General features: G+C 46.3%; 13 protein-coding genes and 1 non-coding gene across 25 annotated transcripts; 9 read left to right on the top strand and 5 right to left on the bottom strand.

Annotated features, from left to right (window-relative positions):
- Positions 1-3,058: 3,058 nt before the first annotated feature.
- On the bottom strand, positions 3,059-234,070 carry LOC144483724 (uncharacterized). The gene is made up of 13 exons (XM_078202264.1): positions 233,678-234,070; positions 198,686-198,924; positions 189,201-189,206; positions 174,324-174,473; positions 164,365-164,382; positions 149,936-150,297; positions 136,023-136,391; positions 96,484-96,826; positions 71,740-72,268; positions 24,627-25,168; positions 18,071-18,769; positions 8,924-8,929; positions 3,059-3,992 (listed from the first exon to the last, which is right to left on the bottom strand). Exons 1-13 carry the CDS (start codon positions 234,068-234,070, stop codon positions 3,059-3,061), a joined length of 4,590 nt encoding a protein of 1,529 aa, XP_078058390.1.
- On the top strand, positions 9,709-10,879 carry LOC144483743 (uncharacterized). Its single transcript, XM_078202278.1, has one exon. It carries the CDS (start codon positions 9,709-9,711, stop codon positions 10,801-10,803), a length of 1,095 nt encoding a protein of 364 aa, XP_078058404.1. The 3' UTR covers positions 10,804-10,879.
- LOC144483768 (uncharacterized) lies at positions 38,211-44,278 on the top strand. 3 transcript variants are annotated; one of them, XM_078202316.1, is made up of 3 exons: positions 38,211-38,305; positions 39,949-41,076; positions 42,568-44,273. In XM_078202316.1, exons 2-3 carry the CDS (start codon positions 40,388-40,390, stop codon positions 42,575-42,577), a joined length of 699 nt encoding a protein of 232 aa, XP_078058442.1. In that variant the 5' UTR covers positions 38,211-38,305; positions 39,949-40,387; the 3' UTR covers positions 42,578-44,273. The 3 variants fall into 3 exon arrangements, 2 of the variants coding, with proteins under 2 accessions (XP_078058442.1, XP_078058443.1); XM_078202317.1 differs by having other exon boundaries at positions 38,214-38,305; positions 39,949-41,085; positions 42,568-44,278; XR_013496038.1 differs by lacking the exon at positions 38,211-38,305 and having other exon boundaries at positions 39,947-40,029; positions 42,568-42,680.
- LOC144483755 (uncharacterized) lies at positions 46,445-51,373 on the top strand. Of its 2 annotated transcripts, none has more exons than XM_078202298.1 (2): positions 46,445-46,554; positions 49,383-51,373. In XM_078202298.1, exon 2 carries the CDS (start codon positions 49,709-49,711, stop codon positions 50,633-50,635), a length of 927 nt encoding a protein of 308 aa, XP_078058424.1. In that variant the 5' UTR covers positions 46,445-46,554; positions 49,383-49,708; the 3' UTR covers positions 50,636-51,373. The 2 variants fall into 2 exon arrangements, with proteins under 2 accessions (XP_078058424.1, XP_078058425.1); XM_078202299.1 differs by lacking the exon at positions 46,445-46,554 and adding an exon at positions 48,027-48,179 and having other exon boundaries at positions 49,383-51,367.
- trnar-acg (transfer RNA arginine (anticodon ACG)) lies at positions 59,104-59,176 on the top strand. The gene has a single exon. It is a non-coding gene; the product is annotated as a tRNA-Arg (tRNA).
- LOC144483713 (uncharacterized) lies at positions 105,802-113,689 on the bottom strand. The gene is made up of 3 exons (XM_078202255.1): positions 112,222-113,689; positions 108,099-108,207; positions 105,802-107,382 (listed from the first exon to the last, which is right to left on the bottom strand). Exons 1-3 carry the CDS (start codon positions 113,571-113,573, stop codon positions 106,420-106,422), a joined length of 2,424 nt encoding a protein of 807 aa, XP_078058381.1. The 5' UTR covers positions 113,574-113,689; the 3' UTR covers positions 105,802-106,419.
- Positions 109,162-120,564, top strand: LOC144483749 (uncharacterized). Of its 7 annotated transcripts, XM_078202286.1 has the most exons (4): positions 109,169-109,282; positions 109,845-110,722; positions 114,127-114,380; positions 118,672-120,564. In XM_078202286.1, exon 4 carries the CDS (start codon positions 118,855-118,857, stop codon positions 120,058-120,060), a length of 1,206 nt encoding a protein of 401 aa, XP_078058412.1. In that variant the 5' UTR covers positions 109,169-109,282; positions 109,845-110,722; positions 114,127-114,380; positions 118,672-118,854; the 3' UTR covers positions 120,061-120,564. The 7 variants fall into 7 exon arrangements, with proteins under 7 accessions (XP_078058414.1, XP_078058417.1, XP_078058413.1 ...); XM_078202287.1 differs by lacking the exon at positions 114,127-114,380 and having other exon boundaries at positions 109,167-109,282; XM_078202290.1 differs by lacking the exon at positions 109,845-110,722 and having other exon boundaries at positions 109,180-109,282.
- On the top strand, positions 126,429-130,052 carry LOC144483767 (uncharacterized). 2 transcript variants are annotated; one of them, XM_078202313.1, is made up of 2 exons: positions 126,429-126,489; positions 127,570-130,052. In XM_078202313.1, the coding sequence occupies exon 2, from the start codon at positions 127,926-127,928 to the stop codon at positions 128,685-128,687; it is 762 nt and encodes a 253-aa protein (XP_078058439.1). In that variant the 5' UTR covers positions 126,429-126,489; positions 127,570-127,925; the 3' UTR covers positions 128,688-130,052. The 2 variants fall into 2 exon arrangements, with proteins under 2 accessions (XP_078058439.1, XP_078058441.1); XM_078202315.1 differs by lacking the exon at positions 126,429-126,489 and adding an exon at positions 126,505-126,563.
- On the top strand, positions 141,169-143,049 carry LOC144483763 (uncharacterized). The gene has a single exon (XM_078202308.1). It carries the CDS (start codon positions 141,602-141,604, stop codon positions 142,439-142,441), a length of 840 nt encoding a protein of 279 aa, XP_078058434.1. The 5' UTR covers positions 141,169-141,601; the 3' UTR covers positions 142,442-143,049.
- LOC144483750 (uncharacterized) lies at positions 160,645-162,839 on the bottom strand. The gene is made up of 2 exons (XM_078202294.1): positions 162,386-162,839; positions 160,645-162,220 (listed from the first exon to the last, which is right to left on the bottom strand). The coding sequence occupies exon 2, from the start codon at positions 161,860-161,862 to the stop codon at positions 160,714-160,716; it is 1,149 nt and encodes a 382-aa protein (XP_078058420.1). The 5' UTR covers positions 161,863-162,220; positions 162,386-162,839; the 3' UTR covers positions 160,645-160,713.
- LOC144483714 (uncharacterized) lies at positions 165,178-166,368 on the top strand. Its single transcript, XM_078202256.1, has one exon. The coding sequence runs from the start codon at positions 165,190-165,192 to the stop codon at positions 166,366-166,368; it is 1,179 nt and encodes a 392-aa protein (XP_078058382.1). The 5' UTR covers positions 165,178-165,189.
- LOC144483752 (uncharacterized) lies at positions 179,983-181,899 on the bottom strand. Its single transcript, XM_078202296.1, has one exon. The coding sequence runs from the start codon at positions 181,386-181,388 to the stop codon at positions 180,408-180,410; it is 981 nt and encodes a 326-aa protein (XP_078058422.1). The 5' UTR covers positions 181,389-181,899; the 3' UTR covers positions 179,983-180,407.
- Positions 182,594-191,874, top strand: LOC144483770 (uncharacterized). Of its 2 annotated transcripts, none has more exons than XM_078202319.1 (2): positions 182,594-183,480; positions 186,125-191,874. In XM_078202319.1, the coding sequence occupies exon 2, from the start codon at positions 186,476-186,478 to the stop codon at positions 187,148-187,150; it is 675 nt and encodes a 224-aa protein (XP_078058445.1). In that variant the 5' UTR covers positions 182,594-183,480; positions 186,125-186,475; the 3' UTR covers positions 187,151-191,874. The 2 variants fall into 2 exon arrangements, with proteins under 2 accessions (XP_078058445.1, XP_078058446.1); XM_078202320.1 differs by having other exon boundaries at positions 182,621-182,746.
- Positions 234,071-239,483: 5,413 nt separating the features above from the next.
- On the bottom strand, positions 239,484-241,177 carry LOC144483725 (uncharacterized). Its single transcript, XM_078202265.1, has 2 exons — positions 241,166-241,177; positions 239,484-240,497 (listed from the first exon to the last, which is right to left on the bottom strand). Exons 1-2 carry the CDS (start codon positions 241,175-241,177, stop codon positions 239,484-239,486), a joined length of 1,026 nt encoding a protein of 341 aa, XP_078058391.1.
- Positions 241,178-243,914: the final 2,737 nt, after the last annotated feature.

The raw sequence follows: 243,914 nt of genomic DNA on the forward strand, positions 1-243,914 counted from the left end.
CAGGTGAACCTCACTACCCAGACTGCCACCAGACTGAAACTATCAGCGGACACCATGGGTGGGACGGATTTGTTCCGGGAACAGCAGGAAACTAAGTGGTGGGAAATAATCAGGATGGGGATGGCCATTGGGACGGGGGGAAAGTTATTATGGCCACCATGAGGTCTATCATAGAAGGTCTATTAAATTGCCAGTTCTGGCAGTCCCTCACCATGCTCCAGCAGCACCCTGTTCAAAGAAGGGGGAAGCTTGAAGGTGAAATTTACAGCAGGATAGTTTTGGCTGTCTCCTGACATCTGGAAGACTGGCAGCCGAAGGACTCGGAGAGATATTCTCAACATTATATTGGTCTTTTTGGGTGGTCACCCAATGGCCAAAGGGGAGGTCTGAAAGGGTTAATAATCACACAAGTTTCAACATCACATAAGCGGCAATGGTACAAACCACAGATCTTTATTGAAGCAGAAAGTGACGTCACAGGTGGATAGGGTCGTAAAGAGTGCCTTTGGTACATTGGCCTTTATAAATCGAAGTATCGAGTATAAAGGTTGCAGTGTTATGGTAAGGTTATATAAGGCATTGGTGAGGCCGAGTTTGGAGTATTGTGTACAGTTTTGGTCACCTAGTTACAGGAAGGATGTAAATAAGATTGAAAGAGTGCAGAGAAGGTTCACAAGGATGTTGCCGGTACTTGAGAAGCTGAGTTACAGAGAAAGGTTGAATAGGTTGGGACTTTATTCCCTGGAGCGTAGAAGATTGAGGGGAGATTTGATAGAGGTGTATAAGATTTTGATGGGTATAGATAGAGTGAATGCGAGCAGGCTTTTTCCGCTGAGGCTAGGGGAGAAAAAAACCAGAGGGCATGGGTTAAGGGTGAAAGGAGAAAAGTTTAAAGGGAATATTAGGGGGGGCTTCTTCACGCAGAGAGTGGTGGGAGTGCGGAATGAGCTGCCGGATAAAGTGGTAAATGCGGGGTCACTTTTAACATTTAAGAAAAACTTGGACGGGTTCATGGATGAGAGGGGTGTGGAGGGATATGGTCCAAGTGCAGGTCAGTGGGACGAGGCATAAAATGGTTCGGCACAGACAAGAGGGGCCAAAAGGCCTGTTTCTGAGCTGTAATTTTCTATGGTTCTATGGTTCAGAACCCAGGTAAGCAGCAAGGCCTGGTTACAAGAGAGACAACCCCAGAGTATAGTTTGATCTAACAAAGCCTCTTAGCCTGAGAGAATTCATGAAATCAGACATCTGGAGATGAGAGAGATAATGGAAATGTGGAATTGAGGTTACAATCAGATCAATCATGAATGGTCGAGCAGGCTCGAGGGGCCGAGTGGCCTACTCCTGCTCCTAATTCATATGTGATCACCATCCTTTATAATAGATCGTAGCATTTTCCATCCTACTGACGTCAGGCTAATGGGTCTGTGGTTCCCCATTTTCTCTCTCCCTCCTTACAGTAAGAAGTCTCAGAACACCAGGTTAAAGTCTAAAAGGTTTATTTGGTTGTACGAGATTTCAGGACTCACCTGATGAAGGAGTAGCGCTCCGAAAGCTCGTGCTACCAAATAAACCTGTTGGACTTTAACATGATGTTCTGAGACTTCTTACTGTGCCCACTCCAGTCCAACGCCGGCATCTCCACATCATAGCTATCTCCCTCCTTAAATAGTGGGGTTATATTTACCAATCTGCAGCAACCATTCCAGAATCTATAGAATTTGGAAAGATGACCCCCAATGTATCCACTATCTCTACAGCCACCTCTTTCAACACTCTGGGATGTAGATCATCAACTTTTGGGGATTTATTCAATTTCAAACACCATTAATTTCTGCAGTACCACTCTCTCACGAATGCTAATCTCTTCCAGTTCCTCATGCTCACCACTCCCTTGGTTCTCTCGTGTTTTTGGGATGATTTCTGTATCTTCCTCCATGAAGACAGAGACACAGTGTTCAGTTTCTCTGCCATTTCCCCATTCCCCATTATAAACTCTCCTGTCTCCGCCTGGAATGGACCCACATTTATCTTTGTTAAGCTTTTCCCTTTCACACACCGTTAGGAGCATTTCCAGTTGGTTATGTCTTTCTCACCAGTTTGCTCTCATATTCTATTTTCTCTTTGTCAGTTTCATGGTTCTCCTTTGCTGAATTCTAAAAAAAGTTCCCAATCCTCAGGCTTACGACTATTTTGGCCACTTTATGAGTCTCTTCCTTTGATCTAATTGAATCTTTATCTTTTCTTGTTAGCCACGGTTGCTGTACTTTTCTGTTGGATTTTTGTTCAATGAAGGAATCTATGTTTGATGCCAATATGTAATAATTATTTATATTTGAGAGATTAACTGTCTACCATCACAGTGGCACAGTGATTAGCACTGCTGCCTCACAGCGCCAGGCACCCGGGTTCGATTCCCAGCTTGGGTCACTGTCTGTGCAGATTCTTAACATTCTTCCCGTGTCTGCATGGGTTTCCTCCGGGTGCTCCGGTTTCTTCCCATAGGACGTTCTGTTAGGTGCATTGGCCATGCTAAATTCTCCCTCAGTGTACCTGAACAGGTGCTGGAATGCGTTGACTCGGGGATTTTCACAGTAACTTCATTGCAGTGTGAATTTAAGCCTACTTGTGACACTAATAAATAAATACATTTTAATGTTATTTTCCAGCTGTCACAGCCAATGTACCCCTCCTGGTTTGATGGTTTTCTTCTGTGAGAAACACCCAGATGGATTAAACAAAAGAACCATGCAACCAGCACAGCCCATCTCCATGGCAATGTGGCATGTTTTGGGGGATTCCAAACAGAAATGGGAACTAAATATTTTCTAAGTTCTGAACATCCTGTCACTCTGTGATCCTTGTGAAAGTGGAAACCAGGTGTTCGCAACAAGGCTCAAAGAGAATCAGCCCACTGGAGGCAAAGTTGTGAGACCGGCCAGTCCAGCAGAAAAAAACCCTCCGACCCTCCCCATTGACCAACTGTGAGAATGAACAAAATGCAGCTCTAGATGTAACTCAGAGCATGAACAATAATAGCATAATCTAACCCCTGGAATCACTTGTGAATTTTTTGGTGCCTTCGCAGACGAGAGGCATCACTGAATCCCTTCCTACATTGAGAGCAAGTGAATGGCCTCTCCCCAGCATGAACTCGCTGGTGAGTCTGTAGGTTAGATGAATCACTGAATCCCTTCCCACACTGAGAGCAGATGAATGGCTTTTCCCCAGTGTGAACTCGCTGGTGTCTCAACAGGTTGCATGAAAGAGTGAATGCCTTCCCACACTCAGAGCAGGTGAATGGTCTCTCCCCAGTGTGAACTCGCTGGTGTCGCAACAGGGGGGTTAACAAAGTGAATCGCTTCCCGCACTCTGAGCAGGTGAAGGGCCTATCCCCAGTGTGAAACTGCTGGTGTCTCAACAGCTGGTGTGACAAAGTGAATCCCTTCCCACACTGAGAGCAGGTGAATGGTCTCTCCCCGGTGTGAACTCGCTGGTGTGTCTGCAGGGTGGATGAATCATTGAATCCTTTTCCACACTGAGAGCAGATGAATGGCCTCTCTCCAGTGTGAACTCGCCTGTGTCTCAACAAGTTGCACAAAAGAGTGAATCCCTTTCCACACTGCAAGCAGGTGAATGGCTTCTCCCCAGTGTGAACTCGCTGGTGTCTCTGCAGGGTGGATGAATCACTGAATCCCATCCCACACCAAGAGCAGGTGAATGGCCTCTCCCCAGTGTGAATTCGCTGGTGAGACTGCAAGTGGGCTAACTGAGTGAATCCCTTCCCACACTGAGAGCAGGTGAATGGTCTCTCCCCGGTGTGAACTCGCTGGTGTGTCTGAAGGTGGGATGACAGAGTGAATCCCTTCCCACACTGAGAACATACGAACTGTTTCTCCCCAGTGTGAACTCGCTGGTGTGTCTTTAAGGTAGATGAACGACCGAATCCCTTCCCACACACAGAGCAGGTGAATGGCCTCTCCCCAGTGTGGCTGCGCCGATGAGCTTCCAGGTCTGATGGGGATCTGTATCTCTTCCCACAATCCTCACATTTCCATGGTTTCTTCATGTCTTAGGTCTCCTTCTATCTCTCCAGGTCAGACAATCAGTTAATCACTTGTTCACAACCAAAACACATGTACAATCTCCCTGCTGTGAACAATGTGATGTTTTTTTCTGGCTGTGCAACTGATTCAACTTTTTTCTGCAGTCAGTTCACTGGAACATTCATTAGGGTGTGTGTGTGTGTGTCTCGGTGCTTTTCCAGTCATACTGATGTTTAAAGTCTTTTGAAGCTGACAGAACAGAGAAACATTTCTCCTTCTGGAATCTAAGCTGATGATATTCAAGTCCCAAGGAATCGAATAACTCTGTCAGATCTAAATGTGACGATTGAGATTTCTGTCCGAGATTCCTCCTCTTCTCATATCCTGTGCAAACAAGTTACAAAAGTCATCAGTGTCAGTACAGGATAGAAATTCAGAACAGACAATTCTAGTTTCTATGCAACATTCTTTCCTCTCTCATTCCTCAAAAGCTGTAAATCTCCATCCCACACACTCTCCCTCCATTCTCACTCTGCTGTGTCTAATATTCACCCTCCCAATTCTCCTGAAGGTGCTGATTGAGGCTGATTGACAGATCCATGCTCACTGCTTTCAGCCCTGGACACAGAGAGCTGAAAATCTCCACATAGGTTGACAGGCATATACCATGTCAGAATTCCTGCACTAAAAGTGTTATGTCCAGGACATTATCACTTGAGTGGGTAGGGCAAGGATTTGAGGAAGATTAGGCAGGGAGAGCATGATCTGGAACTTGTGCCTATGAGGATGGTGGAACAGCAGATGATCAATAATTCCAAAATGAAATTGGGTGGGCATTTGAAGGAAATAAAACTTGCAGGAAATGTTGATTTAGAGATTGAATGGGACTGATCGGATAGTTCGACAAGATGTGCAGGTTAGGTTGATTAGCTATGCTAAATTGCCACTTGGTGTCCCAGGATGTGTGGGTTGCGGGGGAGTTGTGGGGTAAATCCGTGGGGTAACAGGGATAAGGGCCTGGGAAGAATGCTCTGTTGGAGAGTCGGTGCAGACTTAAGAACATAAGAACATAAGAAATAGGAGCACGAGTAGGCCATCTGGCCCTTCGAGCCTGCCCCGCCATTCAACAAGATCATGGCTGATCTGAAGCGAATCAGTTCCACTTACCCGCCTGCTCCCCATATCCCCTAATTCCCTTATCGATCAGAAAACTATCTACCCGTGATTTAAACATATTCAACGAGGAAGCCTCCACCACTTCAATGGGCAGAGAATTCCAGAGATTCACTACCCTCTGAGAGAAGAAGTTCCCCCTCAACTCTGTTCTGAACCGGCCCCCCCCCCCTTATTTTGAGGCTGTGCCCTCTAGTTCTGGTTTCCCTTCTAAGTGGAAAGAATCTCTCCACCTCTACCCTATCCAGCCCCTTCATTATCTTATATATCTCTATAAGATCACCCCTCATCCTTCTAAACTCCAACAAGTACAGACCCAATCTGTTTAATCTCTCCTCATAAGCTACACCCCTCATCTCCGGTATCAACCTGGTGAACCTTCTCTGCACTCCCTCCAAGGCCAATATATCCTTTCGCAAATAAGGGGACCAAAACTGCACACAGTACTCCAGTTGCGGCCTCACCAGTGCCTTGTACAGTTGCAGCAAGACCTCCCTGCTTAAGTAAGTGGTACTGATCCACGTCCCTCCCTGAGAGGGGGGAGTTAATAGTGGGAAATGAGGATATGGCTGAGTCTTTAAATAAGTTTTTTGTGTCGGTCTTCACGGTGGAGGACACAAATAGTTTGCCAAATATTAACGATAGAGGGTTGGCAGCAGGAGAAATACTTAATACAATTAATGTTACCAGAGAGGCAGTGCTGGGTAGACTAATGGGACTGAAGGTGGACAAGTCCCCGGGTCCGGATGGAATGCATCCCAGGGTATTGAAAGAAATGTCAGAGGTAATAGTGGATGCGTTAGTGATTATTTATCAAAACTCGTTGCATTCTGGGGTAGTGCCGGTTGATTGGAAAACGGCTAATGTTACGCCGCTGTTTAAAAAAGGAAGGAGACAAAAGGCGGGTAACTATAGGCCGGTCAGCTTAACGTCTGTAGTAGGGAAAATGCTGGAATCCATTATTAAAGAGGAGATAGCAGGGCATCTGGATAGAAATGGTTCGATCAATCAGACGCAGCATGGATTCATGAGGGGAAAGTCATGCTTGACGAACATGTTGGATTTTTATGAAGATGTGACTAGGGCGGTTGATGGAGGAGAACCGGTGGATGCGGTGTTTTTGGATTTCCAAAAGGCGTTTGATAAGGTGCCCCATAAAAGGCTGCTGAAGAAGATTAGGGCACACGGAGTTGGGGGTAGTGTGTTAAAGTGGATTGGGGACTGGCTATCCGACAGGAAGCAAAGAGTCGGAATAAATGGGTGTTTTTCCGGTTGGAGGAAGGTACTAGTGGCGTGCCGCAGGGATCGGTACTCGGGCCGCAACTGTTTACCATTTATATAGATGATCTGGAGGAGGGGACGGAGTGTAGGGTAACGAAGTTTGCAGACGACACAAAGATAAGTGGAAAAGTGAATCGTGTGGAGGACGGAGAAGATCTGCAGAGAGATTTGGACAGGCTGAGTGAGTGGGCGAGGATATGGCAAATGGAGTATAACGTTGAGAAATGCGAGGTTATACACTTTGGAGGAAATAATAACAAATGGGATTACTATCTCAATGGAAACAAATTAAAACATGCTACCGTGCAAAGGGACCTGGGGGTCCTTGTGCATGAGACGCAAAAGCCCAGTCTGCAGGTACAACAGGTGATCAAGAAGGCAAATGGGATGTTGGCCTATATCGCGAGGGGGATAGAATATAAAAGCAGGGATGTCTTGATGCACCTGTACAGGGCATTGGTGAGGCCGCAGCTGGAATACTGTGTGCAGTATTGGTCCCCTTATATGAGGAAGGATATATTGGCATTGGAGGGAGTGCAGAGAAGGTTCACCAGGTTGATACCGGAGATGAGGGGTTTGGATTATGAGGAGAGGCTGAGGAGATTGGGTTTGTACTCGTTGGAGTTTAGAAGGATGAGGGGGGATCTTATGGAGACTTATAAGATAATGCGGGGGCTGGATAGGGTGGAGGCGGAGAGATTCTTTCCACTTAGTAAGGAAGTTAAAACTAGAGGACACAGCCTCAAAATAAAGGGGGGTCGGTTTAAGACAGAGTTGAGGAGGAACTTCTTCTCCCAGAGGGTGGTGAATCTCTGGAATTCTCTGCCCACTGAGGTGGTGGAGGCTACCTCGCTGAATATGTTTAAAGCGCGGATGGATGGATTCCTGATCGGTAAGGGTATTAAGGGTTATGGGGATCAGGCGGGTAAGTGGTACTGATCCACGTCAGATCAGCCATGATCTTATTGAATGGCGGGGCAGGCTCGAGGGGCTGGATGGCCTACTCCTGCTCCTATTTCTTATGTTCTTATATTCTATCCCCCTCGCGATAAAGGCCAACATTCCATTCGCCTTCTTGATCACCTGCTGCACCTGCAGACTGAGTTTTTGCGATTCGTGCACAAGGACCCCCAGGTCCCTCTGCACAGTCGCACGATGTAATTTTTCTCCATTTAAATAATATTCCAATTTACTATTATTTCTTCCAAAGTGGATAACCTCACATTTGCTGACGTTATATTCCATCTGCCAGATCCTCGCCCACTCGCTCAGCCGATCCAAATCTCTCTGCAGACTTTCTGCGTCCTCCACACAATTCGCTTTCCCACTCACCTTGGTGTCATCAGCAAACTTGAATACCCTACATTCAGTCCCCTCCTCCAGATCATCTATGTAAATGGTCAACAATTGAGGCCCCAGCACCGATCCCTGCGGCACGCCACTGGTCACCAACTGCCAACCAGAAAAGCACCCATTTATCCCAACTCTCTGCTCCCTGTTAGATAGCCAATCCCCAATCCACGGCAACACCTTACCCCTAACTCCGTGTACCCCAATCTTCTGCAGCAACCTTTTGTGAGGCACCTTATCGAACGCCTTCTGGAAATTGATCAAAGACTTGATGGAACAAAAGGCCTCCTTCTGCACTGGACTCGAGTTACCCAACAGACTCCTTCTGTGCTGCAATGACTTTATGACTGGAAATGTATAATATACCCACAGTAATATATTACACAACTAGAAATAATAAGAAATGGAAAGGGGACAAAAGGTGTTTTACTCACAGAGACAGGAGGAAGTTTGAGTCTGAAGCTCAATCTTCATTCACACAAAGCCGGCGCTCTGATTGGCTGGAGGACCAGAGTCCTTCCGGTCCTCCAAGTCTCCCCATTGGTCAAGACTTCAGCATGCAGTTCAGGGGGTGGGCTCTCCTTCGCACATGCGCAGCTTCCCTTCGTCCTTGGACATGCGCAGTCCCAGGCCGGGGGGAAGGGGGAGATCACCGAGCGGCTTCTCGCTCTCAGCCGGTTGCCTGGAAACCTTGGCTGGAGGAGGTGCCGGAGGAGGGGAACAATGGGTGGGGGCGGGGCTCCCGGGTCCGCGCGCCCGGGCCTGCGCACTGGAACCCGGAGACGTCACCGCGGAGCGCAGCGATTCCTATTGGCTGATTCAGGGAGCGCTCCGTTGTGACGTCACAACACGGAAGTGGTCCAATGAGCTTCACAGTGAAACTCCCTCCTCTGGGAGGAAATCAATGTTTCCCCCTTTCCATTTCTTTTCTCATTCTGGGGGAAATTGGGGACTCGCAGCAACTGAAGGGTAAGGTCTTGAATCCAGTCTGTTTATTTCAGCATTTTTAGTCTGGGAGCCTGCATGGAAATTTTCAGCTCTCTGTGTCCAGGACAGGATGTGGAGATGCCGGCGTTGGACTGGGGTGAACACAGTAAGAAGTCTCACAACACCAGGTTAAAGTCCAGCGGGTTTATTTGGTAGCACGAGCCACAAGCTTTCGGAGCGCTGCCCCTTCATCAGGTGAGTGTTCCAGTGCACTCAACTGATGAAGGGGCAGCGCTCTGGAAGCTTGTGGCTTGTGCTACCAAATAAACCTGTTGGACTTTAACCTGGTGTTGTGAGACTTATTACTGTCCAGGACAGGAAGCAGTGAGCATGGATCTGTCCATCAGTCTGAATCAGCACCTTCAGGAGAAATGGGAGGGTAAATATTAGATACAGCAGAGTGAGAATAAGGGCAGAATGAATGGGATGGAGATTCACAGCTTTTGAGGAATGAGAGAGGAAAGAATGTTCCATAGAAACTAGAATTGTCACTTCTGAATTTCTATCCTGTACTGACTGTGATGTTTTTACAAAAATGTTTCACAGGATATCAGAGAGAACTCTCGACTGTGTCACGTCTAGATCTGACAGAATCACTTGATTCCTTGGGACCTGAATATCGTCAGCCTTTGAAACTAAGGGGAGAAATATTTATCAGCTTCTGAAGATTTTGAACATCAGTGCGACTGGAAAAGCACTGACACACTGACCCCCAAGTGAGAGTGTTCCAGTGCACTGACTGGAAAGAGCTTTAACCAGTTACACAGCCTGAAAATACATTGCAGCATTCACAGTGAGGAGCGACTGTGTTGTGTGTTGAAAAGGCTTCAACTGGTTGTCTGACCTGCAGAGATTCAAGGAGACCCAAAAGATGGAAAAACCATGGAAATGTGGGGACTGTGGAAAGGGATGGAGGTCACCATCAGAGCTGGAAGCCCATCGGCGCAGCCACACGGGGGAGAGGCCGTTCACCTGCGTTCAGTGTGGGAAGGGATTTACTCAGTTATCGAACCTGCAGACCCACCAGCGAGTTCACACCAGGGAAAGACCATTCACCTGCTCTCAGTGTGGGAAGGGATTCACTCATTCATCCAGTCTGCAGAGGCACCAGCGAGTTCACACTGGGGAGAGACCATTCACCTGCTCTGTGTGTGGACAGAGATTCACTCAGTTATCCAGCCTGCAGACACACCAGCAAGTTCACACTGGGGAGAGACCGTTCACCTGCTCTGTGTGTGGAACAGGATTCAGTGATTCCAGCACTCTGCGGAGACACCAGCGAGTTCACACTGGGGAGAGACCGTTCACCTGCTCTGTGTGTGGAACAGGATTCAGTGATTGCAGCACTCTGCGGAGACACCAGCGAGTTCACACTGGGGAGAGGCCATTTACCTGCTCAGTATGTGGGAAGGGATTTCGTGTTTCATCTACTCTGCTGAAACACCAGCACATTCATACTGGGGAGAGGCCATTCACCTGCTCTCAGTGTGGCAAGGGATTTACTCAGTTATCCACCCTACAGACCCACCAGCGAGTTCACACCAGGGAGAGGCCATTCACCTGCTCTGTTTGTGGGAAGGGATTCAGTCAGTCATCCAACCTGCAGAGACACAACCAAGTTCACACTGGGGAGAAACCATTCATCTGCTTTCATTGTGGGAAAGGATTCACTCTGTCTTCGAACCTGCGGACACACCAGCGAGTTCACACTGGGGAAAGGCCGTTCACTTGCTCTGTGTGTGGGAAGGGATTCACTCAGTTATCCACCCTGCAGTCACACCAACGAGTTCACACTGGGGAGAGACCATTCACCTGCTCTGTATGTGAGAAGGGATTCACTCAGTTATCTGCCCTGCAGTCACACCAGCGAGTTCACACTGGGGAGAAACCATTCACCTGCTCTGAGTGTGGGAAGGGATTCAGTGTTTTATCCACCCTGCACAGACACCAGCAAGTTCACGAGTGATTCCAGGGGTTGGATTCTGCTGTTATTGTTTCTGCTCTCAATTATACCCAGGACTGCATTTTGTTCATTCTCACAGTTGGTCAATGGGGAGGGTCGGAGGGTTTCTTTCTGCTGGACTGGCCGGTCTCACAACTTTGCCTCCAGTGGGCTGATGCTCTTTGAGCCTTGTTGCGAATACCTGGTTTCAAATTTCACAAGGATCACAGAGTGACAGGTGATATGAAGTTAAGAGATATTTAGTCAGCATTTTTGTTTGAAACCTCCCAAATGTCCATCCAATTTCCTTTGTAATTGTTTATTGTCTCCACTTCCTCCACCCTCCTAAGCAGCGAGTTCCAGGTCATTACCATTCGCTGCATCAAAATATTCTTCCTCACGTCCCCCCCCTGCATCTCTGATCCAAAACCTTAAATCTGTGCCCCCTCATCCTTGTCCCATCAGCTAATGGGAACAGCTTTTCTTTGTCCACCTTATCTCAACCTGTCAGAATCTTGTCCACCTCTATCAAATCTCCCCTCAACCTCCTTTGCTCCAAGGGGAACAACCCCAACCTGACATCAACAATATAAGGAACAAACTAACAGAATATGTTAATACCTGAAATCAAATGGGAATGTTTAATTCCTGTTTTAAAGATATTGTGAATATATTGTCCTGGACAATAACGGAATTGGGATAACTCACCTTAGGTGTGTTGAATGGAATATATCGATCTGGTAACCACCTACATTCTAGTGAAAGTCTGGAATGTGTAGCTTGAAATCCCTCCCTAACAGCACTGTGGGTGTACCTACACCTCAGGCATTGCAGCAGTTCAGGAAGGCAGTGTTGGGGTTGACCACGGCCGAGGCAGCTACATACAGCCACATATTCTGTTATAATTGAAGGACTGCAGATTAAATGTGAGGCATTATGGGACTGGACTATCTTGACCACATTCCTGTGACTGCTCAGTTTCTGCAATCACGGACCATTAAAGCTGCTTAGCAGGGCCCCGACAGAGGACCTGGTGAGAATATTTACTCAGAATGAGTGAGAATTAAACTTATTCCAGGATTGGCTGGTGGTCAGCGGCTGAGATTCCTGAATCTGTAAAAAGGGGATCTGACCAATCATCAAACAGCAGTAGGTAGTTGGTTCAGAAGTTAAGAAGCGTTCTCAGGCATTGTATCAATTATTTTATCATAAATTTGTGAGGGACTTGTGACCTGATAGTCGGTGAAGTGACGATATACTCTAAGTAGCACTGGACTGAAAAGCGGATCTCTGAGAGTAGATTCTAATGGATCTAATCCTACCATTCGATGGAACAAAAAAAAGTTTGAGTTATCATGGAGGAGAATTAAGCATCTTGTATCTTATTTTAATTGAGGAGTTGTGAGCTTGGAGTGCTCTGTTGCTTTAAGAAGCTGCAGCTGCGAGAGAGAGAGAATGCTGAGGATTCATTGTTTGAAATTTACGAGCTGTGAGAATCTGTGTGTTTTGTTTGTTTTATGTGGATGTTTGTAGATGTGTTTTATCATTGTTTTGGGCTACATTTGTTAAGGTTTATCTTTCTGGGGATTTAATCTTATTTTGAGTCTTTAATTAAAGGTATTTCTGGAAGTTTAAAAACAGGAACACAAGAACGCTTTGGGAATTAATTTGGTCATTGTTGTTGTCAAGCACATGCTAAGATTTCTCTGCTTGTGTGTGGATGATATTTGTGGTTGAAAGCTTCAAGCTTTGAGGATTTCTGTCTGTGATTTAAATCAAACAAACTTTAAAAACGAAGTGTAATTAATAAAGATTTTTTTTCAAACTCTATGACCATGGAGCCATATTTAATGGCCAGAGACCTGATTCCAGGATATTTTACTAAACATGCAGGAATTTTAATCCGGATACAATTCACACATTTAAGAATGAGAGTTTTAATTTGTCATGCTTAGTTACAATTTGAGACATGTGAAATGACTCTGACCAATCCTGTACTGGATTGATCTTTGGTTAAACTTCCTGTCAGAGTTGAGAGGGTTGGCTTATGAGGAGAGACTGAGTGGACTGGGACGATACTCATTGGAATTCAGAAGAATGAGAGGAGCTCTTACAGAAACATATAAAATTATGAAATATAGTACATATAAAAGTATGGGAATAGATTGGAAGCAGGGAGGTTGTTTCCACTGGCAGGTGAAACTCGAACTAGGGAGCATCACCTCAAAATAAGGGGGAGCAGATTTAGGACTGAATTGAGGAGGAACTTCTTCATCCAAAGTCTGTTTATTTATTATTTATTAATCACAAATCAGGCTTACATTAACACTACAGTGAAGTTACTGTGAAATTCCCCGAGTTGCCACACTCCGGCGCCTTCTGTGACATTCCCTGCCAGTGCTTGTTGAATGATTTTAAGGCAAGGATAGATAAATTCTTCAACAGTAAAGGAATTAAGGGTTATGGTGAGCGGGCGGGTAAATGAAGCTGAGTCCACGAAATGATCAGCCATGATCTTATTGAATGGTGCAGCAGACTTGAGGGACCAGATGGCCTACTCCTGCTCCGAGTTCTTATGTAAGGTCAAAAGATTTATTCCTGACGCAATGAAAAGGGAAATTCTGGAATTGGATACTGAAGAAAAGAGTTTAAAAGGAGAGATTATCAAATAGAAATGTTTCCCAGACCGTGTGGTCATTAGATTAAAACAAAGGAAGAGTGCTGACGTCCATTCGAGAACTTTTAGTCCACCCCTTTTCAAACTAAGGGAGTCTATGTACAAAGAAAGCCCAAGCTCAGGTGGTCTGGAAAACATCATGATGGGGGCACCAATCTGTTCATGAGCTGATCACAAAGCCCCATAATGCCCAGATACTAATTTCATTGGACCGATATATAATGTATGTAATCTATCACCATTCTGATTGGATTGTGTCCAGCCGGGATGTGCTGAGTAACTGTATAAGAATTGATGATTTTCTTTGTTGGGTGGAGTTGCACATGGTCAGCCCCTGTGGCTTCTCCCCGCTGGCGTAACTCAATAAACTGTTTGTCAATAGAATCAGGCTTGAGTGTTGAATGATTCTTCTGAGTTCATTCCCCAAAACACACTGGGTACATTACCACTGGAGACCAGGTATCGCCAAAAACTTCAGACAATACAAAGACTCATGAAAGCCAGTGTCCCAGTTTAAAGACACATCTTTTATCAGACCAACAATCGAAGGGAGAAATTATTGGACAGTGAAATGCCTCTCTAGAAGAGAAGCATCCTTATCTCTCCAATAACTCTGACGTACAATGCTTCGGCTGGATCAATTATACATTCTTCATTAGAAATTCTCCTGCCTTTCATTAGGTGTGAACAAATCATTTTCTATACAAATAAATCCTTAATTACACGTCATATACTTTAGCCAATTGCATTTTATCCTCTGACACAATGGGATTTAATGGTCAGTAGAATCCAGACACTTCATCCCCCTATTGCTTAGCAACGCCAGACGCTTAGCTACAAAGGTCAAAGTTAATGTTCCCACCGGCTCTTACTCCGCCACTGGCCAAACCAGACAAATGCACGTTCTCATGTCTGAGAAGACACTGTCTTATCTGAACAGTGTGAATCAACCCTATTCTTGAAGCTGCCTTGAGAACCTTTCTGTTAGAAACTTCGCTGATCAAGGTTGTCACATTCTGTGGCTTCATTGTTCCGAAGAATGTAGCCTGTCTGTAAATATCCCTGTACCATCATGCCTTGCAGCAGCCTGCCTTTGGCTAAAGTTTACAATTGCTTTTAAAAATACAGCTAACATACATTTTAAAATCAGAAAATTCATGTTTAAATCAGAATTAATTGTTTAAATCTTTTACTACGTTCTTGTGTGTAGACTGTTCCCTTGTTCGCTTCTGTGTCTGATTTAGTCATTTAACTCAATGCTGGTGGTTCTGTTAGTGTCTGAGATGCCGAATGGTTTAAAATTTCTCGAATCTATTCGGAATTTTCTCCAACAGCTTGTCATTGTGGAGCTCGGAGTACAGCACTTGTTTCAGGAGTCTTGTCTGGGGCTTGTGTACAATGTGGCCCGCCCATCGTGGCTGGTTGAGTGTGACCAGTGCCTCGATACTGGGGATATTGGCCTGGGAGAGGACACTCACATTGATACGCCTATCCTGCCAGTAGATTTGCAGGATTTTGCGGAGGCAACATTGGTGACATCTCTCCAGAGATTTGAGGTGTGTTCTGTACATTGTCCATGTTTCTGATGGATACAGGAGGGCAGGGACCACGGCTGCTCTGCAAACCATGAGCTTGGTGCTGGATTTGAGGTCTCGGGCTTTGAACTCTGTTCCTCAGGCGTCCGAAGCCTGCACTGGCGCATTGGAGTCGATGCTGGATTTCATCGCCGATGCCTGCCGATGCCGACAGGATGCTCCCGAGGTGTGGGGCTCACCGTGGATCTTGATGGTCATGAGGGGAATTGTATTGGGCTGTGAGAGAACCTTTGTTTCCCGGATGTTTAGTCAGAGGCCCATTCTCTCATCTGCCTCAGTGAACATGTCGATGATAGTTTGTAGATCAGACAGACATTTTTTTCATTAATTTGTGGGACATGGTGTTGCTGGCTGGCCAACATTTATTGTAAGGAGTCTAACAACACCAGGTTAAAGTCCAACAGGTTTATTTGGTAGCAAACACCACTAGCTTTCAGAGTGCTGCTCCTTCGTCAGGTGAGTGGGAGACCTGCTCATACACAGCAAACAGGGCATATAAAGACACAAACTCAATTTACAGAATAATGATTGGAATGCGAGTCTTTACAGCTAATTAAGTCTTAAAGGTGCAGACAATGTGAGTGGAGGGATGAAGAGATGTGTGTTGTCTCCAGACAGGACAGCCAGTGAGACTTTGTAAGTCCAGGCAAGTTGTGGGAGTTACAGATAGTGTGACATGAACCCAAGATCCTGGTTGAGGCCGTCCTCATGTATGCGGAACCTGGCTATCAGTCTCTGCTCAGCGACTCTGCGCTGTCGTGAAGGCCGCCTTGGAGAACGCTTACCCAAATACCAGAGACCGAATGCCCGTGACCGCTGAAATGTTCCTCAACAGGAAGAGAACACTCTTGCCTGGTGATTGTCGAGCGGTGTTCATTCATCCGTTGTCATAGCGTCTGCATGATTTCCCCAATGTACCATGCCTCGGGACATCCTTTCCTGCAGCGTATCAGGTAGACAACGCTGGCCGAGTTGCAAGATTATGTACCGTGTACCTGGTGGATGGTGTTCTCACGTGAGATGATAGCATCCGTGTCGATGATCCGGCACATCTTGCAGAGGTTGCTGTGGCAGGGTTGTGTGGTGTCGTGGTCACAGTTCTCCTGAAGGCTGGGTAGTTTGCTGCGGACAATGGTCTGTTTGAGGTTGTGCGGTTGTTTGAAGGCAAGAAGTGGGGGTGTGGGGATGGCCTTGGTGAGATGTTCGTCTTCATCAATGACATGTTGAAGGCTCCAGAGGAGATGCCGTAGCTTCTCCACTCCGGGGAAGTATTGGACGACGAAGGGTACTCTGTCCACCATGTCCCGTGTTTGTCTTCTGAGGAGGTCGGTGCGGTTTTTCGCTGTGGTGTGTTCGGAACTGTCGATCGATGAGTCGAGCACCATATCCTGTTCTTATGAGGGCATCTTTCAGCGTCTGGAGGTGTCTGTTGCGATCCTCCTCATCCGAGCAGATCCTGTGTATTCGGAGGGCTTGTCCGTAGGGGATGGCTTCTTTAACGTGTTTAGGGTGGAAGCTGGAGAAGTGGAGCATCGTGAGGTTCCGCACATATGAAGACGGCCTCAACCGGGATCTTGGGTTCATGTCACACTATCTGTAACTCGCACAACTTGCCTCGACTTGCAAAGTCTCACTGGCTGTCCTGTCTGGAGACCATACACATCTCTTTAACCTGTGCTAATGCTCCCTCTACTCACATTGTTTGTACCTTTAAGACTTGATTAGCTGTAAAGACTTGCATTCCAACTATTATTTGGTAAATTGAGTTTGTGTCTTTATATGCCCTGTTTGCTGTGTATGAGCAGATCTCCCACTCACCTGACGAAGGAGCAGCTCTCCGAAAGCTAGTGGCGTTTGCTACCAAATAAACCTGTTGGACTTTAACCTGGTGTTGTTAGACTCCTGTGTTTATCCCAGTCCAACACCGGCATCTCCACATCATAACATTTATTGCCCATCCCTAGTTACCTGAGGGCAGTTGAGAGTTAACCATATTGCTGTGGCTCCTGGAGTTACATGTAGGCCAGACCAGGTTAGAACAATAGATTTCCTTCCCTAAAGGACATTAGTGAACCAGATGGGTTTTTCCGAAAATCGACAATGGTTTCATGGTCCTCAGTAGATTCTTAATTTTTTTTATTGAATTCAAATTCCACCATCTGACGTGGCGGGATTCAAACCCGGGGTCCCCAAAGTATCAGCTGAGTTTATGGCTTAATAGTCTAGTGATAATACCACTAGGCCAAAATTCCCCCCGCCCACCCACCCCCGGAGTCTGCATCCCGCAGCCCGATGACTGAGGCTGGGCTGGTCTTGGTTCTGGCCTGGAGGGGTCGGAGATTGAAAGTTTCCTACTGGTCCAGTCAGTTAGCTCGACTGCAGTGGGGAGCTTCATGGTGCTGGGGTGGAGTGTTGCTGCGGGGAAGGTGGGGATGAACGTTGGTGCGATGACGCAGCCCTGCTTGACCCCAGTTTGTACTCGTACCGATCGCCTCACCATAGGAAGGATGTGATTGCACTGGAGGGGGTGCAGAGGAGGTTCACCAGGATGTTGCCTGGGATGGAGTAACTTAGCTATAAGGAGAGACTCGATAGGCTTGGATTGTCTTTTTTAGAGCAGAGAAGGCTGAGGGGGGACATGATTGAGGTGTATAAGATTGTGAGGGGTATGGACAGGGTGGATAGGAAGCAGCTGTTCCCCTTAGTTGAAGGGTCAATAACGAGGGGGCATCATTTTAAGGTGAGGGGCAGGAGGTTTTGGGGGATTTGAAGAAAAATGTTTTCACCCAGAGGGTGGTGGGAGTCTGGAATTCACTGTCTGGGAGGGTAGTGGAGGCGGGAAACCTCACAACCTTTAAAAAGCACATGGATGAGCACTTGAATGTTTTGACAGTTCAAACGCCATCAGCCAAGTGCTGGAAAATGGATTAGTGTAAATTTACTATAGTTTTGTCAGTGCAGACTCGATGGGCTGAAAGGCCTCTTCTGTCCTGTATGACTCTATGACTTGTGAATTCGCTGGTGTTTCTGCAGTCGGAATGACTGAGTGAATCCCTTCCCACACACGGTGCAGGGGAATGGCCTCTCCCCAGTGTGAACTCGCTGGTGTGTCCGCAGGGCAGATGATGATCTGAATCTCTTTGTGCAGTGAGAGCAGCTGAAAGGTCTCTCCTCAGTGTGAATGCGCTGGTGGGACATCATTAGCTGAGAGCTTTTGAAATCCCTCCCACAGTCAGAGCATTTAAAGGGTCTCTCTTGGGTGTGAGTGACATTGTGCCTCAGCAAGTAGGGCAACTGACTGAAACCTTTCCCACACACAGAGCAAGTGAATGGCCTCTCCCCAGTGTGAACTAACTGGTGTCTCCGCAGGCCTGATGCCACACTGAATCCTTTCCCACACACAGAGCAAGTGAACGGCCTCTCCCCAGTGTGAACTCGCTGATGGCTCTGCAAATCAGTTAACTGAGTGAATCCCTTCCCACACACAGAACAGATGAAAGGTCTCTCCCCAGTGTGAAATTGATGGTGTCTCTGCAGACTGGATAACCGAGTGAATCCTTTCCCACACTCAGAGCAAGTAAATGGCCTCTCCCCAGTGTGAACTCGCTGGTGTCTCTGTAAATCAATTATCTGAGTGTATCCCTTCCCACACACAGAGCAGGTGAACGGCCTCTCCCCAGTGTGACTGCGCCGATGAATCTCCAGCTGAGATGGAAAACTGAATCCTTTTCCACATTCCCCACATTTCCACGGTTTCTCCATGGTGCGGGTGTCCTTGTGACTCTTCAGGTTAAGCAATCAGTTAAATCTCAAACAGAACAAGGGTACAGTCTCTCCCCGCTGTGAATGCTGCGATGTATTTTCAGGCTGTGTAACTGGTTAAAGTTCTTTCCACACTCAGTGCACTGGAACACTCTCACTCGGGTGTGTGTCTCGGTGCTTTTCCAGTCACACTGAAATTTAAAATCTCCTGAAGCAGACAGAACAGAGAAACATTTCCATTCTGGATTCAAACGTCGATAATATTCAGGTCCCGACGAATTGAGGACTCTGTCAGATATTGATGTGACGTTTGGTTTGAGATTTCTGTCTGTAAATCCTCACCTTCTAATATCCTGTAAAAGGAATTTACAAAAGTCATCAATGTCAGTACAAGATAGTTCAGAACAGACAGTTCAAGTTTCTATGGAACATTCTTTCCTCTCTCATTCCCCAAAAGCTGTGAATCTCCATTCCACACACTCTCTCTCCATTCTCACTCTGCTGTATCTAATATTCACCCTCCCAATTCTCCTGAAGGTGCTGATTGACAGATCCATGCTCACTGCTTCCTGTCCTGGATACAGAGAGCTGGAAATCTCCATGCAGCCGCCAGACAGATGTCTACAATACTGGATAAAAGTGTAATATACAGGACATTATTTGAATTGTGGTAGAGCAGGTATTTGAGGAAGATTTATACTTGGGTAGGGAGAGCACATGATCTGGAACTTGCTGCCCATAAGGATGGTGGAACAGAAGATGAATGGGAAAGACATCCCATGATATAGTGGGATCTGGAAAGCAGAATTTATTTCCCTTTCCAAAAGAGAAAATGCTGGAAAATCTCAGCAGGTCTGGCAGCATCTGTGAGGAGAGAAAAGAGCTGACGTTGAGGCCAGATGACCGTTTGTCAAAGCTATTTCCCTTTCTTTCCTTCTCTGCCACCGCTCTGCCTCGTCAATAAGACATTGGGACTCAGAGGGTTGATGCAGTTTGATGGACAAGTTGTCTCCATTCTGAGCAATGGGGAACAAGCTCCTCCCAGTCATTGACAATATTACCCCCTAAAACGATGGCGGCTGCGCATGCGCCTTGTTGCATATTGCCCCCAATAAAGATGGCGGCCATGAACACGGCCCGAACATGAGGAGCTGCGGTATCGCTCGGTGCAAACTGGGTCCGTGAAGCTCTTTACCGAGGTTCGTGGCTGACACAACCTGCTTACGCAGCGTTTCCGTCCACCCGCGAGATCCCTCGCCCCCTCCGTACCGTCAATCACCGCTAATCTATCTCCGAGCCGAAAAAACAGCCCGTCTCCGTCGCCATTACCCACAATGCGCATGCTCCAGTCAGAGCGGGCTCCGCCCCTCATTCACTGTGATTGGTTGGAGGTCCGAGCGGGAAAGGCTGGTCCTCCAGCCTCTTCTCTTCCCATTGGTCCGGGCTACCGTCAATCAGCCGGGCATTGTGACGGTGGCTTGCTGTTTGTCCAATAATAACAGTGACAGAGTCTCAGTGTAACAATGACACACACAGACTCCAATACAATCAGAGTGGGGATGGAGCACAGAGACAACACGGCAAAGCACTGACTTACTCTCAGTGTAACAATGACACACACAGGCTCCAATACAATCAGAGTGGGGATGGAGCACAGAGACAACACGGCAAAGCACTGACTTACTCTGAGTGTAACAATGACACACACAGGCTCCAATACAATCAGAGTGGGGATGGAGCACAGAGACAACACAGCAAAGCACTGACTTACTCTGAGTGTAACAATGACACACACAGACTCCAATACAATCAGAGTGGGGATGGAGCACAGAGACAACACAGCAAAGCACTGACTTACTCTGAGTGTAACAATGACACACACAGGCTCCAATACAATCAGAGTGGGGATGGAGCACAGAGACAACACAGCAAAGCACTGACTTACTCTGAGTGTAACAATGACACACACAGGCTCCAATACAATCAGAGTGGGGATGGAGCACAGGGACAACACAGCAAAGCACTGACTTACTCTGAGTGTAACAATGACACACACAGGCTCCAATACAATCAGAGTGGGGATGGAGCACAGAGACAACACAGCAAAGCACTGACTTACTCTGAGTGTAACAATGACACACACAGGCTCCAATACAATCAGAGTGGGGATGGAGCACAGAGACAACACAGCAAAGCACTGACTTACTCTGAGTGTAACAATGACACACACAGACTCCAATACAATCAGAGTGGGGATGGAGCACAGAGACAACACAGCAAAGCACTGACTTACTCTGAGTGTAACAATGACACACACAGGCTCCAATACAATCAGAGTGGGGATGGAGCACAGAGACAACACAGCAAAGCACTGACTTACTCTGAGTGTAACAATGACACACACAGGCTCCAATACAATCAGAGTGGGGATGGAGCACAGAGACAACACAGCAAAGCACTGACTTACTCTGAGTGTAACAATGACACACACAGACTCCAATACAATCAGAGTGGGGATGGAGCACAGAGACAACACAGCAAAGCACTGACTTACTCTGAGTGTAACAGTGACACACACAGGCTCCAATACAATCAGAGTGGGGATGGAGCACAGAGACAACACAGCAAAGCACTGACTTACTCTGAGTGTAACAATGACACACACAGGCTCCAATACAATCAGAGTGGGGATGGAGCACAGAGACAACACAGCAAAGCACTGACTTACTCTGAGTGTAACAATGACACACACAGGCTCCAATACAATCAGAGTGGGGATGGAGCACAGAGACAACACAGCAAAGCACTGACTTACTCTGAGTGTAACAATGACACACACAGGCTCCAATACAATCAGAGTGGGGATGGAGCACAGAGACAACACAGCAAAGCACTGACTTACTCTGAGTGTAACAATGACACACACAGGCTCCAATACAATCAGAGTGGGGATGGAGCACAGAGACAACACAGCAAAGCACTGACTTACTCTGAGTGTAACAATGACACACACAGGCTCCAATACAATCAGAGTGGGGATGGAGCACAGAGACAACACAGCAAAGCACTGACTTCAAAACAGAAAATGCTGCAAAACCTCAGCAAGTCTGACAGCAACTGTGGAGAGAGATTCCATGATGTGGAGATGCCGGTGTTCGACTGGGGTAAGCCCAGTAAGAGGTCTCACAACACCAGGTTAAAGTCCAACAGGTTTATTTGGTAGCACAAGCCACACAAGCTTTCGGAGCGCTGCCCCTTCGTCAGATGAGTGGGAGTTCTGTTCACAAACAGGGCATATAAAGACACAAACTCAATTTACAGAATAATGGTTGGAATGCAAGTCTTTACAGGTAATCAAGTCTTAATGGTACAGACAATGTAAGTGGAGGGAGCATTAAGCACAGGTTAAAGAGATGTGTATTGTCTCCAGCCAGGACAGTAAGGGAGATTTTGCAAGTCCAGGCAAGTTGTGGGGGTTACAGATAGTGTGACATGAACCCAAGATCCCAGTTGAGGCCGTCCTCATGTGTGCGGAACTTGGCTATCAGTCTCTGCTCAGCGACTCTGCGTTGTTGTGTCGTGAAGGCCGCCTTGGAGAATGCTTACCCGAAGATCAGAGGCCGAATGCCTGTTTTACACAGCACATGGTCATTCTGAATGGAGAATCTCTGAGTTGTACAATTCACCTCATTCAGGAGCCAGATTGTCTGCTCAGAAAGAGGAAGGTTTCTATGACACCAATGAAAAGCAACACACACTCACAGACACCCTCACACACAGAGTCTCACACCCTGCAAATTATCTCCTGTCACTTTTAGTCGTTTTGAAATAAATCCTGAATGAACTATAAAATCATTCATAAGTACTTGTTGGGATTCCCCTGAAAGACATCTATACTGTTCATTTCACTCCCTGTAGTTGTGATTTCCATATTCTCGCCACTCTTTGTGTAGAGAAATTTATCCTGGATTTCCGATTGGATTTCTTAGTGACTGTTTTATATTGATTGTCTCCAGTTTCCCAGTAACTTCACTGCAGTGTTAATCTAAGCCTACTTGTGATTAATAAATAAACTTTACTTTTTGCTCTTCCCCACAAGAGGAAACACTATTTCTGTATCGAAGCATTTTATAAATTTGAGGACCTCTGCTCAGGTTACCCCTCAGCCTTCATTTCTCAAGAAAGAAGAACTAGCCTGTCAATCCTTTCCTGATAAAAAAACACACATTTTGAAATTCATTTCTGGGATGTGGGCATTGCTGGCTTGGCCAGCATTTATGGCTAATCCCTGATTGCCCTTGAGAAGGTGGTGGTGAGCTACCTTCTACATTAAAATCTCATCATTAAAATCTTCTCTGCACCCTCTCCAGTGCCTGGATATTTTTTTAATAATACGGTGACCAGAATGATATGCAGTGGTCAGTAAGATTCTTGATCAGAGAGTCACAGATTTTCCAAAAGTGGTTTGAGTTTATCCATGGTTTTAAATTAGATTCTTAGGAAGCAACAATTTAAAAATGATGTATAATAAACAAGGGAAAAAAAACAAGACCCATGGCAGGTGAGTAACCGAGGCCCCAGCACTGATCCTGCGTTACCCAAATAGTCACTGCCTGCCAGTTGGAAAAAGACCCGTTTAATCCTACTCTTTGTTTCTTGTCTGCCAATCAGTTTTCTACCCATCTCAGTACAACAGCCCCAATCCCATGTGCTTTACTTTTTGTGAAGAAGTTGCCGAGTTGGCGGATGATGGGAATCGGGTTCACGTTATCTATCTCAGGGCATAATCATCAACAACTTGTGTTTACACAGAGTGTTGTGGGGCTGGAGGAGGTTACTGAGATACTGAGGAACTTTTTAAAATTCATTTTTACGGAATGTAGGCGTCACTTGCTGGGCCAGCATTTCTTTCCCATCCCTATCTGCCCTCCATTTCAGAGGGCATTTGAGAGTCAACCACATTGCTGGTCTGGAGTCACACGTAGGCCTGACCAGGTAAGGACGGCAGGTTTCCTTTTCTAAAGGACGTTACAGAACCAAATGGGTTTTTATGACAATTGATTAAAGGTTGAGGTTTGTCATTAGACTTTTAATCCAAGATTTTAATTGAATACAAATTTCACCATCGACTGTGGTGGGATTCGAACCTGGGTCCCCAGAGCCTTACCCTGAGCCCAGTGATAATTCCACTGTGCCACTGCCTCAACTATTCATCCAATTGTTATTGTTTATCTCAGGGCGCAGAAACAACAGAATCCAACTTTGCCGGTCACACATGAAGTCGTCTATGTTTCAGCAGGCTGTAATACTGATTAAATCCCTTCCCACACATGGAGCAGTTGAAAGGTTTTGCCCCAGTGTGAACTCGCTGGTGTCTCTGCAGACGGGATGGATCAGTGAATCCCTTCCCACACAGGGAGCAGGTGAATGGTTCTGTCGCAGTGTGAGCTCGCTGGTGTTTCAGCATATAGGATGAATCAGTGAATCCCTTCCCACACAGGGAGCAGGTGAATGGTTCTGTCGCAGTGTGAGCTCGCTGGTGTTTCAGCATATAGGATGAATCAGTGAATCCCTTCCCACACACAGAGCAGGTGAACGGCTTCTCCCCGGTGTGAATGCGTTGGTGTCTCAGCAGGCCAGACGACTGAGCGAATCCCTTTCCACACACAGAGCACAGGAACAGCCTCTCCCCGGTGTGAATGCGATTGTGTTTCAGCAGATCATCACTTCTTTTAAAGGTCTTATTGCATTCTGAGCATTGAAAAGGTCTCTGATCAGAGTGAATGTGTTGGTGTTGATTGCAGGAGGAAAACTGAGCAAATCTTTTGCCACAAATGGAGCAGGAGAACGGCTTCTCCCCTGTGTGAATGCGGCGGTGTCTCCGGAGGCTGGATGACTCCGTGAAAGCCTTCCCACACACGGAGCAGATGAATGCCCTCTCCCCGGTGTGAATAGGCCGGTGGCTTAGGAGATGCTGCAAACAAGTAAATGCTTTCCCACACACAGGGCAAACGTATGGCCTCTCCCCAGTGTGAGTGCCCTGGTGTCTCAGCAGACTAATCCTTCTTTTGAAGGTCTTCTCACATTTAAAGCATTTGAAATGTCTCTTCTGAAAATGAATCTGTTGGTGAACGGTGCAGTGGGAGGACTGAATGAATCTCTTCCCACACTGGGAGCAGCTGAATGGCCTGTCCTTGGTGTGAACTTGTTGGTGCTCAGTGAGATGCACTGAGTCGCTGAACGACTCCCCACAGTGGGAGCAGCTGAACGGTCTCTCGTGTGTGTGAAGGAGCTGGTGCTCTCCAAGGTGGGAGGACTGGCTGAACCTCTTCCCGCAGTGGGAGCAGCTGAACGGTCTCTCGTCAGTGTGAAGGAGCTGGTGTTGGGCCTGTCCCTCAGAGGTTTCAATGCTTTCCCCAGAGTCAGAGCTTTGAAGAGGCTTCTGAATAATATGATCGAGTTGGTGAGCCAGCAGGTTGGACGAACACATGAATTTCTTCCCACACACGGAGCAGGTGAATGAACTCTCACTATTGCGAGTTCGCTGTCGTGTCAGCATGTTTTCCGGCTGATCAATCCCTCCCCACAGGAGGAGCAAGGAAACAGATTCTCACCAGTTTCCAACTGAGATGGTCAATTAAATCCCTTCAGATGTACAAATCTTCAAATCCCAATGAATTGATTGACTCTGTCTGACGTGAGATTTGTTTGTCCAGACTGCAAATCCTCCTCTTCTATTTCCTGCAAAATAAGTTTACAAAGAATTACGTGGCTGGCACGGTGGCACAGTGGTTAGTCCTCCTGCCTCACAGCGCCAGGGACCTGGGTTCGATTCCGGCCTTGGTTACCTGTCTGTGTGGAGTTTACACAGTCAGGAGTCCAACAACACCAGGTTAACGTCCAACAGGTTTATTTGGTAGCAAACGCCACTAGCTTTCAGTCCAAAGGTTAGATGGATTGGCCATGCTAAATTATCCATTCTTACCCCAGGATGTGTAGGTTAGGGAGATTAGTGGGGTAAATAAGTTGGGTTATGTTGTTGGGGCCTTGGTGGGATGCTCTGTCGGAGAGTTGACTTGATGGGCCAAATAGCCTCCTTCCGAACTGTGGAATTCTATGAATATATCTATCCTGGACTGACAGTGATGACTTTTGTAAATTCCCTTTACAGGATAATGGAAAGGAGGATTTACAGCAAGAAAACACAAACCAAACATCACGTTGAGATCTGACAGTCACTCGGATCATTAGGAGCTGATTGTTATTGTCTTTGAACAGGGAAGGAGAATTGTTTGTTCTGTCTGTGACAATACACAAACAGGCCATTCGGTTTATCGAGTCTGTACTGGAGTTTATACTCCACATGAGTCTCCTCTCATTCTGATCACCACATCTCAGCTTTTCACTTGATTTTTCCAATCCCTTTTCGCTCATAGACTCATATATTTTCCTTTTGAAAGCATCTAAAGTATTTGTGTCAACCACTTCCAGTCGCAGTGAGTTCCAAATTCTAACAACTGTCTGAAGAAAGAAACATCTCCTATTTTCCTGTTTGATTTATTTGTTGTCTGTTCATGGTTCCCAGTAATGGAAAAACCAACAAGTGAAAACATTCCATTCACATCTCCCGACTTATCCCATTCAGAAAGCCCATATCAGAAGAGACAACATTTTCTCTTGGTTTGAGCTTGTTGTGTGTAAATCCTCCCTTTCTAACCCCCTGTAACAAAAAATATCCAAAATTCATCACGATAGAAAATCCAGGTACAAGTAATTCAGAAAGCTATTATTTGTTATGAGGGGAATGGAGTAAAAGCAGGGAAGTTATGTTTCAGTTGCACACAGTGAGTCTGTATCTGGAGCAATGTGTACATTATCGGTTTCCTTATTTAAGGAAAAATATAAATGCATTAGAAGTTCATAGAAGGTTTAGTCGACTAACACCTGGAATAGGTGGATAGTCTGATGAGGAGCAGTGAGACAGTCTCTGCTCGAGTTTAAAAGAGTAAGAGGCAACTTAATTTAAACCTTTCAGATCCTAAAAGGTCTTGGATGTGGAGAGGAGTCACACAGTCATCGAGGTTTATAGCACGGAAACAGGCCCTTCAGCCCAACTTGTCCATGCTGCCCCTTTTTTTAATCCCGAAGCTAGTCCCAATTGCCCGCATTTGGCCCATATCCCTCTATACCCATCATACCCGTGTAACTGTCTAAATGCTTTTTAAAAGACAAAATTGTACCCGCCTCTACTACTACCTCTGGCTGTTTGTTCAAGACACTCGCCACCCTCTGTATGAAAATATTGCCCCTCTGGGCACTTTGTATCTCTCCCCTCTCACCTGAAATCTATGCCCTCTAGTTTTAGACTCCCATACCTTTGGGAAAAGATATTGACTATCTAGCTGATCTACGTCCCTCATTATTTTATAGACCTCTATAAGATCACCCCTATGCCTCCTGCGCTCCAGAAAAAAAAGTCCCAGTCTATCCAGTCTCTCCTTATAACAATCAAATCCCAGTAGCATCCCAGTAAATCTTTTCTGCACTCTTTCTCGTTTAATAACATCCTTTCTATAATAGGGTGACCAGAATTGCACACAGTATTCCAAGTGTGGCCTTACCAATGTCTTGTACAACTTCAACAAGACGTCCCAACTCCTGTATTCAATGTTCTGCCGAATGCCTTCTTCGCCACTCTACCTATGAACCTGTACCCCTCGATCTCTTTGTTCTATAACTCTCCCCAATGCCCTACAATTAACTGAGTAAGTCCTGTCCTGGTTCGATCTACCAAAATGCATCACCTCGCATTTATCAAAATTAAACTCCATCTGCCATTCACCAGCCCACTGGCCCAATTGATCAAGATCCCGATGCAATCCTAGGTAACCTTCTTCACTGTCCACTATGCCACCAATCCTGGCGTCATCTGCAAACTTACTAACCATGCCTACTAAATTCTCATCCACATCATTAATATAAATGACAAATAACAGTGGACCCAACACCGATCCCTGAGGTACACTGCTGGTCACAGGCCACCAGTTTGAAAAACAACCATCTACAACCACCCTCTGTCTTCTGTCATCAAGCCAATTTTGTACCTAGTTGGCTACCTCATCCTGGATCCCGTGAGATTACCCTTATGCAACAACTTACCATTTGATACCTTGTCAAAGGCCTTGCTAAAGTCCATGTAAAGAACATCAACTGCACTGCCCTCATCTACCTTCTTGGTTACCCATTCAAAAAACTCAATCTCAATCAAATTTGTGAGACATGATTTTCCACTGCAAAGCCATGCTGACTGTTTCTAATCAGTCCTTGCCTCTCTGCATGCCTGTAGATCCTGTCTCTCAAAATACCTTCCAACAACTTGTTGGAACTGTTGTTTACTCTTATGGGAGAATCTTGGGGTCACTGTTTAAACAAGTGTTGCCATAGAGACAGAGATTAGATATTTTTCTCTCAGTGGGTCGTGAATCTTTGGATCTCCATTCCTCAAAAGTGGGAGTAGAGTAGATATATATCTCTTGGGGCCAAAGGGATATTATGGGGGGATGGGTGGGACAAGGGTATTGAATTTGAGGATCAACCATGACCATAATGAATGGCAGGGAATGTTGAAAGGGCTGAATGGTCTCCTTCCGCTTCTATTTTCTATGCAAACATGAGGAGCCTGGGGCTGAAGTGTAACCAAGTGTAAAGGCCATAAGACATAGGAGCAGAATTAGGCCACTCGGCCCATCGAGTCTGCTTCACCATTCAGTCATGGGCTGATATTTTTCTCATCCCCATTCTCCTCCCTTTTCCCCATAACCCCTGATCCACTTATTAATCAAGAACTTATCTATTGAGGTCACTCAATGACCTGGCCTCCATAGCCTTCCGCAGCAAAGAGTTCCACAGATTCACCACTCTCTGGTGGGCCAGTGGGCTGACGAATGGCAGATGGAGTTTAATTCAGACAAATGCGAGGTGATGCATTTTGGTAGATTGAACCAGGGCAGGACTTACTCAGTTAATGGCAGGGCGTTGGGGACAGTTACAGAACTAAGAGATCTAGGGGTACATGTTCATAGCTCCTTGAAAGTGGAGTCACAGGTGGACAGAGTGGTGAAGAAGGCATCTGGCATGCTTGGTTTCATCGGTCAGAACATTGAATACAGGAGTTGGGACGTCTTGTTGAAGTTGTAGAAGACATTGGTAAGGCCAGACTTAGAATACTGTGTGTAATTCTGGTCACCCTATTATACAAAGGATATTATTAAACTAGAAAGAGTGCAGAAAATATTTACTAGGATGCTACCGGGACTTGATGGATTGAGTTATAAGGAGAGGCTGAATAGACTGGGACTTTTTTCTCTGGAGCGTAGGAGGCTGAGGGCTGACCTTATAGAAGTCTATAAAATAATGAGGGGCATAGACAAGGTAGATCGTCAATATCTTTTCCCAAAGGTAGGGGAGTCTAAAACTAGAGGGCATAGGTTTAAGGTGAGAGGGGAGAGATACAAAAGTGACCAGAGGGGCAATATTTTCACACAGAAGGTGGTGAGCGTCTGGAACAAGCTGCCAGAGGTAGTAGTCGAGGTGAGTACAATTTTATCTTTTAAAAAGCATTTAGATAGTTACATGGGTATGATGGGAATAGAGGGATATGGGCCAAATGCAGGCAATTGGGATTAGCTTTAGGGGTTTTAAAGAAAAGGGCGGCATGGACAAGTTGGGCCGAAGGGCCTGTTTCCAAGCTGTAAACCTCTATGACTCTGGCTGAAGAAATTCTTCCTCATCTCTGTTTTAAAGGATCGTCCCTTTAGTCTGAGGTTGTGCCCTCTGGTTCTAGTTTTTCCTACGAGTGGAAACATCCTCTCCACGTCCACTCTGTCCAGGCCTCGCTGTACCCTATAAGTTTCAATAAGTTCCTCCTCAACCGTGGCATCCATTCCTGCAGCGTATCAGGTAGACAACGTTGGCCGAGTTGCAAGAGTAGGTACCGTGTACCAGGTAGATGGTGTTCTCACGTGAGATGATGGCATCCGTGTCGATGATCCGGCACGTCTTGCAGAGGTTGCTGTGGCAGGGCTGTGTGGTGTCGTGGTCACTGTTCTCCTGAAGGCTGGTTAGTTTGCTGCGGACAATGGTCTGTTTGAGGTTGTGCGGTTGTTTGAAGGCAAGAAGTGGGGGTGTGGGGATGGTCTTGGCGAGATGTTCGTCTTCATCAATGACATGTCATTGATCAGAACTGAATCCAGACAGAGGAGAGGGAGGGAGAAAACTGGGAATGGAGGAAAAGAATGTTGGAGATGGTGAGATGGGTTTGGATTTCAGCCCAGGGAGGAGGGAGTGTGTGTGGGACGGGGATTTACAGATTTGGGGGAACAAGCGGAAAAAATGTTCCAGAGAAACTAGAATTGTCTGTTCAGAATTTCTATCCTGGACTGACAGTAGTTTTGTTCTCTTCTTTTGCAGGATATTTGAAGGGGAAGATTTACAGACTGGAAACTCAAATCAAATTTCATACGAATATTTTACAATCATTCGATTTATCAGCACCTAAACTCAATTAGCCTTTGAATGTGGAAGGAAAAATGTTTGTTCTGCCTGTGGGAAAATATTTCAAACATCAGTGTGACTGGAGAAGCATCGAGACACATGCACACACTGGAGTGAGACTGTTCCAGTGAACTGACTGTGGAAAGAGCTTTACCCAGTTACGCAGCCTGAAAAACATCACACCATTCACTGTCGGGTGAAACCGTACACGTGTTCTGTGTGGACAAGGATTTAACAGATCATCCAACCTGGAGCGACACAAAGACACCAGCACCATGGAGAAACTGTGGAAAAGTTTGTAAAACCCCATCTCAGCTGGAAATTCATCGACGCTGTCACACTGGGGAGAGACCATTCATCTGCTGTATGTGTGGTAAAGGATTCGCTCAGTCATTTAGCCTGGTGTCACACCAGCGAGTTCACACTGAGGACAGACCTTTTAAATGCTCTGACTGTGGGAACAGTTTTAAGAGTTCTGAGGGTTTAATTCACCATCAACGGGTTCACACTGGCGAGAGACCATTCAATTGCTCTCAATGTGGGAAGAACTTCAGGCAAGTATCTCACCTCACTGAACACCTACGTGTTCACACTGGGGAGAAACCCTTCACCTGCTCCATGTGTGGGAAGGGATTCACTTGTGCTTCCCACCTCACTGAACACAAGCGTGTTCACACTGGGGAGAGACCATTCAGCTGCTCTCAGTGTGGGAAACATTTCAGGCAGTATTCCACCCTCACTGAACACAAGCGTGTTCACACTGGGGAGAGACCGTTTGTTTGCTCCTTTTGTGGGAAAGGATTTGTTAAATCATCCCATCTTCTTCGACACCAGCGCATCCACACTGGAGAGAGACCATTCACCTGCGCTGAGTGTGGGAAGAGATTCACTACAACATCTCACCTCAGTGAACACCAGAGTCTTCACACTGGGGAGAAACCTTTCACCTGCTCCCTATGTGGCAAGGGATTCACATGTTTATCCTACCTCAGAAGACACAAAATTGTTCACTCCGATGAGAGACCCTGTAAATGTTCTGACTGTGGGAAGAGGTTTAAAAGCAGAAATGAACTGATGAAACACCAGCCTCTTCACACAGGGGAGAGGCCGTTTGCTTGCTCTGTGTGTGGGAAGGGATTCACTCAGTCATCACAGCTCAGCAACCATCAGCTTGTTCATACTGATAAGAGACTGTTTCAATGCTCTGACTGTGGAAAGAGCTTTAAAAGTGCAGGGAATCTGCAGAGACACCAAACCACTCCCACTGAGAGAGGCTGTTCAGCTGCTCTTCATCTGGGAACTGATTCACTACTTCATCCCAAATCACTGAACACCTGCGGGTTCACACTGGTGGGAGGCCATTCATCTGATTTGTGTGTGGGAAGTGTCATCCAGCCTGCTAAAACACCAGTGCACTCCCACTGAGGGAGTATGTTCACCTGCTCCGTGTGAGACAAGGGATTCAATCAGTTCAGCAGCTTTATTTCACATCAACTTGTTCAGACCGAAAAATAAATGGTTTTGATGTTCTGATTGTGACGAGATTTAAAAGTGCAATGGATCTGCTGCAACACAAGCACAACACTGAGCAGAGGCTGTTTACCTGCTCCATGTGTGGGAAGGGATTCACTCAGTCATTGTATCTCAGTAAACATCAACTTGTTCACATTGAGAAGAGACTGTTTAAATGCTTGGACTGTGAGAAGAGGTTTAAAAGCTCCCTCCCTAACAGCACCGTGTACCTGCACCATAGGGACTGCAGTGATTGAAGAAGGCAGCTCACCACCACCTTCACAGAGTAATGAGGAAGGGGCAATAAATGCTGGCCTGAGCATTTGAAAAATGGAAAGAAGTCATCGGTGATTTTTCACTCAGTTATTAAGAAGCAACAGTTTAGATATGATACATAAAAGACATACAACCTGTAATAGGTAAGATCCCGGATGAAGGAAATACTGATCTCCGCTGATCGCTGGAGGTGATATTCTCCTCGGAATGGGAAGTGGACAGAGATGCCCACATCCTGTAAATTAATATGAAAAAAGTAATCTGCTGAGACACCAACCCACAGATACTGGAGAGGCCTTTCACCTGCAGTGTGCGAGAGAAGCAATTTATTCTCATTCACCCTGCAGACACACCAGTGAGATAATAAGTGATTCCAGGGGTTGGATTCTGCTTTAATCACATCCAGGACTCAACTGTGTTCATTCTGATATTTGGAGGTTTTTTTTCAGTTGACGTTAATAATCCCTGGAACTGGGCTGGAGTTTAATAATCTGTATATAATTAAATCAGCTTTGTGACAAACTCAGTGTTGGAGTCCTTGATTTCACTAAGAGGAGACTGATTGACGTCCTGTTACTGACTGTTCCATTGTTGGGTCTTTTCCCCTTAATGGAAGATTTATATTTATAATAGCACCTTTCACAACTTCAGGATGTCCCAAAGTGCTTTTACAGCCAATGAAGTTCTTTGAAGTGTAATCAATGCCTTAGTGTAGGAAATGCAGTCCCCAAATTGTGCACAGCAAGATCCCACACACAAATGTGATTGTGAGCAGAGAATCTGTTCAGTGATGATTGTTGAGGGATAAATATTAAGCAATAAACTTCTCCGCTCTTTGGAATAACATCCTGGGAAATTTTACACCCAACTAAGAGGGCAGATGGGGCCATGGTTGAAGGTCTCATCTGATTTTCAGGGATGGGTAATAGAATCCTTTACCACAGTCCTCATATTTCCACGATTTCTCCAATGTGGCTGTGTCAGTGGTTTTCCAGATGGGATGGATAATTGAATCCTTTACCAAAATCCTCACATTTCCATGGTGTCTTCATGCAGCCAGAGCTCTTGTGTCTCTCCAGGTTGGACAGTCAGCGCCGTTCACATACAGAATAGGTTTACTATCGAGTCCCCCGCTGTCAATGGAACAATGTTTTTTTTCAGGTTGTGAAACTAATCAAAACTCACTTCACTGCAACACCCAGGTGTGTATCTTGGTGCTTTTTCTAATCACACTGATGTTTGGAAGGTTTTTCCACAGATTGAATCTGGAAAATGAAGTTTTTCTCCATCCTAAGGCTGATGATATTCAGATCCTGATGAATAATATGAGGGTATCAGATCTTGATGTGATGTTTGATTTGAATTTCCTGTATGCAAATGTTCTTTTAATAAATTCCGTAAAAGGAATTTTAAAATGTAACCAGTGTCAGTCCAGCATTAAGATGCAGAACAGACAATTCTAGCTTCTCTGGAACATGTTTCTGTCTGTTGTTCCCCCAAATCTGTAAATACCCATCCCACACACACTCCCTCCTCCCTGGGCTGAAATTAAAATAAAGTGATGGATAATTATTTCTGTATGCTTTTAACAAATTTGGTATAGAATGATGTCCAAAGAGATGGATCAGCATAAGCTCATTTAATAATAGAGCTTGATGGCCGAATGGCCTACTCTGGCTCCTATTTCCCATGATCTTGTGTTCTCAAGTGTTATATATCAACTTATTAATTGTCACGAGTGTTGCCTGCATCTCCATTATTTTTTACCATTTACCTATGTGAACTGCTGGTGTGTATCAAATGGAATGTGTACTGTACTTTCATTGCACTATTGGAGTTTTACAATGTTTATGCCATTGTGGGATATCTTCTGAGAAAGGTGATGAATTGAAAGTAACAAGTACAAGGAAAGATTTACAACATACAAGCTGTCAACGGCAGGAACAAATCAATCCTTGCATTGTGTTGGCTGCTGGCTGCGGAATATAATTGGGACATACACACTGGGCAGTGCTGTACAGTGTAATAGGGGCACACATACTGGGCAGTGCTGTACAGTGTAATAGGGGCACACACACTGGGCAGTGCTGTACAGTGTAATAGGGGCACACACACTGGGCAGTGCTGTACAGTGTAATAGGGGCACACACACTGGGCAGTGCTGTACAGTGTAATAGGGGCACACACACTGGGCAGTGCTGTACAGTGTAATAGGGGCACACACACTGGGCAGTGCTGTACAGTGTAATAGGGGCACACATACTGGGCAGTGCTGTACAGTGTAATAGGGGCACACATACTGGGCAGTGCTGTACAGTGTAATAGGGGCACACATACTGGGCAGTGCTAAAGGGACTTTAACTTTGCAAATATTGACTGGAAAAGCTATAGTTCGAGTACTTTAGATGGGTCAGTTTTTGTCCAATGTGTGCAGGAGGGTTTCCTGACACAGTATGTGGATAGGCCAACAAGAGGCAAGGCCGCATTGGATTTGGTACTGGGTAATGAACCAGACCAGGTGTTAGATTTTGAGGTAGGGGAGCACTTTGGTGATAGTGACCACAATTTGGTTATGTTTACTTTAGAGATGGAAAGGAATAGGTATATACTGAAGGGCAAATATTATAGTTGGGGGAAAGGAAATTATGATGCGATTAGGTGAGATTTAGGATGCATAGGTTGGGGAAGGAAACTGCAGGGGATGGGCACAATTGAAATGTGGAGCTTGTTCAAGGAACAGCTACTGGGTTTCCCTGATAAGTATGTACCTGTCAGGCAGGGAGGAAGTGGTCGAGTGAGGGAACCGTGGTTTACTAAAGAAGTTGAATCTCTTGTGAAGAGGAAGAAGGAGACTTATATAAAGATGAGACGTGAAGGCTCAGTTAGGACGCTTGAGAGTTACAAGTTAGCCAGGAAGGACCTAAAGAGAGAGTTAAGAAAAGCCAGGAGGGAACATGAGAGGTCTTTGGCAGGTAGGATCAAGGAAAACCCTAAAGCTTTCTATAGGTATGTCAGGAATAAAAGAATGACTAGGGTAAGATTAGGGCCAGTCAAGGACGGTAGTGGGAAGTTGTGCGTGGAGCATGAAGAGATAGGAGAGGCGCTAAATGAATATTTTTCGTCAGTATTCACGCAGGAAAAAGACAATGTTGTCGAGGAGAATACTGAGATACAGGCTATTGGACTAGATGGGATTGAGGTTAATAAGGAGGAGGTGTTAGCAATTCTGGATAGTGTGAAAATAGATAAGTCCCCTGGGCCGGATGGGATTCATCCCAGGATTCTCTGGGAGGCTAGGGAGGAGATTGCAGAGCCTTTGCCTTTGACCTTTATGTCGTCATTGACTACAGGAATAGTGCCAGAAGACTGGAGGATAGCAAATGTTGTCCCCTTGTTCAAGAAGGGGAGTAGAGACAACCCTGGCAATTATAGACCAGTGAGCCTTACTTCTGTTGTGGGCGAAGTTTTGGAAAGGATTATAAGAGATAGGATTTATAATCATCTGGAATGGAATAATTTGATTAGGGATAGTCAACACGGTTTTATGAAGGGTAGGTCGTGCCTCACAAACCTTATTGAGTTTTTTGAGAAGGTGACCAAAGAGGTGGATGAGGGTAAAGCAGTTGATGTGTATATGGATTTCAGTAATGCGTTTGATAAGGTTCCCCACGGTAGGCTATTGCAGAAGATACGGAGGCATGAGATTGAGGGTGATTTAGCGGTTTGGATCAGGAATTGGCTAGCTGTAAGAAGGTAGAGGGTGGTGGTTGATGGGAAATGTTCATCCTGGAGTTCAGTTACTAGTGGTGTACCACAAGGATCTGTTTTGGGGCCACTGCTGTTTGTCATTTTTATAAATGACCTGGATGAGGGCGCAGAAGGATGGGTTAGTAAATTTGTGGATGACACTAAAGTTGGTGGAGCTGTGGAGTGCAGAAGGTTGTTGCAGGTTACAGAGGGACATAGATAAGCTGCTGAGCTGGGCTGAGAGGAGGCAAATGGAGTTCAATGCGGAAAAGTGTGAGGTGATTCGCTTTTGAAGGAGTAACAGGAATACAGAGTACTGGGCTAATGGTAAGATACTTGGTAGTGTGGATGAACAGAGAGATCTCGGTGTCCATGTGCATAGATCCCTGAAAGTTGGCACCCAGGTTGATAGGGTTGTTAAGAAGGCATACGGAGTGTTAGCTTTTATTGGTAGAGGGATTGAGTTTCGGAGCCAGGAGGTCATGTTGCAGCTGTACAAAACTCTGGTCCAGCCGCACTTGGAGTATTGCGTACAGTTCTGGTCACCGCATTATAGGAAGGATGTGGAAGCATTGGAAAGGGTGCAGAGGAGATTTACTAGGATGTTGCCTGGTATGGTGGGAAGGTCTTATGAGGAAAGGCTGAGGGACTTTAATGCGGAGAAGTGTGAGGTAATTCACTTTGGTAGGAATAACAGATGTGTTGAGTATAGGGCTAACGGGAGGACTTTGAATAGTGTGGAGGAGCAGAGGGATCTAGGTATATGTGTGCATAGATCCCTGAAAGTTGGGAATCAAGTAGATAAGGTTGTTAAGAAGGCATATGGTGTCTTGGCGTTTATTGGTAGGGGGATTGAATTTAGGAGTCGTAGCGTTATGTTGCAACTGTACACAACTCTGGTGCGGCCGCACTTGGAGTACTGTGTGCAGTTCTGGTCCCCACATTACAGGAAGGATGTGGAGGCTTTGGAGAGGGTGCAGAGGAGGTTTACCAGGATGTTGCCTGGTATGGAGGGGAGATCCTATGAGGAGAGGCTGAGGGATTTGGGATTGTTTTCGCTGGAAAGGCGGCGGCTAAGAGGGGATCTTATTGAAACATATAAGATGATTAGAGGTTTAGATAGGGTGGATAGTGATAGCCTTTTTCCTCTGATGGAGAAATCCAGCACGAGGGGGCATGGCTTTAAATTGAGGGGGGGTAGTTATAGAACCGATGTCAGGGGTAGGTTCTTTACCCAGAGGGTGGTGAGGGATTGGAATGCCCTGCCAGCATCAGTAGTAAATGCGCCTAGTTTGGGGGCGTTTAAGAGATCCGTAGATAGGTTCATGGACGAAAAGAAATTGGTTTAGGTTGGAGGGTCACAGTTTTTTTTTTTAACTGGTCGGTGCAACATCGTGGGCCGAAGGGCCTGTTCTGCGCTGTAATGTTCTATGTTCTATGTTCTATGTTCTATGTTCTACTTGAGGTTGTTTTCGTTAGAGAGAAGGTTAAGAGGTGACTTAATAGAGGCTTACAAGATGATCAGAGGGTTAGATAGGGTGGATAGTGAGAGACTTTTTCCTCAGATGGTGATAGCTAACACGAGGGGACATAGCTTTAAATTGAGTTTTGATAGATATAGGACAGATATCAGAGGTAGGTTCTTCACTCAGAGAGTAGTAAGGGCGTGGAATGCCCTGCCTGCAGCAGTAGTGGACTCGCCAACATTAAGGACATTTAAATGGTCATTGGATAAACATATGGATGATATTGGAATAGTGTAGGTTAGAGGGGCTTTAGATTGGTTTCACTGGTCGGCACAACATCGAGGGCTGAAGGGCCTGTACTGCGCTGTAATGTTCTATGTTCTATGTGCAGGTACGGTGGATTGGCCATGCTAAATTGCCCATTGGTGTTTGGAGAGGGGGGGGGAGGGGTGGTGGCTAGCAAGGTGAATGCATGGGGTTGTGGGGATGGGGCCTGGTGCAGACTTGATGGGCCAAATGGCCTCCTTCTGCACTGTCGGGATTTTACGATTCTCGTGGAACAGACCTTGTATCCAGAACTGACTGCGTGGAGATTTTCTTAGAGCAGCCAAACAAGAGGAAAGGTTTCCTGCTGCTGTGCTGAGAATCCAGATTGCACTAAACACGCCCACGCCCCCCGACATTGACCTCTCCTGGATACCTCACACTGCCTGGCGAGTGATTGACAGCAGCTTGGGGCCAATAGGGAGAGAGGGCGGGGTTGGAGGACCGATCGGGAGCGGCTGGTCCTCCAAGCAATCAGAGTGAATGAGGGGGCGGGGCTTGGCTGTGAGTGAAGCATGCGCAGTCCAGTTAATGGCGACGGAGACAAGATTTTTTTCTTTGGATCTGCCATCCGTAACGGAGAGAATGGCGAGACGAAGGGAACCACGGATCAGGTGAGTGACTGGATACGTTCCGTAAACACGTTACACAAACCGCAAATGCGGAAAAATATCCCACCGTTTCCCGTGAACCGTTGCCCCCTCCCTGCAGCAGGGGCCGCAGCTTTCTCACAGAGCTGGGTTCAGCGGCCGCTATCTTTATCCAGGCATTAGCAGCAGCGCGCATGCGCGGCCTCATCTTTGTTCGGGGCAGTAACAGCAGAATGTGTCCATCGCCGCCACCTTTGTTGGGGGCAACAATTTTGATTATCTCCAAGTGAGAATCTCCATCAACCTGCTTCACTCTGTCACTTCCAGTTTCTTACTGATGAGGCAGAACAATGATATATATCCAGGGCAGTCACCATTATTTGGATTTATATTGTGCATGAATAGAATTAAACTTTTAAAGACATTTCAGAGAAAGGTTATGAAATAACAATTGACATTGAGCCACATGACGAGATATTAGGTTTTAAGGAGAATTTTAACTGAGAAAAATAAGGTGGCGAATCAGAGAGGTTTAAGGAGGAAATTCCAGAGCTTCTGAAATAGGCAAAATCAGTAATGATGGAACGATTAAAATCAGGAATGCTCAAGTGGTCAAAATTAGATGAGTGCTGAGATCTCAGAGGGTGTGGGCCTGGAGGAGATTACAGAGATTGGGATGATTGCAACCATGGAGGAAAACAAGGATAAGACATTTACAATCTTGGTGCATCTTAAAATGAAGCATTGTATTTCAGTGAGCATTTGTTTGTAGATCAGCATTTGTCAATATATGTGCCATGGGTGGCACAGTGGTTCGCACTGCTGCCTCACAGCGTCAGGCACCTGGGTTCGATTCCCGGCTTGGGTCACTGTCTGCGTGGAGCTTGCATGTTCTCCCCGTGCCTGCGTGGGTTTCCTCCGAGTGCTCCGGTTTCCTCCCACAGTCTGAAAGACATGCTGGTTAGCTGCATTGATCCGAACAGGTGCCAGAGTGTGGCGACTAGGGGAATTTCACAGTAACTCCATTGTAGTGTTGATGAAAGCCTACTTGTGACGAATAAATAAACTTTAGCTTTAACTTTAGTATTTAAATGGGGGACATTTCTGCTTATCGAACCTAGGATTTCAGACAAGTTCGGATGCTATGTAGCTTGGAGGGGAACTTGCAGGTGATGGTGTCCACATACTCTTGCTGCCCTGGTCCATCCAGGTGGTGGAGGTTGAGGGATTAGGAGATTGTGGTTCAGTTCTAGGTCGAGAGAATGCCTCCCATTTGCCCCTGTCTCTTGCTACTTTCCCTCTGTTTTTCTCTCTGTCTCTCTTGTAACATAGATTTCTCTGGCCCAGGGTGCTACATCATTCAATATGATGATGACATGTGGTTGAAAGGCAGAGCAGCTTCGACAGGCTGAATGGCCTCCTCCTGCTCCTATTTCTTGTGTTCTTGCAGAGGTCAGAACCTTGTGTAGACTCAGACCAGAGGCAGGCTTTCTTCCCTGAAGGACATTAGTGACCATTTCACTTCTGACAAAGGATCAAACAGGTTTCATAGTCACTTTTTCCTTGTGCCAGCCCCATAAATGACCAGATTAATTCAGCTCAATTTCACAACCTGCCTTTTGTGAGTTCTTTCTCACCCCCTTTTTTCTGTTTAAAATCAATTTCAGATCATCTGAAGTGGAGGATTTCCAATCAGAAAACTCAAACCAAACATCCCATCAGGATCAGATGGAGTCACCCAATTTATTGTCAGCTGAATATTTGTGAATTTTGAACATGGAAGGAAAAAGCACCGTTCACAGTGGGGAGAAATGCTGGGAATGTGGGGAGGGATTCAGTTCCCCACCTGAACTGGAAACACATTGGCCCAGACACACCGGGGAGAGGTCATTCACTTGCTCCAAGTGTGGGAAGGGATTCTCTCGCTCATCCAGCCTGCTGCAACACCAGTGAGTTCACACTGGAGAGAGACCTTTCAATTGTTCCAACTGTGGGAAGGGATTCGCTCAGTCAGGCAACCTGCTGAGACACCAGCGAGTTCACACTGGGAAGAGACCATTCACTTGCTCAGAGTGTGGGAAAGGATTCGCTCGGTCCTCTGACTTGATGGTGCACCAGCGAGTTCACACTGACGAGAGACCATTTAAATGTCCAGACTGTGCGAAGTGCTATAAAAGTTCCCGGGACCTGATACTCCATCAACGTGCTCACAGTGACGAGAGGCCATTCAGATGCTCTCATTGTGGGACTGGGTTCAAACAATCATCTCAACTCACTGAGCACCAGTGTAGTCACACCGGGGAGAGGACATTCACCTGCTCTGTGTGTGGGAATGGGTTCAGTCGGTCATCTAACCTGCGGATACACCAGAGAATTCACACTGGGGAGAGACCTTTCACCTGTTCTGAGTGTGGGAAGGGATTCACTCAGTTATCCACTCTGCTGAATCACCAGAGTGTTCACAATGAGAAGAGACCATTTCAGACTGCAGGAAGTGCGACAAAAGTTCCCGGCAACTGCTCCACCATCAACGAGTTCACACTGAGGAGAGACCTTTTAAATGCCCAGACTTGTGAGAAGTGTTTTAAAAGTTCCAGGGAACTGATGCGCCATCGACGTGTCCACACCGACGAGAAACCATTCAGGTGCTCTCACTGTGACGCTGGGTTCAAGACATCATCTGATCTCACTGTACATCAGCGAGTTCACACTGGGGAGAAACCATTCACCTGCTCCCAGTGTGGGAAGGGATTCACTCAGTCATCCCCCCTGCTGACACACCAGCGAGTTCATAGGTAACTAAGGTGATTAGATTTTACTGTTAATAAGATCAGGACTGATCCATGTTCATTGGGGTCTGTTTCTGTTCATGTTGGTAAACTTCAAACCAAAAGAGAAAATGCTGGAAAATCTCAGCAGGTCTGGCAGCATCTTTAAAGAGAGAAAAGAGCTGACGTTTCAAGTCCAGATGACCCTTTGTCAAAGCTTAGTTGGTAAACTTCAACCCAGTTACATGGGCTAATACTCTGGATAAAAGTTAAATAAGTCAACATTGTGTTCGCACATTATGTTGAATCTTTTAACACCTCAAACATTAGTTAGTTCCTTCTGAAGGTCTCTTTCTCACCCATCTCCTCCATTCTCACCTCCAACAAGTGTGAGGAGTTCATGAAGCTTCTTTGTTACTAAGATTGAGATAATTCGATCAGCTGCCGCTGCTGTATCCCTCCCTTCCACTCGCCTACTGGGACAAAACATGTCTAAAGTTCCCTCTTGACCAAGCCCAGAACAGACATCTTTCTCCAGTTTCTCTCCTATCTCCCCTCGTGCCCGCTCCATGTTTATCTTGTCCATGAGACCCACCCCGTTCTCCATCGACCCTATTCTCACTAAATTGCTGATCATCCAACTTCCCCACATTTGGTGATATTGTTAATGGTTCTCTCTTTTCCCTGGTACTGTCCCCCTCACTTTTGAATCCTCTGAAATCACCCACCCTGAAAAAAACACTCAATCCCAGTCTTTGCCAACTATTGCCCCATCTCCAATCTCCCTTTCCTCTCCAAACCCCCTGAACTCGGTGAGCCCCAAGGATCTATCCTTGGCCCCTCCTATTTCTCATCCACATGCTGCCACTGAATGACATCATCCAAAAGCACCGTGTTAGTTTTCCCATCTACACTGACAACACCCAGCTCTACCCATCCCTCTCCATTCCTCCACTGTTACTAAATTATCAAACTGCTTATCCCACATTCAGTACTGGATGAACAGAAATTTCCTCCAATTAAAAATTGGGAAGACCAAAGTCATTGTCTTCAGTCACCGTTACAAATTCTGTTCCCTAACTGCCAAGTCCATCCCTCTCCCTGGGAGCTGTCTGAAGCTGAATCACACTCTTCACAATCTCCATGTCAGATTTGACCCCAAGATGAGTTTCTGACCACATATCCACACCATCACTAATACCAGATATTTCAATCCCCGTAACGTCACCTGACCCCACCCCACCCCACCCCAGCTCATCTGCTGTAGCTCCTTACCCAGCAGCCCAGTGTGGAGGCACTGCGCCAGTCCCATTGGCCTGAGCCAACTGAGCATGTGTGGTGCTGGCAGGTGATCTGCATATTTAAAGGGACACTGTCCCTCTATGCAGTTGTCATTTGAACAGGACAGAAGTATTGTGAGAGAGACTCATTTCAACAAAGAAGAGAGCTGGATTTAGGGGAATAAAAATGTAAAGTTATAAAACTGTCCACCCTGAATTTGTCCTTTTTTCTTTACAGTAATTACTGATATAAATGGTTAAATGGACAGGAAGCTCAGACTAGACATCACATCAATCTAACCGAGTCACTCGATTCAGGACTGAATATCATTGGCATCATGGAAGGGGAGAGCAGCAGTCACAGCGAAGACAAACTGTACACGTGTTCCACATGTGGATCTGGATTCAACCAATCGACTGTTATGGGAAGGCACAAGTGTAACCGAAACAGGGAGAGTCCGTGTGGACAATGTGGGAATACTGGGAATGGATTCCATTATCCCTCTGATCAGGAAACTAATCGATTTGGTCACACTGGGGAGAGTCCATGTGGGCAATGTGGGGATACCAGGAAGGGATTCTGTTATCCCTCTGATCAGGAAATTCATCAATGCAGTCACACTGGAATGAGTCCATTCACCTGCCCCCTGTGCGAAAAGGGATTCACTCGATTTTCAAACATGTTGCGACACCAGCAGGTTCACACCGGGGAGAAACCTTTCACCTGCATCCCACCTGCTGACACACCAGCGAGTTCACACCGGGGAGAGACCGTTGACCTGCTGTGTGTGTGAAAAGAGATTTACTGAGTCATCGGCCCTGCTGAGACACAAGCGAGTTCATACCGGGGAGAGACCATTCCCCTGCTGTGTGTGTGGGAAGGGATTTGCTGAATCATCAATCCTGCTGCGACACCAGCAAGTTCATACCGGGGAGAGGCCATTCACCTGCTCAGTGTGTGGGAAGGGATTCACTCAATCATCCAACCTTGTGAGACACCAGTGGGTTCACAAGCAACTGCACTGTTCTGATTCAGCAGTTATTACTGCTGTTAATCAGATTCGGGGGTGAACCTTGTTCATTATAAAACAGGGGAGTCTTGATGCTGTTGCTGATAACCACAGCAACTGGGCTGCAGTTGGAAGAATTTTCATTTATATAGTGCCTTTCACAACCTCAGGGTACCTCGATGCGCAGACAGAAATGTGATGCTGATCAGAGGTGATCTGTTTTTAGTGAGGTTGGATGAGAGCGAAATATATAATAAATTTATAATAGAATTTTACACTAAGTTTGAAAACAATGTTACTCAATCTGAAACAGGAGTCTTAAATCCTAACAGAAGTAACCGTGAAGTTATGAGGGGGCAACTGGATTGTGGTGTATTAGGAAAATACCGAAAAGCAGTGGATCTGTTGTCAACAAATGTATTCCCACAAACAAAGCTGATAAATGACTGAGTCAATCTCTTCCCACACACACAACCACCATCATCTAGAAGGACAAGGACAGCAGACACATGGGAACACCACCTGCTGGAAATTCCCCTCCGAGCCACACACCTTCCTAACTTGGAAATACATCACCGTTCCTTCATTGTCACTGGATCAAAATCCTGTAATTCCCTCCCTAACAGCACTATGGGTGTACCTACAACACATGGACTGAAGGAAGGCAGCTCACCACCACCTTCTCAGTAAATTTATGCAAAAGTCTGAAAACATGTACCAAACGACTCAAGAACAACTTCTTCCTTACTGTCATGTTTGAATGGTCCTATCATATATTAAGCTGATCTTTCTCTTCACCCTACCTGTACCTGCACCCTATCCTTTCCTTCTCCCCATGTACTCCATGAAAGGTATGCTTTGTCTGTATAGCGTGCAAGCAACAATACTTTTCAGTGGATCCCAATACATTTGACAATAAATCAAATCAAAATTTAATGCACATGTTGTGAAGTAGAAATCATGCAGGGCAATTGCAACACTTGTGAGGGACAGTGCAAGGCTCCCTCTACACTTTCCCATCAAACACTCCTGAGGTATGTACAACCCACCTAAGGTACAGAGGAAAGTTCTCTCTAAATCATCCTGTGAAAAACTCCCAGGGGAAGCACTGCCCAAGCTAGGTACAAAGGAAAACTCCCATTACATGCCACATCAAACAGTGCCAGAGAGGAGGAACACTTTGGATAAGAAAAACTCCATCTGCACTGCCCCACCAAACACTCCCAGCCCATAATGAGCTGGGTTCCAGGAGGTTAGTTACCAGGCGATTAAATTATGTCATAAAGCAACACCATTTAATCCAGCTGGTCCTCTCTTTGACCTTTTAAAAATGGAGAATTGGGACATCCTTTCCCCAAACAGCGCCAGAGAGTAGGCACAGTTTTCATAAACTCCCTCTACACCGCCCCATCAAACACTCCCAGCCCAGAATGAGCTGAGCTCAAGGAGGTTAGTTACCAGGCAATGAAATTATGTCTTTGGTGGAGGCAGGCACGCTGACATCGTTTAAGACTTACCTGGATTGTCACATGAGCAGCCTGGGAATGGAGGGATACAAACGATTGGTCTAAAGTCCAACAGGTTTATTTGGTAGCAAAAGACACTCGCTTTCGGAGCGCTGCTCCTTTGTCAGGTGAATGGGATTTCAGTTCACAAACAGGGCATATAAAGACAAACTCAATTTACAAAATAATGGTTGGAATGCGAGTCTTTATAGGTAATCCAGTCTTAAAGGTACAGACAATGTGAGTGGAGAGAGGGTTAAGCACAGGTTAAAGAGATGTGTATTGTCTTCAGCCAGGACAGTTAGTGAGATTTTGCAAGCCCAGGCAAGTCGTGGGGGTTACAGATGGTGTGACATGAACCCAAGATCCTGGTTGAGGCCGTCCTCATGTGTGCGGAACTTGGCCATCAGTCTCTGCATTCTCCAAGGCGGCCTTCACGACAACGCAGAGTCGCTGAGCAGAGACTGATAGCCAATTTCCGCGCACGAGGACGGCCTCAACCGGGATCTTGGGTTCATGTCACACTATCTGTAACCCCAACGACTTGCAAAATCTCACTAACTGTCCTGGCTGGAGACAATACACATCTCTTTAACCTGTGCTTAACCCTCTCTCCACTCACATTGTCTGTACCTTTAAGACTTGATTACCTGTAAAGACTCGCATTCTAACCATTATTTTGTAAATTGAGTTTGTATCTTTATATGCCCTGTTTGTGAACAGAACTCCCACTCACCTGAAGAAGGGGCTTGGGGCTCCGAAAGCTCGTGGCTTTTGCTATCAAATAAACCTGTTGGACTTTAACCTGGTGTTGTGACACTTCTTACTGTGTTTACCCCAATTCAACGCTGGCATCTCCACATTTTGGAAATATATCACCATTCCTTCACAGTCGCTGGGTCAAAATCCTGGAATTCCCTCCCTATCAGCAGGGTGGATGTACTTGCACAACATGGACTGCAGTGGGTTCAGGTCCCATACATCACAAAGGTAGACACTCCTGCGCCCCCTACAAACATGGCGATCCCTGCTGCACATTGCCCCTTACAAAGATGCCGGCCGCACATGCGCACTGATAGACATTGCCACCAACAGATTGGCGGCCGTCAGCCCAGCCCAACACGACAAGTTGCGCCTCCAATTTGGTACCAACAGGGTGCCCGGGAAGTTATTTTCCAGGGTTTGGATTTGAACAACATGTTTACGAAGGCTCTCCACCCACCCGCCACATTCATCGCTCTCTGCGCGCCGCTCTCTACCTTGAACTGATCTTGGATCCGAGTTAAAACCGTCCGTCCGCCGCCATTACCCGCACTGCGCATGCTTCAGACCCCTCCCCTATTCACTCTGGTTGGAGGACCAGCCGCTCCCGCTCGGTCCTCCAGCCCCGCCCCCTTTTCCTCTTGGCCCGGAACCGCCGTCAATCAGTCCCCGGGCATTGTGACGTTGGGCATGCGCAGTGCGGCTCATCCCCAGGGACAGGCGCTTGTTTGTCTGATCTTCAGGCGGGAAGGAGGCGGATAAGCGGAGGCAGCGTTAGGGGCAGTGGGTGGGAGGGGAGGCTCCACACACCCAGTGGAGGCTTCAACACCCCCAATAAGGAACTAGCGGCACCTCCTCAACACCCAACACAACGGCAGCTGCAGCGCTTCCTCCCGGGGCCAGGCCCCAGTGGACAAATGTGGCTTCAGGAAGGAAATGCAGCAATGGGTTTGATTTGATTTATTATTGTCACATGTATTGGGATACAGTGAAAAGTATTGTTTCTTGCGCGGTGTACAGACAAAGCATACTGTTCATAGAGTACATAGGGGAGTAGGAAAGGAGAGAGTGCAGAATGTAGTGTTACAGTTACAGAAAGGGTGAAGAGAAAGATCAGCTTAATATGAGGTAGGTCCATTCAAAAGGAGGAGGCTTTGGAGAGGGTACAGAAAGGATTTACCAGGATGTTGCCTGGTATGGAGGGCATTAGTTATGAGAAGAGGTTGGAGAAACTTGGTTTGTTCTCACTGGAACAACGGAGGTTGAGGGGTGAACTGATAGAATTCTACAAGATTATGAGGGGCATGGACAGAGTGGATAGTCAGAAGCTTTTTCCCAGGATGGAAGAGTCAATTACTAGGAGGCACAGGTTTAAGGTGTGAGGGGCGAGGTTTAATGGAGATGTTTGAAGCAAGTTTTTTACACATAGTCATAGAGGTTTACAGCATGGAAACAGGTCCTTTGGCCAACTTGTCCATGCCACCCTTTTTTAAAAAAACTTCTAAGCTAATCCCAATTGCCCGCATTTGGCCCATATCCCTCTATGCCCATTGTACCCATGTAACTATCTAAATGCTTTTTAAAAGACAAAATTGTACCCACCTCTACTCCTACGTCTGGCAGCTTGTTCCAGACACTCACCACCCTCTGTGTGAAAAAATTGCCCCTCTGGACACTTTTGTATCTCTCCCCTCTCACCTTAAACCTATCCCCTCTAGTTTTAGATTCCCCTACCTTTGGGAAAAGATATTGACCATCGAGCTGATCTGTGCCCCTCATTATTTTATAGACCTCTACAAGATCAACCCTCAGCCTCCGACGCTCCAGAGAAAAAAGTCCCAGTCTATCCAGTCTCTCCTTATAACTCAATCCATCAAGTCCTGGTTGCATCCTAGTAAATCTTTTCTGCACTCTTTCTAGTTTAATAATATCCTTTCTATAATAGGGTGACCAGAATTACACACAGTATTCCAAGTGTGGCCTTACCAATGTCTTGTCCCACTTCAACAAGACATTCCAACTCCTGTATTCAGTGTTCTGACCGATGAAACCAGGCATGCCGAATGCCTTCTTCACCATTCTGTCCACCTGTGACTCCATTTTCAAGGAGCTATGAACATGTACCCCAAGATCTCTTTGTTCTGTAACTCTCCCCAACGCCCTACCATTAACTGAGTAAGTCCTGCCCTGGATCAATCTACCAAAATGCATCACCTCGCATTTGTCTAAATTAAACTCCACCCGCAAGTGGTTCTGATGTTACAGAAAAATAACTTGGCAATAATAGTCAATTACAGCAAATCAGAAACCAGGAATGTTTCTAATCCTTCATTGACGGACATATTCGCCAATTAAATCCTAGCTTTTCACCCTTTCGCATTCGATGAAAAATTGACTCCTGCAAATCTTTTATTTGCATAGCATATCCCCATATCTCGCCTTTGGTATTTGTTATGGAGAAATCTGGCCTTGCTCACCCTCTGGTGAAGGCCGAAAAGCAGAATGTTCTGGGGCCTACGCAGGTGAAGATTAGCCTGTTCATGCTGAAATAGCAGACACTGACTCCTTTGAAGGTCTGCAAGCCGAAAAACATTTTCACTCGCTGTTAAAGAGAAGGCAGGAAACTTTAATCTGAGCATTTCCACATAGTAAGAAGTTTAACAACACCAGGTTAAAGTCCAACAGGTTTATTTGGTAGCAAAAGCCACACAAGCTTTCGAGGCTCTGAGCCCCTTCTTCAGGTGAGTGACCTGGTGTTGTTAAACTTCTTACTGTGTTTACCCCAGTCCAACACCGGCATCTCCACATCATTTCCACATAGTCAGCACTGCTTCGTGCATGTGTTAGAGTGGGCCAAGGCTGAGGTAGCTGTCCTATATATATTTATAGAGTGAGAATAGACTAACATTTCGAGTCTGGATGACCCTTTGTCAGAACTCTGATGAAGGGCCATCCAGACTTTAAATGTTGGCTCCATTCTCTCTCCACAGATGCTGTCAGACCTGCTGACATTTTCCAGCATTTTCTGTTTTTGTTTCAGATTCCAGCATCCGCAATATTTTGCTTTTATATGTATTTATATATCCAAATGTGCTATGTTAACAAAATGGACAGTTACTAACCGAAACATAAAGCATCATGTGATTTAGCTGACTTGACCATATTCCTATAGTAATTCAGTCATTAAAGACACAGTCATGGAGCATTAAACTTGCCGAGCAGGGCCCCTTGTATCAGCACACAGGCAGCTGCTTTGTGAGACTGCGAGCAGAACAGACAAGTCAGAGATAAGAGTGTCTTGAGAAGAGAGATTCATTGTGAAGGATCAGGGACAGTTGATAAGATGTAGGAATTCTATGATTCTAATGAACATTCTTTCCTCTCTCATTTCCCAAAAGCTGTAAATCTCCATCCCACACACTCTCCCTCCATTCTCACTCTGCTGTATCTAATATTCACCCTCCCAATTCTCCTGAAGGTGCTGATTGAGGCTGATTAACAGATCCATGCTCACTGCTTCCTGTCCTGGACACAGAAATCATAAGAAACAGGAGCTGCAGTTGGCCATTCAGCCCATCGAACTGCCTCAACCATTCATTGAGAATTGGCTGATCTACCACAGCATCATTTCCCACGCTATCCCCCAGATAGAGAGAGAATAGAGCCAATGTTTCGAGTCTGGAGAGAGGAAAGAATGTTCCATAGAAACTAGAATTGTGTGTTCTGAATTTCTATCCTGCACTGACACTGATGACCTCTGTAAACTTGTTTTACAGGATACTGAAAGAGGAATCACAGGCTGAAATCTCAAACGTTGTGTCTAGATCTGACAGAGTCATATTCCATGGGACCTGAATATCATCGGCCTTTGAATCGAGGAGAAATGGTTGTCCGGCCTGATGACTTGAAAAGATTTCAAACATCAGTGTGACTGGAAAAGTGCCAACACACTGCCAGACTGGAGTGAGTGTGTTCCAGTGCACTGAGCTTGAACCAGTTACACAGCCTGAATAAATATCACACCATTCACAGCGGGGGTGGGGGGACTGTTCTGTGTGTGGACGAGTCTTCAACTGAAGAGAGAGGCAAGGACACCTGCACCATGGAGAAACCATGGAAATGTGGGGACTGTGGGAAGAGATACAGATACCCATCTGATCTGGAAGCTCATCGGCGCAGCCACACTGGGGAGAGGCCATTTACTTGCTCTCACTGTGCGAAGGGATTCAGTCAGTTATCCAGCCTGCGGACACACCAGCGAGTTCACACTGGGGAGAGGCCATTCACCTGCTCTCAGTGTGAGAAGGGATTCACTGATTTATCCACCCTGCGGACACACCAGCGAGTTCACACTGGGGAGAGGCCGTTCACCTGCTCTCAGTGTGGGAAGGGGTTCAGTCGATTATCCAGCCTGCAGAGACACCAACGAGCTCACACTGGGGAGACACCATTCACCTGTTCTCAGTGTGGGAAGGAATTCACTCGGTCATCCAGCCTGCAGACACACCAGCGAGTTCACACTGGGGAGAGACCGTTCACCTGCTCTCAGTGTGGGGAGGGATTCACTCGGTCATCCAGCCTGCGGACACACCAGCGAGTTCACACTGGGGAGAGGCCATTCACCTGCTCTCAGTGTGAGAAGGGATTCACTGATTTATCCACCCTGCAGAGACACCAGCGAGTTCACACTGGGGAGAGACCGTTCACCTGCTCTCAGTGTGGGAAGGGATTCACTGATTTATCCACCCTGCGGAGACACCAACGAGTTCACACTGGGGAGTGGCCGTTCACCTGCTCTATGTGTGGGAAGGGGTTCAGTCAATTAGCTAAGCTGGAGACCCACCAGCGTGTTCACTCTGGGGAGAGACCATTCACCTGCTCTCAGTGTGAGAAGGGATTCACTAGTTTATTCACCCTGCGGAGTCACCAGCGAGTTCATACTGGGGAGAGGCCGTTCACCTGCTCTCAGTGTGGGAAGGGATTCAGAGTTTCATCCCAGCTGCTGAGACACCAACAAGTTCACAAGTGATTCCAGGGGTTGGATTCTGCTGTTATTGTTTCTGCTCTCAATTACAGGATTTCTGTAATTGATTTCTGTAATTTCTGTAATCTATTGTTTCTGCTCTCAATTACATCCAGGATTGCATTTTGTTCATTCTCACAGTTGGTCAATGGGGAGGGTCGGAGGGTTTCTTTCTGCTGGACTGGCCGGTCTCATGACTTTGCCTCCAGTGGGCTGATGCTCTTTGAGTCTTGTTGCAAATACCTGGTTTCAGATTTCACAAGGATCACAGAGTGACAGGGTGTTAGGAAGTTCAGAGATATTTCGTCAGCATTTCTGTTTGAAACCTTCCAATGCCCATCCAATTTCCTTTGTAATTGTTTATTGTCTCCACTTCCTCCACCCTCGTAGGCAGCGAGTACCAGGTCATTACCATTCGCTGCATCAAAATATTCTTCCTCACATCCCCCCTTCCTCTCTGACCCAAAACCATAAATCTGTGACCCCCTCATCCTTGTCCTGTCAGCTAATGGGAACAGCTTTTCTTTGTCCACCTTATCTAAACCTGTCAGAATCTTGTCCACCTCTATCAAATCTCCCCTCAACCTCCTTTGCTCCAAGGGGAACAACCCCAGCCTGACATTGACAATAAAGAACAAACTCACAGAATATGTTAATAGCTGAAATCAAATGGGAATGTTGAATTTCTGTTTTAAAGAAATCATGAATATATTGTCCTGTACAATAAAGGGATTTGAATAACTCAGCTTGGGTGCAGTTGAATGAAATGTATCAATCTGGTATCCACCCACAGTCCCGAGGAAGTGTGGAATGTGTAGCTGGAAATCCCTCCCTAACAGCACTGTGGGTGTACCTACACCTCAGGCATGATAGCAGTTCAGGAAGGCAGTGTTGGTGCTGATCGTGGGCGAGGCAGCGACAAACAGCCACATGTCCTGTTATAATTGTAAGTTTCAATCTGAAGCTCATTGGACAACTTCCGCATTGAGCAGGCCCGGGCGCCCGGACACGGGAGCCCCGCCCCCACCCTATATTCCCCCTCCCCCTGCACCTCTTCCAGCCACGGTTTCCAGGCAACCAGCTGGCGGTTCCGGCCAGAGCGAGAAGCCGCGCGGTGACTGCGCATGTCCAAGGGAGAGGGGAAGATGCGCGTGTTCGGGGGAACCAACTTTTTGACCTGCAGGCTGAGGTGTTGGCCAATGGAAAGTTGGAGGACCGGACGTTCACTGGTCCTCCAGCCAATCAGAGCGCCCCCATTGTCTGAATGCGGAAGTGGACAATGAGCTTGTTCAGCTGCTCATTCCTGCCCAGCAAAGCTGCTGCTCTCTCTCTGAATGTAGATTGAGCTTCAGACGGCCTGAGACGTGCCTCCTCTCGGACAACACCCAGTTTTGTTTCCGGGGTGAGGTGGATTCGTGTTCGCCCGTGTAGCGGAGGGCCCCGGGTCGGAACCGGGCGGAAACTTTGGGAGGGAGGTGAGCTGCTGCCTGTTGCCTGGCCTGCCTGTCGCCTGACCTGCCTGCCTGTCGCCTGGCCTGCCTGCCTGTTGCCTGGCCTGCCGCCTGGCCTGCCTGCCGCCTGGCCTGCTTACCTGCCTGCCTGCCTGCCGTCTGGCCTGCTTACCTGCCTGCCTGCCGTCTGGCCTGCTTACCTGCCTGCCTGCCGTCTGGCCTGCTTACCTGCCTGCCTGCCGTCTGACCTGCTTACCTGCCTGCCTGCCGTCTGGCCTGCTTACCTGCCTGCCGTCTGGCCTGCTTACCTACCTGCCGTCTGGACTGCCTGCCTGCCTGCCGTCTGGGCTGTCTGCCGTCTGGACTGCCTGCTTGCCTGCCATCCGGCCTCTGGGGGGTGCGCTCTCCCCGGGGGGGGGGGGGGGAGGAAGAGAGGACAGGGAGTGACTGGAGGAGAGGGGGGGGGCGAAGGCGTTTGGACTGTCTCTTTTCCATCTGCAGTGGGGGGGGTGAAGACCTTTCCTATTTCCCCTACCCACTACTGCTGCCCCCGGGACCGGCACCCCCTCCCCTTTTCCCTCCTGACTGGGGCACCGGCCTTGTGCCTCATCTCCCTCCTGCTCCTCCAACCTCCTCTCTCCCTCTCTCGCTCCGGGGAGAGAGCACCTACACCCTTCCCCGCCTACCCCACCCTGCCTTCCCCACCCTGCCTTATCTTCCCCATCCCACATACGCCCTGCCGTGCATCTGGGCAGTCTCGGGGTGGGTGTAGCACTTCCCCTGATACCATGGCGACATCACCAGCGTCGCCGGTGGCAGGGCCTTCTCGGCCCACCTATGCGGGCGTGGCGGCTGCCAGAGCCCCCGCCGCTCCCAAGGCCCTGCCGCCATTCTCTTTAATCACGCGGCAGCTCGGGGTGAAGTGCTACGCCCACCCCGACATGTCTATCGAGGCCTGCGTTAAGGCAATGGCTGGGGTTGTCGGCCCCTCAGCCATTGTCGCGGCCTCTAAGATGTACGGCCGGGCCGTATTCTTCCTGAAGGCCGAGCGGGCGGTTCGCCTCGCCCTGGAAAAGGGGCTCACGGTGGGCGGGACGTTCCTGGCGGTGGACCCATTGGAGGCCACCGCCCACAAGATAGTAATATCGAACGTCCCGCCCTTCCTACCAAGTGAGCTCCTCCTCCCCCACCTCCATCTACTGGGGGAGGTCAGGTCCGGGGTGCAGCCGATCCCGCTCGGCCTTCGGGACCCCTCCCTCCGCCACATATCCTCCTTCCGGCGCCAGGTTTTTGTCCGCCTGGCCCGGGAGGAGGAACTGGAAGGAGGGTTCAATGTCCCCCACGAGGGGACCACGTACCGGGTCTTTTGGTCCGCGGACGGTGTGCGGTGCCATGCCTGTAAGGAGGCGGGGCACGTGAGGAAAAACTGCCCCGTCTCCAAGGCCGCCGACCACCAACCCAAGGCGGCCGCAGCTGGCACCGCAGCCCCCTCTCCCCCCAAGCGAGTACCATCTGCCCCCCCGCGAGGGGAGGCCACGCCGGTAGCAGCTGCCACCTCAGCTGCCGGCGGGGGGGGAGCGGAGCCCCCGCGCGGCCAAAAGGCCCATAAGGGACCTACAAAAAAGAAGGGGGGTACCGGAACCCCGGCCCCCAGGGAAAACACCCCAACCACCCCGGCAGCCGGCTCGGGGACCGCCTCAGTCTCCACCTGCGCCCCCCCCCCACCACCACCACCACCACCACCACCACCACCACCATCTGCCGGGCCCGTGGGCTCTCCGGGGCCTAGTGCTGGGTCCGGCGCCCGGGATCATGGGCCCGAGCATGGGGGGGTAAGCGACCCCGAGCCGGCAAAACTGGCGACGCCGCCACCTCGGGGGGAAGTGACGGGAGAGCAGGGGGGGCGCGGCAAGGCGAAGAGGGGCGGAGGGCGAGGGGCCTCGCCTGCCCGAGGGCAGGTTAACAAAAAGAGGCGGGGCCCCTCGGGCACCGTAGAGTTCGAGGTCTGCGTGCCCCTCCCCCCTTGTGAGTCATCTCCTGCCGTGCCCCCACCTGTCTTTGTGCCTTGTCCCGCGAAAAAAGGGGGCAAGGCACCCTGCAAATCCAAGCATGTGTTGCCTCAGTCCCCCGGCGAGGAGTCTCCGGGGCCGGGTGGCAGCGGGGCCCCCACGGTTCCGTTCCACCCGGCCGGTTACAACCCGGAGTTCTTCTTCAGTCTGTCGGGGGACTGGGGCGACACTCCAATGTTCATGTCCTCGTGCGGCGGCGGCGAAGAGACGATCCACTCGTCCTCTCCGTCCCGACCTTGGACGCTGGACATCCCCAACCTCAGTCCGAAGGATACACCGGACCTGGGGGGTGTCCAAGCGTCTGGGGCGGGGGGTGCGGCTGGGCCGCCGTCGCACGGGGGCCCGCAATCCGGGAAAGGTGAGCCCGGGGGGAACCCCTCCTCCACCGATCCTGGGGGTGGGATCGGGGAGGGGCTAGGGCTAGTTGGTGGCTCCGTGCCGCCCGCCGTACGTCCTGCGGCGGGGGACTCGGAGTCGAGGGGCGACCGCCCTGAGGGGGTCAGCGGCTCGGTGGAGGGCACGGGGACACTTTCAGAGTCTGCCCAGAGCGAGGCGGGGGGCTCCCTCGTGCCCCCCACCGAGTCGTCCCTCATCCCCTCCAAGGACCTCAGGGTCTTTATCCGTAACCATTCCGGTCGCTCCGACATAATCCGGCTCGCCCTCGGCCACTGGCCGGACCTGGCGCAGCTCGTCCGGTCCGTGAAGGCATGCTCGCATGCCTCCGCGGGCCTGGAGAAAATAGAGCGGCGCTGGGTACTGCGGTTCCTCCACAGGCTCGAAAAGGTGGGGGGTGGACTGGTGAGAATTGCGCCAGCGCCCCCCCCACACACCTAGTTAAGTGGTGACGGTGGCACAAAGCTGCTGACATGAAGGTGACCATAGCCAGCCTCAACATCAACGGCAGCAGTGGGCCACACCGCAGGTTCCAGAACTTCTCGGTCCTCCGTGACGGGAAGTATGCGGTGTGTTTCCTGCAGGAAACCCACACCGTTCCGGGAGACGAAGCCCAATGGCTCCTGGAGTGGCGAGGGGGGGTCTACATGAGCCACCTCACGCTCGCTTCTTGCGGGGTGGCTATCTTGTTGGCCCCGCGTTATAAGCCGGAGATCTTGGGGGTCAAGGAGCCGGTGCCAGGCCGGTTGCTGCACTTGACGGTCCGTGAGGGGGGCGTGGTCATTCACTTGCTGAATGTCTACGCCCCGACCGCTGGACCGCAGCAAACGACTTTCTACGAGAAAGTGTCCGCTCACATCGACACCATCGCGGGGGGCGAATGCATTATCCTCGGGGGAGATTTCAACTGCATCCTCGAGGCACGGGACCGCACCGGCCCCTGGCTGCGCACTCCGGCGGTGGTGAAGTTGCGGGACCTGATCGGGTCCCACGACTTGGTGGACGTCTGGAGACATCTCCATCCTGGCTCCAGCGCCTTCACTTTCGTGAGGCCTGGAGTCGGAGCGTCCAGGCTCGACCGCCTTTACATTTTGAAGGCGCACGTGTCCGGCGTGTCCTCGGTCTCCATGCGGCCGGTGTCGAGCACGGACCACAGCCTGGTGTGGGCGGACTTTGCGCCGTCTCGCATCCGGCGGGGGTCCGCGTACTGGCACTTTAACAACACGCTGCTGGAGGACGAGCGCTTCCTGGACTCGTTCCGTCGATTCTGGGCCGGCTGGAGAAGGAAGCGGGGAGGCTTCCCCTCCTTGAGGCTCTGGTGGGATGTGGGCAAGACTCACGTCCGTACCTTCTGTCAGGGGTACGCGAGGGGGTCGACAAAGAGGCGGAAATCCAGGCTCGAGGAGTTGGAGAAGGAGGTGCTCGACCTGGAGGCACGTCTCAGTCGGCCTGACGCGGACCCGGCCCTGCGTTCGGAGTACAGGGAGAAGAAGGACGCGCTGCGAGACCTGCAGCTTGCCAGGTCTCGCGGCGCGTACGTGAGGTCGCGGCTCCAGTTCCAGGTGGACCTGGACCGCGGCTCCCCCTTCTTCTACTCGCTGGAAAGAGGGCGGGCTAACCGTCAGCAGCTCCTTACGCTGCTGGCCGACGACGGTTCCCCCGTCTCGGATCCGGAGGGCATCCGGGCCATTGCCCGGGAGTATTACACCTCGCTCTTCTCTCCGGATCCGTCCAGCGAGGATGCCCGCAGACTTCTGTGGGAGGACCTGCCGCAGGTCAGCCCGGAGGGCGTCGGCAGGCTCGAGGCCCCTACCACCATGGCCGAGCTGACCGGCGCCCTAAATGGCCTCAGCCGGGGCAAGGCCCCTGGGCTGGACGGGCTGACAGTAGAGTTCTTCAGGGCGTTCTGGGACGTCCTGGGGAGCGACTACGCGGGGGTCCTGGGGGAGAGCGTCGCTACCGGGGAGATGCCCCTTTCGTGGCGCAGGGCCGTCATTGCCCTGCTGCCCAAGAAGGGGGATCTCCACCTGCTCAAGAACTGGCGCCCGGTCTCCCTCCTCAGCACGGATTATAAAATCTTTGCCAGGGCTATGGCTTCACGCCTTGGATCCGTGCTGGACCACTTGATCCACCCTGACCAGTCCTACACGGTCCCGGGCCGTTGCATACATGACAATCTCCACCTGGTCCGGGACCTAATCCATCACACCCAGAGGGCTGGTCTGTCGGGCGCCTTCTTGTCATTAGATCAGGAGAAGGCGTTCGACAGGGTGGAGCACGAGTATTTACTCGGGACTCTGCGGGCATTCGGGTTCGGGACGCATTTTGTCGCCCGGATCCGATTACTGTACTCTGCCGCAGAGTGTCTGATTAAGGTTAACGGGTCCCTGACGGCGCCCCTTCGCTTCGGGAGAGGAGTACGGCAGGGCTGCCCCTTGTCCGGCCAACTGTATTCCGTATGCGTGGAGCCATTCCTGCGCCTCTTGCGGAGGAGGTTGTCAGGTTTGGTCCTGCGCGGACCGGACGTAGGGGTGGTCCTGTCAGCTTACGCCGACGACGTGCTCCTCATGTTCACGGACCCGGCTGACCTGCGGAGGATGCGAGAATGCCAGGCGGTGTACTCCGCCGCGTCCTCCGCCAGGATCAACTGGGCCAAGTGCTCCGGACTCCTTGTCGGTCCTTGGGAGACGGACCCCCTCCCGGAGGAGCTCAGGCCTTTCACCTGGAGCAGGACCAACCTCCTCTACTTGGGGGCCCATCTCTGCCCAGCCGAGGAATCCTGGCCGGCGAACTGGCGGGAGCTGGAGGCCAAAGTCTCCGCCCGCCTGGGTCGCTGGACAGGACTGCTCCGAGTGCTGTCCTACGGGGCGCGAGCTCGCGTCATAAACCAGCTGGTCGCCTCCATGCTGTGGTACCGGCTGGTCCCTTTGACCCCTCCCCCTGGCTTTGTCACCGATATCCAGAGAACCCTCGTGCGGTTCTTCTGGGGCAATCGACTGCACTGGGTCCCTGCTGCGGTCCTGTATCTCCCGCTTGAGGAGGGCGGACAAGGTCTGGTGTGTCTCCGCACTCAGATAGCGATCTTCCGCCTCCAGGCCCTGCAGAGGTACCTTTACGTTGAGCCCCCTCCACAGTGGTGTGCCATGGCGACGTATTTCTTCCGCCAGTGGCACGGCCTCAATTATGACGTGCAGCTCCTGCATATCGAACTGGGGCGTGCTTCGACCACCCTGCAGGAGTTGCCCGTCTTTTACCAGGACCTCCTCACTGTCTGGAACAAGGTCGCCTCGCGACGCAGCTCTCCCCCGTCAGGAGTAGCGGCTCTCGTGCGAGAGCCGCTGCTCAGGAATCCGCTCCTCCAGCCGTATAACTTCAGGTGGCTGGCGGAGAGGGGGGCTGTGGACGCTGGGGTGACCAGAATCGGGGACGTGCTCGATGGCGGAGGAGCGGGCTGGATGAGTCCCCGCGTGCTGGCTGAGCGCGCGGGGACGTCCGTCCGGCGCGCGGCCAAAGCCATCCTAGACCTTAGGACGGTCGTGCTCGGCCCCGAAACTGCACGCAAACTTGAGACGGCGCAGGCGTGCGGTGGGATCCCGCCCGAGCGTTCCCCTGTTCGGGCGGAATTCCGCATTGGCCCAAAGCCTCAGCCCCCTCCCCTGGGTGAGGTGCCCCACAGCCTGAGCCGCCTCGCGGAAATGCCCTCCGTGCCTCTTTCTACCGCGCGGAGGCGTTTCCTGTGCGGGCTGCTGCTGCACACCTTCCACTACCGCCTCCTCGCCTGTCGCCCGGATACACCTTGGCGGGCCTTGTTGCCGCCGGGCGGCGGAGGTCCCCGCTGGAGGTCCCTCTACGGAGGGATCTCCCCCAATTACGTCGGGGACCTGGGGTGGAGGGTGATGCATGCAGCAGTTCCGCACAACCGTAGGATTCACTGGTTCACGGGCTCCGAAGACTGCCCTTTCTGTGGCCTTGTGGAGTCCGTGGACCATGTCTATGTTGTGTGTCTTAGGCTGCACTCCCTTTATGTTTTCCTGAAGAACCTTTTATTGATGTTTTGTTTGCACTTCAGTCCCACGCTCCTGATCTACGGACACCCGGTGCGGAGAGGGGAGGGTCGGGATGGCGACCTCCTCGTGAACCTGCTCCTGGGCCTGGCGAAACGCGCCATTTACCGGTCCAGGCAGCGGGCGATCGAGGGGGCCGTCCATCCTGACTGTCTTCCCCTCTACCGCGGCTACGTTCGCGGCCAGGTGTCCCTGGAGAGGGAGCATGCGGTGTCCACGGGCGAGGTTGACGCTTTCCGCGCCCGCTGGGCACCGCAGGGGTTGGGGTGCATTATTGACCCTAATAACCACATTTTAATTTGATGTTTTTATGTTTCCTTTGCATTTTTATTTCTGTTCGGGCTGTTCCCCCTTCTTTTTGGGGAGTTCCCCTTTTACTTTGTCCTGATTTAATTTGAGTTTGTTTACTTGGTTTGACCTAAAAAGAGGTCTCTGAATGGAGATTGAGCTTCAGACAGACTCAACCTTCCTCCTGTCGGCACCATCTGTGAGAGTGTGGGTCAGTGGCGCAATGGATAACGCGTCTGACTACGGATCAGAAGATTCCAGGTTCGACTCCTGGCTGGCTCGATGTCAATTTGAAAAATAGTTTGTGCGCTCCTTTTGACCTAAAAGAGGCCAACATCTGTGAGTAAAACACTTTCTTTTCTCCCCTTTTGCGTTTCTTTTGCATTCTGGGGGAAATTGGGGACTTGTTGAATTTTTAACTTCCAGGTCACCACTCGCTGCCTGAATAAAAATCCTCCTCACATTCTTCATGTATCTGTAACCAGGTAATACAGTGCATTACACACATCATCAGTCTGCTCATTTATGGCCAAATGTAACACTTTAACGTGGCTGTCAGCTTGAAGATTAATCATGGATCATTTGCACTTCCACAACCCTCTGAGGCAGCGGGTTCCAGGTAATGACCTTTCTGCACCAAAATAAAATTCTTCCCCACATCCTTCTCCTTCTCCCAATCCAGTTATCCAGTCCCACATATGGCACAGATTTTAATTTCTCGCGTGTAGGCCGGACGTTACACGTAGGTTTTCAGATCTCTGTGTCCAATATAGAAAGTGGTCAGCATGGATCCGTTAATCAGCCTGAATCAGCACCTTCAATAGACTTGGGAGGTTGTATACTCAGGAGAGCAGAGTGAGAATTGAGGGAGAGTGTGTGGGATGGAGATTGACAGCTTTTGGGGAATGAGAGAGGAAAGAATGTTCCATAGAAACTAGAATTGTCTGTTCTGAATTTCTATCCTGTACTGACACTGATGCCTGTTGTAAATTCCTTTCATAGATATCAGGAGGTGAGGATTTACAGACAGAAATTTCAAACTAAACATCACATGAAGATTTGACAGAGTCATTCGATTTATTGGGACCTGAATATCATCGACCTTTGAATCTAGAAAAGCAATGTTTGTCTGATCTGTTTGCTTCAGGAGATTTTAAACATCAGTGTGACTGGAACACACCCGAGTGAGTGTGTTCCAGTCCACTGATAGTGGAAAGAGCTTTAACCAGTTACACAGGCTGAAACAACATTGCACCGTTTACAGTGAAGAGAGACCGTACACGTGTTCTGTGTGGACAAGGATTCAACTGATCATCAAACCTGGAGAGTCACAAGGACACCCGCATCATGGAGAAACTGTGGAAATGTGACGATTGTGGACAAGGATTCATGTTGCCCTGTGATTTGGAAATTCATCAACGCAGTCACACTCGGGAGAGACCCTTCACTTGCTCAGTGTGTGGGAAGGGATACATTAAGTTCTCCCACCTGCTGAGTCACAATCTCACTCACACCAATGAGAGATCCTTTAAATGCTCTGACTGTGGGAGCGGATTCAAAAGCTCTGGAGAACTGGTGTCCCACCAGCGCATTCACAGTGAGGAGAGACTGTTCAGCTGCTCTCACTGCACAATGAAATTTAAATGGTCATCCACACTGCGGAGACATCAGCGAGTTCACACCGGGGAGAGACTGTTCAGCTGCTCCATGTGTGGGAAGGGATTCTCTCGGTCCTCCGAACTGCGGGCACACCAACGAATTCACACTGGGGAGAGACCATTCACCTGCAATGTGTGTGGGAAGGGATTCTTTCGGTCATCCGCCCTGCTGACGCACAAAGTCACTCACACCAATGAGAGACCCTTTAAATGCTCTGACTGTGAGAGTTGCTTCAAAAGTTCTCGGGATCTGATGTCCCACCAGCGCATTCACACTGAGGACAGACCGTTCAGCTGCTCTCACTGCACAAAGAGATTTAGATCATCATCAAACCTGCGGAACCACCAGCGAGTTCACTCCGGGGAGAGACCATTCACTTGCTCTGACTGTGGGAAGGGATTCACGCAGTTATCCGCCCTGCTGACACACCAGCGAGTTCACACCGGAGAGAGGCCATTCACCTGCTCTGTGTGTGGGAAGGGATTCACTAATTTACCCAACCTGCTGAGTCACAAAGTCACTCACACCAGTGAGAGGCCCTTTAAATGCTCGGACTGTGGGAGTGAATTCAAAATTTCTGGGGAACTGGTGTCCCACCAGCGCATTCACACTGAGGACAGACCGTTCAGCTGCTCTCTCTGCACAAAGAGGTTTAAGAGGTCATCCACACTGCAGAGACACCAGCGAGTTCACACCAGGGAGAGACCGTTCATCTGCTCTGTGTGTGGGAAGGGATTCAGTCAGTCATTCACCCTGCTGACACACCAGCGTCTTCACACCGAGGAGAGACCATTTACCTGCACCGAGTGTGGGAAGGGATTCACTCAGTCATCCACCCTACTGACTCACCAGCAAGTTCACAGCGGGGAGAGACCATTCACCTGCACCGAGTGTGGGGACAGATTCACTCGGTTATCCACCCTGCAGAGACACAAAGTCACTCACTCCCAGGAAAGTCCCTTTAAATGCTCTGACTGTGGGAGTGGCTTCAAAATTGCTCAGCATCTGATGGACCACCAGCGCATTCACACTGGGGAGAGACCGTTCAGCTGCTCTCACTGCACAAAGAGGTTTGGAAGGGCATGCACACTGAGGAGACACCAGCGAGTTCACACTGGGAGAGACCATTCACCTGCTCTGTGTGTGCGAAAGGATTCACTCGATACCCCAGCTGCTGAGGCACAATGTCCCTCACACCCAGGAGAGACCCTTTAAATGCTCTGACTGTGGGAGTGGTTTCAAAAGTTCTCAGGAACTGATGATCCACCAGTCCATTCACAGCTGCTGTGTGTGGGAAGAAATTCACCAGTTCATCCCTCCTGCTGAGACACCAGCGAGTTCACAAGTGATGACTGGGGTTGGATTCTGCTGTTATTGCTGCTGTTAATCACATCCAGGACTGAACCATGTTCATTCTGACAGTTAGTGAAATGGGAGGGTCGGAGGGTTTCTTTCTGCTGGACTGGCCGGTCTCACAATTCTGCTTCCAGTGGGTTGATGCTCTTTGAGCCTGGGAGAGCACATTTCCACTGAAATGACCCACACAAACCGACGAAGAACATTTATTTTATCCTGGAGAGTAAATAATGTTTTTCCTAACGCTACAGGTAGATCTGAAATAAATACATTTGTCTCTGTTCCAGTGAGTCTACAGCACAGGGCCAGGCCAGTCGGCCCAATTGGTCTGTGTCAGTATTTATGCCCCACATGAGCCTCCACCCACCCCTCTTCATCTACCCCCATCAGCATATCCTTCTATTCCTCTCTCCCTCATGTATGTATCTCGCTTCCCCTTCAATGTATTCATGATGTTCACCTCAACCACTCACTGTGGTGGTGAGTTCCACATTCTCACCACTCGCTGGGTAAAGAGGTTTCTCACTGAACTCCCTGTTGGATTATTGAACCCCTTCATAACCTTAAAGACTTCCATCAGGTCACCCTTCAGTCTTCGCTTTTCTAGAGAAAAGCCGCCCCAGTCTTTCCTGAGGGTTAAATGCTCTCAGTTCTGGGATTATTCTTGTGAATCTTTGTTGCCGCTTCTCCAGTGCCTCTATTTCCTTTTTCTAAATGGAGATCACAAATGTTGACAGTGCTCCCAGTGTAGCCGAACCCTGATTCTAAACAAGTTGAACAGAACCTGTTCAATTCTATTCCTCGAGAATGGAACCCTGTATATGGGCCCTACACTTTAGGAAAGATGTGAAGTCCTTAGAGAGGGTGCAGAGGAGATTTACGAGAATGACTCCAGGGATGAGGGACTTCAGTGAGTTCGAGAGACTGGAACAGCTGAAATTTCTCTCTTTAGATCAGACAGGCATTAGGATTGGGAATGGGGCCAATCAGCCCATTGAGTCCATGCTGGCTCTCTTTAGATCAAACTGTTGCCCTGTTCTCTCTCCGTGTCCCTGCGGATTTATTTCCCTGAAGTTCCCATCCAATTTCCTTTTGGAAACATTCCATTATCTCTGCTTCAGCCGCTCGTAGGAAGTGAGTCCCAGATATTTACCACTTCAAATGCAAACGAGGAGCAGAGAGCACAAAAGGAGGCCATGTGACCCATTGTGCCCCTGCTGCCTCTTCAAACATTCTCAGCAACAAGGTCAAGGAAGACATGTTAAATTCTAACATGTGACTGGAGCTTTATTTTAAACATTAATGTTGGATTCACCTACATGCTTGTGGAAGCTGCATAGCCAGCAGGAATTGTCTGAACTAAGAATTTCTTCTATGAATTTGATCAGTTGGAGGGCATTATATTCTGTCACATCTGGCTCAAGAATAAGGTTGATTGCTCAGTTCGTGTAAGAAGGAAAGTTATTGGCTTGCAGCAAGTGTCTTTTCGAACCAGTATATCTTGTATTAACCTTATTCAGTTGTGGGACATGGGCGTCGCTGGCTGGCCAACATTTATTGCCCATCCCTAGATGCCCTTGTTCAGAGGGCAGTTGAGAGTCAACCACATTGTATGAACCAAATGTGTTCATTAAATATTACTTTATTTAGAACAAAGAAAGTTACAGCACAGGGACAGGCCCTTTGGCCCTCCAAGCCTGCATCGACCGCACTGCCGGATGAAATTAAAACCCCCTACCCTTCCAGGGACCATATGCCTCTATTCCCATCCTCTTCATGTATTTGTCAAGACGCCCCTTAAAAGTCACTACTGTATCCGCTTCCACTACCTCTCCTGGCAACGAGTCCCAGGCACCCACTACTCTCTGTAAAAAATCTGCCTCATACATCTCCTTTAAACGTTGCCCTTCGCACCTTAAACCTGTTCCCCCTGGTAATTGACTCTTCCACCCTGGGAAAAGGCTTCTGACTATCCACTCTGTCCATGTCCCTCATAATCTTGTAGACTTCTATCAGGTCGCCGCTCAACCTCCGTTGTTCCAGTGAGAACAAACAAAGTTTCTCCAACCTCTCCTCATAGCTAATGCCCTCCATACCAGGCAACATCCTGGTAAATCTTTTCTGTACCCTCTCCAAAGCCTCCACATCCTTCTGATAGTGTGGCGACCAGAATTGAACACTCGATTCCAAGTGTGACCTAACTAAGCTTCTATAACGCTGCAACATGACTTGCCAATTATTAAACTCAATGCCCCGGCCGATGAAGGCAAGCATGCCGTATGCCTTCTTGACTCCTTCTCCACCTGCATTGCAACTTTCAGTGACCTGTGTACTTGTACACCCAGATCCCTTTGTCTATCAATACTCTTAAGCATTCTGCCATTTACTGTATATTTCCTATCTGTATTAGACCTTCCAAAATGCATTACCTCACATTTGTCCAGATTAAACTCCATCTGCCATTTCTCCACCCAAGTCTCCAACTGATCTATATCCTGCTGTATCCTCTGATGGTCCTCATCGCTATCCCCAAATCCACCAACCTTTGTGTCGTCTGCAAACTTACTAATCAAACCAGTTACATTTTCCTCCAAATCATTTATATGTATTACAAACAGCAAAGGTCCCAGCACTGATCCCTGAGGAATGTCACTTGTCACAGCCCTCCATTCAGAAACGCACCACCCTCTGTCTTCTTTGACCGAGTCAGTTTTGTATCCACCTTGCCAGCTCAACTCTGATCCCATGCGACTTCTTCTGCACCAGTCTACCATGAGGGACCTTGTCAAAGGCCTGACTGAAGTCCATGTAGACAACATTCACTGCCCTACCCTCATCAATCATCTTCGTCACTTCCCCAAAAACTCGACCAAGTTCGTGAGACACGACCTCCCCTTCACAAAACCATGTTGCCTTTCACGAATACATCCACTTATTTCCAAGTGGGAATAAATCCTGTCTCGAAGAATCCTCTCCAATAATTTCCCTATCACTGATGTAAGGCTCACCGGCCTGTAATTACCTGGATTATTCTTGCTACCCTTCTTAAACAAAGAAACAACATTGGCTATTCTCCACTCCTCTGGGACCTCCCCTGTCGCCAGTAAGGATAGAAAGATTTCTCTCAAGACCCCAGCAATTTCTTCACTTGCCTCCCTCAGTATTCTGGGGTATATCCCATCAGGCCCTGGGGACTTGTCTACCTTAATGTTTCTCAAGAACCCCAATACCTCCTCCTTTTTGATCTCAACATGACTCAAACTATCTACACATCCTTTCCCAGACTCATCATCCACCAAGTTCTTCTCTTTGGTGAATACTGACGCAAAGTACTCATTTATTACCTCACTCATTTCCTCTGGCTCCGCGCATAGATTCCCTCCCTTGTCCTTGAGTGGGCCAACCCTCACCCTGGCTACCCTCTTGCTCTTTATATATGTATAAAAAGCCTTGGGATTTTCCTTAATCCTGCTGGCCAATGCTTTTTCGTGACCCCTTTTAGCCCTCCTTACTCCTTGCTGAAGTTTCTTTCTACTTTCCTTGTATTCCACACTTGCTTTGTGTGTTCCCAGCCTCCTAGCTTTGACAAATGTTTCGTTTTTCTCTTTGACGAGGCTCACAATATCTCTCGTTATCCAAGGTTCCCAAAACTTGCCATACTTATCCTTCATCCTTACAGGAATGTGCCAGTCCTGAATCCCTATCAGCTTACACTTGAAAGCCTCCCACATGCCAGATGTTGATTTGCCCTCAAACATCTGCCCCATCTGGTAGCTATTTATTAGCTACCAGTCATTAACAGATGAGAAAGTCATGAGCCTTAATTGAGTTATAGTTAATCAATGAATAATGAATCAGTAGTTCTAATAAAAGATTGAGTTTTATTTGCTGTAAGAGATTAATTGCTGTGTATGTAAAGAATGTGCAATGAGGATAAATGTACTGGCGAGAGAGACCTTCAAGCTCTGATTAGCCTCAACATTTGAAACTGTGTGAATAAGGGATTGTATAGAATCAGCTAAAGGGATAGTATGAACCAGTTCTATTGTATTCCTGTCTAAGATAATGAGAGAAGGTGGTGTCAGTAATTGAGGATCCAGTTAAATTAATCTTGTGATCAAATTGGCCAATTGTCATGATTCAACAGGCCCAACTCTGACGTGAGGTCATCGTCACTTTGTGGATAAAAGTAGAGGTTCTGAAGGTCTTCCTTGCGAGCCAAATACTGAAAACTCCCGAGGCTGAGTTCCAAGGAAATTACTGTCAGAGAAGGAGCCAGACTCCCGAGTTCCACAATAATTCCGGTGAAAGGAGCCAGAGAGGGTTACGCTTCTATGGACCAATCACCCACACAAAGTTGTAAAAGTCAATATCTTAAAGTTGTTCAGTAAAACTTTTTCATTCAGTAAACTTCTTTTTAAATTTCCTATCCAGAGAATTCTGCCTTTACCACAAAGAGGGCAGGGAACAGGCTGCAGATGAATTAAAGAGAAACCATTTGTGTCCAGAACGTTGTGAACATCCTTTTACTCTGGTTGTCTTTGATCCTCAAGTCATTTTCTGTTTGTTTTAACCATGTTCTGTTTCATTAATAAACTTTTATCAGTAAAATATTTGACTTTTCTGGATTTTTTCTGATTTTTTGATGCACTTTAGGGAACGTGGGTGAGAGGGGTTGGCAGGCTCTTCAACAGAAAGTGAGTCCCTCTAAGGTAATTGGCAAAGGAGCCAGAGGGGGAGATGAGATTTTATTTTATTTTTTGACACAGCAAGACATTCTGATCTGCCTGAAAGCAGATTCAATAGTATCTTTCCAAAGGGTAAAAACTTGAAAGGGAAGAATTTGCAGGACTGTGAGGACAGATCAGTGTGGTAGGATGAATCAGAGAGTCCTTTCAAAGAGATAGCAGGGGCACGATGGGCTGAATAGACTCCTGCATCCTGTCAATCTCAGTCTCCTGCTTTTGTGCAGGTTAGAAGGGTAGATTTCAGTGCAGACTCTTCCCTGTATATGTATTTAAAGAGACAGGTTTCTCTTTCGGTCTGAGTGACTGATATAACAATTGATTGGAGGCCCATTTCTCACTCAGTCCTCCAGCACCTTCCTGTCTCTCTATTAGTGCGACGCCCAGGGCAGTTTCCCAACTGGGGCGCAGGCCCCATTATTCTCAGCTAAATTCAGCCCTCAGCTCCGTCGCCTGGCTGTCATTGACACAAGCAATAGAGAGACAGAAAGGTGCCACAGGCTCAAATGGGAAGTCAAAACATGTGGCTTTAAATGAACTGTTAGGATCTCTGACGATCAACAATTTTAAAAAATGAATTCTGAACCCAGTAAACAAATTAAAGATTCACATGGCAAAACTTCAAGTTTTCTGATGTTTACTCCAACAAACTGGAAGCAACAATGATTAAACACTTTTTTATAGGGAACATAGCCCTTAAACTGTACAATTAAACTTTGCCCTTTTACTCTTAACACCATTAAATATCCACTCAATGGATATATTTTACTTTGCCTTGGAATGTTGACACTCTTTCTCCAAAAACCAGCCCAAAGTGATTCTTTACTCCCCAAGGGTTTATTTCCATTGTTTTCCTTTTCCAGTCTGGCAACCTTTAATCCCAGAGCTGTCCTTCACAGTGATGGTTCTCCTGGACATTTTCCCACTAACACAAGCAAGGTGAATCTTCCAGTCTTGTTTTACAATTCTCAGGAATTTGTGACCAACATTCGACACCGGAGCAGAAGTCGGCCATTTGGCCCTTTGGGTCTGCTCCACCGTTTATTTAGATCATGGCTGATCTACTTGTGTTGAGTTCCACATTCTTGTTCTACAGCTGATACTTTTGATGCCGTTATCCAACAAGAACTGGTATTAAGGCAAAATTCTGCTGTTGCTGGAATCTGAAACAAAAACAGAAAATGCTGGACAATCTCAGCAAGTCTGACAGCATCTGTAAAGAGAGAATAGACACAGCATTTTGAGTCAGGATTACTCTTTGTCAGAGGTGAAGACAAGGAAATTCTGACAAAATTTATCCTGTGAGGGTCAAGAATTGGGAAGCAATTATTAAACCTCCTCTGAACCACTTTCAATGCATTTGTATCATTTCTTAAATAGGAGACAAAGCTGCACCCAGTGTTCAAGATGCAGTCTCAGCAACGCCCTGTATAACTGAACTACAACATCTTTACTCCTGTGTTCAATTTCTCTCGTAATAGAACAAAGAACAAAGAAAATTACAGCACAGGAACAGGCCCTTCGCCCCTCCAGGCCTGCACTGACCATGCTGCCCAACTTATCTAAAAACCCCTACCCTTCCGGGGACCATATCCCTCTATTCCCATCCTATTCATGTACTTGTCAAGACGCCACTTAATAGTCACGACCGTATCCGCTTCCACTACCTCTCCCGCCAACGAGTTCCAGGCACCCACTACTCTCTGTGTAAAAACTCTGCCTCATACATCTCCTTTAAACCTTCCAGCTTGCACCTTAAACCTATGCCCCCTAGTAATTGACTCTTCCACCCTGGGAAAAAGCTTCTGAATACCCACTCTGTCCATTCCTCTCATAATCTTGTAGACTTCTGTCAGGTCCCCCCTCAACCTCCGTCACTTCAGTGAGAACAAACCAAGTTTCTCCAACCTCTCCTCAGAGCTAATGCGCTCCATACCAGGCAACATCCTGGTAAATCATTTCTGTACCCTCTCCAAAGCCTCCACATCCTTCTGGTAGTGTGGTGACCAGAATTGAACACTATATTCTAAGTGCAGCCTAACTAAGCTTCTATAAAGTTGCAACATGACTTGCCAATTTTAAAACTCAATACCCCAGCCGATGAAGGCAAGCATGCCATATGCCTTCTTGACTACCTTCTCCACCTGCATTGCCACTTTCAGTGACCTGTGTACCTGTACACCCAGATCCCTTTGCCTATCAATACACAGAAGGGTTCTGCCATTTACTGTATATTTCCTATCTGTATTAGACCTTCCAAAATGCATTACCTCACATTTGTCCGGAATAATAAAGGATAACATTCCATTTGTCAGAACTTTGATTTATTTGAACTAAGATTTATGGGGGTTCTCTTGTTTACAATAACCTCCCCAATCGTAAATCACACCAGGTTCCAGTGTCTTAACCATATGGCAAGAAAGAATACTTTAAATCGTGAATTCAGAAAGTTTATTAATCATTAAAAATGTAACAAGTCAGAAAGATAAAAAACAGAATGTCGATTAACAATTAATAGAGAAAGTTTAACATTAACAATTGAACAGACTTCTCTCCATCCCTCTCAGACCAGGACATGAAGTGACCGCTCCAAAAACATGGATAACTTGTAAAACCAACAGCTCTCCACACCCCTCTGTAAACATATCTCCCTCCACCTCTCTCTGCCAAATTGCCTTCTCAAGACCACTTTTTTATGCTTTAAAAACGTCAAAAGCCCATCTTAGCCAATTCCCATAAATCTTCAATTATGAACTAAAATAGACACGAGTTTTCGGGCGATTTAAAAACAAATGAACTGTCTGCTGAAAGGGTTAACTTTTCTACAGAACCTAAAGGGGTGGTGAGTAAGCAGCAAAAACTTGGCACTCAATTACATCACTTTACACAAGTTTAAAACAAAACAAATGATTTTAAACTTCACCTGTTATTTTTTTTTGTTATATTCCTCAACCTATTTAATTTGATCAGTTTTTGTTAAGGATGGGTAACTTCTGTTCTTTATAAACTGGTTCACTCATTTTGTAAATTCTACATGGGCTCAGAGAATCAGGACCCAGACTTCATCATCCTTATCCTTATTCTCCTTCTGCCACCACTCCCTCTGTTTTGCGGGAGGGTTGTGGGGATTCCAATCAGACCGAATTATTTTATCTTAAAAATAAAATACTGCGGATACTGGAATCTGAAACAAAAATAGAGAATGCTGGAAAATCTCAGCAGGTCTGACAGCATCTGTGGAGAGAGAATAGAGCCAATGTTTCGAGTCTGGATGACCCTTTATAAGAGCTCTTATGAAGTGTCATCCAGACTCGAAAGATTGGCTCTATTCTCTAATCATTTTAATCGATAAGTTTCTTGTTCTTAGTTTCCAAATGGCAGGTAAGAGACCTGCCCGGTCCCCCTTGAGCTCTGATTTTTCACTGGCCATGCTTGGGTAAGATTATAACCATTAGAATCTACTCTCAGAGGTCTGCTTTTCAGTCCAGTGCTGCTTGGAGTGTACCGTCACTTCACCGACTATCAGGTCACAAGTCCCTCACAGTTCTTATCACAAATCTATGATAACATAATTTAATCATGCCTGAGAACACTTCTTCACCTCTTCGTCAGCTACCTACCACCATTTGATGATTAGTCAGACCCCTTTTTCACAGATTCCAGGTTTCTCAGCTGCTGAACACCAGCCGGTCCTGCAATAATCTCATAGAATCTCGACAGTGCAGAAGGAGGCCATTCGGCCCATCAAGTCTGCACCAACCACAATCCCACCAACCCTATCCCCATAACCCCATGCATTTACCCTAGCTAGTCCCCCTGACATGAAGGGGCAATTTAGCACAGCCAATCCACCTAACCCACACTTCTTTGGACTGTGGGAGGAAACGGGAGCACCCAGAGCAAACCTACACAGATACGGGGAGAATGTGCAAACTCCACACAGACAGTGGCCCAAGCTGGGAATTGAACCTGTGAGGCAGCAGTGCTAACCACTGTGCCACATGCTGCCCCAGTTTAATTCGAAGTCATTCTGAGTAAATATTCTCACCAGGTCCTCTGTTGGGGCTCTGCTGAGCAGCTTTAATGGTCCGTGATTGCAGAAACTGAGCAGTCACAGGAATGTGGTCAAGATAGTCCAGTCCCATAATGCCTCACATTCAATCTGCTGTCCTTCAATTATAACAGAATATGTGGCTGTATGTAGCTGCCTCGGCCATGGTCAACCCCAACACTGCCTTCCTGAACTGCTACAATGCCTGAGGTGTAAGTACACCCACAGTGCTGTTAGGGAGGGATTTCCAGCTACACATTCCAGACTTTCACTAAACTGTAGGTGGACACCAGATTGATATATTCCATTCAACCACACCCAAGGTGAGTTATTCCAATTCCTTTATTGTCCAGGACAATATATTCACAATATCTTTAAATCAGAAATTAAACATTCCCATTTGATTTCAGGTATTAACATATTCTGTTAGTTTGTTCTTTATTGTCAATGTCAGGCTGGGGTTGTTCCTCTTGGAGAAAAGGAGGTTGAGGGGAGATTTGATAGAGGTGGACAAGATTCTGACAGGTTTAGATAAGGTGGACAAAAAAAAAGCTGTTCCCATTAGCTGATGGGACAAGGACGAGGGGGACACAGATTTAAGGTTTTGGATCAGAGATGCAGAGGGTGGGGGGGGGGGGGGGGGGGATGTGAGGAAGAATATTCTGATGCAGTGAATGGTAATGACCTGGAACTCGCTGCCTACGAGGGTGGAGGAAGTGGAGACAATAAACAATTACAAAGGAAATTGGATGAGCATTTGAGGGGTTTTAGACAGAAATGCTGACTAAATATCTCAACTTCCCTGTCACTCTGTGATCCTTGTGAAATTTGAAACCAGGTATTCACAACAAGACTCAAAGAGCATCAGCTCACTGGAGGCAAAGTCATGAGACCGGCCAGTCCAGCAGAAAGAAACCCTCCGACCCTCCCCATTGACCAACTGTGAGAATGAACAAAATGCAGTCCTGGATGTAATTGGGAGCAGAAACAATAACAGCAGAATCCAACCCCTGGAATCACTCGTGAACTCGCTGGTGTCTCAACAGGTGGGATGAAAGACTGAATCTCTTCTCACACACAGAGCAGGTGAACGACCTCTCCCCAGTGTGAACTCGCTGGTGTGCCTGCAGGTTGTATGACTGAGTGAATCCCTTCCCACACTGAGAGCAGGTGAATGGCCTCTCCCCAGTATGAACTCGCTGGTGTGTCCGCAGGATGGATGACCGAGTGAATCCCTTCCCACACTGAGAGCAGGTGAACGGCCTCTCCCCAGTGTGAACTCGCTGGTGTCTCTGCAGGTCGGATAACCGAGTGAATCCCTTCCCACACTGAGAGCAGGTGAACGGCCTCTCCCCAGTATGAACTCGCTGGTGTGTCCGCAGGTTGGATGACTGAGTGAATCCCTTCCCACACTGAGAGCACATGAATGGTCTCTCCCCAGTGTGAACTCGCTGGTGTTTCTGCAGGCTGGATGAGTCAGTGAATCCCTTCCCACACTGAGAGCACGTGAATGGCCTCTCCCCAGTGTGGCTGCGCCGATGAGCTTCCAGCAGAGATGGGTATCTGTATCTCTTCCCACAGTCCACACATTTCCATGGTTTCTCCATGGTGCAGGTGTCCTTGTCTCTGTCTTGGGTGGACAATCAGTTGAAGCCTCGTCCACACACAGAACACGGGTACAGTCTCTCCCCGCTGAGAATGGTGTGATATTTATTCAGGCTGTGTAACTGGTTAAAGCTCTTTAGTCCGTGCACTGGAAGACTCTCACTCGAGTGTGGCAGTGTGTTGGTGCTTTTCCAGTCACACTGATGTTTGAAATCTTTTCAAATCAACAAACTGGACAATAATTTCTCCTTCTGGATTCAAAGGCTGATGATATTCAGCTCCCAAGGAATATGACTCTGTCAGATCTAGACGTGACGTTTGAGATTTCGGCCTGTGATTCCTCTTTCAATATCCTGTAAAACAAGTTTACAAAAGTCATCAGTGCCAGTACAGGATAGAAATTCAGAACAGACAATTCTAGTTTCTATGGAACATTCTTTCATATTTAAGTCCCAAAAAGCTGTAAATCTCCATCCCACACACTCTCCCTCCATTCTCACTCTGCTGTATCTAATATTCACCCTCCCAATTCTCCTGAAGGTGCTGATTGAGGCTGATTGACAGATCCATGCTCACTGCTTCCTGTCCTGGACACAGAGACCATAACAAATAGGAGCTGCAGTCGGCCATTTGGCCCATCGAGTCTTTTAAACTATTCAATGAGATAATTTGTTCATCTACCTCAGCATCATTCTCCCCACACTAAACCCATATCCCTTGATATCTTCAATATCTAGAAACCAATCAATCTCTCTCGTGAAAATAGTTGATGACTGAAACTTCACTGTCCTCAGGGGTTGAGATTCCAAAGCTTTAGCACATCCTTGAGTGAAGAAATCCCCCCACATCTTAGCTTTTGCTCCATCTGCTTGTGTGTTCCCCATAACTCTTGACACCCTTGTCAGTCAAAGATCTGTCTAACTGGAATATATTCAATGATCCTCAGCCTCCTGTGGAAGAGAAATCCAAAAGACTAACAACCCTCTGAGGGAAGAGATGTCAGGAAATATATAACGTAGCTACAGTTCCATATTACAAGATATTCAGATCCCAAGGAATATGACTCTGTCTCGATGTGACAGTTGAGATTTTTGCCTGTGATTCCTCGTTCAAAATCCTGTGAAATGAGTTTGCAAAAGTCATCACAGTTAATATAGGATAGAAATTCAGAGCAGACAATTCTAGTTTCTCTGGAACATTCTTTCCTATTTCATTCCCAAAAAGTTGTAAATCTCCATCCATATCTATGGATTCTATTTAAAAATGAAAGTGGATGGTGGGGGGCGGGGGGGGGGGGGGGGGATCAAGTAAAAATAAAGGATTTAAGATTAAGAGAGATCTTTTCTCTCAGCGGGTTGTTGATCTTTGGAACTCTGTCTTCACCAGTGAGGATTGGAGGCAGGTCTTTGAATATATTCAAAGCTGAGGTTCTGATCCACAAGAAAGTCATGGGTATGGACGGGGTGAGGGTAGCAAAGTCATAGATTCATAGAGATTTGCAGCATGGAAAACGGCCCTTTGACCCAACTTGTCCATGCTGCCCTTTTTTTTAAACCCTTAAGCTAGTCCCAATTGCCCACATTTGGTCCATATCCCTCTCTACCCATCATACCCATGTAACTATCTAAATGCCTTTTAAAAGACCAAATTGTACCCGCCTCTACTACTACCTCTGGCAGCTTGTTCCAAGTACTCACCTATCCAATTGCAACAGGATCTTGATCAATTGGGCCAGTGGGCTGATGAATGGCAAATGGAGTTTAATTTAGACAAATGCGAGCTGATGCATTTTGGTAGATTGAACCAGGGCAGGACTTACTCAGTTAATGGTAGGGCATTGGGGGGAGTTACATAACAAAGAGATCGAGGGGTATATGTTCATAGCTCCTTGAAACTGGAGTCACAGGTGGACAGAGTGGTGAAGAAGGCATTCAGCATGCTTGGTTTCATTGGTCAGAACATTGAATGCAGGAGTTGGAATGTCTTGTTGAAGTTGTACAAGACATTGTTAAGGCCACACTTGGAATACTGTGTGCAATTCTGGTCACCCTATTATGGAAAGGATATTATTAAACTAGAAAGAGCGCAGAAAATATTTACCAGGATGCTACCGGGACTTGAAGGATTGAGTTATAAGGAGAGGCTGGATAGACTGGGATTTTTTTCTCTGGAGCGTAGAAGGCTGAGGGGTGATCTTATCGAGGTCTATAAAATAATGAGGGGCACAGATCAGCTAGAGAGTCAATATCTTTTCCCAAAGATAGGGGAGTCTAAAACTGGAGGGCGTAGGTTTAAGTTGAGAGGGAAGAGATACAAAAGTGACCAGAGGGGCAATTTTTTCACACAGAGGGTGGTGAGTGTCTGGAACAAGCTGCCAGAGGTAGTAGTAGAGGCAAGTACAATTTTGTCTTTTAAAAAGCATTTAGATAGTTACATGGGTACGATGGGTACAGAGGGATATGGGCCAAATGCGGGCAATTGGGATTAGCTTAGGGGTTTTAAAAAAAAGGATGGCATGGACAAGTTGGGCTGAAGGGCCTGTTTCCATGCTGTAAACCTCTCTGACTCTATGACCCTCTGTGTGAACAAATTGCCCCTCTGGACACTTTTGTATCTCTCACCTTAAACCTCTGCCCTCTAGTTTTAGACTCCCCTACCTTTGGGAAAAGATATTGACTATAGCTGAACTGTGCCCCTCACTATTTTATAGACCTCTATAAGATCATCCCTCAGCCTCCTATGCTCCAGAGAAAAAAACTCCCTGTCTATACAGCCTCTCCAAAGTAGACATGATCTTATTGAGTGATGGAGCAGGCTCGATGGGCCGAATGACTGACTCCCATTCCTAATTCTTATGTTCTTGTTCCGATGTTCTTGGATAGTTGCGCATGCGCCCTGCAACCTATTGTCCCCCTGAAGATAGTGGTTCTGAACCGAGCCCCCTGAAGCCACGCCCATTATGACCAGCCCGAGAGCATGTGCTCTCATTCCCCGCTGAAACAAGATGGCGGCCGAAAACCGGGGCCTGTTCCCGGCAAAAAATGACATGGAGATGCTGGCGTTGGACTGGAGTAAACACAGTAAGAAGTCTCACAACACCAGGTTAAAGTCCAACAGGTTTATTTGGTAGCACAAGCCACTAGCTTTCAGAGCGCTGCTCCTTCATCAGGTAAGTGGGAGTTCTGTTCACAAACAGGGCATACAGAGACACAAACTCATTTTGTGTCTTTATATGCCCTGTTTGTGAACAGAACTCCCACTTACCTGATGAAGGAGCAACGCTCCGAAAGCTAGTGGCTTGTGCTACCAAATAAACCTGTTGTACTTTAACCTGGTGTTGTGAGACTTCTTCCCGGGAAAAAAGCCCGGGAGCTTTAAACCCGGGACCCACATGTTCTTATTCGGGCCTTGCGGCCTCCAGCGGGTGTTTGTGAAGCTTCCGCTCCCTCCCCACCCCGACTCCATTCCTCCCTCCCCACCCCGACTCCATTCCTCCCTCCCCACCCCGACTCCCGGCTCCATTCCTCCCTCCCCACCCCGACTCCCGGCTCCATTCCTCCCTCCCCACCCCGACTCCCGGCTCCATTCCTTCCTCCCCACCCCGACTCCCGGCTCCATTCCTCCCTCCGCCCCGCTGACTCTCACCCGCTGAAAAAAAGTCCCCCGACTCGCAGAGCTCTGAGCAAAGTGACACTGCGCATGCTCCAGATACAGCAGTGTGCTTGCGCAATAGGCTCCTGCGGAATGAATGGGACACTTTCAAGCCCGCTGGGGCACCAGGGAATTAATGGCGCCATTATCAATCAAAGACATAATAGAAAACTATCTGTGCAATTGAGATTAATTAATTTTTAAAAATACATTCCTCTGAATTTGTGATGTGTACTTATGTACTAAGCAGATATTAAGGTGCCACTTAAAATTAAAAGAAAAGGTGCTGGAAAAACGCAGCAGAATTGAGAGGCAAGTTATGAATAGAGTTCAGGCTGAAACAACAATAAAAAAAACCCACACGGGGGAGTGCAGGAACTGAGTTCTGCATCCAACAGACAGCCTGATTTATGCCAGCTCCCAACTGTGTTTCTAAACTCGAACTTATAAAACAATAACACAGAAACAAAACTCTGTAGAGACTGTTTCTGGGACAAAGAAAATAAATACTGGAGATATTCATCAGGCCAGGCAGCCTGTGAGAGTCACAAACAGAATTGAGGGTTCAGGTTGCTGACCTGCCCTCAGTCTGCAATTAAACATTTAGAGTCAGTCACTGACTAATGGCGGTCATAATTCCCACAATGCTCTGCGCCTCAGAAACCCCTCCATTCAAAAGTTGTTCGCGGTAATTCATTAATCATAGAATCCTCACAGCGCAGAAAGAGGCCATTCGATCCATCGAGTCTGTACTGACTCTACGACAGAGCATCTTTCCCAGGCACACCCCCTATCCCCGTAAACCTACGCATTTACCCTGCTAATCCTCCTACTGATCTTGTTCTTCACCCTGCCTGCAACGGCAACAATATATTCTGCACCCGACTCTTTTCCTTCCCCCCTCTGTACTCCATCAATTTACGTTTTTTTTCTCTATAGCACGCAAGAAATAATACTTTTCACTGTGTCCCAGAACATGCGACAATAATAAATCAAATTAGACACTACATATCTTGGGACACCAAGGGGCAAATTTACCTAACCTGCACATCTTTGGGCTGAGAAAAAACCGGAGCACCCAGAGGAAATGCACACAGACAGAGGGAGATTGTGCAAACTCCACACATGAGGTGGAGATGCCAGCGCTGAGCTGGGGTGAGCACAGTAAGAAGCCTCACGACATAAGGTTAAAGACCAACAGGTTTATTTGGAACCACAAGCTTTCAGAGCGCTGATGAAGGAGCAGTGCTCTGAAAGCTCGTGATTCCAAATAAACAAAAGAGAGAATGCTGGAAAATCTCAGCAGGTTTGGAAACATCTGTAAGGACAGAAAAGAGCTGACATTTCGAGTCCAGATGACTCTTTGTCAAAGCTGACCTGCTCTTTTCTCTCCTGACAGATCCTGCCATATCTGCTGAGATTTTCCAGCAATTTCTCTTTTGGTCTCAAATTCCAGCATCCGCAGTAATTTGCTTTAATTCCAAATAAACTTATTGGACTTTAACCTCGTGTTATGAGACTTCTTACTGTGCAAACTCCACAGAGACAGTCACCCACCGCTGGAATCGAACCCAGACTCAGTGAGGCAGCAGTGCGAACCACTGTGTCACAGTGAAGAGAGTTTGCCGCAAATTTTGGGTGATAACAATGGGAACTGGCAGCGTGAGGAGAGGTTATTTAGTCTAACACTCACAGCAATCTACAACCCACCCCCATTACCGAGACAGTGAGACAGAGATTACAAACACTCACCAACACAGCTCCACTGAAACGTCCCAGGAAAAAGGGGGAATCTGTGGCAGTTTCTGTCCTGATATAGCCCCAGGACTGTCACTCAAACCCCCAACCCGGCCCAGTTCACAGCTCAGCCTCTCAGCTTGCAGCTTCCTGCACCTTGAGCCAACCCAGTCCAGGTGTGGGAGGTCTGTGGAACTACAGAGTGGGGGGAGGGGTGACCTCCTGCTGTGCCCCAAATAGTTTCTCCTTCCCCTCCCCCTTGGCGCTCTCAGCTCTCAATGTGGATGTGTTGATGGACATTGCAGAGCCTCACTGAGCTGCGCCTGTCCCTTATCCTGGGTCACCCCCTCCCCCTGGGTTCAGTGTGTTCAGTTCGCTGCTTCTTTCCCTGCTGAACCTTCAGTTAATCAAAAACAGAAAGTGCTGGAAAACCTCAGCAGGCCTGACAGCATCTGTGATCATCCAGACTGGAAGCATTAACTCTATTCTCTCCACAGATGCTGAGATTTCCAGCATTTTCTGTTTCTGTTTCAGATTCCAGCACCCGCAGTATTTTGCTTTTATCTTAAACAAGCATTCTGTGAAGGCCTTTACCCCCATTGCTCCTTTCCAGAGCTTCCCACCTTCTGCTATTGTCCCTGACTCCCACATTAACTCTGTCATTCCTCCCCTTTACCCCGCTCACCCTGTCTAAAGTCAGGCTCAGAGTTTTAGCGCCATTTCCCCCTCCCCCAGCTCCCACATCCCAACACCCGGAATCTCTAACCCAGCGGTTCCAGTTTGTCTGGTTTGAGTTCAGATTTGCCGCAGCACCGACAGGATTTCACTTCAAACCAGCCGGAACTGACTGCTCACAAATCCCTAAATGTTTCTCCAGCAGCCCGGGCTTGTTAACGTTGTTTAAAGTCAGCGCCCAAATGCAGTTACTCTCCTCAGTTTAAAAAACTTCTCCGTTTAATCTAAGGTATTATTCACACCAGACACAAATATAAAATTGTGACCGTTACCTCCCCCCCCCCTCCCCCACCCGGCCACCCAGACCCGAGCTGGGGTGTCCTGAGGAAGAGACATCTGTTCCAGGTGTGACAATTCTTACACATTCTCTGGTTGACATCAAACGGAAAACGCTGGAATTATTCATGAATGAAAGCAAATTGCTGTTTTTGTCAAAGGGGTCACCTGGACTCGAAACCTCAGCTCTTTTTGTCTCCTTACAGACCTGCTGAGATTTTCCAGCGTTTTCTCTTTAGGCTGGAAATACTCAACAAGTCAGGCAGCCTCTGTGGAGAGAGAAACAGACTGAATGTGACCTGTCATCGGAACTGGGAAATATATTATTATTTCTCGCAACTGAAAGAGACACTTTACCGCCTTCAGAACAAAACTGAGCTCAACAATTTTACACCTCAATCTCTGCCCCCATTGTGTTCTGTGTTTCGTTGCTGCTTTTTTCACCTCATTTCCCTCTTGTTTTCTTTACTTTACATTCAGACTATCGCTCACCGGCTATTCACACCTCATCCAGAACATCTTTTGTGTCTTTACTTGTCCCATTACCACTCGTTTTGGTCTTGGGCCGTGAAACATTTTGTCAGTTTGCAAATCTTTCATGTTGTTCTTCTCCACCTCCCTCTCTCAATTCTTCATAGGTCAGGCTTTGACAAAGGGTCATCTGGACTCGAAACGTCAGCACTTTTCTCTCCTGACAGATGCTGCCAGACCTGCTGGGATTTTCCAGCATTTTCTCTTTTGGTTTCAGATTCCATCATTCACAGTAATTTGCTTTTATCCTGATTTTCTCTGTGTGGCTCTGGAGAGCGCTTGAGACGTTAGGGACAGAGAGAACGAGATTTTTCACTCTGAGGGCCTTTGGTCTGTGGAATTCTCTTCCCCAGAGAGCAGTGGAGGCAGAGTCAATGAATATTTTTAAGGCTGAATAAATGGATTGTTGATTGACAAGAGAGTCAGGATTTGGGGGGGTGGGGGGGGGGGGGAATTCGGGGGGGGGGGGCGGGGGGGAGAGGGGGGAGACAGAAAAATGGAGTTCTGGCCACAATCAGATCAGTCGGGATCTTGTCAAATGCTGCAGCAGAGGGGCCCAATGGTCCACTGCTGCTCCTCATTCATATGGATGTTCGGCTGTATGTTTCACTCTGTTTCTGCCTTCATAGAAGCTGCTGGGCCTGTTGACTATTTGTGGCATTGACTGTTTTATTTCAGATTTTAAGACTCTGTAATATATCACTGTGTAATCCAACAATTAATCCAGTTCTCCTGGATTTCTGCTCTGTAACATATCACTGTGTAATCCAACAATTAATCCAGTTCTCCTGGATTTCTGCTCTGTAACATATCACTGTGTAATCCAACAATTAATCCCATTCCCCTGGATTACTGCATTGTGGCATAGTGGTTAGCACCGCTGCCTCACAGCACCAGGGACCCGGGTTTGATTCAAGTTTTGGGTCACTGTTGAGTTTATTTGTTGAGTTTGCACATTCTCCCCATGTCTGCGTGGGTTCCCTCTGGATGCTCCAGTTTCCTCCCACAGTCCAAAGATTGGGTGGATTATGTGGATTGGCTATGCTAAATTGCCCCTTAGTGTCAGGGGGAACTAGCTAGGGTAGATGCATGGCGTTAAGGGGATAGGGCCTGGATAGGATTGTGGTCGGTGCAAACTCAATGGGCCGAATGGCCTCCTTCTGCACTGTTGGATTCTATGATTCTAGTTAGAAGTCTCACAACACCAGGTTAAAATCCAACAGGTTTATTTGGTATCACGAGCTTTCATCGGGTGAGTCAATCGTCCATGATTCTAGATACAGACAAACTCACAGATGCACAAATACATTCACAGACACGCATATATGATTTCAAGAAGTAATTAGATATCGCTCATGGGGCTAAAGGGACCAAGGGATATGGGAGGAAGCGGCGATCAGAATAATTAATTCGATGATCAGCCATGATCAAAATGAATGGTGGAGCAGGCTCGAAGAGTCGAATGGCCTACACCTGCTTCTAGTTTCTATCCTTCTATGGACACACACACACGCACGCACACGCATGCACGGACGCACGCACACACGCACACACACACACTCAATCTCAGACACTCTCACAAACACAGAGACAGACTGAGACCATGAAGGGTTGATGTCAGTCTCACTCTAATCCACCTGCTGGGCACCAAAATAATAACAGAAGCAAATCTGAAACTCAGTGTGTGGATTTTATTGTGAAATGAGATAATTTATAAATATATCCCCATAGCTCCGGGTGGGAGTGGAATTGATGATTTCTTGACTGTCTGTCTGCACTGCTGCCTCACAGCGCTAGGGACCCGGGTTCAATTCCCGGCTTGGGTCACTGTCTGTGTGGAGTCTGTACGTTCTCCCCGTGTCAGCATGGGTTCCCTCCAGGTGCTCCGGTTTCCTCCCACAGTCTGAAAGACGCGCTATTTAAGTGCATTGACCCAAACAGGTGCCGGACTGTGGCGACTAGGGGAATTTCACAGTAGAACATAGAACAGTACAGCACAGAACAGGCCCTTCGGCCCACGATGTTGTGCCGAGCTTAGAAGGGCTAAAAGGGGACATGAGAAGACTTTGGCGGATAGGGTTAAAGAGAATCCTAAGGCGTTCTATAGGTATGTCAAGAACAGAAGGTTGGTTAGGGCAAGTTTAGGGCCAGTTATAGATGGCAGAGGGAAGTTATGTGTGGAACCGGAGGAGATTGGTGAAGCATTGAACCAATATTTCTCTTCGGTGTTCACGCAAGGGGACATGAATATAGCTGAGGAGGACACTGGGTTGCAAGGGAGTAGAATAGACAGTATTACAGTTGATAAGGAGGATGTGCAGGATATTCTGGAGGGTCTGAAAATAGATAAATCCCCTGGTCCGGATGGGATTTATCCAAGGATTCTCTGGGAGGCAAGAGAAGTGATTGCAGAGCCTCTGGCTCTGATCTTCAGGTCGTCGTTGGCCTCTGGTATAGTACCAGAAGATTGGAGGTTAGCGAATGTTGTCCCATTGTTTAAGAAGGGGAACAGAGACTTCCCCGGGAATTATAGACCGGTGAGTCTCACTTCTGTTGTCGGCAAGATGTTGGAAAAAATTATAAGGGATAGGATTTATAGTTATTTGGAGAGTAATGAATTGATAGGTGATAGTCAGCATGGTTTTGTGGCAGGTAGGTCGTGCCTTACTAACCTTATTGAGTTTTTTGAGAAAGTGACCAAGGAGGTGGATGGGGGCAAGGCAGTGGACGTGGTATATATGGATTTTAGTAAGGCGTTTGATAAGGTTCACCATGGTAGGCTTCTGCAGAAAATGCAGATGTATGGGATTGGGGGTGATCTAGGAAATTGGATCAGGAATTGGCTAGCGGATAGGAAACAGAGGGTGGTGGTTGATAGTAAATATTCATCATGGAGTGCGGTTACAAGTGGTGTACCTCAGGGATCTGTTTTGGGGCCACTGCTGTTTGTAATATTTATTAATGATCTGGATGAGGGTATAGTTGGGTGGATTAGCAAATTTGCTGATGACACCAAAGTCGGTGGTGTGGTAGACAGTGAGGAAGGGTGTCGTAGTTTGCAGGAAGACTTAGACAGGTTGCAAAGTTGGGCCGAGAGGTGGCGGATGGAGTTTAATGCGGAGAAGTGTGAGGTAATTCACTTTGGTAGGAATAACAGATGTGTTGAGTATAGGGCTAACGGGAGGACTTTGAATAGTGTGGAGGAGCAGAGGGATCTAGGTGTATGTGTGCATAGATCCCTGAAAGTTGGGAATCAAGTAGATAAGGTTGTTAAGAAGGCATATGGTGTCTTGGCGTTTATTGGTAGGGGGATTGAATTTAGGAGTCGTAGCGTTATGTTGCAACTGTACACAACTCTGGTGCGGCCGCACTTGGAGTACTGTGTGCAGTTCTGGTCCCCACATTACAGGAAGGATGTGGAGGCTTTGGAGAGGGTGCAGAGGAGGTTTACCAGGATGTTGCCTGGTATGGAGGGGAGATCCTATGAGGAGAGGCTGAGGGATTTGGGATTGTTTTCGCTGGAAAGGCGGCGGCTAAGAGGGGATCTTATTGAAACATATAAGATGATTAGAGGTTTAGATAGGGTGGATAGTGATAGCCTTTTTCCTCTGATGGAGAAATCCAGCACGAGGGGGCATGGCTTTAAATTGAGGGGGGGTAGTTATAGAACCGATGTCAGGGGTAGGTTCTTTACCCAGAGGGTGGTGAGGGATTGGAATGCCCTGCCAGCATCAGTAGTAAATGCGCCTAGTTTGGGGGCGTTTAAGAGATCCGTAGATAGGTTCATGGACGAAAAGAAATTGGTTTAGGTTGGAGGGTCACAGTTTTTTTTTTAACTGGTCGGTGCAACATCGTGGGCCGAAGGGCCTGTTCTGCGCTGTAATGTTCTATGTTCTATGTTCTATGAACTTTATCTGAAACCAAGATCAAGCTATCCCACTCCCTATCATCCTGGTGTGCTCCATGTGCCTATCCAATAACTGCTTAAATGTTCCTAAAGTGTCTGACTCCACTATCACTGCAGGCAGTCCATTCCACACCCCAACCACTCTCTGCGTAAAGAACCTACCTCTGATATCCTTCCTATATCTCCCACCACGAACCCTATAGTTATGCCCCCTTGTAATAGCTCCATCCAGTAACTTCATTGCAGTGTTAATGTTAGTCTTACTTGTAACTAATAAATAAATTTAACTTTTAACTTTAATTTTGTGAACTCATAGAATCGTAGAATCCTACAGTGCAGAAGAATGCCATTCAGCCCATTGAGTCTGCACCAATCACAATCCCACCCAGGCCCTACCCCGGTAACTCCACATATTTAACCTGCTAATCCTGCTGACACGAGGGTCAATTTTGCATGGCCAGTCAACCTAAGCAGCACATCTTTGGACTGTGGGAGGAAACCAGAGCACCCGGAGGAAACCCACGCAGACACGGCGAGAATGTGCAGACTCCACACAGACAGTGACCCAAGCCAGGAATTGAACTCAGGTCCGTGGCGCTGTGAGGCAGTAGTGCTAACCACTGTGCCACCATGCCGCCCTCTTCTCCTTGAACAAATAGTAAATTGTAGAGATTATAAAGTTTGAATTGTAATATCTAATGGTGTAAAGTATCTGGGAGCAGAGTGGATGTGATAAAGGCTGGAATACAGACTGTGGGAATGAGGCTGAAACTGGTTCTTATTGTAGGGAGGGATGGGAGGAGGGAGACAGGGATGGATGGTGAGAGGGAGGGATGGAGAAGGGAGGGAGAGTGAGGTGGATGGAGGGAGAGAGGGATGAATGGGGGTGAATGTGAGAAGCTGAAGAGGTTCCCAGTCTCTCTGATCAGCTGAACTGGGGAAGCTTTTGCGCAGACTGCGCTGCTGCTGTCGCCCCTCCTGTCCACCAGAGGTCGCTGTAGGCCTCCCAGCTGCTGCTCCTCCCAGTGTCACCTCTTGCCCACTCCAGCCCCTCCAGTCCACCTCACTGGAGCCCCAGGCCATTATTGCCACCCTGCCAGGTCTCGGGTACTGAGGCCAATAGTAAAGTTTATTTATGAGTCACAAGAAGGTTTACATTCACACTGCAATGAAGTTACTGTGAAAATCCCCCAGTCGCCACACTCTGCTTTTAAAGCTCTTCTCACAGTCAGAACATCTGAACGGTCTCTCATTTGTGTGAACAAGTTGGTGTGAAGTGAGAGAGGATAAACAAGTGAATCTCTTCCCACACACAGGGCAGGTGAACGGCCTCTCCCCAGTGTGAATTCGCTGGTGTACAGTGAGGTCGCCTGATCGCCTGAAGCCAGTCCTGCAGTGAGAACACGTGAATGGTCTCTCATCAGAGTGAACACATTGATGGTGACGCAGTTCCTCAGAACTTTTATAGCCCTTCCCGCAGTCTGGACATTTAAACGGTCTCTCTTCACTGTGAACTCGTTGGTGTTTCTGCAGATTGGATGATCGGTTAAATCCCTTCCCACATTCAGAGCAGGTGAATGGCCTCTCTCCAGCGGGAATGCGTTCATGTGCCACAAGGTGGAATGATGTCCTGAACCCCTTCTGGCAGTGGGAGCAGCTGAACGGTGTGGAATCGTTGTGAATGTACTGGTGCTCCCGCAGTATGCGTGGAGTTTTAAAACTCGTTCCACACTCAGTGCATTAAAACTCTCTCCTGACGGTGTGAACTCGCTGGTGTCTCTGCAGGGCAGAGAAATCTGTGAATCCCTTCCCACACACAGGGCAGGTGAATGGCCTCTCCCCTGTGTGAGTGTGCCAATGCATCAGCAGGGCCGATGACTGAGTAAATCCTTTTCCACATTCGGAGCAGGTGAACTGCCTCTCCCTGCTGTGAATGTGCTGGTGAATCAACAGGCCAGCCGTCTGAGTGAATCCCTTCCCACACACAGGGCAGCTAAAAGGTCTCTCTCCAGTGTGAGTGCGTCGGTGATTTTCCAGGTCAACTGGGTAATTGAATCCTTTCCCACAGTCTCCACATTTACACGGTCTCTCCCTGATGTGACTGCGCTTGTGTCTTGACAGGCCAGATGATCGTTTGAAGCCTTGTCCACACACAGAACATGTGTATGGTTTCTCGCCACTGTGAATGGTGCTTTTTTCTTCCATGTTTAATGGCCTATGATATTTAGATCCTGATGAATCGAGGCACTCTGTCAGATCTTGATGTGATCCTTGATTTACAATTGTCTGTAATTCCTCACCTTCTAATCCCCTGAAAAATGAATTGAAAACAGAAAGAGGGAAACATAAGAGACAAGCCATTATAACACAAAGGCAAGATGTGAAATTGAGCTGAATGAATTTGGTAAATTGTGAGATTGGGAATAGGAAAAAGGATATGAAAGCTGCTGGATTGTCATAAAGCCTCAAACTGTTTACCAGTGCACTGAGGGAAAGGAACACTTCACCCTTCAGAGCCCACAACAAAAATCCAGCCTTTATGCGTGAAGAGGGAGAGGTCAGGGAGGAGGGTGATGGAAAGAGATTTTATACATCAGCAACTCAACCAGGATTTTGGCAGAATCTCCCAAACCCACAATCTTTCCCACCTGGAAGTACCAGAGCAGCTGGGACATGGGAAAACTACACAACTCCCTGACTTGGACAAATATCACTATCCCTTCAATGTGACTGGGTTAAAATCCTAATACTGTTGCATTGTGGGAGCACCTTTACTATATGGACTGCAGAGGTTTAAGAAAAAGGCCAACTATCACCATCACAAAGGATAACGGGTGATTGGTAACATATCACTGTCAGTGCAGGATAGTAATTCAGGACAGATACCTGAGCCTTGTCAGTAATGTCCACATCCTAAGAAGTTTTATTTTTTTGCAAATCTATATGAAACTTGCAATGAAACAAAACCCACGACCACTACAATCTACAAGGACAAGGGCAGTGGACAGATGGGAAACCACCATTTGGAATTCCCCCTCCAAGCCACTCACCATCCTGATTTGGAAATATGTCGCTTTCCTTCACTGTCATTGGATCAAAATCTTGGAATTCCCTCCCTAACAGCACTGAGGGTGTACCTACCACATGGATTGCAGCGATTCAAGAAGGCAGCTTACCAACAACTTTTCAAGGGCAATTAGGGATGGGAAATAAGTGCTGGTCTAATCAATGACACCCACCTCCATTGAATGATTTTGAGAAGTGACCTGGAATATCCATGAGAATACAATCCTGACAATTACTCAGTGAAATACTTCACTCAGTCACACCATTTTCTGAGTTTACATTTGACTGGAGCTCTTGGATTCCGCTGTAATTGCTGCTGCTTGTGGAAGACTTTGGGACATTTACAATTCTCCACCTATTACCACTCCCTTTCTTTCTGATGGATAATGAAAGATCTATGCATAGATTTCAGTATAACTTGGTTCCTCTTTTAATTAATTTATCGAACCCGCCCCCGTCCCCCAATCTACACACAATAGTAAAAACATCACGAGCTCCTAATAATGACTTTCAATGGCAGAGTCCTGACCCAGCATTCCCCGCGGTGCTGAATGTCCCCTATTCACACCAGAGGCAGGCACCGCACAGGCGCATTAACCCCTCATATTGGAGCGTGCGCACTGTCAGTAATGGCGATGGGGTTGGGCTGTTTTTGCCTCTTTGCAGCGGGGAAGAAAGAGAAAACTCTGATGGAGCGGGCTCTGGATCGGGAGAGTTTCTAAACAATTGGTGAGTGCCTCAAACCGCGATTGAGACTCTGCCGCTCCCGTGTTTGCAGCTCTGGGTCTTTTCCCCTCCGAGGCCCAAGTCCAGGCTGACGGCCACCATCTTGGTTCAACGAGGAGCGCATGCGGCTGGTTATTCTTGACGCAACAGTATGGGGGCGGGGCTAAGGTTATTCTCTTCACACCGGGTCCTAGTGTCCGATACAGCCACAAGAAACTAAGATTTTTCAACATTTTCACCCAGTCTCAACCTGCAGCTGATGTTTTGCAGCCGCGAGGAGTCCATGAGCCATGTTTATTTTCAGTGTGAGAGGTTGCAGACCTTGAAGGAGCTGCTTCTCCACTTTTAATTACACTTCTGGTTTGCCCCACACTCCAATTCTTTGGCTGCCCAGTGTGGAGGAGGCTGGGGAGGTCAGAGGATCTTTTCCTGGACCTGCTCTTGGGGCTGGTTAAAACAGTAATTTGTAGATCGGCAGGAGGTAACTTGGCTGTCGGACAAGGTCTTCCGTGGTCTTGTCCATGCTCGAATGGTCCTGGAGAGGGAGTGTGCGGTGTCGACTGGAACACTCGGTACCTTCCACAACTCAGGGTACAGAGTGTCTCATAGACACTGGAAACAAAGTTCTGGTTCAGTTGAAATGGAAGTTTGATTGGACCACAAGATTGGAGAAACAAGAGAGAAAAGAATGTTCTGTGGAAACTTGAAATGCTTATTCTGAATTTTTATCCTGTACTGACAGTGATACTGACTCTGCCAATGTCTTTTACAAGGTACACAGACGGGAAACTGAAACCAAACATCACATCAAAATCTGAAAATGTCACTCCATTCATCACAACATGAATATCATCGACCTTTAAATGTGAAAGATTTCAAACATCAGTGTGACTGGAAAAGCACCGAACAAACATACACCCATGTTCCAGTGAACTGACTGTGGAAACAGCTTTAACCAGTTACACAGCCTGAAAAAAACATCACACTATTCACAGCAGCGAGCCAAAGGATGGGAAGACCTCGGATCAGAGTTAGGCCATTGGGCCCATCGAGTCTGCTCCACCATTCAATGAGATCATGGTTGATCTGATATAATCCTCAACCCCACTTTCCTGCCTTATCCCCATGACCCTTGATTCCCTTACTGAGAAAGAATACACAAGTTCTTTGTGTGGGCAAGGCTTGAACAGATCATTTAACCAAGAGAGACACAAGGATACTGGCACCATGGAGAAACCATGGAACAAAGAACAAAGAAAACTACAGCACAGGAACAGGCCCTTCGGCCCTCCAAGCCTGCACCGACCATGCTGCCCAACTAAACTAAAATCCCCGACCCTTCCGGGGACCATATCCCTCTATTCCCATCCTATTCATGTATTTGTCCAGACGCCCCTTAAAACTCACTATCATATCTGCTTCCACTACCTCCCCCGGCATCGAGTTCCAGGCACCCACCACCCTGTGTGTAAAAAAACTTGAAAATGTGGTGACTGTGGGAAGGGATTCAATTATCCATCTCTGCTGGAAATGCATCGCCGCAGTCACATTGGGGAGAGACCATTCACCTGCTCTGTGTGCAGGAAGGGATTCATTCAATCATCCCATCTGCTGACCCACCAGCAAGTTCACATTGAAGAGAGGCTTTGACAGTGATAACAATTCTAAAAGCTCTGAGGACCTGTGAAGCACCAGATCATTCACATTGTGAGACAGTTCAGTTGCTCGCATTGTGGGAAGCTATTTAAACAATCACAGAACCTCACTGAACACGAACACACTCACACTGGGGAGAGGCCATTCACCTGCTCTGTGTGAGGGAACGGATTCACATGATCATCCCACCTCACTACACACCGACTGGTTCACATTGATAACAGACCTTTCAAATGTACAGAATTTGAGAAGCGTTATAAAACCACAAGTGATCTGCTGATACACCAGCGAGTTCACAATGAGGAGAGGCCATTCAGATGTACAGTGTGGAATTCACTCTGTTATCCAGCCTCCAGAAACACCGCGAGTTCACATTGGGGAGAGGTCATTCACCAATTCCTTGTGTGGAAAAGGATTCATTTATTTAACCAGCCTCAGATCACACCAACTCGTTCACTTGGATAAGAAACCTTTCAAATGTTCTGAATGTGGGAAGAGCTTTAAGACCTCCAGTATTCTGCTGAGACACTAGCAAGTTCGCAGGGAGAGACTGTTCACCTGCTCCGACTGTGGAAAAGGATTCACTCGCTCATCCAACCTGCGAACACACCAGCACATTCACACCAGGGAGAAACCGTTCACTTGCTCTGAGTGCGGGAAGGGATTTTCTCACTCATCCCACCTGCTGAGACACCAACACACTCACAATGTAGAGAGACCGTTCACCTTCTCTGAGTGTGAGATGGGATTCACTCAGTCAACCCACCATCTTACCCACCAGAAAGTTGACAAGTGTCTGCAGGGGTGGATTCTGCTGTTATTGCTGCTGGTGATGACATCCAGGACTGAACCATGTTCATTCATCGCTATAACTGGGCTGGAGATTAATATTCTGGATAAATGTCAGATTAACTAATATTGTTTCAGACACAATGCGGGGACCTTCATTTGTTCAGGATAAGAACAGATTAATCAATGTCTTGTTACCAATTGCTGCTTTTTTGTGGCCTTTGTCTTTTCTAACTCTCAATTATATCAGTTCTCATACCTTCAGTTACTCTCATGGACAAGTTCCAGCTCCCATCCCTTCCAGAGTGTCTTTCCTGGTCTCGGAATCCAAGGAACATATCAATAACATATCTGTGATCACTAAAGACAAAACAGTTAAATGCACTGATCCGCTTCTTTCCCCAGTCACTGAGGATGGGGATATCTGTGGAGCTTTCTCTCTCTGTGATTTGTTTAATTGTCCCCCACCATTCACGGGTAGATGTGGGGGGACTGCAGCTCTGATCTGATCCGTTGTTTGTGGATTGTTTGGTCCTGCCTAGAACATGCTGCTTCTGTTGTTTAGTGTGCTTATAGTAAAGTGTTACCAGTCACCAGATTGGAATCTCAGCTTTAGGGTGCCTGGTGCTGCTCCTGACATGTCCTTCTACACTCCATGTTGAACCAGAATGGTCCCTTGGCTTGATGGTGATGGTAGAGTGAGGGATGTGCCGGGCCATGAGTTTACAAATAGTGGTTGAATATTGTGATGCTGATGACCCACAGCACCTCATGGATGTGCAGTTTTGATCTATGTCTATTCTGAATCTATCCCGTGCCACACGAGATGATGGAGGGTATCAGATCACAAGGATTAGGAGCAGGTGTCGGCCATTTGGCCCCTCAAACTTTCTCCACAATTCAATAAGAATCATGGCTGATCTGACTGTGGCCTTCACTCCACTTTCCTGCTGCTCCATAATCCTTGACTCCTTGTTGATTAATACTCTGTCTAACTCAGCCTTGAATATGTTCAATGACCCACAGCCTCCATTGCTCTCTGGGGACGAAAATTCCACAGCCTAATGACCCTCAGAGAAGAAATTTCCCCTGATATCTGCCTGAAATGGGAGAGCCTTATCTTTAAAGTGTGACTCCTGCTTCTAGATTCCTCACAAAAACAAAACATTCTCTCAGCATCCACCCTGACAAGATCCCTCAGAATCTCATGTTTCAGTAAGATCACCTCTCATTCTTCTAAATTCCATTGAGTACAGACCCAACTTGCTCAACTTTCCCCAGAAGACAAACTCCTTCATCCAAGCAATCAGTCTAGTGAATCTCCCTTGAACTGTCTCCAATGCACCCGTATCACTGTTCAAGCAAGGAGACCAAATCTGTACACAGTACTCTTGGTGCAGTTTCACCAATTCTTTGTATAATTGTAGCAAGACTTTATTACTTTTATATTCCATCTCCCTTACAGAAAACCTTCCTAACGACTTGCTGTTCCTGCTTGTTACTTTTGTGATTCTTTTAGAAGTTCACCCAGATCCCTCAGTCCTGCAGCATTCTACACTCTCTTTAGATTATATTGTTTTTTCCTATTCTTCCTGCTAAAGTCAATATCCTTATATTTTCCCATATCATACTCCGTCTGCTAAGACTTTTCCTACTCACTTACCTATTTATATACCTTTGCAGATTCTTTGTATCCTCCTCACAACATGCTTTCCTATCTATCTCCGTGTCAACCTGTTGCTTGATTGGACTGTGAGACTGTAGGAAAGGTCAGTTTGTAGTTTAGTTCTGTGTAATGATCAAATAATTGAATTATATTAATCATTTAACCTGATGTGATATTCTGCTTAATTGTAGTCAGTGTAAGATTTGAGAATCTTGTGACTGGCTCTTTGTCTGTAGCTGCATGCTTATTTGACAAGTGAAATACATCACATACCCTTGGATAGTGTAGAGTTACACTTTTTATTGTTAAATTACAGAGCAAGTGCTGTGAAACCCATCAAATCTTGGTGAGTTAAGACCTGGAGCCATTAGCTTCCCAGCCATTGACAACAAACAGTTATATTTGAGTTAGAGGCCTTGTTACATTGAAACATACATAGAAACTAGAAGCAGGAGTAGACCATTCAGCCCTTTGAGCCTGCTCCGCCATTTATTATGATCATGGCTGATCATCAAATTCAATATCCCGGTTCCCCCCTCCCCCACCCCCCCCCCCCCCCCCCCTCCCCCGCCCCCCAAATATTCCTTTAGGCCCAAGAGCTATATCTAATTCCTTCTTCAAATCACAAAACATTTTAGCCTCAATTATTTTCTGTGGTAGTGAATTCTACAGATTTACCACCCTCTGGGTGAAGAAATTTCTCAACTCAGTCCTAAAAGGTTTACCCATTATCCTCAAACTATGACCCCTAATTCTGGACTCCCCCCACCATTGGGAACATTCTTTCTGAATCTACCCTGTTTAACCCTGTTAGATTTTTATAAGTTTCTATGAGATCCCCTGTCAATAAACCATCACACCTGCAATACTTTGTTTTAAATTTATATCATTTAGAAACTCTGCTGAAATAAAGATGAACAATAAACAGATCACAGTGCATTCCTGCAGCTCTACATTGACAGGAGAAAGTCTGTTCTGTAACTCCAGGATGAGGCAGTGTAAGCTCTGAATGTTGGTAATCACAGGCAGGCTTGAGCTGTTTGATAGATGAGTTGTTCATAGCTGTTAACTTGCAGATATTGAAGGAATTACTCTGAAAGTAAACTCGATAATTTATAAGCTCAGACTCTGCTCCTTGCTGTAATGAATACTCAGCATCCATTAGTGCTAATTTACAGTGACTCACTGAGTATCCTGGGATCTTTGTTACTTGTTTTGTGAAATATCTCTCCCCATTAGTGTTGAACTGCTGGATAACTCTGATTGCATTTAGACATGTCTAGAAAGGGTCTGTGTGCCCAGATTTAACTGCAATTTGTAAGCAATAAACAATCTGACTTGCAGATTGGTGTCTTGGTGATTTGTGAAGAAAGATTTAATTCACTCACTCAGCAGTTTGAGGGGAACCAGACTGAGGTTTAATGTAATAAGAAATAGGAGCAGGAAGAGGCCATTCAGCCCTTTGAGTTTGTTCAGCTATTCACTGAGATCAAGGTTGATAATCTACCTCAACCCCACCTCCCCGCACTGTCCCCATATCGCTTAACTTCTCTTTGTATCCAAATAGTTATCAATCTTTGTCTTAATTACACCCAATGCCGAGCATCCACTGCTCCCTGGGGTAGAGAATTCCAGGAATTCACAACTGAGTGAAGAATTTTCTCCTCAATTCAATCTAAATGATTGACCCCTTATTCTGAGACTGTGACCCAGTGTTCCAGGTTCCGCAGTCAGGGGAAACATTTTCACACCATCGAACCTCTCAGGCCCATGAAGAATCATATACTCTGATCAGATCACCTCTCATTTTTCTCACCACCATTAATTTGATCCTAGTCTGATTTTATCGGTAAAAGCAAAATACTGTGGATGCTGGAATCTGAAACAAAAATAGAAAATGCTGGAAAATCTCAGATCTGACAGCGTCTGTGGGGAGAGAATAGAGCAACATGTCGAGTCTGGATGACTGTCTGTCAGAGCTGACGAAGGGTCATCCAGACTTGAAACATTGGCTCTATTCTCTCTCCACAGATGCTATCAGACCTGCTGAGATTTTCCAGCATTTTCTGTTTTTGATTTTATAAGTACCCTGTTACCAAGTCCCTAACAATAAGATTTCTAATATTTCACCTACAACCGATGTTAACTGGTCTATATTCCCCATTTTCTCTCCTACTTTCTGGACTAGTTAATGTTTGCTGACTTCCGATCCTTGGGAACCTGTTCGAGGGTTTAAGGAATTCTGGAAGATCAAACTAATGCATCCACTATTTCTGCAGCTCCCTCTTTTAAATCCCCAAGATGCAGGTTGTCTGGTCCAAGGAATTTGTCACCATTTAGTCCCATTAATTTCTCCAGTCTCTATAAGACCCTCATTCTTATTGGACAAGGGACTGTGTAACCTGTGTCTCCAAAGCCACCACAGCTTTGGACTTGGGCACCTCCCAATCTTGATCAATCAAACCCATTTTAATGGGAATTAAATGGCTAGTTTCATTTTTAAAAACTTTTATTCACATTTCACTTGTCAGAAAGGATCATTTAATTAACAACACGACACAAAGATAAGTGGAAAAGTGAATTGTGTGGAGGGCGTAGAAGGTCTGCAGAGAGATTTGGACAGGCTGAGTGAGTGGGCGAGGATCTGGCAGATGGAGTATAACGTTAACAAATGCGAGGTTATTCACTTTGGAAGAAATAATAGCAAATTGGATTATCTAAATGGAAAGAAATTACAACATGCTGCTGTGCAGAGGGACCTGGGGGTCCTTGTGCATGAGACGCAAAAACCCAGTCTGCAGGTGCAACAGGTGATCAAGAAGGCAAATGGGATGTTGGCCTATATCGCAAGGGGGATAGAATATAAAAGCAGAGATGTCTTGCTGCATCTGTATAGGGCATTGGTGAGGCCGCAGCTGGAATACTGTGTGCAGTATTGGTCCCCTTATTTGCGGAAGGATATATTGGCCTTGGAGGGAGTGCAGAGAAGGTTCACTAGGTTGATACCAGAGATGAGGGGTGTTGATTATGAGGAGAGACTGAGCAGATTGGGTTTGTATTCGTTGGAATTTAGAAGGCTGAGGGGGGATCTTATAGAGACCTATAAGATAATGAAGGGGCTTGATAGGGTAGAGATGGAGAGATTCTTTCCACTTAGAAAGGAAACTAGAACTAGAGGGCACAGCCTCAAAATAAAGGGGGGTCGGTTTAGGACAGAGTTGAGGAGGAACTTCTTCTCTCAGAGGGTGGTGAATCTCTGGAATTCTCTGCCCACTGAAGTGGTGGAGGCTACCTCGTTGAATATGTTTAAATCACGGATAGATGGATTCCTGATCGCTAAGGGAATTAGGGGTTATAGGGATCAGGCGGGTAAGTGGAACTAATCCACTTCAGATCAGCCATGATCTTATTGAATGGCGGGGCAGGCTCGAGGGACTCGATGGCCTACTCCTGCTCCTATTTCTTATGTTCTTATGTTCTTAACTTTTCTGTAAAGTTCCATAAAATGATGTCAGAACATGTCTGTCTGGTTTTTCATTATTATTGACATTTGATGAACAGTATTACAACTCGAACGATATTGTATTGGAGACTAATGTTTAAAAATGGCTCTTCCTTGTATTAAAGTTCCCGCCCCCTTGCACTAACCCCATGGTTCCCCATTATTAGAATTTTTCTTTTGTCTTCTACCATGAAGACAGATAGATACAAAGTATTTGTTGCATTTCTCTGCCATTTCCTTGTTCCCCATTATATTTTGCCTTTTATCTGCCTCTCATAGAGAATGTTTACTTTCACTCGCTTCTTCCTATCCACATACCTACAGAAACATTTAAAAATATACTTTCTAAACTCTTACTGGTCTGCACCCAAAAAGGGAATTGAGCTCAGAAGCGATTTTAAAAGAGTTTATTGAGAAGCAACAGTTAAAACAAGATGTGTGAGTTAAATAGATAGGAAAAGCACCTGACCTGTGACAGGTGAGAGACATTTACAGATCCCAGAGGACAAGCAGACGGATGAAGCCAAGTGAATGCTGATGTCCATAACTGGTGCCTATGGAAGGTTCACTTCAATGAGCCTGATTGTGGGTGTTGGGGAGAAGCCAGTCAATTTGAAATCTCCTTGCTCTTGAGGGCCTGTTTTAACCTTTACATGGAGTTAGTTACTATAAGAGCCAATGGTATGAAGGTTAAAAATGTCTTGCCTCAAGGCCTGTGCGAGAGACAGGTCCTTGGCAGGGAGAAAGGCTTGTCCTGTGTTTGTCAGCCAGCAAGCTTTCTTCCGAAGACAGAGGTAAAGCTCTTTCTATAATATTCCATCAGTATCCAAAGATTTTATAAGGCTATTAGATGGTGATTTCTCACAATCTGTTACTTGGATTTGACTTTTCTCCATTCCTGTGCTGAGGGGATTTCTGTACCAGACGGGATGGGTGACATTTGGGAACTCTCGATTCTCCACCAATTCCCAAACCCCTTCTTTCTGGGGGATACTGGAGGTGTCACTGTGTGTAGGTCAGTAATAATTCTCAGCAAGGATTAATCAGCACTTTCTAATTGGAGATGTTCATCAGTGGAACCTCTCAGACACTGAATTGTAGAATTCGGGCCAAAGATCAATAGGACGGCAGAGTGGTTCGCACTGCTGCCTCACAGCGCCAGGACCCGGGTTCGATTCCTGATTTAGGTCACTATCTGTGCGGACTCTGCACGTTCTCCCCATGTCCGTGTGGGTTTCCTCCAGATGCTCTGGTTTCCTCACAAGTCCGAAAGATGTGCTGGTTAGGTGCACTGGCCATGCTGAATTCTCCCTCAGTGTACCCAAACAGGCGACTAGGGAATTTTCACAGTAACTTCATTGCAGTGTTAATGTAAGCCTACTTGTGACACTAATAAATAAACTTAACTTAAACAATTTAAGATTGAAGTAAAAGTTCTGAATCTTGTTGTAAACTAATTTCAGATGGACAGCGGTAACTGCAGCCCCAGGAGCACAATCACCTCTTGATCCAGAATATTAAATTCCAGCCCAGTTACCGGATGTATTAACATCAGCAGAAACAAACTCCAGCTATCAGAATGAAAGGGCCTGGTTGTCATTAACAGCAGCAATAACAGCAGAATCCAATCCCTGCCCTCACTTGTGAACTCGCTGGTGTTTCAGCAGCTGAGATGAATCAATGAATCCCTTCCCACACTCGGAGCAGGTGAATGGCCTCTCCCCAGTGTGAACTCGTTCATGTCTCAGCAGTTGGCATGAATCAGTGAATCCCTTCCCACACTCGGAGCAGGTGAATGGCCTCTCCCCGGTGTGAACTCGCTGGTGTACAGTGAGACTGCCTGAGTGTCTGAAACTCTTTCCACAGTCAGTGCAGCTGAATGGCCTCTCCCCAGTGTGAACTCGCTGGTGTTTCAGCAGGTGGATGAAAGCCTAAAGCTCATTCCACAGTCAGTGCAGCTGAATGGTTTCTCCCCGGAGTGAACTCGCTGGTGTGCCACTAGGTTAGAGGAATTAATGAATCCCTTCCCACACACGGAGCAGGTGAATGGCCTCTCCCCAGTGTGAACTCGCTGATGTAATGCGAGATTGTATGACTGAATGAACCTTTTCCCACACACAGAGCAACTGAACGGCCTCTCCCCAGTGTGAACACGCTGATGTAATGCTAAGTTGGATGACTGAGTGAAATCCTTCCCACATGTGGAGCAGGTGAAGGGTCTCTCCCCAGTGTGGGTGCGTCGATGAGTTTCCAGTTTGGATGGGCAAGTGAATGCTTTCCCACAGTCCCCACATATCCACGGTTTCTCTGTGGTGTCAGTGTCATCATGTCTCTCCATGTTGATGATCAGTTGAAGCTTCGTCCACACACACAACACGTGTATAGTTTCTCCTCGCTGTGAATGGTGATGTTTTTTCAGGCTGTGTAACTGGTTAAAGCTCTTTCCACAGTCAGTTCACTGGAACACTCTCACTCGGGTGTGCGTGTGTCTCGGTGCTTTTCCAGTCACACTGATGTTTGAAATCTTTTCCCATAGACAAAACAAACACACATTTCTCCTTCCACTTTCCAAGTACGATGATATCCAGGTCCTAATGAATCAAGTGATTCTGTCAGATCTTGATGTGATGTCTGGTTTGAGATTCCCGACTGCAATCCTCAACTTCTAATAGCTGTAAAAACCGTCAATAAAAGTCATCACTAACAGTCCAGGATAGAAATTCTCAACAGACAATTCTAGTCTCTCTGGAATTTTTTTCCTCTCGAACCCCCAAAGTTGCAGATCCCCATCCCACACACTCTCCCTCCTCCCTGAACTGAAATCCAAATAAATTAACAGATAATCATTTCAGTATCCCCTTAAAAAATGTGTACAACTAGAGATAGTATTTTTGATGATTCACTTCATTCATAACACATGAGAAAACATTAATCTGAATCACCCTGACCCGATCAGTCAGAATAGCAGATGTTAACTTTGTGTCCAGAACTGACTGTTTCGAGATTTGATGAGAAATTGTGAAGGGGGTTTCTCTAAACCTCCCTCTCTAACTAAGTTAAACCTGGTTTCAGTGTCAGGGCCCATTCTGCTTTCTGGTTCTCTTCCTGCTGACTATTAACCTCAATAAAATATCAAGAATACTGAAGCCACTGTTTTTGGTCCCCCTTCCAAGTCTTGTTCCTTTGCAATCCACTCAATCCCTCTTCCTGGCAAATGTCTGAAATTAAGCCAGTTTGTTCATAACCTCGGTGTCCCATTTGATCCCAAGTTTCTGGGACTGCCTATTTCCACCTCGGTAACATCACATGACCTCAGCTCTACCTCAGTGCATCTGGTGCTCAAACCCTCATTCAGGCCATTGTTACCTCCAAACTCAACTGTTCCATCGCACTCTTGCAGGTCTCGCACATTTTACACATGGGAACGTGAAGTCATCCAAAAGTCCGCTAGCCGTTTCCTAATTAACAGCAAGTCCTGTTCCCTGATCACCCCTGTCCTCCCTGACTTGCCTTGGCTCCCAGTCATGCAACACCTTGATTGTAAAATTCGCATCCTTGTTTTCAAATCCTTCCATGGCTTCAGCCCTCCCAATCTCTGTAATCTTCCCACAAACATCCGAGATATCAGTGCTGCTCTTGTACATTCCCTACCATAATTGCTCCACCACTGGTGGTCGTGTCTTCAGTTCTTCAGACCCAGGATCTGAATTCCCTCCCGACACCTCTCTGTCTCTCCCTCACTTTCCTCCTTTAAGCCTCTCTTTAAAACTCACTTCTTTGTCAAGTTTTTGGTCATTTGTCCTAATATCTCCTGATGTATCTGGGAATCTCACTTTGTTTTATAATGTTCCTCAAAGTTTATTTATCAGTCACAAGACTTACATTAACACTGCAATGAAGTTACTGTGAAATTCCCCAAGTCGTCACACTCCAGCACCTGTTTGGGTCAATGCACCTAAGCAGCACATCTTTCCGACTGTGGGAGGAAACATGGTACCCGAAGGAAACCCACGCACACACGGGGCAGAATGTACAAACTCCACACAGTGACCCAAGCCGGGAATCGAATCCTGGCGCTGTGAGGCAGCAGTGGTAACCACTGTGCCGCCTGTGTGAAGTGCACTGGAATGATTTATGACGTTATAAATAGAAGTTGTTGTTGGCTATAATTCTGACCTCCTGTTTTACAACAACCCACTGTTTTCACAATAAACTCTATCTCTGATGATTTTCTCTGCTGAGGGTTATCCATTTGGTTTTGCCCTTAATAAAGATGGCAGATGTTAACGTCTGAGGATTTTGTCTCGTAAATTGAGGGATTAAAGTTTAATTATTAGTGCCACAAGTAGGTTTACATTAACACTGCAATGAAGTTACTGTGAGAATCCCCGAGTCACCACACTCCAGCACCTGTTCGGGTACACCGAGGGAGAATTTAGCACAGCCGATGCACCTAAACTAGTCACCGGCACCTGTTCGGGTCAATGCACCCGAACCAGCACGTCTTTCAGACTGTGGGAGGAAACCGGAGCACCCGGAGGAAACCCACGCAGACACGGGGAGAATGTGCAGACTCCACACAGACAGTGACCCAGGCAGGGAGTTGAACCCGGGACCCTGGCGCTGTGAAGCAGCAGTGTTAACCACTGTGTCACCCTGGCCCCGAGATCCGGCATCTGGCCGACACCGGGTGTTTATGAAGCCTCACCGCCCGGATCCATTTATGTTTCCGGTTTTCTTTCGGGCTCTGGATCCGCGCCATTTAAAATTTCCATTGAAAACCCGCCGGCTCGAGCTCCTTCCCGCCTGCGGATCCACAAAGTGTTTCCAAATCCTCCCAGCCACCGCCTAACGCTGACTCCGCTTCTCAATGACACTGCGCATGCTCCACATCACAATGCCCGGGCACTGATTGACGGCAGCTCCGGGCCAATAGGAAGAGGGGGCGTGGCTGGAGGACCGAATGGGAGCGGCTGGTCCTCCAACCAATCGGAGTGAATGAGGGGCGGGGCTGGTGGACCGAGCGGGAGCGGCTGGTCCTCCAACCAATCGGAGTAAATGAGGGGCGGGTCCAGAGTGGGAGTGGAGCATGCGCAAAGATGATCAGGCGCTGGGGAGCCTGGGAACGCACTGCGCAGGTGTGGTGTGCACAGTAAGAAGTCACAACACCAGGTGAAAGTCCAACAGGTTTATTTGGAATCACGAGCTTTCGGAGCTCCGCCCCTTCATCAGGTGACTCACCCAGTCCAACACCGGCACCTCCACATCAGGTGGTGTGGGTGTGCGCTCTGAGCATGCTCAGTGTCAGTCATGGTGTTGGAGAGGGCTCGGGAGGAGATTGTGAGCACAGGGTAGGAATGGAAACCACGGCTGCACTGGAAACAGCACCAACTTCTGGCCTTGGCCGCAGGCCCCGGCTTTACCACAGGGACAGTGCTGAAACCGGTGGCTGGACATTGAGGAGGACTTGGAAACACTTTGTGGATCCGCAAACCCTTCAGAATCATTGTTAGCTCCTGGTTTGCAGCTGCGGGGCTTCTCCCTCCCTCCCTCCCGGGAACAGGCCCAGGTTAACGGCCCCATCCTGGCTCAGCCACTGGAGGATGGTTCACATCAGAGGATGGGGGAGGGGGACAATAAATAAGAGGTTACACTTTGGCCTCAAATCAATGAGGACTCTGATCTCTGGGAAGGAAGGAAACCCTGGGAGGTGGGCGGGGAGGATTCACAAACACCCGCTGGAGGCCCCAACATCCCCAGTAAGACCCATTGGTTTTATTGTCAGTCTGCAGACAGGAGCTGGAGAACTGAACCCAGACAGAGGAGAGGGAGGGAGAAAACTGGGAGTGGAGGAAAGAAAATTGTCTGTTCAGCGTTTCTATTGTGGATTGACAGCTGCTTTATAGATGCAAGATGGGGCAGCACGGTGGCACAGTGATTAACACTGCTGCCTTACAGCGCCAGGGACCTGGGTTCAATTCTGCCCTTGGGTGACTGCCTGTGTGGAGTTTGCACATTCTCCCCGTGCCTGCGTGGGTTTCCTCTGGGTGCTCCGGTTTCCTCCCACAGTCCAAAGATGTGCAGGTTAGGTGGATTGGCCATGCTCAATTGCCCCTTCGTGTCAGAGGGATTAACAAGGTAAATATTACGGGAATGGGTGGGATAGTTGTCGGTGCAGACTCGATGGGTTGAATGGCCTCCTCCTGTACCTTGAGGATTCTCCGATTCTATGATGGATGTTTGAAAACTGCTTTTACACACGGTTACAAGTTGACGATTTACACACAGAAAACTCAACCCCAAGAGAAATGTTTGTCTCTCTGTGATTTCTATTCTGCATTGACTGTGATGATTTTTGTAAACAGAGATTACAGCTTTCAGGAAAGGTTAAATGGACTGAAGTTTTTTCCTATCGAGCAGTGACCTGATAAAAGTCTTTCAAATTATTAGTGGCTTGGACAGGGGAAATGTGGAGAGAATGTTCCACTTGTGACAGAGTCTAAAAGAAGGAATGATCAATAAACGAAGAGTCATAAATACAAGATAGTTACCAATAAATCCAAGAAGCAATAAGGACAAATTTCTTCACTCACAGGTTTAGAATTACCATAGAAATGAGTTGAGGAAAGTGCTGAGATTGTTTCAAAAGGAAATGGGAGAAACACACGAGAGAAAAAGAAATAGAAAAATCAACTGAAAGGCTGAGATGAGGTCTATGGGACAGGAGAAGATGTGTCAAGTATAAAGAATTAAACTGAATGGCTTGTTTGTGTCTTGTATATTCAAAGTAATTCAATGTAAACTCCTTTTCCAGAATATCTGCAGACGGGCGATTCAAACCAAACGTCTCGGGATCTGACAGTGTCACATGATTCTTCAGGATCTGAATATCAAAGGCCTATGAATGTGGAAGGAGAAACGTTTGCCTATCTTGTCTTTGGGAAATTATTCAACATCAGTGTGACTGGAAAAGCCCCGAGACACAGACATCTCAGTTACTTTTCCACAGTCAGCTGGAACAGAGCTTTAACCAGTCACACAGCGTGAAAAGAAATAGCACATTTACATCAGGTAGACACCGTACTCGTGTTCTTTGTGTGGACCTGGTTTCAACTGATTATATAACCTGGAGAGACAGGAGGACACCGGCACCATGTGAACAAGGAGCAGCAATAGGCCATTCGGCCCCACGGGCCAGTTCCGCCATTTAATAACGTCATGGCTGATCTGATAGTGAGCTCAAATCTGCATCCCGCCTACACCCGATAGCCTGTCAATAATCATGGAGAAACCGTGGAAATGTGCGGACTGTGGGACGGGATTCAATTACCCATCTGAATTGGAAACCCATCGACGTATTCACACCGGGGAGAGACCATTCACCTGCTCTGTGTGTGGGAAGGGATTCACTCAGTCATCCAGCCTGTACACACACCAGCATGTCCATACTGGTGAGAGGCCATTCACCTGTCTTCAATGTGGGAAGGGATTTAATGCTTTATCAAACCTCCGGACTCACCACCAGGTTCACTCTGATCAGAGACCATTTAAATGTTGTGAGTGTGGGAAGAGCTTCAAAAGCAGAAAGGATTTGTTGATTCACCAACGCACTCACACTGGGGAGAGGCCATTCATCTGCAACATGTGTGGGAAGGGATTCACTCAGTCATCCCACCTCCTGACACACCAAACTGTTCACACTGATCAGAGACCGTTTAAATGTTCTGATTGTGAGAAGAACTTTAAAAGTAAAAAGGATTTACTGATTCACCAACGCACTCACACTGGGGAGAGGCCGTTCATCTGCTCCGTGTGTGGGAAGGGATTCACTTGTTCATCCCAGCTCCTGAAACACCGATTTGTTCACACTGATCAGAGACCTTTCAATTGTCCCGAATGTGAGAAAACATTTAAAAGCAAAAAGGATCTTCTGAAACACCAGCACACTCACACTGGAGAGAGGCCGTTCACCTGCTCTATCTGTGGGAAGGGATTCACTCGATTAGCTCACCTTCTGAGACACCATCGAGTTCACACTGGGGAGAGGCCGTTCACCTGCCCTGTGTGTTGTCAGGAATTCATTGATACATCTGACCTTCTGATACACCGGCGAGTTCACACTGGAGAGAGACCTTACACTTGCCCCCTGTGCGGCAAGAGATTCACTCAGTCATCCCACCTGACTACACACCAACTTGTTCACACTGATCAGAGACCTTTTGAGTGTTCTGATTGTGAGAAGAGATTTAAAAGTAAACAGAATCTGCTGAAACACCAGCGAGTTCACACTGGGGAAAGGCCGTTCAACTGCTCCATGTGTGGGAAGGGATTCGCTCAGTCAAACAACCTGCTGAAACACCAGCAAGTTCACAGGCAACAGCAAGGGTTGGATTCTGCTGTTCTTGCTGCTGTTAATCACACCCAGGACTGAATGATGCCAAGATGCCTGTTTCCAGCGGTGTTCACAGTTTTCTGGTATGTGTCAATAATTTTGGCTCAACTGTGTGGAAAATGATTGCTAAGTTTGCATCTGATACAAAAGTTGCTCCCATGGTTGACGATGAGGAATAAAGCTGTGGACAGCAGGAAGATATTAATGGACTGGGGGGTTCGTCAACACAAAAATAGCAAATAGAATTCAATCTGGATCAATGAGAGAGATTGAATTTGGGAGAGTAAACAAGACAAGGGAATGAACAATACATGGGATGATGTTGAGAATTATAGAGGAACAGAGGGACTTTGGAGTGCATATCCACTGATCCCTGAAGATGGCTGCACATGTAGATCAGATGGTCAAGGAGGCATTTGGGACACTTTCCTGTCTGAGGCCTGGAATATAAGAGCAGGGAGATTATGTTAGAACTGATAAAAGACGAGTTAGAACACAGCTAGAATACTGAGCACAGTTCTGGTCACTGCATCATCCAACTATAAAGTAAGACATGATTCATTAATTTGTATAAAACTGATAATTTATCATATAATTGCAGATAATGTTTAATTCATCAAATTTAGGAGATAAATAATTATAAGGTGACTTCAGGAAAATGGAAAAGGCTGATTAGTGACTAGCTGAAGAATCTTTATTTATTTTAATCTTGACTTTACTTTTCATAGAATCCCTACAGTGCAGAAGGAGGCCATTCAGCCCATCGAGTCTGCACTGACTCTCAGACAGTGTCTCTAGAGGAGTTGGATTCTGCTTTTGTTGCTGCTGTTGATCATATTTAGGATTGAATCACATTAATTCTGGCCTTTATTTTGCTGATGTTAACTCCTGTAATGTGGCTGGAGTTTAATATTTTAATGCATCAAATAAATCAGCTTTGTTTCAAACAGACAGTGTTTCGTGTGGTTCATCTCTGAGATGTCATGAACATTTTCCCTTAAATCTGCTCTGGAAATGTATTAAACAGAAGATCAACAATTAAATACGTCGCATCAAATAATTGGGAAAAATCCACTGGGGGCATTCATTTCTCAATTAATTCTGTTCTGGAATGTTCTGCCTGAAAGGGGATGGAAGCAGATTCAGATACATCTTTCCGAAGTGAATTGGATCTCCAGTTGAAGGTAAAGTTAGCAGGGCTCTGGGGAAAGGGGAGGGGAGTGGGGCTGATGGGCAGCTCTTTCAAATGTGTGACTACAACCCCATAAGGCAGCTGTATATTGACAGGAGAAAGGCTGATGTCCAAATACCCGAGAATAACAAGGCAGTTGTGATGAACCAGAATAAAACATTGGTTCAGCTTCAACTGGAGCATTGTGGCCAACTCCGGATAGATCGCTATAGGAAGGAGGTGAAGACATTGTAGAGGATGCAGAAAAAATTTATGAGACTGGTTCCAGGGATGAGAAACTTCAGTTATGAGGGTAGATCGGCAAAGCTGGGGCTGATCTCTATAGAGAAGAGGAGGTTCGATAGAAATATTCAAAATCAAGAGGGATTTGGACAGAGTAGATCGGAAGAAACTATTCTGATTGGCAAAAAGGTCAAGAAGCAGAGGACACAGATTAAAGGTGATTTGTGAAATAAGCAATGGTGATTTGAGGAAATCCTGTTTCCAGAGTGAGTGGTTAGAACCCGGCGTGCACTGACCCAGTGTGGGGAGGAGGAAGGTTCAAACAAGATTTCAAAACACAACTCGATAATTATCTGAAGAGAAAAAAAAATGTTCAGGATTACGAGAGAAAGACTGTGCACTGGCCGAGGGAGAGGCCGGGGAGGGATCGAGGGAAAGGACGGGAGTGACCGAGGGAGAGGCCGGGGAGTGACCGAGGGAAAGGACGGGGAGGGATCGAGGGAGAGGCCGTGCACTGACCGAGGGAGAGGCCGGGGAGTGACCGAGGGAGAGGCCGTGCACTGACCGAAGGAGAGGCCAGGGAGGGATCGAGGGTGAGGCTGGGGAGGGATCGAGGGTGAGGCCGGGGAGTGACCGAGGGAGAGGCCGGGGAGTGACCGAGGGAGAGTCCAGGGAGGGATCGAGGGAGAGGCCAGGGAGGGAGTGAGGGTGAGGCCGGGGTGTGACCGAGGGAGAGGCCGGGGAGTGGGAATGGGTGTGTCACTCTCTCAGAAAGCTGGTGTGGGTGTGAACACGATGGGCTGAATGACCTCTTTGTTTGCTGTCATCATTCTCTAATTGTAGTGAAGGCTCTGAGGAAAAGGGACTAACTGGCAGCTCCTTCAGAGATGATCCTGGCCCTGCAATGCAGCTGTACATCGACAGGACACAGTCACAGTGGTCATGCTGAGTATATCCCTCATCGAGGAGACCACTGTGGAATTCTGCAGCCTCTCTATTTAAATAAAATGCTGATTTTCTATTCTTCCCAACAATGCGGATAACCTTTTTCCCCAAATTATACTTTATCATTCCGACGTTCCCATCTACTTACCCTATAGTGTGATGTATTTTCAGGCTGTGTAACTGGTTAAAGCTCTTTCCACACTCAGTTCACTGAAACACTCTCACTCGGGTGTGTGTGTCTCGGTGCTTTTCCAGTCACAATTATATCTGAAATCTTATCCCATGGACAGAATAGATGTAACATTGCTCCTTCCACATTCAAAGGCCAGTGATGTTCAGGGCTGTTACGGGGTTTCTCTCAGAGACAATGTATTGCCAAAACTTTAGCTAATACAAAGACTTGTGACACAGCATCCTGGTGAAAGGCATTTTTATTGACCAATGCGAGACAAAACACCTGGAAAATGTGTACAAGGAAGGCCCGAGATGGCACGGGTGGATAGTATCAGAATGTGGACCGGCCTCTCGATGGGACAGGCAGTGAGAGCAGCTGAGAAATCAGGGGAGAAAGATTGTTCAGAGCGCGGCCAACCCTCAGAACGAGGTCGGATGAACGACAAGACACCTGTAGTGATAGGAAAAAGACTATTTACTATCCAGGATAAAGTTAATGTACTCTATAGAAACTTGGAGCAGGCCATTCGAGTCTGCTCCACCATTCAATATGATCATGGCTGATCCTCGATCTCAATGCCATATTCTCCCCACACCGCTTGAAGCCATTAAAATCTAAAAAAAAATCTATTCCTTGAATATATTCAGTGATTTGGATGCCACAGCCTTCTGTGGTGGAGAATTCCACAAGTTCACTGTCCTTTGAGTTAAGAATTTTTTTCCTCATCTCAGTCTCATCTGACACCTGCTTTTGTGGATCATTTCAGTGGAAATGTGCCCTCGCTCAAAGGGAATCAGCCACTGGAATGAAAATTGAGAGACTGGCCAGTCCAGCAGAAAGAAATCCTTCGACCCTCCCACTTCACCAACTGTCAGAATGAACATGCTTCAGTCCTGGATGTGATTAACAGCAGCAATAACAGCAGAATCCAACCCCAGTCATCACTTGTGAACCCGCTGATGTCTGAGCAGATGGGATGACTGAGTGAATCCCTTCCCACAGTCAGAGCAGGTAAATGGTCTCTCCCCAGTGTGAACTCGCTGGTGTGTTTGCAGGTTGGATGACCGATTGAATCTCTTCCCACACACGGAGCAGGTAAATGGCTTCTCCCCAGTGTGAACTTGCTGATGTGTCAGCAGGGTAGGTAAATCACTGAATCGCTTCTCACACTCTGAGCAGGTGAAAGGCCTCTCCCTGTCCCCGCTGTGAATTTGCTGGTGTCTCAGCAGATTGGCTAACTGAGTGAATCCCTTCCCACAATTGGAGCAGGTGAACGGTCTCTCCCCAGTGTGAACTCGCTGGTGTGTCAGCAGGGTGGAGGAATCTCCGAATCCTTTCCCACACACGGAGCAGATGAACGGCCTCTCTCCAGTGTGAACTCGCTGATGTGCCAGCAGGTCAGATGAATCTCTGAATCCTTTCCCACACTCTGAGCAGGTGAATGGTCTCTCCCCAGTGTGAACGCGATGGTGTCTCTGCAGACTGGATAACCGAGTGAATCCCTTCCCACACTCAGAACAAGTGAACAGCCTCTCCTTGGTGTGAACTTGCTGGTGTACCAGCAGGGTGGATGAATCTCTGCATCTTTTTCCACACACTGAGCAGGTGAATGGTCTCTCCCCAGAGTGAACTCGACGGTGTCTCACTAGATTGGATGAAATACTAAATTTCTTCCCACAATCAGAGCAGGTGAATGGCCTCTCCCCAGTGTGAACTCGCTGGTGTGTGAGCAGGTCGGATGAATTAGTAAATCTCTTCCCACACTGATAGCAGGTGAATGGCCTCTCCCCAGTGTGACTGCGTCGATGTGTTTCCAGCTCAGATGGGGATCTGAATCCCTTTCCACAATCCCCACATTTCCACGGTTTTCCCATGGTGTGGGTGACTGCGTCTCGGTGCTTTTCCTGTCACTCTGATGGTAAAATGGGCGATGATTTTCCCCGTCCTAACGAGTGACTCTGTCAGAGCTTGACGTGAAGTTTCGTTTGAGATTTCTTCTGGCAAATCCTCCCCTTTTAATATCCTGTAAAAGGAGTTTACAAATGTCATCACAGTCAGTATTTCTTTCGATACATCATCACAGTCAGTACAGCTCAGAAACAGAACAGGCAATTCTAGTTGCTGTGGAACATTCTTTCCTCACTGGTTTAGAGTGAATAATGAATTTGAAACATCATTGCGAGCCAGCAAATCAATCAAAATGCTCACAAAGGAGTGGAATTTATCTCCAGATGGACGGAAATCAGAAATAGTGAAATTATCTTCAATTCGGACAGAATTTTAAGAATCTGTGGAACCCCTACAGTGCAGAAAGAGACTATTCAGCCCATCAAATCTGCATCAATGATTCAGAGAAATGAACATGGTTCAATCCTGAATGTGATTTAACAGCAGCAAAACAGCAAAATCCAACCCTTGTAACCACTTGTGAACTCGCTGGTGTCTCAGCAGGTGGATGACTGACTGAATCCCTTCCCACACACAATGCAGGTGAACAGCCTCTCCCCAGTGTGAACTCGCTGGTGAATCACACCAGCTCCAGAGCCATGAAACCTCTCTCAGACAACAGAGCAAAGCACTAAAAAGTCTAAACTGTAGATGAATGCGCAATAATACGCACCTCTGGAACAATTTCACTGCTTTCAAATTTAAAAACTCTTGCTGGAGCCTGCAGCTGGAAAGATGCCAGAAGCACTGGAGTCGGAGAACAATTGCAATCTTCTGATTCCCTATGAAAGGAGATTACAAGAGTTATGTGTCAACAGTGGTTAGAGATTAAGAGATAAACATTTTTCTTGGTTTGAGATTGCTGTGTATAAATCCTCCCCTTCTAACCGTAAAAGGAGTTTCCAAAATCCATTAGTTAGTCCAGAATATAAATTCATAACATCCTCTCCTTCTGTTTCCTAGCATAGGATTATTTAAGATTGAAATGCTGACATAGGTTGCAGTTCAGACAAGATCCACTAAGATAATTCCTGGCATAAAGGGGTTTGTTTATTAAGGAAAGGTTAACAGGGTGCGTCTATACTCATTGGATTTTAGATAAATGAGAGGAGATCTAACTGAAGCACATATGATTCTGAGGGTGCTTGACAGGGTAAGTGCTGAAAGAATGTTTCCCCATATCAGGGAATCAAAAATTGCAGGGACAGGTTAAAAAAAGGACAGAGATGAGGAGCAATTGCATCTCTCAGACGGCCAGCAGCCCGTGGAGTTCTCTCCCCCAGTGGGCGGTGGAGACTGGTCATTGAGTATATTCAAGGCTGTGTTCGCACCGGGAGTTTCACCTCCAAGGGAGTTAAGGGTGAGAGAGGCTGGAGGAAAATTGAGTTATGACAATGAACAGATGAGCTCTGACGAAGGGTCATCCAGACTTGAAACTTTAGCTCTATTCTGTCTCCACAGATGCTGTTACACCTGAGATTTTCCAGCATTTTCTTGATCAGATGAGCCATGAGTTTATTGAATCGCAGAGCAACCTTGATGGGTCGAATGGCCTCCTCATGCTCCTAATTCTGATTATATTTTCTTCTGTTATTCGGATGGCCGCACATTCGCCCTGCAGCATCTTCCCTCTCTGAAGAGAGCGCCAATTAACCCGCCCTGTCAGTCAATGAGTCAAACCTTTCCTCTCCTGGTCACCGGGACCCTGAAGCACCGCCTACTGGCCGCGCATGCGCGCTCTGCTCCCCGCGGAACAAAGATGGCGGCCGCGGCACTGGGCCTGATCCCGGATAAAATCCCCGCAGCTGCAAACGCGGGACCCGCAGGCTCTGATTCGGACCTTGCGGCCTACAGCAGGTGTTTGTGAAGCCTCCGCTCCCTCCGCACCCTGACTCCCGGCTCCATTCCTCCCTCCCCACCCTGACTCCCGGCTCCATTCCTCCCTCCCCACCCTGACTCCCAGCTCCATTCCTCCCTCCGCCGCACACACTCTCACCCGTTGAAAAAAGCGACTCCGGCACCGGCAGGGCTCCGAACAAAGTGACATTGTGCATGCGTCTCATACAGCACCGCGCCTGCGCAGTGGGCTCCTGTGGAGTGAATAGGGTACTTTCACATCCGCAGGGAATGGTGGTTAACAGCAGCGCCATTGTAACCTCAAACAATGAATATAAAATAACATTGTTAGCTATTGAGATAAATTAATTTTTTAAAAACGCAAATTATTGCGAATTGATGATCTGCTATGTTAAATTTCTCAAAGTTCTCCTGTGGAACTACACAGAAATTTAGAAGCTTTTACACTGTCTCCTCTCTTTCCACTTCCCTGATGGTGCTGACTCTGGCTGGATTCAATCGCACAGTCACTGGTTCCTCTCGTTCTGTCTCTTCCTGATTCTGAATATTCGTTGTTTTACAGAATGATACAGCACAGATGGAAGATCTATCCAATAAATTCCATAGCCCTGTTGGCAAAGTCAGAACAATAAGACCCCGTTTGGAATATTGTGTGCAATATTGGTCACCCTATTATAGAAAGGATATTATTAAACTAGAAAGATTGCAGAAAAGATTTACTCGGATGCTACCGGGACTTGATGGATTGAGTTATAAGGAGAGGCTGGATAGATGGGACTTTTTTCTCTGGAGCATAGGAGGCTGAGGGGTGATCTTATCGAGGTCTATAAAATAATGAGGGGCACATATCAGCTAGATAGTCAATATCTTTTCCCAAATGTAGGGGAGTCTCAAACTAGAGGGCATAGGTTTAATGTGAGAGAGGAGAGATACAAAAGTGTCCAGAGGGGCAATCATTTCACACAGAGGGTGGTGAGTGTCTGGAACAAGCTGCCAGAGGTAGTAATAGAGGCGGGTACAATTTTGTCTTTTAAAAAGCGGTTACATGGGTAAGATGGGTATAGAGGGATATGGGCCAAATGTGGGCAACTGGGACTAGCTTTATGGTTAAAAAAAGGGGCAACATGAACAAGTTGGGCCAAAGGGCCTGTTTCCATGCTTAAACCTCTATGACTCGAATGGAAATAGCAGGGAATTCACTGAACATCTGTCCCTTGCAAATGATAATTAAATAAATGATTGACATAAACACCAACACTAGCCACCCACCAACCCCCCGACCCCCGCCACAGAAATAAGAGCTTCTCAAAGTGGTTAAAGGTAACTGAGACAGGAGATCGGCATCCTTCTGATCCGGGATCAGCAAACCATTCCGAGGAGAATATCACCTCCAGACGCTGAGATCAGTATTTCCTTCATCCGGGATCTTACCTATTACAGGTTGTATGTCTTTTATGTATCATATCTAAACTGTTGCTTCTTAATAACTGAGTGAAAAATCACCGGTGACTTCTATCCATTTTTTGGGTATTTCTGGTCATCTATAATCCCCAGACTAAAACCTTACACTCTTCCATGAGAGTAACTGAAATAATCTAGAATAATGATCAGTTAGTTGTGCCTCAGTGGTTACATTCTTATCTCTGAGTCAGGAGGTTGAGGGTTCAAATCCACATCCAGAAACATCAGCATCAAATCCAGGCTGATATTCTGATGCAGTTCTGAGGGAGCACTGCACTGTCACAGGTCCCATCTTCCAGATGAGACCTTCAACCATGGACCCATCTGCCCTCTTAGTTGGGTGTAAAACTTCCCAGGATGTTATTCCAAAGAGCAGAGAAGTTTATTGCTTAATATTTATCCCTCAACAATCATCACTGAACAGATTCTCTGCTCACAATCACATTTGTGCGTGGGATCTTGCTGTGCACAATTTGGGGACTGCATTTCCTACACTAAGGCATTGATTACACTTCAAAGAACTTCATTGGCTGTAAAGCACTTTGGGACATCCTGAAGTTGTGAAAGGTGCTATTACAAATATAAATCTTCCATTAAAAAAGGAGAAAAGACCCAACCATGGAACAGTCAGTAACAGGACATCAATCAGTCTCCTCTTAGTGAAATCAAGGACTCCGACACTGAGTTTGTCACAAAGCTGATTTAATTATATACAGGTTATTAAACTCCAGCCCAGTTCCAGGGATTATTAACATCAACTGAAAAAAAAACTCCAAATATCAGAATGAACACAGTTGAGTCCCGGATGTGATTAAAGCAGAATCCAACCCCTGGAATCACTTGTTATCTCACTGGTGTGTCTGCAGGGTGAATGAGAATAAATTGCTTCTCTCTCACACTGCAGGTGAAAGGCCTCTCCAGTATCTGTGGGTTGGTGTCTCAGCAGATTACTTTTTTCATATTAATTTACAGGATGTGGGCATCTCTGTCCGCATCCCATTCCGAGGAGAATATCACCTCCAGCGATCAGCGGAGATCAGTATTTCCTTCATCCGGGATCTTACCTATTACAGGTTTTATGTCTTTTATGTATCATATCTAAACCGTTGCTTCTTAATAACTGAGTGAAAAATCACCGATGACTTCTATCCATTTTTCAAATGCTCAGGCCAGCATTTATTGCCCCTTCCTCATTACTCTTGTGAAGGTGGTGGTGAGCTGCCTTCTTCAATCACTGCAGTCCCTATGGTGCAGGTACACGGTGCTGTTAGGGAGGGAGCTTTTAAACCTCTTCTCACAGTCCAAGCATTTAAACAGTCTTTTCTCATTGTGAACAAGTTGATGTTCACTGAGATACAATGACTGAGTGAATCCCTTCCCACACATGGAGCAGGTAAACAGCCTCTGCTCAGTGTTGTGCTTGTGTTGCAGCAGATCCATTGCACTTTTAAATCTCGTCACAATCAGAACATCAAAACCATTTATTTTTCGGTCTGAACAAGTTGATGTGAAATAAAGCTGCTGAACTGATTGAATCCCTTGTCTCACACGGAGCAGGTGAACATGCTCCCTCAGTGGGAGTGCACCGGTGTTTTAGCAGGCTGGATGACAGTGAATCCCTTCCCACACTCAAATCAGAGGAATGGCCTCCCACCAGTGTGAACCCGCAGGTGTTCAGTGATTTGGGATGAAGTAGTGAATCAGTTCCCAGATGAAGAGCAGCTGAACAGCCTCTCTCAGTGGGAGTGGTTTGGTGTCTCTGCAGATTCCCTGCACTTTTAAAGCTCTTTCCACAGTCAGAGCATTTAAACGGTCTCTTATCAGTGTGAACAAGCTGATGGTTGCTGAGCTGTGATGACTGAGTGAATCCCTTCCCACACACAGAGCAAGCAAACGGCCTCTCCCCTGTGTGAAGAGGCTGGTGTTTCATCAGTTCATTTCTGCTTTTAAACCTCTTCCCACAGTCAGAACATTTACAGGGTCTCTCATCGGAGTGAACAATTTTGTGTCTTCTGAGGTAGGATAAACATGTGAATCCCTTGCCACATAGGCAGCAGGTGAAAGGTTTCTCCCCAGTGTGAAGACTCTGGTGTTCACTGAGATGAGATGTTGTAGTGAATCTCTTCCCACACTCAGCGCAGGTGAATGGTCTCTCTCCAGTGTGGATGCGCTGGTGTCTAAAAAGATGGGATGATTTAACAAATCCTTTCCCACAAAAGGAGCAAACAAATGGTCTCTCCCCAGTGTGAACACGCTTGTGTTCAGTGAGGGTGGAATACTGCCTGAAATGTTTCCCACACTGAGAGCAGCTGAATGGTCTCTCCCCAGTGTGAACACGCTTGTGTTCAGTGAGGGTGGAATACTGCCTGAAATGTTTCCCACACTGAGAGCAGCTGAATGGTCTCTCCCCAGTGTGAACACGCTTGTGTTCAGTGAGGTGGGAAGCACAAGTGAATCCCTTCCCACACATGGAGCAGGTGAAGGGTTTCTCCCCAGTGTGAACACGTAGGTGTTCAGTGAGGTGAGATACTTGCCTGAAGTTCTTCCCACATTGAGAGCAATTGAATGGTCTCTCGCCAGTGTGAACCCGTTGATGGTGAATTAAACCCTCAGAACTCTTAAAACTGTTCCCACAGTCAGAGCATTTAAACGGTCTGTCCTCAGTGTGAACTCGCTGGTGTGACACCAGGCTAAATGACTGAGCGAATCCTTTACCACACATACAACAGATGAATGGTCTCTCCCCAGTGTGACTGCGTCGATGAATTTCCAGCTGAGATGGGGTTGTACATACTTTTCCACAGTCTTCACATTTCCACTGTTTCTCCATGGTGCTGGTGTCTTTGTGTCTCTCCAGGTTGGATGATCTGTTAAATCCTCGTCCACACAGAATGCGTGTACGGTTTCACCCGACAGTGAATGGTGTGATGTTTTTCAGGCTGCGTAACTGGGTAAAGCTCTTTCCACAGTCAGTTCACTGGAACAGTCTCACTCCAGTGTGTGCATGTGTCTCGATGCTTCTCCAGTCACACTGATGTTTGAAATCTTTTCCCACAGGCAGAACAAACATTTTTCCTTCCACATTCAAAGGCTAATTGAGTTTAGGTGCTGATAAATCAAATGATTGTAAAATATTCGTATGAAATTTGATTTGAGTTTCCAGTCTGTAAATCTTCCCCTTCAAATATCCTGCAAAAGAAGATAACAAAACTACTGTCAGTCCAGGATAGAAATTCTGAACAGACAATTCTAGTTTCTCTGGAACATTTTTTCCGCTTGTTCCCCCAAATCTGTAAATCCCCGTCCCACACACACTCCCTCCTCCCTGGGCTGAAATCCAAACCCATCTCACCATCTCCAACATTCTTTTCCTCCATTCCCAGTTTTCTCCCTCCCTCTCCTCTGTCTGGATTCAGTTCTGATCAATGACATGTCATTGATGAAGACGAACATCTCGCCAAGACCATCCCCACACCCCCACTTCTTGCCTTCAAACAACCGCACAACCTCAAACAGACCATTGTCCGCAGCAAACTAACCAGCCTTCAGGAGAACAGTGACCACGACACCACACAGCCCTGCCACAGCAACCTCTGCAAGACGTGCCGGATCATCGACACGGATGCCATCATCTCACGTGAGAACACCATCTACCTGGTACACGGTACCTACTCTTGCAACTCGGCCAACGTTGTCTACCTGATACGCTGCAGGAATGGATGCCACGGTTGAGGAGGAACTTATTGAAACTTATAGGGTACAGCGAGGCCTGGACAGAGTGGACGTGGAGAGGATGTTTCCACTCGTAGGAAAAACTAGAACCAGAGGGCACAACCTCAGACTAAAGGGACGATCCTTTAAAACAGAGATGAGGAAGAATTTCTTCAGCCAGAGTCATAGAGGTTTACAGCTTGGAAACAGGCCCTTCGGCCCAACTTGTCCATGCCGCCCTTTTCTTTAAAACCCCTAAAGCTAATCCCAATTGCCTGCATTTGGCCCATATCCCTCTATTCCCATCATACCCATGTAACTATCTAAATGCTTTTTAAAAGATAAAATTGTACTCACCTCGACTACTACCTCTGGCAGCTTGTTCCAGACGCTCACCACCTTCTGTGTGAAAATATTGCCCCTCTGGTCACTTTTGTATCTCTCCCCTCTCACCTTAAACCTATGCCCTCTAGTTTTAGACTCCCCTACCTTTGGGAAAAGATATTGACGATCTACCTTGTCTATGCCCCTCATTATTTTATAGACTTCTATAAGGTCAGCCCTCAGCCTCCTACGCTCCAGAGAAAAAAGTCCCAGTCTATTCAGCCTCTCCTTATAACTCAATCCATCAAGTCCCGGTAGCATCCTAGTAAATATTTTCTGCACTCTTTCTAGTTTAATAATATCCTTTGTATAATAGGGTGACCAGAATTACACACAGTATTCTAAGTCTGGCCTTACCAATGTCTTCTACAACTTCAACAAGACGTCCCAACTCCTGTATTCAATGTTCTGACCGATGAAACCAAGCATGCCAGATGCCTTCTTCACCACTCTGTCCACCTGTGACTCCACTTTCAAGGAGCTATGAACATGTACCCCTAGATCTCTTAGTTCTGTAACTGTCCCCAACGCCCTGCCATTAACTGAGTAAGTCCTGCCCTGGTTCAATCTCCCAAAATGCATCACCTCGCATTTGTCTGAATTAAACTCCATCTGCCATTCGTCAGCCCACTGGCCCACCAGAGAGTGGTGAATCTGTGGAACTCTTTGCTGCGGAAGGCTATGGAGGCCAGGTCATTGAGTGACCTCAATAGATAAGTTCTTGATTAATAAGTGGATCAGGGGTTATGGGGAAAAGGGAGGAGAATGGGGATGAGAAAAATATCAGCCCATGACTGAATGGTGAAGCAGACTCGATGGGCCGAGTGGCCTAATTCTGCTCCTATGTCTTATGGCCTTTACACTTGGTTACACTTCAGCCCCAGGCTCCTCATGTTTACATAGAAAATAGAAGCGGAAGGAGACCATTCAGCCCTTTCAACATTCCCTGCCATTCATTATGGTCATGGTTGATCCTCAAATTCAATACCCTTGTCCCACCCATCCCCCCATAATATCCCTTTGGCCCCAAGAGATATATATCTACTCTACTCCCACTTTTGAGGAATGGAGATCCAAAGATTCACGACCCACTGAGAGAAAAATATCTAATCTCTGTCTCTATGGCAACACTTGTTTAAACAGTGACCCCAAGATTCTCCCATAAGAGTAAACAACAGTTCCAACAAGTTGTTGGAAGGTATTTTGAGAGACAGGATCTACAGGCATGCAGAGAGGCAAGGACTGATTAGAAACAGTCAGCATGGCTTTGCAGTGGAAAATCATGTCTCACAAATTTGATTGAGATTGAGTTTTTTGAATGGGTAACCAAGAAGGTAGATGAGGGCAGTGCAGTTGATGTTCTTTACATGGACTTTAGCAAGGCCTTTGACAAGGTATCAAATGGTAAGTTGTTGCATAAGGGTAATCTCACGGGATCCAGGATGAGGTAGCCAACTAGGTACAAAATTGGCTTGATGACAGAAGACAGAGGGTGGTTGTAGATGGTTGTTTTTCAAACTGGTGGCCTGTGACCAGCAGTGTACCTCAGGGATCGGTGTTGGGTCCACTGTTATTTGTCATTTATATTAATGATGTGGATGAGAATTTAGTAGGCATGGTTAGTAAGTTTGCAGATGACGCCAGGATTGGTGGCATAGTGGACAGTGAAGAAGGTTACCTAGGATTGCATCGGGATCTTGATCAATTGGGCCAGTGGGCTGGTGAATGGCAGATGGAGTTTAATTTTGATAAATGCGAGGTGATGCATTTTGGTAGATCGAACCAGGACAGGACTTACTCAGTTAATTGTAGGGCATTGGGGAGAGTTATAGAACAAAGAGATCGAGGGGTACAGGTTCATAGGTAGAGTGGCGAAGAAGGCATTCGGCATGCTTGGTTTCATTGGTCAGAACATTGAATACAGGAGTTGGTACGTCTTGTTGAAGTTGTACAAGACATTGGTAAGGCCACACTTGGAATACTGTGTGCAATTCTGGTCACCCTATTATAGAAAGGATGTTATTAAACGAGAAAGAGTGCAGAAAAGATTTACTGGGATGCTACTGGGATTTGATTGTTATAAGGAGAGACTGGATAGACTGGGACTTTTTTTTCTGGAGCGCAGGAGGCATAGGGGCGATCTTATAGAGGTCTATAAAATAATGAGGGACGTAGATCAGCTAGATAGTCAATATCTTTTCCCAAAGGTATGGGAGTCTAAAACTAGAGGGCATAGATTTCAGGTGAGAGGGGAGAGATACAAAGTGCCCAGAGGGGCAATATTTTCATACAGAGGGTGGCGAGTGTCTTGAACAAACAGCCAGAGGTAGTAGTAGAGGCAGGTACAATTTTGTCTTTTAAAAAGCATTTAGACAGTTACACGGGTATGATGGGTATAGAGGGATATGGGCCAAATGCGGGCAATTGGGACTAGCTTCGGGATTTAAAAAAGGGGCAGCATGGACAAGTTGGGCTGAAGGGCCTGTTTCCGTGCTATAAACCTCGATGACTGTGTGACTCCTCTCCACATCCAAGACCTTTCAGGATCTGAAAGGTTTACATTAAGTTGCCTCTTACTCTTTTAAACTCGAGCAGAGACTGTCTCACTGCTCCTCATCAGACTATCCACCTATTCCAGGTGTTAGTCGACTAAACCTTCTATGAACTTCTAATGCATTTATATTTTTCCTTAAATAAGGAAATCGATAATGTAGACATTGCTCCAGATACAGACTCACCGTGTGCAACTGAAACATAACTTCCCTGCTTTTACTCCATTCCCCGCATAACAAATAATAGCTTTCTGAATTACTTGTACCTGGATTTTCTATCGTGATGAATTTTGGATATTTTTTGTTACAGGGGGTTAGAAAGGGAGGATTTACACACAACAAGCTCAAACCAAGAGAAAATGTTGTCTCTTCTGATATGGGCTTTCTGAATGGGATAAGTAGGGAGATGTGAATGGAATGTTTTCACTTGTTGGTTTTTCCATTACTGGGAACCATGAACAGACAACAAATAAATCAAACAGGAAAATAGGAGATGTTTCTTTCTTCAGACAGTTGTTAGAATTTGGAACTCACTGCGACTGGAAGTGGTTGACACAAATACTTTAGATGCTTTCAAAAGGAAAATATATGAGTCTATGAGCGAAAAGGGATTGGAAAAATCAAGTGAAAAGCTGAGATGTGGTGATCAGAATGAGAGGAGACTCATGTGGAGTATAAACTCCAGTACAGACTCGATAAACCGAATGGCCTGTTTGTGTATTGTCACAGACAGAACAAACAATTCTCCTTCCCTGTTCAAAGACAATAACAATCAGCTCCTAATGATCCGAGTGACTGTCAGATCTCAACGTGATGTTTGGTTTGTGTTTTCTTGCTGTAAATCCTCCTTTCCATTATCCTGTAAAGGGAATTTACAAAAGTCATCACTGTCAGTCCAGGATAGATATATTCATAGAATTCCACAGTTCGGAAGGAGGCTATTTGGCCCATCAAGTCAACTCTCCGACAGAGCATCCCACCAAGGCCCCAACAACATAACCCAACTTATTTACCCCACTAATCTCCCTAACCTACACATCCTGGGGTAAGAATGGATAATTTAGCATGGCCAATCCACCTAACCTTTGGACTGAAAGCTAGTGGCGTTTGCTACCAAATAAACCTGTTGGACGTTAACCTGGTGTTGTTGGACTCCTGACTGTGTAAACTCCACACAGACAGGTAACCAAGGCCGGAATCGAACCCAGGTCCCTGGCGCTGTGAGGCAGGAGTACTAACCACTGTGCCAGCCACGTAATTCTTTGTAAACTTATTTTGCAGGAAATAGAAGAGGAGGATTTGCAGTCTGGACAATCAAATCTCACGTCAGACAGAGTCAATCAATTCATTGGGAGTTGAAGATTTGTACATCTGAAGGGATTTAATTGACCATCTCAGTTGGAAACTGGTGAGAATCTGTTTCCTTGCTCCTCCTGTGGGGAGGGATTGATACAGCTGGAAAACATGCTGACACGACAGCGAACTCACAATAGTGAGAGTTCATTCACCTGCTCCGTGTGTGGGAAGAAATTCATGTGTTCGTCCAACCTGCTGGCTCACCAACTCGATCATATTATTCAGAAGCCTCTTCAAAGCTCTGACTCTGGGGAAAGCATTGAAACCTCTGAGGAACAGGCCCAACACCAGCTCCTTCACACTGACGAGAGACCGTTCAGCTGCTCCCACTGCGGGAAGAGGTTCAGCCAGTCCTCCCACCTTGGAGAGCACCAGCTCCTTCACACACACGAGAGACCGTTCAGCTGCTCCCACTGTGGGGAGTCGTTCAGCGACTCAGTGCATCTCACTGAGCACCAACAAGTTCACACCAAGGACAGGCCATTCAGCTGCTCCCAGTGTGGGAAGAGATTCATTCAGTCCTCCCACTGCACCGTTCACCAACAGATTCATTTTCAGAAGAGACATTTCAAATGCTTTAAATGTGAGAAGACCTTCAAAAGAAGGATTAGTCTGCTGAGACACCAGGGCACTCACACTGGGGAGAGGCCATACGTTTGCCCTGTGTGTGGGAAAGCATTTACTTGTTTGCAGCATCTCCTAAGCCACCGGCCTATTCACACCGGGGAGAGGGGATTCATCTGCTCCGTGTGTGGGAAGGCTTTCACGGAGTCATCCAGCCTCCGGAGACACCGCCGCATTCACACAGGGGAGAAGCCGTTCTCCTGCTCCATTTGCGGCAAAAGATTTGCTCAGTTTTCCTACTGCAATCAACACCAACACATTCACTCTGATAAGAGACCTTTTCAATGCTCAGAATGCAATAAGACCTTTAAAAGAAGTGATGATCTGCTGAAACACAAACGCATTCACACCGGGGAGAGGCCGTTCCTGTGCTCTGTGTGTGGAAAGGGATTCGCTCAGTCCACTGGCCTGCTGAGACACCAACGCATTCACACCGGGGAGAAGCCGTTCACCTGCTCTGTGTGTGGGAAGGGATTCACTGATTCATCCTATATGCTGAAACACCAGCGAGCTCACACTGCGACAGAACCGTTCACCTGCTCCCTGTGTGGGAAGGGATTCACTGATCCATCCCGCCTGCAGAGACACCAGCGAGTTCACACTGGGGCAAAACCTTTCAACTGCTCCATATGTGGGAAGGGATTTAATCAGTATTACAGCCTGCTGAAACATAGACGACTTCATGTGTGACCGGCAACGTTGGATTCTGTTGTTTCTGCGCCCTGAGATAAACAATAACAATTGGATGAATAGGGGAGGCAGCGGCACAGTGGAATTATCACTGGACTCAGGGTAAGGCTCTGGGGACCCAGGTTCGAATCCCACCACAGTCGATGGTGAAATTTGTATTCAATTAAAATCTTGGATTAAAAGTCTAATGACAAACCTTAACCATTGTCAATTGTCGTAAAAACCCATTTGGTTCAGTAACGTCCTTTAGAAAAGGAAACCTGCCGTCTTTACCTGGTCAGGCCTACATGTGACTCCAGACCCACAGCAATGTGGTTGACTCTCAAATGCCCTCTTAAATGGAGGGCAGTTAGGGATGGGCAAGAAATGCTGGCCCAGCCAGTGACGCCTACATCCCGTAAAAATGAATACAACAAAGTTCCTCAGTATCTCAGTAACCTGCTCCAGCCCCACAACACTCTGTGTAAATACAAGTTGTTGATGATTATGCCCTGAGATAGATAACGTGAACCCGATTCCCCTCATCCGCCAACTCGGCAACTTCTTCACAAAAAGTAAAGCACATGGGATTGGGGCTGTTGTACTGAGATGGGGAGAAAACTGACTGGCAGACAGGAACCAAAGAGTAGGATTAAACGGGTCTTTTTCCAACTGGCAGGCAGTGACTATTTGGGTAACGCAGGATCAGTGCTGGGGCCTCGGTTACTCACCTGCCATGGGTCTTGTTTTTTTCCCCCTGTTTATTATGCATCATTTTTAAATTGTTGCTTCCTAAGAATCTAATTTAAAACCATGGATAAACTCAAACCACTTTTGGAAAATCTGTGACTCTCTGATCAAGAATCTTACTGACCACTGCATACCATTCTGGTCACTGTATTATTAACAAAAATATCCAGGCACTGGAGAGGGGGCAGAGAAGATTTTAATGATGAGATTTTAATGTAGAAGGCAGCTCACCACCACCTTCTCGAGGGCAATCAGGGATTAGCCCCTAAATGCTGGCCAAGCCAGTAATGCCCACATCGCATAAATGATTTTCAAAACGTGTGTGGTTTTTTTATCAGGAAAGGATTAGAACCATAGAACCATAGAAAATTACAGCTCAGAAACAGGCCTTTTGGCCCTTCTTGTCTGTGCCGAACCATTTTATGCCTAGTCCCACTGACCTGCACTTGGACCATATCCCTCCACACCCCTCTCATCCATGAACCGTCCAAGTTTTTCTTAAATGTTAAAAGTGACCCCGCATTTACCACTTTATCCAGCAGCTCATTCCACACTCCCACCACTCTCTGCGTGAAGAAGCCCCCCCTAATATTCCCTTTAAACTTTTCTTTCACCCTTAACCCATGCCCTCTGGTTTTTTTCTCCCCTAGCCTCAGCGGAAAAAGCCTGCTTGCATTCACTCTATCTATACCCATCAAAATCTTATACACCTCTATCAAATCTCCCCTCAATCTTCTACGCTCCAGGGAATAAAGTCCCAACCTATTCAATCTCTCTCTGACTCAGCTTCTCAAGTCCCGGCAACATCCTTGTGAACCTTCTCTGCACTCTTTCAATCTTATTTACATCCTTCCTGTAACTAGGTGACCAAAACTGTACACAATACTCCAAATTCGGCCTCACCAATGCCTTATACAACCTTACCATAACACTCCAACTTTTATACTCGATACTCCGATTTATAAAGGCCAATGTACCAAAGGCACTCTTTACGACCCTATCCACCTGTGACGTCACTTTTAGGGAATTCTGTACCTGTATTCCCAGATCCCTCTGTTCAACTGCACTCTTCAGAGTCCTACCATTTACCCTGTACGTTCTACTTTGGTTTGTCCTTCCAAAGTCCAATATCTCACACTTGTCTGCGTTAAATTCCATTTGCCATTTCGGAGCCCATTTTTCTAGTTGGTCCAAATCCCTCTGCAAGCTTTGAAAACCTTCCTCACTGTCCACTACACCTCCAATCTTTGTATCATCAGCAAACTTGCTGATCCAATTTACCACATTATCATCCAGATCATTGATATAGATGACAAACAACAATGGACCCAACACCGATCCCTGTGGCACACCACTAGTCACAGGCCTCCACTCAGAGAAGCAATCCTCCACAACCACTCTCTGGCTTCTTCCATTGAGCCAGTGTCTTATCCAATTTACTACCTCCCCATGTATACCTAGCGACTGAACCTTCCTAACTAACCTCCCATGAGGGACCTTGTCAAAGGCCTTGCTGAAATCCAGGTAGACAACATCCACTGCCTTCCCTTCATCCACTTTCCTGGTAACCTCCTCGAAAAACTCTAATAGATTGGTCAAACATGACCTACCACGCACAAAGCCATGTTGACTCTCCCTAATAAGTCCCTGTCTATCCAAATATTTGTAGATCCTATCCCTTATCACACCTTCCAATAACTTGCCCACCACCGACGTCAAACTTACTGGCCGATAACTTCCCGGATTTCTTTTGGAACCTTTTTTAAACAACGGAACAACATGAGCCACCCTCCAATCATCCGGCACCTCCCCCGTGAATACTGACATTTTAAATATGTCTGCCAGGGCCCCTGCAAGTTCAACACTAGCTTCCCTCAAGGTCCGTGGGAATACCCTGTCCGGTCCTGGGGATTTATCCACTCTGATTTGCCTCAAGACAGCGAGCACCTCCTCCCCTTTAATCTGTAAAGGTTCCATGGCCTCCCTACCAGTTTGCCCTATCTCCGTAGACTCCATGCCCGTTTCCTCAGTAAATACGGATGCAAAAAAACCATTTAGTATCTCCCCCATCTCTTTTGGTTCCATACACAGTGTACCACTCTGGTCTTCAAGAGGACCAATTTTATCCCTCACTATCCTTTTGCTCCTAACATACCTATAGAAGCTCTTTGGATTTTCCTTCACTCTGTCTGCCAAAGCAACCTCATGTCTTCTTTTAGCCCTCCTGATTTCCCTCTTAAGTAGCTTCTTGCACTTTTTATACTCCTCGAGCATCTGATCTGTTCCTTGCTGCCTGTACATTTCATACAACTCTCTCTTCCTCTTAATCAGTGTTACAATCTCCCTCGACAACCAAGGTTCCTTATTCCTATTTACTTTGCCTTTAATCCTGACAGGAACATACAAACTCTGCACTCTCAAAATTTCTCCTTTGAAGGCCTCCCACTTTCCATTTACATCCTTACCAGAGAACAGCCTGTGCCAATCCACACTTCCCAGATCCCTTCTCATTTCATCAAATTTGGCCTTTTTCCAGTTCAGAACTTCAACCCGAGGACCAGATCTATCCTTATCCATGATCAGGTTGAAACTAATGGCATGATGATCACTGGATCCAAAGTGCTCCCTCACACTCACATCCATCACCTGCCCTAACTCATTTCCCAATAGGAGATCCAATATCGCATCCTCTCGAGTTGGCACCTCTATATACTGATGTAGAAAATTCTCCTGAACACATTTTACAAACTCTACCCCGTCTAAACCTTTAACAGTATGCGAGTCCCAATCTGTATGTGGAAAATTAAAATCCCCTACTATCACAACTTTGTGTTTCTTGCAGTTGTGTTTCTTGCAGTTGATTGACAGGCTAGTTCTTCTTTCTTGAGAAATGAAGGCTGAGGGGTAACCTGAGCAGAGGTCTTCAAAATTATAAAAGGTTTAGATCCAGAAATAGTGTTTCCTCTTGTGGGGAAGAGCAAAAAGTAAAGTTTATTTATTAGTCACAAGTAGGCTTAGATTAACACTGCAGTGAAGTTACTGGGAAACTGGAGACAATCAATATAAAACAGTCACTAAGAAATCCAATAGGAAATCCAGGATAAATTTCTCTACACAGAGAGTGGCGAGAATATGGAAATCACAGCTACAGGGAGTGAAATGAACAGTACAGATGTCTTTCAGGGGAATCTCAACAAGTACTTATGAATTATTTTATAGTTCATTCAGGATTTATTTCAAAACGACTAAAAACAATAAAGTGACAGGAGATAATTTGCACGGTGTGAGACTGTGTGTGAGGGTGTCTGTGAGTGTGTCTGTTGCTTTCCATTGGTGTCACAGAAACCTTCCTCTTTCTGAGCAGACAATCTGGCCCCTGAATGATGTGAATTGTACAACTCAGAGATTCTCCATTCAGAATGACCATGTGCTGTGTAAAACCTGACATCTCCACAACCAGACGCCACTTCTCCTGGAACAACGTGAAGTGACTACAATTTTCTAGATTGATTTCTTTGCTCTCACATATTTTCTCAGTTCATAAATTCCATCACGACCTTTAAACACACCGATGGTCTCCACTTTAAATACTTCCCTCAGTCTTACCAACATATAGCAATTGGATTGCTGCTATTGCAGGAATCCATTCTGAAATTCTGTAAATCTGACTGCCACCAAACACCAACCCATATCCCCATCTGAGTTCCAGATTTTAATGAGATTTCTTAAAACACAGGCAGCCTGGCAGCACAGTGGTTAGCATTGCTGCCTCACAGCGCCAGGAACCCGGGTTCAATTCATGCCTCAGCTGACTGTGTGGAGTCTGCACATTCTCCCTGTATCTGTGTGGGTTTCCTCCGGGTGCTCTTGTTTCCTCCCACACTCCAAAAATGTGCAGATTAGATTGATTGGCCATGCTAAATTGGCCCTCAGTGTCGGGGATTAGCAGGATAACTACATGGGTTACAGGGATAGGGCTGGGGGTGAGATCGTTGTTGGTATAGGCTCAGTGACCTCCTTCTGCACTGTAGGGATTCTCTACCGTCTGTCCTGTCATTACATTGGATCCAATACTGTGTTCACTGACACACTGCAGCCTGACTTATTATTGGAATAAACACTGTGTTTGTTACATCCAGAGTAAGTAAATCAAGCCAATCCATGACGAAGGGTCATCCAGACTCAAAATGTTGGCTAGAATCTCTCTGTAAGTCTCACAAACTCCCCACCCTTCAGGAGAACAGTGACCACGACACCACACAACCCTGCCACAGCAACCTCTGCAAGACGTGCCGGATCATCAACACGGATGCCATCATCTCACGTGAGAACACCATCCACCAGGTACATGGTACATACACTTGCAACTCAGCCAATGTTGTCAACCTGATAGGTTGCAGGAAAGGAATGTCCTGAGGCATGGTACATTGGGGAGACTATGCAGACGCTACGACCACGGATGAATGAACAGCGCTCGACAATCACCAGGCAAGAGTGTTCTCTTCCTGTTGGGGAACACTTCAACGGTCACAGGCATTCGGCCTCTGATCTTCGGGTCAGCGTTCTCCAAGGCGGCCTTCACGACACACGACAACGCAGAGTCGTTGAACAGAGACTGATAGCCAAGTTCCGCACACATGAGGACGGCCTCAACCGGGATCTTGGGTTCATGTCACACTATCTGTAACCTCCACGACTTGCCTGGACTTGCAAAATCTCACTTACTGTCCTGGCTGGAGACAATACACATCTCTTTAACCTGTGCTTAATGCTCCTTCCACTCACATTGTCTGTACCTTTAAGACTTGATTACCTGTAAAGACTTGCATTCCAACCATTATTTTGTAAATTGAGTTTGTGTCTTTATATGCCCTGTTTGTGAACAGAACTCCCACTCATCTGATGAAGGAGCAGCGCTCCGAAAGCTTATGGCTTGTGCTACCAAATAAACCTGTTGGACTTTAACCTGGTGTTGTGAGACCTCTTACTGTGCTTACCCCAGTCGAACGCCGGCATCTCCACATCATGGAATCTCTCTCCACATCATGGAATCTCTCTCCACAGTTGCTGTCAGACTTGCTGAGGTTTTGCAGCATTTTCTGTTTTGAAGTCAGTGCTTTGCTGTGTTGTCTCTGTGCTCCATCTCCACTCTGATTGTATTGGAGCCTGTGTGTGTCATTGTTACACTCAGAGTAAGTCAGTGCTTTGCTGTGTTGTCTCTGTGCTCCATCTCCACTCTGATTGTATTGGAGCCTGTGTGTGTCATTGTTACACTCAGAGTAAGTCAGTGCTTTGCTGTGTTGTCTCTGTGCTCCATCCCCACTCTGATTGTATTGGAGCCTGTGTGTGTCATTGTTACACTCAGAGTAAGTCAGTGCTTTGCTGTGTTGTCTCTGTGCTCCATCCCCACTCTGATTGTATTGGAGTCTGTGTGGGTCATTGTTACACTGAGACTCTGTCACTGTTATTATTGGACAAACAGCAAGCTACCGTCACAATGCCCGGCTGATTGACGGCAGCGCGCACCAATGGGAAGAGAAGGGGCGCGGTTGGAGGTCCGAGCGGGAGAGGCTGGTCCTCCAACCAATCACACTGAATGAGGGGCGGAGCCCGCTCTGACTGGGGCATGCGCAGTGTGGGTAATGGCGACGGAGACGGGGCTGTTTTTTCGGCTCGGAGATAGGTTAGCGGTGATTGACGGTACGGAGGGGGCGAGGGATCTCGCGGGTGGACGGAAACGCTGCGTAAGCAGGTTGTGTAAGCGGTGAACCTCGGTAAAGAGCTTCACGGACCCAGTTTGCACCGAGCGGTACCGCAGCTCCTCATGTTCGGGCCGTGTTCATGGCCGCCATCTTTATTGGGGGCAATATGCAACAAGGCGCATGCGCAGGCCGGCATCGTTTTAGTAGAACATAGAAACCCTACAGTGCAGAAGGAGGCCATTCGGCCCATCGAGTCTGCACCGACCACAATCCCACCCAGGCCCTACCCCCACACATTTACCCACTAATCCCTCTAACCTACACATTTTAGGATTCTAAATTTTAGGTTTTAGGGGGTAATATTGTCAATGACTGGGAGGAGCTTGTTCCCCATTGCTCAGAATGGAGACAACTTGTCCATCAAACTGCATCAACCCTCTGAGTCCCAATGTCTTATTGACGAGGCAGAGCGGTGGCAGAGGAGGAAAGAAAGGGAAATAGCTTTGACAAACGGTCATCTGGCCTCAACGTCAGCTCTTTTCTCTCCTTACAGATGCTGCCAGACCTGCTGAGATTTTCCAGCATTTTCTCTTTTGGAAAGGGAAATAAATTCTGCTTTCCAGATCCCACTATATCATGGGATGTCTTTCCCATTCATCTTCTGTTCCACCGTCCTTATGGGCAGCGAGTTCCAGATCATGTGCTCTCCCTACCCAAGTATAAATCTTCCTCAAATACCTGCTCTATCACAATTCAAATAATGTCCTGTATATTACACTTTTATCCAGTATTATAGACATCTGTCTGGCAGCCTGCATGGAGATTTTCAGCTCCCTGTGTCCAGGGCAGGAAGCAGTGAGCATGGATCTGTCAATCAGCCTCAATCAGCACCTTCAGGAGAATTGGGAGGGTGAATATTAGATACAGCAGAGTGAGAATTGAGGGAGAGTGTGTGGGATGGAGATTTGCAGCTTTTGGGGAATGAGAGAGGAAAGAATGTTCCATAGAAACTAGAACTGTCTGTTCTGAATTTCTATCCTGTACTGACTGTGATGACTTTTGTAAATTCCTTTTACAGGATATCAGAAGGTGAGGATTTACAGACAGAAATCTCAAACCAAATGTCACATCAACATCTGACAGAGGCCTCAATTCGTCGGGACCTGAATATTATCGACCTTTGAATCCAGAATGGAAATGTTTCTCTGTTCTGTCTGCTTCAGGAGATTTTAAATTTCAGTGTGACTGGAAAAGCACCGAGACACACACACACCCGAGTAAGAGTGCTCCAGTGCACTGAGTGTGGAAAGAGCTTTAACCAGTTACACAGCCTGAAAATACATCGCAGCATTCACAGCGGGAGAGACTGTACCCGTGTTCTGTTTGAGATTTAACTAATTGTTTAACCTGGAGAGTCACAAGGACACCCGCACCATGGAGAAACCGTGGAAATGTGGGGACTGTGGGAAAGGATTCAGTTTTCCATCTCAGCTGGAAATTCATCGACGCGGTCACACTGGGGAGAGGCCGTTCACCTGCTCTGTGTGTGGGAAGGGATACACTCAGATAATTGATTTACAGAGACACCAGCGAGTTCACACTGGGGAGAGGCCGTTCACTTGCTCTGAGTGTGGGAAAGGATTCACTCGGTTATCCAGTCTGCAGAGACACCATCGATTTCACACTGGGGAGAGACCTTTCATCTGCTCTGTGTGTGGGAAGGGATTCACTCAGTTAATTGATTTGCAGAGCCATCAGCGAGTTCACACTGGGGAGAGGCCGTTCACTTGCTCTGTGTGTGGGAAAGGATTCAGTGTGGCATCAGGCCTGCGGAGACACCAGTTAGTTCACATTGGGGAGAGGCCGTTCACTTGCTCTGTGTGTGGGAAAGGATTCAGTCAGTTGCCCTACTTGTTGAGGCACAATGTCACTCACACCCAAGAGAGACCCTTTAAATGCTCTGACTGTGGGAGGGATTTCAAAAGCTCTCAGCTAATGATGTCCCACCAGCGCATTCACACTGAGGAGAGACCTTTCAGCTGCTCTCACTGCACAAAGAGATTCAGATCGTCATCTGCCCTGCGGACACACCAGCGAGTTCACACTGGGGAGAGGCCATTCCCCTGCACCGTGTGTGGGAAGGGATTCACTCAGTCATCCCGACTGCAGAAACACCAGCGAGTTCACAAGTCATAGAGTCATACAGTACAGAAGAGGCCTTTCAGCCCATCGAGTCTGCACTGACAAAACTATACTAAATTTACACTCATCCATTTTCCAGCACTTGGCTGATGGTGTTTGAACTGTCAAAACATTCAAGTGCTCATCCATGTGCTTTTTAAAGGTTGTGAGTTTTCCCGCCTCCACTGCCCTCCCAGACAGTGAATTCCAGACTCCCACCACCCTCTGGGTGAAAACATTTTTCTTCAAATCCCCCAAAACCTCCTGCCCCTCACCTTAAAATGATGCCCCCTCGTTATTGACCCTTCAACTAAGGGGAACAGCTGCTTCCTATCCACCCTGTCCATACCCCTCACAATCTTATACACCTCAATCATGTCCCTCCTCAGCCTTCTCTGCTCTAAAGAAGACAATCCAAGCCTATCGAGTCTCTCCTTATAGCTCAGCTGCTCCATCCCAGGGAACATCCTGGTGAACCTCCTCTGCACCCCCTCCAGTGCAATCACGTCCTTCCTATGGTGAGGCGACCAGTACGAGTGCGAACTGGGGTCAAGCAGGGCTGCGTCATTGCACCAACGTTCATCCCCACCTTCCCCGCAGCAACACTCCACCCCAGCACCATGAAGCTCCCTGCTGGAGTCGAGCTAACCTACTGGACCAGTGGGAAGCTTTCAATGTCCCACCCCTCCAGGCCAGAACCAAGACCAGCCCAGCCTCAGTCATCAGGCTGCAGTATGCAGACTCTGGGGGGGGGGAAGTGATGGCCTAGTGGTATTATCACTAGACTATTAATCCAGAAACTCAGCTAATATTTTGGGGACCCCGGGTTTGAATCCCGCCACGGCAGACGGTGGAATTTGAATTCAATAAAAAAAATTAAGAATCTACTGATGACCATGAAACCATTGTCGATTGTCGGAAAAACCCATCTGGTTCACTAATGTCCTTTAGGGAAGGAAATCTGTTGTTCTTACCTGGTCTGGCCTACATGTAACTCCAGAGCCACAGCAATATGGTTAACTCTCAACTGCCCTCGGGTAACTAGGAATGGGCAATAAATGTTATGATGTGGAGATGCCGGCGTTGGACTGGGGTAAACACAGTAAGGAGTTGAACAACACCCCCAGGTTAAAGTCCAACAGGTTTATTTGGTAGCAAACGCCACTAGCTTTCGGAGCGCTGCTCCTTCGTCAGGTGAGTGGGAGATCTGCTCATACACAGCTCATACACACGAGGACGGCCTCAACCGGGATCTTGGTTCATGTCACACTATCTGTAACTCCCACAGCTTGCCTGGACCTGCAGAGTCTCACTGGCTATCCTGTCTGGAGACAACACACATCTCTTTAACCTGTGCTAATGCTCCCTCCACTCAAATTGTCTGCACCTTCAAGACTTGATTAGCTGTAAAGACTTGCATTCCAATCATTATTCATTGTTCTGTAAATTGAGTTTGTGTCTTTATGTGCCCTGTTTGCTGTGTATGAGCAGATCTCCCACTCACCTGATGAAGGAGCAGCGCTCTGAAAGCTAGTGGCGTTTGCTACCAAATAAACCTGTTGGACTTTAACCTGGTGTTGATAGACTCCTTACAATAAATGTTAGCCAGCCAGTGATACCATGTCCCACAAATGAATGAAAAAGATGTCTGTCTGATCTACAAACTATTGTCAACACATTCACTGAGGCAGATGAGAGAATGGGCCTCTGACTAAACATCCGGGAAACAAAGGTTCTCTCGCAGCCCAATACAACTCCCCTCCTGACCATCAAGATCCACGGTGAGCCCTACACCTCGGGAGCCCCCTGTCGGCACGGGCAGACATCAACGATGAAATCCAGCATCAACTCCAATGGGCCAGTGCAGGCTTCGGACGCCTGAGGAACAGAGTTCAAAGCCCAAGACCTCAAATCCAGCACCAAGCTCATGGTCTACAGAGCAGCCGTGGTCCCTGCCCTCCTGTATCCATCAGAAACATGGACAATGTACAGCACACACCTCAAATCCCTGGAGAGATGTCACCAACGTTGCCTCCACAAAATCCTGCAAATCCACTGGCAGGATAGGCATACCAATGTGAGTGTCCTCTCCCAGGCCAATATCCCCAGTATCGAGGCACTGGTCACACTTGACCAGCTGTGATGGGCGGGCCACATTGTCCGCAAGCCCCGAAACAAGACTCCCGAAACAAGTGCTGTACTCCGAGCTCCGCAATGGCAAACTGTTGGAGAAAATTCCTAATAGGTTGGAGAAATTTTAAACCATGAGGCATCTCAGACACTAACAGAACTACCAGCATTGAGTTAAATGACTCTAAATCAGACACAGAAGCGAACAAGGGAACAGTCTACACACACGAACGTAGTAAAAGATTTATACAATTAATTCTGATTTAAACATGAATTTTCTGATTTTAAAATGTATGTGAGCTGTATTTTTAAAAGCAATTGTAAACTTTAGCCAAAGGCAGGCTGCTGCAAGGCATGATGGTACAGGGACACTGACAGACAGGCTACATTCTTCAGAACAATGAAGCCACAGAATGTGACAACCTTTATCAGCGAAGTTTCTAACAGAAAGGTTCTCAAGGCAGCTTCATGAATAGGATTGATTCACACTGTCCAGATAAGACAGTGTCTTCTCAGACATGAGAACGTGCATTTGTCTGGTTTGGCCAGTGGCGGAGTAAGAGCCAGTGGGAACATTAACTCTGACCTTTGTAGCTAAGCGTCTGGCGTTGCTAAGCAATAGGGGGATGAAGTGTCTGGATTCTACTGATCATTAAATCCCATTGTGTCAGAGGATAAAATGCAATTGGCTAAAGTATATGACGTGTAATTAAGGATTTATTTGTATAGAAAATGATTTGTTCACACCTAATGAAAGGCAGGAGAATTTCTGATGAAGAATGTATAATTGATCCAGCCGAAGCATTGTATGTCAGAGTTATTGAAGAAATAAGGATGCTTCTCTTCGAGAGAGGCATTACACTGTCCAATAATTTCTCCCTTCGATTGTTGGTCAGATAAAAGATGTGTCTTTAAACTGGGACACTGGCTTTCTTGGGTCTTTGTATTGTCTGAAGTTTTTGGCGATACCTGGTCTCCAGTGGTAATGTACCCAGTGTGTTTTGGGGAATGAACTCAGAAGAATCATTCAACACTCAAGCCTGATTCAATTGACAAACAGTTTATTGAGTTACGCCAGCGGGGAGAAGCCACAGGGGCTGACCATGTGCAACTCCACCCAACAAAGAATATCATCAATTCATATCCAGTTACTCAGCCCATCCCAGCTGGACACAATCCAATCAGAATGGTGATAGATTACATACATTATATATCGGTCCAATGAAATTAGTATCTGGGCATCATGGGGCTTTGTGATCAGCTCATGAACAGATTGGTGCCCCCATCATGATGTTTTCCAGACCACCTTAGCTTGGGCTTTCTTTGTACATAGACTCCCTTAGTTTGAAAAGGGGTGGACTAAAAGTTCTCGAATAGACGTCAGCACCCTTCCTTTGTTTTAATCTAATGACCACACGGTCTGGGAAACATTTCTATTTAATAATCTCTCCTTTTAAACTCTTTTCTTCAGTATCCAATTCCAGAATTTCCCTTTTCATTGTGTCAGGAATAAATCTTTTGACCTTACATAATAACTAGGAGCAGGAGTAGGCCATCTGGCCCCTCACGTTCTCTGCGCCATTCAATAAGATCATGGCTGATCATTTCGTGGACTCAGCTTCATTTACCCACCCGCTCACCATAACCCTTAATTCCTTTACTGTTCAAGAATTTATCTATCCTTGCCTTAAAAACATTCAACAAGCACTGGCAGGGAATGTCACAGAAGGCGCCGGAGTGTGGCAACTCGGGGAATTTCACAGTAACTTCACTGTAGTGTTAATGTAAGCCTGATTTGTGATTAATAAATAATAAATAAACAGACTTTGGATGAAGAAGTTCCTCCTTGATTCAGTCCTAAATCTGCTCCCCCTTATTTTGAGGCAATGCCCCCCAGTTCGAGTTTCACCTGCCAGTGGAAACAACCTCCCTGCTTCCAATCTATTCCCATAATTTTAGATGTACTATATTTCATAATTTTATATGTTTCTACAAGTGCTCCTCTCATTCTTCTGAATTCCAATGAGTATCGTCCCAGTCCACTCAGTCTCTCCTCATAAGCCAACCCTCTCAACTCTGACAGGAAGTTTAACCAAAGATCAATCCAGTACAGGATTGGTCAGAGTCATTTCACATGTCTCAAATTGTAACTAAGCATGACAAATTAAAACTCTCATTCTTAAATGTGTGAATTGTATCCGGATTAAAATTCCCACATGTTTAGTAAAATATCCTGGAATCCTGTCTCTGGCCAGTAAATATGGTTCCATGGTCATAGAGTTTGAAAAAAAATCTTTATTAATTACACTTCGTTTTTAAAATTTGTTTGATTTAAATCACAGACAGAAATCCTCAAAGCTTGAAGCTTTCAACCACAAATATCATCCACACACAAGCAGAGAAACCTTAGCATGTGCTTTACAACAATGACCAAATGAATTCCCAAAGCGTTCTTGTGGTTCTGTTTTTAAACTTCCAAAAATACCTTTAATTAAAGACTCAAAATAAGATTAAATCCCCAGAAAGATAAACCTTAACAAATGTAGCCCAAAACAATGATAAAACACATCTACAAACATCCACATAAAACAAACAAAACACACAGATTCTCACAGCTCGTAAATTTCAAACAATGAATCCTCAGCATTCTCTCTCTCTCGCAGCTATAGCTTCTTAAAGCAACAGAGCACTACAAGTTCACAACTCCTTAATTAAAATAAGATACAAGATGCTTAATTCTCCTCTATTATCACTCAAACTTTTTTTTGTTCCATCGAATGGTAGGATTAGAACCATTAGAATCTACTCTCAGAGATCCGCTTTTCAGTCCAGTGCTACTTGGAGTATACCGTCACTTCACCGACTATCAGGTCACAAGTCCCTCACAAATTTATGATAAAATAATTGATATGATGCCTGAGAACGCTTCTTAACTTCTGAACCAACTACCTACTGCTGTTTGATGATTGGTCAGATCCCCTTTTTACAGATTCGGGAATCTCAGCCGCTGACCAGTCCTGGAATAAGTTTAATTCTCACTCATTCTGAGTAAATATTCTCACCAGGTCCTCTGTCAGGGCCCTGCTAAGCAGCTTTAATGGTCCGTGATTGCAGAAACTGAGCAGTCACAGGAATGTGGTCAAGATAGTCCAGTCCCATAATGCCTCACATTCAATCTGCAGTCCTTCAATTATAACAGAATATGTGGCTGTATGTAGCTGCCTCGGCCGTGGTCAAACCCAACACTGCCTTCTTGAACTGCTGCAATGCCTGAGGTGTCAGTACACCCACAGTGCTGTTAGGGAGGGATTTCCAGCTACACATTCCAGACTTTCACTGGACTGTAGGTGGATATCAGATTGATATATTCCATTCAACCACACCCAAGGTGAGTTATTCAAATTCCTTTATTGTCCAGGACAATATATTCACAATGTCTTTAAAACAGAAATTAAACATTCCTATTTGATTTCAGACAGTAACGTATTCTGTTGGTTTGTTCTTTATTGTCAATGTCAGGCTGGGGTTGTTCCCCTTGGAGCAAAGGAGGTTGAAGGGAGATTGGATAGAGGTGGACAAGATTCTGACAGGTTTAGATAAGGTGGACAAAGAAAAGCTGTTCCCATTAGCTGATGTGCCAAGGATGAGGGGGACACAGATTTCTTGTTTTGGATCAGAGATGTGGGGTGGGGGGGAGTGGGGGGGGGGGGGGGAGTGGGGGGGGGGGGGGGGATGTGAGGAAGAATATTCTGATGCAGCGAATGGTAATGACATGAAACTCGCTGCCTACGCGGGTGGAGGAAGTGGAGACAATAAACAATTAAAAAGGAAATTGGATGGGCATTTGGGATGTTCCAAACAGAACAAAGAACAAAGAAAATTACAGCACAGAAACAAGCCCTTTGGCCCTCCAAGCCTGTAGCAACCATGCTGCCCGTCTGAACTAAAACCCCCTACCTTTCCGGCGACCATATCTCTCTATTCCGATGCTATTCATATTTTTGTCAAGACACATCTTAAAAGTCACTATCGTATCTGCTTCCACTACCTTCCCCGGCAACGGGTTCCAGGCACCCACCATCCTCTGTGTAAAAAACCTGCCTTGTACATCTCCTTTACACCTTGCCCCTCGCACCTTAAACCTATGCCCCCAGTAATTGACTCTTCCACCCTGGGAAAAAGCTTCTGACTATCCACTCTGTCCATGCCCCTCATAATCTTGTAGACTTCAATCAGGTCGCCCCCCTCAACCTCCGTCGTTCCAGTGAGAACAAACCAAGTTTTTCCAACTTCTCCTCATAGCTAATGCCCTCCACACCAGGCAACATCCTGATGAATATTTTCCGTACCCTCTCCAAAGCCTCCACATCCTTCGGGTAGTGTGGTGACCAGAATTGAACATTAGATTCCAAGTGCGGTCTAACTAAGGTTCTATAAAGCTGCAACATGACTTGCCAATTTTTAAACTCAACGCCCCGGCTGATGAAGGCAAGCATGCCGTATGCCTTCTTGATTATCTTCTCCACCTGCATTGCCACTTTCAATGACCTGTGTACCTGTACACCCAGATCCCTCTGCCTATGAATACTCTAAAGGGTTCTGCCATTTACTGTATATTTCCCATCTGTATTAGACCTTCCAAAATGCATTACTTCACATTTGTCCGGATTAAACTTCATCTGCCATCTCTCCGCCCAAGTCTCCAACTGATCTATATCCTGCTGTATCCTCTGCCGGTCCCCATCGCTATCCGCAATTCCACCAACCTTTGTGTCGTCCACAAACTTACCAATCAAACCAGTTACATTTTCCTCCAAATCATTTATATATATCACAAACAGCAAAAGTCCCAGCACTGATCCCTGAGGAATGTCACTTGTCACAGCCCTCCATTCAGAAATGTACCTTTGCACTGCCAACCTCTGTTTTCTTCTGACTAAATATCTCTAAACTTCCTAACACCCTGTCTCTCTGTTATCCTTGTGACATTTGAAACCAGGTATTCGCAAAAAGACTCAAAGAGCATCAGCCCACTGGAGGCTGAGACCGGCCAGTCCAGCACAAAGAAACCCTCTGACCCTCCCCATTGACCAACTGTGAGAATGAACAAAATGCAGTCCTGGATGTAACTGAGAGCAGAAACAATAACAGCAGAATCCTACCCCTGGAATCACTCGTGAACTTGCTGGTGTCTCAGCAGCCGGGATGAAACTCTGAAACCCTTCCCACACTGAGAGCAGGTGAACGGCCTCTCCCCAGTGTGAACTCGCTGGTGTGTCTGCAGGTCAGATGACCGAGTGAACCTCTTCCCACACTGAGAACAGGTGAATGGTTTCTCCCCAGTGTGAACTCGCTGGTGTGACTGCAGGTGGGATGACTGAGTGAATCCCTTCCCACACTGAGAGCAGGTGAATGGTCTCTCCCCAGTGTGAACTCGTTCATGTGTCAGCAGGTTGGATGACTGAGCGAATCCCTTCCCACACTGGGAACATGTGAATGGCCTCTCCCCAGTGTGAACTCGCTGGTGTCTCTGCAGGTCGGATAACTGAGTGAATCCCTTCCCACATTGAGAGCAGGTAAATGGCCTCTCTCCAGTGTGGACTCGCTGGTGTCTCTGCAGGTCGGATAACTGACTGAATCCTTTCCCACATTGAGAGCAGGTGAACGGCCTCTCCCCCGTGTGGCTGCGCCGATGAGCTTCCAGCTTATATGGGGCTCTGTATCTCTTCCCACAGTCCACACATTTCCATGGTTTCTCCATGGTGCAGGTGTCCTGACCTTTCTATTGAGTGAACAATTCGTTGAAACTTCGTCCACACACAGAACAAGATTACAGTCTCTACCCGCTGTGAATGGTGTGATATTTATTCAGACTGTGTAACTGGTTAAAGCTCTTTAGTCAGTGCACTGGAACACTCTCACTCGAGTGTGGCAGAGTGTTGATGCTTTTTCACTCACACTGACATTTCAAATCTTTTCAAATCGACAGACTGGACAATCATTTCTCCTTCTGGATTCAAAGTCCGATGATATTGAGGTCCCAAGGAAAATGATTCTGTCACGTCTAGACGTGACGTTTGAGATTTCGGCCTGTGATTCCTCTTTCAGTATCCTGTAAAATGTGTTTCCAAAAGTCATCAGTGTCAGTACAGGATAGAAATTCAGAACAGACAATTTCTATGGAACATTCTTTCCTCTCTCATTCCCCAAAAGCTGTAAATCTCCATCCCACACACTCTCTCCCCATTCTCAGCAGGTCTGGCAGCATCTGTATGGAGAGAAAAGAACTGATGTTTCAGAGCTTTGACAAAGGGTCGTCTAGACAAGAAACATCAGCTCTTTTCTCTCCTTACAGATGCTGCCAGACCTGCTGAGATTTTCCAGCATTTTTTCTCTTGGTTTCAGATTCCAGCATCCGCAGTAATTTGCTTTTATAAGGCTGCAGATACCTCCTCCCAAGTAACATGCGTGCGCCCAAGACATCACCACTTGTTTCCCTTATTTCTTTAGCACCCATGGTGCTCTCCGCAGTAAACACAGAGGAGAAGTGTTCATTAAAAATCTCACCCATCTCCTGTGGCTCCACACACAGATGGCCATACTGATTTTTAAGGGGATCTATTCTCTCTCGAGCCACCCTTTTACTCTTAATATAGCTATAGAACCTCTTGGAATTTTCTTTAATCTTACCTGCCAGATCCATATCATACCCTCTTTTTGTCCTCCTGATTTCCCTCTTCAGTATTTTCTTACACTTTTTATAGTCAGAGTGATTCACTTGTCCCCGATTGCCTAAACCCAATGTATGCTTCCTTCTTTTACCTGACCAGAGCCTCAATGTCCCTTGTCTGCCAGAGATCCCTAAATTTACCATTCTTTCCCTTCATCTTAACAGGAATATACTGCCCCTGGATTCTTGATATCACACTTTTAAAACCTCCCAATTGCCAGTCATTCCTTTCCCTTCAAACAAACTCACCTAATCGACATCTGCTCGATCTTGCCTAATGCCCACAAAAGTGGCCCTGCTCCAGTTTAGGGCCTTGACCTGTGGACCTGTCCTATCTTTTTCCAGAACTATTTTGAAACTATTGGTGCTCCCAATAGTGCTCCCTGACTGACACTTCAGTCACTTGCTCCACCTCATTTCTTAACTGTCTAATAGAAAGTGAGTCCAGGAATTGATAATGAAAAATAAGGAGCTGGGAGATGAATTGAACAAGTATTTTGCCTCGGTGTTCACAATAGAGATACAGTTAAAACTCAGAAACAGCTGGAAATCAGAAAACAGAAGTGTGGGATGAACTCTGAAAAAGCACAATTCCCAGGGAAGTGGTCCTCAGCAAACTGTTGGAGCTGTGGGCTGATGAGTCCTCGGGTCCTGCTGGGCTTCATTCTCGGGTCTTAACAGAGTGAGATAGTTGGTGTGTTGTTCAATTTTCTAAAATTCCCCATCGGGAATTGGATAAAGGGAAACCGGTGGATGCACTGTCCTTAGATTTCCAGAAGACATTTGATGAGGTGCCACATCAAAGGTTATTGCAGCAAATAAAAATTCATGCTGTGGGGATGAGATATTGGCGTGGATAGAAGGTTGGCTAACAGCAAACAGTGGGCAGAAATGGATCATTTTCTGGTTTGAGAGAGAGAGAGACCTGGGCCAACCTTTCCAGAGTCTGCAGCCTCCCTGGATTCACTTCCTTTCCCTTCAGTTGCTGCAAGTCCCCAATTTCCCCCAGAATGAGAAAATAAATGGAAAGGGGGAGAAAAGAAAGTGTTTTACTCACAGATGTTGGCGACAGGGGGAAGTTTGAGTCTGTCTGAAGATCAATCTTCATTCACACAAAGCCCACGCTCTGATTGGCTGGAAGACCAGAGTCCTTCCGGTCCTCCAACTCTTCCCATTGGTCAACACCTCAGCATGAAGATCAGAGGGTGGGTTCTCCCCTGCACATGCACAGCTTCCCCTCTCCCTCGCACACTATTCTGACTTGTACTGAAAGAACAGAAATTTATTTCATTTAAATACTGGGAAGACTGAACCCATTGTGTTCAGTCCCCACTACAAACTCCACTCCCTCGCCAACAACTTTATCTCTCCTCCTGGCAACTATCTGAGGCTGAACCAGGCTGTTCACAACCAGGGTGAAATAGTTCATCCCAAGATGAGCTTCCAGCCACATGTCCACATCATCATCAAGACCACCTTCATTCAAAGAAGCATTTTTAGTAATTAATGAATAATAATGAATAATAAAATACAGTGTAGAAGGAGGCCATTCAGCCCATCGAGCCTGCACTGACAACAATCCCATCCAGGCCCTATCCACATATTTACCTGTTAATCTCCCTGATACCAAGTGGCAATTTATCATGGCCAAATTATCATGGCAATTATCATGGCCAGGGGTGGCGCGGTAGCACAGTGGTTAGCACTGCTGCTTCACAGCTCCAGGGACCTGGGTTCGATTCCCGCTTGGGTCACTGTCTGTGTGGAATTTGCACATTCTCCTTGTGTCTGCGTGGGTTTCCTCCGGGTGCTCCGGTTTCCTCCCACAGTCCAAAGATGTGCAGATTCGGTTGATTGGCCATGCTAAAATTGCCCCTTAGTGTCCTGGGATGCGTAGATTAGAGGGATTAGCGGGTAGAATATGTAGGGATATGGGGGTAGGGCCTGGGTGGGATTGTGGTCGGAGCAGACTCGATGGGCTGAATGGCCTCTTTCTGTACTGTAGGGTTTCTATGATTTCTATGAATCTGTCTAACCGGCACATCTTTGGACTGTGGAAGGAAACCGGAACACCCGGAGGAAACCCACACAGACACGGGGAGAATGTAGAAACTCTGCACAGACAGCGACCCGAGGCTGGAATTGAACCCGGGTCCCTGGCGCTGTTAGGCAGCTGCACTAACCACTGTGCCACCGGGCCACATGTCAGTGCCATCGCCCGACTCCAGCCCAGTCTCAGCTCATCTGGAACCCTCACCCATTCCATTGTGACGTCACTCTCTCCATCCCGTTCCATTGTGACGTCACACCCTCACCCATTCCATTGTGACGTCACACCCTCACCCGTTCCATTGTGACGTCACACCCTCACCCATTCCATTGTGACGTCACACTCTCACCCATTCCATTGTGACGTCAGGGCTTCACTCTCCGATCACAATCCCTGCCGGCCTCCCACATGCAGCCTCAATGGCGGCAGTCAGCCCGGGTCTAACACTACAAGCTGCCGCTCCATTTGGTACAAAGGGGGGGACCGGGAAGTTCATTTCCGGGGATTGGGTTTGAGTTTGAACAACATGTTTACAAAGTCTCTCCACCCACCCGCCACATTTATCATTCCCCGCACGCCGCCCTCTACCTTGTATTGATCTCGCTTCCAAACTAAAACCGGCCGTCTGCCATTACCCGCACTGATGTGGAGATGCCGGCGTTGGACTGGGGTAAACACAGCAACAAGTCAAACAACACCAGGTAAAAGTCCAACAGGTTTATCTGGTTCACCCGCACTGCGCATGCTTCAGGTCCCGCCCCTCATTCACTCCGATTGGTTGGAGGACCAGCCGCTCCTGCTTAGTCCTTCAGTCCCGCCCCCTCTTCCTATTGGTCCGGAGCTGCCGTCAATCAGTGCCCGGGCATTGTGATGTGGAGCATGCGCAGTGTCATTGCTATCCTTGGCGCTTGTTTGTCCCGGAGAAGCGGAGTCAGCGTTAGGCGGTGGCTGGGAGGATTTGGAAACACTTTGTGGATCCGCAAACCCTTCAGAATCATTGTCAGCTCCCTGGTTTGCAGCTGCGGGGCTTCTCCCTCCCTCCCTCCCTCCCTCCCGGGAACAGGCCCAGGTTAACGGCCCCATCCTGGCTCAGCCACTGGAGGATGGTTCACATCAGAGGATGGGGGAGGGGGACAATAAATAAGAGGTTACACTTTGGCCTCAAATCAATGAGGACTCTGATCTCTGGGAAGGAAGGAAACCCTGGGAGGTGGGCGGGGAGGATTCACAAACACCCGCTGGAGGCCCCAACATTGGTTTTATTGTCAGTCTGCAGACAGGAGCTGGAGAACTGAACCCAGTAAGAGTTTTAACAACACCAGGTTAAAGTCCAACAGGTTTATTTGGTAGCAAACACCATTAGCTACCATTAGGTGTTTGCTACCAAATAAACCTGTTGGACTCTAACCTGGTGTTAAAACTCTTACTGTGTTCACCCCAGTCCAACGCCGGCATCTCCACATCAGAACTGAACCCAGACAGAGGAGAGGGAGGGAGCAAACTGGGAGTGGAGAAAAGAAATTGTGAGGTGGGTTTGGATTTCAGCCCAGGGAGGAGGGAGAGTTTGTGGGACAGGAATTTATTGATTGGGGAACAAGAGAGGAAGAAATGTTCCAGAGAATTAGAATTGCCTGTTCAAAATTTCTATCCTGGACTGACAGTGATTAATTTTGTAAACTCCTTTTACAGGTGAGGTGAAGAAACATCACATCAAAATCAGACAGAGTCTCGATTCACTTGGACTTAAATATCCTCCGACTTTGAATGTGGAAGAAGAAATGTTTGTCTTCTGTCTGGAGGAGAAGATTTCAAACATCAGCGTGACTGAAAAAGCACCAAGATACGCGCACACCCGAGTGAGAGTGTTTCAGTGAGTTGACTGTGGAAAGAGCTTTATCCAGTTACGCAGCCTTAAAAAACATCACAGCATTCACAGCGAGGAGAAACTGTACACGTATTGTGTGTGGATGAGGCTTCAACTGATCGTTTAACCTGGAGAAACATCAGGACACCAGCACCATGGAGAAACCGTGGAAATGTGGGGACTGTGGGAAAGGATTCAGTTACCCTTCTCTGCTGGAAAACCATCGGCGCAGTCACACTGGTGAGAGACCGTTCACCTGTTCTGTCTGTGGGGAGGGATTCATTCAGTCACCTGGCCTTTGGTCTCACCAGAGAATTCACACTGAGGAAAAGCCATTCACCTGCACCTCCTGTGGGAAGAGGTTCAGGCATTCTTCAGCACTCACTGTGCACCAACGCACTCACACCGGGGAGAGACCATTCATCTGCTCCGACTGTGGGAAGGGATTCACTCAGTCATTCCACCTGCTGTCACACCAGCGAGTTCATTCTGGGGAGAGGCCGTTCACCTGCTCCGACTGTGGGAAGGGATTCACTGGGTCATCCCACTTACTGTCACACCAGCGAGTTCACATTGAGGAGAAGCCATTCAGCTGCACTGACTGTGGACGGAGTTTCAGACAGGCATCCTCCCTCATTGCACACCAGCGAATTCACACTGGGGAGAGACCGTTTACTTGCTTTGTGTGTGGAAAGGGATTCACAGTTTTACCCACCCTGCTGAGACACCAGAAAATTCACACTGAAGAGAAGCCATTCAGCTGCACTGACTGTGGAAAGAATTTCAGGCAGTCATCCAACCTCACTGCTCACCGACGCACTCACACTGCAGAAAGACCATTCACATGCTCAGTGTGTGGGAAGGGATTCAATCGGCCATCCAACCTCTCTGCTCACCAGCGAGTTGACACAGGGGAGAGGCCATTCACTTGCTCCGTGTGTGGGAAAGGATTCGCAGTCTTTCAACCTGCTGGCTCACCAACGCACTCACACTAAGAGGCCATTCAACTACTCTGTGTGTGGGAAGGGATTCACTCAGTCACAATGGCTCCTGAGACATCAACAAGTTCACAAGTGACTGCAGGGGTTGGATTCTGCTGTTTTTGCTGCTATTCAGTATTGACAGTCTGACAATATTTTATTTCTGCTGATGTGAACAAACCCTATAACTAGCTGGAATTTAATATTCTGGAAGTGTCACTGATTTTCCGGGCTGCAATGTCACTTTTTAAAAGCACCACCAGTGATCTTCCCTCTTAACTGAAGAACTCTCAACAGGAACCTGTTTAGAATAAAGTTAAGAACTTTTGCTTCAATTCTAATTTGATCTTTGGGCAAAATCTACAATTCAGTCTCTGAAAGATCCATCTGCAGGGCACAAAGTATTTATTTTCAATGCTTGTATTGAGATTTTCTGGAAAGCTACTCTTTGATTTTTAAGGGCTATTTTTTGGTTTCCAGGGCATCGTTTTCCATTCTCAGTAACTCCTTTATTAGTGATGTAGTCACGTAGTAACATTACCTTTTGTGTTTCTGTTAGTTTACTTCTTTGAATAAGATAGCACAAATACTGAAGACTGTGTATACATTAAATCTTTTAAATTGGAATCTATGAATGATATGTTGTGTTAATTTACTTTAAAAATACTCCCATACTCTTTCCAAAATGAGAATTCTAACTATTGGACACAAGGTAACTGAATCAGATATTCATTGGTTCAGACGGTGGAGCAGGAAAAATCTCTCCCGATTCTGATCTTCATTGTGTGTGGATTTACATTGATAACCCATCAATAACCTCACTACACCAGCTGAGATCAGCTCTGACCGGGGATTCTGTATGTTGTCTGTGAACGTTCAACTGCAAATAAAAGCAGTTTAGAATATGAACCTGGATGAATGGATCTCAATTTCTAATGTGACGACCCAAGTGATTGGTAAGTATGTTCACAATATCTGGTTACTCCAATTCCTGAGCTGTAAACCCCACCTCCTGAGATATATAAAAATAATTGAGACTTGTTCAGCAGAATGGGGAAAGCTCTGCCGATGGTTGGATCATTCCTTTTGAGGCTCACACTGCTATGAAACTAGTTCTGTAGCAGGAAGACACAACTCCTCCACACATCACCGATAGGCTGCTGAGTCAGTGAACTTTTCTCAAAATAGGTGGCAAAGCTGTTCCTCCAGTTTGAGACTCTGTCTCTGCAGATGTAGCAACATCGGGAGAGACAGAATCTGTGATTGGAGGAGATGGTCCTCACAGTTTCTGTCTCTCCCATGTACAGGATGATTTATTTTCTTCCAGTTGCTCCTCCCAAGACAGAATTTCTGCGGGCCTTTTGGCAAGTCATGTTGCAGCTTTATAGAACCTCAGTTAGGCCGCACTTGGAATATAGTGTTCAATTCTGGTCGCCACACTACCAGAAAGGCTTTGGAGAGTGGAGAGGGTACAGAAAAGATCTACCAGAATGTTGCCTGGCATGGAGGGCATTAGCTATGAGAAGAGGTTGGAGAAACTTGGTTTGTTCTCACTGGAACGACGCAGGTTGAGGGCGATCTGACAAAGTCTACAAGATTGTGAGGGGCTTGGGCAAAGTGGATAGAAGCTTTTTCCCAGGGTAGAAGAGTCAATTACTCGGGGGCACAGGTTTAAGGTGCGAGGGGCAAGGTTTAAAGGAGATGTACGAGGCAGGTTTTTTACCCAGAGGGTGGTGGGTGCCTCGAACTCGCTGCCGGGGGAGGAAGTGGAAGTAGATACAATAGTGACTTTTAAGAGGCGTCTTGACAAATACATGAATAGGATGGGAATGGAGGGATATGGTCCCCAGAAGGGTAGGGGGTTTCAGTTCAGTCGGGCAGCATGGTTGGTGCAGGCTTGGAGGGTCGAAGGAATGTTCCTGTGCTGTAATTTTCTTTGTTTTCTTTTGAGAGTGAATTCACCATCCACAGCCATTTATTTTGAACCCTGGTTTGAAATATTCTCACTCTGGGTTTAAGGCTTCACGGCGTAATACACAGATTTAGATCTTACCACCAAACACCAATTCATATCCTCATCCGAGTCCCAGATTTAAATGTGGTTGTCCAAACTAGAAAACATATATAATTTGACTCTTTTTAAACCTGATTCACCACACCCTGCCACACTAATTACAAGAGATTGTGTTTGGGACCAGTTGTTCCACTAATGTGTTGTTCTCAATGATGACAGTTTTAACCTCTCCGTAACCTGTCCTAACCCTTCTGCCCTCCAGGGGGCTCTGTTTTTCTGATGGTGACATTCCCTGTTTACCCAGTCAGCCCTTGAATTGTTTGTGAATCTCGTCACATGTCGGTTAGACTGGATCAGGGCGGCAGATTTCCTTCCTTAAAGGGCATTACAGAACCAGATGTGTTTTTACAACAATTAATTCATGCTCATCAATATTTTTATTGAAACGTGGTGGGATTCAAACCCAGGTCCCAAACTCATTATAATAAATAGAGAAAATGCTGGATAAACTCAGCAGGTCGGTTCTTTTCAGAACTCCAGCATCTGCTGGATTTTGCTTTACCTCCAAATCATTCTCCTGGATTACTCCTGCTCTGGCTCTAATTCCAGTCAGCTCAGACAACAAAAACAGGTTTCACAAAATCACAAACATTTAAAAAAGGAGGTAGTCAAAAGGCAGGTAACTATAGGCTGGTTAGCTTAACTTCTGTAGGAGAGAAAATGCTTGAATCTATCATCAGGGAAGAAATAGCGAGACATCTGGATATAAATTGTCTCATTGGTAAGACGCAGCATGGGTTCATGAAGGGCAGGTCATGTTTGAGTAATTTGGTGGAATTCTTTGAGAACATTACATGTGCAGTGGACAATGGGGAACCTGTGGATGTGGTGTATCTGGATTTCAAGAAGGCATTTGACAAGGTGCCGCACCAAAGACTGCTACATAAGATAAAGGTGCACAGTGTTACGGGTAATGTATTAGCATGGATAGAGGATTGGTTAACTAACAGAAAGCAAAGAGTGGGGGTAAATGGGTGTTTTTCTGGTTGGCGATCAGTGACTAGTGGTGTGCCTCAGGGATCAGTGTTGGGACCGCAATTGTTTACGATTTACATAGATGATTTGGAGTTGGGGACCAAGTGTAGTGTGTCAAAATTCGCAGATGACACTAAGCAAAGTGTGCAGAGGACGCTGAAAGTCTGCAAAGGGATATAGATAATCTAAGTGAGTGGGCGAGGGTCTGGCAAATGGGGTACAATGTTGGTAAATGTGAGGTCATCCATTTTGGTAGGAATAACAGCAAAATTGACTATTATTTAAATGGGAAAAAATTGCAGCGTGCTACTGTGCAGAGGCCAAGCTGATTGGAGGAGGGAAAGCAATTCCTCCTCCAAGACTTGATCTCATTTGCATCTTAGCCAAAAGGCCGAGATACTGCTTTAAAAAATTGCTTCATATGAAACATATGAAGCTTCAATGTAACCTAATGACCTCAAACAAACCTCTGCAAGACGTGCCGGATCATTGACACGGATGCCATCATCTCACGTGAGAACACCATCTACCAAGTACACGGTACCTACTCTTGCAACTCGGCCAACATTGTCTACCTGATACGCTGCAGGAAAGGATGTCCCGAGGCATGGTACATTGGGGAAACCATACAGACGCTACGACAACGGATGAATGAACACCGCTCGACAATCACCAGGCAAGACTGTTCTCTTCCTCTGGGGGAGCACTTCAGCAGTCACGGGCATTCAGCCTTGGATCTTCAGGTAAGCGTTCTCCAAGGCAGCCTTCACGACACACGACAGCGCAGTCGCTGAGCAGAAACTGATAGCCAAGTTCCGCACACATGAGGACGGCCTAAACCGGGATGTTGGATTCATGTCACATTATCAGTAACCCCCACAGCTTGCCTCCTGGGCTTGTAGAATCTCACTAGCTGTTCTGTCTGGAGACAATACACATTTCTTTAACCTGTGTTTAATTTTCCCTCCACCCACATTGTCTGTACCTTTAAGACCTGGCTGGTTAGAGGATACGCATTCTAATCAGTATTCTGCAACTTGATTTTGTCTGTTTGCACTGTTTGAGAGCACATTTCCACTCCATCTGACGAAGGAGCAGTGCTCCGAAAGCTTATGGTATTTGCTACCAAATAAACCTGTTGGACTTTAACCTGGTGTTGTGAGACTTCTTACGCTGTGCAGAGGGACAGGGGTGTCCTTGTGCAGGAATCTCAAAGAGTTGGTTTGCAGGTGCAACAGGTAATTAAGAAGGCAAATGGAATTTTGTCCTTCATTGCGAGAGGGATGGAGTTTAAAAACAGTGAGATTATGTTGCAGCTGTATAAGGTGCTGGTGAGGCCACACCTGGAGTACTGTGTACAGTTTTGGTCTCCTTACTTGAGAAAGGATATACTGGCACTGGAGGGGGTGCAGAGGAGATTCACGAGGTTGATTCTGGAGTTGAGAGGGTTGGCTTATGAGGAGAGACTGAGTAAATTGGGGCTATGCTCATTGGAATTCAGAAGAATGAGGGGAGATCTTATAGAAACATATAAGATTATGAAGGGAATAGATTAGAAGCAGGGAAGTTGTTTCCACTGGCAGGTGAAACTAGAACTTGGGGGCATAGCCTCAAAATAAGGGGAAGCAGATTTAGGACTGAGTTGAGGAGGAACTTCTTCAAACAAAGGGTTGTGAATCTGTGGAATTCCCTGCCCAGTGAAGCAGTTGGGGCTACCTCATTGAATGTTTTTAAGGCAAGAATAGATAAATTATTGAACAGTAAAGGAATTAAGGGCTATGGTGAGCGGGCGTGTAAGTGGAGCTGAGTCCACAAAAAGATCAGCCATGAGGCTCGAGGGGCCAGATGGCCACCTCCTGCTCCTAGTTCTTATGTTCTTCCCACAATCCCCACATTTCCATGGCATCTCCCTGTGACTGCAAATTATGTTCCAAAAGGCCAGATGATTGGTTGAAGCTTTCACCACACCTGACTAAACCTCTGACTAACCTGACTAAAACTGAGGATAAAGTATTGGTGTCTGTAAGGGCTAAAATAATACCCTTGGCTTCCTTGTAGATCTGTGGCATCAAGTTCACGACTCCTTCATGAATCATCCTCTTGGCCTCTCACCTGTCAACTGTCCATGAGAATCTTACATGTTTCAGAATGTTGACTGCTCATTCTTCCAAACCCAATGAGTATAGGTGCAACCCTTCCCCAAAAGACAACGAGTTGGATTCTTTGGCCTCACTTCCCCAAAACTGGAGAATCCCCCCCCCCCGCCCCACCGAGGTCAAAGGACCTTTGTGTGGTCCACCCCCCGGCCTGCTACGATTCCTGTGGTGGGTGGGATGGGAGAATTCTCCCCTACACCTTCACAACCCTTTCCTCAAAAGACAACACCTTCATCTTAGAACTTTCTCTGAACTCATTCCAATGAAAACATGTCATTCCATAAGTAGGGAGACCAGAACCGCACACAGTATTCCAGCTGCTATCTCAGCAATGTCCTGTGTAGGTGCAGCAAGTTCCCTTTCTCAAACTCCACCCCCTTGCAGTAAAGTCCAACACTCCATTTGCCTTCTTCTTTACTTGCTGTACCTTCATCCTATTTGTTCACGATTCATGTACAAGGACACCCAGATTCCTCTCTACGGCAGTATTCTTCAGTTTCTGTATATTTAAACAATTTTTTGCTTCTCCACTCTTCCTGCCAAAGTGGAAAAGCTCCCACTTTCCCACACTATACTCCATCTGCCATTTTTCTGTCCATTCAGGTAACTTATCTGTGTCCCTTACAGATTTTTTGTAATAACCTCACAACTTGCTTTTCTACCTATGTTTGTATCATCAATTCTGGCTTCATCCAAGTCATTGATCAAGGTGGCTGTTTTTCTCTCTCTCAGTTGTGGGTGATATTTGTCTCTATTCTCCTGGAAACTGAATGAATCTTGTTCCAAACTGGGTTCAATATCAGACATTTCAGGGAGTCAGGAATCATTCGCCCCTGAACCTACACTGGTAAAACCCCAGGCAGTTCCTCAGTAAGGATTTTTCTGGTTCCTCACCATATATTAGTCAGGATACTGAAACCCAGCTTTTTTACAGTCCACTCCTGGAGGCCCCACTCCCTGAGCCGACAACATTCAGCAGTGTCAGTGCTGAAGTTTCACAGTGGGAGTGATTCCCAGAGTAACTGTCAATCATATCACCATTGATGTCCAGGTTTGTGTATTTTTAGTTATCCTGATGTCTAACACACACACATCAATAAAACAGGGAATTCCTGCAAACAAACTGCAGCTTCTTCTCTATCTGGAAATCCAATGTTTGTTGAATAATTGTCCCAGCGGTTAACAGGCTCCTGTGAACTCATCCAACTCGTATTTTAATACTGACTTTAACAAATATATTTTAAATAGGTTTATTTTAAATGAGTTAAAACCAGCCTTAAAATGGTAGATATAGTATAATAACCATAGTACTTTCCAGACTGGAAACTTTAACCTGCTGTTTCACTTTCATTTAGGAGCAGATCCCAGTTTTACACCAATCTCTGATTCAACAGCATTCACCGTCATTCTAAAAACAGAAGTTGCTGCAAAATCTCAGTAAGTCTGACAGAATCTGTAAAGACAGGAACAATTAATGTTTCCAGTTGAATGTGACTCTTCTTCAGTGTCAAAACATTAGCTCTGTTTCTCTCTCCAGAGATGCTGTCAGACCTGCTGAGTTTTTACAGCACTTCTTGTTTTTATTTACGAGTTCAGGACTCAGACAAGACAATCCACAATACAAATCTTACAATTGGGCCAGGGTTTATTAACATCAGCAGAAACAGACACCAATGAAAATGGTTGGGACCTCGATGTGATTAACAGCAAAATTCAGTCCTTGCAGTCACTCGTGAACATGATGGTGTTTCAGCAGGTGAGGTGACTGAGTGAATCCCTTCCCACACACGGAGCAGGTGAATGGCCTGTCCCCAGTGTGAATTCGCTGGTGCTTTACCAGGTTGGATGATTGACTGAATCCCTTGCCATAATCAGAGCAGGTGAATGGTCTCTCCCCAGTGTGAACTCGCTGGTGTCTCAGCAAGGTGGATGAATCAATAAATCCCTTCCCACAACTGGAGCAAGTGAATGGCCTCTCTCCAGTGTGACTTGGCTGGTGTTTTAGCAGGTTGAATGACTGAGTAAATCCCTTCCCACACTCGGAGCAGATAAATGGCCTCTCCCCAGTGTGAATTCTCTGGTGTTTCAGCAGGTCGGATGAATCAGTGAATCCCTTCCCACAATCAGAGCATCCTCTCCATTGACCAACTGTGAGAATGAACAAAATGCAGTTCTGGATGGAATTGAGAGCAGAAACAATAACAGCAGAATCCAACCCCTGGAATCACTCGTGAACTCGCTGGTGTCTCAGCAGCAAGAATGAAACTCTGAATCCCTTCCCACAGTGAGGGCAGGTGAATGGACTCTCCCCAGTGTGAACTCGCTGGTGTGCCCGCAGGTTGGTTGAAGAAGTGAATCCCTTCCCACACTGAGAACACGTAAATGGTCTCTCCCCCGTGTGAACTCGCTGGTGCCTCCGCAGGTGGGATGAACAAGTGAATCCCTCCCCACACTGAGAGCAGGTGAATGGTCTCTCCCCAGTGTGAACTCGCTGGTGTGTCTGCAGGTCAGATAACTGAGTGAATCCCTTCGCACACTGACAGCAGGTGAACGGTCTCTCCCCAGTGTGAACTCGCTGGTGCCTCCGCAGGTGGGATGACTGAGTGAATCCCTTCCCACACTGAGAGCAGGTGAATGGCCTCTCCCCAGTGTGAACTCGCTGGTGCCTCCGCAGGTTGTATAAATGACTGAATCCCTCCCCACACTGAGAACACGTGAGCAGTCTCTCCCCAGTGTGAACTCGCTGGTGTTTCTGCAGGCTGGATGACTGAGTGAATCCCTCCCCACACTGAGAGCAGGTGAATGGTCTCTCCCCAGTGTGGTTGCGCCGATGAACTTCCAGCTCAGACGGGTATCTGTATCCCTTCCCACAGTCCACACATTTCCATGGTTTCTCCATGGTGCAGGTGTCCTTGCCTCTCCCTTGGGTTACCAATCAGTCGAAGCCTCGTCCACACTCACAACACGGGTACAGTCTCTCCCCGCTGTGAATGTTGTGATATTTATTCAGGCTGTGGAACTGGTTAAAGCTCTTTAGTCAGTGCACTGGAACACTCTCACTCGACAGTGTGTTGGTGCTTTTCCAGTCACACTGATGTTTGAAATCTTTTCAAATCAACAGACCGGACAATCATTTCTCCTTCTAGATTCAATGGCCGATGATATTCAGCTCCCAAGGAATATGAGTCTGTCAGATCTAGACGTGAAGTTTGAGATTTCGGTCTGTGGTTCCTCTTTCAGTATCCTGGAAAATGAGTTTACAAAAGTCATCAGTGTCAGTACAGGATAGAAATTCAGAACAGACAATTCTAGTTTCTATCGAACATTCTTTCCTATTTCAGTCCTAAAAAGCTGTAAATCTCCATCCCACACACTCTCCCTCCATTCTCAATCTGCTGTATCTAATATTCACCCTCCCAATTCTCCTGAAGGTGCTGATTGAGGCTGATTGACAGATCCATGCTCACTGCTTCCTGTCCTGGACACAGAGACCATAACAAATAGGAGCTGCAGTCGGCCATTTGGTCCATCGAGCCTTTTAAACTATTCAATGAGATAATTCGTTCATCTACCTCAGCATCATTCTCCCCACACTAAACCCATATCCCTTGATATCCTCAATATCTAGAAACCAATCAATCTCTCTCTTGAAAATAGTTGATGACTGAGGCTTCACTGTCCTCAGGGGTTGAGAATTCCAAAGCTTTAGCACATCCTTGAGTGAAGAAATCCCCCCACATCTTAGCTTTTGCTCCATCTTCTTGTCTGTTCCCCATAACTCTTGACACCATTGTCAGTCAAAGATCTGTCTAACTGGAATATATTCAATGATCCTCAGCCTCCACTGGTCCCTGTGGAAGAGAAATCCAAAAGACTAACAACCCTCTGAGGGAAGAGATGTCTTGAAATATATAACGTAGCTACAGTTCCATATTACAAGATATTCAGATCCCAAGGAATATGACTCTGTCTAGATGTGACGGTTGAGATTTTTGCCTGTGATTCCTCATTCAATATCCTATGAAATGAGTTTGCAAAAGTCATCACAGTCAGTATAGGATAGAAATTCAGAGCAGACAATTCTAGTTTCTATGGAACATTCTTTCCTATTTCATTCCCAAAAAGTTGTAACTCTCCATCCATATCTATGGATTCTATTTAAAAATGAAAGTGGTTGGGCATTTGAAGGAAATAAACTTTCAGGAGAGTGAGGATATCGAGTGGGAATGGGACTGGAATGTTATACAGAGTCAGCATGGACTCGAGTTACCGAATGGATTCCTTCTGTGCTGTAATGACTTTATGACTGGAAATGTACAACATCGCTACAGCATTATATTACAATGCAAGAACTAATAATAAAAGTATTTTATTACAGAAACATAAATAATATATCTAATCTGGGTACCATATAATAACACCAGACATATCTCTGTCCTATATTAACGTTCTGTCCCCTTAAATGTCAGCCATCTCCTGGGGAAAGCTGCCCTTTAATGTGAACATGAGGAAAAAGACCATTCTTTTCGACAGACAAATAAATGTGTCAAGCTGAGGGAGCAAAGGATGTTCACCAGGCTGATTCAGGGAATCGCGGGACTGATGTATGAGGAGAGATTGACCAGGTTAGGATTGTTTTCATTGGAGTTCAGATGAATGAGGGGGTATCTCATAGAGACTTATAAAATTCTAAGAAGTCGAGACAGGATAGATGCAGGGAAGATGTTCCCGATGGAGTCCAGAACCAAGGGTCACAGTCTGAGGATTCAGGGCAGACCATTTAGGACGGAGGTGAGGAGACATTTCTTCACCCAAAGAGTAGTCACCCTGTGGAATACATTACCACAGGAAGTAGTTGGTGCACAAAACATTGAATGTATTCAAGAGGCGGCTGGATAAAGCACTTGGGGTGAATGGGATCACAGGTTATGGGAAAAAGCAGAATTAGGCTACTCAGTTGGATGATCAGCCATGATCATAATGAATGGCGGAGCAGGCTCGAAGGGCCAAATGGCCTCCTCCTGCTCCTATCATCTCTGTTTCTATATCAATGTCTTTAAGAGCGAGAGAGAGGGAGACCTGGGCCAACCTTTCCAGAGTCTGCACCCTCCCTGGATTCACTTCCTTTCCCTTCAGTTGCTGCAAGTCCCCAATTTCCCCCAGAATGAGAAAAGAAATGGAAAAGGGGAGAAAAGAAAGTGTGTTACTCACAGATGTTGGCCTCTTTTAGGTCAAAACAAATAAACAAACTCAGATTAAGTCAGGACAAAGTAAAAGGGGCAGCTCCCCAAAAGGAGGGGGAACAGCCCGAACAGAAATCAAAGTACAAAGGAAACTTAAAAACATCAAATTAAAATGTGATTATTAGGGTCGATAACGCACCCCAACCCCTGCGGTGCCCAGCGGGCGCGGAAGGCGTCAACCGCGCCCGTGGACACCGCATGCTCCCTCTCCAGGGACACCCGGCCGTGAACGTAGCCGCGGCAGAGGGGAAGACAGTCAGGATGGACGGCCCCCTCGATCGCCCGCAGCCTGGACCGGTAAATGGCGCGTTTCGCCAGGCCCAGGAGCAGGTTCACGAGGAGGTCGCCATCCCGACCCCAACAAAAAGAAAGTGCAACCTGAGACACAAAACATAGACATGGTCCACGGACTTCACAAGGCCACAGAAGGGGCAAGCTTCATAGCCCGTGAACCAGTGAATCCTACGGTTGTGCGGAACTGCTGCATGCATCACCCTTCACCCCACGTCCCCGATGTAATTGGGGCAATCCCTCCGTAGAGGGACCTCTACGGAAACAAGGCCCGCCAAGGTGTATCCGGGCGACAGGCAAGGAGGCGGTAGTGGAAGGTGTGCAGCAGCAGCCCGCACAGGAAACGCCTCCGCGCGGTAGGAAAAGGCACGGAGGACATTTCCGCGAGACGGCTCAGGCTGTGGGGCACCTCACCCAGGGGAGGGGGCTGAGGCTTTGGGCCAATGTGGAATTCTGTCCGAACAGGGGAATGCTCGGGCGGGATCCCACCGCACGCCTGCGCCGCCTCGAGTTTGCGTGCACTTTCGGGGCCGAGCACGACCGTCCTAAGGTCTAGGATGGCTTTGGCCGCGTGCCGGACGGTCGTCCCCACGCGCTCAGCCAGCACGCGGGGGCCCATCCAGCCCGCTCCTCCGCCATCGAGCATGTCCCCGATTCTGGTCACCCCGGCGTCCACAGCCCTCCTCTCCGCCAGCCACCTGAAGTCATACGGCTGGAGGAGCGGATTCCTGAGCAGCGGCTCTCGCACGAGAGCTGCTACTCCTGACGGGGGAGAGCTGTGTCGCGAGGCGCCCGTGTTCCAGACGGTGAGGAGGTCCTGGTAAAAGATGGGCAACTCCTGCAGGGCGGTCGAAGCACGCCCCAGTTCGATATGCAGGAGCTGCACGTCATAATTGAGGCCGTGCCAGTGGCAGAAGAAATATGGCACACCATTGTGGAGGGGGCTCAACGTAAAGGTACCTTTAGCGGAAGGTCGCTATCTGAGTGCGGAGGCACACCAGACCTTGCCCGCCCTCCTCAAGCGGGAGATACAGAACCGCAGCAGGGACCCAGTGCAGTCGATTGCCCCAGAAGAACCGCAGGAGGGTACTCTGGATATCGGTGACAAAGCCAGGGGGAGGGGTCAAAGGGACCAGCCGGTACCACAGCATGGAGGTGAGCAGCTGGTTTATGATGAGAACGCGCGCCCGTGAATGGTCACAAACACTCACCTCTGAAACAATTTAACTGATTTTAATATTAAAATCTCCTGCTGGAGCCTGCAGCTGGAAAGATATCAGAAGCATTGGCATCAGAGAAAAATCTCCCAGTTGAGGAAATCCCCGGGGAGCGGGGGTGATGTCACTGTGCAATTGTAAGTATGTGATGAGATCACAGACAGGAACACAGAATACCTGGGTCTGTGCAAACCAGTGAACACCACACATTATGGAGGATGTGAGGCTCCTTGACAGGGTGCAGAGCAGATTTATCAAAATGGTTCCAGGGATGAGGAATTATAGTTACAATGTTAGGCTGGATAACTTGGGGTTGTTCTCCTTGGAGCAAAGTAGATTGATTGAGGTGTACAAGGGTACATGGAGGTGTCAAAGTTTACATGCTCTGTTTACACGTGTACAAGCTCTGACTATGGGTCATCCAGTCTCGAAACGTTGGTTCTATTCTCTCTCCACAGATGCTGTCAGATCTGCTGAGATTTTCCAGCATTTATTGTTTTTATTTTCCTTTCTTTTTCCTTCTCTACCACCGCTCTGCCTCATCAATAAGACATTGGGACTCAGGGTTGATGCAGTTTGATGGACAAGTTGTCTCCATTCTGAGCACTGGGGAACAAGCCCCTCCCACTGATTGACAACATTGCCCTCTACAAACATGGCGGCCGCACGTGCGCACTGCTGCCTATTGCCCCCAATAAAGATGGCGAACGTTAACCCTGGACGAACACGAGGAGCTGCAGCCTTGCTCGGTACAAACTGGGTCCGGGAAGTTCTCTTCCGCGGTTTGCGGCTTACACAACATGCTTATGCAGCGTTTCCACCCACCTGGACGATCCATTGCTCTCTCCGTACCTCCAATCACCTCTAACAGATTTCCGAGCCCACAGCAAAAGCCGTTTCCCATCGCCATTACTCATACTGCGCATGCTCGAGTCAAAGGTGGCCCCGCCCCTCGTTCGCTCCGATTGGTTGGAGGACCGACCGTTCCATGTCGGTCCTGCAGCACTGTCCCCTCTTCCCATTGGTCCGCGCTGCCGTCAATCAGCCGGGCATTGTGACGGTGATTTGCTGCTTGTCCAATAATAACAGTAAGAAGTTTAACAACACCAGGTTAAAGTCCAACAGGTTTATTTGGTCGCAAACGTCACACAAGCTTTCGGAGCCTCAAGCTCCTTCTTCAGGTGAGTGGGAATTCTGTTCACAAACAGGGCATAGAAAGACACAGACTCAATTTACAGAATAATGGTTGGAATGCGAATCCTTGCAGCTAATCAAGTCTTAAAGGTACAAACAATGTGAGTGGAGAGCTTCCACTCTAAACACGTTAAAGAAGCCATCCCCTGCGGACAAGCCCTCCGTATACACAGGATCTGCTCGGATGAGGAGGATCGCAACAGACACCTCCAGATGCTGAAAGATGCCCTCATAAGAACAGGATATAGCGCTCAACTCATCGATCGACAGTTCCGACGCGCCACAGCGAAAAACCGCACCGACCTCCTCAGAAGACAAACACGGGACACGGTGGACAGAGTACCCTTCGTCGTCCAGTACTTCATCGGAGCGGAGAAGCTACGGCATCTCCTCTGAAGCCTTCAACATGTCATTGATGAAGACGAACATCTCGCCAAGGCCATCCCCACACCCCCACTTCTTGCCTTCAAACAACCGCACAACCTCAAACAGACCATTGTCCGCAGCAAACTACCCAGCCTTCAGGAGAACAGTGACCACGACACCACACAACCCTGCCACAGCAACCTCTGCAACACGTGCCGGATCATCGACACAGATGCCATCATCTCACGTGAGAACAGCATCCACCAGGTACACGGTACATACTCTTGCAACTCGGCCAAAGTCGTCTACCTGATACGCTGCAGGAAAGGATGTCCCGAGGCATGGTACATTGGGGAAACCATGCAGACGCTGTGACAACGGATGAATGAATACCACTCGACAATCACCAGGCAAGACTGTTCTCTTCCTGTTGGGGAGCACTTGAGCGGTCACGGGCATTCGGCCTCTGATATTCGGGTAAGCGTTCTCCAAGGCGGCCTTCACGACACACGACGGCGCAGAGTCGCTGAGCAGAAACTGATAGCCAAGTTCTGCACACATGAGGACGGCCTCAACCGGGATATTGGGTTCATGTCACACTATCTGTAATCCCCACAGCTTGCCTGGACTTGCAGAGTCTCACTGGCTGTCCTGTCTGTAGACAATACACATCTCTTTAGCCTGACTTGATGCTGTCTCCACTCACATTGTTTGTACCTTTAAGACTTGATTAGCTGTAAGTATTTGCATTCCAACCATTATTCTGTTAATTGAGTTTGTGTCTTTATATGCCCTGTTTGTGAACAGAATTCCCACTCACCTGAAGAAGGAGCTTAAGGCTCCGAAAGCTTGTGGCTTTTGCTACCAAATAAACCTGTTGGACTTTAACCTGGTGTTGTTAAACTTTTTACTGTGTTTACCCAGTCCAACGCCGGCATCTCCACATTAGTAATAACAGTGACAGAGTCTCAGTGTAACAATGACACACACAGGCTCCAATTCATTCAGAGTGGAGATGGGGCACAGAGACAACACAGCAAAGCACTGACTTACTCTGAGTGTAACAAATACAATGTTTGTTAAAATATTTAGAGTCACGTTGCAGTATGTTAGTGAACAAAGCATTAGATCCAATGTAATGGTAATACAGTCAGTATCTCACGCACCATAACCAAAGTTTAGGTTTCATTTGATAGTGTGAGTGAGTCATGGTCTACTGATATAATGTATTTAAATTCCGATGTGTGTTACTCTGCCACTGTCAGTATAGACAATAACCTGTCTGTTATTCCAATTCTGCTGTATTCTACAACTGCAGTTTCAGTGTCTCTGAGGTCATTTTAACTGCAGGTAATCTGACATTAAGGGAGACAAGAGGCCCAACAAACATTTGATTATAATAGGAGGACAAAGTGAAAGGGAGCAATGATATTTTAAGGTGTCTGTGTTGTGGTGAGTGTCACTGGGAGGTGAGTGATAAAATACAAGTGGAAACATCATGACAGAGACACATGTGACTGACTCGGCCTGACTGAGAGCTGTTATACTCGAGGCGAGAATAATGAGGACATGGCGAACTCTTGAGATTTCTGATATCTGAGGTGTATCTGTTAGAGGAACTGAAAATAATCAGTTCCTCCTCATGGTCATCTCCAGTTCTCAAGTTACACAGACACACAGGAAAGAGATCTGACAGCTCATCAAACCCAATATTTTAATCTTCTGTTTGAGACACATTATAATCGAAAAGATCAAATATTAAAACCTGAGGAGAGATACATTCAGAATGTCACAAAGATGAGTGAACTGTCTAATTATTCCCATTCACCATAACTTTGCCAATTTATCCTCTGCAAGTAGTTATCCAATTCCCTTTGAAAGTTACTACTAAACCTGCTTCTAGCACCTGTCAGTTTGTGCATTCCAGATCATATCAAGTTATTGTGTAAAACATTCTCCTTATCACCCCCTTCAGTTCTGTTGTCAATTATATTAAATCTCTGTGTCCTCTGCTTACAGACCCTCCTGCACCGGGGAAATCGATTCTCTCCATCGACAGACCCTCCTGCTCCTGGGAGATAATTTCTCTCCATTGACACTATCATAAATCATTTGTCATTTTAAACAACTCTATTAAATCTCCCCATCACATTCCCTGATCTAAGATGGATAACGCATGTTTTTCCTGCCCTGAAGAATTATATGGACTCAAAATGTTAACTTTCTGAACAGATGCCGCCGGACCTGCCAGGTTTTTCTGCTTTTCTCCCTGTTTTTCCCTCTGTAATCAATCAGAAACTCTTCATGATTTTGAACATCTTGATCAAATAGGAACACACAAAGCCTGAGAGAGGTACAGAGGGAGAGACAGAAAGACTGAGAGAAAAACTGAGAGAGATTTTAAAAAGCAGAAAGATGAGGTGGTCAAAGATAAAAGCTGAGAAACAGAGGAAACAAGCAATACAGAGAGAATGATATAAAATATAAGGGAGCAGGCTATCAGTTCCTGGCTATGGGGAGCAGAGGGAACTCAGTGACTGATCCACAAACACAGCCGGTTATATCCGGGGAATGGAAACTCTGAACAGAAATAACTGGCTCATTTGTAAATGTCACTACAAAGTGACCTGTGTGACTCTGCCCTGACTCTGTGGACAGATAAAGGCCGCATTGACAGATGTTATAAACCATAGAACTGTTAATAAACCATAGAAACCCTACAGTGCAGAAAGAGGCCATTCGGCCCATCAAGTCTGCACCGACAACAATCCCATCCAGGCCATATCCCTACATATTTACCCGCTAATCCCTCTAATCTACGCATCCCGGAACACTAAGGGGCAATTGAGTTTGGCCAATCAACCTAACCCGCACATCTTTGGACTGTGGGAGGAAACCGGAGCACCAGGAGGAAACCCACGCAGACACGAGGAGAATGTGCAAACTCCGCACAGACAGTGACCCGAGCCGGGAATCGAACCCAGGTCCCTGGAGCTGTGAAGCAGCAGTGCTAACCACTGTGCTGCCGTGCCACCCGTTCTCACCAGATTGATGTGCCTGGATTTATTTTCTGCTCAGAAGTGAGATGTGCGTTTTTGAACCGGCAGCAGAGAAACAGGAAGTTGTGTTACCCGAGAATGAAACAGCCAGCGTCAGTTTGATGTTATCACCGTGAAAAGTCTTCCTGTCTGTGAGGGTGAACTCACTCTGACAGCATCAAGAACAACCACACAGATTGCTGCCGTTCTCAGCATTACATTCACCTCCATTCCTATTTTAAACAATAAAGAAAGGAGATTATTTGGATTTTTAACACATTCACTGAATTGGGAGATGGACTGAGGGTCATCACTGGGAGAAATGAGGAGGAATTAGAGAACAAATGAGTTTTCCCAAAGAGGGTTATTAGAAAAGAGGAGATTTAAAGTGAGTCAGGGCCTGTCAGAGGAAGTGGGAGAGAGAAACAGAGAGGATTGAATCTCCATCAATTAAATGTTTTCTCAGACAGCGAAGAGAGATGAAATGTGTTTGTGCTTTTTCAGAGAGAGGTAATGAGAGAGAGAAAACAATGAATAAGTTTAAGCATTATCTGAAATAGGAAGGTTAAATGAGTGAGTGTTTGAAAGAACGATAGAGAGACAGTAAGTGACGAAGACAGTTTCTGAGAGGAGAGAGGTTAAGTGAATGTGAGAGAGGAGCGAGGTTAGAGTGTAAGAGAGGTGGAAGGTAAGGTGTGAGTGAATGCCTGGAGAGAGAGAGAGACGTTCAGTGAGTGTGAGAGAGATGAGAGATGTTGAGCGATTGAGTTTCTGAGAGAGAGGAGATGTTAAGTGAGTGAATGTCTGAAAAAGAGGAGAGCAGGTTCACACCCAGGGATCACTGAGAATGATCAAAATAAGGAGATCACCCAGAAAACTACCAACAGGAAACTTCAGCTGAACACATCACTCATTCTTAAATGGTCAGTCAGGGCTCTGGTGCAGCTCAGCTTCTCTCTGTTCTCTTTATAATGGTTAAAGGCTGATAGGAGTGAGGTTTATTTAAAAGGATAGTGTATGGGAAGCACACATCAACAAAACTGAGAATTCTTGGACACACACTGCAGCTCCTTCTCTATCTGGGAATCAAATTGTTGTCTAATTGTCCCAGCAGTTAACAGGCTCCTTTGAACTTCTCCAGCTCCTCCTTTAATGCAGACTTCAACCAATTTATTTTAAGCCAGTTTCTGTTCAATAAACCAGGACTGACACACATACATTAAAATGTTTTAGACTTTTTTTCATTTTTAGCTTGGAAACCTAAACCTGCCGTTTCACTCTCAGTCAGGAATAGATCCCAGTTTTACACCAATCTTTGACAGCACGTTTCCAGCATTCACCGTTGTTCTTCCTGACTCTAAACACAGTTGTAAAGGAGCTTCTGTTCCGTGTCTAGGAGCTCTGAACCATGGAAAAGAACGACTGGGACACATTTCTTACACACCTCAGGATTCACCCACACGGGGACTTTGCTGTCAGTGAAAAGTGACGAAAAAGACCAAAGTGCTGTGTGACCCTCTCAGCGTGACCCTGAAGGACTGGGTCAAGAATGAAGTTCTGTTCCTCCTGTATGACCCTCCCTCAGATTGCCCTTTCTGAGCTCCAGCCTGGTGACGTTAAACACTCAAATGGAAAAGACAAAAATCTACAACAATGATTCAATCAAATGTCTATTTCACATTTATTCAGAATATCAAACCTCAACAGAAGAAAAAAGTCAGAGTGAACATGATTCAGACCTGGATATGATTAACAGCATCGATAAGTGTAGAATCCAAACCTTGCAGTCCCTTGTGAACTCGCCGGTGTGTTAGCAGGTGGGATGACTGAACAAATCCCTTTCCACAGACATTACAGGTGAACGGCCTCTCCCCAGTGTGAACTCGCTGGTGTTTCAGAAGATAAGAGAAATGAGAAAATCCCTTCCCACAGACAGAGCAGGTAAATGGCCTCTCCCCACTGTGAACTCTCTGATGTGTCAGCAGGTTGGATGACTGACTGAATCCCTTCCCACACATGGAGCAGGTGAACGGCCTCTCCCCAGTGTGAACTCGCTGGTGATTCAATAGGTTGGATGAACGAGTGAATCCCTTCCCACATACGGAGCAAGTGAATGGCCTCTCCTCACTGTGAACCTGCTGCTGTGTCAGAAAGTTGTATGAACGGGTGAATCCCTTCCCACATTCAGAGCAGGTGAACGGTCGATCCCCTGTGTGGAGTTGCTGGTGTATCAGAAGGTTGGATGAATTAATGAATCCCTTCCCACAGTCTGAGCAGGTGAAGGGCCTCTCCCTAGTGTGAATTCTCTGGTGGTTCAATAGGGCAGATGGATGGCTGAATCCCTTCCCACACACACAGCAGGTGAATGGCCTCTCCCCAGTGTGAGTATATTGGTGCGTCAGCAGATCTTTTTTATTTTTAAAGCTCTTCTCACAGTGGGAACAATTAAAAAGTTTGTTATCAGAGTGAACAAGTTGATGTGTCTGCAAGTGGGATGACTGAATGAATCCTTTCCCACACACACAGCAGGTGAACGGTCTCTCCCCAGTGTGAATACGTTGGTGCGTCAGCAGATCTTTTTTGCATTTAAAACTCTTCCCACAGTCAGAACATGGAGACAGTCTCTCATCAGTGTGAACAAGTTGGTGTGTCACAATGTGGGATGAGCGAGTGAATCCCTTCCCACACACAGGGCAGGTGAACGGCCTCTCCCCAGTGTGAACCCGTTGGTGAGTCAGAAGGTTGTATGAATGGGTGAATCCCTTCCCACAAACAGAGCAGGTGAACGGTCTCTCCCCAGTGTGACTGCGCTGATGAACTTCCAGTTGTGATGGGAAACTGATTCCTTTCCCACAATCCACACATTTCCACTGTTTCTCCATGGTGCTGGTGCCCTTGTGTTTCTCCAGGTTGGATGATCAGTTCAAGCCTCATCCACACACACAACATACACGTAGTTTCACCCTGCTGTGAACTGTGATTTTTTTTCAGGCTGTGTAACTGGTTAAAGCTCTTTCCACAGTCGGTTCACTGGAACACTCTCACTCGGGTGTGTGTTTGTCCTGCTGCTTTTCTGGTCACACTGATGTTTAATTTCTTTGCCCACAGGCAGAACAGACAAATATTGCTCCTTCCATATTCAAAGACCGATCATATTCAGCTCCGAAGGAACTGAATGACTTTGTCAGATGTGATGTTCGGTTTGAGTTTTCTGTCTGCCATTCCTTCACTTTGAATATCCTGTAAAAACAGTTTAGAAAAGTCATCACTGTCAGAACAGGATAGAAACTCTGAACAATTCTAGTCTTTCTGGAACATTTTTTCCTTTCTTGTTCCCCCAAATCTGTAAATCTCCGTCCCACACACTCTCCCTCCTCCCTGCGCTGAAATCCAAACCCATCTCACCATTTCTTTCCTCCACTCCCAGTTTTCTCCCTCCCTCTCCTCTGTCTGGGTTCAGTTCTCCAGCTCCTGTCTGCAGACTGACAATAAAACCAATGGGTCTTATTGGGGGCGTTGGGGCCTCCAGCGGGTGTTTGTGAATCCTCCCCGCCCACCTCCCAGGGTTTCCTTCCTTCCCAGAGATCAGAGTCCTCATTGATTTGAGGCCAAAGTGTAACCTCTTATTTATTGTCCCCCTCCCCCATCCTCTGATGTGAACCATCCTCCAGTGGCTGAGCCAGGATGGGGCCGTTAACCTGGGCCTGTTCCCGGGAGGGAGGGAGGGAGAAGCCCCGCAGCTGCAAACCAGGGAGCTGACAATGATTCTGAAGGGTTTGCGGATCCACAAAGTGTTTCCAAATCCTCCCAGCCACCGCCTAACGCTGACTCCGCTTCTCCGGGACAAACAAGCGCAAGGACAGCAATGACACTGCGCATGCTCCACATCACAATGCCCGGGCACTGATTGACGCCAGCTGCGGACCAATAGGAAGAGGGGGCCGGACTGGAGGACCGAGCGGGAGCGGCTGGTCCTCCAACCAATCGGAGTGAATGAGAGGCGGGGCCTGTAGCATGCGCAGTGCGGGTAATGACGACGGATGGACGGTTTTAACTCGGTAGCGAGATCAATACGAGGTAGAGGGCGGCGTGCGAGGAATGATAAATGTGGCGGGTGGGTGGAGAGGCTTTGTAAACATGTTGTTCAACCCCAAACCCCGGAAATGAACTTCCCGGTTCCCCCCCTTTGTACCAAATGGAGCGGCAGCTTGTAGTGTTAGACCCGGGCTGACTGCCGCCATTGAGGCTGCATGTGGGAGGCCGGCAGGGATTGTGATCGGAGAGTGAAGCCCTGACGTCACAATGGAATGGGTGAGAGTGTGAGGTCACAATGGAATGGGTGGGAGTGTGAGGTCACAATGGAATGGGTGAGAGTGTGATGTCACAATGGAATGGGTGAGAGTGTGACGTCACAATGGAATGGGTGAGAGTGTGATGTCACAATGGAATGGGTGAGGGTTCCAGATGAGCTGAGACTGGGCTGGAGTCGGGCGATGGCACTGACATGTGGCCCGGTGGCACAGTGGTTAGCGCAGCTGCCTAACAGCGCCAGGGACCCGGGTTCAATTCCAGCCTCGGGTCGCTGTCTGTGCAGAGTTTCTACATTCTCCCCGTGTCTGGGTGGGTTTCCTCCGGGTGTTCCGGTTTCCTTCCACAGTCCAAAGATGTGCAGGTTAGACAGATTGGCCATGATAAATTAACCCTTGGCATCAGGGGGATTAACAGGTAAATATGTGGATAGGGCCTGGATGGGATTGTTGTCGGTGCAGGCTCGATGGGCTGAATGGCCTCCTCCTACAATGTATTTTATGATTCATTACTGTTAATTAATTAATTACTTTGAATGAAGGTGGTCTTGATGATGATGTGGACGTGGTTGGAAGCTCATATTGGGATGAACTATTTCACCCTGGTTGTGAACAGCCTGTTTCAGCCTCAGACAGTAAGTAATCTCACAACACCAGGTTAAAATCCAACAGGTTAATTTGCTGGCATAAGCCACAGGATTTTGGAGCGCTGCTCTTCATCAGGTGAGTGGGAGTTCTATTCACAAACAGGGCACAGAGACACAAACTCAATTTACAAAATAATGGTTGGAATGTGAGTCTTTACAGGTAATCAAGTCTTAAAGGTACAGACAATGTGAGTGGAGAGAGGGTGAAGCACAGGTTAAAGAGATGTGTATTGTCTCCAGCCAGGACAGTTAGTGAGATTTTGCAAGCCCAGGCAATTTGTGGGGGTTACAGACAGTGTGAGTTACAGATAGTGTGACATGAACCCAAGATCCCGGTTGAGGCCGTCCTCATGTGTGATTGACAGATCCATGCTCACTGCTTCTTGCCCTGGATGCAGAGAGCTGAAAATTTCCATGCAGGCTGCCAGACAAATAAATGTCTACATTACTGGAGTAAAAATGTGTGGAATATACAGACCGAATTCACTTCATTCCCTTCAGTTGCTGCAAGTCCCCAATTTCCCCCAGAATGAGAAAAGAAATGGAAAGGGGGAAACATTGATTTCCTCCCAGATGTTGTCCAGAGGAGGAAGTTTCAATCTGAAGCTCATTGGACAACTTCCGCATTGTGACATCACAATGGAGCCTGCCTGAATCAGCGAATAGGAATCTCTCTTCCTACATCAAGAGCTGATGTTTCTTGTCTGGATGACCCTTTGTCAAAGCTCTGAAACATCTGTTCTTTTCTCTCCATACAGATGCTGCCAGACCTGCTGAGAATGGGGAGACAGTGTGTGGGATGGAGATTTACAGCTTTTGGGGAATGAGAGAGGCAAGAATGTTCCATAGAAATTGTCTGTTCTGAATTTCTATGCTGTACTGACACTGATGACTTTTGTAAACTCGTTTTACAGGATATTGAAAGAGGAATCACAGGCCGAAATCTCAAACGTCATGTCTAGACGTGACAGAGTCATATTCCTTGGGACCTCAATATCATCGGACTTTGAATCCAGAAGGAGAAATGATTGTCCGGTCTGTCGATTTGAAATGTCAGTGTGAGTGAAAAAGCATCAACACACTGCCACACTTGAGTGAGTGTGTTCCAATGCACTGACTAAAAAGCTTTAACCAGTTACACAGTTTGAATAAATATCACACCATTCACAGCGGGGAGAGACTGTAATCTTGTTCTGAGTGTGGGTGAAGTTTCAACTAATTGTCTAGTCAAGAGAGAGGTAAGGACACCTGCACCATGGAGAAACCATGGAAATGTGGGGACTGTGGGAAGGGATACAGAGCCCCATCTAAGCTGGAAGCTCATCGACGCAGCCACACTGGGGAGAGACCATTCACCTGCTCTCAATGTGGGAAGGGATTCACTCGATTATCCCTCCTGCAGAGACACCAGCAAGTTCACACTGGAGAGAGGCCATTTTCCTGCTCTCAATGTGAGAAGGGATTCAGTCAGTTATCCGACCTGCAGAGACACCAGCGAGTTCACACTGGGGAGAGGCCGTTCACCTGCTCTCAGTGTGGGAAGGGATTCACTCAATTATCCACCCTGCGGACACATGAACGAGTTCACACTGGGGAGAGGCCATTCACCTGCTCTCAGTGTGGGAAGGGATTCATTCTGTTATCCAGCCTGCGGATACACCAGCGAGTTCACACTGGGGAGAAACCATTCACCTGCTCTCAGTGTGGGAAGGGATTCATTCAGTTATCCAGCTTGCAGAAACACCAGCACGTTCACACAGGAGAGAGGCTGTTCACCTGCTCTCAGTGTGGGAAGGGATTCACTCGGTCATCCCTCCTGCAGAGACACCAGCGAGTTCACACTGGGGAGAGGCCATTCAACTGTTCTCAGTGTGGGAAGGGATTCACTCAGTCATCCATCCTGCGGACACACCAGCGAGTTCACACTGGGGAGAGACCGTTCACCTGCTCTCAGTGTGGGAAGGGATTCACTCAGTCAGCCGACCTGCAGAGACACCAGCTACGTCACACAGGGGAGAGGCCGTTCACCTGCTCTCAGTGTGGGAAGGGATTCATTCTGTTATCCAGCCTGCGAATACACCAGCGAGTTCACACTGGGGAGAAACCATTCATCTGTTCTCAGTGTGGGAAGGGATTCACTAACTCATCTGATCTGCGGACACACCAGCGAGTTCACACAGGGGAGAGGCCGTTCACCTGCTCTCAGTGTGGGAAGGGATTCACTCAGTCATCCCACCTGCAGAGACACCAGCGAGTTCACACTGGGGAGAGACCATTCGACTGTTCTCAGTGTGGGAAGGGATTCACTCAGTCATCCAACTTGCAGACACACCAGCGAGTTCACACTGGGGAGAGGCCGTTCACCTGCTCTCAATGTGGGAAGGGATTCAGAGTTTCATCCCACCTGCTGAGACACCAACAAGTTCACGAGTGATGACAGGGGTTGGATTCTGCTGTTATTGTTTCTGCTCTCAATTATATCCAGGACTGCATTTTGTTCATTCTCACAGTTGGTCAATGGGGAGGGTCGGAGGGTTTCTTTCTGCTGGACTGGCCGGTCTCATGACTTTGCCTCCAGTGGGCTGATGCTCTTTGAGTCTTGTTGCGAATACCTGGTTTTTAGATTTCACAAGGATCACAGAGTGACAGGATGTTAGGAAGTTATAGAGGTTTACAACATGGAAACAGGCCCTTCGGCCCAACTTGTCCATTCCGCTCAGTTTTTACCACTAAGCTAGTCCCAATTGCCCGTATTTTGCCCATATCCCTCTATACCCATCTTACCCATGTAACTGTCTAAATGCTTTTTAAAAGACAGAATTGCACCCACCTCTACCACTGCCTCTGGCAACTCGTTCCAGACACTCACCACCATCTGAGTGAAAAATTGCCCCTCTGGACCCTTTTGTATCTCTCCCCTCTCACCTTAAACCTAAAACTAAGAACAAGAAATGTATCGATAAAATGATTAGAGAATAGAGCCAACATTTTGAGTCTGAATGACACTTCATAAGAGTTGTTATGAAGGGTCATCCAGTATTGAAACTTTGGCTCCATTCTTCACAGGTGCTGTCAGACCCGCTGAGATTTTCCAGCATTTTGTGTTTTTGTTTCAGATTCCAGTATCTGCAGTATTTTACTCTTCTGATGAAATGATTAGTTCTGATTGGAATCCCCATGACCCTCCTTCAAAACAGAGGGAGTGGTGGCAGAAGGAGAAAAATGATAAGGATGATAAAGTCTGGGTTCTGATTCTCCGAGCCCATGAAGAATTAACAAAATGAGTGAACCAGTTTATAAAGAACAGAAGTTACCCATCCCTAACAAAAACTGATCAAATTAAAATAATTAGGTTGAGGAAGAGAACAAAAGAATTCATAGATAAAGTTTAAAATCAACTTTGTTTTGTTGTTAGAGAAGTTTTTAAAAATTATGTAAAGTGATGTAACTGTGTGCCAAGTTTCTTCTCTCACTCCCCACCCCTTTAGGTTCTGTAGAAAAGTTAACCCTTTCAGCAGACAGTTGATTTAGTCATGGAGTTATAGAGGTTTCCAGCTTGGAAACGGGCCCTTCAGCCCAACTTGTCCATGCCGCCCCTTTTTTAACCCCTGTGCTCATCCCAATTGTCCACGTTTGGTCCATATCCCTCGACACCCATCTTACCCATGTAACTCTAAACGCTTTTTAAAAGACAAAATTGTACCTGCCTCTACTACTACCTCTGGCACCTTTTTCCAGACACTCACCACCCTCTGTGTGAAACAAGTGCCCCTCTGGACCCTTCTGTATCTCTCCCCTCTCACCTTAAACCTATGCCCTCTAGTTTTAGACTCCCCTACCCTTGGGAAAAGATATTGACTATCTAGCTGATCTATGCCCCTCATTATTTTATAGACCTCTATAAGTTCACCCCTAAGCCTCTTACATTCCAGGGAAAAAAGTCCCAGTCTATCCAGCCTCTCTTTATAACTCAAACCATCAAGTCCCGGTAGCATCCTAATAAATCTTTTCTGCAGTCTTTCTAGTTTAATAATATCCTTTCTATAATAGGGTGACCAGAACTGTACACAGTATTCCAAGTGTGGCCTTACCAATGTCTTGTAAAACTTCAACAAGACATTCCAACTCCTGTATTCAATGTTCTGACCAACATGCAGAATGCCTTCTTCACCACTCTGTCCACCTGCAACTCCATTTTCAAGGAGCTATGTACCTGTACCCCTAGATTTCTGTTCTGTAACTCTCCCCAACACCCTACCATTAACTGAGTAAGTCCTGTCCTGGTTCGATCGCCCAAAATGTATTACCTCGCATTTATCTAAATTAAACTCCATCTGCCATTCGTCAGCCCACTGGCCCAATTGATCAAGATCGCGCTACAATCCTAGATAGCCTTCTCCACTGTCCACGATGCCACCAACTTTGGTGTCATCTGAAAACGTACTACCCATGCCTCCTACATTCTCATCCAAATCATTAATATAAATGACAAATAACAGTGGACCCAGCACCGATCCTTGAGGCACGCCGCTGGTCACAGGCTCCAGTTTGAAAAACAACCTTCGACAACCACCCTGTCTTCTGTCATCAAGCCAATTTTGTATCCATTTGGCTAACTCACCCTGGATTTCATTAGATTTAACCTTAAGCAACAACCTACCTTGCGGTACCTTGTCAAAGGCCTTGCTAAAGTCCACGTAGACAGCATCACCTGTACTGCCCTGATCTACCTTCTTGGTTACCCCTTCAAAAAACTCAATCAAATTTGTGAGACATGATTTTCCACTCACAAAGCCATGCTGACCGTCCCTAATCAGTCCTTGTGTCTCCAAATGCCTGTAGATCCTGTCTCTCAAATACCTTCTTACAACTTACAGATGTGAATCACACCGCCCTTTAGTTCCCAGGCTTTTCCCTGCAGCCCTTTTTAAACAAAGGCTCCACATTTGCCACCCTCCAATCTTTAGGTACCTCACCCGTGACTATCGATGATTCAAATATCTCTGCTCGGAGACCCGCAATTTCCTCCCTAGCCTCCCACAGTGTTCTGGGATACACTTCATCAGGTCCCGGGGATTTATCTACCTTGATGCGCTTTATGACTTCCAGCACCTCCTTCTCTGTTATAAGTACACTTCTCAAGACATCACTTTATTTCCCCAAGTTCCCTAACATCCATGCTTTTCTCAACAATAAATAATGATGAAAAATATTCATTTATGATCTCACCCATCTCTTGTGGATCCGCACATAGATGACCTTGTTGATCCTTCAGAGGCCCTACTCTCTACCTAGTTACTCTTTGGCACTTTATGTATTTATAGAACCTCTTTGGATTCTCCTTTGCCTTATCTGCCAAAACAATCTCGTGTCCCCTTTTTGCCCTCCTGATTTCTCTCTTAATTCTACTCCTACACCCTCTATACTCTTCAAGGGATCCACTTGATCCCAGCTGCCTATGCATGTCATGTGCCTCCTTCTTCTTGACGAGGGCCTCAATATCTCGAGTCATCCAGGGTTCCCGACTTCTACCAGCCTTGCCCATCACTCTAAGAGCAATGTGCTTACCCTGAACCCTGGTTAAAACACTTTTGAAAGCCTCCCACTTACCAGACGTCCCTTTGCCTTCCCACAGACTCCCCCAGTTAACTGTCGAAAGTTCCTGCCTGATACCATCAACATTGGCCTTTCCCTAATTTAGAATTTTTACTTTTGGACCTGACCAATCATTTTCCATAGGTATCTTAAAACTAATGGAATTATGGTCACTGGTCCCAAAGTGATCCCTCACTCACACTTCTATCACCTGCCCTTCCTTATTTCCCAAGAGGAGGTCAGGTTTTGCCCCTCTCTAGTCGGGCCATCCACATACTGAATGAGAAATTCCTCCTGAATACACTCAACAAATTTCTCTCCATCCAAGCCTCTAATACTGTGGCTGTCCCAGTCAATGTTGGGAAAGTTAAAATCTCCGACTATTACCACCCTATTTTTCTTGGAACTATCTGTAATCTCCTTACATATTTGCTCCTCAATTTCCCACCGACTATTTGGGGGCCTATAGTACAACCCTATCAAAGTGATTTCCCCCTTCTTATTTCTCAGTTCACCCCTTTTGACTCAGTAGGCGAACCCTCGGATATATCCCTTCTCAGTACTGCCGTGATGTTTTCCTGAATCAAAAGTGCAACTCCCCCTCCTTTCTTTCCTCCTGTTCTATCTTTCCTATGGCATCTTGTTTTTAACTTGTTTTTAAATCACCCAGAAACTCGTGTCTATTTTAGTTTATAATTGTGGATTTATTGGAGCCAGTTAAATGTGGAAATTTTAAGCATACCCTGGAGGAATTTGGAACAACTGAGAATTTTATATTGTTGTCACCTCAACCCCAGATAAAGAACAAGGAGATTGCAGGTGGTAACGTGTTTGGGATTTTAAATTAACAAAGATTAGATGTTGCTGATAAAATCAGGCCTTGGAAGTTGGCTTAAAAAGGGTTAAGTTACAATGAAGGATCTTGCATCTTATTTTAATCAAGGAGTTGTGAGCTTGTAGTGCTCTGTCGCTTTAAGAAGCTACAGCTGCGAGAGAGAATGCTGAGGATTCATTGTTTGAAATTTACGAGCTGTGAGAATCTGTGTGTTTTGTTTGTTTTATGTGGATGTTTGTAGATATGTTTTATCATTGTTTTGGGCTACATTTGTTAAGGTTTATCTTTCTGGGGAATTAATCTTACCTTGAGTCTTTAATTAAAGGCATTTTTGGGAGTTTAAAAACAGAATCAGAAGAATGCTTAAGTAATTAATTTTGGTTATTATTGTAAAGCACATGCTAAGTTTCTCTGTTTGTGTGTGGATGATTTTTGTGGGTTGAACGCTTTAAGCTTTGAGGTTTTTTGTCTGTGATTTAAATCAAACAGATTTTTTAAATGGAAGTGTCATGAATAAAGCTTTTTTTTTCAAAAGTTATGAACCTGGAGCCATATTTACTGACCAGAGACAGGATTCCAGGATATTTTACTAAACATGTGGGAATTTTAATCCAGATAAAACTCACTCATGAAAATGAGACTTTTAACTTGTAATGGTTATTGTAAGGGGAAGTTTTCTCACTTCCTACCAGCATGAAAGACAAGCAGACATGAGTACAGTACAAAAAGGCAACACAAATTTTATTCTCTGTTTAAAATAACAAAACTGCAGGCCTGGGGAGAGACAGCTGCTCGTCAACTGCTCTGCCTGGCTATTATGCGCTTTACAGTTTATAGGGTTTTGAACTTCGTGCCAAACATATGGTAATAGGCTCATCATTTACTACAAGTTACATGATCAGTATCTGCTCATAACACAAAGCAGTGGCACAATAGCGAGATATTAAAACAGCCATTATAGATAGGTGGAGCTGATCCCATTTCCCCTGGGCTGATCTGTTTCTGGAGGGCTCCCTTTGTGATTTGAGCTTCTTGCATAATCTAATCAGTTGAGCTATTGTCTGTGTTTCCCTGCTTGGAGTCGAAAGTGATTAAGGCTGTCTGAAGTGATTAGGGGATGCAAGGAGCCTCTCCATGAGTCATCGCATTGCTGTGAACTGTTGACAATATTTTAAAATAAATTTGATATACACACGTAAAAATATCCATGATATTAAGCATAAAAGTCGTCTTAAGCATAAAGGTCGCCCCCTTCAGTTATTTAAAATTTGGTACATATGAAACGATTCTGACCAATTCTGTGTTGGATTGATCTTGGGTTAAACTTCCTGTCAGGTCCAAAGATTTATTCCTGACACAATTAACACAATGAAAAGGAAAATTCTGGAATTGGATACTGAAGAACAGAGTTTAAAAGGAGAGATTATTAAATAGAAATGATTCCCAGACCGTGTGGTCATTAGATTGAAACAAAGGAAGGGTGCTGACATCCATTTGAGAACTTTTAATCCACCCCTTTTCAAACTGAGTCTATGTACAAAGAAAACGCCAAGGATGGTCGATAAGGGGGTCTGGAAAACATCATGATGGGGGCACCTATCTGTCCATGAGATGCTCACAAAGCCCCATAATGCCCAGATACTAATTTTATTGAACCTATAATGTATGTAATCGATCACCATTCTGATTGGATTGTGTCCAGCCGGGATGGGCTGAGTAACTGGATAAGAATTGATGATATTCTGTGTTGGGTGGAGTTGCACATGGTCAGCCCCTGTGGCTTCTCCCCGCTGGCGTAACTCAATAAACTGTTTGTCGATTGAATCAGGTTTGAGTGTTGAATGATTCTTCTGAGTTCATTCCCCACAACACACTGGGTACATTACCACTTCATCCTCGGGAGTGGCCTGATAGGCCGTGGTCCAGACTACATGTGGACTTTGGGGGGCCTTTCATGAATCACATGTTTTTGCTTGTTGTAGATGCACATTCAAAATGCTTGGAAGCACAGATCATGAGTAATATTCCAGGGCAATTAGGACTAGCTTAGTGGTAAAAACTGGGCAGCATGGACAAGTTGGGCCGAAAGGCCTGTTTCCATGCTGTAAACCTCTACGACTCTAACTACCTTTTTTGTGGCCTGAAGTTCCCACAATTGGAAAGCAGCCAGATTAGTTAAATAGACAGCATTAATTGTGAGACAATTAAATAATAAATGATTCATTAATACATATGTTATAAAGGCTGGAAATATAAATTTGAACACAGGTTTATAACTTTTAGAATTATAAACACTTTAAGAATGGTTAAAATGCTGTGGGAATTATAAGATGTTCCCTTCCCATGCTGACAGAATAAAGAAAGATGAAAGGACTTGTTAACCTTGACTGGAGGGAATGAATCGGCTCCTGTTCAAGATGTCTCAACATTGAATGACTGATGTGAACCAATTATCGGTCAACACTTGGGCTACCCCAAGCTAAGAGATATCGTTTGAGAGAAAGGTATGTCTTAAAATTAAGACAATATGTGCAATTAGCTAAAAACCAAATCAATTTCATTATTGACAAGTTATAGACCAATTGGCTAATTCCTAACAATTAGCTGAGGATGGCTTTCTACATTTTGAAAGTATAAAAAAGGGGATTCGAGAAACCAATCTGGTAGAAGTTTTTAAAAGTTAACTTTTTTTATAGTTTGTTTATTAGTGTCACACATAGACTTACATTAACATTGCAATGAAGTTACTCTGATAATCCCCCAGTCGCCACACTCTGGTGCCTGTTTGGGTAAACTGAGGAAGAATTTAGCATGGCCAATGTACCCAACCAGCACGTCTTTCGGACTGTGGGAGGAAACCGGAGCACCCAGAGGAAACCTGCACAGACACGGGGAGAATGGGCGAACTCCGCACAGCCAGTGACCCAAGCCGGGACTCGAACCCTCTGCTGTGAGGCAGCAGTGCCTCACACTGTGCCCTACAGAGAGACGTTGAGAGCTGTTAGTTTTACAAGTTATCCACGTTTTCAGAGCCATCACTTCATGTCCTGGTTTGAGAAGGATGGAGAAGTTGAAGTTAAGCTCTCCTCCTTTTGCTGTTGATCGATACTTTGCTTTTTTATCTTTCTGACTCGTTACATTTTTAATGGTTAATAAACTTTCTGAATTCACCATTTAAAGTGTTCTTTCTTGCCATATGATTAAGACACTGGAACCTGGTGTGATTTACGATGAGGGAAGTTATTGTAAACAAGAGAACCCCCATAAATCTTAGTTCAAACAAATCAAAGTTCTTATAAATGGAATGTTATCCTTTATTCTGAGAGAAATTGAACATAGAAGTAAAGATGTTATGCTTCAGTTGTGCAGGGCGTTGCTGAGATTGCACCTTGAACACAGGGTACAATTTTGTCTCCTATTAAACAAAGGATATAAATACATTGGAAGCAGTTCAGAGGAGGTTTACAAGATTGATTCCCAATCCAGTAGTGTGAAACATTAACACTGTTTCTCTCTCCACAGATGCTGCAAGACGTGTTGTGTTTTTCCAGTCCTTTCTGTATTTATTTTAAATCTACCTGTAGTGGTAGGAAAAACACTATTTACTATCCAGGATAAAATAAATGTCCTTCATCAGCTTTTGTGGATCATTTCAGTGGCAATGTGCTCTCCCAGGCTCAAAGAGCATCAGCGAACTAGAAGCAAAGTCGTGAGACCGGCCAGTCCAGCAGAAAGAAACCCTCCGACCCTCCCACTTCACCAACTGTCAGAATGAACATGGTTCAGTCCTGGATGTGATTAACAGCAGCAATAAAACAGAATCCAACCCCTGTCATCACTTGTGAACTCGCTGGTGTCTCAGCAGGCTGGATGACTGAGTGAATCCTTTCCCACACGCCCAACAGGTGCATGGTTTCTCCCCAGTGTGAACTCGCTGGTGTTCCTGCAGGTTTGATAACCGACTGAATCCCTTCCCGCACTTGGAGCAGGTGACAGGCTTCTCCCCGGTGTGAACCCGCTGGTGATCCTGCAGGGTGGACGAATGTGTGAATCCCTTCCCACACACACAGCAAGTGTACGGTTTCTCCCCAGTGTGAACTCGCTTGTGTCTCAGCAGGTTGCTTGACTGAGTGAAACACTTCCTACACTCAAGGCAGGTGAATGGTCTCTCCCCGGTGTGGCTGCGTCGATGGGTTTCCAGCTCAGATGGGCACTGACATGCCTTCCCACAGTCCCCACATTTCCACGGTTTCTCCATGGTGCAGGTGTCTTTGTCACCCTCCTGGTTAAACAGTCAATTAAATCTCACACAGAACACGGGTACAGTCTCTCCCCGCTGTGAATACTGCGATGTATTTTCAGGCTGTGTAACTGGTTAAAGCTCTTTCCACACTCAGTGCACTGGAACACTCTCACTCAGGTGTGTCTGTGTCTTGGTGTATTTCCAGTCACATTTATGTTATAAAAAATTCTGACGCAGACAGAACATTAAAAGATTTCTCCTTCAAGATTGAAAGGCCAATGATATTCGGGTCCCAATCAATCAAATGTCTGTCAGATGTTGATGTGACGTTTGATTCGAGATTTCTGTCTGTAAATCCCCACCTTCTGATATCCTGCAAAAGGAGATTACAAAATTCATCAGTGTCAGTACAGGACAGAAATTCAGAACAGACAATTCTAGTTTCTATGGAACATTCTTTCCTCTCTCATTCCCCAAACGCAGTAAATCTCCATCCCACACACTCTCCCTCAATTCTCACTCTGCTGTATCTAATATTCACCCTCCCAATTCTCCTGAAGGTGCTGATTGAGGCTGATTGACAGATCCATGCTCACGGCTTCCTGTCCTGGACACAGGGAGCTGAAAATCTCCATGCAGGCTGCCAGACAGATGTCTATAATACTGGATAAAAGTGTAACATACAGGACATTACTTGAGTAGTGGTAGAGCAGGGATTTGAGGAAGATTTATATTTATGTACGGAGAGCACATGATCTAGAACTCGCTGCCTATGAGGATGGTGGAACAGAAGATTCAATCATTTCAAAATGAAATTGGATGGGTACTTGAAGGAAATAAAACTTGCAGAGGAATGTTGATAGAGAGAAAGAACAGGATTCTACAGAGAATCAATCTGCAGTCCATAAGATGACGTGGAGATGTCGGCGTTGGACTGGGGTGGGCACACAACACCAGGTTCATCAGGTGAGTGGCCATTCACCTGATGAAGGAGCAGTGCTCCGAAAGCTCGTGCGATCAAATAAACCTGTTGGACTTTAACCTGGTATTGTGAGACTTCTTACTGTTTATAAGATGTACAGGTTAGGTTGATTGGCCATGCTCAATTGCCACTTAGTGTCCCAGGATGTGTGGGTTGGGGGGGCAATGCTCGGGGGGGGGGCAATGCTCGGGGGGGGGGCAATGCCCGGGGGGGGCAAAGCCCGGGGGGGGCAAAGCCCGGGGGGGGGGGGGCAAAGCCCGGGGGGGGGCAAAGCCCGGGGGGGGGGGCAAAGCCCGGGGGGGGGGGGGGGCAAAGCCCAGGGGGGGGGGCAAAGCCCAGGGGGGGGGGGGCAAAGCCCAGGGGGGGGGGAGGGACAGAGAGATAGTAAAAGTTTTTACAAATATATAAAAAGGAAAAGAGTAGCTAAAGTAAATGTTGGACCCTTAGTAGATGAGAAGGGGGATTTAATAATGGGAAACGAGGAAATGGCTGAGGCCTTAAACAAGTTTTTTGTATCAGTCTTCACGGTAGAGGACACAAATAGCTTACCGAAAATTGACGGTCATGGGACTGTAGGGGATGAGGTCCTTAAAATGATTACTATTACTAAAGAGGTAGTGCTTGGGAGGCTAATGGGACTAAAGGTAGACAAGTCCCCGGGCCCGGATGGAATGCATCCCAGGGGACTGAAAGAAATGGCAGAAGTAATAGAGGATGCGTTGGTTGTAATTTATCAAAATACGCTGGACTCTGGGGAAGTGCCGGCTGATTGGAAAACAGCTAATGTGACGCCACTGTTTAAAAAAGGAGGTAGACAAAAGGCGGGTAACTACAGGCCGGTTAGCTTAACGTCCGTAGTTGGGAAATTGCTGGAATTCATCATTAAGGAAGAAATAGCAGGACACCTGGAAAAAAATGGTTTGATCAAGCAGACGCAGCATGGATTCATGAAGGGAAAGTCGTGTTTGACAAATTTACTGGATTTTTATGTTGATGTAACGAGTGCGGTTGACAGAGGGGAACCAGTGGATGTGGTGTTTTTGGATTTCCAGAAGGCGTTCGATAAGGTGCCTCACAAAAGGTTGCTGCAGAAAATCAGGGTGCACGGAGTTAGGGGTAAAGTGTTAGCGTGGATTGGGGATTGGCTATCTAACAGGAAGCAGAGAGTTGGAATAAATGGGTGCTTTTCTGGTTGGCAGTTGGTGACTAGTGGCGTGCCACAGGGATTGGTGCTGGGGCCTCAAGTATTTACCATATGCATAGACGATCTGGAGGAGGGGACCGAGTGTTGGGTAACAAAGTTTGCGGATGACACAAAGATGAGTGGGAAAGTGAATTGCGTGGAGGATGCGGTAAGTCTGCAGAGAGATTTGGATAGGCTAAGTGAGTGGGCGAGGATCTGGCAGATGGAGTATAGCGTTGGTAAGTGTGAGCTTATCCACTTTGGAAGGAATAATAGTAAAATGGAAGCTGCAATGCTGCCCCCTGTTGTTCACTTCTCCCAGTCTCAGCATTGCAGAGTGTTTAAACAAGAATGGCACATTCAGCACCATGGAATGAGAACATTCGGACTAACTCTTCGTTATACAATTGTTCTGTTTGTATTAACAGTTCACAATCCAGGTCACAGATCTGATTCAGTGAGAGGAGGTGAGAGTGCCTTTGCAGGTTTTTGTACGGGCTCACTGCGCCTCTGTAGCAGTGTGGGGCTCAGCGCACAGTGATACACGGCAGAGTCAGAGACATGGACCCCAGTGATATTTAAAGGAACTGTTTTCTTGTCCTTGTCCAAATCAGCAGAAAACCGGTCAGGGAAATCTGGAGACTTTTCTCCGCCCCCCGTGCTATATTTCTGCAGTAAATATCTCGGAGCTTCCCCGGGATACTGGATGTACCAGAAGAGATTTGGAAAAGCATCCGTTGTTGTGTAATTACAATTCACTATTACGTTCAATCCTTCCTGAACCGTTAATTCAGCCGGGTCCTGGGAAACTGAATCTTGGCCATTGATTCCTGCAACAAAATGTAGAATGTGTGAGAAATCTGTGAACAAATATAACCCATGAAACACACACTGAGGATCTGAGCTCAGACTCACCGGGCAGCGTGGTCATTGTTATCAGTAAAGCACACAGGAGATACATGGTTCCTGATTGGACAGTAAGCAGCGACAATGTTTACAATAAGTTGCTGCCTCTAGTCTTATATCACAGAGTGAACTCAGATCAGAGGCAGCTTCAAGTATTCAGAAACAGGGAGGCGTTTCTCAGTGCTGCGATTGGCTCATCTCCCTGAGCTGACGTCAGCTGCGAATCATAAAATCCCTGCAGTGCAGAAGGAGGCCATTCGCCCCATCGAGTCTATACCGGTCACAATACCACCCAGGCTCCACTCCCGCAACTCCATGTATTTACCCTGCGTATCCCCTGACGCTCGGGTCAATTTAGCATGGCCAATCAACCTAACCTGCACATCTTTGGACTGTGGGAGGAAACAGGAGAACCCGAAGGGGACCCACGTAGACACTGGGAGAACATGCAAACTCAGACAGAAAGTGATCCGAAGCCGGAATTGAACCCGGGTCCCTGACACTGTGAGACAGCAGCGCTGACCATTGTGGCATCATGCCGCCCCGTAACCAGTGAACCAATCACTGTTAGTTAATGATTTAATATAGCTGGCACTTTCCAATCACATTCCTTCCCTGGCCGTAAACTTATTTCTAAAGTCTTTGCTCTCTCTCTGCTCTCTCCCACATCATCACTTATTCTGTCTCATTAACTGGTTAACTCGCTTTCCTCAGAACTCAGTCCATCAATCTTTCTTAAGGCAGATCCTTTTTTCTAATTTAATCATTTATGGGTGACACGGTGGCGCAGTGGTTCGCATTGTTGCCTCACAGCCCCAGGGACACGGGTTCGATTCCAGCCTCGGGTCACTGTCTCTGTGGAGTTTGCACTTTCTCACCGTGTCTGCGTGGGTTTCCTCAGGTGCTCCAGTTTCCCTCCACATTCCTAAACTGTGCAGGTTTGCTGGATTGGCCACGCAAAATTACCCTAAGTGTCAGGGGATAGCAGGGTAAATATGTGGGTTACGGGGATAGGGCCTGGGTGGGATTGTTGTCGGGACAGGCTCCATCCTGCATTGTCGGGATTCAATGATTCAGCAGCCTAACGTACAGGGATTAATGAGTAGCATCCAGGACTCAACATAATTAATAGTTAGTGCTGTAAGTATACCGGGGATAAGTAGTCACTCAACTCTGCACCAGAAAATATTTCACGGACTCATAACATAGAAACTAGAAGCAGGAGCCTTCTCCGCCATTCATCGTAATCATAGCTGATCATGGAATTCAATATCCTGATCCTCCTTCCCCCTCGACCCCTTTAGCCCCAAGAGCTATATCAAATTTCTTCTTGAAATCAGACAACGTTTTGGCCTCAACTACATTCGGTGGTATTGAATTCCATACATTCAACACTCTCTGGATGAAGGAATTTCCCTTCACCTCAGTTTTTCCCTTATCTTCAAAAGATGACCCATGGTTCTGGATTCCACCATTGGGAACAGTCTTCTGGATCTACCCTGTCGAACCCTGTTAGAATTTTATAAGTTTCTATGAGACCCCCTCTCACTATTCGAAACCGCAGTGAATATAATCCTAACGGATTTAATCTCTCCTCATATGACAGAGCTGCCATCCCAGGAATCAGCATAGTAAATCTTCACTGTACCCCTCTATTCCCCAAATAGAAAAGCTCTGATTTCAATCAGTTATTATTTCTGCTCCACGGACTTGAAAATGGAACAATTCTGAGGCTGCATTTGATAATAGATCACTTTTAAAATGTGTCGCCGGGCAGATAGGCACCGAATCCAGAATTTTTCTAAGTACAGATTAAGGAAGTTATTCACCCGGGGTAATCTGCAGATTTTGTGCGGATGGGATCGGAGAATGGTTGGATTTGATCCGGGAATAATAGGATGGCAAATGTGACATTTCACAACACTGACAATGGCTGAGCTCAGTGGGGGAATATTATTCAGCTGGGGCTGTATTGTGGCCTTCATTTCCTGCGCATTTTCGTTGAGATCCGACTCTTTTTCTCTGACCCTGAAACGTCTGCGTCACTTTTTGTATGAGGCCCGCGGGAGCCTCATTCACTGTGGGTCTCAGTGGGAATCAAATTGTTGTCTAATTGTCCCAGCAGATAACAGGTTCCTTTGAACTCTCCAGCTGCTACTTTAATGCAGACTTTAACCAATTTATTTTGAGCTGGTTTCTGTTCAATAAACTGGCACTGACACACAAACACATTAAAATATTTTAGACTTTTCTGCATTTTCAGTCTGGAAATTTAATCCTGCCATTTCACTCTCAGTCAGGAACAGATCCCAGTTTTGCACCAATCTCTGATTTAGCAGCATGCTTCCAGCATTCACTGTTGTTCTTCCTGACTCTAAACACAGTTGTAAAGGAACTTCTGTTCCTGGTCTAGGAGCGCTGAAACATAGAAGGGAGTGACTGAGATTCTTGCACATCTCAGGATTAAACCACACGGGTACTTTGCTGTCGTGAAGAGAGACGAGGAAGAGCAAAGTGCTGTTTGTCCCTCTGTGACCCTGAAGGACTGCGTCCTGTTTGCCATATGATCCACCCCCGATTGTCTTTTCTGAGCTCCAGCCTGGTGATGTTAAACAGTCAGGTGGGAAAGACAAAAATCTACAACAATTTTAAAAAACAAAGCTGGTCTATTTCATATTTATTCAGAATATTAAACCTCAACGGATGAAGACTGTCAGAGTGAACACGATTCAGTCCTGGATATGATTAACAGCATCATTAAGAGTAGAATCCAAACCTTGCAGTCGTTTGTGAACACGCTGGTGTGTTAGCAGGTGGGATGACTGAATAAATCCCTTTCCACAGACATTACAGGTGAAGGGCCTCTCCCCAGTGTGAACTCGCTGGTGTTTCAGAAGATAAGATAAATGAGAAAATCCCTTCCCACAGACAGAGCAGGTAAGTGGCCTCTCCGCACTGTGAACTTTCTGGTGTGTCAGCAGGTTGGATGACTGACTGAATCCCTTCCCACACACAGAGCAGGTGAACGGCCTCTCCCCAGTGTGAACTCGCTGGTGATTCAATAAGTTGGATGAACGAGTGAATCCCTTCCCACAGTCTGAGCAGGTGAAGGGCCTCTCCCCAGTGTGAATTCTCTGGTGGTTCAATAGGGCAGATGGACGGCTGAATCCCTTCCCACACACACAGCAGGTGAATGGCCTCTCCCCAGTGTGAGCATATTGGTGCGTTAGCAGATCCTTTTTATTTTTAAAGCTCTTCGCACAGTGGGAACAATTAAAAAGTTTGTTATCAGAGTGAACAAGTTGATGTGTCTGCAAGTGGGATGACTGAATGAATCCTTTCCCACACACAGAGCAGGTGAACGGTCTCTCCCCAGTGTGAATTCGTTGGTGTGTCAGCAGATCCTTTTTGCATTTAAAACTCTTCTCACAGTCAGAACATGTAAACATTCTCTCATCAGTGTGAACAAGTTGGTGTGTCACAATGTGGGATGAGCGAGTGAATCCCTTCCCACACACAGGGCAGGTGAACGGCCTCTCCCCAGTGTGAACCCGTTGGTGAGTCAGAAGGTTGTATGAATGGGTGAATCCCTTCCCACAGACGGAGCAGGTGAACGGTCTCTCCCCAGTGTGACTGCGCCGATGAACTTCCAGTTGTGATGGGAAACCGAATCCTTTCCCGCACTCCACACATTTCCACGGTTTCTCCATGGTGCCCTTGTGTTTCTCCAGGTTGGATGATCAGTTCAAGCCACATCCACACACACAACATACACGTAGTTTCACCCTGCTGTGAACTGTGATGTTTTTTCAGGCTGTGTAACTGGTTAAAGCTCTTTCCACATTCAGTTCACTGGAACACTCTCACTCGGGTGTGTGTTTGTCTCGATGCTTTTCCGGTCATACTGATGTTTAATTTATTTGCCCACAGGCAGAACAGACAAATATTTCTCTTTCTATATTCAAAGACCGATGATATTCAGCTCCGAAGGAACTGAATGACTTTGTCAGATGTGATGTCCGGTTTGAGTTTTCTGTCTGCCAATCTTTCACTTCCAATATCCTGTAAAAACAGTTTAGAAAAGTCATCACTGTCAGAACACGATACAAACTCTGAACAGACAATTCTAGTTTCTCTGGAACATTTTTTCCTTTCTTGTTCCCCCAAATCAGTAAATCCCCGTCCCACACACTCTCCCTCCTCCCTGGGCTGAAATCCAAACCCATCTCACCATTTCTTTCCTCCACTCCCAGTTTTCTCCCTCCCTCTCCTCTGTCTGGATTCAGTTCTCCAGCTCCTGTCTGCAGACTGACAATAAAACCAATGGGTCTTACTGGGGGTGTTGGGGCCTCCAGCGGGTGTTTGTGAATCCTCCCCGCCCACCTCCCAGGGTTTCCTTCCTTCCCAGAGATCAGAGTCCTCATTGATTTGAGGCCAAAGTGTAACCTCTTATTTATTGTCCCCCTCCCCCATCCTCTGATGTGAACCATCCTCCAGTGGCTGAGCCAGGATGGGGCCGTTAACCTGGGCCTGTTCCCGGGAGGGAGGGAGGGAGGGAGGGAGAAGCCCCGCAGCTGCAAACCAGGGAGCTGACAATGATTCTGAAGGGTTTGCGGATCCACAAAGTGTTTCCAAATCCTCCCAGCCACCGCCTAACGCTGACTCCGCTTCTCCGGGACAAACAAGCGCCAAGGACAGCAATGACACTGCGCATGCTCCACATCACAATGCCGGGGGACTGATTGACGGCAGCTCCGGACCAATAGGAAGAGGGGGCGGGGCTGGGGGACCGAACGGGAGCGGCTGGTCCTCCAACCAATCGGAGTGAATGAGGGGCGGGACTGGAGGACCGAACGGGAGCGGCTGGTCCTCCAACCAATCGGAATGAATGAGGGGCGGGACCTGAAGCATGCGCAGTGCGGGTGAACCAGATAAACCTGTTGGACTTTAACCTGGTGTTGTTTGACTTGTTGCTGTGTTTACCCCAGTCCAACGCCGGCATCTCCACATCAGTGCGGGTAATGGCGACGGACGGCCGGTTTTAGTTTGGAAGCGAGATCAATACGAGGTAGAGGGCGGCGTGCGGGGAATGATAAATGTGGCGGGTGGGTCGAGAGGCTTTGTAAACATGTTGTTCAAACCCAAACCCCGGAAATGAACTTCCCGGTTCCCCCCCTTTGTACCAAATGGAGCGGCAGCTTGTAGTGTTAGACCCGGGCTGACTGCCGCCATTGAGGCTGCATGTGGGAGGCCGGCAGGGATTGTGATCGGAGAGTGAAGCCCCGACGTCACAATGGAATGGGTGAGAGTGTGACGTCACAATGGAATGGGTGAGGGTGTGACGTCACAATGGAATGGGTGAGGGTGTGACGTCACCATGGAATGGGTGAGGGTGTGACATCACAATGGAATGGGTGAGGGTGTGACGTCACAATGGAATGGGTGAGGGTGTGAGGTCACAATGGAATGGGTGAGGGTTCCAGATGAGCTGAGACTGGGCTGGAGTCGGGCGATGGCACTGACATGTGGCCCGGTGGCACAGTGGTTAGTGCAGCTGCCTAACAGCGCCAGGGACCGGGTTCAATTCCAGCCTCGGGTCACTGTCTGTGCAGAGTTTCTACATTCTCCCCGTGTCTGTGTGGGTTTCTTCCGGATGTTCCGGTTTTCCTTCCACAGTCCAAAGATGTGCCGGCGTTGGACTGGGGTAAGCACAGTAAGTAATCTCACAACACCAGGTTAAAATCCAACAGGTTTATTTGGTAGCACAAGCCACAAGCTTTCAGAGCACTGCCCCTTCATCAGGTGAGTGGGAGTTCTGTTCACAAACAGGGCATATAAAGACACAAACTCAATTTACAAGATAATGGTTGGAATACGAGTCTTTAAACGTAATCAAGTCTTAAAGGTACAGACAATGTGAGTGGAGAGAGGGTTAAGCACAGGTTAAAGAGATGTGTATTGTATCCAGCCAGGACAGTTAGTGAGATTTTGCAAGCCCAGGCAAGTCGTGGGGGTTACAGATAGTGTGACATGAACCCAAGATCCCGGTTGAGGCCGTCCTCATGTGTGATTGACAGATCCATGCTCACTGCTTCTTGCCCTGGATGCAGAGAGCTGAAAATTTCCATGCAGGATGCCAGACAGATAAATGTCTACATTACTGGAGTAAAAATGTGTGGAATATACAGACCGAATTCACTTCATTTCCTTCAGTTGCTGCAAGTCCCCAACTTCCCCCAGAATGAGAAAAGAAATGGAAAGGGGGAAACATTGATTTCCTCCCAGATGTTGAACAGAGGAGGGAGTTTCACTCTGAAGCTCATTGGACAACTTCCGCATTGTGACGTCACAATAGTGTCCTGCCTGAATCAGCCAATAGGAATCACTCTGCTTCGCGGTGACGTCTCTGGGTTCCAGTTCTCAGGCCCGGGCGCGCGGACCCAGGAGCCCCGCCCCCACCCATTGTTCCCCTCCCCCTACACCTCCTTGAACCAAGGTTTCCAGGCAACCGGCTGACGGCTCCAGCAAGAGCGAGAAGCCGCTCAGTGAGCTCTCCCTCCCCCCGGCCCAGGACTACACATGTGCGAGGGAGAGGGGAAGCTGCGCATGTGCGGGGGAGAACCCACCCTCTGATCTTCATGCTGAGGTGTTGACCAATGGGAAGAGTTGGAGGACCGGAAGGACTCTGGTCTTCCAGCCAATCAGAGTGTGGGCTTTGTGTGAATGAAGATTGATCTTCAGACAGACTCAAACTTCCTCCTGTCTCAAACATCTGTGAGTAAAACACTTTCTCTTCAACCCCCTTTCCATTTCTTTTCTCATTCTGGGGGAAATTGGGGACTTGCAGCAACTGAAGAGAAAGGAAGTGAATCCAGTGAGGGTGCAGACTCTGGAAAGGTTGGTCCAGGTTTCTCGCTCTCTCGAACCAGAAAATGATCCATTTCTGCCCACTGTTTGCTGTTAGCCAATCTTCTATCCACGCCAATATGTTATCCCCACAGCATGAACTTTTATTTGCTGCAATAACCTTTGATGTGGCACCTCATCAAATGTCTTCTGGAAATCTGAGTACAGCACATCCACCGGTTTCCCTTTATCCAATGCCCGATGGGGAATTTTAGAAAATTGAACAACACATCAACGATCTCACTCTGTTAAGACCCGAGAATGAAGCCCAGCAGGACCCGAGGACTCATCAGCCCACAGCTCCAACAGTTTGCTGAGGACCACTTCCCTGGGAATTGTGCTTTTTCAGAGTTCATCCCACACTTCTGTTTTCTGATTTCCAGCTGTTTCTGAGTTTTAACTGTATCCTCTATTGTGAACACCGAGGCAAAATACTTGTTCAATTCATCTCCCAGCTCCTTATTTTTCATTATCAATTCCTGGACTCACTTTCTATTAGACAGTTAAGAAATGAGGTGGAGCAAGTGACTGAAGTGTCAGTCAGGGAGCACTATTGGGAGCACCAATAGTTTCAAAATAGTTCAGGAAAAAGATAGGACAGGTCCACAGGTCAAGGCCCTAAACTGGAGCAGGGCCACTTTTGTGGGCATTAGGCAGGATCGAGCAGATGTCGATTAGGTGAGTTTGTTTGAAGGGAAAGGAATGACTGGCAAATGGGAGGTTTTAAAAGTGTGATATCAAGAATCCAGGGGCAGTATATTCCTGTTAAGATGAAGGGAAAGAATGGTAAATTTAAGGATCTCTGGCAGACAAGGGACATTGAGGCTCTGGTCAGGTAAAAGAAGGAAGCATACATTGGGTTTAGGCAATCGGGGACAAGTGAATCACTCTGACTATAAAAAGTGTAAGAAAATACTGAGGAGGGAAATCAGGAGGACAAAAAGAGGGTCTGATATGGATCTGGCAGGTAAGATTAAAGAAAATTCCAAGAGGTTCTATAGCTATATTAAGAGTAAGACGGTGGCTAGAGAGAGAATAGATCCCCTTAAAAATCAGTATGGCCATCTGTGTGTGGAGCTACAGGAGATGGGTGAGATTTTTAATGAATACTTCTCCTCTGTGTTTACTGCGGAGAGCACCATGAGGGCTAAAGAAATAAGGGAAACAAGTGGTGATGTCTTGGGCACACGCTCGTTACTTGGGAGGAGGTATCTGCAGCCTTATAAAAGCAAATTACTGCGGATGCTGGCGTCTGAAGCCAAGGGAGAAAATGCTGGAAAATCTCAGCAGGTCTAGCAGCATCTGTAAGGAGAGAAAAGAGCTGATGTTTCTTGACGAAATGACCCTTTGTCAAAGCTCTGAAACATCAGTTCTTTTCTCTCCATCCAGGTGCTGCCAGACCTGCTGAGAATGGGGAGAGAGTGTGTGGGATGGAGATTTACAGCTTTTGGGGAATGAGAGAGGAAAGAATGTTCCATAGAAATTGTTCTGAATTTCTATCCTGTACTGACACTGATGACTTTTGGAAACTCATTTTCAGGATATTGAAAGAGGAATCACAGGCCGAAATCTCAAACGTCACGTCTAGGCGTGACAGAATCGTGTTCCTTGGGACCTCAATATCATCGGACTTTGAATCCAGAAGGAGAAATGATTGTCCAGTCTGTCGATTTGAAAAGATTTGAAATGTCAGTGTGAGTGAAAAAGCATCAACACACTGCCACACTTGAGTGAGAGTGTTCCAATGCACTGACTAAAGAGCTTTAACCAGTTACACAGTCTGAATAAATATCACACCATTCACAGCGGGTAGAGACTGTAATCTTGTCCTGTGTGTGGACGAAGTTTCAACTGATTGTCCACCCAAGAGTGAGGCAAGGAAACCTGCACCATGGAGAAACCATGGAAATGTGGGGACTGTGGGAAGGGATACAGAGCCCCATGTCTGCTGGAAGCTCATCGGCGCAGCCACACTGGGGAGAGGCTGTTCATCTGCCCTCAGTGTGAGAAGGGATTTAATCAGTTCTCCAGCTTACGGACACACCAACGAGTTCACACTGGGGAGAGACCATTCACCTGCTCTCAATGTGGGAAGGGATTCATTCAGTCATCCCACCTGCGGACACACCAGCGAGTTCACACTGGGGAGAGGCCATTCACCTGCTCTCAGTGTGGGAAGGGATTCACTCAGTTATCCAGCCTGCAGACACACCAGCGAGTTCACACTGGGGAGAGGCCATTCACCTGCTCTCAGTGTGGGAAGGGATTCACTCAGTTATCCAGCCTGCAGACACACCAGCGAGTTCACACTGGGGAGAGGCCGTTCACCTGCTCTCAGTGTGGGAAGGGATTCACTCGGTTACCCGACCTGCGGACACACCAGCGAGTTCACACAGGGGAGAAACCATTCACCTGCTCTCAGTGTGGGAAGGGCTTCACTCGGTCATCCACCCTGCGGACACATCAGCCAGTTCACACTGGGGAGAGGCCATTCACCTGCTCTCAGTGTGGGAAGGGTTTCAGCGTTTCATCCCGGCTGCTGAGACACCAGCGAGTTCACGAGTGATGACAGGGGTTGGATTCTGCTGTTATTGTTTCTGCTCTCAGTTGCATCCAGGATTGCATTTTGTTCATTCTCACAGTTGGTCAATGGGAAGGGTCAGAGGGTTTCTTTGTGCTGGACTGGCCGGTCACAGCCTCCAGTGGGCTGATGCTCTTTGAACCTTTTTGTGAATACCTGGTTTCAAATGTCACAAGGATCACAGAGTGACAGGGTGTTAGGAAGTTTAGAGATATTGAGTCAGAAGAAAACAGAGGTTGGCAGTGCAAAGGTACATTTCTGAATGGAGGGCTGTGACAAGTGACGTTCCTCAGGGATCAGTGCTGGGACTTTTGCTGTTTGTAATATATATAAATGATTTGGAGGAAAATGTAACTGGTTTGATTGGTAAGTTTGTGGACGACACAAAGGTTGGTGGAATTGCGGATAGCGATGGGGACTGGCAGAGGATACAGCAGGATATAGATCAGTTGGAGACTTGGGCAGAGAGATGGCAGATGAAGTTTAATCCGGACAAATGTGAGGTAATGCATTTTGGAAGGTCTAATACAGATGGGAAATATACAGTCAATGGAGAACCCTTCAGAGTATTCATAGGCAGAGGGATCTGGGTGTACAGGTGCACAGGTTATTGAAAGTGGCAATGAGGTGGAGAAGATAATCAAGAAGGCATACGGCATGCTTGCCTTCTTCGGCCGGGGCATTGAGTTTAAAAATTGGTAAGTCATGTTGCAGCTTTATAGAACCTTATTTAGACCGCACTTGGAATCTAGTGTTCATTTCTGGTCACCACACTACCAGAAGGAAGTGGGGGCTTTGGAGAGGGTATGGAAAATATTTACCAGGATGTTGCCTGGTAGCATTAGCTATGAGGAGAGGTTGGAGAAACTTGGTTTGTTCTCACTGGAACAACGGAGGTTGAGGGGGGCGACCTGATAGAAGTCTACAAGATTATGAGGGTCATGGACAGAGTGGATAATCAGACGCTTTTTCCCAGGGTGGAAGAGTCAATTACGAGAGGCATAGGTTTAAGGTGCGAGGGGCAAGGTTTAAAGGAGATGTACAAGGCAGGTTTTTTACACAGAGCGTGGTGGGTGCCTGGAACCCGTTGCCGGGGAAGGTAGTGGAAGCAGATACGGCAGTGACTTTTAAGATGTGTCTTGACAAATATATGAATAGCATAGGAACAGAGGGATATGGTCCCCGGAAAGGTAGGGGGTTTTAGTTCAGACGGGCAGCATGGTTGCTCCAGGCTTGGAGGGCCAAAGGGCTTGTTCCTGTGCTGTAATTTTCTTTGTTCTTCATTCTGTTTGGAACATCCCAAATGCCCATCCAATTTCCTTTTTAATTGTTTATTGTCGCTACTTCCTCCACCCTCGTAGGCAGCGAGTTCCAGGTCATCACCATTCACTGCATCAGAATATTCTTCCTCACATCTCCACCGCCCCCCCCCCCCCCGCCCCCCACTCCCCCTCTCTTGCATCTCTGACCCAAAACAAGAAATCTGTGTCCCCCCTCGTCCTTGTCCCATCAGCTAATGGGAACAGCTTTTCTTTGTCCACCTTATCTAAACCTGTCAGAACCTTGTCCACCTCTATCAAATCTCCCCTCAACCTCCTTTGCTCCAAGGAAAACAACACCAGCCTGACATTGACAATAAAGAACAAACTAACAGAATATGTTACTGTCTGAAATCAAATGGGAATGTTTAATTTCTGTTTTAAAGATATTGTGAATATATTGTCCTGGACAATAAAGGAATTGGAATAACTCACCTTGGGTGTGGTTGAATGGAATATGTCAATCTGATATCCACCTACAGTCTAGTGAAAGTCTGGAATATGTAGCTGGAACTCCCTTCCTAACAGCACTGTGGGTGTACGTACACCTCAGGCATTGCAGCAGTTCAAGAAGGCACCCTTGGGGTTGGGGTTGACCATGGCCAAGGCAGCTACATACAGCCACATATTCTGTTATAATTGAAGGACTGCAGATTGAGTGTGAGGCATTGTGGGACTGGACTATCTTGACCATATTCCTGTGACTGCCCGGAAACACGTGTCTATTTTAAAGAACAAAGAACAATACAGCACAGGAACAGGCCCTTCGGCCCTCCAAGCCTGCACCGATCATGTGTTCCTAACGAGACCATCCGTTTGTATCCCTCTATTCCCAGTCTGTTCATATGGTTATCATTAAAATACGTCCCCTGCATATCTGTATTGAACCTTGCCCCCCCTTACCTTGAACTTGTGACCCCTTCTGTTTGTCGTTTCTGACCTGGGAAAAAGCTTCCAACTGTTCACCCTATCTATGCCCTTCATAATTTTATAAACTTCTATTAGGCCGCCCCTCCACCTCTGTTTTTCCAGGGAGAACAACCCTAGTTTACTCAATCTCTCCTCATAGCTAATACCCTCCATACCAGGCAACATCCTGGTTAACCTTTTCTGCACTCTCTCCAAAGCCTCCACGTCCTTCTGGTAGTGTGGCGACCAGAACTGGACGCAGTATTCCAAATGCGGCCGAACCAACGTTCTATACATCTGCACCATCAGACCCCAACTTTTATACTCTATGCCCCGTCCAATAAAAGCAAGCATGCCATATGCCTTCTTCACCACCCTTTCCACCTGTGTTGCCACCTTTAAGGTTCTGTGAACTTGCACATCCAGATCCCTCTGTGTGTCTATACTCCTGATGGTTCTGCCATTTATTGTATAGCTCCCCCTGCATTAGATCTACTAAAATGCATCACTTCGCATTTATCTGGATTAAGTTCCATCTGCCATTTCTCCGCCCAATTTTCCAGCCTATCTATGTCCTGCTGTATTCTCTGACAATGTTCATCACAATCCACAACTCCAGCAATCATTGTGTCGTCCGCAAACTTACTAATCAGACTTGCTACATCTTCTTCCAAATCATTTATATATATCACAAACAGCAGAGGTCCCAATACAGAGCCCTGCGGAACACCACTAGTCACAGACCTCCAATCAGAAAAAGACCCCTCCGCTGCTACCCTCTGTCTTCTATGGCCAAACCAGTTCTGTACCCATCTAGCGAGCTCACCTTTGATCCCGTGAGATTTAACCTTTTGCACCAGCCTGCCATGAGGGACCTTGTCAAATGCTTTACTAAAATCCATGTAGACGACATCCACGGCCCTTCCCTCGTCAGTCATTTTTGTCACCGCCTCAAAAAACTCAACCAAATTTGTGAGGCATGACCTCCCTCGCACAAAACCATGTTGTCTATTGCTAATGAGATTATTCAGTTCTAAATGTGTACAGATCCTATCTCTAAGAATCTTCTCCAACAATTTCCCTACCACGGACGTCAAGCTCACTGGCCTATGATTACCCGGGTTATCCTTGCTACCCTTCTTAAATAACGGGACCACATTTGCTATTCTCCAATCCTCTGGGACCTCACCTGTGTCCAATGAAGAAACAAAGATTTCTGTCAGAGGCCCAGCAATTTCATCTCTTGTCTCTCTCAGTAACTGGAAGTCCCTCCCTAACAGCACTGTGGGTGTACGTACACCTCAGGCATTGCAGCAGTTCAAGAAGGCACCCTTGGGGTTGACCATGGCCAAGGCAGCTACATACAGCCACATATTGTGTTATAATTGAAGAACTGCAGATTGAATGTGAGGCATTGTGGGACTGGACTATCTTGACCATATTCCTGTGACTGCCCGGAAACTCAGGTGTCTATTTTAGTTTAAAATTGAGGATTTCTGGGAATAATGTCTCAGATGGAGGCCAGATTATCAAATTCAGTTCTCTCAAATAATTCATAGACAAAGAAACAAGTATCTCCAAGAGAAAACTGTCACCTCATTCATCTCATCTCGACTTCCCTTTCACTCAAATCTTCATAAACACCCAAATGTATGGATTCCTTTAAACTACACTTTCAGGAGTTCTCGAGAATCTTTAGAGTTAAATAAATCATTAAATATTCTCATAATATCTTTTAACAGAAACCAAACATTTCTGTTTGATTCCAGGCATTATCAACTTTGTTCTTTCCCTTAAACACCAGGTAATTTCCATTTTAAATGCTTGAAATAGCAACTCACATCAGATATTTATCAATTCCAATCTCAAAAGCAGGCTTGTTGGGTTTCTGAAAAGTAAAGTCTTTTATTCTCTGCTTTAATTCTCAAAACTGCTGCCTTCACTCGGATTGTTTGTGAGTGAAACCGTCATCACCTGTTTAAAAAAAACCCATAAACAATCCATCTGGCTCTGGCCAAGATCCCAGTGAGTTAATGTGTCCAATCACAGGTTACATTAAAAAACAAAGGCTGTGTGGAGATTTATAAAAATCAGCTGTCTGCTGAAAGGGTTAACTTCTCTGTGGAACCGAGCGAGGCGGGGAGTGGGCAGAGGAAACTTGGCAATTGTGTCAATTTACATAATTTAAAAAACTTCTCTCATGTTATTTTCTTCAATTTTGTTCAAATTTCATCTCTTTTATCTCTCCTTTTTTGAACACCAATTTCAATTTTCAATATTTGCTACTTAATCAAAGTTGAAAGAAATACTTTGTGAAATGTGTTGTTAACTGAATCTCAACAATTTTAACTCGGATGTTTTGGAAAGTTGGAACTGGTTTGCTGCCAAACTGCAGCCTTATCTTTCTGTTTTGGGAGCAAATTGTCCTTCACAATTCTAACCTTGAACAAGTTAATTTCAAACCCAAATACATTCCTTTCACATTTTAGTACAGTCTGAATTTATTTCAAACAGAAACTCACGGCTGTTCAAATTAAATTAATTTTTATTCCCTTTCCAAACTAATTCTTCGAATCTGTGATGCTTGCAAACAACGCCCTGCCTCAACAATTATGACTCAAATGTCCGGTATTCCTTCAACTGAGCAAACCAACTTGGAGTAAGCGTTGTGGATCATGACGGTGCAAAGGTCATGGCTAACCTCACACACCTGCATTCCCTTATCACACAGGAGAGGCAGAGGAGAGGGAGGAGTGCTTTCAGTGATTCTTTTTTTGGAGAAAACAACTACATCTGCTCACTGGTGACTGATTTGTGTCTCAGGTTGTTTGATGTTAGCAAAACATTGGGAGTGGTCTGCTTCAGGGAGGTGTCACTTTGTGGCTGAATTAACTTCCTCAAAGTCCCCACGGCATTTTCTAACTCTTCACTTGATCTGATATTTTCTGACTGTAAATCAATATCTTGTTCCAGAGTTTGGCCGAACAGCAGTAGATTTTTCTGAGCTCCACTCACCCTATCATCTGCCCCCTGTTCCCAATGTAACTGATTGTCCAGGTCAGACGTGCTCTCCTGCCAGCAATCAGCTCCATTCTGCAGCTTATCCACCAGTTCCCTCAACTCTTTATATTTTGTACTCAGCTGTGAGGCACAGGTTTCCAATGTAACTGTAAATTAATTTATTCTGGACTTTTTCCAACTCACTATTTCCTTTCTGAATCTCTTTAGAAAACCGATCAAGGACCCGCTCGTAATCTCCGTCACATTCTTCTCCATCTCCCAGGGTATCTTTTGCTCCTGATGCCCTTGACTCCGTTGTCAAACTGTCAGTCACATTGTAGCAGATGCCAAAGCCATTGTTGTATTTGCTTTTTTGAGGCAGCAGTGCGAACCACTGTGCCACTGGATGGAATGCTGGCCCAGTGGAGAGATACATAGAAACTAGAAGCAGGAGAAGGCCATTCGGCCCCTTGAGCCTGCTCCACCATTCATCTTCATCATGGCTGATCATCGAATTCAATTTCCTGATTCCACCGCCCCCCCCACCCGCCTCCCATATCCCTTGATCCCGTTAGCCCCAAGAGTATATCTCATATCTTCTTGAAATCAGACAATGTTTTGGCCTCAACTATAGGGTGACATGGTGGCACAGTGGTTAGCACTGCTGCCTCACAGCGCCAGGGACCCATTTAATTCCAGCCTTGGGTGAATGTCTGTGTGGAGTTCGCATGTTCTCCCTGTGTCTGCGTGGGCTTCCTCCGGGTGCTCCAGTTTCCACCCACAGACCAAAGATGCCCAGGTTCAGTGGATTTGCAATGTTGAATTCCCTCTTCGTCTCCCAAGCTGTGTGGGTTAGATAGGTTAGCCATGGTAAATGTGTGAGATTACAGAGATAGGGCAGGGGAGAGGGCCTGGGTAAGGTGCTCTGTTAGAGAGATGGTGCAGACTGGATGGTCCGAATTGTCCCTTCTGCACTGGAGGGATTCTATGATTCAATGAACACAGGAATGGTCAGAATCATTTCACATGTCCCAAATTTTAAATAACCATTACAATTAAAACTCTCTCATACTCACATGTGTGAGTTTGAATCCGGATTAAAATTCCCACAAGTTTAGCAAAGTATCCTGGAATCATGTCTCTGGCCAGTAAATGTGGTTCTAGGTTCACAACTTTTGTGAAAAAAAGCTTTATTAATTACACGTCCTTGATTTAAATCTGTTTGACTGTGAGTATGAGAGAGTTTTAATTGTAATGGTTATTTAAAATTTGGGACATGTGAAATAATCCTGACCATTCCTGTGTTCATTGAATCATAGAATCCCTCCAGTGCAGAAGGGACCATTCGGACCATCGAGTCTGCACCATCTCTCTAACAGAGCACCCTACCCAGGCCCTCTCCCCTGCCCTATCCCTGTAAATCTGTTTGATTTAAATCACAGACAGAAAACCTGAAAGCTTGAAGCATTCAACCCACAAATATCATCCATACACAAGCAGAGAAACTTAGCATGTGCTTTACAACAACGACGACCAAAATTACTTCCTTAAGCGTTCTTGTGGTTCTGTTTTGAAACTTCCAGAAATGCCTTCAATTAAAGACTCAAGATAAGGTTAATTCCCCAGAAAGATAAACCTTAACAAATGTAGCCCAAAACAATGATAAAACACATCTGCAAACATCCACATAAAACAAATGAAACACACAGATTCTCACAGCTCGTAAATTTCAAACAATGAATCCTCAGCATTCTCTCTCGCAGCTATAGCTTGTTAAAGTGACAGAGCACTACAAACATTTCACAATGTACATTAATGATTTGGAAGATGGAACTGAAGGCACTGTTGCTAAGTTTGCAGATGATACAAAGATATGTAGAGGGACAGGTAGTATTGAGGGAGCAGGGGGGCTGCAGAAGGACTTTGATGGGCTAGGAGAGTGGGCAAAGAAGTGGCAGATGGAATACAATGTGGAAAAATGTGAGATTATGCACTTGGGGAGGAGGAATGGAGGCATCGACTATTTCCTAAATGGGGAAATGCTTCGGCAATCAGAAGAACAAAGGGACTTGGGAGTCATTGTTCAAGATTCTCTTAAAGTTAACGTGCAGGTTTAGTTGGCAGTTTGGAAGGCAGATGCAATGTTAGCATTCATGTCAAGAGGGTTAGAATACAAGAGCAGCAATGTACTTCTTAAACTGTATAAGGCTCTGGTCAGACCCTATTTGGAGTATTGTGAGCAGTTTTGAGCCCCACATCTAAGGAAGGATATGCTGGTGTTGGAAAGGATCTGGAGGAGCTTCACAAGAATGATCTCTGGAATGAAGAGCTTGTTGTCGTATGAAGAATGGTTGAGGACTCCGGGCCTGCACTCATTGGAGTTTAGAAGGATGAGGGGAGATCTTATTGAAACTTATAGGAAAAACTAGAACTAGAGGGCACAACCTCAAGCTAAAGGGATGATCCTTTAAAACAGAGATGAGGAGGAGTTTCTTCAGCCAGAGAGTGGTGAATCTTTGGAACTCTTTGCCGCAGAAGGCTGTGGAGGCCAGGTCATTGAGTGTCTGTAAGACAGAGATAGATAGGTTCTTGATTAATGAGGGGATCAGGGGTTATGGGGAAAAGGCAGGAGAATGGGGATGAGAAAAATATCAGCCATGATTGAATAGCGGAGAAGACTCGATGGGTCTGGTGGCCTATTTCTGCTCCTATGTCTTATGGTCTAAGCTCACAACTCCTTGATTAAAATAAGACACAAGATCCTTCATTCCCCTTCATTATAACTTAAACTTTTTTTAGCCAACTTCCAAGGCCTGATTTTATAGGAAACATCTAATCTTTGTTGATTTAAAATCCCAAACATGTTGCCAGCTGCAAAATCTTTGTTCTTTATCTGGGGTTGAGGTGATAACACGATAAAATCCTCACAGTTATTCCAAATTCCTCCAGGCTCCGCTTAAAATTTACACATTTAAGTGGTTCCCATAAATCCTCAATCAAAAACTAAAATAGACACATGGGTTTCCAGGTGATTTATAAAGAAATGAACTGTCTGCTGAAAGGGTTAACTTTTCTACAGAACCTAAAGGGGTCGGGAGTGAGCAGAAAAAACTTGGCACACAATTACTTCACCTCACATATGATGGGGGTTTTTCTCGGAGGCTAAGTATTGAGTTGAACCCAGTTAATACAAAGATTTGCAAAAGACAGTATACTGGTTAAAGGCATTACTTATTGAGAAAGGCAGCTGAGCAGTCCAATTCCGTTCTAAAGTTACAATACATTGGCCGTGTAGTTATACTATTTTGAAAGTTCATTTCACCCGCCCACTCTGTCATCCTAACTGGATGCTCCAATCATGTTCGTGCACAATATTTACCTTGGCCAATAACATCCTATCTTCTGGAAGAATGGGAATTCATTGGTCTGTAGAATCTGAAAGTTGCTGCCCACTGTTACTTTGCAACATTCACTTACGGAAGTCCATAGGGTTCAAAGGTTGCTTTCTAACTGACAGCACGGGCGGCACAGTGGCACAGTGGTTAGCACTGCTGCCTCACAGCGCCAGGGACCCGAGTTCGATTCCCAGCTTGGGTCACTGTCTGTGTGGAGTTTGCACATTCTCCCCGTGTCTGCGTGGGTTTCCTCCGGGTGCTCAGGTTTTCTCCCACAATCCAAAGATGTGCCGGTTAAGTGGATCAGACATGCTAAATTGCCCCTTAGTGTCAGGCGGACTAGCTAGGGTAAATGGGGATAGGGCCTGGGTGGGATTCTGGTTGGTGCAGACTCGATGGGCCAAATGGCCTCCTTCTGCACTGTAGGATTCTGTGACTCTGTGATAACTTCTATTACATAGCTTATAGGGTTCAAAAGTTCCTTTCCACTGTCTGCTGAGCTATCCCTCATCAGTAAAAAATGAATAATTCTATTCATTCTAATGTCTGGGAAGTGGGTATTTTCTATAAATCATACTGATAAAAACTGTGTTCTGTGGCTTCACTGTTCTGAAAGAATGTGGCCTGTCTCACTCAGCTTTTATCCCATTATGCTTTAGGGCAGTCTGCAGTTTGGCCAAGGTATACATTTTAGTACAAAAAGTATATATTTAAATCTGAAATACATGTTTAAATTCTCTACCAGTGGTTATATGTGTTTCTATGCAGACAGTACCTTTGTATAATATAAATAAGGCACGTTGTGGTCCTTATTCTACATTAGTCTAAGTCAGTCCACCCTGTTTCAATAGCCTTTATTAGTTTTTAATCTCAAGGTATTCTGAACCCCTCTAACAAAATAACTTTAAAAAACTTAAAGTTTATAATTAATCTCAAGTAAGCTTACATTAACACTGCAATGAAGTTCCTGTGAAAAATCCCCTCTCTAACAACAAAAGAAACTTGATTTTAAACTTCATCTATTAATTGTTTTGTTATATTCCTCAACCTATTTTAATTTGATCAGTTATTGTTAGGGATGGGTAATTTCTGTTCTTTATAAACTGGTTCACTCATTTTGTTAATTCTACATGGGCTCAGAGAATCAGAACCCAGACTCTATCATCCATATCCTTTTTCTCCTTTTGTCACCACTTTCTCTCTGTTTTGCGGGAGGGTCGTGGGGATTCCAATCAGACCGAATCATTTATTATAAAAGTAAAACAAAAACAGAAAATGCTGGAAAATCCCAGCAGATCTGACAGCATCTGTAGGGAGAGAATAGAGCCAACGTTTCAAGTCTGGATGACCCTTCATGAGAGCTCCTATGAAGTGTCATCCAGACTCAAAATGTTGGCGCTATTCTCAAATCATTTTATCGATAAGTTCCTTGCTCTTAGTTTCCAAAAGACAGGTAAGAAATCTGTCCAGTCCCCACTCGAGCTCTGAATTTTTCACTGGCCATGCTTGGGTTGGATTATAACCATTAGAATCCACTCTTAGAGGTCCACTTTTCAGTCCAGTGCTACTTGGAGTGTACCGTCACTTCACCGACTACGGGTCACAAGTCCCTCACAGTTCTTATCACAAATTCATGATAAAATAATTTAAACATGCCTGAAAACGCTTCTTAACTTCTTAGTCAGCGACCTACCCCCGTCTGTTGATTAGTCAGACCCCTTTTTTACAGATTCCAGGTATCTCAGTCGCTGAACACCAGCCGGTCCTGCAATAATCTCATAGAATCTCTACAGTGCAGAAGGAGGCCATTCGGCCCATCAAGTCTGCACCAACCACAATCCCACCGACCCTATCCCCATAACCCCATGCATTTACCCTCGCAAGACCCCCTGACACTAAGGGGCAATTTAGCATGGCCAATCCACCTAACCCGCATTTCTTTGTACTGTGGGAGGAAACCGGAGCACCGGGAGGAAACCTACACAGACACGGGGAGAATGTGCAAACTCCACACAGACAGTAACCCAAGCTGGGAATCGAACCCGGGTTCCTGGCGCTGTGAGGCAGCAGTGCTAACCACTGTGCCACTGTGCCGCCCCAGTTTAATTCTAACTCATTCTGAGTAAATATTCTCACCAGGTCCTCTGTTGGGGCCCTGCTGAGCAGCTTTAATGGTCCGTGATTGCAGAAACTGAGCAGTCACAGGAATGTGGTCAAGATAGTCCAGTCCCATAATGCCTCACATTCAATCTGCAGTCCTTCAATTATAACAGAATATGTGGCTGTATGTAGCTGCCTCGGCCACGATCAACCCCAACACTGCCTTCTTGAACTGCTATAATGCCTGAGGTGTAGGTACACTCACAGTGCTGTTAGGGTGGGATTTCCAGCTACACATTCCAGACTTTCACTAGACTGCAGGTGGATACCAGATTGATATATTCCATTCAACCACACCCAAGATGAGTTATTCCAATTCCTTTATTGTCCAGGACAATATATTCACAATATCTTTAAAACAGAAATTAAACATTCCCATTTGATTTCAGGTATTAACATATTCTGTTAGTTTGTTCTTTATTGTGGGATGTCAGGCTGAGGTTGTTCCTCTTGGAGCAAAGGAGGTTGAGGGGAGATTTGATAGAGGTGGACAAGATTCTGACAGGTTTAGATAAGGTGGACAAAGAAAAGCTGTTCCCATTAGCTGATGGGACAAGGATGAGGGGGACACAGATTTATGGTTTTGGGTCAGAGATGCAGGAAGGTCACCCTCCGACCCTCCCCATTGACCAACTGTGAGAATGAACAAAATGCAGTCCTGGGTGTAATTGAGAGCAGAAACAATAACAGCAGAATCCAACCTCTGGAATCACTCGTGAACTCGCTGGTGTCTCAACAGGTGGGATGACTGAGCGAATCCCTTCCCACACTGAGGGCAGGTGAATGGCCTCTCCCCAGTATGAATGTGCTCATGTGCCCGCAGGTTGGATGAACAAGCGAATCCCTTCCCACACTGAGAGCAGATGAATGGCCTCTCCCCAGTGTGAACTCGCTGGTGTATCCGCAGGTCAGATGACCGAGTGAATCCCTTCCCACACTGAGAGCAAGTGAATGGCTTCTCCCCAGTGTGAACTCGCTGGTGCCGCCGCAGGCTGGATAAATGACTGAATCCCTCCCCACACTGAAAACACGTGAACAGCCTCTCCCCAGTGTGAACTCGCTGGTGTGTCAGCAGGTTGAATGACTGAATGAATCCCTTCCCACACTGAGAACACGTGAACGGTCTCTCCTCAGTGTGAACTCGCTGGTGTCTCTGCAGGTTGAATGATTGAGTGAATCCCTCCCCACACTGAGAGCACATGAATGGTCTCTCCCCAGTGTGGTTGCGCCGATGAGCTTCCAGCTCATTTGGGTATCTGCATCTCTTCCCACAGTCTGCACATTTCCATGGTTTCTCCATGGTGCAGGTGTCCTTGCCTCTCTCTTGTGTGGACAATCCGTTGAAGCCTCGTCCACACACAGAACACGGGTACAGTCTCTCGCTGCTGTGAATGATGTGATATTTATTCAGGCTGTGTAACTGGTTAAAGCTCTTTAGTCCGTGCGCTGGAACACTCTCACTCGAGTGTGGCAGTGTGTTGGTGCTTTTCCAGTCACACTGATGTTTGAAATCTTTTCAAATCAACAGACTGGACAATCATTTCTCCTTCGAGATTCAAAGTCCGATGATATTGAGCTCCCAAGGAATATGACTCTGTCAGATCTAGACGTGACGTTTGAGATTTCGGGCTGTGATTCCTCTTTCAATGTCCTGTGAAATTAGTTTACAAAAGTCATCAGTGTCAGTACAGGATAGAAAGTCAGAACAGGATTCTATTTATAAATGAAAGTGGATGGGCACTTGAAGGAAATAAACTTTCAGGAGAATGGGGATGTAGAGTGGGAATGGGACTGGAATGTTATACAGAGAGTCAGCATGGACTCGAGTTACCAAATGGATTCCTTCTGTGCTGTAATGACTTTATGACTGGAAATGTATAACATTGCTACAGCATTATATTACTGCAAGAAATAATAATAAATGTATTTTATTACAGAAAAATAAATAATTTATCTAATCTGGGTACCATATAATAACACTAGACATATCTCTGTCCTCTATTAATTTACTGTCCCCTTAAATGTCAGCCATCTCCTGCCCTTTAATTGTGAACATTAGGAAAGAGACCATCCTTTTAGACAGAAAGAAGATTAACGTTTCAGGGTGGGCAGAATGAATTACAGGGAATAAAAATGTATCAGATTTTGTTGGTTAATATAAGCTCAGAAGTGGAAGGGAAATGATCTCCAGTGGAAGAGAAACAGTTCCTGAACATTGTAAGACTAAGCTGGTAACTCAGCAGTGAACAGAGTTGTGAAGTGGTAAAAACCTCATCAAGACATAGCTTGCGGAAATAATAGTTAAAATACACCCATTATTAGAGGCAGAGGAAGGTAGACAATGGCAGAGAGCTGATCAGGGAGGGCAGAGGTCAAAGAGAGAAATGGATGGCCATTTAAAAATCCATAAAAAGCATGGTTAGCAAGTTTGCAGACGATACTAAATTAGGAGGTATCGCTGATAGTGAAGAAGGTTATCAAAAATTACAGGGAGATCTTGATCAGTTGATCGGTTAGGGAAGTGGGTCGATGATTGGCAAATGGATTTCAGTACAGATAATACAGAGTACAGAGGCACAACCTCAGGCGAAAGGGACGATCCTTTAAAATAGAGATAAGGAGGAATTTCTTCAGCCAGAGAGTGGTGAATTTGTGGAACTCTTTGCCGCAGAAGGCTGTGGAGGCCGGGTCATTGACTGTCTTTAAGACAGAAATATATATGTTCTTGATTAATAAGGGGATCGGGGAGATGGGGAAAAGACAGGAGAATGGGGATGAGAAAAATATCAGACATGACTGAATGGCGGAGCAGACTCGATGGGACAAGTGGCCTAATTCTGCTCCTATGTCTTATGGTCTTAAGTGTGAGTGTTGCATTTTGGAAAGTCAAACCAGGGTAGGACTTGTACAGTGAATGGTAAGGCCCTGGGGAGTGTTGAGGAACAGAGGGACCCAGGAGTACAAGTACATAGTTGTTGGAAGTGGCGGCACAGGTAGACAGAGTGGTGAAGAAGGCATTTAGCACACTGGCCTTCATCAGTCAGGGCACTGAGTATAGGAGTTGGGACACTATGTTATAGTTGTATGAGTTGTTGGTGAGGCTGCACTTGGAGTATTGTGGACAGTTTTTGTAACCCTGTTATAGGAAAGACATTGATAAACTGGAAAGAGTGCAAAGAAGATTTATGAGGATGTTGCCGGGACTCGTGGGTCTGAGTGATCACGAGAGGTTGGACAGGCGAGGGCTTTATTCCTTCGAACGTAGGAGAATGTAGGAGAATGTAAGGCTTTGTTTTCCAAGAGGGTGGCATTACAGAGAGTAGCATTTTCTTTAAAACATTGTAAAATGCAGATACAGTTTGAGAACAATATTCTGTTACACCAGTAGTAAAAAGTGATCTTAAAAAGTCCCCCTCCCCAAATGCTGCACATTTAGACATAGTAGCATAAGTTTCAGAGTCCAACATTTTATACTTCATTGCTTCTTTTACTGTGCAATTGTAATGCCACCCTCTTGGAAAACAAAGCCTTACAGGTGTGTCTGAATGCTGGCTGTGTGCCTCAGAAAGTTGTATATTTTAAAGTTCAGCGGGGACCCCCCCAGGGGATGATCGGTCACACCCCCTCTCCTCTCTTCCCCCCCCCCCCCCCCTCCCCCAGGGGATGAGACGTCACACCCCCTCTCCTCCTCTCCCCCCAGGGGATGATCGGTCACACCCCCTCTCCTCCCCTCCCCTCCCCCCAGGGGATGATCGGTCACACCCCCTCTCCTCCCCTCCCCCCCCCCCCCAGGGGATGAGACGTCACACCCCCTCTCCTCCCCTCCCCCCAGGGGATGATCGGTCACACCCCCTCTCCTCCCCTCCCCTCCCCCCAGGGGATGAGACGTCACACCCCCTCTCCTCCCCTCCCCTCCCCCCAGGGGATGAGACGTCACACCCCCTCTCCTCCCCTCCCCTCCCCCCAGGGGATGAGACGTCACACTCCCTCTCCTCCTCCCACCCCCTCCTGCCCTGACCAGAGGATGACCTGGGTCAGAGAGCCGTTGCAGTCTCTGACTCCTGCTCTTTGGAGGCTGCTGCGGCGAACGCAGACTTTTAGTTTGCAGGTCGGTAAAAGCGTGGACGCGGGTCGGGCCAGAAGACGGTAAAGTGGGCTTTGGTGGTAGAGTTGGGCGCGCGGTTCATTAAGTCGATTTAAATGCATGCAAATGCATTTAAATCGGCGGGCTGCCCGATTCAGGCGTGGGCCCTGGTGTTGGTAAAGCCGCGATCTGCTCGGAATCGGGCGCAGATCGTGGTACAGGCCCGATGCCCAACTTTACCGCGATTTCGCACTTGAAAACAGGCACGAAGGTTTGGTAAAATCCGGCCCATAGTCTTTTTCCCAGGGTTGGAGAATTGAAAACTGGAGGGCATAGGTTTAAGGTGAGAGGGAAAAGATTAAAAGGGACCTGAGGGGCAACTTCTTCATGCAGAGGGTGGTGCGTACATGGAATGAGCTGCCAGAGAAAGTGGTTGAGGCAGGTTCAATAGCAACATTTAAAAAGCATTTGGATAAGTCCATGGATTGGAAAAGATTAGAGGGATATGAGCCAAACATGGGCAATTGGGACTAGCTGGGAGGGCACCATGGTTGGCATGGATCAGTTGGGCCCAAGGGCCTGTTTCCGAGCTGTGTTGCTCTATGACTCTATGTGTTGGCTGCGTCAGCATCTATTGCCCATAACTCATTGCCCTTGAACTGAGTGGTTTGCATTGCTGGGGGATGTGGTAATTTCCTTCTTTAAAGGACATTATTAAATCAGATGGATTTTCATGACAATTGTCATCAATGGACTTCTAATTCTAGATTTTTACTGAATACAAATTTCAACATCTGCAGTTGTGGGATTCGATCCCAGGGTTCTCACTGAATTGCCCTGGATCCCTGTATTACTAATCCAATGACATTATCACTGCACCATTGCCTCCCGATCCATGGCAAAGGAGTCAGCCTGAGATCCATGGAATCAGAGAATGCACTAAATTTAAATTAATGCCCAGTAACACTCACCCCAAAGTAATTTCATTGTTTTCAAATTTTAAATCTCCTGCTGGAGTCTGCAGCTGCAAAGATCTGAGAGATTGGTGTCCAGGAAAAATGTTGCAGTCTTCAAATCTTCTCCCTGTAAAGAAGAAGGCCTATCGTGTGTTAGCTTTTATTAACAGGGGGTTGGAGTTTAAGAGCCGTGGGGTTATGCTGCAACTGTACAGGACCTTGGTGAGACCACATTTGGAATATTGTGTGCAGTTCTGGTCACCTCACTATAAGAAGGATGTGGAAGCGCTGGAAAGAGTGCAGAGGAGATTTACCAGGATGCTGCCTGGTTTGGAGGGTAGGTCTTATGAGGAAAGGTTGAGGGAGCTCGGGCTGTTCTCTCTGGAGTGGAGGAGGCTGAGCGGAGACTTAATAGAGGTTTATAAAATGATGAAGGGGATAGATAGAGTGAACGTTCAAAGACTATTTCCTCGGGTGGATGGAGCTATTACAAGGGGGCATAACTATAGGGTTCGTGGTGGGAGATATAGAAAGGATATCAGAGGTAGGTTCTTTACGCAGAGAGTGGTTGGGGTGTGGAATGGACTGCCTGCAGTGATAGTGGAGTCAGACACTTTAGGAACATTTAAGCGGTTATTGGAAAGGCACATGGAGCACACCAGGATGATAGGGAGTGGGATAGCTTGATCTTGGTTTCAGATAAAGCTCGGCACAACATCATGGGCCGAAGGGCCTGTTCTGTGCTGTACTGTTCCATGTTCTATGTTCTATGTTCTAAATGACAAAAGTTATAGGTGTAATTCAAGGTTAGAAATTCAGGACAGAATTTTTTTTGGTCTGAGTTTGCTGTGTGTAAATCTTTCCCTTCTAATCCCCTGTAAAAGGAGTTTCCAAAATCCATCAGCATCTGTCCAGGACAGAAATTCAAAACATTCTCTCCTCTTATCTGGCACAGAATTACTTTAGCTGGGACAAAATTGCAGTGGAGGCATTTCGAGGAAGATCCAGTTGGTTGATTCCTGAAATGAGGAGTTTTGTCTTTGAGGATGAGCAGCTTGGGCCTGCACTCATTGGAGTTTAAAAGACTGAGAAGTTATTGCTACATCTGGGAATTTAAGGGCGGCACGGTGGTTAGCACTGCTGCCTCACAGTACCAGGGTCCCGGGTTCAATTCCAGCCTTGGGTCACTGTCTGTGTGGAGTTTGCACATTTTCTGTCCATGTCTGTGTGGGTTTCGTCCAGGTGTTCCGGTTCCCTCTCACAGTCCAAAGATGTGTGGGTTAGGTGGATTGGCCATGATAAATTGACCCTAGTGTCAAATGCATGGGGTTGTGGGGATGGGGCCTGGGTGGGATTGTGGTCTGTACAGACTCGATGGGCCGAATGGCCTCCTTCTGCACTGTAGGGATTCTATGATTCATATGATATAAGGTGCTTGACAAGGTAGATGCTGAGAGGATGTTTCCTCTGGTGTGGAAATCAAGTAAAAATAAAGGATCCCAAATTTAAGATGAAGAGAGATCTTTTCTCTCAGCGGGTTGTTGATCTTTGGAACTCTGTCTTCACCAGTGAGGATTGGAGGCAGGTCATTGAATATATTCAAAGCTGAGGTTTTGATCCACAAGAGAGTCAAGGGTATGGACGGGGTGGGGGAGCAAAGTCGACATGATCTTATTGAATGATGCAGCAAGCTCGATGGGCCGAATGACTGGCTCCTGTTCTTGGATAGTTGCGCATGCGCCCTGCTACCTATTGTCCCTCTGAAGATCGAGGTTCTGAACCAGCCCCTGAAACCACGCCCATTGTGACCCGCCACCGACAGCAGCGCATGCGCTCTCCTTCTCCGCTGAAACAAGATGGCGGCCGATAACCGGTGCCTGTTCCCGGGATAAAAGCCTGGGAGCTGTAAACCCGGGACCTGCAGGGTCGTATTCGGGCCGTGCGGCCTACAGCGGATGTTTGTGAAACCATAGCTCCCTCCCTCCCCCGACTCCATTTCTCCCGCAGCCCCACCAACTCACCTGGGGATAAAAGCGTCTCCCGCACTCGCAGGACTCCGGGCAAAGTGATACTGTGCACGCGCGAGACATAGCACTGCGCCTGCGCAATAGGCTCCTGTGTAATGAATAGGACACCTTCACACCCGCAAGGGCACCTGGGAATTAACGGCGTCATTGTCAAAGACAATAGTACGAAATTATCTTGTTCAATGAAGATCAATTAATTTTTAAAAATGCATTCCTCGGAATTTGTGCGCTGCCATTCTCTACTTCTAAAATTGATTTAAACCAGTGCTCTCCTGTGGGAATACCCCGAGTTTTAAAAACTTTTCCCACTGGTTTCCCTCTCTCTCTGCTCCCCTGAAGGTGCTCACACAGGTTGGGTAAATCCCACAGAGATTGGTTTCTTTCACTTTCTTTCTCCTGAACCTGAATGTTTTATAGAATGATACATCACAGATGGAAACCATTTGGCTCATCCTGCCCAGTCGGGCTGTCTTTAAGATCTATCCAATTAATCCCACAGCCCTGCTGGCAGAGTGAGAACAATATCTATGTACTGCAGCAAGATAGGAGATGAATGGAAAATGTTTTCCAGTTGCATACCTCTCAGACACACTCACCCCTAGAAAGATAAATTGGCCTGTGTACTAAGCAGATATTAAGGTTCCACTTAAAATTAAAACAGAAGGTGCTGGAAAAATGCAGCAGTCACCGGGGCCGAGTTAATGGTCAAAATGATGGTGCTGAGCTGACATTCGAAAATAACCAGCAATCCAACAAACCACTCAAAATATTGAATCAAACAAAATTGATCAAAGATTGAGCCAAAGTATTCTGTTTTCCAACATGGTGCTATGATTTTTTGTGATTGTTTTAATGTTCTCACAATTACCTGGTGTAGTCCGGGTTTATTTTATACTCACTCCCACCCATCGCTGTCCATGAAGCACATTACCCCCACTCTGATTCTCCATCCCATCAGAGACAACTCAGTCACTGACTGGAAATTAGGGCTTTTAATGAGAGCTCTGACAACTGAGAATGCACCGTCTGCAGAATCAACCCGAGCTAACAAACCCCAGACAGTGAACATTATCCCCCAGACCCGAATATAAAACAGTGAACATTATCCCCCCAGACCCGAATATAAAACAGTGAACATTATCCCCCCCAGACCCGAATATAAAACAGTGAACATTATCCCCCAGACCCGAATATAAAACAGTGAACATTATCCCCCCCAGACCCGAATATAAAACAGTGAACATTATCCCCGCAGACGCAAATATAAAACAGTGAACATTATCTCCCAGACCCGAATATAAAACAGTGAACATTATCCCCCAGACCCGAATATAAAGCAGTGAACATTCTCCCCCCAGACCCGAATATAAAACAGTGAACATTATCCCCCAGACATGAATATAAAACAGTGAACATTATCCCCCAACCCGAATATAAAACAGTGAACATTATCCCCCAGACCCGAATATAAAACAGTGAACATTATCCCCCCCCCAGACCCGAATATAAAACAGTGAACATTATCCCCCCCAGACCCGAATATAAAACAGTGAACATGATCCCCCCCAGACCCGAATATAAAGTAATGAACATTCTCCCCCCCAGACCCGAATATAAAACAGTGAACATTATCTCCCAGACCCGAATATAAAGCAGTGAACATTCTCCCCCCAGACCTGAATATAAAACAGTGAACATTATCCCCCAACCCGAATATAAAACAGTGAACATTATCCCCCAGACCCGAATATAAAACAGTGAACATTATCCCCCCCCCCCCCCAGACCCGAATATAAAACAGTGAACATTATCCCCCCCAGACCCGAATATAAAACAGTGAACATTATCCCCCCCAGACCCGAATATAAAACAGTGAACATTATCTCCCAGACCCGAATATAAAGCAGTGAACATTCTCCCCCCAGACCTGAATATAAAACAGTGAACATTATCCCCCAACCCGAATATAAAACAGTGAACATTATCCCCCAGACCCAAATATAAAACAACATTATTACCCCAGAGCCAAATATAAAACAGTGAACATTATCCCCCAGACCCAAATATAAAACAATGAACATTATCCCCCCAGACCCGAATATAAAACAGTGAACATTACCCCCCCGCCCCCGACCCGAATATAAAACAGTGAACATTATCCCCCAGAACCAAATAAAGAACAGTGAACATTATCCACCCCCCCCCCACTTGAATACAAAATTGTCCTGATGGATTCAGACAACATTATCACAACATTCCAAATGTGTTTTTTCCAGGAATAGATTCAGCGGCTGCATCACCGGAGGCCAGAGATACTCTCCTCAAACTCGGCTCATGTGAGGAATGCCTCCAATGAGGCTCAGGAATGCTACAACCAGAGTCACGTGATCACCAAGTGTGTAACTGAACAAACTACCGCAACGTTGAAGATGTGTTTCAGTGTGAAATGATTTGTTTAACCTGTTGCTTCAGATTTGAGAGAAAATTCCCTTTCTGGGGTAATTTGACCTTGACCCAGGCACTTTTCAGATCTGAAAGTGATGGCGTTTAGCACAATCACAAGGCTGCACAATACAGAGGGAACACTAATCTGTTTCATTCTGCGACTATGTCGTGGTTACACGAGTGATACTTTCCACTAATTAGCTGCCAGCACCAAAAAGGCATTCAGCCTCCCACACAACTGAGCAAGACTGGGTATGAATATGTTTGATGTGGAGATGCCGGCATTGGACTGGAGTAAACACAGTAAGAAGTTTAACAACACCAGGATAAAGTCCAACTTTATCCTGGGATAATGTTGGACTTTAACCTGGTGTTGTTAAACTTCTTACTGTATGAATATCTTTGCCAGTGCAGTGCTGGGTACCAGGCCGTACATCCCAGCGAGTGGCTGAATGAATAAAACAGCATGTTCCTTGATTTGTCAGAATAGGTAGTGATTTGTTTTCAGCAGCCCACACTCACAAAACCAAAAATACAATGTTTACTGTGATTACAGATTGGGCAGCACTTGCTGAACAATCCTGAGTGTGCCAATAGCTACACTCATAATCAATTGAAGATGATCAATCGAGTTCATAATACGGCTCAGTTATAGTTGTAAGAAGCAGCTTACATTTATATGCAGCGATCCTTTCCCTGCAAACAAAAGGAGAATTTTCAAGCCTTGCACCTTTTTTGAATTTCCCAGAAGCTTGAGAAACCTACAGTCTTCTATTGATTTCTCCATGGTGATGCTTCAAGTCAATGAGAGTCCACCAATTGTGATCATTTCAAATTTGGCATTTTTCTGTTTGTCCTGATGAGTGCATGATGAAGAGATTCAGCAACAGGTCTCCTTTTTCAGCAATATTCAAGTTCAGTTCTAACAAGTATCTGTGCATTGTTTTATGTTCCTTGATAATTAAATGTGATCGTGGAAGTGTCACTGTGAATAATGTGCAAGTCAGTAAGAATTGTCAGTATTTTCTAATTGGAAATCTTAATCAGTGGAACCTTTCAGACACCGAATTGTACAGTTTGCACCAAACATCAATTTAAGATTGCAGGAATAGTTCATAAACTTATTATAAACAAGTTCCTGTTGAAAGTTCCTGAACATAAAAAAAATCACAGATGGTGCTTTCAAAAAGGGACACAGCAGCCCTGAAAATCAGTGACATCTCAGAATATTAAACTTCAGCCAGTTGTAGTGATTGTTAATGTCAGCAGAAACAAACCAAATATTGTCAGACTATCAATCCTGGATGTGATTAACAGCTGCAGTAACTGCAAAACCCAACTCCTGCAGGCAATTGTGAACTTGCAGATGTGTCAGCAAGTGGGATGACCGAGTGTATCCCTTCCCACACACAGAGCAGGTGAATGGCCTCTCCCCAGTGTGGGTGAGCTCATGTAAATGCAGGCTGCCAGACTGAGTGACTCCCTTCCCACACACGGAGCAAGTGAATGGTCTCTCCCCAGTGTGAGTGCGTTGATGAGCAGTGAGGATTGATAACTGCCTGAAACTCTTTCCACAGTATGTGCAAATAAATGGCTTCTCCTCAGTGTGAATTCGCTGATGTGACAGGAGGCCGGATGAATTGGTGAATTCCCTCCCACACGTGGAACAGGTGAACGGCCTTTCCCCAGTATGAACTCGCTTGTGTGCACTGAGGTTGGATGAAGACCTGAACCTCTTTCCACAGGAAGTGCAGCTGAACGGTCTCTCCTCTGTGTGAACTCACTGGTGTGACAGCAGGTTAGATGACAGAGTGAATCTCTTACCACACACAGAACAGGTGAATGGCTTCTCTCCTGTGTGAATTCGCTGGTGTGACCAAAGACCGGATGGCCCAGCAAAATCCTTCCCACACAAGGAGCAGGTGAACGATCTCTCCCCAGTGTGAACTCACTGATGTGCACTCATGGATGAACATGAGAATCCCTTTCCACAGGTGGAGCAGCTGAACGGCCTCTCCTCAGTGTGAGTTCGCTGGTGTAACAGCAGGTGGGATGAGGTAGTGAATCCTTTCCCACACACAGAACAGATGAATGGCCTCTCTCCAGTGTGACTGTGTCTATGGTTTTCCAGCAAGTACGGATAATTGAATCCTTTACCACTATCATCACATTTCCATGGTTTCTCCATTTTCCCAGCCCCAATGTGACCGTGTCGATGGGTTTCCAACCGGGATGGATAATTGAATCCTTTACCACAATCCTCACATTTTCACGGTTTGTCCATGGTGCTGTTGTCCTTCTGTCTCTCCAGGTTGGATGATTAGTTGAAGCCTCATCCACATACACACCATGTGTATGGTTTCTCCCCACTGTGAATGGTGTGATGTTTTTCAGGCTGTGTAACTGGTTAAAGCTCGATTCACAGTCAGTTAACTGGAGCGCTCTCACTTGGGTGTGTGCGTGTCTCAGTTCTTTTTCTGTCACATTGAATTTTGAAATTTTCTCCCACTGACAAAACAGGGAATGATTTCTCCCTCCACTGTCAAAAGCAATCATATTCAGGTCATGATGAATCGAATGGCTCTGTCAGACTTTGATCTGAAGTTTAGTTTGAGTTTCCTGTCTGTGAATCCTCCTCTTCTAGTTCCCTGCAAAAAGAGTTTTTAAAAAATACTTAAGAACAGACAATTTCAGTTTCCACGAAACATTTCTCTATTTCATTTATCTTGAGCTATGATCCCCATCCCACACACTCTCTCTTGTCCCTGAGCTGAAATCAAACTCATTGCCCCATCTCCACTCTGAGCCCAGCTCCCTCCAGCTGGATTCAGTCCTCCAGACCATGTGCAGATTGAGAGTACAATCAAGGAGTCAATTATTTTCCTTCCAAGTCAGGGGACGTGCAGCCCCACTGACGCTGTTGTTAACACAATAGTCACATGTGCTCTGCTCACCAATGAAACACCACGGTGACCATTAACATGGGCCTGTTCCGAGGAAAGGCTCCATTTTATTTGTGCCACAACAGCAGGGGAATTACCTCCTGCACAGGCACAAAGGTATCATCAGTCACAGAAAATAATTGCAGCTGGTGTCTCAAACCTCATTTTACCATTTGCTCCCAGACATTCTCAATTCAATTTTGAAATACAAACTGAAATCTGGCATTATGTGGTAAATTAAAATACATATTTTTTCAAAAGCTCAGTGGATCTGGTGTCCCACCAGCGCATTCACACTGAGGAGAGGCCGTTCAGCTGCTCTCACTGCACAATGAGATTTAAATGGTTATCTGCACTGCGGATACACCAGCAAGTTCACACTGCGGAGCGGCCGTTCGCCTGCTCGATGTGTGGGAAGGGATTGACTCGGTTATCCAACCTGCAGAAACACCAACGGATTCACAAATGATTACCGAGTTGGTTTCTGCTGTTAATCACATCCAGCACTGAACCACGTTCATTCTGACAGTTGGTGAAGTGGAAGGTTGAAGGGTTTTCTTTCTGCTGGACTGGCCGGTTTCGCCCCTCTGCTTCCAATGAGCTGATGCTCTTTGAGCCTGGGAGAGCACATTTCCAATGAAATAAGAACAAAGAAAATTACATCACAAGAACAGGCCCTCCAAGCCTGCACTGATCATGCTGCCTGACTTAACTAAAACCCCCTACCCTTCCAGGGACCATATTCCCCTATTCCCATCCTATTCATGTATTTGTCCAGATGCCCCTTAAAAGTCACTACGGTATCCGCTTCCACTACCACCCCCGGCAGCGAGTTCCAGGCACCCACCACCCTCTGTGTACAAAATCTGCCTTATACATCTCCTTTAAACCTTGCCCCTCGCTCCTTAAAGCTGTGACTCTTCCACCCTGGGAAAAAGCGTTTGACTATCCATTCTATCCATGCCCCTCATAATATTGTAGACTTCTATCAGGTCGCTCCTCAACCTCTCTTGTTCCAGTGAGAACAAACCAAGTTTCTCCAACCTCTCATCATAGCTAAACAAACAAATAAACAAAATGATCCACAAAATCTGACGAAAGACATTTATTTTATCCTGGATAGTAAATAGTGTTTTTCCTCCACTGCAAGTAGATCTAAAATAAATACAGAAAGAACTGGAAAAACACAGGTCTGGCAGCATCTGTGGGGAGGGAAACTGAGTTAATGTTTCACGTCCAATGTAACTCTACTTCAGAACTAGAGGGAGAAATGTGATGGGTTTGATACTGATGAGAAAGGGGGAGGGTCAGGTCGAACAAAAGGGAAAGTCAGGGATTGGTTAGAGGGCGACGAGATTAAATGTCAAAAATGTCCTGGAACAAAAGGCAAAGGGAGAGGTAATGGTTGTAGTGAAGAAAGAAAGCAGTTTTGTCACTAGATTAATTGTATCCTCAATTACTTGCCCCATTTTCTGTCATTATCAGGAATACAATAGAATAATTTCACACCATCCCTTTACCTGATTTTATACAATCCCTGTACAAATGTTGAGGCTAATCAGAGCTGGAAGGTCTCTCTCGCCAGTACATTTATCTTCACTGCACATTCTTTACATACACAGCAATTAAGCTTTTACATTTGACTGCAAATAAAACTCAATCTTTCATTATAACTACTGATTCATTATTGATTCATTAACTTTAACTCAATTATGGCTCACTACTTATTCAACCATCTGTTACTGACTGGTAGCTAATTATTACAGTAATCTTTAATTAATACATTTGGTTAATACAAGATACAATGGTTCAAAAATATACTTTGTGAAAGACACAAAGCTTTCTTACTAATCTTGATCAGGTTGAACAATCAGCCTCATTCTTGAGCCAGACTTTAGCAGAATATAATGTCCTCTAGCTTATCAAAATGATTGAAGAATTCCTTAATTGCTTGCTCAGCCGTGTCTAGAGGCTTTTAGCTTTATGATATAAAGTTCTCATCACATGTTCGAGTTTAACATGGCTTCCTTGACCAAGTTATATTTAACTGTTAATACAGATGAAAGTGATCATTTTCATTTCTGAGGCACCCCTACAGTTTCCCACATCATAACAGTGACCACACTTCAAAATAACTTGACCGTAAAACACTTTCCAAGATCTTGTGGTCATGCAAGAAGCTGCAGAAATGTAATTTCCTTGTTAGGAATAGTTACCAACTTGGATACATCACACTCAGTCCGCTCATGGAGATCATTAATAAAGACTGAGTCTTAATTTTGAGTGACAACTGTCACTCCATTTCCAAATCCCCTGTGAAAATCCAAACACAATATGTTGTGAAATTATTTGGTTTAAAACAGAATGAGTTGTTGTGATTTGGAATTCACTGTCTGAAAATGGTGCAGGAAGCAAATTAAACTGGATCTTTCAAAAGGGAACTGGACAGATTCGAAATGAAATATGGGATTAATGGAAGATCTTGTTCAAAGGGATATAATGGGTACAATGGCTGGAATGGCCTCCTTCTCTGCTCTCAGATTCATTTTCATTTGATGAAAGTGATAAATATCTGGAACCCACTTCCTACGATGGGCAGAGAAACAGAGATGATGGAATCTTTCCAAAAGGAAATTGGATGGGCAATTGAGGGAAATAAACCTACAGGGATACGGGGATAGAACGGGGCAATGGTTTGATTCACAGGAACCAGCATGGACTTAATGGGGTGGATGGCCGCATTCACGACCCTAATTCCTGACTGACCTAAAGAGAGTATAACCTGATGCGTAACCATAAAGCAAATGAAGACAACAGCAAAGGCTGATGGTTAGAAGAGCTAACTCTGTATCAGGCTGAGTACTGTGGGAGGATCAGGCTGAAGGGGTTCTGCACTGAGGAATGGACACAGGAGCTCATTGATTGGGGGCAGTCGCTCTGCCTCGAACAGACATTGAGTGAACATAGACCCCTGTGTGTTGTGCTCCTGAGAGAAATGCCACCCCCTGAGAGAGGCATGACTCCCTCAGCCTTTGTGACTAAAAGACAGTGATCCATATGACCATAAGATATCAGAGCAGAATGAGGCAATTTGGCCCATCAAGTCTGCTCTGCCATTCAATCATGGCTGATATGATTCTCATCCCCATTCTCCTTCCTTCTCCCCGTAACCTTTGATCCCCTTATTGATCAAGAACCTATCCATCTCTGTCTTAAAGACACTTAATGACCTGGCCTCCACAGCCCACTGTGGCAATGAGTTTCACATTCGCCACCCTCCTCTCAAGAAATTCCACCTCATCTCTGTTTTAAAGGAGCGTCCCTTCACTCTGAGGTTGTGACCTCGAGTTCTAGTCTGTCCCACTAGTGGAAACACCCTCTCCACGTCCATTCTATTTCGGTCTCTCAGTATTCTGTAAGTTTCAATCAGATCCCCTCTCATCCTTCTGAACTCCATCGACGATAGACCCAGACTCCTCAACTGCTCCTCATATGACAAACCCTTCATTCCTGGGATCATTCCTGTGAACCTCCTCTGGACCTCCTCCAAGGCCAGCACATCCTTCCTTAGGATGGGGCCCAAAACTGCTCACAATATTCCAAATGGGGTCTGACCAGAGCCTGATACCGCCTCAGCAGTACACCCCTGCTCTTGTATTCTAGCCCTCTAGAAGTGAATGCTAGCATTGAATTTGCCTTCGTAACTGCCAACTGAACCTGCATGTTAACCTTAAGAGAGTCCAGAACCAGGACTCCCAAGTCCCTTTCTGCTTGAGATTTCCGAAGCCTTTCACCATTTGGAAAATAGTCTACGTCTTTATTCTTCCGACCAAAGTGCATAACCTCACACTTCCCCACGTTATATTCCATCTGGCACTTCTTTGCCCATTTGCCTAGTCTGTCCAAGTCATTCTGCAGCCTCCCGACTTCCTCAACACTACCCGTCCCTCTACATATCTTTGTATCATCCGCAAATTTAGAAAGGGTCAAGACCTTCAAGTTTTTAGGTGTCCAGATCACGAACAACCTGTCCTGGTCCCCCAATGCTGACACTATAGTTAAGAAAGCCCACAAATGCCTCTACTTTCTCAGAAGACTGAGGAAATTTGGCATGTCAGCTATGACTCTCACCAATTTTTACAGATGCACCACAGAAAGCATTCTTTCTGGTTGTATCATAGCTTGATATGACTCCTGCTCTGCCCAAGACCACAAGGAACTACAAGAGGTCGTAGTGTAGCCCAATCCATCATGTAAACCAACCTCCCATCCATTAACTGTCTACATTTCCCGCTGCCTAGGCAAAGCAGCCAGCATAATTAAGGACCCCACGCACCCCGGACATCCTCTCTTCCACCTTCTTCCGTTGCAAAAATGATGCAAAAGCCTGAGGTCACGTACCAACCGACTCAAGAACAGCTTCTTCCCTGCTGCCATCAGACTTTTGAATGGACTTATCTTGCATTAAGTTGCTCTTTCTCTATACCCTAGCTATGACTGTAACACTACATTCTGCACTCTCTCATTTCTTTCTCTATGTACGGTATGCTTTGTGTGTATAGCGCACAAGAAACAGTACTTTTCACTGTATGCTAATACATGTGACAATAATAAATCAAATCAAAACAAAATCAAATCAAATTAAATTTAGCAATTATGCCCTCATTCCATCTTCCAGATCATTAATCTGTAACAGCGCATGTTCTGTGAATATGTGACTGAAAGCACATCTCAGCCAGCGAGACCCCGAGCAGAAGAAGATAAAGGAGATTTGCAAGTGTTGACCTGCAGGAACAACCAAAGCACAAAGAAAGGTCCCCAAGTCAGGAACTCAGAAATATTGGAACAAAAGCCTATCGGCAGGGAGCCTGATCAATTTGCCTTTTTGGTTTGATTTGATTTACTATTGTCACATGTATTAACATACAGTGAAAAGTTTTGTTTCTTGTGCGCTAAACAGACAAAACATACCATTCATAGAGAAGGAAATGAGAGAGTGCAGAATGTAGTGTTACAGTCACAGCTTGGGTGTAGAGAAAGATCAACTTAATGCAAGGGAAGTCCATTCAAAAGTCTGACAGCAGCAGGGAAAACTCTGTTCTGTTGGTACGTGACCTCAGACTTTTGTATCTTTTTCCCAACGGAAGAAAGGGGAAGAGAGAATGTCCAGGGTGCGTGGGGTGCTTAATTATGCTGGCTGCTTTGCCGAGGCAGCGGGAAGTGTAGACAGAGTCAATGGATGGGAGGCTGGTTTGCGTGATGTATTGGGCTACATTCACTACCTTTGGTAGTTCCTTGCGGTCTTGGGCAGAGCAGGAGCCAGACCAAGCTGTGATATGGGGCATCTGTAAAAGTTGGCGAGAGTCGTAGCTGACATGCCAAATTTCCTTAGTCTTCTGAGAAAGTAGACGAGTTCCTTGCACTGGGTAGTATTTGAGTCCAAGCTGTGAGTTTTGTGTTTTTTAATCAGTATTTTAGCAAGTGCTGAGTAAAAAGGCAGTTTAAATGGTTTTTGAATGTTCGAAGACAATCGGCTTCCAGAAAGTTAAGAAAGGAATAGTTCATTGGTGAACCCTTCAGCATGCAGGTCAGCGGGAGCACCCCCGCACATGCGCAGCTTCCCCTCTCCCTTGGACATGCGCAGTCCCGGGCCGGGGGGAGGGGGCGATCACCGAGCGGCTTCTCGCTCTGTCCGGAGCCGCCAGCCGGTTGCCTGGAAACCTTGGCTCGAGGAGGTGCAGGGGGAGGGGAACAATGGGTGGGGGCGGGGCTCCCGGGTGGCCCGGCGGAGATCCCACCCCCTGACCTTGATGCTGAGGGGCTGACCAATGGGAAGAGTTGGAGGACCGGAAGGACACTGGTCTTCCAGCTGATCAGAGCGCTGGCTTTGTGTGAATGAAGATTGATCTTCAGACAGACTGAAACTTCCTCCTGTCGCTAATATCTGTGAGTAAAACACTTTCTTTTCTCCCCCTTTCCATTTCTTTTCTCATTCTGGGGGAAATTGGGGACTTGCAGCAACTGAAGGGAAAGGAAGTGAATCCAGGGAGGCTGCAGACTCTGGAAAGGTTGGCCCAGGTTTCTCTCTCTCTCTCTCAAACCAGAAAATGATCCATTTCTGCCCACTGTTTGCTGTTAGCCAATTTTCTATCCACGCCAATATGTTATCCCCACAGCATGAATTTTTATTTGCTGCAATAATCTTTAATGTTTCACCTCATCAAATGTCTTCTGGAAATCTAAGTACAGCACATCCACTGATTCCATTTATCCAATTCCCGATGGGGAATTTTAGAAAATTAAACAACACATCAACTATCTCACTCTGTTAAGACCCGAGAATGGAGCCCAGCAGGACTCGAGGACTCATCAGCCCACAGCTCCAACAGTTTGCTGAGGACCACTTCCCTGGGAATTGTGATTTTTCAGAGTTCATCCCACACTTCTGTTTTCTGATTTCCAGCTGTTTCTGAGTTTTAACTGTATCCTCTATTGTGAACACCGAGGCAAAATACTTGTTCAATTCATCTCCCAGCTCCTTATTTTTCATTTTTAATTGCTGGACTCACTTTCTATAAGACTCTTAAGAAATGAAGTAGGGCAAGTGAATGAAGTGACAGTCGGAGAGCACTTTGTGTCCAGTGACCAGAACACTATTAGTTTTAAAATAGTTCTGGAAAAAGATAGGAGTGATCCACAGGTTAAGGCCCTAAACTGGAGCAGGGCCAATGTTGTGGGCATTAGGCAGGATCTAGCAGATGTTGATTATGTGAGTCTGTTTGAAGAGAAAGGAATGACTGGCTAATGGGAGGCTTTTAAAAGTGTGATATCAAGAGTCCAGGAGAAGTATATTCCTGCTCAGATGAAGGGAAAGAATGGTAAACACACAGCCATGGAGCATTAAACTTGCCTCGCAGGGCCTCTCATATCAGCGCAAAGACAGCTGCTTTGTGAGACTGCTGGCAGCACAGACAACTCAGAGATAAGAGTGCCCTGAGAAGAGAGATTCATTGTGAAAGCTCAGGGACGGTTGATAAGATATAAGAATTCTATTATTTTAATGAACATTCTTTCCTCTCTCGTTCCCCAAAAGCTGTGAATCTCCATCCCACACACTCTCCCTCCATTCTCACTCTGCTGTATCTAATATTCACCCTCCCAATTCTCCTGAAGGTGCTGATTGAGGCTGATTGACAGATCCATGCTCACTGCTTCCTGTCCAGCAGTCAAAAATCCTAAGAATTCGGAGCTGCAGTTGGCCATTCAGCCCATCGAACTGCCTCAAACATTCATGGAGAATTGGCCGATCTACCTCAGCATCATGTCCCACGCTATCCCCTAGATAGAGAGCGAATAGAGCCAACGTTTCGAGTCTGCAGAGAGGAAGGAATGTTCAATAGAAACTTGAATTGTGTGTTCTAAATTTCTTTGCTGCACTGACACTGATGACTTCTGTAAACTCCTTTTACAGGGTATCGAAAGAGGAATCACAGGCTGAAATCTCAAACGTCACATCTAGATCTGACAGAGTCATATTCCTTGGGACCTGAATATCATCGGCCTTTGAATCTTTGAGGAGAAATGATTGTCCGGTCTGGTGACTTGAAAAGATTTCAAACATCAGTGTGACTGGAAAAGTGCCAACACACTGCCACACTGGAGTGAGAGTGTTCCAGTGCACTGAGCTTGAACCAGTTACACAGCCTGAATAAATATCACACCATTCACAGCGGGGGGGGGGGGACTGTTCTGTGTGTGGACGAGTCTTCAACTGAAGAGAGAGGAAAGGACACCTGCACCATGGAGAAACCATGGAAATGTGGGGACTGTGGGAAGAGGTACAGATACCCATCTCAGCTGGAAGTTCATCGGCGCAGCCACACTGGGGAGAGACCATTCACCTGCTCTCAGTGTGAGAAGGGATTCACTGATTTATCCACTCTGCGGACACACCAGCGAGTTCACACTGGGGAGAGACCGTTCACCTGCTCTCAGTGTGAGAAGGGGTTCAGTCAATTAGCTAACCTGCAGAAACACCAGCGAGTTCACACTGGGGAGAGACCATTCACCTGCTCTCAGTGTGGGAAGGGATTCACTCAGTTATCCAGCCTGCAGACGCACCAGCGACTTCACACTGGGGAGAGGCCATTCACCTGCTCTCAGTGTGAGAAGGGGTTCAGTCAGTTATCCAGCCTGCAGACACACCAGCGAGTTCACACAGGGGAGAGACCATTCACCTGCTCTCAGTGTGGGAAGGGGTTCAGAGCTTCATCCCACCTGCTGAGACACCAAAACGCTCACGAGTGATTCCAGAGGTTGGATTCTGCTGTTATTGTTTCTGCTCTCAATTACATCCAGGACTGCATTTTGTTCATTCTCACAGTTGGTCAATGGGGAGAGTCGGAGGGTTTCTTTCTGCTGGACTGGCCGGTCTCATGACTTTGCCTCCAGTGGGCTGATGCTCTTCGAGTCTTGTTGTGAATACCTGGTTTCAAATTTCACACGGATCACAGAGTGACAGGATGTTAGGAAGTTAAGAGATATTTAGTCAGCATTTCTGTTTGAAACAACCCAAATGCCCATCCAATTTCCTTTGTAATTGTTTATTGTCTCCACTTCCTCCACCCTCGTAGGCAGCGAGTTTCAGGCCATTACCATTCACTCCATCAAAATATTCTTCCTCACATCCCCCCCCTTCCTCTCTGACCCAAAACCATAAATCTGTGACCCCCTCATCCTTGTCCCGTCAGCTAATGGGAACAGCTTTTCTTTGTCCACCTTATCTAAACCTGTCAGAATCTTGTCCACCTCTATCAAATCTCCCCTCAACCTCCTTTGCTCCAAGAGGAACAACCCCAGCCTGACATTGACAATAAAGAACAAACTAACAGAATATGTTAATACCTGAAATCAAATGGGAATGTTTAATTTCTGTTTTAAAGAAATCATGAATATACTGTCCCGTACAATAAAGGGATTTGAATAACTCAGCTTGGGTGCAGTTGAATGAAATGTATCAATCTCGCATCCACCCACAGTCTAGAGGAAGTGTGGAATATGTAGCTGGAAATCCCTCCCTAACAGCGCTGTGGGTGTACTTACACCTTCGGCATTATAGCAGTTCAGGAAGGCAGTGTTGGCGCTGATCGTGGCCGAAGCAGCTACAGACAGCCACATATTCTGTTATAATTGAAGGACTGCAGATTGAATGTGAGGCATTATGGGACTGGACTATCTTGACCACGTTCCTGTGACTGCTCAGTTTCTGCAATCACGGACCATTAAAGCTGCTGAGCAGGGCTCCGACAGAGGACCAGGTGAGAATATTTACTCAGAATGAGTTAGAATTAAACTTATTCCAGGACCGGCTGGTGTTCAGTGGCTGAGATTCCTGAATCTGTAAAAAGGGGGTCTGACCAATCAACAAACAGTGGTCGGTAGTTAGTTAAGAAGCGTTCTCATGCATTGTTTAAATTATTTTATCATAAATTTGTGATCAGAACTGTGAGGGACTTGTAACCCAATAGTTGTTGAATTGACGGTAAACTCCAAGTAGCACTGGACTGAAAAGGGGGTCTGACCAAGAAGTGAAGTGATCTCAGGCATTGTTTAAATTACATCATCATTGGCCAACTTCCCCTTTGTGATGTCACAGCGGAGCCATCCTTGAATCAGCCAATGGGAATCACTCTGCTCCGCGGTGACGTCTCCAGGTTCCAGTGCGCAGGCTCGGCGAGCGGACGCGGGAGCCCCGCCCCCACCCATTGTTCCCCTCCCCCTACACCACATCGAGCCAAGGTTTCCAGGCAACCGGCTGGCCGCTCCGGCCAGGGCGAGAAGCCGCTTAGTGATCTCCTCCTCCCCCCGGCCCGGGACTGCGCATGTCCAAGGGAGGGGGAAGCTGAGAATTGCAGGGCAGATCCCACCCCCTGACCTGAGGTGTTGACCAATGGGAAGAGTTGGAGGACTGGAAGGACACTGGTCCTCCAGCTGATCAGAGTGCCGGCTTTGTGTGACTGAAGATGAAGCTTCAGACAGACTCAAACTTCCTCCTGTCTCCAACATCTGTGAGTAAAACACTTTATTTTCTCCCCCTTTCCATTTCTTTTCTCATTCTGGGGGAAATTGGGGACTTGCAGCAACTGAAGGCAATGGAAGTGAATCCAGGGAGGCTGCAGACTCTGGAAAGGTTGGCCCAGGTTTCTCTCTCTCTTAAAGACATTGACATCCTTTGCTCCCTCAGCTTGACCCATTTATTTGTCTGGCTAAAAGGATGGTCTCTTTCCTAATGTTCACAATTAAAGGGCAGGAGATGGCTGACATTTAAGGGGACAGTAAATTAATATAGGACAGAGATATGTCCAGTGTTGTTGTATCAGACAGGTTTATTCCTGGTCCGGCAATAAATACATTTATCATTCCAATCTTGTCATATTGTACTGTAGCTACATTATATATTTCCAGTTATAGAGTCATTCCAGCACAGAAGGAGTCCATTGGACAACTCGAGTCCATGCTGACTCTCACAGTAACTTCACAGTTTTTTTGCACTTTTTTCATGATTTTCAAGTGACTTCATTGCAGTGTTAATGTAAGCCTCCTTGTGACACTAATTAATAAACAATCAAAACTAAACTATAAACCGCCTTGGCGAACACTTACCCGAAGATCAGAGGCTGAATGCCCTTGATCTTCGGGTAAATGTTCTCCAAGGCGGCCTTCAAGACTCACGACAGTGCAGAATCGCTGAGCAGAAACTGATAGCCAAGTTCCGCACACATGAGGACGGTCTCAACCAGGATCTTGGGTTCATGTCACACTATCTGTAACCCCCACAACTTGCTGGGCTTGCAAAATCTCACTAACTGTCCTGGCTTGAGACAATTCAGTAAGAAGTTTAACAACACCAGGTTAAAGTCCAACAGGTTTATTTGGTCACAAAAGCCACACAAGCTTTCGGAGCTCCAAGCCCCTTCTTCAGGTGAGTGGGAATTCTGTTCACAAACAGAGCATATAAAGATACAAACTCAATTTACATGAATAATGGTTGGAATGCGAATGCTTACAACTAATCAAGTCTTTAAGATACAAACAACGTGAGACAATTGAGACAACATTGAGACAATTCACACCTCTTTAACCTGTGCTTAACCCTCTCTCCACTTACATTGTACATGGAAAGACTTGATTACCTGTTAAGACTCGCATTCCAACTATTATCTTATAATGGAGTTTGTGTCTATATATGCCCTGCTTGCGAACCAAATCCTGCACACAGCTGATGAAGGAGCAGTGCTCCGAAAGCTCGTGCTACTAATAAACCTGTTGGACTTTAACCTGGTGTTGTGAAACTTCTTACTGTGTTTACCCCAGTCCAACGCCGACATCTCCACATCCAGGACAGAATGCAGTGAGCATGGATCTGTCAATCAGCCTCAATCAGCACCTTCAGGAGAATTGGGAGGGTGAATATTAGATACAGCAGAGTGAGAATGGAGGGAGAGTGTGTGGGATGGAGATTCACAGCTTTTGGGGAATGAGAGAGGAAAGAATATTCCATAGAAACGAGAATTGTCTGTTCTGAATTTCTATCCTGTACTAACACTGATGAATTTTATAAACTCCTTTTGCAGGATAGATTTGCAGAACGTGAGGATTTACAGGCAGAAATTTCAAATCAAACAACACATCAAGACCTGACAGAGTTATTCATTTGATCAGGACCTGAATATCATTGTCCTTTGAATCTAAAAGGAGAAATCTTTTTCTGTTCTGTCTGCTTCAGAATTCTTTTTTAACATAAATGTAACTGAAAAATCACTGAGACACAGATACACCCGAGTGAGTGTGTTCCAGTGTACTGTGTGGAAAGAGATTTAACCAGTTACACAGCCTGAAAATACACCACAGCATTCACAGCGGGGAGAGACTGTACCCGTGTTCTGTGTGAGATTGAACTGATTGTTTAACCTGGAGAGTCACAAGAACACCCGCACCAGGGGGAAACCGTGGAAATGTGGGGACTGTGAGAGGCGATTCAGGGTCCCATCACGGCTGGAATCTCATCGACACATTCACACTGGGGAGCGGCCATTCACCTGCTCTGTGTGCGGGAAGGGATTCACTCAGTTATCCAGCCTGCAGAGTCACAATCTCACTCACACCACTGAGGGATCCTTTAAATGCTCTGACTGTAGGATTGGCTTCAAAACCTCTGGAGAACCAGTGTCCCACCAGGTGTCCCACTGAGGAGAGACCGTTCAGCTGCTCTCACTGCAGAAAGAGGTTTAAAAGCTCACCCAATCTGCAGAGACACCAGGGAGTTCACACTGGGGAGAGACCATTCACCTGTTCTGACTGTGGGGAGGGATTCACTCAGTTATCCCACCTGCTGAGTCATAATCTCACTCACACCAATGAGAGATAGAACCATAGAACCATAGAAAATTACAGCTCAGAAACAGGCCTTTTGGCCCTTCTTGTCTGTGCTGTACCATTTTATGCCTAGTCCCACTGACCTGCACTTGAACCATATCCCTCCACACCCCTCTCATCCATGAACCCGTCCAAGTTTTTCTTAAATGTTAAAAGTGACCCCGCATTTACCACTTTATCCGGCAGCTCATTCCACACTCCCACCACTCTCTGCGTAAAGAAGCCCCCCCTAATATTCCCTTTAAACTTTTCTCCTTTCACCCTTAACCCATGCCCTCTGGTTTTTTTCTCCCCTAGCCTCAGCGGAAAAAGCCTGCTTGCATTCACTCTATCTATACCCATCAAAATCTTATACACCTCTATCAAATCTCCCCTCAATCTTCTACGCTCCAGGGAATAAAGTCCCAACCTATTCAATCTCTCTCTGTAACTCAGCTTCTCAAGTCCCGGCAACATCCTTGTGAACCTTCTCTGCACTCTTTCAATCTTATTTACATCCTTCCTGTAACTCGGTGACCAAAACTGTACACAATACTCCAAATTCGGCCTCACCAATGCCTTATATAACCTTACCATAACACTCCAACTTTTATACTCGATACTCTGATTTATAAAGGCCAATGTACCAAAGGCACTCTATGACCCTATCCACCTGTGACGTCACTTTTAGGGAATTCTGTACCTGTATTCCCAGATCCCTCTGTTCAACTGCACTCTTCAGAGTCCTACCATTTACCCTGTACGTTCTACTTTGGTTTGTCCTTCCAAAGTGCAATATCTCACACTTGTCTGCGTTAAATTCCATTTGCTTTAAATGCTCTGACTGTGGGAGCAGATGAAAAAGCTCTGGAGAACTGGTGTCCCACCAGCGAGTTCACACAGGGGGAGAGACCATTCACCTGCTCTTTGTGTGGGAAGGGATTCACTCAGTCATCCAGCCTGCTCAGACACAAAGTCACTCACACCAATCTGAGGCCTTTCAAATGCTCTGACTGTGGAAGTGGCTTCAAAAGCTCTGGAGAGCTGATGTCCCAACAGTGCGTTCACACTGAGGAGAGACCGTTCAGCTGCTCTCACTGTTCAAAGAGATTTAGAATATCTTCAGCACTGCCGAAACACCAGCGAGTTCACACTGGGGAGCTGCTCTCAGTGTGGGAAGGGATTCACTGAGTCATCCAACCCATGGGTACTTCAGTGAGTTCACACTGGGCAGAGGCTGGTCACCTGCTCTGACTGTGATTCACTCAGTCAGCAAACTTGGTGAAACACCAGTGAGTTCACAAGTGATTACAGTTCTGGGATTATTCTTGTGAATCTTTCTTGCCCCTTCTCCAGTGCCTCTATTTCCTTTTTCTAAATGGAGATCACAAATAGAACATAGAACAGCACAGCACAGGAACAGACCCTTCAGCCCACCATGTTGTGTCGAACATGATGCCAAATTAAACTAATCCCTTCTGCCTGCCCTTGGTCCATATTCCTCTATTCCTTACAAATTCATGTGCTTATCTAAAAGCCCCTATTGTATCTGCCTCCACCACCACCCCTGGCAGTACAGGGAATCCCTGTAACTCTTTCCTCCCCAGCTGTTGCTAAACCTCAGACTCTGCCTGTCATTCTGCTAATTAACCCAGAACCCCTTCCACACCATTTGTTAGTGGGTTTCTCCGACAAGGTGGCAATTATACTCCGGAAACCAATGTCACAGTATAAAGGTAAAACTTCATTAAAAACCAGTGATCAATGGGAGAAATTATATTGATGGTCTCAGATACAGAATACCCAGACCGTTCTAATGTAATCATAAGACCATAAGATATAGGAGCAGAATTAGGCCATTTGGCCCGTCGAATCTGCTCTGCCATTCAATCATGGCTGATCTGATTCTTGTCCCCATTCTCCTGTCTTCTCCCCGTAACCCTTGATCCAGCTATTAATCAAGAACCTGCCTATCTCTGTCTTAAAGACACTCAATGACCTGGTCTCCTTCCAAAGATTCACCACTCTGGCTGAAGAAATTCCTCCTCATCTGTTTTAAAGGATCATCCCTTCTCTCTGAGGTTGTGCCCTCGAGTTTTAGACTCTCCCACTAGTGGAAACATCCTCTCCACGTCCACTCTCTCCAGGCCTCTCAGTATTCTGTAAGTTTCAATTAGATCCCCCCCCCCCACCATCCTTCTAAACTCCAATGAGTACAGACCCAGAGTCCTCAACCGTTCCTCATACGACAAGCTCTTCATTCCAGGGATCATTCTTGTGAACCTCCTCTGGACCCCTTCCAAGGCCAGCACATCCTTCCTTAGATAAGGGGCCCAAAACTGCTCACAATACTCCAAATGGGGTCTGACCAGAGCCTTAGACAGCCTCAGAAGTACATCCCTGCTCTTGTATTCTCGCCCTCTCGACATGAATGCTAACATTGCATTTGCCTTCCAAACTGTCAACTGAACCTACATGTTAACCTTTAGAGAGTCCTGAACCAGAACTTACAAGTCCCTTTGTGCTTCTGATTTCCTAAGCATTTCCCCAGACCACAATCCCATCAGGCCCTATCCCCATAACACCACTTATTTACCCTGCTCGTTCCACTGACATGAAGGGACAATTTACTATGGCCAATCAACCTAACCTGCCAATCTTGGACTGAGGGAAGAAACTGGAGCACGCAGAGGAAACCCACACAGACATGGGGAAAATGTGCAAACTCTACACAGACAGTCACCCAAGGCCAGAATTGAACCCGAGTCCTTGGCGCTGTGAGGCAGCAGTGCTAACCACTGTGCCACCATGCCACCCTTTATTCTTCAGTGCAGTTCCACTGTGTACTGTCGGATGTCAGTTCCTTCACAATTTACAAACCACCTCTGCAATCTCACATCGGTGTTCCAACTCCTTCCTTAACCCTCTGTTGGAGTCTCACGTTCATAAGGCATCTTCACACATGTCCCTCCCTGTTAAACGTTGCCTCTCATTTTATTTTTAACCAGACAGTGTTCTTTTGTCATGCTTGTTGGCATCTCTTTTCCCTCTCCAACAAATCATTGTTTTACATTTGTGGAAGGTTTATCAGGTCTTTTGGGATTGTGCTGTGTTTTTTACCAATCAGTTTCATCATCCTGGATTCCACTTTCTTACAAAAGAAGCACCATTAAATAATTCTGTCAGAATCTTCAGAAGTCAAAAGTCAGAGTCAAAGGGGTTCTTCATCTCAATGTCTTTGCTTATTTCCCCCTGTACAGTCCCAATGTCTCAGATGGTGGCCAGATTATCAAATTCAGTTCTCTCAAATAGTTCATGGACAAAGAAACAAATATCTCCAAGAGAAAACTGTCACCTCATTCATCTCATCTGGACTTCCCTTTCACTCAAATCTTCATAAACACCCAAATGTATGGATTGCTTTAAACTACACTTTCAGGAGTTCTGGAGAATCTTTGGAGTCAAATAAATCATTAAGTATTCTCATAACATATGTTAACAGAAACCGAACATTTCTGTTTGATTCCAGGCATTATCAATTTTGTTCTTTCCCTTAAACACCAGGTAATTTCCATTTTAAATGCTTGAAATAGCAACCCATGTCAGATATTTATCGATTCTAATCTCAAAAGCAGGCTTGTTGGCTTTCTGAAAGGTAAAGTCTTTTATTCTTTGCTTTAATTCTCAAAACTGCGGCCTTCACTCGGATTGTTTGTGAGTGAAACCGTCATCACCTGTTTAAAAAAAAAATCCATCTGGCTCTGGCCAAGATCCCAGTGAGTTAATATGTCCAATCACAGGTTACATTGAAAAACAAAGGCTGTTTGGAGATTTATAACAATCAACTGTCTGCTGAAAGGGTTAACTTCTCTGGAACCGAGAGAGGCGGGGAGTGGGCAGAGGAAACTTGGCAATTGTGTCAATTTATATAATTTAAAAAACTTCTCTTGTGTTATTTTCTTCAATTTTGCTCAAATTTCATCTCTTTTGTCTGTCTTTTTTGTAAATGCCAATTTCCAATATTTGCTACTTAATCAAAGTTGAAAGAAATACTTTGTGAAATATGTTGTTAACCAAATCTCAACAATTTTAACTCAGATGTTTTGGAAAGTTGGAACTGGTTTGCTGCCAAACTGCAGCCTTATCTTTGTGTTTTGGGAGCAAATTGGCCTTCACAATTCTAACCTTGAACAACTTAATTTCAAACCCAAATACATTCCTTTCACATTTTAGTACAGTCTGAATTTATTTCAAACAGAAACACACGGCAGTTCAAATTAAATTAATTTTTATTCCCTTTCCAAACTAATTCTTCGAATCTATGATACTTGCAAAAAACACGCTGCTTTAAGAATTCCTTCAACTGGGCAAACCAACTTGGAGTAAGGGTTGTGGATCATGATGGTGCAGAAGTCATGGCTAACCTCACACACCGGTATTTCCTTATCACACAGGAGAGGCAGAGGAGAGGGGGGAGTGCTTTCAGTGGCCTTCGTTTTGGAGAAAACAACTACATCTGCTCACTGGTGACTGATTTGTGTCTCAGGTTGTTTGATTTTAGCTAAACACAGGGAGTGGTCTACTTCAGGGGAGGTGTCACTTTGTGGCTGAATTCACTTCCTCAAAGTCCCCACGGCATTTTCTAACTCTTCACTTGATCTGATATTTTCTGACTGTAAATTGATATCTTGTTCCAGAGTTTGGCCGAACAGCAGTAGATTTTTCTGAGCTCCACTCACCCTATCATCTGCCCCCTGTTCCCAATGTAACTGATTGTCCAGGTCAGACGTGCTCTCCTGCCAGCAATCAGCTCCATTCTGCAGCTTATCCACCAGTTCCCTCAACTCTTTATATTTTGTACTCAGCTGTGAGGCAACAGGTTTCCAATGTAACTGTAAATTAATTTATTCTGGACTTTTTCCAACTCGCTATTTCCTTTCTGAATCTCTTTAGAAAACCTATCAAGGACCCGCTCGTAATCTCCATCACATTCTTCTACACCTCCCAGGGTATCTTTTGCTTCTGATGCCCTTGACTCCGTTGTCAAACTGTCAGTCACATTGTAGCAGATGCCAAAGCCATTGTTGTATTTGTTTTTTTGAGGCAGCAGTGCTAACCACTGTGTCACTGGATGGAATGCTGGCCCAGTGGAGAGATACATAGAAACTAGAAGCAGGAGTAGGCCATTCGGCCCTTTGAGCCTGCTCCACCATTCATCTTGGTCATGGCTGATCATCGAATTCAATTTCCTGATTCCCACTTTCCTTCCATATCCCTTGATCCCTTTAGTCCCAAGAGCTATATTTCGTATCTTCTTGAAATCAGACAATGTTTTGGCCTCAACTATAGGGTGGCATGGTGGCACAGTGGTCAGCGCAGCTGCCTCACAGCGCCAGGGACCCGGGCTTAATTCCAGCCTTGGGTGAGTGTCCATGTGGACTTTCCATGTTCTCCCCATGTTTGCGTGGGTTTCCTCGGGGTGCTCCGGTTTCCTCCCACAGACCAAAGATGTGCGGGTTAGGTGGATTTGCAATGCTAATTTCCCTCTTAGTGTCCCAAGATGTGCAGATTAGATAGGTTAGCCATGGTAACTGTGTAAGTTACAGGGATAGGATGGGGGAGAGGGCCTGGGTAAGGTGCTCTGTTAGAGACTCGGTGCAGACTTGATGGGCCGAATGGTCCCTTCTGCACTGGAGGGATTCTATGATTCAATGAACACAGGAATGGTCAGAATTATTTCACATGTCCCAAATTTTAAATAACCATTAAAATTAAAACTCTCTCATACTCACATGTGTGAGTTTGAATCCGGATTAAAATTCCCACAAGTTTAGCAAAGTATCCTGGAATCATGTCTCCGGCCAGTAAATGTGGTTCTAGGTTCACAACCTCTGTGAAAAAAAAGCTTTATTAATTACACGTCCTTTATTTAAATCTATTTGATTTAAATCACAGACAGAAAACCTGAAAGCTTGAAGCGTTCAACCCACAAATATCATCCATACACAAGCAGAGAAACTTAGCATGTGCTTTACAACAACAATAACCAAAATTAATTCCTTAAGCGTTCTTGTGGTTCTGTTTCTAAACTTCCAGAAATACCTTTAATTAAAGACTCAAGATAAGGTTAATTCTCCAGAAAGATAAACCTTAACAAATGTAGCCCAAAACAATAATAAAACACATCTACAAACATCCACATAAAACAAACAAAACACACAGATTCTCACAGCTCGTAAATTTCAAATGAATCCTCAGCATTCTCTCTCGCAGCTATAGCTTCTTAAAGCGACAGAGCACTACAAGCGTTTCACAATATACATTAATGATTTGGAAGATGGAACTGAAGGCACTGTTGCTGAGTTTGCAGATGATACAAAGATATGTAGAGGGACAGGTAGTATTGAGGGGGGCTGCAGAAGGACTTTGATGGGCTAGGAGAGTGGGCAAAGAAGCGGCAGATGGAATACAATGTGGAAAAGTGTGAGATTATTCACTTGGGTAGGAGGAATGGAGGCATAGACTATTTTCTAAATGGGGAAATGCTTTGGAAATCAGAAGCACAAAGGGACTTCGGAGTCATTGTTCAAGATTCTCTTAAGGCTAATGTGCAGGTTTAGTTGGCAGTTAGGAAGGCAAATGCAATGTTATCATTCATGTCAAGAGGGCTAGAATACAAGAGCAGCGATGTACTCCTGAGACAGTATAAGGCTCTGGTCAGACACATTTGGAGTATTCGGAGCAGTTTTGGGCCGCACATCTAAGGAAGGATATTCTGGTCTTAGAAAGGGTCCGGAGAAGGTTCACAAGAATGATCCCTGGAATGAAGAGCTGGTCGTATGAGGAACGGTTGAGGGCTCTGGGCCTGTACTCATTGGAGTTTAGAAGGATGAGGGGGTACCTTATTAAAACTTACAGGATACTGCGAGGCCTGGATAGAGTGGACGTGGAGAGGATGTTTCCACTGGTAGGAAAAACTAGAACTAGAGGGCACAACCTCAGGCTAAAGGGATGATCCTTTAAATCAGAGATGAGGTGGAATTTCTTCAGCCAGAGAGTGGTGAATCTGTGGAACTCTTTGCCGCAGAAGGCTGTGGAGGCCAGGTCATTGAGTGTCTTTAAGACAGAGATAGATAGGTTCTTGATTAATAAGGGGATCAGGGGTTATGGGAAAAAGGCAGGAGAATGGGGATGAGAAAAATATCAGCCATGATTGAATAACGGAGAAGACTCGACGGGCCGAGTGGCCTAATTCTGCTCCTGTGTCTTATGGTCTTATCTCACAAGTCCTTGATTAAAATAAGATACAAGATCCTTCATTCCTCTTCATTCTAAGTTAATCTTTTTTAAGCTAACTTCCAAAGCCTGATTTATAGGCAACATCTCGTCTTTGTTGATTTAAAATCCTCAACACGTTACCACCTGCAAAATGTTTGTTCTTTATCTGGGGCTGAGGTGACAACATGATAAAATCCTCACAGTTCTTCCAAATTCCTCCAGGCTCCGCTTAAAATTTCCACGTTTCACTGGTTCCCATAAATCCTCAATCAAAAACTAAAATAGACACATGAGTTTCCAGGTGATTTACAAACAAATGAGCTGTCTGCTGAAAGGGTTAACTTTTCTACAGAACCTAAAGGGGTCGGGAGTGAGCAGAAAAAACTTGGCCCACAATTACTTCACTTTACATATGTTGGGGGTTTTTCTCAGAGGCTAAGTATTGAGCTGAACCCGGTTAATACAAAGATTTGCAAATGACAGTATACTGGTTAAAGGCATTATTTATTGACCAACGCGCGCTGGGAGAAAGGCAGCTGGGAGTCCAACTCCTTTCTAAAGTTACAATACATTGGCCGTGTAGTTATACTATTTTGAAAGTTCATTTCACCCACCCACTCTGTCATCCTAATTGGATGCTCCAATCATGTTCATGCACAATATTTACCTTGGCCAATAACATCCTATCTTCTGGCAGAATGGGAATTCATTGGTCTGTAGAATCTGAAAGTTCCTGCCCACTGTTACTTTGCAACTTTCACTTACGTAAGTCCATAGTGTTCAAAGGTTGCTTTCTAACTGACTCTCAGCAACTTCTATTACATAGCTGATAGGGTTCAAAAGTTCCTTTCCACTGTCTGCTGAGCCATCCCTTATCAGTAAAAAATGAATAATTCTATTCATTCTAGTTTCTGGGAAGCGTGTACTTTCTATAACTCATACTGATAAAAACTGTGCTCTGTGGCTTCACTGTTCTGACAGAATGTGGCCTGTCTCACTCAGCTTTTATCCCATTATGCTTTAAGGCAGTCTGCAGTTTGGCCAAGGTATACATTTTAGTACAAAAAGTACATATTTAAATCTGAAATACATATTTAAATTCTCTACCAGTGGTTATATGTGTCTCTATGCAGACAGTACCTTTGTATAATATAAATAAGGCACGTTGTAGTCCTTATTCTACGTTAGTCTAAGTCAGCCCACCCTGTTTCAATAGCCTTTATTAGTTTTTAATCTCAAGGTATTCTGAACCCCTCTAACAAAATAACTTTAAAAAACTTAAAGTTTATAATTAGTCTCAAGTAAGCTTACATTAACACTGCAATGAAGTTACTGTGAAAAATCCCCTCTCTAACAACAAAAGAAACTTGATTTTAAACTTCATCTATTAATTGTTTTGTTATATTCTCAACCTATTTTAATTTGATCAGTTTTTTGTTAGGGATGGGTAATTTCTATTCTTTATAAATTGGTTCACTCATTTTGTTAATTCTACATGGGCTCGGAGAATCAGAACCCAGACTCTATCATCCATATCCTTTTTCTCCTTTTGCCACCACTTTCTCTCTGTTTTGCGGGAGGGTCGTGGGGATTCCAATCAGACCGAATCTTTTATTATAAAAGTAAAACAAAAACAGAAAATGCTGGAAAATCCCAGCAGATCCGACAGCATCTGTAGGGGGAGAATAGAGCCAACGTTTCAAGTCTGGATTATCCTTCATGAGAGCTCCTATGAAGTGTCATCTAGACTCAAAATGTTGGCTCTATCATTTTATCGATAGGCTTCTTGTTCTTAGTTTCCAAAAGACAGGTAAGAAATCTGTCTGGTGCTCACTCGAGCTCTGATTTGTCACTGGCCATGCTTGGGTTGGACTATAACCATTAGAATCCACTCTTAGAGGTCCACTTTTCAGTCCAGTGCTACTTGGTGTACCGTCACTTCACCGACGACCGGGTCACAAGACCTTCAGAGTTCTTATCACAAATCGATGATAAAATAATTTAAGCAATGCCTGAGAATGCTTCTTACCACCGTTTGTTGATTGGTCAGATCCCCTTTTTACAGATTCGGATATCTCAGCCACTGAATACCAGCTGGTTATTCATAGATTCATAGAATCCTATAGTGCAGAAGGAGGCCATTTGGCCCATCGAGTCTGCACCGACCACAATCACACCCAGGCCCTATCCCCATAACCCCATGCATTTACCCTAGCTAGTCCCACTGACACTAAGGGGCAATTTAGCATGGCCAATCCACCTAACCTGCATATCTTTGGACTTTGGGAGGAAACCGGGGCACCCGGAGGAAACTGGGACACGGGGAGAATGTGCAAACTCCACACAGACAGTGACCCAAGCCAGCCAGGAATCGAACCCGGGTCCCTGGCGCTGTGAGGCAGCAGTGCTAACCACTGTGTCACCGTGCCACCCCAGTTTATTTCTAAGTCATTCTGAGTAAATACTCTCACAAGGTCCTCTTTCAGGGCCCTGCTAAGCAGCTTTAATGGTCCGTGATTGCAGAAACTGAGCAGTCACAGGAATGTGGTCAAGATGGTCCAGTCACATAATGCTTCACATTCAATCTGCAGTCCTTCAATTATAACAGAATATGTGACTGTATGTAGCTGCCTCGGCCATGGTCAACCCCAACACTGCCTTCCTGAACTGCTGCAATGCCTGAGATGGAAGTACACACACAGTGCTGTTAGGGAGGGATTTCCAGCTACACATTCCTGACAAGATTCTGACAGGTTTAGATAAGGTGGACAAAGAAAAGCTGTTCCCATTAGCTGATGGGACAAGGATGAGGGGGTCACAGATTTAAAGCTTTGAGTCAGAGATGCGGGGGGGAATGTGAGGAAGAATATTCTGATGCAGTGAGTGGTAATGACCTGGAACTCGCTGCCTACGAGGGTGGAGGAAGTGGAGACAATAAACAATTACAAAGGAAATTGGATGGACATTTGGGGGGGTTTCAAACAGAAATGCTGACTAAATATCTCTGAACTTCCTCACACCCTGTCACTCTGTGATCCTCGTGAAATTTGAAACCAGGTATTTGCAACAAGACTCAAAGAGCATCAGCCCACTGGATGCAAAGTCATGAGACCGGCCAGTCCAGCAGAAAGAAACCCTCCGACCCTCCCCATTGACCAACTGTGAGAATGAACAAAATACAGTCCTGGATGTAATTGAGAGCAGAAACAATAACAGCAGAATCCAACCCCTGGAATCACTCGTGAACTTGTTGGTGTCTCAACAGTTGGGCTGAAACTCTGAATCCCTTCCCACACTGAGAGCAGGTGAATGGTTTCTCCCCAGTGTGAACTCGCTGGTGTGTCTGCAGGCTGGATAACTGAGTGAATCCCTTCCCACATTGAGAGCAGGTGAATGGTCTCTCCCCAGTGTGAACTCGCTGGTGTGTCTGCAGGCTGGATAACTGAGTGAATCCCTTCCCACATTGAGAGCAGGTGAACCGTCTCTCCCCAGTCTGAACTTGCTGATTTCTCTGCAGGTGGGATAACCGAGTGAATCCCTTCCCACACTGAGAGCAGGTGAACGGCCTCTCTCCAGTGTGAACCCGCTGGTGTCTCAGCAGGCTGGATGAATCACAGAATCCCTTCCCACACTGAGAGCAGGTGAATGGTCTCTCCCCAGTGTGAAGTCGCTGGTGTCTCTGCAGGTGGGATGACCGAGTGAATCCCTCCCCACACTGAGAGCAGGTGAACGGCCTCTCCCCAGTGTGAACTCGCTGGTGTGTCTGCAGGCTGGATGACTGAGTGAATCTCTTCCCACACTGAGAGCAGGTGAATGGCCTCTCCCCAGTGTGAACTCGCTTGTGTGCCTGCAGGTTGGATGAACAAGCGAATCCCTTCCCACACTGAGAGCAGGTGAACGGCCTCTCCCCAGTGTGAACTCGCTGGTGCCTCCGCAGGTGAATAAATGACTGAATCCCTCCCCACACTGAGAACATGTGAACGGTCTCTCCCCAGTGTGAACTTGCTGGTGTCTCTGCAGGCTGGATGACTGAGTGAATCCCTCCCCACACTGAGAGCAGGTGAATGGTCTCTCCCCAGTGTGGCTGCGCCGATGAGCTTCCAGCTCAGATGGGTAACTGTATCTCTTCCCACAGTCCCCACATGTCCATGGTTTCTCCATGGTGCGGGTGTCCTTGCTGCTCTCTTGGGTGGACAATCAGTTGAAGTCTCGTCCACACTCACAACACGAGTACCGTCTCTCCCTGCTGTGAATGGTGTGATATTTATTCAGGCTGTGTAACTGGTTAAAGCTCTTTAGTCCGTGCACTGGAACACACTCACTCAAGTGTGGCAGTGTGTTGCTGCTTTTCCAGTCACACTGATGTTTGAAATCTTTTCAAATCATTTCTCCTTCTGGATTCAAAGTCCGATGATATTCAGCTCCCAAGGAATATGACTCTGTCAGATCTAGACGTGACGTTTGAGATTTCGGCCTGTGATTCCTCTTTCAACATCCTGTGAAATGGGTTTACAAAAGTCATCAATGTCAGTACAGGATAGAAATTCAGAACAGACAATTCTAGTTTCTGTGGAACATTCTTTCCTATTTCAGTCCCAAAAAGCTGTAAATCTCCATCCCACACACTCTCCCTCCATTCTCACTCTGCTGTACCTAATATTCACCCTCCCAATTCTCCTGAAGGTGCTGATTGAGGCTGATTGACAGATCCAGGCTCACTGCTTCCTGTCCTGGACACAGAGACCATAACAAATAGGAGCTGCAGTCGGCCATTTGGCCCATCGAGCCTTTTAAACTATTCAATGAGATAATTCGTTCATCTACCTCAGCATCATTCTCCCCACATTAAACCCATATCCCTTGATATCTTCAATATCTAGAAACCAATCAATCTCTCTCTTGAAAATAGTTGCTGACTGAGGCTTCACTGTCCTCAGGGATTGAGAATTCCAAAGCTTTACCACATCCTTGAGTGAAGAAATCCCCCCACATCTTAGCTTTTGCTCCATCTTCTTGTCTGTTCCCCATAACCCTTGACACCCTTGTCAGTCAAAGATCTGTCTAACTGGAATATATTCAATGATCCTCAGCCTCCACTGGTCCCTGTGGAAGAGAAATCCTCTGAGAGAAGAGATGTCTGGACCTGCAGGGTCTATTCGGGCCGTGCGGCCGACAGCGGATGTTTGTGAAGCCATAGCTCCCTCTCCACCCCGACTCCCGGCTACATTTCTCCCGCAGCCCCACCGACTCACCCGCTGAAAAAAAGCGTCTCCCCCATTCACAGGACTCCGAGCAAAGTGACACTGCGCATGCTCCAGATACAGCACTGCGCCTGCGCAATAGGCTCCTGTGGAATGACTAGGGCACGTTCACAACCGCAGGGGCACCTGGGAATTAACGGCGTCATTGTCAAAGACAATAATAGAAAATTATCTTGTGCAATTCAGATCAATTAATTTTTAAAAATGCATTCCTCGGAATTTGTGCGCTGCCATTCTCTATTTCTAAAATTGATTTAAACCAGTGCTCTCCTGTGGGAATACCCCGAGTTTTTAAAAGTTTCCCCACTGGTTTCCCTCTCTGCTCTCCTGAAGGTGCTCACACTGGTTGGGTAAATCCCACAGAGACAGGTTTCTTTCACGTTCTTTCTCCTGATGCTGAATATTCTGTTTTATGGAATGATACATCACAGATGGAAACCATTTGGCTCATCCTGCCCAGTCGGGCTGTCTTTAAGATCTAGCCAATTAATCCCACAGCCTTGCTGGCAGAGTGAGAACAATATCTATATACTGCAGCAATGCAGGAGGTGAATGGAAAATGTTTTCCAGTTGCATACCTCTCAGACACACTGTGGCCAAACGGGCCACCTGAAATGATGATTTGTAAAGCATTCTGGGACAATTGGACAAGAACTAAAATGACAGGTTGCAGCCTAAAAGACAGAGATAAACGGGCTGCAACCCAGACGAGTTAATACACAGGATATGGGTCATCTCCAGGACAATAGAGACTTTCTGGTCAAGCTGGGTCGTTTACCAGACATAGGGGCGCCATAACCCCTTATTGGGAGGGAGGCATGTATTCTACATGCCCCCAGCACCTACAGACGTGGCCGTTGGGGATACACCCAGAGATTGGTGTGGCAGCACCCGATTGGACTTTATCGATCAGGGTGATCAAGTCCTGATCGATTGATTGGCAATGGCCAAAAGGGGCACGAAACCCAACGGGGTATAAAGGGTGCTGCGCAACCAAGAATCTCTCTCTCTCTCTGACTCCACGAACGAGCTACAACAGTGGTGACCATCGCCAGCAACGACCAGCACGAGAAGAGCCACCACACCTGAGAAGGAGGGAAGACCAGAGCCAGAGTACCAGACCAGACCAAAGGACCAGACTATGCAGAGGATGACCGAGACCAGCGCACAGATAAAGGCCAATATCTGCTTGGGTACTTGCCAGTCACGCAAAGTTAAGTCAAGGTCTTGTGTTGGATTTGAACTTTACTATTTTCTGTAAGATGACTTATTGTTGTTTGGGTGGGTGATTATTGATTGTGTGTTTTAAATAAATGTTGGTTGTACTAACAAGACGTCTACTCGCAGTTCTTTGTCCATCATATAAGGGTTAAAACAGACTGTGCAGCAGGCACAACACACACTCACCCCTAGAAAGATAAATTGGTCTGTGTACTAAGCAGATATTAAGGTTCCACTTAAAATTAAAACAGAAAGTGCTGGAAAAATGCAGCAGTCACCGGGGCCGAGTTAATGGTCAAAATGATGGTGCTGAGCTGCCGTTAGAAAATAACCAGCAATCCAACAAGCCACTCAAAATATTGAATCAAACAAAATTGATCAAAGATTGAGCCAAAGTATTCTGTTTTCCAACATGGTGCTATGATTTTTTGTGATGGTTTTAATGTTCTCACATTTGCCTGGTGTAGTCCAGGTTTATTTTATACTCATTCCAACCCATCGCTGTCCATGAAGCACATTACCCCCACTCTGATTCTCCATCCCATCAGAGACAACTCAGTCACTGACTGGAAATTAGGGCTTTTAATGAGAGCTCTGACAACTGAGAATGCACCGTCTGCAGAATCAACCCGAGCTCACAAACCCCAGACAGTGAACATTATCCCCCCCCGACCCGAATATAAAACAGTGAACATTATCCCCCCAAGACCCGAATATAAAACAGTGAACATTATCCCCCCCAGACCCGAATATAAAACAGTGAACATTATCCCCCAGACCCGAATATAAAACAGTGAACATTATCCCCCAGACCCGAATATAAAACAGTGAACATTATCCCCCCCAGACCCGAATATAAAACAGTGAACATTATCCCCCAGACCCGAATATAAAACAGTGAACATTATCCCCCCCAGACCCGAATATAAAACAGTGAACATTATCCCCCCCAGACCCGAATATAAAACCGTGAACATTATCCCCCAGACCCGAATATAAAACAGTGAACATTATCCCCCCCCAGACCCGAATATAAAACAGTGAACATTACCCCCCAGACCTGAATATAAAACAGTGAACATTATCCCCCCCAGACCCGAATATAAAACAGTGAACATTATCCCCCGCAGACCCGAATATAAAACAGTGAACATTATCCCCCCCAGACCCGAATATAAAGCAGTGAACATTATCCCCCAGACCCGAATATAAAACAGTGAACATTATCCCCCAGACCCGAATATAAAACAGTGAACATTATCCCCCCCAGACCCGAATATAAAACAGTGAACATTATCCCCCAGACCCGAATATAAAACAGTGAACATTATCCCCCCCCAGACTCGAATATAAAACAGTGAACATTATCCCCCCCAGACCCGAATATAAAACAGTGAACATTATCCCCCAGACCCGAATATAAAACAGTGAACATTATCCCCCAGATCCGAATATAAAACAATGAACATTATCCCCCAGACCCGAATATAAAACAGTGAACATTATCCCCCCCAGACCCGAATATAAAACAGTGAACATTATCGCCCAGATCCGAATATAAAACAGTGAACATTATCCCCCCCAGACCCGAATATAAAACAGTGAACATTATCCCCCAGACCTGAATATAAAACTGTGAACATTATCACCCAGATCCGAATATAAAACAGTGAACATTATCCCCCCCACACTTGAATACAAAATTGTCCTGATGGATTCAGACAGCATTATCACAATATTCCAAATGTGTTTTTTCCAGGAATAGATTCAGTGGCTACTTCACTGGAGGCCAGAGATACTCTCCTCAAACTCGGCTCATGTGAGGAATCCCTCCAATGAGGCTCAGGAATGCTGCAACCAGAGTCACGTGACCTCCAAGTATGTAACGGAACAAACTACCGCAATATAGAAGATGTGTTTCAGTGTGAAATGATTTGTTTAACCTGTTGCTTCAGATTAGAGAGAAAATGTCCCTTTCTGGGGTAATTTGACCTTGACCCAGGCACTTTTCAGATCTGAAAGTGATGGCCTTTAGCACAATCACAAGGCTGCACAATACAGAGGGAACACTAATCTGTTTCATTCTGCGACGATGTCGTGGTTACACGAGTGATACTTTCCACTAATTAGCTGCCAGCACCATGCAGACGCGACGACAACGGATGAATGAACACCGCTCGACAATCACCAGGCAAGACTGTTCTCTTCCTGTGGGGGAGCACTTCAGCGGTCACGGGCATTCAGCCTCTGATCTTCGGCTAAACGTTCTCCAAGGCGGCCTTCACGACACACGACAGCGCAGAGTCGCTGAGCAGAAACTGATAGCCAAGTTCCGCACACATGAGGACGGCCTAAACCGGGAACTTGGGTTTATGTCACACTATCAGTAACCCCCACAGCTTGCCTGGACTTGCAAAATCTCACTGGCTGTCATGTCTGGAGACAATACACATCTCTTTAACCTGTGCTTTATGCTCCCTCCATCTCTTTAACCTGTGCTTATTGCTCTCTCCACTCACATTGTCTGTATCTTTAAGACCTGGTTGGTTATAGAGATTCGCATTCTAATCAGTATTCTGTAACTTGATTTTGTGTCTCTGTGCCCTGTTTGAGAGCAGATTTCCACTCAATCTGACGAAGGAGCAGAGCTCCGAAAGCTAATGGCATTTGCTACCAAATAAACCTGTTGGACTTTAACCTGGTGTTGTTAAATCTCTCACTATGAATATCTTTGCCAGTGCAGTGCCGGGTCGTGTTGAGAGTTCCTGAATTAAAAAAATTCTCAGATGGTGCTTTCAAAAAGGGACACAGCAGCCCTGAAAATCAGTGACATTTCAGAATATTAAACTTCAGCCAGTTGTAGCGATTGTTAATGTCAGCAGAAACAAACCAAATATTGTCAGACTATCAATCTTGCATGTGATTAACAGCTGCAGTAACTGCCAAATCCAACTCCTGCAGGCAATTGTGAACTTGCAGATGTGTCAGCAAGTGGGATGACCGAGTGTATCCCTTCCCACACACAGAGCAGGTGAATGGCCTCTCCCCAGTGTGGGTGAGCTCGTGTAAATGCAGGCTGCCAGACTGAGTGAATCCCTTCCCACACATGGAGCAAGTGAATGGTCTCTCCCCAGTGTGAGTGTGTTGATGAGCAGTGAGGATTGATAACTGCCTGAAACTCTTTCCACAGTATGTGCAAATAAATGGCTTCTCCTCAGTGTGAATTCGCTGATGTGACAGGAGGCCGGATGAATTGGTGAATTCCCTCCCACACGTGGAACAGGTGAACGGCCTTTCCCCAGTGTGAACTCGCTTGTGTGCACTGAGGTTGGATGAAGACCTGAACCTCTTTCCGCAGGAAGTGCAGCTGAACGGTCTCTCCTCTGTGTGAACTCGCTGGTGTGACAGCAGGTTAGATGACAGAGTGAATCTCTTACCACATACAGAACAGGTGAATGGCTTCTCTCCTGTGTGAATTCGCTGGTGTGACCAAAGACCGGATGGCCCAGCAAACTCCTTCCCACACAAGGAGCAGGTGAACGATCTCTCCCCAGTGTGAACTCGCTGATGTGCACTGAAGTTGGATGAACATGAGAACCCCTTTCCACAGGTGGAGCAGCTGAACGGCCTCTCCTCAGTGTGAGTTCGCTGGTGTAACAGCAGGAGAGATGAGGTAGTGAATCCTTTCCCACACACAGGACATATGAATGGCCTCTCTCCAGTGTGACTGTGTCTATGGCTTTCCAGCAAGTATGGGTAATTGAATCCTTTACCACAATCATCACATTTCCATGGTTTCTCCATTTTCCCAGCCCCAATGTGACTGTGTCGATGGGTTTCCAACCGGGATGGATAATTGAATCCTTTACCACAATCTTCACATTTCCACGGTTTGTCCACGGTGCTGTTGTCCTTCTGTCTCTCCAGGTTGGATGATTAGTTGAAGCCTCATCCACATACAGACCATGTGTATGGTTTCTCCCCACTGTGAATGGTGTGATGTTTTTCAGGCTGTGTAACTGGTTAAAACTCTATCCACAGTCAATTCACTGGAGCACTCTCACTTGGGTGTGTGTGTGTGTCTCAGTTCTTTTTCTGTCACATTGAATTTTGAAATTTTCTTCCACTGACAAAACAGGGAATGACTTCTCCCTCCACTGTCAAAAGCAATCACATTCAGGTCATGATGAATCGAATGGCTCTGTCAGAACTTGACCTGAAATTTAGTTTGAGTTTCCTGTCTGTGAATCCTCCTCATCAAGTTTCCTGCAAAAAGAGTTTTAAAAAACTGCTTCAGAACTGACAATTTCAGTTTCCACGAAACATTTCTCCATCTCATTTATCTTGAGCTGTAATCCCCATCCCACACACTCTCTCTTGTCCCTGAGCTGAAATCAAACTCATTGCCCCATCTCCACTCTGAGCCCAGCTCCCTCTCCCTCCAGCTGGATTCAGTCCTCCAGACCATGTACAGATTGAGAGTACAATCAAGGAGTCAATTATTTTCCTTCCAAGTCAGGGGACGTGCAGCCCCACTGACTCTATTGTTACCACAATAGTCACATGTGCTCTGCTCACCAATGAAACACCGCGGTGACCATTAACACGGACCTGTTCCGAGGAAAGGCTCCATTTTATTTGTGCCACAACAGCAGGGGAATTACCTCCTGCACAGGCACAAAGGTATCATCAGTCACAGAAAATAATTGCAGCTGGTGTCTCAAACCTCATTTTACCATTTGCTCCCAGACATTCTCAATTCAATTTTGAAATGCAAACTGAATTCTGGCATTATGGGGTAAATTAAAACACATTTTAATGGTCATTTTCAGAATGACTATTCCCAAGAATTAATTCCCAAGTCAGTAAATTAAAATTCTCATCAGCAATGTAGGCAGCACAGTGGTTAGCACTGCTGTCTCACAGCTCCAGGGACCTGGGTTCGATTCCCAACTTGGGTCACTGTCCGTGTGGAGTCTGCCCGTTCTCCCCATGTCTGTGTGGGTTTTCTCCAGATGCTCCGGTTTCTTCCCATTGTCCAAAGAGATACTAGTTAGGTGCATTGGCCATGCTAAATTGCCCCTTAGTGTCCTGGGATGAGTAGGTTAGAGGGATTAGCAGGTTACAAATGTGGGGTTACCGGAATAGGGCCTAGGTGGGATTGTTGTCAGTGCAGACTCGATGGGCCGAATAACCTCCTTCAGCACTGTAGAGATTCTATGAAATACATTGGGAGAATTGCTATTTTAATGGGTATTTTCACAAATGCTATAAAATGATTTTTCAAAACAAATTAATATTTTCTTCAACAGATGATTAATAAATAAAAATGATTTAATAAAACAACCACCCAGTGTGGGGTTCAGGATTCTAACTCAGGGTTTCTGAGCTCCAGGAACCACTAACTGAACCAGCCGGGAATTGTCTCCACAAAACTTCCCCAACTCCCTCCCGGGAAAAAGCTGCAAACCCGGGAGCTGCAGCTTTTTACTGGGGGTGTTGGGGCCTCCAGCGGGTGTTTGTGAATCCTCCCCGCCCACCTCCCAGGGTTTCCTTCCTTCCCAGAGATCAGAGTCCTCATTGATTTGAGGCCAAAGTGTAACCTCTTATTTATTGTCCCCCTCCCCCATCCTCTGATGTGAACCATCCTCCAGTGGCTGAGCCAGGATGGGGCCGTTAACCTGGGCCTGTTCCCGGGAGGGAGGGAGGGAGAAGCCCCGCAGCTGCAAACCAGGGAGCTGACAATGATTCTGAAGGGTTTGCGGATCCACAAAGTGTTTCCAAATCCTCCCAGCCACCGCCTAACGCTGACTCCGCTTCTCCGGGACAAACAAGCGCCAAGGACAGCAATGACACTGCGCATGCTCCACATCACAATGCCCGGGGACTGATTGACGGCAGCTCCGGACCAATAGGAGGAGGGGGCGGGACTGGAGGACCGAGCAGGAGTGGCTGGTCCTCCAACCAATCGGAGTGAATGAGGGGCGGGGCCTGAAGCATGCGCAGTGCGGGTAATGGCGACGGGCAGATGGACGGTTTTAGTTTGGAAGCGAGATCAATACGAGGTAGAGGGCGGCGTGCGGGAAATGATAAATGTGGCGGGTGGGTGGAGAGGCTTTGTAAACATGTTGTTCAAACCCAAACCCCGGAAATGAACTTCCCGGTCCCCCCCTTTGTACCAAATGGAGCGGCAGCTTGTAGTGTTAGACCCGGGCTGACTGCCGCCATTGAGGCTGCATGTGGGAGGCCGGCAGGGATTGTGATCGGAGAGTGAAGCCCTGACGTCACAATGGAATGGGTGAGGGTGTGACGTCACAATGGAATGGGTGAGGGTGTGAGGTCACAATGGAATGGGTGAGGGTTCCAGATGAGCTGAGACTGGGCTGGAGTCGGGCGATGGCACTGACATGTGGCCCGGTGGCACAGTGGTTAGTGCAGCTGCCTAACAGCGCCAGGGACCCGGGTTCAATTCCAGGTTCGGGCCGCTGTCTGTGCAGAGTTTCCACATTCTCCCCGTGTCTGTGTGGGTTTCCTCCGGGTGTTCCGGTTTCCTCCCACAGTCCAAAGATGTGCCAGTTAGACGGATTGGCCATATAAATTGCCACTTGGTATCAGGGGGATTAACAGGTAAATATGTGGATAGGGCCTGGAAGGGATTGTTGTCGGTGCAGGCTCGATGGGCTGAATGGCCTCCTTCTACACTGTATTTTATGATTCATTATTATTAATTAATTACTCTTCTGATTTCCAGCTGTTTCTGAGTTTTAACTGTATCCTCTATTGTGAACACCGAGGCAAAATACTTGTTCAATTCATCTCCCAGCTCCTTATTTTTCATTAGCAATTTCTGGACTTACTTTCTATTAGACAGTTAAGAAATGAGGTGGAGCAAGTGACTGAAGTGTCAGTCAGGGAGCACTATTGGGAGCACCAATAGTTTCAAAATAGTTCTGGAAAAAAATAGGACAGGTCCACAGGTCATGGCCCTAAACTGGAGCAGGGCCACTTTTGTGGGCATTAGGCAGGATCTAGCAGATGTCGATTAGGTGAGTTTGTTTGAAGGGAAAGGAATGACTGGCAATTGGGAGGTTTTGAAAGTGTGATATCAAGAGTCCAGGGGCAGTATATTCCTGTTAAGATGAAGGGAAAGAATGGTAAATTTAGGGATCTCTGTCAGAAAAGGGACATTGAGGCTCTGGTCAGGTAAAAGAAGGAAGCAGACTTTGGGTTTCGGCAATCGGGGACAAGTGAATCACTCTGACTGGAAAAAGTGTAAGAAAATTCTGAAGAGGGAAATCAGGAGGACAAAAAGAGGGTATGATATGGATCTGGTAGGTA

This window comes from Mustelus asterias, unplaced genomic scaffold (genome assembly GCF_964213995.1).
Source record: "Mustelus asterias unplaced genomic scaffold, sMusAst1.hap1.1 HAP1_SCAFFOLD_77, whole genome shotgun sequence".
NCBI classification, from domain to species: Eukaryota; Metazoa; Chordata; class Chondrichthyes; order Carcharhiniformes; family Triakidae; genus Mustelus; species Mustelus asterias.

What these genes read in the sequence shown, in the direction of transcription:
- LOC144483768 (XM_078202316.1), top strand. Translation starts at nt 40,388, where the DNA reads ATGGTGCACCAGCGAGTTCACACTGACGAGAGACCATTTAAATGTCCA.
- LOC144483724 (XM_078202264.1), bottom strand. Translation starts at nt 234,070, where the DNA reads ATGTTCTCAGTGTGGGGAGGGATTCAGTCATTTATTCACCTGCGGAGG. An exon ending in GCCTGCTGAGACACCAGCGG is followed by an intron (nt 198,925 to 233,677) that starts GTTCACACTGGA and finishes CGGCGGCACCAG; the next exon opens with CGAGTTCACACTGGGGAGAA. An exon ending in GCGAGTTCACACTGGGGAGA is followed by an intron (nt 136,392 to 149,935) that starts GTCCATTCACCT and finishes TCCACACTGGAG; the next exon opens with AGAGGCCATTTACCTGCTCT.
- LOC144483750 (XM_078202294.1), bottom strand. Translation starts at nt 161,862, where the DNA reads ATGGAGAAACAGTGGAAATGTGTGGATTGTGGGAAAGGAATCAGTTTC.
- LOC144483752 (XM_078202296.1), bottom strand. Translation starts at nt 181,388, where the DNA reads ATGGAGAAACCGTGGAAATGTGTGGAGTGCGGGAAAGGATTCGGTTTC.
- LOC144483749 (XM_078202288.1), top strand. Translation starts at nt 118,855, where the DNA reads ATGCTGACACGACAGCGAACTCACAATAGTGAGAGTTCATTCACCTGC.
- LOC144483713 (XM_078202255.1), bottom strand. Translation starts at nt 113,573, where the DNA reads ATGGAGAAACAGTGGAAATGTGAAGACTGTGGAAAAGTATGTACAACC. An exon ending in TTCAGACCGAAAAATAAATG is followed by an intron (nt 108,208 to 112,221) that starts GTTTTGATGTTC and finishes CTCCTTTCATAG; the next exon opens with GGAATCAGAAGATTGCAATT. An exon ending in GCAGTGAAATTGTTCCAGAG is followed by an intron (nt 107,383 to 108,098) that starts GTGCGTATTATT and finishes TCAGAGTGACAG; the next exon opens with GAAAAGCACCGAGACGCAGT.
- LOC144483714 (XM_078202256.1), top strand. Translation starts at nt 165,190, where the DNA reads ATGGAGAAACCATGGAAATGTGGGGACTGTGGGAAGGGATACAGAGCC.
- LOC144483763 (XM_078202308.1), top strand. Translation starts at nt 141,602, where the DNA reads ATGGAGAAACCGTGGAAATGTGGGGACTGTGGGAAAGGATTCAGTTAC.
- LOC144483770 (XM_078202319.1), top strand. Translation starts at nt 186,476, where the DNA reads ATGGAGAAACCATGGAAATGTGGGGACTGTGGGAAGGGATACAGAGCC.
- LOC144483755 (XM_078202298.1), top strand. Translation starts at nt 49,709, where the DNA reads ATGGAGAAACCATGGAAATGTGGGGACTGTGGGAAGAGATACAGATAC.
- LOC144483767 (XM_078202313.1), top strand. Translation starts at nt 127,926, where the DNA reads ATGGAGAAACCGTGGAAATGTGGGGACTGTGGGAAAGGATTCAGTTTT.
- LOC144483743 (XM_078202278.1), top strand. Translation starts at nt 9,709, where the DNA reads ATGGAAAAACCATGGAAATGTGGGGACTGTGGAAAGGGATGGAGGTCA.